General features: G+C 42.4%; 1 protein-coding gene and 2 non-coding genes across 4 annotated transcripts; 2 read left to right on the top strand and 1 right to left on the bottom strand.

The window, feature by feature from the left end:
* Positions 1 to 6927: 6927 nt before the first annotated feature.
* On the bottom strand, positions 6928 to 184544 carry agps (alkylglycerone phosphate synthase). Of its 2 annotated transcripts, XM_068035498.1 has the most exons (21): positions 184299 to 184544; positions 143442 to 143531; positions 130522 to 130612; positions 130022 to 130142; positions 129863 to 129937; positions 129543 to 129614; positions 118069 to 118148; positions 96868 to 96948; positions 89830 to 89955; positions 89179 to 89287; positions 71776 to 71903; positions 67471 to 67522; positions 59673 to 59749; positions 46194 to 46306; positions 44424 to 44493; positions 43757 to 43818; positions 41104 to 41193; positions 24761 to 24860; positions 22723 to 22780; positions 8431 to 8469; positions 7739 to 7803 (listed from the first exon to the last, which is right to left on the bottom strand). In XM_068035498.1, the coding sequence occupies exons 1-20, from the start codon at positions 184490 to 184492 to the stop codon at positions 8432 to 8434; spliced, it is 1827 nt and encodes a 608-aa protein (XP_067891599.1). In that variant the 5' UTR covers positions 184493 to 184544; the 3' UTR covers positions 7739 to 7803; position 8431. The 2 variants fall into 2 exon arrangements, with proteins under 2 accessions (XP_067891598.1, XP_067891599.1); XM_068035497.1 differs by lacking the exon at positions 8431 to 8469 and having other exon boundaries at positions 6928 to 7803; positions 184299 to 184543.
* Positions 184545 to 238291: 53747 nt separating this feature from the next.
* On the top strand, positions 238292 to 238363 carry trnaa-ugc (transfer RNA alanine (anticodon UGC)). The gene has a single exon. It is a non-coding gene; the product is annotated as a tRNA-Ala (tRNA).
* A 286-nt stretch (positions 238364 to 238649) lies between these two features.
* On the top strand, positions 238650 to 238721 carry trnaa-cgc (transfer RNA alanine (anticodon CGC)). Its single transcript has one exon. It is a non-coding gene; the product is annotated as a tRNA-Ala (tRNA).
* The last annotated feature ends 5072 nt before the right edge of the window (positions 238722 to 243793 follow it).

Below are 243793 nucleotides of genomic sequence, written 5' to 3'. Positions count from 1 at the left end.
AGCATGGATATAAAGGGTTACAGAACCAAGGCAGGTAAATAGAAAATTTACTCAGTGATGTTAAAAGGAACGTCACGGAGCATACAAAACCCTCATTACAACCTGCAGCCTGTGCCAGGACAAATAATGCTTACGAAGCAAAAGCACTACATCAAGATAATTAGTCTGGTTTCCACAGTGCACACTCCATGCATCCACTAATATGTATGCCTTTTGGAGTGTATTACACATACACTATTGCCCAACAAATTTCAGAGGAAATCAGAGAGCTCTATGTATCGTTGTACTACAACTTTTGTGGTATGCATCGTTTTGTTGCTGAATTCACCCTGCAGTATAAACAAGGTTAATTACTAAGAGAGCTAGCACATATTAAAAAGGGGGCGATTCCATTGGAACTTTTTTTTTGCAATTAATCTGGACATAAATCAACCTAATACCATGAATGTAATATCTTGAGTAATACAGACTCACACAAGTAGATAGGGCACCCTATTTGCAATTCACAACAGGGATTGGCATGAGTTATGTTTCCAGTCACGCAGAGGAGATGGAGGAGGAGGAGGAAAAGACACGGGTGTACAAATGCTGCAAATACACAAGTCAGTCATCATCGATAGAGACACACCTGTGTTTTCTTTTACAAATGCTGACAAACCAGGGCATTTCTAGCATTTTCGGTTTTTATTATAGATTTCCAGCATTTGCACGTTCCTTTTCATTTTGCTTGTTGCAATTTAAAATAGTTGCCTTCTCCTTTTTAATTTCTAGTTTCTATGCACTATTTTTGGCCCTAACAGAACAGCCAAGTTCTTCCCAGGTTTCTACACTCTAACCATAACCATTTGGATCCTTGCAAAAGTAACAATGAGCAATACGCTCAAATTCCTTCCTGGTGCTCCCTAACAATATAGTGAAGACTAGGAAACTGCCGTACGGGGAACACCAAAGGGTGAGTTTATCAAATATATCCAAAATTTGCAGTGAACAACATTCCTCACATCCAGAAAGTCATCCCAGAGCACTGTACAATACAGCAAAAATTAAGAGGTTTTTGAAAGCCAACAAGGCAGAGGTTACTGGACAGTTTTCAAAGTGCAGTGGATGAACGAGCAGCAACCAACTATGAAGTGGTGGCAACAAGGAAAAATCTAGTGTTAAGAGTAGCAAGTGCATGTAATATAGAAAGTCATTAAGGTAGGAAAAGATCTGAACACAAAGTCTAGAATTGTGAAAGGAACACCATGAGGCAAAGGGAAGCAGCATAGTTTGGAGAGGATGAAGGTGATTAGAGTTGTGTTTGTGGATATGACCTGTGAAGTTTTGGATGAAGGGGACAGGGCAGACACATTCACAAGTGGAAGGAAGTGGCTTTGGTAACCAAATGGATGCAGGGAGGAAGTTTGGCTCGGCGGGGTCAATTAGAACAAGGATTTGGACCCCTGATGCAGCTGGGGAGCCTGATGGAGTGGAGACCAGAGGTGCTGATGGGAGCCAAAGGCTTCCTTGATTTGCTGACATTTAGCTAGAGAAAAATTTTGCTCATTCAGGCCTTGATGTCAGAGGCAATTTGAGTGTGGATAGATCATTTCTGGATCAATGGTAGTAGTAAAACTGATGTGGAAGCTGACCGCATACTTCTAGATAATGTCATTGAGGGGAAACAGGTAGGTGGTGAAGATGGGGGTATCTTTGGGTACATCAGACAAGACTGCATTATAGAGGAAGAGAAACAAACAATTGCCTGCTCTTGAGGGAATCTATGTGTGGAGCCAGAGGAAATGAGGAAGGTACTAAATGAGTACTTTGCATCAGCATTCACCAAAGAGAAGGACTTGGTGGATGATGAGTCTAGGGAAGGAAGTGTAGATAGTCTGGGTCATGTCATTATCAAAAAGGAGGTGTTGGGCGTCTTGCAAAGCATTAAGGTAGATAAGTCCCCAGGGCCTGATGGGATCTACCCCAGAATACTGAGGGAGGCAAGGGAAGAAATTGCTGGGGCCTTGACAGAAATCTTTGTATCCTCATTGGCTACAGGTGAGGTCCCAGAGGACTGGAGAATAGCCAATGTTGTTCCTTTGTTTAAGAAGGGTAGCAAGGATAATCCAGGAAATTATAGGTCGATGAGCCTTACGTCAGTGGTAGGGAAATTAGGAGAGGGGGGATTCTTCGGGACAGGATTTACTCCCATTTGGAAACAAACAAACTTACTAGCAAGAGGCAGCATGGTTTTGTGAAGGGGAGGTCGTGTCTCACTAACTTGATTGAGCTTTTTGAGGAAGTGACGAAGATGATTGATGAAGGAAGGACAGTGGATGTTGTCTATATGGACTTCAGTAAAGCCTTTGACAAGGTCCCTCATGGCAGACTGGTACAAAAGGTGAAGTCACACGAGATCAGAGGAGAGCTGGCAAGATGGATACAGACCTGGCTCGGTCATAGAAGACAGAGGGTAGCAGTGGAAGGGTGCTTTTCTGAATGGAGGGCTGTGACTAGTGGTGTTCCGCAGGGATCAGTGCTGGGACCTTTGCTGTTTGTAGTATATATATATAAATGATTTGGAGGAAAATGTAGCTGGTCTGATTAGTAAGTTTGTGGACGACACAAAGGTTGGTGGAGTTGCGGATTGTGATGAGGATTGTCAGAGGATACAGATCGGTTGGAGACTTGGGTGGAGAAATGGCAGATGGAGTTTAATCCGGACAAATGTGAGGTAAAGCATTTTGGAAGATCTAATGCAGGTGGGAAGTATACAGTAAATGGCAGAACCTTTAGGAGTATTGACAGGCAGAGAGATCTGGGCGTACAGGTCCACAGGTCACTGAAAGTGGCAACGCAGATGGATAAGGTAGTCAAGAAGGCATATGGCATGCTTGCCTTCATCGGTCGGAGCATAGAGTATAAAAATTGGCAAGTTATGCTGCAGCTGTACAGAACTTTAGTTAGGCCACACATGGAATAGTGTGTGCAATTCTGGTCGCCACACTACCAGAAGGATGTTGAGGCTTTGGAGAGGGTACAGAAGAGGTTTACCAGGATGCTGCCTGGTCTGAAGCGTATTAGCTATGAGGAGAGGTTGGATAAAGGATAAACTCGGATTGTTTTCACTGGAACGACGGAGGTGGAGGGGCGACATGATAGAGGTGTACAAAGTTATGAGCGGCATGGACAGAGTGGAGAGTCAGAAGCTTTTTCCCAGGGTGGAAGAGTCAGTTACTAGGGGACATAGGTTTAAGGTGCATGGGCAAAGTTTAGAGGGGATGTGAGAGGCAAGTTCTTTACACAGAGGGTGGTGCCTGGAACTTGCTGCCGGGGCAGGTGGTGGAAGCAGGTATGATGGCGATGTTTAAGAGGCATCCTGACAAATACATGAATAGAATGGGAATAGAGGGATACAGCCCCCGGAAGTGCAGAAGGTTTTAGTTTAGACAGGCATCAAGATCGGCGCAGGCTTGGAGGGCCGAATGGCCTGTTCCTGTGCTGTACTGTTCTTTGTTCTCTGTTGTTCTTTGAGCCCAGCAAGCCTGGATCTCGGCAAAAGCAGTGCCTCTGAGGTGGGTTGTAGAGGAGATATTGAAGTTGGGTGAAGTGGTTAACAGTATTGAAGGCAGAAGAATGAATGAGATGGGCACCGCCTCTCATCTCTCACACAAGATATCATTTGTGACTTTGAACAGTGAGGTTTTGGTACTGTGAAGGGGCGAGGCTGAAGCCAGATTGAAGGGATTTCAGTCAGAGTTGCAAAAGTTAGCAGCCAGTTGGGAGGTATCCAAGTCTTGAAGAAAAGGTTTGAGCAAAAGTGATAAGTTTTAACAGCAGACAAATTGAGGTTGGTTTTCTTAGAAGGAACTGACAGCAGTAATTTGAGGAGGAGGAGCAAACAATGTCAGACCCCAGACAGTGCCAGATTGATGTTTGCAAACATGTGAAAGTGGTGAAAAAGCTGGGTGTTTAGGAGCTGGGATAAGAGTAGACTATTGGAGAAGTATTAGGCTTCATGGACAAGATGAATGAACTAAACAGCTGGTGCCTCTAACAGAGTAAAATGTCACAAGAAGCTGCAAAGGAGGATGATGGCAGTGTTATATGCAGCGTAGATGGGGAACCAAGGAGTAAAAAGGAAAGCAGTAATTCTGTATAGATATCCTTAATTTAGAGCATAAATTAAGTCAATTTCCTTGAATTTAGAGTTGAGGGAAGGTAGAGTGTAGTCTGAGGAGACAGCAAAGGAGAAAGGGAATTTGGAATTATTTGGTAGAAGTAATGTTAAGCCTATATAAAACATGGTAATTCAGATCCCAGCTGGAGTACTGTGTCCAGTTCTGGGCACTACACTTTACACTACAGGCTTTGAAGGGGTTACTGAAGAGATTTGCTAGAATGGTACCCGGGATGAGGGACTTCAGATACATGGATAGACAGGAGAGTTCTCAGCTTCTCCAAAGAGCAGAGAAGGCGAAGAGGAGATTTGATAGAGGTGCTTAAAATCACAAAAAGTTGAGAGAATAAATAAAAATGAACTGCGTTTAGTAGCTGAAGGATCAATAACTAGAGGCCAAAAATTTAAAGGCAATTGGCAAGAGATCCAGAGGTGACAAAGAAAAACTTTTTTTTCAATGCAATGAGTAGATAGGATTAGGAATAGTGTCTGAAAGGGTGGATACAGATTCAATAGTAACTTTCAAATGGAAATTTCAGATATTTGAAGGAGAAAAAAATTAGAGATATGGGGAAAAAGCAGGGACTAACTGAATTGCTCTTTGAAAGAGCTGGCGCAGACTCAATGGGCTGAACAGCCTCATCCCATGCCATACTACTGAGATTTTGCTCTCCAAGATGATCTTGGAGTAGTAGGTAGTTTTGACTCAGGAGATGAGGCAATAGTATAATTTGAGGTGATCAAACCAGATCTGCCCGTGGACAGCCAGACCACAGGAATAAAAAGTGCGCTCAAGTTTGAGTTAATTTGAGGCTGTGGAGATGATTGTTATACCAGGAAGGGCAAAAGGTGTTAGAAAAGACCTGGCAGGACTGGAAGGGGAGAAAGGCATTGAAGGTGGATGTGAAAGATTTGTGGAGAAGATTGATGGAGACAGCAACATCATTGCAGGTGGCAGACCAGAGCAGGGAAGAGCGTGCTGGAGAAAGCTTGGAAGTAGCTTTTAGCAGGGGTAGAAAATTACTAGAGAAGCTAGAAACAATATAGATGAATGAAGATAAAAAGTGATCAGAGTGCAACAGTTATATATTGGGGTCTTAAGGCTAGGTCAGCCATGATATAACTGAATAACGGAAAAGACTTGAGGACTGAATGGCCTACTCCTGTTCTTACTTTTCTATGTCATGCCACAATTGTGAGTGGCCATGATTGAGAGTTATTGTGAAGGGATAGGTCAAAAAGAAAAAACGGTGGAGTCAGATGAAGGCCTAAGCCACTGAAGTGGAGATACCCGTGCCACAGCAGAGGTTAGATAGGAAGGGATTATGGTGAGGAATGTGTCGGGAGGCCAGAAGCAGTAACTGGCAAGGAGGAGCTTAAAATGTATCCCTGAAACAACTGTTTTAGTATTTCCTTGCAAGTTATTTTCATGCATATGATTTTCTTATTTTATTTATTAAACACAACTTTAAATGCAAGTTTTTGGCATCCTACAAATGCTTAGAATGCTTGTCGCATTGTTACAAATGAAGTCCCGTCACTGAAATGGTTTAAAGAAATTCAAATGTCCGATGAGCAATTTCTTACAAGTTTATTTAAAATGAAATCCAAATTAAATCACATCAGTACGTTACCAACAGCAATGTAGGAGCCAGACTTAAAGGACAGGAAACTGCTCAAGTCTGTTGAGAATGTGAAAACTTTGTAAACTAGATTTACAAAACATTGCTCAGCTACAGAATGTTTACAAATAAGTCACAATGAGTTTCTGGCATACTGATTTTATGAATTACTTCAAGAAAAAACACTTGGCGAATTGGTGGAAGATTCAAAAATGTGCATTTATTTCTAAACTTTATAAGAAATAAAAGGAGATACAGCCAAAAATTGAGCTAATATTTAGCAAAGTGTCTCTTTTTATTTGTAATTTATCCTTGGCTCCCTAGCCTCATAACTGCAGGAAAAGTTTTGCACATACAACCAGTTTCTAGGTTGCCTCTGTGGATAGCTATGGGAAGGCAGAAAGAAATCCCCCTTCCAATTTGTGTTCTCTCTTTTGGTCTCTCCTCTCGCCCCAGTCTCTGAACAAACTGAGAAATTCCCAGGTTCAGCTCATCATCTAACTCACAATGGCTCAAACTGGCACTTTAATTTGCATTTGTTCCTGCTTCATCGCTGAGTATGAGCACATTATTTGTAATCTTCAAGTTACAGGTGCGATCACTTCTAATGAATGAATTCCTTACAGCGTATTTTTATCTAAATAAACCACACCAGAAAAATATGCACCTCTGCAGTCAGATGAAAATTACCACTGGTAAAAGGCACAGCATATTCACAACCACTTGAGGGAGCTAAAAGTATTGATCATACAGCCAATGGTTCACCAATATCTAAGTTAGGTTAGTCTTTTCATGAGTGAAATGCCAGAAACTCAAGTTAACAGTGGATGTTTAGTAAAAATGGATACAGCTTCTGGAAGAACTGTAAACATTTTCAAATGCAATCTAGAACATTGCACACTGCTAATCATTAAATGTTATCACACACCAATCTTGATTTTCATCCAAGCAAAATATTGATGCCTTGAATAGTAAAATAAGTAATCACACACCACAGTAATGTTATATACTAAATGTAACAATTTCTAATATACCATGCAAGTAAAAAACTGTGTTGTGTCTGTAAATTTAGATTTACTGAAACCTGTTTAATGCTCAGCATAACTTGGAATAGAACACACTCATAATAAAAGACAACTGAAAAAGTATCCAATATTGAAAGAGTCCAAAAAATACTTTAATTAGTATGGATGATGCAAGTAACATTATCCATGTATCTCTATTTTGTAAATGTCATCCTTTAGTCCCCAGGGCACTAAGAATATTTCTGCTTCCTGGAAGTTAACATTTGCAACATTTTAATCAGAAACCCATAATTCAAAGGATGTGCGTGCGATACAGTCTGCATTCTGTACAATGATATTTTTCCCCTTAGGAGGAAGCATACAGAAAAGTCACTGGATTAGAGAGAACATTTTATAAAGTTGATATTTAACATTTAGTAACATATGCTTATAGAATCGAATTAACATGCAAAAAAGTTACCAATAACAAGCAGGTATGGCTATGTGATTGGTGCAAAAGTTTTTAAAGGAATTAAGTAGGCAGAAATTACAATCAGAGCTGACCACCCATGCCTTTTAAGAAAGAAAATTACAAGATTATAAATGACCTCCTAGCATTTTTTTTTAAACCGACAACTGCATGTCCTGCTTGCCGAATACAAATCAAAAACACTCAGCTTTATTGAAACAGGGCACAGCTCTTAACATTAAGTTTCACATCTTTTCTGCAAATACGTGTGCTGTGTCCCAAATTAAAGAAATTATTTGCCAACAAATGCTTTGTTCACGAAGTGCAAGTTGCTAGTTTTTTTGATAGTCTGGCGATTTCAACTTTAAGATGGTAGGATTTGCTTACTTTCCAAGAATCCAAACTTTAGCAGCTGAGCACATCGGATTTACAGGAGGTTTCTATTTCCAAAGATGTTGTTGGGATCCACATACTGCTTAACAGATTTCAGCATCCCCACACCGACATCCGAGATACTCTCCTTCAACCATCGTTTTCGTAACTTACCCACTAGAAGCAAGACACAAAATGCTTGAGTACACACTTCATGTTGAGAGATCAATCTTTTAAACATAGCAAATTAATACTGTGTGATAGATGTTTTTATTTAGAAGAGGAGAAATGTAGTGGCATTTGATTTATTGAGCTCTACAGACTATCAAGCTCAGTGCTCCCCAAAACAGTATCATGCTGCACAGTCCACAGGTTCGGTGCAAACTGGAGAATTTACATGTAGAAAATGCAAAGATCTGAAGGTTTTAATGAAGACACTAACATTTATTAAAGCTGTGTCTTCAACTGTTTGAGTAAGGTGCATTCTTTGGTCACAGGGACTTGGTCTAACTAGATATAGCTTTTAAAATATGAACAATTGGTGTTGAGTTCTGTATTCCTTGCTGCAGCATTTGCAACCAGCACAGCTGACTGCAAATCTATGTTGCACCTTCAACTGTGTAATTTAATTGAATTCTCTTGACCTCAAAAAACCTGTGCAATTTAGCACTTAAATTTAGTAGAAATGCATAATGAAATAGTTGGTGTGCAACATTTTTATCAGGTAAACATTATGCTGTAGAGTCCTCTCTATATTCATTCATGCAGCACAATAATCCATGAAGGACTTTCTTAGCAAATCACCTTAAAACATCACTCCACAAACTTGTCCATGAGGCAACTCTATACATTGAAGGAGAGAGGGAAGGAAAAGTATTAAGTCACTTTCAACTGCACACATAAATATCACTAAATAGATACTGTAGTTACAAATGTAATTGTCCAGAAAAGGACACAAGCAGTAGTTGACTGGATGCAACATTATTGTCACTACAGGGTGTTCAAACTAATATGCATGCTTGACTGTGCACCTCCAACACAACTGTAACTCTATGTGGAATTGCACTGACATTTGAACAGCCAGAAAACAAACATCCCTGCATAGAAAATGAAGCTGCTCACAGCTCCAAAAGCAGAAGGTACTTGGAGTGCATCATTAGCTTTGTCGGAGTGTTAATTTGCACATCCATCTTGTCATATTTCCTCAGTTTATATTTTTATCATAGTAAATCGAATATTCATTTGACTAGTGAGCTGAAAACCTTCAGGTCACGTGGCTGCCATATTTGCAATCTTGCTTACAATTTCTTTACTCCATCACCTCTAACAGACAGTCAGATCCAATATTCACCATACATCAAAGACAGCAAAAAAGCAAGTTTATATGAAAAATGTTTTAGCCATGGCGTGGAAGAAGCAGCTAAATAATAATTGAAACTAATGCTTGTACAGTATTGTCCAGGAACAAATTCCATCTCAATATGACTAAGCCTGGTCAAGCACAAGTTTTATGAATGCATCCTAATGTTAATCAGAAGTGACTCCACTGGCCAAAAACTAATAAAATGATTGAGAAAGCACAAAGCCCCACATTAACTGTAACATGACAAAGTTCCTAGAAAAATTAATTACTTTCTACATTATGCACCAAAAGTACACAACATTTTTGCTTCAACATTTCAAAACCAACAGCAGAGTGAACATTGTTAAAAGGTTAAAACCCATTATATGGCCTTGATAATTTTACTGCCCCCAGGCATAACTACGCAAGGAAAAATCCAACATCTTGTGCTATGAAATAAAACCCTACAGAACAGAGAACTTAAGAGTCAGCAGAAGCACTTGGATTTCCAGAATTGATTTAGCATTCCATCCAATGCGGTGTCCAAAGCACGAGTAACGAATTCTAGGCCTTAACTTATTATGTATGTCATGGCTCTTTGTGACACACTAGCAACAAGGACCATTGAAAAGGTCCATTTAATTCACAGATGTTAAATTATAATTTTTGGAAGCATTATTTTCACAATTTCAGGTTATCAGCCTCTACCCAAAACTAGCTGAGAGTAACTTGCTTCCCACATTTAGTTTCTAACTTTTGAGCAAGCATTTCAGTTTCCTTCCTTGGCTAATGTATTCGACTCATTGAATAGTGAGCATATCAAAGAACAAGAACAAAGAACAGTACAGCACAGGAACAGGCCATTCGGCCCTCCAAGCCTGCGCCGATCTTGATGCCTGCCTAAACGAACACCGTCTGCACTTCCGGGGCCCATATCCCTCTATTCCTTTCCTATTCATATATTTGTCAAGATGTCTCTTAAACGTCGCTATTGTATCTGCTTCCACCACCTCCCAGGCACTCACCACCCTGCGTAAAAAACTTGCCTCGCACATCCCCTCCAAACTTTGCCCCTCGCACCTTAAACCTATGTCCCCTAGTAACTGACTCTTCCACCCTGGGAAAAAGCTTCTGACTATCCACTCTGTCCATGCCGCTCATAACTTTGTAAACCTCTATCATGTCGCCCCTCCACCTCCGTCATTCCAGTGAAAACAATCCGAGTTTTTCCAACCTCTCCTCATAGCTAATGCCCTCCAGACCAGGCAACATCCTGGTAAACCTCCTCTGTACCTTCGTCAAAGCCTCCACGTCCTTCTGGTAGCGTGGCGACCAGAATTGCACGCAATATTCTAAGTGTGGCCTAACTAAGGTTCTGTACAGCTGCAACATGACTTGCCAATTTTTATACTCTATGCCCCGACCGATGAAGGCAAGCATGTCGTATGCCTTCTTGACTACCTTATCCACCTGCGTTGCCACTTTCATGCAAACAATGTACAGAACATCCCACTATCTATCTGCACTTGGATTTCCAGTCTGATAATGGGATATAATTTCACCCACATTCAACAGAAATGCTGTAATAAATGAAATAGTTGCTGATCATTTCCATGTCATTCTAAGCTACATTTAATGCTAGCAATTATCATTCTAAAAAGATAGATATCAAATGTCAGTTGGATAGTAATTGATGCCACTCTACTTCAGAGTAATGTAGGTTCAAACTACACAATAGGACAGTAGTACAGAATCTAGGGTGACGCATCTGTGCTGTACCAAGTCCTGCATTACTGGAAGTTCAACACTCAGATGAGACACTAAAAACCAAGACCCATCTGTTAATTCAAGTGCGCATTAAAGATTGAATACTATTGTGAAGGGAAGGGGGTTCTTGTAATGTCTGTGCAACTACCAACACTACCCAAAAAATAGTTCAGGCATTCACTTCTTTGCAGTTTGCCAGACTAGCTGTATGCAAAATGGCTGCTGTGTTTGCCACTTAAAAAGGTTAAAATAAAACATTTGACGTACAAAAAAAATTGAGATGTGGTAAGGCACTTATATAAATTCAACTTTCCCATCTTTCAACAATTCTAACTTTAGTGCAACAGACATCTTACGAGAACGAATGAAGTTTGTACTGCTTCCAGTCTTCAACCTGATATTAAATGAGTTTTCTTCAATGCACCAATAGACAAGTAAAAGAACTCCATTTATCACAAAGTAATTGCAGACAGACAAACTAGTCTGCCTTTTCCCAGCTAACTATTATTAATCACAATTACGGCTGAGACAGTGCAAGAGAAACAAATCAATTTTTTAGATGACATTAAATTCTCAATAGAGAATACAAGGGCAAGACCTCAAGGTCAGTAAATGAAATGCATAAGAAAATTTAGCACAGTGAATCTTCCAAAATAATTTTTTACGTCTGATATAATTGTACAGTGAACATCTGTCATATTGCATTCTCAAAATAAGCCAAGTTCAACAATCATTTCATTTTGCGGCTGCAATGTACTTCATCCAGCTTGTGACTGAAAATAGTCTATGGTATGCATGTTCCTTTAATTAACAGCATTATTTTTAATACAGAAGGATTAAATCATGTCTGAAAACAACTACATTTCATTTGATCAAAATGTTTCAAAGCAGGTGGGGTGGTGATGTCAGAAAGCCATATTTATCATTGTACAGCTTTAGTGACTAAAATGGGAAATACAAGTCTATGGCTAGAGAATTGAGGGTTTGGGGAGGGATGGTGTGAAGAGGAAGAAATGTGCAAATGGCCAGATTCAGAGGGCTGAAGGATGTGGATGGAGATAAGGTTGAGGTGGTTGCAGAAGTAGAGTTTGGCAAGGCCATGAATGGATTTGAAGAAAGGTTTTTAAAAATTAATATGTTGAGAGGCAAGAAATTAATAGTAGTGATGGGTTAGTAGGACTTAGTGCAAGATATCTTATAGGAGGCTGAGTTTTGGACAAGTTGAAATTTATGGAGGAAGGATGATGGAAACCAGCAGAGGGCATTGCCATGAGTCTCAAGGTAACAAAGCATGGATAACAGCTTCAGTAAGTAGAGGTAAAAAAACTCTTAGTGGAGAGGATATGGATTAAAGCTCAGCACTGCATCAAAGGGACGGTAAGGTTTTACATGTTCTGGTTCAGTCTTAGCAACTGATGAGGAAGTGAAATGGATTCAGCAGCAAGGGATGAAATTTAAGTCAGGGGTCAAAAACTATGTTCTGCCCAATGTTCAGCTGAAAGTTGTGCCTCAAAGATATCAGACAAGTATGGAAGTTCTCACAGGGTTAAGCATGGTGGGGGAGTAGGAGAACTGGGTGCAATTAGCATACATATGAGAGCTGGCTTTGATACTTTTCCATTCACCAATTTATTGTTGAGTAGTGCTGAGTTGAATGTTCCTTTGTGCCATGCTTTCTGTTTCTAAATGTGATTTGCTGTACCTTCAGGTTCATAGTTCCTCTAATTTATCTCCCAAATCAAAGTACATATACGGCCACTGAAGAATGAGCATGGTAAACACAATCATGATGAAAAAAACAGCTGAAGTATGGAATACCTACTTGCCTGAGTTTTCACTGAATGTGGTAATGAAATAGACATTTCACTGGAGTATGGGTTGAAGAATATTAATGCAAATGGGATAAAAAGTGAAAAAATAAAACAAACTAGGGAATACACAACAGAGGCATTAGATTATATAAACTAAAAGTTCCACAGACAGAGGGGTTGTGCCAGAGGACAGACAGACAGCTCATGTTCCAATATACAAAACAAAGTGACTCCTGACAACACAGAACATGCGCAGAGCGATCGCAGACGCCAATCTGTGCGAACATTTTCCGGCCTACCAGAATGAATGCACATAGTATGTCACCACGCAATGACATTCTCGCCCCTCAATAGCTATCTCGATTCACCCAAACTGTACCCCACTCCTTCCCACCATCCCTGCTTCAATCGCCGCTTCACGTCACTTGATCCCCGCAACGCTGCTGCCTTCCCTCAGCTACTTGCTCCCGCTCCAGTGGCCACTCTTCCCCCCCCCCCCCCCACTTGTCCACTCGCTCCAGGCCTCAAAGCTTCCTCCCCCTCAGCCGGTCGCTTCAGACCTTGCCACTGCTTATCCCCCGCTTCCCCTCGGCCAACTGTTCTCCGCTCCTCGCTTCCCAACCCCAGCAACCCCCGGCCACTCGCTTCCTGCTTCCCCATCGCCGTCCCTCTAGCCGCCAGCTCCAGGACGCACCGCTTCCCTTCTCTCAGTCACTCTCTCCTTTGTGGCCCGTCACCCCTCGTGGCCCGCCTTGCTTCTTTGGACAGCTTGGCAGAGAACAACCGAACGTGGGAGCGAGTGGCTGAGAGGAGGGAAGCAGCGCGGTCTGGAGCTAGCGGCTGGAGAGTGGGGTGGGAGAAGCGAGGAGTGGGGTACGATCGGCTGAGGGGAGGGAGCAGTGGCGAGGTCTGGAGCGAGTGGCTGTGGGGGGTGGGGGGCTAGCGGCGAGACTGGAGCAAGTGGCTAAGGGAAAGCTATGAGGAGCCAGCAGTGAGAAGATAGGTGCAGGAGGGACTGGCAAAGAGAAGCTCAATGGCAGGAGGGAGCGGGATACTGTTGGGGATGCGATGGAGGCAGCGATAGCAGCCATCGAGGGGATTTTCAGGTTGAATTTGTTTTGTTGTGATAAATTGAGCAGCGCCATCTTTAATCCATGCACCTGCCTGAAACGTCGCAGACAGTGATGTTTCAGTGGAGGAGGCTGCATTTGCGCATGTGCTAGTACTGCGACCCCTAGTGGTTGCGTTGTCAGCATATACAGCCTATACAGAAAGGGAGCTGGCACAAAACCTGGGAACTATAGACCAGTCAGCTTAACATCCAGGATGGGGAAGATACTGGAATCTACACTAAAAGAAGTGATAGAGTACCCAGAGATAGAAAACAATGTAAATTGACAGCATGAGTTCCAGGAGGCTAAGTCATGATTAATCAACCTGTTAGAATTCTCTGAAGTCGTCATGAAAAGAATCAAAAAGGGTAATGTAGTAGATCTCATATACTTGGATTTTCAAAAGGCTTTTGGTAAAGTGCTACATAGTAGGCTCATAACAGAAGTTAAGGCATGTGGAATCAGGGCATGAATAGATGAATGGATAGCAAATTAGCTAGAAACTAGCAGAGAGGGCTAAAGGGTAATTTTTCCAGATTGGAGTTCAGTGGAAAGCAGTGCTCCACAGGATCAGTGCTGGGGCCACTGTTCATAATTTATGCTAATGATTTGTTTTTAGGAATAAATAACTTATCAAAAGTTGCAGATGATACCAAATTGGGTGGGGTGAGGGTAGATGGGAGGCACTATATAACTAATACTGAGGAATGAAACATAATAAGGCATTAGAAAACTTGCAGACTGGACAGTTAATTGGCACATGAACTTTGGCATAGGTAAATGGGAGATGCTATACTTTAGTAGGAAAAATGGCAACATTACCTATACCTTTAGAAAAGGAAGAAACTAGGGAAGAGGAGCAAAAAGGCCCAAGGATACAGGCGAGCAAATCAATTAAAAATACTAACAAAGCACTGGGATTTATTATAAAAGCAAAATAAAAGATGTTGGAAATCTGAAATGAAAACAAAGTGCTGGAAATACTCAGCGGGTCTGGCAGCATCTGCGGAGAGAGAAGCAGAGTTAGCATTTCAGGTCTGTGACCTTTCATCAGATGGGATTTATTTCCAGGGATATGGTCCTTGAAAGGGTGCAAAGCAGATTTACCAGAATGGTTCCAGGGATGAGGGAATTTAGCTAAAAGATTAGCTTGGAGAATCTGGGATTGTTCTCCTTGGAGCAAAGGAGGTTGAGGGGAGATCTGATAGAGGTGTACAAGATTATTATAGGTTTAGATAATGTAGACAAAAAAATGCTATTCCCAATAGCTGATGATACAAGGTCTAGGAGACACAGATTTAAGGCTTTGGGCAAGAGATGCAGGGGAATTTGAGGAAGAACTTTTTTTTAAATGCAGCGAGTGATAATGACCTGGAACCAGCTGCCTACGTGGGTGGTGGAAGCACAGATGATCAAGCATTTCAGAAAGAAATTGGATGGGCACTTGAGGGAACTCAATTCGCAGGGCTACGGGGACACAGTGGGGGGGAATAAGACTGAATGGATTGCTTTACAGAGAGCTGGCATGGACTCGATGGGCTGAATGGCCTCCTTCTGTATCGTTATGACCATATAATGTCAGGTCAGGACACTGACTGCAGATGATGTTACATAAGGGCAGCATTTAGATAAGGAAGAGGAGGAGGCCAAGAACAGATTATTGGCAGACTCCAAAGCTGATGGGGTGGTCAGAGAAGTTATTGCTGGAGATTCGCTAAATGCTTCAAAGTTTAAGCAACTGACCTCACTTGCAACATCCTCTCATATCAAACGAACAGGAAAAGTGATCAAAAAGGTACTGACAGCGTTTCCTGAAGCAACCATTCCCATCGAGACGCCAGGCTAGACGTGATCCTAACACACACTAAGCTAGGTTTTTCATTCTGCTGACATAGCTTCAATGCCTGCTTCTCCCCCACACAGATGAGGGATCCTGGCCTGCAGAGAGATTTTAATGGTCTTGTGCTCCTTCCCCATTGAGACAGTTTACCAGCTTCCCCCTCTGCTGGATCCAACTACTGACTATTGCAACCCCAAAATTCTTCTCTTCCCTACCCCCACACCCCCTCCCAATCTATTGCCTTCCCCCTCTCCCCTCTCCCTCCCCATTATCGAATTATTTTGCCATCCTCCAACTCTTTGACCTGAATATTGTACTTGGTCATAACTTCTCATGTGCAATGACATAGCAACATAGGAGCAGGGGTAGGCAATTCAGTCCTTCAAGCCTGCTCTGTCATTTGATAAGATCATGGCTGATCCAGTTGTGGTCTCAACTCCACTTTCCTGTCCACCCCCCATAAACCTCGATTCCCTTGTCTATCAAAAATCTTATCTAACTCAGCTTCGAATAAATTCAATGACCCAACCTCCACTGCTTTCTGGGGAACAGAATGCAACAGACGAACGATCCTTTGAGAAAAAAAATGTCTCCTCTTCAGTCTTAAAAAGGAGATCTCTTATTCATAAGCTGTGTCCCTTAATTCTAGTCTCCCCCACAAGATGAAACATCCTCCCAGTATCCACTGTATCAAGTCCTCTCAGGATCTTATATGTTTCAATAAGATCACCTCTCATTCTTCTAAACTCCAATGGGTATAGGCCCAACCTGTTTCACCTGCCTTCAAAAGATAAGCCCTTCATCCTCGGAATTAGTCGAGTGAACCTTCTCTGAACTGCTTCTAATCAATTATATCCTTTTTCAACTAAGGAGACCAAAACCCCTCCCACTGCAAGTTCCTCTCCAGTCCCAAGCAGATGTCCCGAACCCTGGCACCGGGCAGGCACCACAGCCTTCTGGACTCTCATTCTGGGCCACTGAGAACTGTGTCTAACCCTTTGACGATACTATCTACTACTACCACTACATTCCTATTTACTCCCCCTGCTTGAATGGCTTCCTATATCAGCGTCATGGTCAGTTTGCTCATCCACCCTGCAGCCCTCGATCTCAGCCATACAAGCTGAAAGAAACTCACACCTGTTGGACAATTGCAAGGGCTGAGGCTCCTCCACTTCTGCCTTCTCGATCCCCTTACCTGCCTCATTCACAGTCACACCCCCACTGTCCCTGACCAAATCAGAAGACACTATCCTATGGGGTGTGACTGCCTACTGGAACAAAGTGTCCAGATAACTTTCCCCTTCCCTGATGCATCACAGTGTCTGCAGCTCAGCCTCCAGCTGATCTACTCTGAGCCAAAGCTCTGAGTTTTATTTATTTATTTAGAGATACAGCACTGAAACAGGCCCTTCGGCCCACCGAGTCTGTGCCAACCAACAACCACCCATTTATACTAACCCTACAGTAATCCCATATTCCCTACCAGCTACCTACACTAGGGACAATTTACAATGGCCAATTTACCCATCACCTGCAAGTCTTTGGCTGTGGGAGAAAACCGGAGTACCCGGCGAAAACCCACACGGTCACAGGGAGAACTTGCAAACTCCGCACAGGCAGTACCCAGAATCGAACCCGGGTCCCTGGAGCTGTGAGGCTACGGTGCTAACCACTGGGCCGCCCTTTGTAGACACTTACTGCAGGCATAGGTGATCAACTAGAGTACCACATAGACATTACAACACTGGAACAGGCTATTGGTGTTTATCCTCCACCTCAGCAGTATTCCCCTTCCCATGTGCCAGTCCTGTTCTCATATCCCTTCAACTACCTATATGACTTATCCTTAGATATAGACATTGTCGCTGCTTGAATCTCTTCCTAAATCTCTCATTTCATTAGTTCTAGACCCCTCAAACATTGGTGAGACTGTTTCTATCTATTCTGTCCCTTCTCTTCATAGTTTTAGAAGCCTCTATCAAATCACTCCCTTACTTCCTCTGTTACAATGAAAACAGCTCCAATTGGTCAGGTTTCCTTTTTATTTTTATTTCTTCATATCAGGCAGCATCCTAAAAAATTAATTTACACCATTCCAGCTCGATTGTCTCAACGTCTTTCATATAGTGTGGAGTCCAAGAATTATGCATGTTACTTTAACTGTGGTCTTACTAAGGTTTTATATAGATTCACAATTGCGTTTTGGCATATTTTCCATGCCCCTTCCCATAAAGCCCAGTATTCCACAAGCTTTATTTCTGGCCTTATTCAGTTGAGGTGCTGCCTTTGACGTCTGGTGAATCTGAAACCCCAAATCTCACTGCTCTTTCACATAACACAACTTTCCTTCAAAGTATTGGTACTTTTTATAAACCAAAATAATGAATGAACCGCCTTGAACCAACAGTGCCAATTTTTTTTCACATCCCACCATCAACATCCCCTTGCCTCAAGTGCCCAGATTGTGATTACTGTTTCAGCACTGCCTGCAAATTTAAGCAACTCCCTATAGCACTATATCTGAATGATTAATGTACACATATTCAGACCCAGAAGAGAACCTTGTGGGACACTACTACCTATATCCAAGCACCCTGAGAAACTGCCTTTAACTGCCACTGTCTGTTTCCTCTCCCAACTAGTTTTTAAAAATGAAATTTGCTAACACCCCCCTAATTTCATACCTTTTAATGTTCTCCAACAGTCTCTGTGTGGTACCTTGTCAAAGATTTTCTAAAGGTCCACATACATCTATTGCATTCTCCAGCACCCCCTGCCCACCCCAACCATCTCCTTAAAGAGATTTATCAGGTCTGTTGAGCACAATCTTCGTTTCTGAAATCAGCACTGGCTGCTTCAAATGATTTTCTCTTCCTTTAGATAATTAATAATTTCATCCTGAAAGATTTCAACATTTTCGCTACTACAGATGTTAAACCAACTGGCCTGTAATTATATTTTTGAAAAGAGACATTACATTGGCAACTCTCCAGTCCTTTGGCGCATATCTACTCTCGCCACAACCTAATTTCTATGGCCTCTGCTGTTTCTTACCTCATGTTCCTCAGGATCCTTGGATGTATCCAGTTAAGTCTCAGCACTTTGTCGTCTTTTAGCCTAACTAATTTCTCAAATAGTCCTTTTATTTTGGTATCTATCATTTTGCTTTTAGTTCAGAATTTACCACATGCCAATTTAACTTCTTTAAATGAATGTAAAATTCCAAAATAGCAATGCCACGGTGAAAGCATGCAACTAGAGATCTAAAGTATTGAATAATTAAGATAGGACGTGGTTGCATGACCCAGATGCCCTAAGCAAATCAGCTCAAATACCCAGGGCTGCTTTAGCATTCATTCAATTGTAAGGACATGAAAATATATTCAACTTGTACTTTAAGATACATTTGAAAAACATTTTCTTCTATTATCCAATTCACTTATTTCAAATCCTCAAAAGATAGTATAGTTACTGCAAAATGCCTACTTAAGTGCAAGTAAAATGATACTGAACTGTAAATTGATCAGAAGAAATAATGCTGGAACCACTCAGCAGGTCTGGCAGCATCTGTGGAAAGAGAAGCAGAGTTAACGTTTTGGGTCAGTGACCCTTCTTCACTGACCCGAAACATTAACTCTGCTTCTCTTTCCACAGATGCTGCCAGACCTGCTGAGTGGTTCCAGCATTTCTTGTTTTTATTTCAGATTTCCAGCATCCGCAGTATTTTGCTTTTATTTTTATGTAAATTGATCAGAATTGATTTTAATGCCATATAATCACAGGGGCGGCGCAGTGGTTAGCACCGCAGCCTCACAGCTCCAGCGACCCGGGTTCAATTCTGGGTACTGCCTGTGTGGAGTTTGCAAGTTCTCCCTGTGTCTGCGTGGGTTTCCTCCGGGTGCTTTTCCCATTAAAGACTTGCAGGTTGATAGGTAAATTGTCCATTATAAATTGCCCCTAGTATAGGTAGGTGGTAGAGAAATATAGGGACAGGTGAAGATGTGGTAGGGATATGGAATTAGTGTAGGATTAGTATAAATGGGTGGTTGATGGTCGGCACAGACTCGGTGGGCTGAAGGGCCTGTTTCAGTGCTGTATCTCTAACTAACTAACTTAACTGGATTGCACATCACATAAACTGATCATTTAACAATCACAGTTCACCAATATCTCCTGCCTTCAAGTACATTGTCTCATCTGCCACAATGTTAAATGGAATAAAAGCAAATAGCGCAGTTGTGAAACATTTTTATAAAAGGAGATTGCAGTATAAATGTTTAGTAAGATTTCAAGCATTGCTATCTATAGATTAAGTCTCATACTTATATTTTGCCAAATTTCTCAAGTCCCAAGAAACAGTACTTTTAAAACATTACAAAGAGTGTTTTCCTAAAGCATGAAAGATAGAATACTGTTCCCATTGGAAATATTACCTTTGAACCAACCAAAAAAAAAAGTTCCCACTTAACTGTTATAGTATACTTGGCTAATATTTTAAAGAAATCATAATGGCGAGATTCTACAAGATGCTTATGTGAACATTACATTTTACACAGGAAAGCACAACACTGAAAAAGACTCTGCAGTCCAACTGGTTAATCCCAAATATGTCTCAAGCACCCAATCCTTAACTGATATTAAATTCTGCCATTTTTTTCCCCAAAAACACACCAGCCTCAATATAAAGTAGGAAAAACGAAACTGTCTGTGCATATTTATTTTCTAAACTCAAGTCCAATATTTTGATGCTTGCTACAAACTCCAATAACTTGCCACCGACTCCAGCCCCTTTCCCACTATTGAATGAGCCAATCCATTCATTATTTCAGCACTGTTTGACCGAGCTGCACTTTATCACCATATCCTATCCGTCACTAAGACCAGTTACTTTCTCTGTAACATTGCCTGCTTCAATATCTAACTTGGCACTCCAGCACTGAAATCCTTATCCATGACTTAGTCACCTTCAAAATTAACTAAACTAACATATTCCTTGCTAGCTTCCCTTCTTCCACTCTCAACAAACTTAAAAAAAACTCTGCTGCATATATCCTGTCCACCACACACAATGCTCCACTGACCTGCACTGGCAACAAACTGCTCACATATCACAATCCACTACTGGCCTTAGCCTACCCTGTTTCTGCTATCTACTCCAGCCCAAATTACACTCAGAATGCCTCATTCCTCCAACCATGGCATTACATTCATGCCCTTTGCTCCACTATTGGTGGAAGCCCTTTCAGTCACCTCTGTTCAACTCAAACTCTCTATGTGCATCTCTTTACCTTTAAAAACCTCAAGGTCTGTCTCCCCAGATCTGAATACATTAACATGGAGTTACAGCTTAATTGATCTATTCCCTTGAGAATCTTAAATATTTGAATAATATCTTTACTCCAGAGTAAACAATCCCAGCCTCTTCAACTTCTCATAGCTCAGATGCCTTAAGCTATCAGCAGGTCTAGGTGCTGAATATCATTGCTGTAACATAGCAACTAGAATTGTACATATTGCACAAATATACCAGCACCTCATATAGACTTATTGCCTGGGATCAGTGCTCTATCCCACAGGCTATACATCCCAAGATCTAATTAGCTTTTCTTCCTGCACTGCTGTCTTCAGTGAGCCACATACCAATATCCCCAGATTCTGCTCGGGTAGTTTCCTGTAGTCCACAGCTATTTCGTTTAAACTCCATTTATTTCTTTCCCCATTAAATTGCAGTTTTCTACATTAAATGTAATTTACCATTCATTATTCCACCTTCCCAGTCAACTCAAATCTCTTTGCATTTAAACTGTCTGCTCCCTATTACTCAAACACCATCTCCCACAATTTGGTATCATCTGCAAAATGATACAGCTTTCTTTGTCATCCATTCTAAGTCAAATAGCAATAGACCCAGCACTGATCAATGTAACCCATTGCTATGTTGGTGCAGCTCCATCCACAAACCAATTTAGCCAATATTCACCGATTTTACTGATTTTCAATCCATCCCAGAAGCTAGTCTCTTATTTCATACCTTTCTACTTTGTGGACTAATTGCTTGTGTCACAGTATCAAAAGCCATACTAAAACCGGATTATATTCCATCCACAAAAGCCTTGCTAAAACCTAAATATATTACATCCACCATAAACAATGCCTGCTATTTCTTCAAAAACCAGCAAACCTGTTCGGCAAGACCTTCCTCCCTTAATTCCATGCTGACTCCTTCATAATATTCCCATTCTATTTAATTAACCCCTCTAACAGGGTGTTTTTTAATACTTTATGGAAAATGGATGAAAGGCTCACTGGCCTATAGGTTAGAATTATAGAAAAGTACAGCACAAAAAGAGGCCATTCAGTCCATTGAGACTATGCCAATTCTTTCAAAGAGTGATCCAGTTAGTCCCACTCTCGGTCTTTTTCCATATCCCTGAAATGTATTGTTGTTCAAGTATTTATCCTATTCCTTAATGAAGCCAACTATTGAATCTGTATCCACCATGCAATCAAGTAGTGCATTCCCAATCCTAACCACTTGTACGGAAAATAAAGTTTTTCCTCATATCACCTCTGGGTCTTTTGCCAATCACCTTAAATTTGTGGCCTCTGGTTACTGACCCTTCAGCAATTGGAACAAGTTTCTCTTTATTCACTCTACCGAAATCATTCATAATTTTAAACACCTATCAAATCTCTTCAGCTTTCTCTTCTCCAAGCAGAATGATCCCAGATTCTCCAATCCATCTACGTAACTGTAATCCCTCATCCCTGGAACCATTCTAGAAAAGCTCTTCTTTACCCTCTTCAAAGTCTTCACATCCTTCCCAAAATTCTTGGTTCATCCCTATTTTTGTGCTCTCCATCTTGACAGCCAAAAAGAAACAACAGCAAAAAACAGTACATTTCAAAAAGGCTGTGTGTTTGCAGTGTGTAAATGCATGGTGTGGTGTAGTACTGATCAACAGACCTTTGCAAATTTGATCTCCCTGATCTGTGCCATTAGCTATTGGGCTACTACAATTAGCTTCAGCTTAGTGGTGTGGACGGAGTAAATAAGTTAATCAGGGTGCCGCCCCATGATAAAATAGGCTCCAGGCATGAGAGTCTACACTCACATTGGGAGAATAGCCACTTGAGTGATGCATCAGAAGTCTATGGAACAGCGGTGTAGTACAAGCCTGAGGGGGGAAGGGGAAAAGCACAAGATGAGAGTGTACTCACCTCCATGATGGTGGGAAAGACTTCCTCCATTCTCAAGTATTTCTTCTCTGGCTGAAGCCTAATTTAATACAAAGAATTGAAACTGGTAGTTAAACATATTCATGAACAAATACTTCACAAGCCATTTTTGATTGTGTAGTATCAAAGCTACACTACTACCCTGCAAGCTTTTTCTGCACATTTTAGTATTAGTTATAACTAATTGGAATTTGACTGTTTTCTATTAACATTTCGGTATCCTTGGAAGTTTGAAAAATATTTTAATACTCAAAATTAGAAAATATTGAAAAATATGACTCTTTGGTTGAGCAGATTTTTTACCTCCTGGGATGGGAATGGGTAAGGAAACTTTGATCCAAGATTCTATAATGCTTAGAGGGATTTATGGGGCTAGCAATAAAAATTCAGTTAATCATGCAGCTGCTCAATTTCAAGACACTGCAACTTACACAAGTATATTTTTTAATCTATTGTACAATTCTAAGTGTGATGGGACAATATTTTTGTCTGCTTTAAGATCATATACAAAATCAAATTGGTTTGCTCTCAACATGCATTAACAGATTGAATGTTAGCCACAGACAAGCTTAAAGATGATGGAGTGGAAGGGAAAACAATGATATACAAATGGTCATGCTCAGTCTGCAACCAAATTTAAGCTCAACTCAATTAAAAGCCAATTTTTTCCCCCAACCTTTGGGGGAAGAACAGCCACATTCTACCAAAATATTCCACTCATTTCAATGGTCCAAATTTTACAAAACTGCAGCAAATAGCATAGAATGCAACAAAGGAAGTTTTAAAAAGTTTTTTTAAATTGTCAAGATTCTTTTGTGTCAGGTAAATCTTTGGACAAACCTTTAATAATGTAACTAAGCAAACTTACTCCAAGCTTAAATATTAGTGCTGGTTTCTTTCCAGTCCCTACCAATCCTTTCCTGTGACCTGCAATGGATAGGTCTATCAAAGTACTGAGCTGTAGTGGTGACAGGAGTTTGTCTACTGATTCTCACATGGAGCGTTTGATTTCAAATGTAGTGTCTGCGAGGCAGAATATCCAGGCTAGGAGTTCCCCATAGGGAACAGACAAAACTGTGTTAATACTGTTCAGATAAAAAAATATGAATACTGGAAATCAAATAACATTAAATTCTGGAAGTACACGACAGATCCATCACCATCTACAAGGACAAAAGACAAATCACCTTTTCAGGTGTTCTATTTTACAATTGAAACTAATCTTCAGGGATGCTGATGGACCTGCTGTGTCTTTCCAGCAGGATCTGTTTTTAATGGGGTTTAATCCAATTTGTATAAAGCCCATCAGTTCACCAAGACACTTTACTAGGATGGTAGAATACTTTGCAAAAGGCATCTACATTTGGCATGAACTGCCAAGGAAATCCTCCCCTGACAGAGCAAACATTACCATGGACACTCCCATGACCTGATTAAAACTTTGAGCAGCAGCACCATCCATGAAGACCCGAGTGAGATCTCTTGGCCATTTTCTGGTGTTACACTGGCCAGAACATGTTCCAGACATGGCCATCAATGCAGCACAAGTTTTTAAATTTAATTTTCTTTCAGGGGGATGATGCAAAACATACTGGAGTTTGTTTTCACACCACAGCTCATATGGAATAGGATAGCAAAGCATTTTAATAGCTCAACAATAGCTTCAGTTAGCATAGGCCGAGATGATTATCTGAACCCACAAGTTTGTTTCAACAATTAGATTATGGATCAACAAAACTTTAATGTGTAGCCATAGTGAATCTTGTGGCCTGCAGAACAGTTTCTAAATGTGCATGTAGGTGATAAATGTGTTTTGGAGAGTTTGGGAAAAAAGACATAGATCAGTTACACAAAATAGAAACCAGTCACCATATTATTGTTCTCATTCTGCAAATGAATCAAACTTTACAATCAACTCAAAATATTTACAAAGAGAAGTTTTTTTTACATTACATTTCACATTTTTTAGAAAATAGTTCTGAATAAGGGGAAGCGTATACGAGTACTTGGACAAAGTTACCTCAATTTTCTCAAACACAGTAATTGGGTCACTTATACCCCTGTAATTAAAAGCAAAGTAGAAATAGACACAAGCTCCAGCATCGTAAGTTTGGGTAACTCTGAAAGAGAAAACAAAGTGAAGTTATGTTGAACAACCACAAATAATTTGCTCAATCATCTGTTTATTTATTTATTTTATTTATTTAGAGATACAGCACTGAAACAGGCCCTTTGGCCCACCGAGTCTGTGCCGACCAACAACCACCCATTTATACTAATCCTATATTAACCCCATATTCTCTACCACATCCCCACCATTCTCCTACCACCTACCTACACCAAGGTAAATTGGCCATTGTAAATTGCCCCATCAACCTGCAAGTCTTTGGCTGTGGGAGGAAACCGGAGCACCCAGCGGAAACCCACGCAGACACAGGGAGCACTTGCAAGCTCCGCACAGGCAGTACCCAGAACTGAACCCGGGTCGCTGGAGCTGTGAGGCTGCGGTGCGAACCACTGCGCCACCCTGTTATTTTACTCTTCTTACATTGAAGGGTAGTGGAACTAGGCGAGTTACTCTTGCAGAGATACGGCACGGACACAAGCCGAATGGCTGCCTCCTGTGCTGTAACAATTCTGATTCTAATACAAATGCATGGATTAAAATCTATGGCCTGGACTGTACTCTGGAGTGGAGTTCTCTGCAGGGGTACTGTTGAAAGGCGAAATTTGGAAGAATGGGTTTCCAGAATGTCCTGCAGAATTTAAATACAAGACTACTTTAAATTCTTTTCCTGTGGGGGTTCCCATCCATAGTCAGCCGAACTGACAGGCTGAAGGCCTCTTGGGTAGGATGCCCGCTTCAAAGAGCCAAAGTCGACAAGAGCAGGTAGGTGTATGGGGTGAGCGGGAGATCATGGCAGCAGGGCGAGTCATCCCATGGTGTTCTGTGGGGTCCCAATTGTGGGGAGAGGAATGGATGATGGCCTTTTGTGTGGGGGCTGCGGGGGAAGTAGGAAGGAAAGGTGAGCAGACAGATTGGGGCAGGTTTACAGATGGCTAAACAAAGTAGCTTGTTGGGCCTGGAGGAAGTACTCTGTTCTTTCAGGCTGACAAGCAATGCTGTAAATTTACTTCATGGATTCAGTCCTCCTCTCAGCTGCTGAGTTTCCCCAAGGCATGGGAAACCTGACTGCCTATGGTTAAAAATAGAATGACTTAAAATGAAAGCATGTTGCCTCATTTAAATAACCAAACCACTTCCCATGATTGGGTTGGTCATCCACCCCTCACCCCATTTCCAATAAATCAGAATTGGGCAGATTTGGTTCCCGTTCCAGATTTTTTTCATTTTTACCAGACAACCCCAACCCACCCAATTTTGGGAGTTAGAACATAAGAAATAGGAGCAGAAGTAGACCATTCAGCCCCTCAAGCCCCGCCATTCAATAAGTTAGGATTTAGCCCCATGTTTATGCCAATACGTCTAGAAGATCCCTTTACAACAACTTACACATCACCTTTAACAGAGAAAACATTTTTAGGAAAATGAATTCTGGAGCACAAGGCCATGGTGGATGGTGACTCGATGCTCAATGACGAAATGGAGAGACAATATGTTAAAAATCTCTAATTATTAATCCTCCATACGTTATTGTCAAATCAAGTTGGACTAGTTGCAAGATGAGCAATTATGTGACGTCTCCTCCTACACTTTTATTAAAAGAACTTTAATGCAATAGTCTGCAGTTTTTGGATTAGAGGTAGTGAGACACCACACAAATGGATTCAGATTGCACCTTTTTCTTCAAACTTAGCGGAGTTTTTAAACTCTGTCATGATTCTTTTGGGAGCTGCCCCTTGTGGGTGTGGTGGGGGGGTGGTGGATAAAGAAGAAAATAAAGCAGAGGATGTTCTGGGCCACAGCAGGTAATTGGAGAAAATAGGAAGGAAATAAATTCAATTTACTCCATATGACATCAAGAAACGGCTGATGGCACGAGATACAGCAAAGGCTATGGGCCCTGGTGACATCCCAGCTGTGGTACTGAAGACCTGTGCTCCAGAACTAGCCAGACATTTAGCTAAGCTATTCCAGTACAGCTACAACTAGAAATCTATCTGACAATGAGGAAAATTGCCCAGGTATGTCCTGTCTTCCAAAAGCAGGACAAATTCAATCTAGTCAATTACTGCCCCATCAGTCTACTCTCAATCAGCAAAATGATGGAAGGGGTCTCATCTACAGTGCTATCAAGTGGCACTTACTCAACAATAACCTGCTCACGGATGCTCAGTTTGGGTTCCTCCACAGCCACTCGACTCCATACCTCATTACAGCCTTGGTACAAACATGGGCAAAAGAGCCGAGTTCCAGAGATTAGGTGAGAGTGACTGTCCTTGACATCAAGGCAGCATTTGACTAAGTGTGGAATCAAGGAGCCCTTGCAAAATTGAAGTCAATTGAAATCAGAAGAAAAACTCTCCACTAGATGGAATCATACCTAACACAAAGCAAGATGGTTGTGGCTGTTGGAGGCCAATCATCTCAGCCACAGGACATCACTGCAGGAGTTCCTCAGAATAGCATCCTAGGCCTAAGTATCTTCAGCTGCTTCAATCACCTGCCTTCCAACACAAGGTCAGAATTGGGGATGTTCACTGATGATTGCAGTGTTCAGTACCATTTGCAACTCCTCAGATACTGAATCAGTCGGTGCCCGCCTGCAGCAAGACCTGGACAACATTCAGGCTTGGGCTGATAAGTTGGAAGCAACATTTACACCACAGGTGCCAGGCAATGATCATCAACAAGAGAGAATCTAACCATTTCCCCTTGACATTCAATAGCATTACTATCGCTGAATTCCCCACCATCAAGATCCTGGGTTCCACTGACCTGAAACGTTAACTCTGCTTCTCTCTCCACAGATGCTGCCAGACCCGCTGAGTATTTCCAGCATTTCTTGTTTTTATTTCAGATTTCCAGCATCTGCAGTATTTTGCTTTTATCAAGATCCTGGGGGTTATCAATCACCAGAAATTTAACCAGACCAGCCATATAAATACTGTGGCTACAAGAGCAGGTCACAGGCTGAAAATACTGAGGCGAGTAACTCACCTCCTGACTCCCCAAAGCCTGTCCACCATCTACAAGGCACAAGTCAGATGTGTGATGGAAAACTCTCCACTTGCCTAGATGAGTGCAGCTCCAACATTCAAGCAACCTGACACCAAGACAAAGCAGCCCGCTTGATTTTCACACCAACCACCTTAAACATTCACTCCCTCCACCACTGGCATGCCACGACTGCAGTGTACACCATCTAGAAGATGCACTGCAGCAACTTGCAAAGACTTCTTCGACAGCATCTTCCAAATCCACAACCTGTACCACCTAGAACAAGGGAAGCAGAGGCATGGGAACCCCACCACCTGCAAGTTCCCCTCCAAGTCACACACCACCCTGACATGGAACTATATCGCCATTCCTTCGCTGCCACAGCATCAAAATCCTGGAACTCCCTCCCTAACACCACTGTGGGTGCACCCACTCCAAATGGACTGCAGCAGTTCAAGGCAGTAGTTTACCACCTGCTCAAGAACAATTAAAGATGGGGAATAAAAGCTAATCTCGCCAGCAATGCTCACATCCCAAAAACAAATAAAAGAAAGGAAAGAAAATCAAACGAGAACAGAAAAAGTTGGAAATAAACTGGTCAGCCACCACCTGTTTAAACTAAAAGCAGTGCGGGGATAACCGTTTTGATAGAGAGACGCACTGGAGACTGTGAGGGCTCCATGATATCACAACTCTTGCCCTGCCGTAGAAGTTGCGGGGCTGGGAGGAGCTGTCAATGCAAGCTAGAATTGAAGTGCATTCTTCTGTTAAAGCAAACTGCAACCAGTGTACCAGTGTTAGAAGGGGTGGATATTAAGAAAATAATAAAAGGACAGTTTTGGAACATTCTTGGTCTCATTGCTATACTATCCCTTGATGAAGCCATGAGCTCTCCATTACCATTCCAGACTCCACTAACACCATCATGCTGTCTATTTTTCTAACCCAAATAAGCACAAACATTCATCAATGGAAGTCAGCTGATTTAGCTCCCGACAAAAACTGCACCCAAGATGCTGGTTCCGTCCTCCTTCCTGGCTGTTCACTCAGACAAAAACTGATAGTTTGACCATGAGTTGAGTTTCAACACTCCATATTCTAACCACCAAGACCACCTCAGTCCTTATTCACATTGCCAACGAAACCCTCCATCACCTCTAAAGCTTGATCATTCTAATTTTCTATTCTCAGGTCTCTGAATTTCCATCCTTCAAAAACTGCAACTCATACAATACTTCACTGCCCACATTCTACCCAACACTAATTCCTGCTCTTCCATCATCCTTGTGATGGCTACAAAGGGATATAGATAGGTTAAATGAGTGGGCAAAGATCTGGCAAATGGAGTAGCATGTGGGAAAATGTGAACTTGTCTATTTTGGCAAGAATAATAAAAAATAATTACCTAAATGGTGAGATTGCAGAGCTCTGAGATATAGAGGGATCTGGGTGTCCCAGTGCATGAATTGCACAAGGCTAGTATGCAGGTACAGCAAGTAATTAGGAAAACTAATAGAATGTTAGTTTATTGCTAGGGGAACTGAATTCAAAGGTAGGGAGGTTATGCTTCAGTTATACAGGGCATTGGTGAGACCACGTCTACAGTACTGTGTGTAGTGAGAAGAGACATTTGCCAGAGTGAAGTTGGAAATTTGGTGCACATGGGAATTCAGTGCAGAGGGGCTCCTTTTCAGCCTCCAGCAGCTGGTGAGTCTTCTTCCTTTGACTCCAAGGTAGGTGAGCGCAACTTTCCATTACTTCAGCTTAAATTATTAACTAATTGACTAATTAAAAAATAAGGTTGTAGAGATGGCTGGTGTTGTGCTGCAAATGTAGCATGTGGGAAGCTGTGGAATGAACTGCAATCCCAGAGAACCATGTCTGCAGTAAGTGTCTGCAACTTGCGTGACTTCAGCTCAGAATTGTTGAGCTGCAGACAGAGTTGCAGACATTGCGGAGCATCAAGGAGGGGGAAGAGTTTCTTCGACACTTTGTTCCAGGAGGCAATCACACTCCTTAGAGTCGGGAGACCATTGGAGATGGTCAATGGTCAGGGACAGGAGGGTGTGACTGTGAGTGAGGCAGGTAGGGGGGAAAATCAAGCATGTAGTGATGGAGGAGTCTCAGCCCCTGACCTTGTCCAACAGGTACCAGGTCCTTGCTATGTGTGCAGATGAAGAGAAGGATTGCAAGGTGGATGAGTGGACTGACCATGGTATCATGGTGAAAGATGCCTTCCAGTGGAGGGAGTGAAGAGAAGTGTGGTGGTGATAGGAGACAGTATAGTCAGGGGGATAGATACGGTTCTCTGTAGCCGCGTCCGGGAGCTCCGACGGCTGCGTTGTCTGCCCAGTGCCAGGGTTAAGGACATCTCCTCATGGCTGGAGAGGAACCTGGAGTGGGAGGGGGAGGATCCTGTTGCCGTGATCCATGTGGGAACCAATGACATGGTTGAACCGGAAATGCTCTGTTTAGAGAATTTGAGGAGTTTGGGTCCAAACTAAAATGCAGATCAAAGATAATCATCACCGGATTGTTACCTGAGCCACACGCAAATTGGCACAGAGTTAAGCAGATTAGAAAACTAAATGCGTGGCTCAAAGAGTGGCGTGGGAAGAAGGGGTTTTGATTTTTGGGGCACTGGCATCAGTACTCAGAAGAGGGAGCTAATACATTGGGATGGGCTTCACTTGCACTGGGCTAGAACCAATGTCCCTGGCCAATCGCATAACTAGGTCATTGGACAGGGTTTTAAACTAACAGGGAGGTGCGGGGGGGAGGGGGGGGCTTGGGTAAAAGGAAATTTTGAAATCCAAAGAGAGGGGGGCAGGATAGTGATGTGGGTAACTCCCAACAGAACGGGACAGAGTTTAATAAAAATTGTACATTGGCAAAAAAGATCATTGCAGGGAATAGCGGTTTAAAAAAAATATTAAAGTTCTTTTATCTGAATGCACGAAGCATCTGTAATAAGATAGATGAACTAGTGGCACGAATAGAGGTAAGTGATCTAGATCGAATTGCCATTACCGAGACGTGGTTACAAGGAGATCAGGGTTGGGAAATGAATATTACAGGACATACAATATTTCTGAGTGACAGACAGAATGGGAAAGGAGGAGGGGTAGCCTTCATAGTAAAGGATGGCATAAGGACATTAAGAAGGGATCTGGCCTCAGATGATCATGAAGTAGAATCAGTTTGGGTGGGAATTAGGAATAGCAGTAGTCAGAAAACACTGGTGGGAGTAGTTTACAGGCCCCCTAACAGCAGTTATATTATTGGACAGCTCAAATGGGAAATTATTGGAGCAATACATTATAGAACTGACTAGGGATAAAGCTAGCTTAGATCTCGTATTGTGTAATGAAGCAGGGTTAATAAGAAAAGTCATGGTAAAAGATCCACTGGAAAATGGTGATCATAATACCAATGAATTTCATGTTAAGTTTGAAAGCGACACATTTCAATCTCAAGCAAGAATCTTAAACAAAGCCAATTATGAAGGTATGAAGGGAAAACTGGCTACGGTTAATTGGGTAAATAGACTGGAAGGTATGGCGGTAAACGAACAGTGGGCAACATTTAAAGAAACAATTCAAAGGGTTCAAAAAAAAGTACATTCCATTCAAGAACAAAAACTCGTCCAGAAAGACACATCCGTGTCTCACTCAGGAAGTTAAGGAGAGTATTAGACTAAAAGAGGAGGCTTATAATGTTGCAAAAAATAGTAGCAAATCTGAGGCTTCAGACTGTTTTAGAAACCAGCAAAGGGCTACCAAAAAGTTGATAAAAAGGAAAAACTAGAATGAGAGTAACCTAGCCAACAATATAAAAACAGATTCTAAGAACTTTTATAAAAGTGCATAAAAAGGAAGAGAGTAGCTAAAGTAGACTTTGGTCCCTTAGAGGCAGAGGCAGGAGAAATCATCATGGGGAATGAGGAAATGGCAGAGGCATTGAACAAATATTGTGTCTGGCTTCACAGTTGAAGACACAAGTTCCATACCAGAAATAGGCAGTAACCAAGGGGCTAAAAAGAGAGAGAGGAAATTAAGGATATTGATAGCAACTGAGAAAAAGTGTTGGAGAAACTTGAGCGACTAAAATCTGACAAATCCTCGGGACCCGATGGCCTACAACCTCGAGTTCTAAAAAAAAAAAGAGAGCTGCAGAGATAGTGGACGCGCTGGCTATGATTTTCCAGAATTCCTTAGATTCAGAAATGGTCCTGTCAGCTTGGAAGTTGGCAAATGTTACACCGCTTTTCAAGAAAGGAGGCAGAGAGAAAACAGGGAACCACAGGCCAGTTAGCCTATCAGCCGTTGGGAAGATGCTGGAAATTATTACGGTAGTCTTAACATTGCACTTGGAAAAGCATAGTTTCTTTCTTTTTCTTTTGGGCCTCCTTATCTCGAGAGACAATGGATACGCGCCTGGAGGTGGTCAGTGGTTTGTGAAGCAGCGCCTGGAGTGGCTATAAAGGCCAATTCTGGAGTGACAGGCTCTTCCACAGGTGCTGCAGAGAAATTTGTTTGTTGGGGCTGTTGCACAGTTGGCTCTCCCCTTGCGCCTCTGTCTTTTTTCCTGCCAACTACTAAGTCTCTTCGACTCGCCACAATTTAGCCCTGTCTTTATGGCTGCCCGCCAGCTCTGGCGAATGCTGGCAACTGACTCCCACGACTTGTGATCAATGTCACACGATTTCATGTCGCGTTTGCAGACGTCTTTATAACGGAGACATGGACGGCCGGTGGGTCTGATACCAGTGGCGAGCTCGCTGTACAATGTGTCTTTGGGGATCCTGCCATCTTCCATGCGGCTCACATGGCCAAGCCATCTCAAGCGCCGCTGACTCAGTAGTGTGTATAAGCTGGGGGTGTTGGCCGCTTCAAGGACTTCTGTGTTGGAGATATAGTCCTGCCACCTGATGCCAAGTATTCTCCGAAGGCAGCGAAGATGGAATGAATTGAGACGTCGCTCTTGGCTGGCATACGTTATCCAGGCCTCGCTGCCGTAGAGCAAGGTACTGAGGACACAGGCCTGATACACTCGGACTTTTGTGTTCCGTGTCAGTGCGCCATTTTCCCACACTCTCTTGGCCAGTCTGGACATAGCAGTGGAAGCCTTACCCATGCGCTTGTTGATTTCTGCATCTAGAGACAGGTTACTGGTGATAGTTGAGCCTAGGTAGGTGAACTCTTGAACCACTTCCAGAGCGTGGTCGCCAATATTGATGGATGGAGCATTTCTGACATCCTGCCCCATGATGTTCGTTTTCTTGAGGCTGATGGTTAGGCCAAATTCATTGCAGGCAGACGCAAACCTGTCGATGAGACTCTGCAGGCATTCTTCAGTGTGAGATGTTAAAGCAGCATCGTCAGCAAAGAGGAGTTCTCTGATGAGGACTTTCCGTACTTTGGACTTCGCTCTTAGACGGGCAAGGTTGAACAACCTGCCCCCTGATCTTGTGTGGAGGAAAATTCCTTCTTCAGAGGATTTGAACGCATGTGAAAGCAGCAGGGAGAAGAAAATCCCAAAAAGTGTGGGTGCGAGAACACAGCCCTGTTTCACACCACTCAGGATAGGAAAGGGCTCTGATGAGCCACCATGTTGAATTGTGCCTTTCATATTGTCATGGAATGAGGTGATGATACTTAGTAGCTTTGGTGGACATCCGATCTTTTCTAGTAGTCTGAAGAGACCACGTCTGCTGACGAGGTCAAAGGCTTTGGTGAGATCAATGAAAGCAATGTAGAGGGGCATCTGTTGTTCACGGCATTTCTCCTGTATCTGACGAAGGGAGAACAGCATGTCAATAGTCGATCTCTCTGCACGAAAGCCACACTGTGCCTCAGGGTAGACGCGCTCGGCCAGCTTCTGGAGCCTGTTCAGAGCGACTCGAGCAAAGACTTTCCCCACTATGCTGAGCAGGGAGATTCCACGGTAGTTGTTGCAGTCACCGCGGTCACCTTTGTTTTTATAGAGGGTGATGATGTTGGCATCGCGCATGTCCTGGGGTCCAGCACTTGGCCCATAGCCTTGTATGCATAGTATGATTAGAAGAAGTCAGCATTGCTTTAGTAAAGGGAGATCCTGTTTGACAAATATTAGAGGTTTTTGAGGATGTAACTAGTAGGGTAGATAAAGGGGAGGGTATATATAGTATACCTAGATTTTCAAAAGGCATTCAGTAAGGTGCAACATAAAAGATTAATAGGCAAGATAAGGGCTCACAGTGTTGGAGGTAATATATTAGCATGGATAGAGGATTGGTTAACAGAAGGAAGCAGGAAGTGGGCATAAATGGGGCATTTTCAAGTGGGCAGTGAATAGTGGCGTGCCACAAGGATCAGTGCTGGGGCCTCAGCTATTTACACTATCAATGACTTGGATGAAGAAACAGAGGGTAATGTATCTAAGTTTGTTGGTGATACAAAGCTCAGTGGAAAGGTAAGCTGCGGGGAGGACGTAGAGAGGCTGTAAAGAAATATAGACCAGTTAAGTGAGCGGGCAACAAGATGGCAAATGGAGTATAATGTAGGGAAGTGTGAACTTGTTCACTTTGGTCGTAAAAGTAGAAAAGAATATTTTATTAGGTATGAAACTGGTAAGTGTTGATATTCAGACAGACTTGGGGGTACTTGTACAAGGAATGCACAAAGTTAACATGCAGGTGCAGCAGGCTATTAGGAAGGCAAATGGCACATTGGCATTTATTGCAAGGGGATTGGAGTACAGGAATAGAGTCATAGTCAGAGTCATACAGCACAGAAATAGGCCCTTCGGCCCATTATGTCTGCGCCAGCCATCAAGTACCTAACTATTCTAATCCCATTTTCCAGCACTTGGCCCATAGCCTTGTATGCTATGGCGTTTCAAGTGCTCATCTAAAAACTTTAAATGTTGAGGGTTCCTGCCTCTACCACCCCTTCAGGCAGTGCGTTCCAGATTCCAACCACCCTCTGGGTGAAAAATTTTTCCTCAAATCCTCCTGCACCTTACCTTAAATCTATGCCCCCTGGTTATCGACCCTCCGCTAAGGGAAAAAGTCTCTTCCCATCTAACCTATCAAGGCCCCTCATAATTCTGTATACCTCAATCATATCTCGCCTCAGCCTTCTCTGCTCTAAGGAAAACAACCCTAGCCTTTTCAGTCTCTTCAGAGCTGAAATGCTCCAGCCCAGGCAACATCCTGGTGAATCTCCTCTGCAATCACATCTTTCCTGTAGTATGGTGTCCAGAACTGTACACAGTACTCCAGCTGTGGTCTAACTAGCGTTTTATACAGCTCCATCATAACCTCCCTGCTCTTATATTCTATGCCTCGGCTAATAAAGGCAAGTATCCCATATGCCTTCCAAACCACCTTATCTACCTGTGCTGCTGCCTTCAGTGATCTATGGACAAGTACACCAAGGTCCCTCTGACCCTCTGTACTTCCTAGGGTCCTACCATCCATTGTATATTCCCTTGCCTTGTTAGTCCGCCCAAAATGAATTAAAAAGTCTTACTAAAATTGTACATGGCTTTGGCAAGACTGCACCTGGAATAGTGTGTGCAGTTTTGGTCTCCACATTTAAGAAAGGATATACTTGCACTGGAGGCGGTGCAACAAAGATTTACTCAATTGGTCCCTGGGATGAGGGGGTTGTCCTATAAAGAGGCTGAGGAAATTAGGTTTGTATTCTCTGGAGTTTAAAAGAATAAGAGGCGATCTAATTGAGACATACAAGTTTCTGAAAGGGCTTGATAGGGTAGAAGCCGAGAGATTATTCCCACTGGTTGGGGAATCTAGAACACGGTGACTGGCCCTTTATCCTGAGACTATCATTCAGGACTGAGATGAGGAGAAATTACTACACTCAAAGGGTTGTGAACCTTTGGAATTCTCTACCCCACAGGGTTGTGGATGCTTAATCATTGAAGACATTTAAGGCTGGGATACACAGATTTGTCTCACAGGGAATCAAGGGATATGGGAACCGGGCAGCAAATTGGAATTGAAGCCCAAGATCAGCCATGAATGTATTGAATGGCAGAGCAGGCTGGATGGGCCATATGATCTTCTTCTGCTCCTATTTCTTATGCCCTTGTGTATTGGTCTCCTTATTTAAGGAAGGATGTAAATGAGTTGGACGCAGTTCAGAGAAGGTTTATTAGACCAATACCTGGAATGGGCGGGTTGTCTCATGAGGATAGGTTGGACAGGCTAGGCTTGCATCCGCTGGAGTTTAGAAGAGTAAAAGGCAACCCAATTGAAACACAAGATCCAGAGGGGTCTTGACAGGGTAGATGCGGAAAAGATGTTTCCCCTTGTGGGAGAATCTAGAACTAGGGGTCACTGTTTAAAAATAAGGGGTCGCCCATTTAAGACAGAGATGAGGAGAAATTTTTTCTCAGAGGGTCATTAGTCTTTGGAACTCTTCCTCAAAAGGCAGTGGAAGTAGAGTCTTAGAATTTTTTTTTTTTTTTTAAGGCAGATATAGATAGATTCTTGACAAGCAATGGGATAAAAGGTTATCGGGGGTAGGTTGGAATGTGGAGTTGAGGTTACAATCAGCCATGATCTTGTTGAATGGCGGAGCAGGCTCGAGGGGCCGCGTGGCCTACTCCTACTCCTAATTCGTCTGTTTGTATGTCCTTGTGAACCTTAATTGGGTCACCCATTTCCTCATCTACATGTCTCTCTGCGGCCTTGCTCCATGTTCCCTTTGCAACCTCTTCTGGCACCATGTGCCAGCACGTCTTCTACTTTTCTAGCTCTGGCCTCCTTTACATTGCCCCCTCACTTTGATCTATTTACAGTTTAGAACTTTCAGTTACTCACACAATTGCTTTCCCCAAATTCCCTCATCTCTTCTCTACTTTAAATATCTCAAAAACAATTGTTGTCTTTTGTCACCTCCTGCATCCCATCTCTGCTTGGTGTTCAGTGGTCATCTCTGAAGTTTGTTGCAATTAGAAATTGTGGGATAATTTACATATTATGACTGACTCCACCTCTGGCAACTCAATATTCCAGGGTATAGAATCTTCAGGCGGGATAGGCGAGGGGATAAAAGACGAGTTGGCATTGCACTGTTGATCAAGGAGTCAATTACTGCAGTAAAGAGGAATGATATCTTAGAAGGTTCCTCAAATGAGGCCATTTGGGTAGAACTTAAGAACAAAAAGAGGGCAATCACTTGGCTGGGCGTGTACTACAGTCCTCCAGTCAGGGAGAGATAGAGGAACAGATATGTAGGCAAATCTCAGAGGTGTAAAAATAATAGGATAATAATAGTAGGGGATTTCAACTTACCAAATATCAACTGGGATAGTCTTGATATGTCCAGACTGGCCAAGAGAGTGTGGGAAAATGGCACACTGACACTGAACACAAGTCTGAGTGTATCAAGCCTGTGTCCTCAGTACCTTGCTCTACGGCAGCGAGGCCTGGACAACGTATGTCAGCCAAGAGCGACGTCTCAATTCATTCCATCTTCGCTGCCTCCAGAGAATCCTTGGCATCAGGTGGCAGGACTGTATCTCCAACGCAGAAGTCCTCGAGGCGGCCAACATCCCCAGCATATACACCCTACTGAGCCAGCAGCGCTCGAGATGGCTTGGCCACGAGGCGCATGGAAGATGGCAGGATCGCCAAGGACACATTGTACAGCGAGCTCGTCACTGGTATCAGACCCACCGGCCGTCCATGCCTCCGCTTTAAAGACGTCTGCAAACGCGACATGAAGTCCCGTGACATTGATCACGTCAGTTGCCAGTGATCGCCAGAGCTGACGGGCAGCCATAAAGGCAGGGCTAAAGAGTGGGGAGTCGAAGAGACTTAGCAGTTGGCAGGAAAAAAGACAGAAGCGCAACGGGAGAGCCAACTGTGTAACAGCCCTGACAATCAATTTTATCTGCAGCACCAGTGGAAGAGTCTGTCACGCTAGAATTGGCCTTTATAGCCACTCCAGGCGCTGCTTCACAAACCACTGACCACCTCCAGGCGCTTACCCATTGTCTCTCGAGACAAGGAAGCCAAAGAATATCAAATGGGATAGTCTTAGTGCAAAAAGCTTAAAGGGGGAGCAATTCTTAAAATGCATACAGGAGAGCTTTTTGAGCCAGTACGTAGAAGGTCCTACAAGAGAAGGGGCAGTACTGGACCTAATCCTAGGGAATGAAGCTAGACAAGTGGTAGAAGTATCAGTGGGGGAGCATTTCAGGGATAGTGACCATAACTTTAAGATTTAAGGTCGTTATGGAAAAGGACAAAGACGGGCCAGAAATAAAGGTACTGAATTGGTGGAAGGCCAATTTCAATTTGATAAAACAGGATCTGGTCAAAGTGGACTGGGAGCACTACTTGTAGGAAAGTCTACATCAGGCCAGTGGGAGTCAAAGAGGAAATAGTGAGGGTTCAGAGCCAACATGTACCCGTTAAGGTGAAGGGCAGGACCATCAAGTCCAGGAAACCCTGGATGTCAAGGGATAGAGAGTATTGGATCAGGAACACAAAAAGGCTTATGGCAGATGCGGAGCGCTGAAAACAGCGGAGGCATTAGAGTATAGAAAGTGTAGGGGGGTACTTAAAGTAATTAGGAGAGCAAATAGGGGACATGAAAAAACATTGGCGGGCAAGATAAAGGAAAATCCCAAAAGGCATTTTATAAGTATATTAAGGGCAAGAGGATAACCAGGGAAAGATTAGGGACCAAAGTGGCAATCTGTGCGTGGAGCCGGAGGACATAGGTGAGGTTTTAAATGATTACTTTTCATCTGTTTTCACTGTACAGAACGACGATGTAGGTGTAGAGATCAGGGAGGGGGATTGCGATATACTTGAACATATTAACATTGAAAGGGAAGTATTAGATGTTTTAGCAGGCTTAAAAGTGGATAAACCCCCAGGCCCAGATGAGATGTATCCCAGGCTGTTGGGAGGCAAGGGAGGTGATGCCAGGGGCTCTGACACAAATTTTCAGATCCTCTCTGGCCACGGGAGAGGTGCCAGATACTGGAGGACAGCGAACGTGGCACCATTATTCAAGAAGGGTAGCAGGGACAGACGAGGTAATTACAGGCCGCTGAGTCTAACATCAGTGGTTGGGAAACTATTGGAAAACATTGAGGGACAGGATTAATCTCCACTTGGAGAGGCAGGGAATAATCGGGATAGTCAGCACAGCTTTGGTCGGGGGAGATCGTGTCTAACAAACTTGATTGAATTTTTTGAGGAGGTGACTAGATGCGTAGATGAGAGTAAAACAGTTGATGTAGTCTACATGGACTTTAGTAAGGCTTTTGATACGGTCCCGCTTGGGAGATTGGCAAAGGTGGTAAGAGCCCATGGGATCCAGGGCAATTAGGCAAATTGGATCCAAAATTGGCTTTGTGGCAGTCAACAGAGGGTAATGGTCGAGGGGTTTTTTGCGAGTGGACGCCTGTGACCAGTGGTGTACCACAGGGATCGGTGCTGGGACCCTTGCTACTTGTCGCGTACATTAATGATTTAGACATGAATATAGGAGATATAAGTAAGTTTGCAGATGACACGAAAATTGGTGGTGTCGTAAATAGTGAGGAGGAAAGCCTTAGATTACAGGACAATATAGATGGACTGGTAAGATGGGCAATGCTACAGCAAATGGAATTTAATCCTGAGACGTGTGAGGTGATGCATTTTGGGACGACCAACAAGGCACGGGAATATAGAATGGATGGTAGGACCCTAGGAAGTACAGAAGGTCAGAGGGACCTTGGTGTACTTGTCCATAGATCACTGAAGGCAGCAGCACAGGTAGATAAGGTGGTTTGGAAGGCATATGGGATACTTGCCTTTATTAGCCGAGGCACAGAATATAAGAGCAGGGAGGTGATGATGGAGCTGTATAAAACGCTAGTTAGGCCACAGCTGGGCACCATACTATAGGAAAGATGTGATTGCACTGGAGAGGGTGCAGAGGAGATTCACCAGGATGTTGCCTGGGCTGGAGCATTTCAACTCTGAAGAGACTGAAAAGGCACGGGTTGTTTTCCTTAGAGCAGAGAAGGCTGAGGCGAGATAGGAAGAGACTTTTTCCCGTAGTGGAGTGGTCAATAACCAGGGGGCATAGATTTAAAGTAAGGGACAGGAGGTTTAGAGGGGATTTGAGGGATAAAAAATTTCACCCAGAGGGTGGTTGGAATCTGGAATACACTGCCTGAAGGGCAGGTAGAGGCAGGAACCCTCAACATTTAAGTGGTATTTAAATGAGCACTTGAAACGCCACAGCATACAAGGCTATGGGCCAAGTGCTCGAAAATGGAACTAGAACAGTTCGGTGCTTGATGGCCTGCATAGACACGATGGGCCAAAGGGCCTGTTTCTGTGCTGTATAACTATGACTCTATGACTTTTACAGTATTGCAAAGGTTGTTGTTGGACCAGGTTAGCAATTTTTACCATGTGGCAGTAAGGCTGCATTTACCTTACAGCACTGTTCCACAGCAACAGTATTATAAAAGGTAAAGTGCACCATTATTGCCTTCAGAGGAATCTGAACTCACCTCAAGATGTGGTTTTCCCCCGTCACTTCTGCAGGCAGCAAGAGCAAAGCAAAATTAACACCTGGAGGTGCAGGTAGCCATTTTGTTCTGTTCAAAAGTGGGCAGAGTACTCAACTCACTTATTCAGGTCAGCAATGCTGTTTACCACTTGGCACAGAACTTCCACAGACATCAGGGAAGGTCAGGTGGCTGATTATATTTTGTAACTGTTAATTAAAATACTTATGGAGTACCCCAGTTATTGTATAGCTCAACAGAAATAAACGTATCCAAATAAATGTTTATTCCAAAAATAGCTTCTCGATGCAAGTAAAAAAAAAACCATATTATAGTAATTACTACTACAAATGTCTGTTCAGAACTGGGCTTGACTACTACTGAAAACAGCTTTCATTCACTGCAGTCAATATTTCCAGAGGTCAAACAGCCTAACCTATCTTGCCTAATTGGTTGCTCAATAGGTGCTTGGGAAATAAGTTCCAAAGGATTAAGTGTGGCATTTCAATACAGTTTGTTCAGCAAGGTCAAATGCCAAAGTGTTGGCCCAGCTAGTTATTCCCATGAAAGGATAAGATGCCAATTATACATTCACATGGGCAGGGAGCAAATATAAAACAATCGTAAATAGCAGACCTGGATATCTTAGAGGTTGGAAATCATAAGAACTGAACATTGGAGAGCCAGGTTTTTAAAAGATTGCTTACCTGCATGTAGCAAGAGGAGGAAACTGAACACCTCTTTCTTTACATTCTCTCACTAGTTTCTCTTTCACATTCCGGCAGAGGTCAATCACCCTAAAATATATATTTAGAGTAAAATGTTGGGTTATTGAACCCATGCTGGTAAAAGGCTGTCTGAAAATTGCCGCCCTGAACAAATTATTTTTCCAATACCACGAGAAAAACAATGAGCGATTTTTAAAAAAAGACTTGAAAAATTCTACCAAGTACATTCCTTTTGTCGTCAAGTAATTCAGCAGCATACATTACATCTGTTAATTATATATTAACCACAGTCAACATAATTGGAGAAGTAATGCTAAGCAGCTAAGTTATACCAGATGATCTCCTATGATGCTGTCCACAGGGATTCAGATTAAATGCAGTCTGGAGGTGTAGCAGAGTGAAAGAGCAGGGATAATTGGATTAGGGCCTACAGTCTTAATTAAGTTCCAATTTTAAAATCATACATTGTCCCTTTTAAATATAATACTTTGACTTTATATTTGTAGTTAATAGCAAAACACACTGCATTATGGGGAAGAGTTAGTTCGAACACAGGAATTTGTGCAGAACCAGCCGAGAAGCTTGACGATGTAAATGAAGTTACTGCAGCACCACTACTGGCAACAGGGTGTAATTACAGAATAGATTACTTAGGTAGTTTCCAATATAAATGTGGACATAGGAATTTATAATGAAAAAGGCTAACAAAAAAGTTTGAGGACAGTAAGTTGATAAAGGTTCTGTAGACAGGAAGTGCATACAGATAAGATTCTAAATACATGATAGATAATGTGTTTATACCATATAAATTTTCACCTCATTCCCCAGTACCATGTCCCAATTTTATCAAGAAGTAATTGTAAAAATGTGATTGCTAGATTCAGATGGAAGAACTTTAGGACATACTGATAAAGGTACACAATTTAGCTTAAGGGCAAGATTTCTAATATTAAAATTAAGGCATTCTTCAGATCACGAGAACGTCTGCCAAAGTACAATTGACGTGTCTTTGAGACCATTTGCCTCAAAACCTACGTGATACCATAACCACTGTTTTCAATATAGGTGATCAAGTGAGGGAAAAATGCCTTCTAATTTAAAAAAGCTAATTAAATTCAAGAATAGATTGGGTTCAGTGTTTTTTCTCAGACATCCTTTTGCAAGGAGAAGAATTTGCATTTATATAGCACCTCATCACATTCTCAGGATGTCTCCAAGTGCTGTGCAATTAATTTGCACACTGCAAAGGTCCACAAACAGCAGGTTATTTTTTATTATATAAACATTGTTGGTTCAGGAATAATGGTCAGGATAGAGAGAGGACTCCCTGCTCTCCTTAGTATCACAGGATCTTTTACGTCCACCTGAGCCAACAATAATGTCTCATGTGGAAGACTGTACCTCCAATAATGCAACAATGTCACAGTATTGCACTGAAGTATTAATCAACATTGTGTGTTCAAGTCTGTAGTAAGGTTTGAACCCAAACACTTCTGACTCCAAGGCAAGAATGCTAAAAGACAGACTGAAACTTGAAATATTTCCATTAATATAGGTCTAAAGTAAAACAAAAGCTTCAGACAATCCAGAAAATACAAGATAAAGTGCCTCTGGTGGCACCAACTAAAACTAGAACACTGAGGGGGGAAGGGGTAAGAAATCTGGTACATGAAAGTGATCAAACACATTTCTCAAAAGCGTGTTTGGTAACAAAGTGCACCAGCACACTAAAATAGATAGCAGGTGGATTAATTTGCATTTAGCAGTTATGCATTTGTCTAAATTTACCAACCCTCGACAACTGAATTTGATAGATGGGTATCTGAATATGGTCTGGCTATTGGTGATTGGGAAACTGAGCCATTTACAATTTATTGCTTACAATACTGTGGGCACTGGCAATTCAGAAAAGCTCACCTTCTGCTAGTTATAGCAGATTCCTCTCTGGGAGTGGGGGGAGGAAATTAAGTCACGGAATAGTTAATTTTGAAAAATTAGCTACCTTTAAAGTTGTGTGATTGCATAATTGCCAATGGGTTGAAAACCAATTGCATCTCTTCAAGAACTGATATTTCCCTTAACCCTTACGCTGACTGATGACCCAAATTTCTCCTCCAATTCAGCTTGCCACTCCAAAAGTAGCTGAAGAATACAGTGAATGTCATAGTATTGAAGATCCTACATGGAGTCACTCATCATAGGAATAGGCGCATGGAGAACCTATAAACATCTTAATTACTCCCATGGAAATTCTACAGTAAGTTTGGGTTATGTGCCGTTATCAATAATAGTATGCAACAACTGCCAATATTGTTCCCAAGGCCGATTCCTTGAGGGACTGCAAACTACCAGAATGTCATGGTAATTCTAAACTGGGGGTTGGGCCTATTCCAGTGACGATCACCACTGTGAATGCAGAAATGCATATTTTGACCTCCTCTGTAATTGTATGCAACATGAAAAGATGCTGGTGGTGCTACAAGAACAGTCTTTTCTCTTTAGGCAGAACTGGACAAGCTAGAAATTGCAATTATAATGAAGATTAACTATTTCATCAAGATATAAATGCTACAGAGCAGAAGAAAAATGTTTTTCAGTAAGAACTATTCACAAGAATTTTTTTTTTTTTTACCGGTCCCAAGGAACAGAGGTTTCAAATGATTCTCCTATGATGTAATAGTCCATGCCCAAGTCCTAAGGAACATACAGTACATTGTTAGACATGGTGTTTCTTTTTACTAATAAACAGTAACCTTACTCAAAGATCTATAAAAAATGTTTCCCATCAGAATAGGAGCCATGCTGTTTCATTTGCTACTGTCAACTGTAGAAATAGCAGTGTTCGTTTTTCTGTGAACAATATTCTAACTAGTAATCCACAAATGCAGTTTTACCAATTCTCAGCTTTTGGACTATGTGGGACATCCATGCTATGAGAACAAAACTACCATTTGTTCACACTGAAACAGAAATTACCACCCTCCCATCCCAGAAGATGAATAATCAGTTTCTTGTCACAACAGGAGATTAAACATCCTCATTGTGTTGAATATGTACGGTGATTAAAGAAGTTTAAAAAAATTTTAAAAATTGTTTTAAACTTAACATTCCGCTAAAAAAAAGTCAACCAGAAGCATGAAAATGCAAAGATGTTAATAATGGTTCTGTATTGAATATCCCCAACAGGTTTAGAACTTCTCAATTATCCTCCAAATTCATATTCAAAACTTTATGCAAGACAAAAATACACCAAAATTACTAAATTAAAAATGAAGGAAATCTATCTATAAGCAACGTACCCGAATGTAAGCAATAACAAATGTTAGCATATAGCCACGTTGTCCATTATCTTCTCCAGCTGCCAGGCCCCTGTAATCAAAAACATTCATCGTAACAGAGGCATGGCAACAGTTTATAGAAGCCAAAAATTTTATTCATTGATATATTTGGCAAGTTTTTGTTAAATCTTAATTGGGGGCCAGTAATCAGCAATCAATTTTTCTACACTTGACTGCAGAACTTCGAGATGCAGAGGGATATAGGTGCTCTACTGCACGAGTCACAAAAAGTTAGTATACAGGTACAGCATGTAATAAAAAAGGCTAATGGAATGCTATCCTTTATGATGGGAGAAATTGAAAATAAAAGTAAGGATGTTATGCTTCAATTATACAGGGCATTGGTGAGATCACATCTCGAATACTGTGTTTTGGTCTCCTTAGTTAAGGATGGATATGAATGCGTTGGAGGTGGTTCAGAGGAGGTTTACTAGATTGATATCTGGAATGAGTAGGTTGTCTTATGAGGAAAGGTGGACAGACTGGGCTTGTTTTCACTGGAGTTTAGAAGAGTGAGGGGAGACTTGATTGAAGTATATAAGATCCTGAACAGTCTTGACAAGGTGGAAAGGATGTTTCCTCTTGTGGGTGAATCCAGAACTGGGGGCACTGTTTAAAAATTAGGGATCGCCCTTTTAGGACAGAGATGAGGAGAATTTTTTTCTCAGAGGATTGTGCAACTTTGGAACTCTCTGCCTCAGAAGATGGTGGAGGCAGGATCATTGAATAATTTTAAGGCAGGGTAGATTGATTTCCTTGCCTAACAAGAATCTAAGGTTATTGGGGTAGATGGGAGTGTGGAATTTGAGACACAAACAGATCAGCCATGATTTTATTGAATGGTGGAGCAGACGAGAGGGGCCGAATGGCCACCTTCAGCTCCTAATTTGTGTATTCATATAAAAGTAAGGAAGTCTTGCTACAACTGTACAGGGCGCTGGTGAGATAAACCTAGAGTACTGCATATAGTTTTCACCTCATTTAAAGGAGGGATATACTTGCATTAGAGGCAGTTCAGAGAAGGTACACTAGGTTGATTCCTAGGATGAAGGAGTTGTCTCATGAGGAAAGGTCGAGTTGGTTGGGCCTACACTCACTGGAGTTTAGATGAATGAGGGGGTGATCTCATTGAAACATTAGATTCTGAGGGGGCTTGACAGGATGTTTCCCCTCATGGATAAATGTAGATCTCAGAGGCAAAGTTTCAAAATAAGGGGTCATCCATTTAAGATGAGAAAGAATATCTTCTCAGATGGTCATGAATCTTTGGAATTCTGTACTCCACAGGAGGTTGAGTCATTGTCTATATTCAGCGCTGAGATAGACACTGTAGTGAAGTCAAGAGTTATGGGAGAACAGGCAGGAAAGTGAAGTTGAGGTGAAGATCAGCCATGATCTTACTGCATGACAGAGCAGGCTTGAGGGGATGTATGGTCTATTCCCACTCCTATTTCTTATATTATGTTCGTACAGCAAAAATTAAATCACTCAAGATCAAGGTAGTCTTGAAGAAAGCCTTTGTACAATTTCATAAAGTGGTTATGGACAGCTTTAACAGCTATGAATTTTACTGCAGCTCATATACAATGACTTCCACTTTACATTGCAAGTTAATGATGTAGAATTTATTTTAGAACTTGAATGTCTTGCTAATAGGTATATTTAACCAGAACTAGAAAAGTCAACCTGGTAACTCATTATACAGTCTAGGATTTTTTTTTGAAGTCTTACCCAACTTTAGCAGCAATATCATAGACATGCTTTTCCTGTTGAAGAACCTTTTCTCTGCTACCCTCAAAAAGTAGGGTAGCTACGCACAACTCATTGGGATCAAATCCCTTGAACTGTGGAAATAAAAGGGAGGATTTTAGATGGAATGTGAAGGTGTGAGGATGTTGTATCTAAAACTAAAGAATCTTAAAACATTTACATTTCGATAATGCAATTAAATGTATTTTAGAATAACTACCAGGTTCTGATGGTACATTTAGGAAGGGGAAATATCTCCAATTCTCCTAAAGTGTGTGAAATCAAATCTGCTGGGTGCAAAGTAAAGCTCTTCCTACCTAATTTTAACAACATGCCTTAGAATCAATCTCGAGAGCACCATTTATTGGAATCCATAACCAGCAATGGAAGACCGTTTTCCACACCAATACACCATCCACTCCCTTGGAATCAAATACTAACAAAAGAAAAACTTGAATCACTAGCTACCTCCTCAAATATCTTGGCAAAATGCAGAAATAATTGAAACAAAATATTTTTGACCTTGCAGACAAGCAAGTTTATTGTAAAAAAAAAAAAAGGCTCAATTCCCCAAATATAAAAAGTGCATTTTTAAATATTACTATGGTTTAGGCAATTTTTACACAATTTATTTGAAGCTAATGGTGTCCATATAGCTTCTGACCCCTATCTTCATTTCTTGACGCGCTCTAATTCTGTTATTTACTGGATTTATTTATTTCTCTTTGCCTACTGCCACAATTAAACAGATAGTCATGCAACACATCTTGAGCCAGGTTTACATTTGTTGCAGGGTAGATGTTGCATATATTTATTTTGTAACAAGTGTGCAAATGAATGAAGTGAATTAAAGACAACAGCTATTTGGTACATGTGACAACACTGCAACATGCTTATCTGATGATGCTGCTGGGCCCCTCCTAATGCAGCACAAAATAAACTCTGCAACAACTTGTACTTGCATTGCTGCTACCATTAGTCTACCTGACTTCTACATTGTAAAAGATATTAAGAAGCATTTAAGTAAAAATATGACATTTCTATATATTAGAAACCCATCTTTATTTCCTACATTTGCATTCATTGTAACTTTGCCACACGAACTTCAGAAAGCGCAGTGACCTCAGCTCAATTGTTCCCATACACATGGGAATAGGTCCATGTTCTTGCCGTACACAGCAGTACAATCTAGAAAAGATTATTCCACAATCTACTTTCAGACCACTGTCCACTATTTCATAAGTTCAGATGGGGGAAATCTTATCAGAAACAGGGCTATTGGGTCCAAAAGGTACTTCAGAATGAGTTTTTAAATTATATATTGGGTAGAAATATTTCAAATAAAATAAGATTTTAAAATTCAAGATTAATACTACTGAGCTGACTGGTTCTTAGCCTCCATTCTGTCCCGCAATTCTATTGCTCTCATCCTGCATATCTCAGCTCTCCTTTTCTCTTCTCACTACATTTACAAAAATACACTTATACACAATAAACTTCAATCAGACCTAGTCAGAAATGTACTAGTGATCGTTCAAAATCTTCCATTCACCTACTATACACAAGCCCAAATACACAGATGGATTTCAGTAACTCTGCAGGAGTAGCACATCTTCTGAACAGGTGAATAGTCCAAACTTATAGGAAGCAGACCTCAATGCTGTGTTAGGTCACAGTGCACCTACCAAAGGGCAGATAATTGGACGCCTTGGTCGGAGTCAGGTTACTCTGTATTTGAGTTATGGCACCAGGCTGTTTCGCTGCACAGAAGAGATTTGTTTACTCTGCACCATGGCCCAGTTCAAGAAGTTCATGCCTTCTTTTTAACTGCAGCAGCAAAGAAGTTGATGAATAGCAGAAATAGTTTAATTCAAAGGGGAAAATACAACTGGAACTTTGCAAGTTCAAAATTTAAGACAAAGTAAAAGTTCCTCCTTACACTGGGAAAAAATCCTAGAACTTGAGTTGCGACAATTTATTAACCTATACAGATGCAGGTTGACACCTACAGATCAATATCCAATTAGGATGACATAACCTTATTTCTCAGTTATGTAAAAAGTTCAGAGGTGCTCATGTTCAATGGCGCCCAAGGCCCTTAGAATCTCTCCTATGCTGAACTAAACTCAATTCCCGTTTTTCCATTGGAAAATAGAGGCACAGAAAAATATTTACCTATTCTTCAAAGTATTTCAGTGCTTTATCTTTAAAATCTTATGTTTAACTTGCCTATTTTTGTCATACATATGAATATACGAATTAGGAGCAGAAGTAGGCCATTCGGCCCCTCCAGCCTGCTCCACCATTCAATAAGATCATGGCTGACCTGTGTGTTTCAAATTCCACACTCCCATCATGCAAAAGCTTTAGCAAAAACTCAATTACCCATGTTGACACAACTTTGAAGAAAGATCAGCATTATAAAGGCAGCCGACAAGTATTTGAAATGGATTGCATTAAGATGTTCCTTAACTAGGATTGAGAGAGATTGGAATTTAATTGCAGTCAGGAAAATGATTCCCTGCAACAGAAAATAGGGCATTATAAACATAAGCAAAAGCGAATGCATTAATTTTTGCGGTGTTGGTGAGGGGAGGGGTAATAGGTGTTAAACTCCAGAAAGTTTGTTATAGAAGGATAAGGCTGCAGCCTATATTTACTCAGCTTCAGTTATTGTGCAGAGTAAAAAGATTACAAACATGTAGCTCCTCACACAAATCCCACTCCCAGTGAGTGCCTACTTTTAAGTGCTCAAATAAAACCCCAATTAACTCCCTTCACCTGCATATAATCACACAATTAACAGATTCCTTTCTTTTACAATACAACTTAGATTAACATACTCAAAGAATATTTCAAAATAAATCAGAATTAAATTCCATATTGGGTACAAAGTTTTTACCTCGAGATGCCCCTCCTCTAGCACTCCAAATAATTTCTTGGTACTAGCATTTCTTTTTGTGAAACAATCAGATAGCTGATGACTTGCATCTACCCATTTCAGTTTGGAGATTTCCTTTCTCGCCAGCATTTGTTTCAATCCAGTGAGATCAATACGTAGTCTTTTCTCACTCTCACTTTCTGTAGAGTGTACATTGTCCCACAAAGAATGATTATCCACATAACATTCAATGGGTATCCTACCTTCAGGATGTCTCTCCTTCCGAATTTCACCCAAAATATTTGACAAATAGAATCCCATGTCCACTGCCTCCACGTGACCCAGCGTTTCCGCAGGTAACTTGCTTTTAACAACCAGTTTTATTTTCTTAGCCTCCCAAGCCAATGGGCAACTTTTCCCATTTTCACCCATCAGAAATATTATGAAACCAGTTGCACTCAAATACCCATCATCAAGAAGCATCACTAAAAATTATTAGCTTCATGTTCTTTGGGTCACCTAAAGATGGGAACTTCAGTACACATTTCTTTAGATTTAGTTTTTCCAATGTTTTATTTGCCCTCAAAACATTCTCCACTTTTGGATGGTTCATCATCGTGCTTAACTCCAGCACATCAGGCCTAGTCTGAGAGCCCAACCAGTTTAATTGACCCACCAGGCTTTGTAATTGCTCAGTCTCTGCTTTAGATAGATTATCTTTCACCGAACACAATTAACGGGGATGGGAGCAACACACTCTAAACAGGATTGTTGATTCAAACATATTCCAGACTTATTCTGCTTAATATCTAAACGAATATATTTAAAGGCCCCACAAGCCTGACTCCCAATCTTAAATTCTGCCTTAATCTTAACATATTTCTCAAAATCCACAGTATCACCCATAAGAAATCATCATTGTGCATCATGAAGATGCTTGAAGGTTTCCCTTTATGATACCAATATCAATATGATACCAAATGCTTTGCTTTGCCTGTGCTAGGACGAGGGTGTAGTACCACAGGACATGCGCGATGCCAATATCAACAAGGGTGACCGCGGTGACTGCAACCACTACCGTGGAATCTCCCTGCTCAGCATAGTGGGGAAAGTCTTCGCTCGTGTCACCTTAAACAGGCTCCAGAAGCTGGCTGAACGTGTCTATCCTGAGGCACAGTGTGGCTTTCGAGCAAAGAGATCCACCATTGACATGCTGTTCTCCCTTCCCCAGCTACAGGAGAAATGCCGTGAACAACAGATGCCCCTCTACATTGCTTTCATTGATCTCATCAAAGCCTTTGACCTCGTCAGCAGACGTGGTCTCTTCAGACTACTAGAAAAGATTGGATGCCCACCAAAGCTACTAAGTATCACCACCTCATTCCATGACAACATGAAAGGCACAATTCAGCATAGCGGCGCCTCATCAGACCCCTTTCCAATCCTGAGTGGCGTGAAACAGGGCTGTGTTCTCGCACCTACACTGTTTGGGATTTTCTTCTCCCTGCTGCTCTCACATGCGTTCAAGTCTTCAGAAGAAGGAATTTTCCTCCACACAAGATCAGGGGGCAGGTTGTTCAACCATGCCCGTCTAAAAGTGAAGACCAAAGTACGGAAAGTCCTCATCAGGGAACTCCTCTTTGCTGATGATGCTGCATTAACATCTCACACAGAAGAATGTCTGCAGAGATTCATCGACAGGTTTGCAGCTGCCTGCAATGAATTTGGCCTAACCATCAGCGTCAAGAAAACGAACATCATGGGACAGGACGTCAGAAATGCCCCATCCATCAATATCGGCAACCACACTCTGGAAGTGGTTCAAGAGTTCACCTACCTAGGCTCAACTATCACCAGTAACCTGTCTCTCGATGCAGAATTAAACAGCGCATGGGAAAGGCTTCCTCTGCTATGTCCAGACTGGCCAAGAGAGTGTGGGAAAATGGCGCACTGACACAGAACACAAAAGTCCAAGTGTATCAAGCCTGTGTCCTCAGTACCTTGCTCTACGGCAGCGAGGCCTGGACAATGTATGTCAGCCAAGAGTGACGTCTCAATTCATTCCATCTTTGCTGTCTCCAGAGAATCCTTGGCATCAGGTGGCAGGACCGTATCTCCAACACAGAAGTCCTCGAGGCGGCCAACACCCCCAGCATAGACACCCTACTAAGCCAGCGGCGCCTGAGATGGCTTGGCCATGTGAGCCGCATGGAAGATGGCAGGATCCCCAAAGACACATTGCACAGCGAACTCGTCACTGGTACCAGACCCACCGGCCGTCCATGTCTCCCCTTTAAAGACATCTGCAAACGCGACATGAAGTCTTGTGACATTGATCACAAGTCATGGGAGTCAGTTGCCAGCAATGGTCAGAGCTGGCGGGCAACCATAAAGGCGGGGCTAAAGCGTGGCGAGTCGAAGAGACTTAGCAGTTGGCAGGAAAAAAGACAGAAGCGCAAGGAGAGCCAACTGTGTAACAGCCCCGACAACCAATCTTATCTGCAGCACCTGTGGAAGTCTGTCACTCTAGAATTGGCCTTTATAGCCACTCCAGGCGCTGCTTCACAAACCACTGACCACCTCCAGGCTCTTACCCATTGTCTCTCGAGACAAGGAGGCCAAAGAAAACATCACAGGATCTGCTTTTATTGAACACAACCAATTTTCAACAAAACAGATCTCACCGAGAAATACCACACCCAGGAAGCATTAAGGCCATAGATGCATTTGTTCAGTTTCCATAATTTTCCTTCTGTATCTGCTGCCTCTTTAGGTGGTTCCAGATACAGTTCTCTCTGAAAAGTGTCACCCTGCAGAAATGCTGTTTTTTTGTTAATGGATCTACATTCCCATGAACATGTGGACAAAAGAGCCAAAACAATTTTCAAGATTACTTTTCCAGCTGTTGGATAGTCCACGAACATCGGTATCCCCCAGTTGCTCTTCAAAACCACTCTCAACTAACCTCGCTTTAGCCTTATAAGTTCCATTGGGAAGGACTTTGTCAGTACAAATCCATCTGTGACAAAGCCGGCTGTGCCATATTTAGTACCTCAGAATAGACTCCAAACTCTAATTCCTTATGTTTTGCTTCTCTTATTAGTTTATCCTGAAGTTCATTGGCAGCCACTAAAATTTCACAATCATGAGGACTTCTGTTTACAGTTCTATTGCAAGACTGCCCTTTAGCCTTCATTTCATTGTGGAATCTGTTCATACTATAGCCTCTATTAGCACTTTGATGTCTTTCGGAACTACTGCTAGGAGATCTCCCTTGCACTTTATTGCAGGTTCTTTCTCCAGTACGTGATCTCTTCCTTATGCAAGAGTCACTTCCTGACCCACTATCAAAACTTGCACTGCGCTTTCTTGCCCTCCTCTCTTTCACCCTATTCTGTCAGTCCATGGCTCTGGCTTCTTGGCCATCATTTTGAACATTTAACCAATATTTAACCTGCCTATAGATTTTCCTGCACACCCCACAATTGTCACATCCCTCCAATTACCAGATCCATCTGGAATGTGTCACCCGAGTACCTACTCAAGGCAATTGGCCTTTGGATGCAATAGCTCTTACCTGAGCATTATAATCGGTTACATTACGATCCAACTCTTGATCTACCTGTGCCTCAGGACCTTCACCACAAAACACAAGTACTCGAGGTACAAGGTGCCTCTTTTCCCTCCATTAGCTGCTCAGATTCTGGAATTTTGTAATCAACCCCGACTAATTGTGAAGAATGAACCTTAACAGATTTCCATGCTTGATAACTACTGTTTTACCATCCTGACCGATTACCTTACCAGGGCCCTTCCATTCCCTATGGCTCTCTCTTTTATAATAGACCAAATCTCCTGAACTAAATTCCGCCTCAGATGGCCTTATACGATGCCTCAGAGCTCTACAAATTTTCTCAGAGACCTCAGCCTTCACGAAAGCCTGTATCCCTGCATGTAAAAGCATTCAAATGTGGAAAAAAATTGAACTAATTGTTGTACCTTCGGTCACACAGTACAGACGGCAACTTGGGATTCCACCCATAGACGGATTGATAGGGACTATATCCTCCAACCATTTGAAGTGAATTCTTTGCATAAACCGCCCATGCCAGGGCGGTTGTCAACTTGCAGTTTGGCTGGTCAGCCAACATTTTATGTAACATTTCAACAACCACTGAGATTTCTTTCACAAAGCCCACTGCTGAAAGGACTTTCAGCTGCAGTATTCATAACCATAATGTTCATGTTTTCACACATATCCCTAAACTTGTCATTGGCAAATTCCCCTCCATTATTGGTAAACTTAGCTGGTGCCCCAAACCCAGTCCCTATCCATTTCTCCATAATTTTGTTTATAACCACCCTTTTGTCCTTACTATTTATTATTGTAGAAAGACTAAATCGAATTGCTAGGCCTATAAAATGTAGAATGAAAATATTCTTGTCTATGTCCCATAACTTCAAATCCATGGCAACTACCTCGTTAAAGTCACGTGCCAATGGAAGGCTGACAATAGGATGTGATGGTGTCCTCCGATACTTTTTACAAATCTCACACTTTTCCCTAATCTCTTCTGTTATCCTCGTATACTCTCCATCAATCACACCTGCATCTTTTAATCTTTGACAAGGGTGAGAAAATTGCCTGTGCAACTTTAAGACAATTTGCCTTTTATCTCCAATTCCAAACACCTGGTGCCATCAACACTTCTCCAGCACTCTGACTAGAAATATCAGGTTTTGTTGAGGGGATACACTAATGCCCTCACTGGGTAAATTGCAAATTCACTAGCTTCCCAAAAACAATGGCCTTATGCTCCATATCATGTTTCATCTGTGCCTTTCACGTTCAAGGTTTACTCAAGAGTAAAGGTATCTCACTGGAGACAACATCAGTAGTGATAAAGTGGCTTACCCCAGCTATTTTACATGAGATTACTACTCTCTTCAGTGACTTCAATATGTTGTCATCACCAAAGCTAAAGCTGGTAGTACTTATATACTCCTTAACCTTGCGCAGATCCTTACTACTGAGTGAATCCAGATAATATTATAACCAATCAGTTCCACATACTGTCGACGCACAAGCACTATCCAGCATCGCACAGTTGAACGAATCCGCAACCAACACATTCATCACAGGACTAAAACTCCTTGTGACTAGTACAATTCCTTCAGATCTATCAGTATCTTCCTCTTCTGCCTCAGAATTGTTTGCGTCATGTGTTATTTCGAAGACTCTGCCCCTCCGCAAATATCATTGCATGATATTTTGAGTCACACCTGAAGCACCTATTAAGTGTTCCTTGGACATTCCTGGGATTCATTTGCCTTTTATTGCTGTTCCAACCCTGTCTTCCACTGTAATATTCAAACCTGCTCAAGGTGCTTTCATCCTCATTCCTCCTGTCTTTAACTCTTCCATTGTACTTAGGCCTGATTCCAGTACCTGGATTATTTCTAAATCTTCTAAACATTGGAGTCCTCCATTCTTTGGGTCAACGCAGAGTGTCCCACTTGTTCAACCAGGACTGCAGGAAATGACTGTTTCCCCAGGAACTTTTTTTGTTTAAGGCCGCAGACATTTGGTCCAAAAGGGAGTCTTTGTCCAAGAACCGAACCCCAGTTAGAACCAGGAGCCTGTCCATATGGGACACCCTAGCACAAGCTCGCAATTTAAAAGCTAGCACTGAACCTGGGATCTCCAAATTGAATTTCCGCAATCTTTTATACAGTCTGTTAAAGACCATGATATATCCCTCCACTGAATAACCATCTGTTTTCCAAAATCTACCAAAGTCTGACCATGCCTCACACGCATTCAATAGGTTGTCTTTCTGGTAAATTTCATCCAAAAAAACCTAACAGAAGATCCAACCCTTCATCAGTATCCAACTGACAAGCATCCAATTCAGAAAACACTACTTCTGATTTTACTTTTGGTAGGAAGTGACAACACCAAGGCCATACCTTGTTTCCTTTTTGGTAGAGATGTAACCCATGTCCACATATCCACTTCATTCTTCCACTGGTCATATGGTTCAGACTCCGAAAACACCAGAGGGTAATCATTCCCTGACAATTTGCACTTGCCTTCTGTCACATTTTTCACAATAGCCCTTGAGACTTCAGTTTTCTATCAATAACAATTTTCCTGTTTTCCAACCTTCAGCTTTAGGCAGCCATTCTCTGCTACCAAGTGAAACTACAGAAAGCTGGTTATAGAAGGATAAAGCTGGAGCCTATAATTACTCAGTTTCAAAATTGTTGTGCAGAGTAAAAGGATTACAAACATGTAACTCCTCACACAAATCCCACTCCCAGTCCCAGTGAGTGTCTGCTTTTAAGTGCTCAACTAAAACCCCAATTAACTCCCTTCACCTGCATATAATCACACAATTAACAAGAGGAAGAAAGGTGGTGGACAGAGGGCAAGCAGACAGAGACCATGTTTAACATCTTACTTCTCGTGAACTTCCCTAAATTCATCAGCAGGCACAGTCAAATGTATAATCCATAGTTACACTGGTCGCTCACTATTTTCAAATTGGGACAGTTTTCAACCATAACAAAATTTCTTTACCTCACTATGTCTACACAAAAGTTACACACATTATACATTTCTAGGTTTTGCTCATCTTTCTCTTAAATTCCATGTGGGCAACATTGTACAGTTCCCAACCTCCTCCTTTTCCCTCCTATCCCCAACCCGAACGCTAAATAGCTTCCTCTACCCACTTTCCTTTTGACCACCTCTCATTTTTCTGTTGGCCTGAGCAACAATTCTAGCATCTCCAGATTTCACTCAGCTAGCCATACTTCACACACAGTAAAAGCCAACATATTGTAATTGGAGACACAGCAGTTAAGTCCACTGTATCCAGCAGCAGCCATTTAGATCAATAAGGAGTAGCAATCCAGTAACAGAAGCCAATTTTCGCACCAATGACGTAACAGAGTAAATAATTCTGCACAGGTCAAAGATAGAACATGGTCTGCACAGGTAGGTAGGGGTAAAAATAGGGGACTTTCTTCAAAATAGTGCAGCATCCTGAAACACACATTCCAAGTTTAAGGCTACACAATGAAAAAAAGAGCAAAAATTCTCTGAATTTTTTGACCAAAGTCATAAAACCTAAACAAAAAATAAGACTGTACGAACTTAGTGTATATGTTGCAGTTTATAATACACTACAGTTGATTTTTTCTAACCATATTTCTACATTATTACAATGCATAATACACATCTACATACAAATTATTTTGTTACTTTGTTCAAGCTCTGTGGGCCAACTTCATAAAGTTTCACCCACCGGGAAATAACTACACATACATGCTTCCCTGTTGTCATGAAGGTGCTTCCATTATTTTATTTTTGAGGACTTGTGTTTAAAAGACTGTGAAAAATACCAGAGAAGATGCCTGTACTTTTTTTTTTTTAAAAAGGGTCACTGGAAGGACACTTGGGATTTTGTTTAAAAAAAAACTTACTGAAAGTCACATGTCTTAAGCTACATAAACAGAAAGAGCCTGATGGACGATGGAACTGTTTGGATCTGGAGAAGTCAGAAGTCTGGATTTATGGCTGTCAGGAGTTTTGTTTTTGTTTTTGGATACTGTTTGGAATTCAGTTGGGGTTGCAGGCTGCAGAGAGAGAGAAGCAACCAACCCATCCTGTTCCACCTCTGAGAAGCCCTGAGAATCCAGTATGAGAGCTGGAGAAACTGATGCAGCATTTCTCCTGTGAAGCTTCTGAAAGACTTCCTCTCAACATCTCCTGAACGAACTGCTTCTGGAAAGATCCTAGTGACAACCGCATGCGTCTAGTGACGCCTGTCTGCATGTACCAAGACGCCAGACCAAAAGTAATCTGGAACATTCCACATCTTATCCTTTTTCTGCAAGAATTGACAACAACTTAGCTGAAGTACTTTTTTTTTTAAGTTGATCTTTGCAGAGCCAGTTTTTTCATTTTTCTTAATTTTTTCTTTAACAGGTGTATGTAACACGGGTGTGTTAGGATATTTTAAAAGGGTAGATATTCATACTTTCGTATTTCAAACTGTTAATAAGCTTTGCATCTTTATTGAATAAGTCTTGTTTAATAAAAAAAAAAGTATTGATTTATTATAAAAGAAACCCAGTTAGCAGATTTTTATTCTGAAATTGATATCAAGTATCTAATTGGTCATATCGGTAACTGGGTAAAACATTTAAATATATGTTGTGACCTGTGGACAATTGGAACTAAAGACAGTGCATTCCTCCAACCTCTGTCGTAACACTGTAACCAAAGAACTTGATTGCTTTGACAGAACCCTTTCTTTAAAAAATGTTTGGTGTCCATCAATGTTTGCTTTCTCAACACAGTAAAAAGACAACACTAAAAAATGCCAGTCCAATCCAAAATCTAGCATAATTCATTGGTATTCAGTGGTACAAGACGAGTGTATTTCAAAATTGTAAGACAATGATAGCTCAGAAATGCAAAGTGATACGACAGCTGCTACTTGTGGCAGTGGTGGTTTCCTCAATCTCTCCTCTTAAAACAGACAATCCTGCCATCTCAGGGATGGGATTAGTCTGGTGAACCTCCATTGCACTCCCTCTATGGCAAGTATATCCTTTCTTAACTGTACATAATAGGTGCGGTCTCACCAAGGCTCTATACAATTACAGCAAGACTTCTTTACTCCCGTACTCAAAATCCCTTGCGATGAAGGCCAACATACCATTTGTCTTCCTAACTGCTTGCTGCACCTGCATGCTAGCTTTTAAAAAAAAATGTGTTCATGGGATGTGGGTGTCGCTGCCTAATCCGGCATTTATTGCCCATCCCTAATTGCCCTAGAGAAGGTGAGCTGCCTTCTTGAAACACTGCAGTTTGTCGTGTAGGTACACCCACTGTGCTGTTAGGGACGGAGTTCCAGAATTTTGACCCAGCAAGGTGAAGGAACAGCAGTGTATTTCCAGATCAGGATGGTGCATAACTTGAGGGGAACTTTCAGCTGGCGAAGCTTCCATGTGTCTTTGTCCTTCTAGGTGGTAGACGTCACGGATTTGGAAAGACGTCTAAGGAACCTTGGTGAGTTGCTATAGTGGTGCACGTAGATGATACACACTGCTGCTATGGTGTGCTGGTGGTGGAGGGAGTGAACTTTTAAGGTGGTGGATGGGCTCTCTGATTGGGATCTTGTTTTTAAAATAACAGGAAGATGGCTGACAACTCAACAAGTCAATAAGGTTTCCTCTATTATGCCATTTAATTGGATTGATGGAGCCATCTGTCAACTTGTTAATCTACTACCTTGCCAATTGTGTACATGCAAAATCTTTAAGAAAATTACATTTACATCAATGGAAGTAAAATATTTTAGTACTCAGCAGTTCTAGTAGTGATTGACATGTCCTGACAGTGACCAACACAAGTTTGGATAAAAATTGTAAACATATTTTCTGCATTCCAAGAAATCATTCAAGAGTTTTCTAGAAGCTGGGAAAAATTGTCTTTAAAAAGTAATTGTAACCTAATACGTATTCTAAAATACTTGTGCTTTACAGCATCTCGCCATATCTTTGTTCCAATAAATTATCTAACGGTGAATAAATTTAGCCAGTAGTTTTAGTCTCCAACAATTGGGTTTAACATTTGATAACAGGAGACATAGCGTTTGATGACAGGAACCTTACACAAGTTTCACTATTCAGTATCATTGCTAAATAGAGAATTGTGTGGCCCAGACTACATTCACTCATCGCAGCAGAGCATGCAAATTTCAGATTGCAAGGGACAAAGTCTAGTTACAGAAAATGATCAGGCAATTTGCATTAGAAAAATCACTAAAAGGATTTCAAACTCTAATGGTCACATTATTAAGAGGTTGAATAAGGAGAACAAAGCTGAAAAATCACTAATTGATTTACCTCAACTTCCCATTAGCAAACAGGAAATAGCATAAATTCATTGAAAGCAGTGTAACAATTCAAATAAACAGTGTAAAACTCAGCACAAAATTACGATTTACATCATTTAAACATCAACTACAAATGCTACATTAGCAATTTTGGAAAAAGCATGTTCAGACTTTTTAAGATGAGATACAAAATGTTCTGATCTCTACTGATAATAATGAAACCACTTGACATTTATGGAAGAAACCCAAAGTTTTTTTATTTTAATCAATTCTGAACATTGTCAACACTAAAGTTAGTTAGTATGTTTATGCTAAAAGGTAGTCACAAGCTTCTGCCAAAAGGCCACACAAACTTGGGGTGGATACAAACACACACAAAAGGGAATATTTTTGACCAACTTGGTCATTAGATACAACACTATGGGGCATGAAAGCAAACTATTCCATTTTCGTAAGGTGAATTGTGGGGAAAAGTTGAGAATGTCGGACACCTTAAATTGCTCTTCTTGAATGCTATTTACAAATATCCTAACAATTTTGACAGAGCAGTAAGATGATTTATAACACTTCAGTACTTATGCTGAAATTTTAGCTCCCATGAGTGTTATGGCTGATTTACATCATCTTTGTTTTAACATTGCAAAAGTTATGAAAAATTGAACATACCTTGGTAATGTAGAATTTTTTCAGTCCATCCAAAAATGAAGTAAAAATGGAGGCCACTTGTGGTTTCAGTGCATGTCCTATTTTGAAAAAGCAGATTTTTAAAGGCTGGCTTATTTGGAATTTCAGCATTTCTTTGAATTTTAAATAACAAACTCATCTATATAGGCTGATAATTTGACCAACATATTCAGTGTTGATAATGTATTTGATTGAGGAGATTTAACTGATCACAAGATGCAGGAATAGAATGCTCAAAACATTGTCAAAGAAAACTTTCAAGGAAGCACAGAAAACGATTGGATAAAGCTCCCCTCGGTAACCCCACCCACCAATCCCACGTCGTTTCTCGCTCCCCTCCCTTCCCCCCAATCCCAGGCCATTTCCCTCCAGCCAGAGTTACTTTGTTGTTGGGCTATCATCTGCCGCTGTTTTTATTCCACCACACCACCCCCCACCCAACCCTGCCGCAGCCGTGGAGGACACCGCCAGTTCAAAAATTAATATGGAAAATACCTCTTGGGGTTTGTGTTTATTAGATGTCCAAACAGTCTAAATAAATCTACATTTCAGTAGATTTAGAATGCCTTGACCTAGTATTTCAACTCAATTGCCCTTTTTATTTTAAGTGCAGTTCCCCCGTTAACAGTATAACTGGCACAAAAGACCACAGAATTTTAAGCATAAATTTGAGTTTGCATGATCCTTTGCGCTCTTTTTAAAAATATCATGCGACAATCAGGCTACACCCACAAAACTGGCCATGCCCCAAAGGTGAATTAATCACCATTGGAATTTCCGCTAATGGCACTTGCTTGCAGGCCTGAGTAGGCTCAAAAAAGGAATCTAAAAATTTTGGGTACAATGACACCAATATGTATGTTCCTCAATCTCACTAGAACCTAATTTGCATATTGTCATTTTCAGTAATTTAAAATCAAGTTACTCAAATGTGGTTGATATAAAAGGCTTATTTTTGCGATATCAAACTGCACCAAGTCACGACACTTAAATATATCAAGGAGCCTTTTTAAAGCAACTTTATTTTAATAAAATTATGTTTTAAAACACTGCCAGATTGCTAGTTCATGAGAGTTCAGTGATATGCGAACGTGAGTAGAAATGCTGGTCGGGGGAACACTTCTCAAAACTTGTGCAATTTTGCTGATTGTACCCAAAGTGGAAATTCTATCCCTTTAAATCAGTTACATTAGTTCGTACAGTACCAGATCAAGAGGAAGGTTTGTGGGTTCACGCAGTCTTAAAAACCTGGTTGCCCAACTTAGAATCAAAAGGGGGCCATTCGACCCATCAAGCCTGTGACGGCTCTCTGCAAGAGCAATTTAGCTCATCGCACTCCCCCACCCCCCCTTTCCCCCTTGCCTTGCAAATCTTTTCCCTCTGCTACATATCTAATTCTCTTTTAAAAACCATGCTCAAATCTGGCTCTACCAGCCTTTCATGAATTGCATTCCAGATTGTAACCATTTGCTCTGTAGAAAAAAAAAAGTTTTTCTCATGTCGTCTTTGAATCTTTTGCCAGTCACTTTAATTTGGTGTTTTCTGATTTGCGACCCTTCTGCCAACAGGAACAGTCACTCTCGATCCGATCTACTCTGCCTAGACAGATCGGCCAGGATTTTACAGGCTCACCACCCCCACCCCACCCCCGGAGGCAGAAAAGCACGGAGAGGGGCAGCAAGATGGAGGGCCCATCGCCCAATGTTCCTAGGTGTAGGATAGGCGGACGACTGCCTTCCTGCCCAGAGGCAAATTGAGGCCTTTAAGTGGCCTATTAAGGCTTCTTCTTGCCACCACTGGGATCTTACCAGCAGTGGGGGGGCCTCTGTTGCACGGGGAGGACACCTTGTAAAATGAGGCACCCTCCCTGCTGTCTTTGGGGGTGGGGTCCCTCCTTCATGGGCAATTTGTGGTCCATTGAAGACCCCCACTGGAAATCAATCCACCCCTGGAACCCCCATCACCCTGGATCGCAAGACAACCCCCCCCCCCCCCCCACCACCCAACCAACGCCACAGCTTACTGGACTGGCCCCGGTGACCCCGTCTCACCTGCCTTTCCTGAGGTTCCAGTGCTGAACCTGGGTCCGAGGCCTCTGTAGTACCAGCGGTGGCCACCGCTCCCAGTGGCGCTGCTGATACTGCTGAGCTGCCAGAGCTGTGATTGGCCAGCTGTTCTTGGAGGCAGGAACTCCGTCCCTTTAAAGTCCTTAAAAAAAAAGACCTGAGGCTTGCTCCAGGGGAAAGGTGGGGGCAGGGAGAGCAGCAGAGATGGAGCTTCCCCTGCCTTTTTGGCCCAGCACCAGGAACCCCACCTCCAGCACAATATCCAGCCCATCATAATTTTGAACATCTCCAACAAATCTCCTCACACCTTCGGTTCTCCAAGGAGAACAACCCCAGCTTCTCCAACCTATCCACGTAACTGAAGTCCCTCATCCCTGGAACCAGTCTCAAATCTTTTCCCCATCCTCTCTACAGCCTTCACATGCTTCCTCAGGTGCAGTGCCCAGAATTGGACACAATACTTCAGTTGATACTGAACCAGTGATTTTTAAAGGTTCATCGTAAAGCCCTTGCTTTTGTACTCAATGGCTCTACTTATCAAACAGGAATCAAAATGCTTTTTTAATCACTTTCTCAACCTGCCCAGCCACCTCTAATAATTTGTGTGCACATACCCCAAGGTGTCTCTGTTCCTCCACTCCCTTTGGAATTGTAGCCTTTAAATTGCTTCTCCTTGTTCACCCTAAAATTTATTACTTCACACTTCTCTGCATTAAACTGCATCTGCCACATGTCTGTTCATACCACCAGCCTTTCTATGTCCTCTAAGTCTATCACTAATCAACTCCGAGTTCCCAATACTCCAAGTTTTGCATCATCTCGTACATTTTAAAATTGTGCTCTGTATACCAATAAGTCATTAATATACGTCAATAAAGCAGTGGTCCTGTTACCAAACCCTGGGGAACACCACATATGCCTTCCTCCAGTCCAAAAAACTGTTAATTATTCTGTTTCCTGTCACTGAGCCAACTTCATATCCATGCTGCCACTGTCCCTTTGATTCCATGGGCTTCAACTTTGCTGCTAAGCTTATTACGTGGCACTTTATCAAACACCTTTTGGAAGTCCATGCATGCACCTCATCAAAAAGCTCAATCAGATTAGTTAAGCATGATTTGCCTTCAACAAATCCTTGCTAGCTTTCCTTAATTAATACACACTTGTCCAAGTGACTGTTAACTTTGTCCTGGATAATTGTTTCTAAAAGTATTCCCACCACTGAGGTTAAACTGACTGGCCTGTAGTTGCTAGAATCTTTACACCCTTTTTAGAACAAGGATGTAACATTTTCAATTCTCCAGTCCTCTGGCATTACCCTGCTATCTAAGGAGGATTGAAAGATTAATGTCCCTCCTCAGTTTCCATCCTTACTTCCCTCAGCATGTTCAGATGCATCCTATCCAGTCCTGGTAACTTATCAACTTTAAATAAAGCCAGCCTTTTAAGCACCTTATCTATCAATTTTTAACCCATCCTGTATTTCAACTACCTCCTCTTTCACTATGACTTTTGCAACATCATCTTCCTTGGTAAAGACAGATCCAAAATACTCATTTAGTACCTCAGCTATGCCCTCTGCCTCGATGCACTCCTTTTTATGCTCAATTGGCCCCACCCTTCTTCTTGCTACCCTTTTACTGTTTATATACCTATAGAAGACTTTTGGATTCCCTTTCATGTTTGCTATCAGTCTCTTCTCATTCTCCCAGTCTCTCATTTCCTTTTTCACTTACCCTCTGAACTTTCTGTAGTCTGCCTGGTTCTCTCATATATTATCAACCCGACATCTATGATATGCACCCTTCTTCTGCTTCATCTTACTATCTCTCTTTCTTCATACACGGAGCTCTGGTTTTGGCTGCCCCATCTTTCCCCCTTGTGGGAATGTGCTTCGACTGTACCGAACCATCTCCTCTCTAAATGCCACCCATTGTTCAGTTGCAGTTTTGCCTGCCAATCTGATTCCAATTTATTCAGGGCAGATCCATTCTCAACATACTAAAACTGGCCCTTGTCCAATTAAATATTTTACTCTAGATTGCTCCTCGTCCTTTTCTGCAGCTTATCTAAATCTTATACCATGATTATTGTTTGCTAACTGTTTCCCTGACACTTGATCCACTTGTCCCAGCTTCCAGATTGTGACTATCTCTTTTCGCCACAGACAAAAACTGAACACATTGGAAACAGTCGACAAACTTGCAATTCAGTAGTGAACACTTCCACCCCAAATATACAGTACCATCCATTACATGTTAAACATTTAGAGACTGTGTGCAGCATTACTACTCTGTAGAGACAGAACATATGGCTACAACACATTTCTCACTTATGGACAGTGCTAGTTGTGACTCACTTAGTAGCACTTTCACCTGAGTCACAAGGTTGAGGGTTCAAGTCCCACTTCAGGACTTCAGCACAAAAATCTAGGCTGACACTCCAGTGCAAAACTGAGGAAGTGCTGCACTGTCGGCAGTGCCAACTTTTGGATGGCATGTTGAACTAAGGCTTTGACTGCTCTGTCAGATGGACGTAAAAGGTCCCATGGAACTATTTCCAAGAGCAGCAGCCGCCAGGTTCACCCTGGTGTTCTGGCCAATATTTATCTTTCAACCAACATCACTAGCACATTGCTGTTATGGGACCTTGTTTTGTGCAAATTGACAACATGACAAGTGACTACTCTATATAAAGGCAAGTCTTTTTCTTTTTAAAGAGTTGAACTAAATGGTTGGTAAACCATAATTTTTTTTATAATAGGCTCAATATTACTTTAAGCTAAATTCTATACTGTTCATGGTAGGTTTATGGATATTAAGCATTACACTGCACCACAAATTGGGAAGAGTTATATAATTAGTGAATGCAATTTAAAATATAAGCATTTAGAATGTGAGATACAACTTGGTTTGGTCTTTAACTGTGAACCCTCAAGATAATTTATTTCTTCCATTCACCTCCATAATATGCAACCACAAATGAATAAAGTCAAATCTTGAAAGCTATTCAAAAGTAATGAGGTCTCTTGAGAACTCATACTTTTCAAGCCCTGTGACATCAATTCTTTCCAATATTCAGTAACGCCACTCATTAAAAGTGGTCTGTTGTTTTGTAAAAACTACAATGGAAGATAATCCAAAACCTCCATCATTACATTTAATCGGGGCACAAAAGTAACATATTAATTATCTTGTCATAATAGATTCTTCAGTATAACAGACTGAAGGTAAAAACTATATTGTGGAATACTGAGTGACGCACAGACTCTGACCAATAAAGACAGTATTTTGTAACTATCAAATAGTTTAATATGTTCATTTACGAGGTTTGCCATTTCATATCCCACCTGCAAAGACTTTACTTAAGACACGGAAAGCTATTCACACCAGCACCCACACGTGTTTTGATCTTTGATGGTAACTCCCCAGGAGTTGCATTACAAGTAATGGGAGAATGTGGTGCACAAGGATGCAGCATCTAATGGACAAAGTGAGCATCAATAGCCTTATTGTCTTTTCTTTCTCTTTTCCTTTATGCGTGTTGGTAACAATTTACAGACAGACAATTTTATAATGAAAAATAGTTCACTAACTTTGCAGAGATCAGAGTCATACACTGCTTGAATATTGCACTGATCTGGAGCCATGAATCTTCACACCATCGAGAATCCTTTAAACAAATGCTTCTGACCAATTTGACAAATGATCAGCACTTTAGCATATATAATTTAATAATCCTGAATTTCTGAGCCATTCCCAAGGGTATTATTTATTTATTGTATTTAGAGATACAGCACTGAAACAGGCCCTTCAGCCCACCGCGTCTGTGCCGACCAACAACCACCCATTTATACTAACCCTGCAGTAATCCCATATTCCCTACCATCTACCTACACTAGAGGCAATTTACAATGGCCAATTTACCTATCAACCCGCAAGTCTTTGGCTGTGGGAGGAAACCGGAGCACCCGGCGAAAACCCACACGGTCACAGGGAGAACTTGTAAACTCCACACAGGCAGTACCCAGAATTGAACCCGGGTCCCTGGAGCTGTGAGGCTGCGGTGCTAACCACTGCGCCGTGACATTTAAATATAGGAAAACCTGTCTATAACCAGTCCTGGATCTGATTTCAGGTTGTCGCAATGAAAATTCAAATATAAAAGTCAATAATGTTTCTAGATTGCTTCTATTTCTTTTGTAAAATATGTTTCAACAACTTATATTTGAATTATGGACACTGATTCAGCTGGAATTTTGAAGAAATTGCTGAATTTTGAAAGTTTTTTTTAAAGTTACCAGAAGGTTCCTGGTTTTGGCTAGTAAACAAGTCTTAATACAAGGCACCTGTTTTCAAATAACCTACCAGGGGTTGCTTTTGACCTGGAGAGGGGTTTACAAAGAAGCGACAAGCCAAGATTTATAGACATCAAGAGACTTGACTTCTGGAAAGCTTGGTTTCAATTTGAACTGTTAAAAAAGCCAGTTGGTGTTCGGTCTGAAACAGATGATGATCCAGCCAGCAAATCTCTTTCTCTTGAAAAGGAATCCTGCATCATGAGTGTTCCTATTTCCTCCTGTATTTGAAAAATCCCTGCATCTTTGAAGAAATCTTGCATCAAATGTGTGGGAAGAAACCTAGTTGCTGCCTCCCTGCTGTAAGACTTATTAGGAGCCTTCTGTAGCGACATCTCTTGCAAAGCCTATCCAAGCTGATCTTCCACATTGCCCAGAAGGAACTGTTCTGGGAAGATCCTAGTGACAGCTGCCTATTTGCATTTGGGACGCCTAACCAACAGAATGGACATCTTTCCATGTCTTCTTTTCAACCCAAGTTTTTTTTTTCCTTCTATTTCTTTGTAACAATTGTAAACAAAAATCCCTTTTATTTTTTTCCCAGTTAACCGGTTGTGTGCGTGCACGTGTCTGTCTGTGGGGTGGGGGGGGGGTGCGGGCGGAGGGAGGGCTAGGATAAACAAGGGGCTTTAATATTTCAATTTGTATGTTTTACTTCATTATTGGTTAAAACTTGGTTGATAATAAACTGATAATTTTGTTGCTTATTAATGAAACCTGGTTGGTGTGTTCATTCTGGGGAAAATTATATGATTGATTGTTTTGGTAAGTGGGAGAATTTAAATATATGTTGTGACCTGTGGAGTAGTGGGACTGAATTAACAGTGCACTCCTTCCACCTCGGTTGTAACAATAATACAAAGTTGCAATTGTCATGAGCCACTCGAGCCCTCAAGACAGGTTTCAGGGGAGTAACATCTACCATTCAAGGAAGTCATTTGTTCTAATTTAAATTGTTAGATTGACCTTATATTTTGGGACCAAGGGCTCATGTCCAGAGATGACAGCAAAAGCTAATTTTTTTTTTTTAAAAACAAATGTAAGACACTAACAGGATCTTTGAAGTCAGGGCTTCGGTTCCTTTTCCTTGCTAATGTAATTAATTGGATATTCAGTCTCAAGTTTTACCCATGGCTGCAATAAAAAGAACAAATGACCCTTGATAATTATCTACTTGAATTGTGATGTTCAAGTGTCATTTAACTCTATGTCTGATACTGTATCAATGTTAATTCAGGTAGTACTGGATTACTTTATTATATCCTTATCATTTATAGATTATACACTAAACTAAAATATAAACTTAGCAATATGAATCATTAATAAAAATTTCTTCCAAGAATTAGTATTTGCTTACCAAACTGGAACTGTGTATTGTCCATTAGACGGATTGATGCAGGAGCACATCTCTGAGGGTTAAAAATATAAAATACATTCTAACTATGATACCAAAAGAAAAATAAAGATAATTTTGAGGGGAGAGGGACTTGTGGTTTTACTCCTGAAAAATATGCAACTTTTTTTTTTTAACATTGGACTTGGTATCATACCAGTTCCTAAAAACACAACAAACTTCTCCTCGAACTGAATGTGACCAAAAATGCATACTTGAAACAAAAGGAAATACACCGCAAGTCAATGAGCTACCATGAATAGACAATTTATGACCGGAAAGTACATAACTAATCTTTTCTCTTTACAGATGCCGACATTCATTTCCAGCATTTTATATTATTCCAACCCACAATTTGATTTACTTGTTAAGAAATTCTTTAAAGCCTTCCATCCAATCATGCATCCAGCTTGGTAAGATTAGGCAGCAGAGTTTTGGATGGGAAGAAATTTATAAAGGGTGGAGAACAGCCAGAAGAACATTGGAAGAGTCAAGTTTGGAGGTAACAAAAGCATAGGCCACAGTTTCAGCACCAGAATGGGCTTGGGTGGGAGCAAGGTTATAGCTGCTAAAAAGGCCTTTTACATGTTGACCACACCATTCCCCCTCTTTTCCACTATTAACTATCCAGCTATAGCATCTCCAGGAACAGGGTTTCCTCTTTCTGCCAAATTATTTCTACAGTGCCCTAGGGAGTCATTTCCTCTTCATTTACAAGCTGCTCTTTGGTGATAACATCTGCAGACATAGGGTCAGCTTCTTCATGCCTTAAATCTAAATCTCTTCATGCCTTAACTCCATCCTATATCTAAACTCCTAATGTGTTGCAACCCAGTCCACCCCTGCCAAAAGTTTCCATTCTTCTGATTCTGGCCTTTTAAGTCAACTGAGAATTTCAAAACTGAGATTGATAAGATTTTCATGAGTTAAGGGTGTGAAGGTATAAAGACTGCTTGGTCCTGGATGTGTCGAGCTGCTTGAGTGGTGTTGGAGCTGCACCCATCCAGGCAAATGGAGAGTATTCCATCACACTCCCGACTTGCGCCTTGTAAATGGTGGACAGGCTTTGGGGAATCGGGTGGAGAGTTACTCGCCTCAGAACTCCCAGTCTCTGACCTGATCTCGTAGCCACAGTATTGATATAGCTGCTCCAGTTCAATGGTAACCCCCCCCGCCCCCCTCCACTAAGGATGTTGATAGTGGGGGATTCAAATATGGTAATGTCACTGAATGTCAAGGGGAGACGGTTAGACTCTCTCTTGTTGGAGATAGTCATTGCCTGGCACAAACGTTTCTTGCCACTTATCAGCCTAAGCCTGAATGTTATCCAGGCCTTGCTGCATATGGACACGGACTGCTTAAGTGTCCAAGGAGTTGCGAATGGTACTAAACATTGCGCAGTCCATGAACATCCCCACCTCTGACCTTCTGATGGAGGGAAGGTCATTGATGAAGCAGCTCAAGACGGTTGAGCCCAAGATACTACCCTGAAGAACTCCTGCAGTGGTGTCCTAGGACTGAAATGATTGACCTCCAATAGCCACAACCATCTTCCTTTGTGGTAGATACAAATCCAACCAATGGAGAGTTTTCCCCGATTCAGAGAGACTTCAATTTTGCTAGAGCTCCTTAATGCCATACTCGGTCAAACGCTGCCTTAATGTCAAGGGTCATCACCCTCACCTCCCCTCTTGAATTCAGCTCTTGTCCATGTTTGGACCAAGGCTGTGATGAGGTCAGGAGCTGAGTGGCCCTGGCAGAACCTAACTTGAGCTGTGAGCAGGTTATTGCTGAGCAAGTGCAGCTTAATAAGCACCATAAATGACACCACCTATCACTTTGCTGATGGGGCAGTAATTGGCCGGGTTGGATTTGTCCTGCTTTTCATGGACAGGACATATCTGGGCAATTTTCCACATTGCTGGGTCAATGCCAGTGTTGTAGCTGTACTGGAACAGTATGGCTAAGGGTGCGGCTAGTTCTGGAGTGCAAGTCTTCAGTACTATCGCCGGAATGCTGTCAGGGCCCATAGCTTTTGCTGTAGCCAATGCCTTCAGCCGTTCCTGGATATCACATGGAGTGAATTAAATTGGCTGAAGACTGGCGTCTGTGGTGCTGGGGACCTCAGGAGGAGGCAGAGTTGGATCATCCACTCGGTACCTCTGGCTGATGGTTCCAAATGCTTTGTCTTTTGCACTGATATGCTGGGATTCCCCTTCACTGAGGATAGTGATATTGTGGAGCTTCCTCCTCCTGTTCATTGTTTAAATTATTCACCACCATGCACGAGTGGATGTGACAGGACTGCAGAGCTTTGATCTGATCTCAGTTGTGGGATCACTTAGCTCTCTCTATTGCATGTAGTCCAATGTTGTAGCTTCGCCGGGTTGACACCTCATTTTTAGGTTTGCCTGGTGCTGCTCCTGGCATGCTCTCTTGAACCAGGATCGATCACCTGGCTTGATGGTAATGGTAGAGTGGGGGGGATATGCTGGGCCATGCAGTTGCAAATTGTGACTGAATACAATTCTGTTGCTGCTGATGGTCCACAGCACCTCATGGATGCCCAGTTTTGAGCTGCTAGATCTATTCTGAATCTGTCCCATTTAGCATGGTGGTAGTGCCACACAACAGGATGGAGGGTATACTCAGTGCGAAAACCGGACTTCATCTTCACAAGGACTGTGCAGTGGTCACTCCTACCTATACGGTCATGAAAAGATGCATCTGTAACAGGTAAACCGGTGAGGACAAGGTCTAGTAGGTATTTCCCTCTTGGCTCCCTCACCAACTGCCACAGGCCCAGTCTGGCAGCTATGTCCTTCAGGACTGGGCCAGCTCAGTCAGCAGTGGTACTACCGAACCACATTTGGTGGATATTGAAGTCCCCCACCCAGAGTACATTCTGTGCCCTTGTCCAAGTGGTGTTCAACATGGAGGAGTACTGATTGATCAGCTGAGGGAGGGCAGTAGGTGGTAATCAGCAGGAGGTTTCCTTGCCCATGAGACTTCATGGGGTCCAGTGTCAATGTTGAGTACTCCCAGGGCAACTCCATCCTGACCGTATACCACTGCTGCCCCCTTTAGTGGATCTGTCCTGCCGGTGGGACAGTACATAACCAGGGGATGGTGATGGTGGTGTCTGGGACATTGGCTGTAAGTCATATTCACAGAATCATACCTATGTCAAGCTATTGCTCGACTAGTCTGCAGGACAGCTCTCCCAATTTTGGCACAAGTGCCCAGATGTTAGTGAGGTGGATTTTGTATGGTTGGGTGTGCCATTGTTGTTTCCGGTGCTTAAGTCGATGCCAGGTGGTTCGTCTGGTTTTATTCGTTTCTGTAGCGGTTTGTTATAACTGAATGGTTTACTAGGCCATTTCTGAGGGCCAGACCAGATAAAGATGGCAGATTTCCTCCTCTAAAAAGGAGATCAGTGAACCAGATGAGTTTTTATGACAACTGATGATAGTAATGTTACTATGAAACAGATTTTAGCTTTCAATTCCAGATTTTTAATTACCTAATTGAATTTATTAACTTTAAATTCCACCAGCTGCCATAGTAGGATTTGAACCAATGTCCACAGGGCATTAGCCTGGGCATCTGCCTGGGCATCTGGATTACTACTCCAGTGATATTACCACTGCATCACCGTCTTCTCGATTGGAGAAGCTGGGGCTGCTCTGCTCAGAGAATGGAAGATTAAGAGGAGATTTGATAGAAATGTTCAAAATCACGAAGAGTCTGGACAGAGTAGATAGCGAGGAACTGTTACCGTTGGCAGAAGGGTCAAGAGCCAGAGGATACCAATTTAAGGAGATTAGCAAAAGAGGTAATGGTGATGCAAGTAAAAACTTTTACCCAGCGTGTGATTAGTATCGAGAATGCACTGCCGGAGAGTGTAGTGGAGGCAGATTCAATAGAGGCACTCAAGAGAATTGGATAATTATCTAAAGCGAAAATATTTGCAGGGCTATGGGGAACAGGCAGTTGAGTGGGACTAGGCGAGTTGCTCTTGCAGAGAGCTGGCACAGATACGACAGACCGAATGGCCTCCTTCTATGCTGTAACCATTCTATGATAGGTTATTCACTCTATTGCTGTCCATGTATGTTTTGAAATATTACTTCTAAACCCTCAAAAAGGAACAAAATTTTCTTTTTAGATGTCTGATATCAATTGTTCTGTACTGGGTACAAACACAGCCTTTTTGTTAGAGGGAATGTTCAGGTGTCTTATTTGCAAGAATGAGGAGATTACCATTACCTGTCGTGCCACCTCTCGTAAACAGGCCACACCGTGTTCAAAATCTGGAAACACAATAGAGCCGTATTTCTGATATTCAGGCAAAGACCTGATCTTTATTGTAACTTCCGTGACTACACCAAGAGTTCCTGAAATGAGAGAACAGAATTTGGAAAACCGGGGAAAAACACAGGAAATAAAATGCTTTCAGCAGTTAAAGAATGCTTGCAGCATCATGTACTAACTTAGTTCAAAACTAAATGGACTCTTCCTATAATATCCCTCTGGTCTAACTCATATAGTGTATAATATAAAATTTCTCTATATAAACAATAATCCTCAGTGTGCTCAGAATTACACTGACAACCAAATTAAGATAGTCAGTAGGGCTCACAGCATAGTGCATTTGAGTGTACTGGAAGATAAATATATATTAATACACAGGGCCCTGTTCTTTGCAAACAGAAAGAACATGTACAAACACTGCGCCTGTTTCAGCTAAACAAAATAAGTGACAGCCATTCGCTGGTTCATTCCTCAGGGCAATGCCTTGACCAGAGTCAAGCTGCCTGAGTTAAATGTCAAACAAAGCTTGGCAGTTAACTGTCCGTCACCGTAACCTGGTGCATTCTCCATGGCAACGCCTCTACCAGAGTTCACTTGCCAACCAATCAGCACTCTCTGCGCAGTGTAAAGCTGTTGTTTTCCCTTACATTGGTATTCCTGTGGATTGTCCTGATGAGTGCAAGACGAAAAGCTTCAACAACGTGCCTCTATTTTCAGCAATACTATATATATTACCTGACTTCCTCAGAATACATAAACGTTGGTTTTATTAAGATATCCATACATTACAATCATTTTAAAATACACCATAATAAACACCAACAAGATAGACCCACCACAGGTGGTGACATACTGATGGACAGTCGGGAAGGAGTTGCCCTGGGAGTCATCATTGGGTCCAAACCCCATGAAGTCTCATGGCATCAGGTCAAACATGGGCAAGGAAACCTCCAGCTGATTACCACCTAACATTTGCCCTCAGTTGATGAATAAGTACTCCTCTATGTTGAACACCAATTGGAAGAAGCACTGAAGGTGGCAAGGGCACAGCATGTACTCTGGGTGGAGGACTTCAATGTATGTATGTAGTGCTGTGTTGCAGCTTCACCGGGTAGTACCACTACTGACTGAGCTGGCTTGGTCCTGAAGGACATAGCTTCCAGACTGGATCTATGGCAGGTGGTAAGGGAGCCAACAGGAGTTCGTCCTCACCAATCTACCTGTCGCAGATGCATCTGTCCATGACAGTATTGGAAGGAGTGACCACTGCACAGTCCTTGTGGAGACAAAGTCCCGTCTTCACATTGAGAATACCCTCCATCATGTTATGTGGCACTGCCACTGTGCTAAATGGGATAGATTTCGAACAAATCTAGCAACTCAAAACTGGGCATCCATGAGGTGCTGAGGACCATCATCAGCAGCAGAACTGTATTCAACTACAATCTGTAACCGCATGGCCCAGCATATTCCACACTCTACCATTACCATCAAGCTGGGGGAATCAACCGTGGTTCAATGAAGATTCCAAGAGGGCATGCCAGGAGCAGCACCAGTCATACCTAAAAATGAGTTGTCAGCCCGATGAATCTACAATTCAGGACTACATGCGTGCAAAACAGCAGAAGCCGCATGCAATAGACAGAGCTAAGCGATCCCACAACCAACAAATCAGATCAAAGCTTTGCAGTCCTGCCACATCCAGTCGTGAATGGTGGTGGACAATTAAACAACTAACAGAAGGAGGAGGCTCCACAAATATCCCCATCCTCAATGAAAGGGGGGGAGCCCAACACATCAGTGCAAAAGACAAGGCTGAAACATTTGCAACTGTCAGCCAGAAGTGCGGAGTGGATGATCCAGCTTGGCCTCCTCCTGAGGTCCCCAGCATCACAGCTTCAGCTAATTCAATTCACTGCATGCGATATCAAGAAATGGCTGAAGACACTGGATACAACGAAGGCTATGAGCCCCGACAACATTCTAGTGATGTAATAGTAATGAAGACATGCTCCAGAACGGGCCATGCCTCCAGCCACACTGTTCCAGTACAGCTACAACATTGGCATCTACCAGACAATGTGGAAGATTGCACACTTATATCCTGGGCACAAAAAGCAGGACAAATCCAATCTGGCCAATTACCGTCCTATCAGTCTACTGTCAATCAGCAAAGTGATGGAAGGTGTTGTCAACAGCGCTTTCAAGCGGAAATTCCTCAACAATAACCTGCTCAATGACGTGCAGTTTGGGTTCAGCCAGAGCTGCAAACCTCATTACAGTCTTTGGTTCAAACATGGACAAAAGAGGTGAACTCAAGAGGTGAAGTGACAGTGACTGCCCTTGACATCAAGGCAGCATTTGACAGAGAATGGCATCATGGAGCCTTAGCAAAACTGAAGTCAATGGGAATCGGGGGGAAACTCTCCGCTGGTTGGAGTCAGACCTACCGCAAAGGCATAAATAAAAGCAAAATACTGCGGATGCCGGAAATCTGAAAAAAAAAAACCAAGAAATGCTGGAAATACTCAGGTCTGGCAGCATCTGTGGAGAGAGAAGCAGAGTTATCATTTCAGGTCAGTGACCCTTCTTCAGAACTCAAGGCAATGGTTGTGGCTGTTGGAGGCCAATCCTCTCAATCCCAGGACATCACTGCAGGAGTTCCTCAGGGTAGTGTCCTAGGCCCAACCATCTTCAGCTGCTTCAGCAATGACCTTCCCTCCATCATAAGGTCAGAAATGGGGATGTTCGCTGATCATTGCACAACGTTAGAAACATAGAAAACAGGAGCAGGAGTAGGCCATTCAGCCCTTTGAGCCTGCACCACCATTCAATACGATCATGGCTGATCATCCAAACTCAGTACCCTGTTCCTGCTTTCTCCCCGTATCCCTAGATCCCTTTAGCCCCAAGAACGATATCTAACTCTTTATTGAATATATTTAATGATTTGTCCTCAACTGCTTTCTGTGGTAGAGAATTCGTTCAGCACTATTCGTGACTCCTCAGATACTGAAGTAGTCAGTGTCCAAATGCAGCAAGACCTGGACAACATCCAGGCTTGGGCTGATAAGTGGCAAGTTACATTCGTGCCACACAAATGCCAAGTAATGATCTTCTCCAACAAGAGAGAATCTAACCACCTCCCCTTGACATTCAATGACATAACTATAGCTGAATTAAAGGCCTGCTCAGGTCATGGAGAAAAAACCCGACCCAGCCAGCGTCGCTGCATTTTTTTCCCCGAGCCCAGCCTAACCCCGACCTGAGCACCGGAATGTTCCCTTTACCTACCTTGCAACTCCAAATCTGCAGGAAGCTGCAGCACGAGCGTGATGGCATCATAGAGACGCTCACTGCGCAGACTCAGTTTCTCTCCTTTGACGCCCCGAACTCCCAGCTCAGGCAGGCTTTTCAACTTTTGACACATACCAGAGCAAAATGCAATACTTACTTTGTGTCCCCGACCCAGCCCGAGCCCAAAAGCAATATCCAGAACAGCGACCCGACCCAAACCCAACACATGTTGTCAGGTCCCGTCGGGTTCGGCAGCAGGCCTTTACGCTGAATCCCCCACCATCATCCTGGGGGTTACCATTGACCAGAAACTGAACTGGACCAGCTATATAAATACTGTGGTTACAAGATCAGGGCAGAGCGTGGGAGTTCTGAGGTGAGTAACTCACCTCCTGAATACCCAAAGCCTGTCCACCAACTACAAGGCACAAGTCAGGAGTGTGATGGAATACTCTCCATTTGCCTGGATGGGTGCAGCTCCAACACCACTCAAGCAGCTCGACACCATCCAGGACAAAGCAGCCCGCTTGACTGGCACCCCATCCACCACCTTCAACATTCACTCCCTCCACCACTGACACACAGTGGCAGCAGTATGCATCATCTACAAGATGCACTGCAGCAACTCACCAAAGTTCCTTCGACGGCACCTTCCAAACTCACGACATCTACCACCTCAAAGGACTAGGACAGCAGATGCATGGGAACACCATCACCTGCAAGTTCCCCTCCAAGCCACACACCATCCTGACTTGGAACTACATCTCTATGCCTTCACTGTTGCTGGGTCAAAATCCTGGAACTCCTTTCCTAATAGCACCTACATCACATGGACTGCAGTGGCTAAAGGCAGCAGCTCACCACCATCTTCTCAAAAGGCAATTAGGGATGGGCAATAAATGCTGGCCTAGCCAGCGACTTCCACATCCCTTGAAAGAATTTAAAAAATTAATAGTCAAAATTGTCAGAATTTAAGTCTGCATATCCAAGCTAGTCATTTGGATCAAATGACTGCCTAGTAACCAATTTACCTTCAATAGTGTTATAAACTTTCCAACCTGATCATTTCAATGACTTTCTGAAATGCTGTTAAACAATAAATACTAACTTATTTTGCATTAAGTTAGATATGATGATGTCACACAAGTTCAAGAATGCTGTCTCATACTGTAAGATGGCATGCAAGAACCCCAACTGGCAAACCATAGTTTCAAAAAGAGGAAAACAGACACTTAGTTATATTTAAAAAAGTGACCAGTATAGACTTGCTCGCAGTACTTTGCTGTTTCCCTGCAGCAAGTTTTCAAACTTGGTTATCTACCGGGGTGGCTGCCAAGCAAAGTTCAGACTAGGTGTCTTTCCCACAGGGAAGAAAAGAAAACCAGTGAGTCATCATCCTGGGCTGCTCTAACCCACATTTAACTGGACCAGGGAAAAGTGTCATTGGTAGAGGCTTGCCACACTTCCACCCAACTTTGTTGCCTTGGAGGGGTGCATAATTAGTTCATGTGATGCAACTGGACGTTTGCAAGATGGTACTGCAGACCATGTGCATTTCCAAAGCCAAAATAGCCAATGATTTGGAAAGAGATGTACACCTTTTAAAATGCATCCCGTTTAGACTGTAGTTTTGATCTTGATGTCTCTGATATGAACAATTCAAAATAACAATGGAATAGTTCATTCAGGACTCTCATGTGCAGTTTCTAGAAAATTACATTTTCTTCATGCATTAGAAGAAACTTGAATGGAATGGGTAGCAAATTTCCCACTGGAATAAATGCCTTTCAACCTATTTTTTATTTATTCATTCTAATTTTTATTTTTTTTATTTTTAATAAATAAAATGAAAATAGAATAAATTAAAATGGTTATGTGACACTCAACGTTCACGTAACTCCTAGGCAGTGTGTAATCTTATCTCTACCCGATTTCCATTCCTGAAAAGGGTATCCTTTTGACAAAGTGTCTGAAAACAAACAAACCTGCAGCAGTCAGATCACATCAAGCATAGAATTGTTAACTATAAATGACATGGGTTAAATTTTAAGGTAAGCACGGAAATGAAGAACAACTATTGAAATGGTTAGCACATTGTAAGTGAAACCATGCTATGACTACCTACATTTACCTAATGCTCAACATTTGTAACTACAGTGTACACCTACTTGGCATTTATACCTAAAATCATACACACTGGGAACAGGAAGTACAATAGTAACATTCATTAAGCCGAATACAATGAGGCCTCCACAAGGGTATATGTGGGCCCCATCAGCAGGGTCTAGGCCAGTCAAGAAGCTTCCTCTTGAAAATAGTATTTGTTTGCTCCCTCTTGCATAGAAACTGAGTATTAGTAGGGTCAACCCTGTCTGTGCAAACCTCACCTCAGGCAGGTGAATTGGATATTTTCCATGTAAGAGGCAGGCAGGTGTCAGATTTACCCACAGTGGCTCTCAAGAACACAAGACACAGAAGAGGTCATGTGACCCTTTGAGCCTGCTCCACCATTCAAGATTGTGGCTGATCTACCTCAACTCCAACTTCCCATACTATCTCCATGCGTCTTAATTCCCTTGGTACCCAAAAATCTGTCAACCTCTGTCTCAAATATACTCAACAACTGAGCACCCACAGCTCTCTGGGGTACAGAATTTCAAAGATTCACAACCCTCTCAGTGATGAGAAATTCTCATCAGTCCCAAATGGTCAGCCCCTTATTCTGAGACTGATACGATGGACATTGAAGTCCCCCACCCAGAGTATATTCTGTGCCCTTGCTACCCTAAGTGCTTCTTCCAATTGGTGTTCAACATGGAGAAGCACTGATTCATCAGCTGAGGGGATGGTGGCAATCAGCAGGAGGTTTCCTTGCCCATGTTTGAACTGATACCATGAGACTTCATGGAGTCTGGAGTCAAATGTTGAGGATTCCCAGGGCAACTCCCTCCCGACTACACCACCTCCGGTGGGTCTGTCCTGCCGGTGGGACAGGACATACCCAAGGATGGTGATGGTGGTGCCTGGAACATTGTCGGGTATGATTCCGTGAGTATGACTATGTCAGGCTATTGCTTGACTAGTCTGTGGGACAGCTCTTCCAATTTTGGCACAAGCCCCCAGATATTAGCTAGGAGGACTTTGCAGGGTCAACAGGGCTACGTTCGCTGTTGTCGTTTCCAGTGCCCGAGTTGATGCCGGGTGGTCTGTCCAGTTTTATTCCTTTCTTAGGTCTTGTAGTGGTTTGATAATATAACTGAGTGGCTTGCTAGGCCATTTCAGAGGGCAGTTAGAGTCAACCACAATCTGGGTCTGGAGTCACAGGTCAGCCAGACCAAGTAAGGACGGCAGATTTCCTTCCCTAATAAAGGGAACCAGAAGTTTTTATTTACAACAATGGACAATAGTTTCACGATCACCACTTGAGCTTTTTAATTCCAGATTAACTGAATTCAAATCCCACCATCTGCCATGGAGGGATTTGACCCCCATGCCCCCAGAACATTAGCCTGGGGCTTGGGTTACTAGTCTAGTGACATTACTACTATGCCACCACCTCCCCCCTAATGTCATCAACTTAAGTGTAAAACCTAATGCTGTGTTTGCAGATGATATCACCAAGGAGCAGCATGTAAATGAGAAATAGGAGGGGAGCAAGGATAGATCCTTAGTGGACACTAGAAGTAATGGTGCGGGAGTGGCAACAGAAGCTATTGCAAGTGATATTCTGGCTTGGATTAGAGATACGAATGGAGCCAAGTGAGTGAAGTCCCACGCAATTGGACGATGGTGGAGAGGCGCTGGTTATAGAAAGGATAATTTATCAACATTTTTGCAGGGTGCAAACTATGATATTCTTGCAAACTAACTAGTCACCAAATTGCAGAAAATATATTAACCAATTGCCATAAACAATGGAACTTTATAAAATACAACCATTTTGTTGAGTAAATCTACACACAAATCAGCTTTTGATCTAAATTGAGTTTTGGGGAGGTTGGGGGGTGAAGAATCCTAAATTAATTTTAATATTTGAAGTAACGTCAAACTTGATTAGCAAGGTAACTATTTAGCATAATCGCATTTATACACACATCACTGCAGTGTTCTGGAATACTATAGATAACATTCCATTCTCAATTGTTACATCATCCTAAGTATAGAAACAAAGACCAGACTGTTGCACTTGAGAATATAGGAAACAATGATCATTCTTATTCTTTCTATTCAAGCCTTCAGTGATCAGATTTTTCTTATACCAACACACTTAACCAATTTGTAGCTAAATTTTAAAAGCACCTGCCTGCAAAAAAAATTTTTTTTTTTTTAATTCATTCAGGGGATGTGGGCGTCACTGGCCAAGCCAGCATTTACTGCCCATCCCTAATTGCCCTTGAGAAAGTGGTGAGCTGCAATACACTCGATCCCTCAATGTCTAAATCCTAAATTCTGATATAACATCCAAAAATGGCATGAACAATTTCCCTCAACACTTGGATGTGAAGCGCTTTGTGACAATGCAATTATTTTAGGCCAACTGCCCTAAATTAAATGGACTGCAGTATATTAAACAATAGTGCAAATCTTTCTTCAACTTTGAAATACAACCAATTCCGAAGATTAAACTTTCGAAGATTTACATTTAGTTTTTTTTTGTTGCTTAAAGTAAACTAATGGAATTACATAAACTGAAAATGCAAAGAGTACGCAATTAAAATATTATTGTTAAAAATGTATTAAATGTTGTTCAATTTTACTGCATAGGAAGATGCATACAAGCAATTAACAAACAAATGCGCCAAAAGTAAACGGCCTGCAATATTCAGAACTCAAAGGGATTACATTGTCAAATGCAGGATACATGTGTCCCTGTTGTAGAATGTAGGAATACTAAAGATAGCAGTCAAGTATTTATTTTTATTTATTTATTTAGAGATACAGCACTGAAACAGACCCTTCGGCCCGAGTCTGTGCCGACCCATTTATACTAATCCTACAGTAATCCCATATTCCCTATCACCTCCCTACACTAAGGGCAATTTACAATGGCCAATTTACCCATCACCTGCAAGTCTTTGGATGTGGGAGGAAACCAGAGCACCCGGCGAAAACCCACGCAGACACGGAGAACTTGCAAACTCCGCACAGGCAGTACCCAGAATCGAACCCGGGTCCCTGGAGCGGTGATGCTGCGGTGCCAGCCACTGTGCCGCCCATAGTTTTAACCAAAGAATGTTATAACTTCAAAATGGAGAAAATCTTCAAGATAAAACAAAGAATGCTCTAATTTCTAACTGTTCTGATCCTCCAAGCAATAGTTTGTATTGATTCATTTATCAAAATAAATCAGCTCAATAATGAATTGATTACCTTTTATGTAACCTCTCTTCTGTACCAAAGTATGCATTAAACACAAAACTGCCAGATACACCTTTTACAAGATAAGTCAAATATGCCTGTGCAACTTAAAATTCTGGTTTTACATTCCTGACCATAGTCTGTTTGGAAGTTCATATCCTATCCAAACACTTAAATGAATCTTATTTCAGTTGAATCTTTTAAAATCCAAGGTTTTTGGCACTGAACAGCATAACTTGGTTTTTCCATGATTACTTGGCTAATTATGCAAAGAAATATCGGCCAGGATCCTGCGCCCCATTCACAGACCACTGACCATAGACGAAGACCATGTACAGACATAATCAACTGCAAATGCAGAATAGCATGTTTCATATGTCAATGATGGTCATATGTACAAAGTATCAGACAGCACCACTGTTAATGGAATTGTTGGAATGTTACAGTGTGCAACCTTGATGCTGTTTGATGGCGAACCAAGTTCCATTCCCACATTCAGTCCACTGCCAAACACAAGAGTGCCTCCATCAAAGCCTCCCTCCCATCATCATTGAAACCTTCATTCAACAATCAACTGCAAGTTCATTCTCTCTGACAGCTCTCGGCTGTTCGAGAGTTTCACTCTTGATAATGCCAGCTCATCCAGAACTCACTGCCAGCATCCTATTCCCATAAGTCCCACTCGGACATCAGCCCAGTTCTGACCAACCACATTTCCTACTCCAGGTCTCCAGACGATTTCAAACTTCTCACCCTCATTCACAAATCTGAGCTTGCCCCACTCTAATGCAATAATCAGCCCTGTTCCTCTGCGTTTCTGAGCATGTATACTGTGTATTCCCCCACAATTTCTCCATTAATGGCAAAGCCTTCAGCCATCATGGGCATGAACTCTGGATTTATCTTTCTAAACTTTCTAATACACCTCTCTCCACCTTGAAAAGTCTCCTTAAAATCTACCTCTTCAATGCCCTAACCTTTTCTCTAATTCCTCCTTTGCATCCATTGCCCTCTGAATAAAATTGGGCTGATTTGCTAAAGGCGCTAAAAGTGTGAATTGTTTTCATATACCCCAAGAATTCAATGAGAGGTGGGAAAGAAAATTTGGTGAGAAATAAAATCTACATACAGAAAACTCACAATTACACGCTGCAGATCAGTATTCTTAGACCTTTGAGTTCGCCCACATAAAAAGATAAGTTGAACTCTTTTTGAAGAACAAGGAATGCCAGTCGATTCTAAAAGCACCACCTGATTGCTAAATTCTAATTAAACAGACACTTAAAGGCTACATATATGCACAGCTTCACTGTTTCTGCACCATTAACAGTGATGGTCAACAGACACAAAGCTTGTACTCAGTTAACACAATCATTTATAATGCTGGACAAATTCTAGGACTTTTTTTTTAAAAATGAGACACTATGTAAACAGAGATCAAAATCTGCATTAGATTTTCTTATAAGTTCAAAAGACACACTCTGTTATTTGGGAAACCAATATGATTGCAACCAACAGAAGAGGGGGAAAAGCAGGTGCTGAAAAAAATTGAGGGCAGTTGATGCCTTGTGAGACAGGCACTCAAGTAGCAGTCGAGGAGGGATCGGGGAAGCAGAGTATAGAATCAATTTGGGGAAGTGACCACTAACTGGTTGCAAAATGCAATGCAGGGTGACAGGAACAGTAATCATTGAAAAGAAGCTATGCAGCAAGCAACGAAAATGGCTAGGACAAATGAGAACTTTCCATTAACCAGATCATACAAAAATGACAAACATAGAACAAACAAAATGTTTAAACATGCTAATGGATCTGCCACAGCACTGCACACCAAGTCATATGACATGCTGCTTTCTAACGACAGAAGTATACCACCACGCAATGCACAATATATTATTCTGCCACTCTGGCACAGCAAGGTTAAATAAAAATTAATTTTCCTCTGACTACAACTCAAGCCTGTGAAAACATTGCTGCAGTAAGCCCCTTGATCGGGTCTTCCATTTCATTCTCCATAAATTAAGATCAGTCCACGCAAGCATTACCGATAAAGCTGCTGAAAGGATACCTTGCTAATGACAACTGTTCTCCTGGACCTCAAAGATGCACAGTGACAGCAACAGGCTGAACTAACACTCTCCTAGATCAAGTCCAGTTCCACACCACTCAGATGAGAAGACAAGTGAAGTACTCAATTAACCAAAGGCATTTTGGCAAAGAACATAAAAACATAGGAACAGGAGTAGGGCATTTGCCCCTCAAGCCTGTTCTGCCATTCAATGAGATTGTGGCTGATCATTGGCCTAACTCTGCATAGCTGCCACATTTGGCTAACAAAAATCGATCAATCTCAGTTTTAAAACTAGCAATTAATCGAATATCAACTGCAGTTTGCGGAAGAGTTCCAAACTTCTGCCACTCTGAAGAAGCGTTTCCAAATTTCACTCAAAAGGTCTAGCTCCAATTTTTTTGACTGCCCCTAAGTCCTATACTCCCCAACTGGCAGAAATAGTTTCTCTGTCTACCCTATCTGTTTCCATTAATACCTTGAAAACTCAATCACCTCAACCTTCTAAATTCCAGGGAACACAACCAGAGTTTGTGTAAACTCTCCTTGTAATTTAACTCTGAGTCCAGGTATCATTCTGGTAAATCCATGCTGCACTCTCTCTAAAGTCACTATATCCTTCCTAAGGTGTGATGCCCAGAACTGCTCAATACTCCAGCTGTGGTCTGACCAGGACTTTGTATAGCTGAAACTTGACTTCTACACCCTCTAGATATAAAGGCCAGCATTCTATGGGCCTTTTTGGAGTACGTTATGTACCTGCTCATGACATTTTGATGATCTGTGTTGCTGGACACACTCGCCTCCCACCCCCTCAAGTCTCTATCGACCTCGAGTCCAATCTCCCAGTTTCTCTTTTGCATCTGTTTGGATGATGCAACCTTCCATAGCGCTTCAAACAGGTCTTCCTTTTTCCTCAGACGATTCCTCCCCGTGGTTGACAGGGCCCTCAACCATGTCTGATCTATTTCACGCACATCTGCTCTCACCCCATCCCCTCCCAGAACCATTATGGGGCTCCCCTTCCACCCCACCAGCCTCCATATTCAACGGATCATCCTCCGCCATTTCTGCCACCTCCAGCGCGATGCCACAAAACACATCTTTCCCTCCTCTTTCAACATTCCAAAGCGACTGTTCCCTCTGCAACACTCTGGTCCAGACCTCACTCCCACGCCTCCCCACTTTCCTACGGCACCTTTTCATGGAAGCGCAGGAGATGCAAAAGCTTCCCTTTCACCTACTCCCTTCCCACCATCCAGGGCCCCAAACACTTTCAAGTAAAACAGCGATTTACTTGCACATCAATTTAGCATACTACATTCACATCATACTGTATGAACATCATGGAACAGGACATCAGAAATGCTCCATCCCTCAATATTGGCGACTACACTCTGGAAGTGGTTCAAGAGTTCACCTTCCTAGTCTCAACTATCACTAGTAACCTGTCTCTCTATGCAGAAATCAACAAGCACATGGGAAAGGCGTCCACTGCTATGTCCAGACTGGCCAAGGAGGTGTGGGAAAATGGCGCACTGACACGGAACACAAAAGTTCAAGACTTTCAAGCTTGCGTACTCAGTGCCTTGCTCTACGTCAGCCAACAGCGACGTCTCAACGCATTCCATCTTCGCTGTCTCCGGAGAATCCTTGGCATCAGGTGGCAGGACGGTATCTCCAATGCAGAAGTCCTCGAGGCGGCCAACATCCCCAGCACATACACCCTACTGAGCCAGCGGCACTTGAGATGGCTTGGCCATGTGAGCCGCATGGAGGATAGCAGGATCCTCAAGGCCGCACTGTACAGCAAGCTCGTCACTGGTATCAGACCCACTGGCCACTCATGTCTCCGCTTTAAAGACGTCTGCAAATGTGACATTGACCACAGGTCATGGGAGTCAGTTGCCAGCGATCGCCAGAGCTGGCGGACAGCTATAAAGGCGGGGCTAAAGAGAGGCAAGTCGAAGAGACTCAGCAGTTGGCAGGAAAAGAGACAGAAGTGCAAGGAGGGCGCCAACTGTGTAACAGTCCCAACAACCAATTTTATCTGCAGCGCCTGTGGAAGAGTCCATCACTCTAGAGTTGGCCTTTATAGCCACTTCAGGCGCTGCTCCACAAAACCGACCACTATTAGGCGCTTAGCCATTGTCTTTCGAGACAAGGAGGCCAAAGAATTCACTGCGAGCAATATCGTCTCCTCTACATTGGGGAAACTGAACGCAGACTGGGTAACCGCTTTGCAGAACACCTCAATTGAGCCCACAAGCATGACCCCGAGCTTCCTGTCGCTTGCCAATTTAATTCTCCACCTTTCTCCCACTCTGACATTTCTGTCCTTGGCCTACTAGAGTGTTCCAATGAAGCTCAATGCAAGCTCAAGAAACAGCACCTCATCTTTCAACTGGGCAGTTTACAGCCTTCCAAACTCAACATGGGGTTCATTAATTTTAGATCATATCTTATGCCCACAATTTTTATTCTCCTCTTCTCTTTTTTGGTTTGTTCCCTCCACTTCATTTCTTTCTTAATCCCTTTATTGTGCATTTGGATGGCTGTTATACTGCTATCTACACCTCATCCAGAAACATCCAAGAACATAAGAAATAGGAGGAGTAGTAGGCTATTCAACCCCTCAAGCCTGCTCCGCCATTCAATACAATCATGGCTGATCTGATCGTGGTCTTAACTCCACTTTACTGCCTGCCCCCTTTGACACCCTTATAGATAAAAGAAAAATCTGTCTAACTCAGCCGTGAATAATTCAATGACCCAGCGTCCAATGCTCGCTGGGAAAGAGAATTCCAAACACTAACGACCTTCTAGGAGAAGGACTTCCTCGTCACCTGAGTCTTAAATGGGAGACTCCTTAATTTGAAACGGTGCCTCCTAGTTCTAGATTTCCCCATGAGGGGAAATATTCTCTCAGCATCTACCCACCCAGCCCTTTCAGAATCTCATACGATTCAATAAGATCACCTCAATCTTCTAAACTCCAATGAGTCTAGGCCCAACCTGCTCGATCTTTCCTCATAAGACAAACCCCTCATCCCAGGAATCTGTCTAGTGAACCATCTCTAAACTCCCTCCAATGCAAGTATATCCCTTTTTAAATAAGGTGACCAAAAAAGTACACAGTACTCTGGGTGTGATCTCACCATGCCCTGTACTGCTGTAGCAACACTTCCCCATTTTTATACTCCATCCCCCTTGCAATAAAGGCCAACATTCCATTTGCCTTCCTAATTACTTACTGTGCCTGCACGCTGACTTTTTGTGATTCATGTACAAGAACACTAGGTCTCTCTCCAGCACAACATTCTGCAGTCTCTCTCCATTTAAATAATATCCTGCTTTTCTATTCTGCCTGCCAAAGTGGACAACCTCACATTTTCCCACATTATAGTCCATCTAAAAATTTTTGCCCACTCAACCTACCTACATCCCTCTGCAGACTCTTGGTATCCTCCTCACAACTTGCTTTCCTACCAATCTTCGTATTGTCAGCAAATCCGGCTACAATACAATTGGTCCCTTCATCCAAGTTATAAATATAGAACGTAAATAGTTGAGGCCGCAACACTGATCCCTGTGGCACTCCACTAGTTACAGTTGTCATCCTGAAAATGACCCATTTATCCAGACTCTATTTCCTGTTAGCCAGTCCTCTATCCATGCTAATATAATCACCCTCAACACCATGAGCACTTATCTTGTGTAGTAATCTTTTATGTGGCACCTTATCAAATGCCTTTTGAAAATCCAAATACACATCTACTGGTTTCCCCTCTACCCACCCTGCTTGTTACATCCTCAAAGAACTCTAATAAATTTGTCAAACATGATTTCCCTTTAACAAGACCATTTGATTGTGCCTGATTGTACTGTGATTTTCTAGATGTCCCACTACTTCCTTAATAATGGATTCTAACATTTTCCCAACGACAGACGTTAGGCTAACTGACCTATAGTCCCCAGCTTTCTGTCTCCCGCCTTTCTTGAACAGGAGTGCTACATTTGTGGTTTTCCAATCCGCTGGGACCTTTCCAGAATCTAGGGAATTCTGGAAGATTACAATGAATGCATACACTATCTCTAGAGCCACCTCCTTTAAGACCCTTGGATCTAGACAGTCAGGTCCAGGGGACTTGTCAGCCTTCAGTCCCATTAGTATTCCCATTACTTATTCTCGAATGGGAGTTCTAAGTTCCGCCCTCCCTTTTGCTTCCTGATTTTCTTCTATTCTTGGGATGCTTTTTGTGTCTTCTCCTGTGAAGACGGATACAAAATACCTGTTCAAAGCCTCTACCGTTTCCTTGCTCCCCATTAACTTCCCAGTCAAACCCTCTAAGGGACCAACACTCACTTTAGCTACTCTTTTCCTTTTTCTATATTTGTAGAAGCTTTCACTGTCTTTCATATTTCTTGCTGGTTTTCTCTCATACTCCAATTTCTCCCTTTTATTTTTTAGTCATCCTTTGCTGGTTACTAAAATTTTCCCAATTTTCTGGCCTACCGCTAATCTTTGCAGCACTGTACGCCTTTTCTTTCAATTTGATATCACCCCTAATCTCCTTAGTTAGCCACGGATTTGTATCCTTCTGGTAGGAGTCTTTATTCCTCAATGGAATATACCTTTGTTGAGAGTTATGAAATATCTTCTTAAATATCGGCCACTGCTTCTCTACCGTCTTACCTGTTAACCTATTTTCACCGTCTATTTTAACCAATCATACCCTTGTAATTGCCTTTATTTACGTTAAAGACACTAGTTATAAACCCACATTTCTCATTCACAAACTGAAAGCGAATCTATCATGTTATGATCACTCTTGCATAGAGGATGCTTTACTATGAGGTCTTTAATTAATCCAGTTTTATTACTCATTACCAGGTCTAAAATAACATGATCCCTGGTAGTTTCTAGAACATATTGTTCTAAGAAACTGTCCTGAATACACTATGAACTCATCTTTAGCCAATTTGATTTGTCCCATCATTGTGAAGATTAAAATCACCCACGATTATTGCCATATCTTTCTTGAAAGCAACCCCCCCCCCCCCCACTCCCCATTATTTCTTGATGTACACTGTCCTACTTTGTAGCTACTGTTGGAGATTTTGTTTCTTCACTTGGCTTTGTACTATGAAACCTTTTGTCATTTAATTTCTCCTGCCCTCCACCCTATCACAGACCTTCCCTTTTGCTCTTCTTGCCCCTCCCTCCCCCTTTCACTTGCTCAAAACCTACTACATTTCTGACCGTTGCCAGTTCTGAAGCATCATCGCTCTGAAATATTAATGCTGCTTTTCTCTCCACAGATGCTCCCTGACCTGCTGAGTATTTCCGGCATTTTTTGTTTTTGTCTTTGGACCTCAACTGTTTTTAGATTTATATCATTCAATAAGTACCCTGTTCTATCCTTTTTAGGTCCAAAGTGGATAACTTCACATTTACCTGGATGGAATGCCCTTTCCAACAGTTTTGCCCATTCACTTAATTAGCCAATATCTTTGCAATTTTATGCTTTCATCTACACTGCCTCCTATCTGCGTGTCATGGCAAATCCCATCACCCAAGTTGTTAGTGAATACAGTGAATAGCTGCGCCCCCAACAGAGCTCTTTGCAAGACACCTCTAGTCACATCCTGCCAAAAAAAGTGTCCAGCTAATGGAAATCCTAGGGGGGGACTGGTGGGAGGGAGGACAGGGAGTAGGGGCAACAGAGAAATCGAGCAGAGAAAGCAAGGGGAAAGGAGCAAGTGATCTCACTCATACTAAGCATCCAAGAGAAGTCCAATAACGGATTTAAGTATTTTTCCTAAATCAAACAGAAGTTTACAGTTTCTTGAGGATGCTCAAAGTAAAGATTAGGTGACAACTGACAACTTTTAGCACAATCAAGAATCATTATATAATGGACAATGTTTGAGACTGCTACCATTTACTGCACTCACCCAAAGAACAAAGTTTGCAACTTATCCATATCCAAATGCAAACTGAATAAAAAATTTTAACAGAGCTGATGACACAACTCTCATGCCAACATTAAAAAGATCAAAGAATTACATTTCACTCTGCACCAGTTGCACATGTGCTCGTCACCATGAAGCTTTAGTGTGCAAGTCTACATTCAAGAAACTGAATAACATTAACACTTTATTGAATAACTGGTGCTTCTTCAGAAATTAAGTCAACATTCTTCAATCAAATAAATTTTGCTTCGGTATTGCTAACTTGAAGTACCCTTAATGTTGACACTCTCGTCTTACTGCAGCACTTGATCAGTTGTTGCAATACAATTCAGAAATGCAAATCTTTGACAACAGTAGATCTCAAGTTAGCTAAACTATCAGCAACAATGTGCAATAGTAAGATTAAATAAAAAACCTATCATGCAGAAAGCATCCTCTCAATCACAATGTCGTAAAATTCTATATAAACAAACAGGCCTTTCAGCCCAACAGGCCTATGACAAAGTTTGTGCTTCATACAAGCCTCCCTGCCTCCTTAATTCATCTCATTCAATCAACATATCCTTCTATTCCTTTTGTCTTCATGTACTTGCCTAGTTTCCCCTTACTGAATTACAACTGAAAACCTGAACAAGAACCGAAAAAAACTGAAATAGTACCTTCAGATCCCATAATGAAGTGGTAGATATCAGGGCCAGTTGACATTCTTGGACCTTGACAGCTTTTCTCTACTATGCCTCTTGGTGTAACCATTTTTATATGCACAATCTGTTAACACAGTAAAAACCACAAATCATTTCTTTATCCAAGTCTAGGAAAACATTGTGAGAAGTTAAATTTGTTATTCAGCGATTACTCATAATGATGTTTCTTTTTCAATTCATTGACACACATTTTAAAAAAATAAATCAAGTAGTGTTATCCAACTGGCATTTGATTGTTCATTGGCCAGTTTGAAATTTAAGACAGAACATGGGGATATAAAGTCAGTTTTAGATTTATTTCAGAACTACAACTTGCAAAGATCAGACATGGAATGGCCATCATTTTACCCCCAACCCACACACCATCCTGACCAAGACACACTTCACCATTCTTCATTACTGGGTCACAATCCTGCAACTTGCTGCCAAACACCATTGTGGGAACTTCAGCAGCTTAAAGATTGAAGTGGTTCAAGATTGTCAATAAATACAGCTGCCAGCATCTCCCACATCAAAACAACAAATGAAAATAATATTGGAATTCTGGTGCATTACACCAAATCCAACAATCAAATGCAAGATATACAAGCATTTTCAAATACTTACCAGATCTTCAATATTACCGTAGATATTCTTTTTCATGCCCGAAGCCCTCGTAGCTACCCAGCCTCCAAGGCTGCTGAACTCCATTGAATCTGGTTCATGCCCTGTGCAGTAACCATGTTCACTAAGCTTCAACAAGGAGAAAACAGTTTAAAGAGAGTTAGTTCAAAGCCCTTTTTCGGTATTGGGAATTGCAAAAATAAGACCAATAGAATATAACATTTTATTTCATTATGCTCCCTTGAAGCACAGCTTTCTATATGCTCAGTAATGACTTCACTATTTGAACAAAGGAATGAAAGAGCCCAGCAATACAAATCTGTTGTGTACAAAATGGTGAACTACAATTATTAAAAAGGTTTTTCAAAAAAATCAGCTTTTCCTTTGATTCCTTTAATTGAAATTCAGTTTTCCAACTGAAAAAAAAGTATTAGTTCAGAATCTGTCATGCGATATTATAGAGTTTTAGCATAAACAAAATGGCTCCTATTTTAAACAGTGGCAGACCCAATACAAACATGGATATTTCTGAAAGCTGTTGCTTTCAAAAGACAACCAACAGCTTTGGGAACTATTCAACTTCCAAATTATCTGTAAATTCAATTTAAATGTTGTGATGCTTTATGCACTTAAAATCAAAACCCAAGACCTAAAAATAACATCTACCACTAGTGTCAAGCAATCCCTATGTACCAAATGGAACATATTAATTTCATCAGTTAGAAACTTACCCTAGACTTCTAATGGAAAACAAAATACAAGTTAACTTTTTAAAAAACTAGCAGCCAAGACGGCCACTGCAATTTACATTTGAAACACCAGGAGATGAGGAGTGTGATGGAATACTCTCCACTTGCCTGGATGGGTGCAGCTCCAACAACACTCAAGAAGCTCGACACCATCCAGGACAAAGCAGCCCGCTTGATTGGCACCCCATCTACAAACATTCACTCCCTCCACCACCAATGCACAGTGGCAGCAGTGTGTACCATCTACAAGATGCACTGCAGCAATGCACCAAGGCTCCTTAGAGAGCACCTTCCAAACCCACGACCTCTACCAACTAGAAGGACAAGGGCAGCAAATACATGGGAACATCACCATCTGCAAGTTCCCCTCCAAGTCACACACTATCCTGACTTGGAACTATATCGCCGTTCCTTCACTGTCGCTGGGTCAAAATCCTGGAACTCCCTTCTTAACAGCACTGTGGGTGTACCTACCCCACATGAATTGCAGCGGTTCAAGAAGGCAGCTCACCACCACCTTCTCAAGGGCAATTAGGGATGGGCAATAAATGCTGGCCTGACCAGCAACGCTACATCCCATGAATGAATAAAAAAAAAAATGAAGAACTGGAGACAAACAGTCCAACAAGAGGCCTAGCCAGAACAATGCTTTAGCTAAATGAGTGGATTAGCCAGATTATCCTCGTTAGTGAGCCAAAGTCATCCTGAAGCATTCATAAGTGGAGACATCCCTCCGGGTGGGGATAAACACCGACAACCCCAAAGAGAAGTTTTGGGTTTTAGACTTTGGACCTCATTAAAAACAAAGGGCACTGATACAGCCATGTGACGACTTGTTCATCTCTGAAGAAACTGGAAGTTTTGTCACATAGACGGCAGACAGGCAGTAACTGAGTACACAGCAACAAAGTAGGCAGCTGCTCTCATGTCTCTCTCTCCTTCCCACCCTCCCCCCCACCCCCCCAGAAAATATCAAGGAAAGAACTGGCCGCAACTGGGGAACCCTCCAAGCCTACAGACCGCTACAGCCAGTGACCAGGGAAAGAGAACCAACTATCAATTCTGCCTTCAGGAAAACTCTCTAGCAAAGCAAGCCAACCAAAATGCACTTTGACCAGCAAGGACTTCAAGATTACAGCTTCACAGATTGTATTTAACTTCCATTTATTCTAGATTTTAATCCAACCACCAAATCTGTTTCCCTCTGTAATCTATTTGCGCGAGAGATTCTTGTGTGAATGTGTAGCATATTTTTAAAATCAGGTTAGAATGTTAAGTATAATAAACTTACCTCTTTCTTGTTTAAACTCAAGAAAACCTACCCGATTGCAAAAGAACCAATCACATTAGAGGAAAAAGGTAAAACACTCTGAGGTGGTAAGCACACCCACTGTTTTAAAGGAACAAACCCTGATGCTGTCAAACAAGAGAAAGGGGAGCCTGAGACCCCCTCCTCACCTGGCCGTAACAATGGTCACCATTATTTGAAGTTTGCCCATAGGAATGGGGACAAAAGTACTTTGAGTAAGGAAGCATTTAATTTAAGTTTATGGGCTCCTCCAGCAGCATATTACTATTCACCTTCAGTGGGGATCATGTACGCAACATGTATAAAAATTAGAAATAAAGAAAATGCTGAACCACTCAGCAAGTCAGATAGCATCTGTGGGGAGAGAAACAGTTAATGGCTGGAATTTTATATGCGCTAAGAGTGGACTGGAAGGCGGGGGTTGTAAAATCGGCTGGGATGGCAGGGGCACCATGCTTGCCGCCTACTTGCCCCCACTGGCATTTTACCAGAAGAGGTGGTGGGCGGCCCAACCGCCCTTAGGCCAATTGAGGCCCTTAAGGGCCTCTTCCTGCTGCTACTGGTATTTTACCAGCAGCAGATGGGCACTTCACCTGGGGAGTAAAGCCTGGTGGCCTACGTCCCATGGAGGGCTGCTGTAGCGGCACGGGCCACCCCTGCTGGAAGACCCCCACCTCGCAATCAATCCCCTCCCCCTTGTAGGGGCCTGTCTGATTGGCCCCAGCCCCGCTTACATTCTTCTCCGGCCTCCATCACTGCCTGCGTCTGGGGCTGGGAACAGTCCCAGCAGTGGCCACCGGTCCCGGTGGTGCTGCTGCTGGGACTGAGGAGCTGCCAGCCCTCTGATTGGCTGACAACTCTTGGAGGCAAGATATCCTGCCTTAATGGGGCAGAAGCCACGATCTCAGTCAATTAGTTGTCTGAGCCATGCAAAATAGCATCATGGCCACCACCTCCCCGTTCAATCCCAGCCACCGTTTCTAATGACTCATCGGATCATCAACCTGAAACGTCAACTGTTAACGTTCTCCACAGATGCTGCCTGACCTGATGAGCAGTTCGAGTATTTTGTTTTTATTTCAGATTTCCAGCATCCTCAGTATTTTGCTCATGTATAAAAATCAGACTTTTCCCAGTCAATATAATTTCACAAGAGCCATAAACAAGATTAAAGGAGAATTCCACGTGAATCTGAACAGACAACTAATAGGCATTGAAGTTCTGAATAAGTTATTCCATACTGACACTCAAAACTGAGCCATTTCATGGCTGTCCAAGCTTTGTCATGACTAAATTAACTAAAGGTCAGCAGATTGAGTGTCTTAATATTTTCCATGTCAAGTGATCGATTCCTAACTGTTGAAGTTCAGCAATTTTACAAAAAAATCTGCTTACCATATGATGGATTTACAGTAGCATGACCCTCGCTGCAGCGTTTGTCTGCAGTGACCAAAGGCAAATTTAAAAGTTTTTTTTCCTTCTGCGTGTTAATCAAGTCACATAGCTTAAAAAATGAATTACACTAGCTCCAATACACATTGCTAAAACAAAGGGCATTCAAAACAAGACAGCCCAGCTACTACAGATGCTGGTGAAACAGAATTGGGAAGCTAGCCTTTTGTTGCAAAGATTGAGGAACAAGCAAGGAAAACAGTCTCAGCTCGTTCAGCTGAAACTATATAGATTCACAAGTGAAAAATTATTGAAACACTTTTCTTGGATACATGCATACTACAATCCCTGAATAGAATGGCTGGGAGAAAAAGACATTAATACCCATTATGTGGATAAGGGACAAGGTACTAAATGTTCTCAATGGAAGGACTGGAAAAATTCCAGGATTCTAAACTATAATTCATAGCTCCTGGGTTATTTTGTCATCTCACTCCTAAATGAAAGCAATCAATTCACTAAAAAATGAAATTTTATTTGAATATGATGGGCTTACATAGGAGAGCCATAGCTTAATCAGCATTGTAGAAGATCAACATCTATAAATATTTATTTATAAATTCTCAAATACACATCAGCATTGGCTGTAACTACTAGAAATCACAGAACAGCAAAAATACAAAAACAGCTATGCTTAGTTAAACCAAATGTATACGGCTACCACTTTCAACTAAATTGCTTTAGCAATATCACTTGACATGAAAATTATTTGGTAATTCTTGCCCTGACCTGTAAAATGTCACAAATTACTTCCAGATTAAATATTTCAAAAGAAAATAGCACTTCAAATTATTTACATATTACATTTTGCAAGCAGAACACAGATTTGCGTTATGGCAATTGGCAGAAAATATTTGTAAACTGCCTGTTGTAAAACCTCAAGAAGTGATGTATCTTGGAACCATCTGTCAGGGAAAACACTGATCCCTTGCGGAACACATCAACATCTACTTAAGATGCAGCACACGTGTTCTGGCATATCAACTGATTACAAATTCCTAGTTTTCAGAATTTACTTTGTTATTCCATCTGCTCAACACCCGAGTTTAATCATCCCAAAAACAAAAAGGAACATTTGGGCATTTCCTCCAAGGCGGTTAAAAATCTTGAGATCTTGCCTACATTTACATTGTGGAAATTTTGCACTAACCCAAAATACTGTGATTTACAACCCACTCACTACAAAACATGTGCAATATATACCAGTACTTACTTCCCATCAACTGATATCTTTAGAAATAGCATTTTGTACTGTTCAAATCTTCATGGCAATGGGCTATCAACTGGTTTTAGTTAACAGCGTAATTCATAATCACAATATTAACTGGGTGCCTAGTTAAAACCCCCAAGTTCAAAATGCTGAATCCGGTACAAAGACATTGGGTGGAAATACTCATCACAGGAACACAAAGGACAATAGGCAAGTGTTTTGCTGAAGTGTATGATTTTTACACAAAAGAAAAAAAGTCACAGAATTCAGTATTATCCCAAATGTTTTTAATTCAGCAGAAGAAATGCTAACAGCACAGCTGAGATTGAATCCATAACAATGGGACAAGTTACACCTTGCAGAGGTTTTCATAATGCAATGGAACTTCAGATTTAAAAGTATATATTAGTCTAAATGTTTAGAAGTTTACAATTTGCGATTCAGTTTGAGGGCTAACTTCAGAATCATTATCTTTCAAATTATCATTTTCCAGATTTAAATGCCATAATTCAATGTTTTGAAAACTACAAAAGAAGTTGACTTAAACACAGGATGGCTATGATTTGCAAATTTATCAGACATTTAAAACTATAAGTTATCTCAAAACTCAATGGTATTATACCCGTAGGTAATGCAGTGAGTCTAATGTTATGATACTTAATCAAATGAACTCAAACTGGTGTCAATTCTAATCGCTATATTTAATGCTTGACCACACAGTGGCGCTACAAGAGTGTATTTTCCCAAGAATGGAGGAGTCTTGCTGAAGGCAAGTCTAATGTGCTGATCTGGAGGCCCAAAGAAATCTGGTTTTATATTTCTCCCATGTTTTTGTTAAGTCATGTGACTGGTCAGCCTATTCCATTTAACATATTACTGGTTCCTCTCTCCAGTATTCCTTAAATGTCCTCCCTGCTCACTGGTCATTCTGCCTGGCATTGCCGACTGCTTAGCTTCCCTTGTCTGATGGCTTATTGCCTGCCTGGTTCACTGGCCTTGCAGAAATGTCACCCTGCCGCTACTAATGCTGCCTCCGATAGTCCTGTTGCAACCAGAGGGCAAAAGCAGTCATTAGCAGAATGGGGTGAAGCAGTGCTAATCAGCCCATCAACTATTTGTGACCAGCTTCCCCTAGTGAAGTTTCAATTTTTATTGAATTATTTAATTCACTACCCCCACCTCATCTGAGAAGTAAATGATCAATTGATTTTATTGCCTGAAGCCCTGGTCTTTCCTTAATGGTGATGTGCAAAGATCCTTTCAATTCATTATCCCCACAGTTAATCTTGTCAACTTTCTCCCCAATATTTAATACATGTATCCCCATTATTGCCAACTAATTTATGTTCATGACATTCTGTATAAGGCTGCTTTAAATTCATGAATTGTGCATCATTTAATTCACTTTTGAGTTCCATTTTGATCTTTGACTACCTTGTACTCTTCCCCCAACCCCTCTGCCCATCCTATTCCTCCTCACCTGACTTTGTTCCCCATTTACCCCTCCTATAACCTTCCCTTTTGTCCTTATCCAGCTCCTCCATCCATTTCTTCCAATTCCCTTTCCTATCTCCAATCCCCTCCCCTCCATAAAGTACTTATTTCAATAGTGGAGCCACTTCCTCTTGCCTTCAAGGCGACTGAAACATGCTCTGTTGACCTTTGCTTCTTTTGCATTCCCATTATCTCTAAATTCTACCCTCCTTCACCCTCTAATACCTTTGTTTCCCCCAAACCCCATCAGGCTCTACCCTGCCCAAACTCATTCTACCTTCTCCCTCCTGTTCCTAAGTCCTCTTCAACGCTCTTTGCCGTCCTGATGCAAGTATTTTCCACCATATAATCATCCCCCTTGACTGGAAGGCTGCATTTAGTTTTTAACCTCCATGTGCAACATCATGAAAGATCAGTAATAACTGGGTTGCAACATGACATTTCAAAATGCAACATTTATCTGCAGTGCCTAGATCACCTGTAAATGGTATTGTGATAGGACGTTTAACATTGTAACTAATGTTATGTTACATTAGTTACAAAGCATTTTATGTAGCTCAATGGCCTGGAAAGTCAGCATGCAGTTACTGTACAAAGACATTGGTGGAAGTGCTCATCACAGGAACACAAAAGGACAATAGGCAAGTGTTTTGTTGAAGTGCATGATTTTTAAACTGAAGAAATAAACTCAAACAGAATTCAGTATTACCAAAATTAAAACCCCTTTCAGCTTGAATATAAAAAGTTACCATCTGCAAAGTCATCTTTGCTAAATTTGACTTGTCATTCCATAAGGCCAGTCAAACGACAAACAGATATAACCTTACCTGTCTTTCAAGATCTTGCCCAGTAATGCCAGCCTCTACATGAGCTGTCAAGTTCTTTTCATCAACCCATAATATTCGGTTCTGTTTGTGAAAAGTAAATTGAAATAAAATAAATGCACCTATTTCAGTCCAATACAACCTTTTAAATCTACTACTGGTCAAACTACTACATAAGCTTATCTTTTTATTTGTATTAGCTAATTGCAATTCAATATATGAGACAACACTTAGCACTTCTTTTCTAGCTGGGATATAGTTCCATGAATGCATGGCACCCTCTAGTATTTAAATTAATCAATTATTCATTAATAAGCAACTCCAGGGAGTCTTAGAAATCTTCCTAACTTCTTGAGAGTGGGGAGGGGGCACACCCCACCCAAGATCCAAACAAGTGCACTTCCAGCAGGGGCCAGCAGATAAAATGATTAGGAGTAGGAACCATTCATTATTAGGAACTAACTGTAGCTACCTTTATTACTACCCTTGGCTGAGGTCAGTTGACTCAGCACAGACCACAAATCAAACCAGAGGACCTTCCTTTTATTCACGACCAAGCTATTTATCATCTTTACCAGTTTAGCCATGAAGAAGCCTTACAGGGTACATAACTTAAACACATTCAACTGCAGACATCCAAAAAGTTTAAAACACTTGCTCAATCATTTCTCAAAAGAAAAGCTTGATTAGAGGCAACAGTAGAATTCAGTTGACCAGCATTGACAGATGTACAATAGTTGACAGCAAAAACAGATTACTGCCATTGGTCGATCTTCATTGTTATTCCAGGAAGCAATCCTGAAGTGAGCCCGTACAAACCTCCTCCCTTTAAGAGGTTTCATGACATCATAACAGCAGAGCTGTCCCTACGGGAGTCCTCCCAATACCACACTGTACAAACAGCTTGATCCTATTCCCTATGCCCCAGATTGTTTTTATCTTCACTCCATACAAAGTCTGTGGACAGTTTGCACAGGGACATTTGGGGTGATGGTGGTGGAGGGGGGGCGTGGGGGAGGGAGTGGAGAAGAGGGTGAGAGAGAGAAAAGAGTGCAATGTGTGTAGGATGCTTCTCAGAAGGCAAAGGCCACAGTGACAGACAATCTGTCCCTTGATGCAGAGTTCAATACATGCATAGGGAAAACGTCTGTTCCGAAGAAGGGTCACTGACCCGAAACGTTAACTCTGCTTCTCTCTCCACAGATGCTGCCAGACCTGCTTTTCTTGTTTTTAATTTCAGATTTCCAGCATCTGCAGTATTTTGCTTTTATTTTAGGGAAAACGTCTACCACCTTTGGCTGGCTGACGAAGCGTGAACGTGATATCAAGCTGATCCTTAGGACAAAGCTGATGGTTTATAAGGCCTGTGTTCTCAGCGCCTTGCTGTATGGCTGGGTAATGTAGACGATTTACAGTTAATAGGAAAAGAAGCTCAATATTTTCCATCTTCGCTGTCTGCTGCACAGCATGAGTATATCCTGGCAGGACAAAATCACAAATATGACAGTCCTCAAAGGCAGAGCTCCCAAGTGCGTTGACACTAACCAGAGACAGCTTTGGTGGATCGGACACTTCTGCAGATGGAAGACAGTCGGATACCCAACGACCTGCTGTACTTTGAGATAGCCGGGGCCAGACAACCAGTGGGACGCCCAAAGCTCTGCTTCAAGTTTTCTTGCAAGTGTGACATGAAGGCCCTCAATATCTACCATCACACCTGGGAGTCACTAGCTGATGACACATCCTGTGGAGTGTGCATTACCATGCTGACCAATTGCTATAGCAGCTTGGCAATAGGTGCCAACGTCAAAAACAACTCAGCATCACTTGGCAGCTTCATGTGCAGCACTTGGGAGGCAGGTTCTGCTCAAATGATGAGTCTTCACAGTCATCAGCAAAGGTGCACCAAGAGAAGACATCCCACCTAAATGGATTGTTTGCTGTGTGTCTATCATCTTTCATAGATGGAAGGATGTCAACCACACAAAGTTTGTTGACAGCTCACACAGGGGCATGGGGGATGGGGAAAGAGGAAAATGCAATTTGTGTAGGATGCTTCTCAGAAGACAAAGTCTCTATAATAAGATAAGCAATCTATTCTACAGGAAGCTTCCTCCATACACCACTGAAGACCAACATAGTAGTACAAGACTGGACAGACAAGGAATTTACAAGAAAATAAAGATGTCTGTCACAACATCACTCCAAGGTCGCAAGATTCTCAGGATAAGATCGCCACTGGCAAAGTTGCTAGTTATTACCCATGCATATACTTTCATATATGGGTTCACATTACATTACAAGCCCAATGAACGTGGTTTTTGAAAATACTGATCAAAAATGCAATTAGCCACATCTAGATTCCCGATCAGCTATACGTGGCTAGGAGCTAATGTATTTGCCAACACTGATTTAGCTCAGCTGATGTAACAGAAGTATGTTTCAAACTCAAACTGCAAAGCTGACAAAAATTGGAAAATTTTGATTTACAAGAAATTGGAAAACCACTTGCCATTAAACAGAACCCTTCCAAATCTGGGTGAAGAACTTGGTGCAACAGCAAAGGAACATGGCGGCTGCTCCTGAGATTGGCAGAGCAGCAAAGATGTTCAAAAGAAAATTTATTGGGGCTGAAAAGTTACCGAAAAGAGTTATTACAAGGAAAGTGATAGAAAAGCATCAAGAAATCTAACTTCATAGGATTGTTCATCCTGTAAGCTGATTTATCATGTCCCTTAAGCAAGGGATATTGAGTGGATGAGTGCCCAAGGGTGCAAAAAGGACCATGGAATCCAAGTCCAGAAAATACTCTGGATTACTCATGCAAATCTTTCACTCATGCAAGTGGAACAATAAATAATTCAAATGCTGCATTTACATTATTCATTACAGTTGGACGTTGAGTGCATTACCCTGTGGTTAAAGTACCAAGGGTCAAGTAGCACTGTATCCTAACTGATTAGTGAAGATCAGGTCATTCCCTGTTTCACAAGCCACAGCAAAGTGTAATTGTAGAAATCTTGAACAGTTAAATCTTTGTGACAAAAGATAACATTGCAATGAAGCAGAGAACCTGAAGTCATTAGACTTCATTAGATTTTATATTTCAACTGACACACATCGATGCCAGGGAGCCCTAAACCCAAACAGAGACTCTTCTTTTGCAATGTTGGGAAATAAATATTCCAGGGTACACAATATTTTGGAAAGACAGACAGAATGGCAAAGGAGGAGGGGTAGTCTTGATAATAAAGGATGACATAAGGACATTAATGATAAAGGATCTGGCCTCAGATTTTTTTTAAATTCACTCATGGGATGCGGGCGTCGCTGGCCAGGCCAACATTTATTGCCCAACCCTAATTGCCCTCGAGAAGGTGGTGGTGAGCTGCCTTCTTGAACCGCTGCAATCCATTTGGGGTAGGTATACCCACAATACTGTTAGGAAGGGAGTTCCAGGATTTTGACCCAGCGACAGTGAAGGAATGGCGATATAGTTCCAAATCAGGATGGTGTGTGACTTGGAGGGGAACTTGCAGGTGGTGATGTTCCCATGCATCTACTGCTCTTGTCCTTCTATTTGGTAGAGGTCGCGGGTTTGGAAGGTGCTGTATAAGGAGCCTTGGTGCATTGATGCAGTGCATCTTGTAGATGGTACACACTGCTGCCACTGTGCGTCAGTGGTGGAGGGAGTGAATGTTTGTAGATGGGGTGCCAATCAAGCGGGCTGCTTTGTCCTGGATGGTATCGAGTTTCTGGAGTGTTGTTGGAGCTGCACCCATCCAGGCAAGTGGAGAGTATTCCATCATACTCCTGACTTGTGCCTTGTAGATGGTAGACAAGCTTTGGGGAGTCAGGAGGTGAGTTACTCGCCTCAGGATTCCTAGCCTCTGACCTGCTCTTGTAGCCACGGTATTTATATGGCCTCTCCAGTTCAGTTTCTGGTCAATGGTAGCCCCTAGGATGTTGATAGTGGGAGATTCAGCGATGGTAATGTCATTGAATGTCAATGTAATGTAGAATCAGTATGGGTGTAAATTAGGAATAGCAAGAATCAGAAAACACTGGTGGTAGTAAGTTTATAGGCCCCGAATAGTAGTTATACCATTGGACAGAGCATTAAAGAAGAAATTATTGGAGCTTGTAACAACGGCAATGTAATAATTATGGGGGACTTTGATCTTCATATAGACTGGGACAGTGAAATTGGCAAGAGTTGTCTACATGAGTTTGTAGAATGATTTTGGGACAGTTTCTTGGAGCAATATGTTGTGGAACCGACTAGGGATAAAGCTAACTTAGATCCAGTATTGTGTAATTAAGCAAGGTTAAATAGTAATGTCATAGTAAAAGATCCACTGGGAAATGATGATGATAACATTGAGTTCCTGGTTAAGTTTGAAAGCGGCATACTCCAATCACAAACAAATATCTTAAACTTAAACAAAGCCAATTATGTAGGTATGAGGGGAGAACTGGCTAAGGTAAATTGGGTAAATAGACTAAAAGGTATGGCTGTAAATGAAACAATTCAAAATATTCATGTACATTCCACTGAAAAAAAATCTCAGCAAGCAAGACCCACCCATGGAAGTTAAGGACAGTATTTGATTAAAACTGATGCTTATAATGGTGCAAAAAAAAAAGTAGCAAGTCTGAGGATTGGAAGTATTTTAGAAACCAAAGGGTAACCAAAAAGTTGATAAAAAAGGAAAAAAGTTATCTAATCAGTAATATAAAACAGATTGTAAGGGCTTTCATAAGTATGTAAAAGGAAGAGTGGCTACAGTAAACATTGCTCCCTAAGAAGCAGAGGCAGGAGAAATTATCATGAGAATGAGGAAATGGCAGAGACAGACACTAAATATTTTGAGTTTGTCTTCACGGTAGAAGACACAAGTTTCAAACCAGAAATAGACAGTAACCTAGGGGATAAAAAAGTGTGAGGAAATCAAGGAAATTAGTATCAGCAGAGAAAAGGTATTGGAGAAATGCAAGGGACCAAAATCTGACAAATCCCAGGGATCTGATGGACTACTCCCTAGGGTTCTAAAAAGAGGTAGCTGCAGAGATAGTGGATGTGCTAGCCATGATTTTCCAAAATTCCTCAGATTCAGGAATGGTCCCATCAAATTGGAAGTTGGCAAATGTTAGACTGCTTTTCAATAAAGGAGAGAAAGAGAAAACCAGGAACTACAGGCCAGTTAGCCTATCAGTCGTTAGGAAAATGCTGGAATCTATTATTAAGGAAGCCTGAACAATGCACTTAGAAAAGCACTGTATGATTAGAAAAAGCCAACATGATTTTGCTAAAGGGAAATCCTGCTTGACAAAGTTATTAGAGTTTTTTGAGGATTTAACTAGTAGGGTAGATAAAGCGGAACCAGTAGATGTTTTATAATGATAATTATACCCCCTGTACCTGGACCCCTCCCCTCTGGCCTCTTACCCGCTCTTGATCTTTTCATTGAAGACGGTCGGTGAGACATCGGCCGTCTCAATTTCTCTGCCCACCCCCCCCCCCCCCTCACTCACTGTAACCTGCCCCCCTCTGAACTTGCTGCACTCCGCTCTCGCAGGTCTAACCCCGACATTGTCATCAAACCTGCAGATAAGAGTGGTGCTGTTGTTGTCTGGCTTACCGACCTCTACCTTGCAAAAGTTTAACGCCAACTCTCAGACACTTCTTCCTACCTCCCCCTGGACAATGACCCCACCACCGAACATCAAGCTACTGTCCACAGAATTGTCAATGATCTCATCTCCTCTGGAGATCTTCCCTCTACAACTTTCAACCTCATAGTCCTGCGACCCCAGAAAGCCCACTTCTACCTCCTTCCCAAAATCCACAAACAGGACTGTCCCAGCAGACCCACGGTTTCAGTCTGTTCCTGCCCCACTGAACTTATTTCTTCCTATCTTGACTCCATCTTTTCTCCCCTGGTCCAATCTCTTCCCGCCTACATCCATGACTCTTCTGACACCCTACGTCATTGACAATTTCCAGTTTCCTGGCCCTAACCACTACCTCTTCACTATGGACGTTCAATCTCTCTACACCTCCATTCCCCACCAGGACAGTTTGAGGGCTCTCCGCTTCTTGCTTGAACAGAGGCCCAACCAGTCCCCATTCACCACTACCCTCCTCTGCCTGGCTGAACTTGTTCTCACATTGAACAACTTCTCCTTCAACTCCACTCACTTCCTTCAAGTAAAAGGTGTTGCTATGGGTACCCACATGGGGCCCAGTTATGCCTGTCTTTTTGTGGGATATGTCGAACATTCCTTGTTCCAGTCCTACTCAGGCCCCCTCCCCCAACTCTTTTTCCAGTACATTGATGACTGTATCGGTGCCGTTTCCTGTTCCCGCCCCAAACTAGAAAAATCAACTTTGCTTCTAATTTCCACCCTTCGCTCACCTTCACATGGTCCATCTCCGACACTTCCCTTCCTTGACTTCTCTGTCTCCATCTGTGGGGATAGACTGTTTACGAATATTCATAAGCCCACCGACTCCCACAGCTACCTCGACTACACTTCACATCCTGCCTCCTGTAAGGACTCCATTCCATTCTCCCAGTTTCTCCATCTCTGACGCATCTACTCTGATGCTACCTTCCACAACAATGCTTCCGATATGTCTTCCTTTTTCCTCAACCGAGGATTCCCCCCCGCTATGGTTGACAGGGCCCTCAACCGTGTCCGGCCCATTTCCCACACCTCTACCCTCACCCCTTCCCCTCACTCCCAGAACTGCGACAGGGTTCCCCTTGTCCTCACTTTCCACCCCATCAGCCTCCAGATCCAAAGGATCATCCTCCGCCACATCCAGCGTGATGCCACTACCAAACGCATCTTCCCCTCCCTTCCTTTGTCAGCATTCCGAAGGGACCGTTCCCTCCGTGATACCCTTGACCACTCCTCCATTACCCCCACTACCTCGTCCCCATCCCACAGCACCTTCCCCTGCAATCGCAGGTGGTGTAATATCTGCCCATTTACCTCCTCTCTCCTCACTATCCAAGGTCCCAAACATTCCTTTCAGGTGAAGCAGCAATTTACTTGTACTTCTTTCAATGTAGTATACTGTATTCGCTGCTCACAATGTGGCCTCCTCTACATTGGGGAGACCAAACGCAGATTGGGTGACCGCTTTGCAGAACACCTGCGCTCAGTCCGTAAGCATGACCCCAAGCTTCTGGTTGCTGGCCATTTCAAAACACCCCCCACTCTCATGCTCACATCTGTGTCCTGGGATTGCTGCAGTGTCCCAATGAACATCAATGCAAGCTCGAGGAACAGCATCTCATTTACCGGTTAGGCACACTACAGCCTGCCAGACTGAACATCGAGTTCAATAATTTCAGAGCACGACGGGTCCCCCTTTTTATGCTTAGTTTTTTTTTCTTTTCCCTTTTTTATTTGGTTATTTTATGTTTTTCAGTTTGTTTCCACTGTGCTTACCTACTGTTTTGGTTTTTTAAAATGTGTTTCTTTATGTTTGTGCTTTACAGTCATTCACACCCACTCTGTACTAACGCTTTGTCTTTCAGCACACCATTAACATACCGTTCACCTTTGTCAGTTATTCTCGGTGACCCTGTCCTATCAACACCTTCACCTTTGTTATCTCTTGCCCACTCCTGCCTTACTTGCTTAAAACCCTACACATTCTTAATATTTGTCAGTTCTGAAGAAGGGTCTCTGACCTGAAACGTTAACTCTGCTTCTCTCTGCACAGATGCTGCCAGACCTGAGTATTTCCAGCATTTCTTGTTTTTATTTCGGATTTCCAGCATTTTGCTTTTATTACAGTAGACGTTTTATGATTGGATTTCCAAAAGGCATTTGATAAAGTGCCACACAAAACTGTTAATAGGCAAGATAAGGGCTTTTTAGAATTTTAAAAATTCATTCATGGGATATGGGCATCACTGGCTAGGCCAGCATTTATTGCCCAATCCTAAGTGCCCTTGAGAAGGTGGTAGTGAGCCACCTTGAACCGCTGCAGTTCATGTGGGTTAAGTACACCCACAGTGCTGTTAGGAGTTGGGGGTAGTATGTTAGCATGGATAGAGGATTGGGTAACGGACAGGAAGCAAAGAGTGGGCATAAATGGGGCATTTTCAAATTGACAGGCAGCGAAGAGTGGAGTGCCGCAAGGAACAGTGCGGGTACCTCAGCTATTTACAATCTTATTAATGGCCTAGATTAATAAATAATGTATCAAAGTTTGCTAATAACACAAAGGTAGGTGGAAAGGTAAGCTGTGAGGAGGACATAGAGGGGCTGCAGGAGACAGGTTAATTGAGTGGGCAACAAGATGGCAGATGGAGTATAATGTAGGGAAGTGTGAAGTTATTCACTTTGGTCGTAAGAATAGAAAGTAGAATATTTCTTAAAAGGTGTGAAATTTATAAGTGTTGCTGAAAGAGACTTGGGTGTGCTTGTGTAAGGAATGCAGAAAGTTAGCATGCAGGTACAGCAAGAAATTAGGCATGCAAATGGCATGTTGGCCTTTATGGCAAGGGGATTAGAGTACAGTAATGAAGTCTTGCTACAATTGTATAGAGTTTTGAGAGACCACATCTGCAGTACTGTGCAGTTTTGGTCTCCGCATTTAAGAAAGGACATAGGAGGCGGTACAGCAAAGGTTCACTACATTGGTCCTTGGGATGAGGGGGTTGTCCTATGATGAGAGGGTGAGTAAATTGGGTCTACGTTCTCTGGAGTTTAGAGGAATGGGAGGTGATCTCACTGAAACATACAAGATTCTGAAGGGGCTGGCTAGGGGAGACAGATTGTTTCAGCTGGTCAGGGAATCTAAAACACTGGTGCATAGTCCCAGGATAAAGGGGCTGATCATTTAGGACAGATGAGAAAATACTTCAGTCAGAGGGTTTTGAAACTTTGGAATTCGCTACCGCAGAGGATTGTGGATGCTCCATTGTTGAATACATTTAAGGTTGGGATAAGCAGGTTTTTGGTTGAAAAGTGACATCGGAGTGATGTCACAATCAACAGTGAGAGCAGGGAAACAGAGCGCCGCCGGGTGAGTATATAGGCAAGTTTTAATTTAAATCAAATATAGCATCAAATATCACAGGCAAGCATGATTGGTTTGGAAGAAACTACCTATTTGAACATACAAATTAGGAGGACGACGACACTCGGCCCTTCGAACCTGCTCCACCATTCAATAAGCTCATGGCTGAACTAATTACTCCACATTTCCACCTACCCCCGATAACCTTTCACCTCCTTGCTCATCAAGAATCCATCTACCATTGCCTTAAAAATATTCAAAGACTCTGCTGCCACTGCCTTTTGAGGAAGAGAATTCCAAAGACTTCAGAGAAAAAATTTCTCTTCATCTCTATTAAATGGGCGAGCCCTTATTTTTAAACAGTGACTCCTAGTTCTAGATTCTCCCACAAGGGGAAACATCCTTTCCACATCCACCCTGTCAAGACCCCTCAGGATCTTATATGTTTCAATCAAGTCGCCTCTTACTCTAAATTCCAGCAGATACAAGCCTAGCCTGTCCAATCGTAAGACAGCCCACCCATTCCAGGTATTAGTCTAGTAAACCTTCTCTGTACTGCCTCCAATGCATTTACATCCTTCCCTAAATAAGGAGACCAGTACTGTACACAGTACTCCAGATGTGGTCTCACCAATGCCCTGTATAGCTGAATCATAACCTCTCTACTTTTGTTTTCAATCTCCCTCGCAATAAACAATAATATTCTATTAGCTTTCCTAATTACATGCTGTACCTGCATACTAACCTTTTGCGATTCATGCAGGACACCCAGATCCCTCTGCATCGCAGCACTCTGTAATCTCTCACCATTTAGATTAAATGCTTTTTTATTCTTCCTGCCAAAATGGACAATTTCCCACATTATACTCCATTTGCCAGGTCTTTGCCAACTCACTTAACCTATCTCTGTCCCTTTGTAGCCCCCTTATGTCCTCTTCACAAGTTACCTTCCTACCTATCTTTGTGTGTGTCATCAGCAAATTTAGCAACCATACCTTCAGTCCCTTCATCCAAGTCATTTATATAAATTGTAAAAGATTGAGGCCCCAGCACAGATGCCTGTGGCACACCACTTGTCACATCTTGCCAACCAGAAAATGACCTATTTATGCCTACTCAGTTTCCTGTCAGCGAGCCAATCTTCTATCCATGCCAATATGTTACCCCCTAAACCATGAGCTTTTATTTTCTGCAATAAGCTTTGATGTGGCACCTTATCAAATGCCTTCTGGAAATCTAAGTACTATACATCCACTTGTTCCCCTTTATCCACAGCACATGTAACTCCCTCAAAGAACTCCAATAAATTGGTTAAACACTATTTCCCTTTCACAAAACCATGTTGACTCTACCTGATTACCTTGAATTTTTCTAAATGCCCTGCTAGAACGTCTTTAGTAATAGCTTCTAACATTTTCCCCAAGACAGATGTTAAACTAACTGGCCTGTAGTTTTCTGCTTTCTGTCTCCCTCCCTTTCTGAATAGAGGGGTTACATTCGCTATTTTCAAATCTAACAGAACCTTATCCAACTCTAGGGAATTTTGGAAAATTAAACCTAAAGCATCAACTATCTCACTAGACCCTTCTTTTAACACCCCAGGATGAAGTCCATCAGGACCCAGGAACTTGTCAGCCCACAGCTCCAACAATTTATTCAGTACCACTTTCCTGGTTATTGTAATTTTCTTGAGTTCTTCCCTCCCTTCTATTTCCTGACATAGCTGACACTGGCATGTTACTTGTATCCTCAATAGTGAAGACCAATGTAAAATATCTGTTCAATTCATCTGCCATCTCCTTATTATCCATTATTAATTCTCCAGGCTCATTTTCTATTGGACCAACGCTCACTTTGTTGACTCTTTTTAAATATCTATAGAAACTCTTACTATCTGTCTTAATATTTCCAGCTAGCTTTCTCTCGTACTTTCATTTTACCTTCCTCATCAATCTTTTAGTCATTCTTCGCTGTTTCGGGAGTATCTGGTAAGTGATTAAGGTCCCTTCAAATTCTAATGTTTAAAATAGTAAAGGCACTAGTGGTAAGCTTAATATATAAAAAGGAAAATAATAAAATAGTTAATTAAAAACACATTAAGGATGGCAAGACAGGTGATGTGTCACGGCTGCAGCATGTGGGAGCTCCTGGATGCCAGTGTGATCCAGGGCAAACACGCCTGCAATAAGTGTTTAGGGTTGAAAGAGCTTTGGCTCAGAAACATTGAACTGGAGGCCGAGCTACAGACACTGTGACACGTCAGGGAGGGGGAAGTTACCAGGACATTTTGTACCAGGAGGTGGTCACACCCCTTAAAATAGGGTCTTCTAATTTGGTCAGTGGTCAAGGACAGGAGAGTATGGCTGCAGCTGAGGCAGGTAAGGGGACCCAGAGGGCATGAGTGCAGGAGCCTCAGCCTTTGCGATTGTCCAACCAAGTTTGAGGTACTTTCTGCTTGTTTGGATGATAGCAGGGGCTGCAGGGTGGATGAGAAACCTGACCATGGCACCATCGTACAGGAAGCCATTCAAGTGGAGCGAGAAACAAAAAAGGAATGTAATGGTACTAGGGGAGAGTATAATTAGAGGGATTGACACTGTTCTCTGTAGCAAAGAGCGAGAGTCCACACAGTTGTGTTGCATTCTGCTCAGGGCTGGAGAGGAACTTAGTCGGAGGGGGAGGATCCAGTCAATGTGGTCCATGTAGTTACCAACTACAGTCAGTATGAGGAACAAGGCACAAAATTAAGCAGAACCTCAAAAGGTAATAATCTCTGGATTATGACCTGAGCCACGTGCAAACTGGCATAAGGCAAATAAAATTAGAGAAATTAATGCATGGCTCAAAGACTGGTGTGGTAGAAGTGGGTTCCGGTTCGTGGTGCACTGGCACCAGTCCTGGGGAAAGTGGTGGCTGTACCGTTGGGACGGTCTATACCTGAACTGTGCTGGGGCCGGTGTTCCAGCAAGCCACATAACTAGGGAAGTAGAGAGGGTTTTAAACTGAATAGTGGGGGCAAGGGATCAAATTTGGGAAGATATGGTAAATCAAGAAGTAGAGACAAGGCAAGAGAGAAAGGTATTAATATGGGAAATGATAAACAGACTGACAGGAAGGGACAGAGCGTACAAATATAACAGTAAATCAACAGATAAGGCTAGAGGTGACAAATAATAAAAAGGGCAAAACTGAAGGCTCTGTATCTGAATGCACATAGCATTCGAAACAAAACAGAGGAACTGAGCGCAAATAGAAATCAAGTACAATCTGACAGCCATTATAGAGACATAGCTGCAGATCGACAGATTGGGACCTGAATATTGAAGGGTACATGGCATTTAGGAAGGACAGGAAGCTTAAAAAAAGTGGAAGGATAGCTCTGTTAATTAATGATGGTATTAGCACAATAGGGAGGGATGATCTAAGTTCAGACGACCAGGATGTAGAAGCAGTTTGGGTAGAGATGAGAAATCAAAGGCAAGAGGTCACTTGTGGGAGTGGTGTACAGTACAGCATGGCTACCCGACCCGAACCAAACCTGGCCCGACGACATGTGTCGGGTTCAGGTCGGGTTGCTCTTCCGGGTCCTGCATTCGGGCATGGGCCAGGTCGGACACAGTGATAGCCAGGATGTCAAGGCGGGAAACATTTGGACTCCGCACTAGTCTTCAGTGAGCGATTCATTCCAAGGTAAAGCACAACCTCTTCAATAATGTTGATTATATTCCAGTGGTCGGGTCGGGTGCAGCAAAAGGTCAAAGGACTTGGGCCGGGTTTCATTTGCTAATCCGAGCAGGCCTTTAGTGTACAGGCCACCCAACATTAACCACATTGTAGGACAGGATATAAAGAAATAATGGCAGCGTGTCAGAAAAGGTACAGTGATAATTATGGGGGATTTTTAACCTACATATAAACTGGAAAAATCAGATGGGCAGAGGAGGCCTAGATGAGGAGTATACAGAATGTTTTCGGGATAATTTCTTGGAATATGTTCTGGAGCCAACCAGAGAGCAGGCTATACTAGACCTGGTATTGTGCAACGATACAAGATTAATTAATGACCTCATAGTTAAGGCGCCCCAAGATAGCAGTGATCATAATATGATTGAATTTTACATTCAGTTTGAGAGAGAGAGAGAGAGAGAGAAGAGTGGGTCCAAGACTAGTATTTTAAACTTAATTATGAGGGCACGACAGCAGGGCTAGCTAAAGTGAACTGGCAAATTAGGTTAAGTGATAGGTCAATAGAGATGCAGTGGCAGACATTTAAGTGGATATTTCAGAATACACAGAATAGATACATTTCAACGAGAAAGAAAAATTCCACAGGTGGGACCCGCCATCCGTGGTTAACTAAAACAGTTAGATAGTATCAAAAAAGAAAAAGCCTATAATTATGCAAAGGTGGGAGGCATGTCAGAAGATTGGACAGAATATAAAAAACAGCAAAGAATGACTAAAAGATTGATAAGGAAGTTAAAATTAGAGTAAGAGAAAGCTAGAAATATAAAGACAGATAGTAAGAGTTTCTATAGATATTTTTAAAAAGCGTTAATGAAGTGAGCGTTGGTCCTATAGAAAGTGAATATGGGGAATTAATAATGGATAATAAGGACTTGGCAGATAAATTGAGCAGGTATTTTGCATCGGACTTCACTATTGAGGATACAAAAAACATGCCAGTATCAGCTATAAGTCAGGAAATAGAAGGGAGGGAGGCAGGCACTCAAGAAAATTACAATAACCAGGGAAGCGGTACTGAACAAGTTGTTCAAGCTGTGGGCTGACAAGTCCCCAGGTCCTGACACGACTTCATCCTAGGGACTTAAAAGGGTCTAGTGAGATAGTTGATGAGTTAGTTTTAATTTTCCAAAATTCCCTAGATTTGGGAAAGCTTCAATTAGATTGGAAAATAGCAAATGTAACTCCTTTATTCAAAAAGGGAGGGAGACAGAAAGCAGGAAACTACAAGCCAGTTAGCTTAACATCTGTCTTAGGGAAAATGTTAGAAGCTATTAAGACGTTATAGCAGGGCATTTAGAAAAATTCAAGGTAATCACGCAGAGTCAACATGGTTTTGTGAAAGGGAAATCACGTTTATTGGAGTTCTTTGAGGGAGTTACATGTGCTGTGGATACAGGTGGCAGGACTATATCTCCAACACAGAAGTCCTTGAAGCGGCCAACACCCCCAGCTTATACACACTACTGAGTCAGCGGCGCTTGAGATGGCTTGGCCATGTGAGCCGCATGGAAGATGGCAGGATCCCCAAAGACACATTGTACAGCGAGCTCGCCACTGGTATCAGACCCACCGGCCGTCCATGTCTCCATTATAAAGACGTCTGCAAACGCGACATGAAATCGTGTGACATTGATCACAAGTCGTGGGAGTCAGTTGCCAGCATTCGCCAGAGCTGGCGGGCAGCCATAAAGACAGGGCTAAATTGTGGCGAGTCGAAGAGACTTAGTAGTTGGCAGGAAAAAAGACAGAGGCGCAAGGGGAGAGCCAACTGTGCAACAGCCCCAACAAACAAATTTCTCTGCAGCACCTGTGGAAGAGCCTGTCACTCCAGAATTGGCCTTTATAGCCACTCCAGGCGCTGCTTCACAAACCACTGACCACCTCCAGGCGCGTATCCATTGTCTCTCGAGATAAGGAGGCCAAAAAGGATAAAGGGTAACAAGTGGATGCATTGTACTTATATTTCCAGAAGGCATTTGATAAGGTGCCACAACAAAGTTTATTGCAGAAAATAAAAGCTCATGCTGTAGGGGGTAACATATTGGCATGGATAGAAGATTGGCTAGCTGACAGGAAAGAGTAGACATAAATGGGTAATTTTCTGGTTGGCAAGATGTAACAAGTGGTGTGCCACAGGGCTCTGTGCTGGGGCTTCAACTTTTTACAATTTATATCAATGACTTAGATGAAGGGACCGAAGGTATGGTTGCTAAATTTGCTGATGACACACAAAGATAGGTAGGAAAGTAACTTGTGAAGAGGACATAAAGGAGCTACAAAGGGACAGAGATAGGTTAAGTGAGTGGGCAAAGACCTGGCAAATGGAGTATAATGTGGGAAAGTGGGAAATTGTCCATTTTGGCAGGAAGAATAAAAAAGCATATTATCTAAATAAAGAGAGATTGCAGAGCGCTGAAATGCAGAGGAATCTGGGTGTCCTCGTGCATGAATCACAAAAGGTTAGATGCAAGTACAGCACGCAATTAGGAAAGCTAATAGAATGTTATTGTGTATCGCGAGGGGAATTGAATACAAAAGTAGGGAGGTTATGCTTCAGCTATACAGGACATTGGCGAGACCACATCTGGAGTACTGTGTACAGTACTGGTCTCCTTATTTAAGGAAGGATGTAAATGTGTTGGAGGCAGTACAGAGAAGGTTTACTAGACGAATACCTGGAATGGACGGACTGTCTTCCGAGGAAAGACTGGAAAGGCTAGGCTTGTATCTGCTGGAATTTAGAAGAGTAAGAGGCGACTTGATTGAAACATAAGATCCTGAGGGGTCTTGACAGGGTGGATGTGGAAAGGATGTTTCCCCTTTGTGGGAGAATCTAGAACTAGGAATTACTGCTTAAAAATAAGGGGTCGCCCATTTAAGGCGGATGAGGAGAAATTTTTTTTCGGAGGGCCATGGGTCTTTGGAATTCTCTTCCTCAAAAGGCGGTGGCAGCAGAGTCTTTGAATATTTTTAAGGCAGTGGTAGATAGATTCTTGATAAGCAAGGGCGTGGAAGGTTATCGGGGGTAGGTGGAAATGTGAAGTAATCAGTTCAGCCATGAACTTATTGAATGGCGGAGCAGGCTCGAAGGGCCGAGTGGCCTGCTCCGAATACGTATGTTCGTACATACATCATCCAACAGCATTCTCCATATTTATTTTTGGTCATTGGTGTAACTTTGTTGTTCACCATCATTCTGCAGGTAAATAACTAATGCAAGTTTCATGAATGTTTAAACTTTTGTGCTATGAAAACAGTCACACAATGGTGCCTCCGGCATTACGACACACTGGGTCAGAATTTGCTGGCAAAATAACAGCATTTTTAACATGCACACCGTTATTTATATGTAAATCATAAAGCAATTTACAGTGATGGAGATACCTCGAGATATGAATCTCCACAGACTGTGGGAAAAAAAACAGCAGCTGACCATCACCCTCCCCATGAGTTGAGAAATTACTGCATTTGCATATTCATTACAAATTAAACTCGCCACAGAAAGTTAGGGCCGAGACCCAAGCCACTCAAACTCTCCACCCAGAAAGGCAACAAACTGCAGACTCATTCCTGAAGGTAGTTAAAAAGAGATTTTTATTTTCATTAATTTTCTTAGTGCCTTTTTGTTGTGTATTTTCATCCAATTTTTTTTCCCCACTCCTTATTTCTCTTCCTGTCCCCGACTTGGTCAGTTCACCCAGTTTCCTCCTCTCTCATTGCTCTATTTCTTTCACAATCCTTAAATCTCATTGATTAAAAGGAAATAGGTTTTAGTCCAGTCATTCACCAGTCTTGGACATTGCCAAGCCATAATCGGCTTGCACTTCCAGCAATTTGCAGCAGAAAAAAATCTGAGCTCAAGGACAAGGGAAAAAGTCCAACAGCATGTCAGGAGATGCTCCACTCATGAAAATTCTGGACCAGTGACTTCATAAAAACGTTAAAGGAGGTTGCCCCTTTTATTTTCGTCCTTGCCTATAGACTTGAGCTGGTACAGGCTCACTGCAGTGGACGAGGATGCACCCATCAGAATAAACAGCCAGTTTATCAGTTGCTGACTGCATGTCTTTGACTCTTCCATGATTGTCTAAGAATTTGGTAGTTTAAACATAACCAATTTTATTTTGAAAGTACTTTGAGATTAGCAGGCCACTGTTCCTCACTCAAAGGCACTTTAAGCCACTTAATTCTTTCTATCTCTTCAGATGTGATTTATGTTGACACAATGAACAGTATTTACCAAATTAAAAATATATGTAAATACAAAGTGCTTTTCCTGTGTTTTGAGAAAATACAAAACCTACCTACTTCTGCACATGCAGAACTTTGGGTCTCTGTTTATTTTCATTTGAGAGATCCACAGGACACAAATGATTTGATTTTTTTTTTTAAGTGCATCTATTCACATAATGAAGTCTAGCATGTGTCACACATTAATTATGGATTAAGCTCATTTGCAGGACATCATTCTGATAGCAGTTATTATAGGCAATCTGTTCAGCTGAACGTGCTGATTTATTTAAATAGCTACCACTATATTGGTAGTGTTAACTTTTCCACCCTACCTAAATCAAAAACAAGCAGTCTCCTTTGCTCCCAAAGCGTACCTTTCTGTTGCTGCTGCCAGATCCCAGACCCTGTTGAGGTCTGTCAGTACTCATGACTCCACCACCCTGTCTGATCGCAGCACTTTCACCCACCAGACCAAAGACCCCTAATGCCCTCTGGAGCTGACACAAGCAATCACAAGGATCAAAGGTCTTTTGGTCCACTTCCAGATGTGTTAATTTAAATAAAACCTAAAAGCAATATCAGTGAGTGATTGATATATGGACGAGCAGAATAGAGTCAAGCTGCTGATGCATCCATATTCTTGAAAGACATTATCCCTTGCTCATGTTGCAATTCCAGCACCATCATAAATGTGTCACTGGTTAAAGAATGTGATCTAAAAAAGGTTTTGTACTTTCCCTGTCCAAGTGCAGAAGTTTAGTATTTAGAAAGGTTCCAGTCATGTGCACAAGCATAGAACAGAACAAATGAATGGAAATGTCATGGAATATTTAGTGAAATAACTACCTCCAAAAAGTGCAAAGCACAAGAAACTGAAGACAAAGGCTAATTTAGACTTTTCCTAGAAGCTCACTAAGAATTCAGACAATGAGGTCATGAGCCAGTAGGCATGAGAAGCAATGGTTGTTCTCAAGTAACCAGAAAAAGGTTACTTTACAGGTAATAGATCTAGAAAGCAAGACTAAACACAGCAAGTGACAAATGGAAGAAACAAAATTCAAACTAGTCAAAATGTACTAGATTCCAAGCTCAAGTGTGAGTTGCTTGGAAAAAAAACTGTTTCCTTCAACATGTAAGCATTGAAAAGTTCTAGCTGTTACAGAACTAGGCACAGAGAAATCTACACTGGAACTGAAAAGAGCATATTGTAAAAAGGGAAAGTCTTACATTGGAATGATATTTGTTTTAAAAAAACATAACATGAAATCATTTAAATATTGCAATACACAAATTCCGGCTGCACATCCTTCAAAATCATTATATCTGTCTACCTGTGATAAACAAAAAAAGCTAACTCATTTACCAGCTTGCACAATGATATCATTTGCATTTGGAAAACGTTCTGAACAAAAATTCTTATTGTGTAAGGGTTATCAAGTAAAACGGGATGCTGAGCTAACTTGACTTTCTTAGGGCACACCAACCAGTGCACTACTTACCAAAGAGGACTCGTTCCCATATATTTCAACTGTCAACCAATAGATGTGTAAAACAAAAGAAATTCAAGTCACATGGAATGACGTGTCTTATAAACCCTTCATTACTATGGAGAATGCTCGGATCTCCATTAAGTACCTCAAACAGAATTGCTGGTGGTGACAACTCACATATGGAATCATAGGTGCAGCCCCATATCCTACTAATCCAGCAGCAGCAATATGGATAATGTGCTGATTGATTGCAACTGGGATTATAATTAACAATAGTCAAATAAAAAAATGTTCAGAGCTGCAACCTAATAGCAATGTTCTCAAAGTTTGAGACATTAAAACATTTGATAGTTCATCTAATACATCGCCTCAAAAAACACAAAATAGAACATTGTATTTTCTTCTGAAGATTGACAAAAATAGATATATTTCTGCATTTTATATTTTAAGATTTTAAATAGACTGCATCGTTGAGAGAATCCTACAGTTTCAATGGCAGTGATGCCCTATACTCCTAACTGGCTGCCCAGTACGTTCAACTGGAAAACTGTGTCTGGATAAACAGTCTTTATTTATCTCTGTAGATTTGGTCAGAAATCAAGTTGAAAGAATGCTGCTTCTGGCTAGGACCATTTGAAACATTAACTTCCGGAGGTTGACAGACCGTGTAATTGCCGAAATTAATCTGACTGCTGAACCAGTAATGAAAATGTTTGGAGGAAGATGGTAATATCCAGATATTGAACACCTCACTTCACCGGGTGTAGGATCTGTTTCATTTCACGTCAAACATAAAAGAATTCCAATGGCATGAATCATGACTCGGATTTCTCAACTTTAGTTCTGCTGGAGATCCAAACTCTGGGGGCACACTGGAAATTCACATTGGATGACTTTTATTTAACAATCCAGTCACTTTGTAAGAAAATCAGAAAGTAATGGCAGAACTTCTCTCAAGATCGAAATTTGGGGTAATTTTTCCATTTATAAAATAATAAAATTTAGCACTCAAAATTTTCCAATAGAAGTGACTTCCCGCTCAAGTGGATTACATTCTGCTAAAATTCAAGTTTAAAAATTCAAGCATGGTTTGAAAAAAAGTTAGAGAATTTTGTGAAATGTTTGTTATCTTTAATGCAATCTGAGTACATGTGACCCTGCAGTACATTTCAGCTTGTTTAATTAACTTTGGAAGATGTTCACCAAACCACATCACATTCTGGATTTTTTTCAAAGATGATTTATGGGCTGGAATGTAAAAGTGACAGCATTCAGAGTTCTGGGAGCAGTTTAAGCATTTCTGAAAGACGATTTAAGAAAAGCATGTTCAACTACCATAACCCTTTTATGATCTCTCATCAATCTGGTCAAGGAGGTTTTCCCATCTTAAGGTGAAGATCAAACTTTGACTTTTGCTACTACAGATTAAAAATTCAGCAATGTAAAATAGGTGACATTAGTTTAATATACGCATGTAAGCTTGCAAAATCTGACATAATGGAAACAAGACTAGCTTAATGCAATAACTTTGCATTACTAATGTCCTATTCAGGGCCAGTATGTGTACTGCAGCTATAACATGTTTGCTAATTAGTCCCCATTCAAAGGCTTTTAATAAAAAAAACAAAGCAGCATCTCCCATTTTATCCAACAAACCTCACTTTACTCAATTTTGTTTCAACACATAAATCAAATCCTTCACCAAAATTACTGCAAGCGTAATATGCTAGAATTTATGATACTATGTCAGCTGTGGTTCAGTTGGTAGCACTCTCGCCTTTGCTTCAGACATTTGTTGGTTCAAGTCCCACTCTAGTACTTGAGCGCAACAATCTAGGCTGACACGCCAATGCAGTATAGAGGGAATGGCGCACTGTTGGACATGCTGCCTTTTGGATGAGATATTAAACCGAGGCCCCGTCTGCCCTCAGGTGTATGAAAAAATCCCATAGCATTATTTCAAAGAGGAATAGGGAAGTTATCCCCGATGTCCAAGCCAATATTTATCCCTTAAATCAACATCACAAAAACAGATTATCCAGCCATTGTCATACACTTCTTGTGGGAGCTTTCTGCGTGCAAACTGGCTGCCACATTCCCATGTTACAACAGTGACTACACTTCACAAGTACTTCATTGGCTGTAAAGTGCTTTAGGACATCCAGTGGTCATGAAAGGTGGGATATAAATGCAACTCTGTCTTTCTTTATGGGATGCATCCTGCAAACAATGAACACCAGATGGCTCACTTTTTGATCAATATACAAGGATAATTTATGAATAAACTAAACAGTCTACTAATATTCAATTTCTTACACTATATAAAAGCAGATTTTTTGTTTTTGTACTCTCAGCAAACACCCATGTTTTCACAAAGGTATGCATTTTGTTAAAAATTATAAGTGGAAGGATGATCTGCTCTACAAACAGCATAAAAATAAGACAAACCAGTTAAACTCTAACTACCAGCATAATCCAATATAAAAGTCAAGCTTCATCAATGGAGTACCTGTAATCACTTCAAATGGAACACAAGATATGCTCTTAGGTGCATGTAAAAGGTACAAAGCTCCTTATGGATGGTTTGGTTAGAATAAGCATGACAGAGGGTTGGACTTGGAAAGGTTTAAATTAAAATTTTACTTTTATTGCCATCAGGAGTCTTTTCCCAAAAACTTTATTACATACCATCTGTGAAGTATCCAAAGAAAGTATGGTTCGTTTTTCATCTGTGGGACACTCCAGAGCATCGGAAACACTTGTCCCTCCTGCAAGTAAAGGAAATTAAATGACTGATTTTATAGTGGTTTTGCTTTTCTTTGTTTTACAAACACTTAACACTGATGGTCTCCAGACAACTCAGCGCAGATGTGCTCAGCAGGACACGGATTGCCATTCAGACTGTGATAACATTAGGAAAGCGTGGACAGAACTGCAAGTTGAATTCCTTCTGATACATGCAAAGTACTGGTGTTATTCAAGGTTTAATAAAAGACATCACTACAAAACTGATTTTTCCAATTTATATCAAAAATTTTTAATATTTAGCTTAAAGGATAATATTACAACTATAAGATTAAACTCGGACTATTTGTACACAGCAATAGTTGGTAGCAGGCAATAGAGAAGGGCATCACATTACAGCACCAATATGTACCAGTGGCAGTCAATCTCAAGTTGTTCATCTCTATGCAGTAACACTGAACAACCACCAACAGTTTTCCAAAAAGGAGGAACAAATTTAACTTCCTGTATTTGCAAAGTCAGCAGTCCCATAAAAAATTAGCACAAAAATAACTAGTTTTACAGCATGTGCCATCATATGTTTAAGTTTTATATATGCAAACCGCTGCTGAGAAATCTTTATGCCATGTGGCAGTAGTTTCCTAAAGCAGAGATACTGGAGTAGAAATTCATCTTGGCAATTAGCAAAAAACCAGTGGCATTGCTTTGGCCGCCTGCTATAGGCCCCACTCAATATTCAGCTCCCGAATATTGGGCCAGGCATATAATGGGTGCTTTGCACTAACACCCAAGATAAATTTCGACCCCAACATTTCCAAAAAGGAGGAAAAAGGTTTCAGCAACTCAACATGCAGCTCTATACATGCAACATAGGTTTGTTATTCCACCACCACCACGCTCCCCCAACCCATTTTACTTGGAGGTGGTACAACAAAGAGAAAATCTCCAGAATATTTATCTGCCCTCCTCCACAGAGAAGGTATGACCCCAGAAGAAATAGAGGAACATTATACCAAAAAAAAAAAAAAGTTTGGTTCCATTATAAAAGGGAGATTATTTTCAATCTGCCCCAGAGAACTCAGCAAGCCAATGTCCAAAATGTAGGTTATCTATTTACAATGATTTCAGTAGCATGTTAAACTGCATAATTTTGGCTGGTTAAATATCAGCAGGACCCCTTGCACATATTTAGGAGTTCTTGAGTCTAGACTCTTACCAACTAGTGCCTAACTTAATTTCCCTACTGGAAGAGTGTGTGTATTCCATACCAGGTGAAGAAAAACTCTGTTTATATATGAATTTCTGTTAGCTTGGAGCTCCTTGAACATAGTGATGTATTTCCATTCATGTCAGACATCCAGCTGATCAAAACAAGTGTTTATTGTGCTGTGGTATGGTTTTATGGACCGCTCTAGTATCTGACCAAAACAGTCACTATGATGTCAGAAAGGGCATTACAGAAGAGTCCTATTCTGATGTCTATACAGGCACACTTTCAGCAGAAGTCACTGGGCATGAAGCAGGAATGAGAACAGTGATCAATTTCCTCCCTGCTTAATCCAGGAATGCTAAAGAACAGTGCAATGTTTCTATTGCCCCAACTGAGATGAAAGGGATACATTAATGGAATTCTGGAAGAAATTAGTTTGCTGTGTAATTGTAATCTGATACTGGGATAATCCTAGATATTCGTGCACCCAAGAGTGTGGAATGTCAGATTTGATGCAGCTAAGGCTTTAACCAACTCTTCGTGCTGAGTAAAAGGCAAATGACAGCGTTGCTTTGTGCTCTTTCAAGCTCAAGCAGTGCAAAACATGACCTACAAACTTCAAAAGAATAAAATATTTACTTCAATTACTGAGGCAAGAAAACTGTTAGCAATCTGGAAACAACCAACACAATTGGCAGCATAAATATCTTTAAATTTTTTTTTTATAAATGTAATTTTTTTCCACATTGGTCAACTTATTCCTATATGCACCTTTATATTTGGGTATCCATTCAGTGATTAGCTAAAGTTCTTGTAGCAGGCAAGCTATTTTTTCACCAATTCCCCAGTTCCCTGCACATCACTATGCTAATACACAAACGATCAACAAAGAAAAAATAAATTCTTAGAAGTACTAAGTTTGACTGTTAAGTAGCTTTGAACTCAAATCCTAACATATCTGGTTGAGAGACAAGTATTCTGCCACTTCTGCTGCCAAGTCATTCAAGCAAACTATTATACTTCTTTAAATCTAAAGTAGTGAACATAATGTGCAACTGTGTGTTACAAAACAATGTGTAATAATAATCAGTGGCAGTGTCCACATCATGTGCATCAGTACAACTGCTACAGAATGTTAGGATTCCAGTCCTATCAAATAAGTTGAAGATGATGGAGGCAAATGAAGACAAAATCAGCACTGCAACCATTTCACAGGCAGCCAAAACAGTTTTCAAAACACAGATTCAATTTTACCACTGCCACCCACGATGATTCGTGGGTACGAAACATACTGCTACACAACTAAATCAACCAGAACTGCATTATAAAACCAGAAGAGTCAACAACTTCAAAGAGTTAATGAAAATAAGATTCTAAATTGCCTACAGGAGGCAGGCTGGTTACTTCAGTGTCCAGCAGAGACACGAAACAAGAGTATAGATTTTGAATACATTTGAGGACAGCATTTTTAATTGCGCTTTTAAAAATTAGGAAGGTAAATGTTAGATGTACTTCAAACAAAAAATGTAAACGTTATTTATTGAAAGAATATGCATTTCCCTTCTTTTTCCAACAATTTGTTCTTCACCCCTCCTAAAGGGATCACTTCCTCAATAATACACAATTCCAAGAAGCTTTGATTAGAAGTCAGCTTCCAATATAACCATGGGATCATTCTTCATGTCAGCTTAGGCAGGCTATTCATTCAAAGGGACAACAGTCAAAATCAATCCTGCCCCCAACTGATAGCCACATTTACATATGGTCAGTGATTTAAATTGCAAACGTTAGCTGATTATTTTATCCTGCCTAAAACATTAACCTGGGTAAATCAACTACCTTTGCACTGATCAGAGACTGAACATGGAACTTTCCTGGTTTATATTAGGTGTCAGCATTGGCTCAATGGTAACTCCCTCACTTCAGAGTAGAGGGTCATGGTTCAAAGCCCCAATCTAGTGACTGAAGTACATAATCGCAGGTGACATTTCAGCGAAGTGCTAAAGCAGTGCTGCAGTGTTGGAGATACTGTTTTTCAGAGAAGATTTCATGGCCTTATTCAAGAAACAGGGAGTCCCAGCCAAATCAAACATGTTCCCGCTGCTTAACACCAAGTGGTTCCATGTTTTAGTGTTGATAGAGAACCTGCCAAAACTTTAAAAAATGCAAATTCTCAAATTTGTTTAAATGCTGTATTCTCTACAAGCTTGCATAAACTTCACCTTTTTTGTTGGTTTATCGCTGAAAACTCAACTGATACCAACTTTTGATATAGCCTTATGGGCTGTGCTGTTAGACTCGGTCTATGTGACAGAAATAAAGTCACTGAAAAAACTGCAACAGCAGCAGTTTACTGATCCAAATGAACAGACTGAACTCATTCACTAAAGAAAAAGTTATAACCCACATTTTTTCTGAAATCTGTTGACTCATTTTATTAGCATTTCCCAAAATAACTAACTGCATACTAGCAGGCACAGCTATTCTTTATTTGCTGACTTCTAAACAAGCTACCTTTCAATACAGATTTTTGTAGCTCACTGGTGCATGCTTAAGTTTCCTTTCAGATTAAGTAGCAGGAAAGCAAAGCTCCTGTTTCTATACCTTGTTATTGGAGCCCAGAACTCCAGGTGTGACCATAAATCTCTCCATAGACCATACTTACTATTTATTGCAGTGTTACCCAGTCATAAAGTTAAGCAAAGGTTGAGAAACTAGCAATTGCAAGTAAATACAGTTAGAGCCAATCTTTTAACTTAAAACGTAGGTTCACTAATTTAGCATTTACTTCACATTATTTACACAAAACATTACAATTTGGAAGTAAGAAATTGATTTTATGGCCGATTTATTATTCATGCAAGTATAGGTAAGAAGAAAAGATTATCTCATTCAGCCGAAGCTCAAAATACACACACAAAACATTCTTTTGAGTTTATGCCTGGGCTATAACTTACATGTTATGTGGGTCAATGGGAAATTTGAATTGGATTGATACATTTACATGAATATGTATTAGCCAGATTTGAATTTTCATAGCTTTTATTCCTCTTCTAGCAAGGTTACATTTATTAACTACCCCTACTAGCCCAGGAGATGGCAGTGGCCCTCCTTGAACAGTTGGAGTTCTTGTGATAGGACTTCCATAATGGTATTAAAGTAGGTAATTCTAGGATTTTGACCCAATGATGAAGGAGCGACAAAATATGTCCAAGTCAATATGGTGAGATTTGGAAGTAAACTCAAGTGCTGGCACTCTCATGATCTTCGTTGCTTTTATCCTCCTCAGTAGCAGAGGAGGAAATAAACTTGATGCATTGTGCACTTGATGAGCTCGTGGATAGTAAACATGGCAACTAGTCTGCCAGTGGATATCGAGTTCAGTGGTAAGAGTGCTGATCAAGTGGACTGCTTTACTGAATTTCAGCCGACATCACAAATTCACCCATCACTACCCCTGGGTTTGGTCATGTTCTACCATGAAGACAGACGACCAGTGGTACAGGCATCAAGCTATATAGTTGGGTTAGGCGTAAAGGGTCCTTAACACTGATGCTGGATCCCATGATTTCAGATTAAACAATGCCAAGGAATTTTGCCGATTACGACTTGACTCTCATAACAGACTGATCCTCCTGTTAAACACCACTTGGAAGCACTGACAAATGCAAGGCATAAAATGTACTCTGGGTGGGAACTTCAACGTCCACCACAAGAGTGGCTTGGTACCACCACCAATGACTGAGCAAGTCATGCTCTAAATGCCACAAGTACTAGACAGGGCCTGTATCTGATAGTGAGGAAATCAACAATTGGGAATCACATGCTTTGCTCGGTCCTCAAATACACTGGTGGAAGTGATCACCACATAGTCCTTTAGAAGTATAATTTCTAGAGTGAGGTCATGCTCCCTCAAGTAGTGTGGCACTACCACACTAAGTAACAGGCCTTACAACCCAAAACTGAGCAACCAATGAGCACGGGGGTAGCATTAGCAGCACCAGAATTGTGTGCCATCACAACCTGTTAACTCCTGGCTTGACATCCCTCACTTCCCCAGATCTAGCAAGCCAGGAGATCAAGCTTGGTTCAATAGTAAAGTTTAGAAAGGCATATCAGGAGCAGAACCAGGCATACCTTAAAATAAGATACTAATCTAATGAAGTTACAACATAGGATTACGTACATGATCAATAGGTGATACAGAGCCAAGTGGCCCCAAAACCAAATGCATCAACACAAAGTGAAGCCTTACCAAATCTAGATGAAAATGGTAGTGCACAGCCAACTTATGAAAGCAGTAAGCTCAATGAAAATCCCCATCTTCAACCATTACAAAGTGTCGCACGAGTGCAAGAAACAAAGCTTGTGTTTCAGCATTTTCAGCCAAAAGAGTTAAGTGAATGATCATATTCAGTCTCTTCCCAAGCCTCATCATGGATGCTGGCATCCAGCTAATACATTACACCCAATGTAACATTAAGAAGCAAAGTACACTCTACACAGCAAAAACCATAGATCCTGATAGTATCCTGACTAGTGACAACCTGTGTATCAGAGCTTGCCTGGCCCCTAGCCAAGGTTTACAGTGCAGTTATGATGCTGACATCTACACAGCAATGGGAAAACTGCCCAGTAGAACCTATCCACACAAAAAAAAAGACAAATCAAGCCCTGGCAATAACCATCCTATCAACCTCCTCCTAATCATGTCATAATGTTTCCTACATTACAACAATGACAATGCTGTAAAGCACTTTAGGACATCCTGAGGTTGTGAAAGGCACAATACAAATGCTAGTCTTTACTTCTTCCGTTGTGTTGCTGATGAAATCAACAGTGCCACCAAGTAACTCCAATAACCTGCTCACCAACATTCAGTTTAGATTCCACTGAACCATCTGAGTCTAGACCTGGTCACAGACTGCATCCAGTAATGGACATGAAATAAAAGCCAGAGGACAGGCAAGAGTAATTGTCCTCGACATTAAGGCAGAATTCAACAAAATGTGGTATCAGGAAGCGCTCCCGTGACTGGAGTCATACCTGGCATGCATGGTTGCCAGCAGTCAATCATCAAAGCTTCAGGATATTGTCGCTGGAATTCCTCAAGGTAGTATCATTCTCCTAACCATTTTCAGCTGCTTCAATGACCTTTGCTAAGAGAAAGATTGCTGACTGCTTTAGTGCTCAGCTCCAGTCAGATCTGGAAAGTGTGTAAGGACATTCTTGGTAACTACAGACCTGTCAGTTTAACAGTGATGGACAAGGTTTTAGAAACAACAATCGGGGTGGGGGTGGGGGGTGGAAATCAGCAGACACTTGGAGGTTTGAGTTAATTAAAGGATAGCCAGCATGGATTTGTAAAAGGCCGATCGTGCTTGACTAATCTAATTAATTTTTTTGATGAAGTAACAGAAGGTTGATGAAGGGAATACAATGGATGTTGTCTTGGATTTTAAGAAAGTGTTGACAAAGTACCACATAAGCTGATTTAAAAAAGTTGACCCTGCTATTCCATGAGCTTCAATGTGAGTTTGGATTTTTTTTTTTTTAAACTGGCTCAAGGACAGAAAACAGCGAGTCATGGTAAATGGTTGTTGGTCAGGCTGGAGGATGGTAGACATTGGTTTCCCCAGGCTCAGTGCTAGGATATGTGTGACTTGGATATTGGAATAAAGAGCAACATTTCAAAAATTGCCAATGATAACAAATTTGGAGGTGTGGCAAAGTGAGGATGATAACAACCGACTACGACAGGGCTTAAATAGGCTAATAATGTGCAGACAAGTGGCAGGTGGAATTTAATGTGAGGTAATGCATTTCTGCAGAAGGGATAGGAAAGGCAAAGCAGACTTAATGGCACAGTTGTAAAGATGTGCAGGGACAGAGGGACCTGGGGGTCCACGTGCACAGATCCTTGAAGGTGGCAGGACATATTGACAGAATAGTTAGCAAAGCATATGGGATCTTGCGCTTCATAAAGAGAGATAATCACCACAAAAGCTGGGAAGTTATGCTGCACTTTTATAAAGCTATGGTTAGGTCCCAACTAGAGCACTGCATTCTGATCTGGTCACCATATTTTAGGAAGGATGTGAAGGTCCTTGAGAGGGTGTAGAAGAGAATGGCTCCGAGGACAAGGGACTTTAGCTACAAGGTTGGTTGGAGAAGCTGGGGTTGTTCTCCTTGGGGCAAAGGAGACTGAGGAGAGATTTGATAGAGGGGTACAAGATTATGACAGTTTTAGATACGATAGACAAAGAAAAGCTGCTCCCATTAGCTGATGGTATAAGGACTAGGAGATGCAGAGTTAAGGTTTTGGGCAAGTGAGTGGGGGGGGTGAAATGTGGGAAAGAACTTTTCTTTTACACAGCAAGCGGTAATGACCTGGAACTTGCTGCCTATGAGGGTGGTGGAAGGGGACAATTAATGATTTCAAAAGGAAATTGGATGGGCACTTGAGGGAAATAAACTTGCAGGGCTATGGGGATAAAGCAAGGGAATAGGACTGACTACACTGCTCAGAGTTGGCATGGACTCAATGGGCCAAATGGCCTCCTTCAGTGCCGTAATGACTAACTTCCCAATGATGCAGCCCGACAGCAGAACATGGACAACATTCATGTTGGGCTGACAGGTGGCTGGTAATAATTGCACACAAGTGCTCAGCAAGATCCATCTCCAATAAGGCCCAACCACATCCATTGACCTTTAACAGCACCAGCAGAGCTCCCTGCCATCAACACTGAGGATGTCACCTGTGACTAGAAGCTTAACTAAATCAGCCATATCCATAACCATGGCTACAAGAGCAGGCGATAGGTAGGATACACTGCACAAAATGGCTCTTCCTAATCTTTGAATGCCTCTGCACCATTGATATGGCTTAAGACAGACACTTGATGGAATACCACTGACTAGGCTGGGTGCAGTTTTAACATGCAAGCAGATTGCCTTATTTTGGATGGTGTCAGTCTGCTTGATTGAGCCTCTGCTACTGAACTCAGTATCGACCTCATTCATAAAAAGTGCACTGTGGCTGCAGTATCTACCATCTACAGGACACACTAACAACTCAAATTTACTTCAACAAAACCTCCCATTCCCATGATCTCTACCAATACAGACAAGACCAGGAATATCATGAACACCACCACCTCCAAATTCCCCTCCAGGTCATACACTATCCTGATTTGGGCATATTCCACTATTCCTTCATCTCTACTGGTTCAAAATCCTGCTATCCCTTGCCTAACACCACTGTATAAGCACCAACACAAAGACTCCAGCATTACAAGTCAGCGCACCACAGCCTTATCAAAATAACTTGCAACAGCCAATAAACATGGTCTTTCCAGAGTAACCTACATCCCAAAGACAAATGTTAAAATAAAAACTTGGTAAATAGCCATTTGTGGCCAATATTAGATTATGAACCTGCAATTTTTCTAGTCATTGGGCAAGGAAATGCAACACTTCAGTGCAGGGCCTGATATGTGCACCTATGGGTCTGGTATACATGAATAGGGAATCAATTTTTTTCCTTCTGAATTGTAAAGCCATGAATTTAAATTATTGAGTGTTGGGCAAGAGGTGCATTAACACTGCTGGTTTCCTTCAATTGCTTATTGCGAGGGGAATTGAATACAAAAGTAGGGAGGTTATGCTTCAGTTATCCAGGGCATTGGCAAGACCATATCTGGAGTACTGTGTACAGTATTGGTCTCCTTATTTAAGGAAGGATGTAAATGCGTTGGAAGCAGTTCAGAGAAGGTTTACTAGACTAATACCTGGAATGGGCGAGTTGTCTTATGAGGAAAGGTTGGACAGGCTAGGTTTGTATCTGCTGGAGTTAAGAGTAAGGGACGAATTGATTGAAACATACAAGATTCTCAGGGGTCTTGACAGGGTGGATGTGGAAAGGATGTTCCCTCTTGTAGGAGAATCTAGAACTAGGGGTCACTGTTTAAAAATAAGGGGTTGCCCATTTAAGAGAGATGAGGAAAAATGTTTTCCTCAGGAGGGTTGAGTGTCGTTGGAACGCTCTTCCTCAAAAGGCAGTGGAAGCAGAGTCTTCGGATATTTTTAAATCAGAGGTAGATAGATCTTTGATAAGCAAGGGGGCGACAGGTTATCGGGGGTAGGCGGGAATGTGAAGTTGAGGTTAAAATCAGATCAGCCATGATCTTGTTGAACAGTGGAGCAGGCTCGAGGGGCCAAGTGGTCTACTTCTGCTCCTAATTTGTATGTTTCTGAAGCATGGGGTTCAGGCAGAGAAGTTTTATAATTAAATGCTTACCAATAACCCAAGTGCCAATATACAGCAGATAAAACCATTTAACACAAAATGGGAAGCCACAGGGGACTTACCAAGAATGACTGCCAGGAAGACCCACTTTAGTAGTCTCTCTAAGCAGCTGCTGGTTTTAACGAGTACTGGCTGTTTTGCATTTGTTTTATCTGCTGCATATTAGCACTTGGGTTATTGGTAAGCTTTTAATTATAAAACTTCTCTGCATGAGCCCCATGCTTCAAGAAATCAGTAGTGTTAAAGCACATCTTACCCAACACTAAATAATTTGGTAAATTCATGGCTTCATAATTCAGAAGGAAAAACTTGATACCATTTGCAGCCAGATGCAAGAATTCCATGCTTCAAGAACTCAGCAGCAATGATGCAATAAAAAAGTACCTTTGAATCTCTGTCTTAAAGAATAGTCCCGGTCATGTTTTTAACAAGTCAATACTGTGGTATAAGTTTAAGAGTTCAAGCAGCCACTATTGGCACTACTTTATGAACATTGGCATATCGCCTCACTTTCCTACTTTGATGTGCGCTAATATCTGCCTGAATGTTTGCTCTTTTGATCCCTCTTTCTAGTTTGTTTCTCTCCTCAGTTCCTCCATTTCTCCCCCAGTCGATTACCCTCGCATTCTTAGTTTTTTTTTCTGCCCACACAACTCTGTACTTTGCTTTTTCTTTTCAGTTCCCCAAATGAATAATTTGATTCACACTGACCACATAACACAAGCTTGCATAGATCCAGCAACAGCAGCATAAAGGTTGCCAGCCACTTGCATACAAGATAATACATTAACCACACCAGATCACATGGCACAAAACAAACCTGTCAAATAGTTGCAATTTATGGAAAATAATTTGTGCTGCTGCCAACATTACATACTGATGTCTGTGCTGCTCAAGTTAAGCTGCCAGTGCCATTTGATTTTCCTTAACCCCAGTCATGACATGCATCCTGTAATTTCCTTCAAGTCGAATTTTATAGCTCAACTAACAAAACACTCTTCAAAATTGGAAAAGCAGTCCAAAAAAAAAATTCCAAGTTAAGAATACCAAAAAGCATTGGAAAATTATTAACCTATTTGAGGTGGGAATAAAAACAGGAAGATCAAACAGAAATACTGGCTTTATTTAGAACCCAGGCAGTCATAAACAGCTTTTTAAAAAAGGAACTGTGATTTAAATACACAGTATGTTACAGCATGAACAGCAAAGTGGAAAACATTGGAACCATTTAGCAATTTACAATTAACCATTTAATTCTTACACTGAAATTTGAAGTTGTTTAAAATCAAATAATTTGAGAATAGCACACCATTGATTTTACTGAAATGCACACTGAAAAGTAAATACAGCTTTACAGCAAATCTCATGAAATGCAAGACAGAAACATATCAGCAATTGTGAAGGGTGCAACTGAAATTACATTATTAGCTGGAGTATTTATTCCAACCTGCTTAGGATATTAGGAAACTTCAACTCAGCTGCAAACCAGTTGTTCTTCAGCTCCCCAGATAATATGAATGGAAAGTGTTTAAATAGATAGGCTATAAGCAACCAGTATAAATCCCATACTTCAAGCAACACCAGAGGTATAAAATCTTGTTCAATGCAAATTTTCTGCCACTTAATAGTACTGCAAAGCAAAATCTAAGATAGATAATTGGAAAGTACATTCTACTCAATTTTATTCAGGCTATATAATTTCATGTTAAAAAGCTTAATGAATTGACTTTTAAAAAAATGATTGAAACCAATTTCTTTTCAGTAAATTAACATTTTTCAAGGTTGATTCTGTTTGAATCATAGTTAATAGAGGGCAATTAAGTAAAGTTAAGACTACAATTTAGTAGCACAAATAGTTACCACTAACTCAAACATACAACAATTAAAAATACTTACCACCAAATGGAATGATGCAAATATTATGCTTTGAAGCCAGCTGTACTATCTTGACTACGTCGGAATGACAGCCTGGAATACAATATAATTTCGGTTGTGAAAATGTACATGGCGGAAGCTGCAACACTATTGACTGCACATTAGTTATTCAGACAACATGGAATATAGTAGGAGCACATCGGCAACAGATATACATGCAATGTGAGCAGAGCTGTACTTTATATATTTTTCTCAGTTTATAGAATTCTATGTTCAATATATATTTTGCTAAGCATATGCCAGTTGAAAGTGTTAGCAAAAACACAAACTAGCACACTTACTTGGCCAAATTACAACATCTGGAACTCGTTGAACTTTGCCTTCACGAAGAGCAAAAATCTCATGTAAGCAATGGCCTGCATTTAAAACAAAATGCATTGGTTGATCACAAAATAGTTTAAATATCATAGCTATTAAAAAAAAAATTTCAGATTTCTTACCGTGAGACCTTATTAACCTATCCTCTGGATCTTGTGAAAATGGGATACCTATGTCTTTCAGTTCCTTGAGACATTCTTCACTTAGAATGGGTAATGGAAGATCTTCCAAATTTGGTGTCGCCTTCAAAGTTAAATAAAAAGTGTGTTATTAGTTTCTATAAATTTTGTTAACTTGAAGAGCATTTTAATTAGTATCCTTGCCAAAACCCAAGCACATTTCAGAGCAAAAATGCAATTTATTTATTTCTTAAAATTTGATAAGCCAAACTTGCGCTTACTGCTTCGTCAAATTTTCCCACTTAAAAAGGTGCACTGCAATTAATCAGTCATAAGACAAATGAGCCCCAACATCTTGTTCTGGAAAAAAAACCTGAATGCTAGTTGGGCATTTCTTTTGCTTTCTCAGGTTCAATAAACCATGCAAAATCTGTTGCTTATAGTATACAGAGCAAGATATCAAAAGAAAGTTAATACAGAACTGTTGTGCATAACTTTCTTACCCTTGGGGTCGTTCTGTGCTCCAAACTTGCTCCAAAAGATTTTTCCATCCACTCCTTCAAAGCTGGCAGCACCATGCCACTAAGTCGATACCTGAACAAGAAACTTTCACTTATCAGTTACCATGAATACAGTGCTGTATTTTACAAGTCACCATTTCTACTCAAACCTTCATGTTCAGCAAAAAGATCCTGACCCCATGTACAGAAAACAAACGGCTGAGTCAATGATGGTTAATGTGACAAAGTAGTTGGGTCATTCCACATGCAGAGGGAAAAAAAAAAGTGTTTTTGGCAAGTTTACAACACTTAAAAATCTTAACATTTTACAAATATTAAAGTGAATTTGTAAGCTATATATAGTCAAGAAGTTTTTTTAAAAATCAAATACTCAACATTTCAATACCTACTTGCTCCAGAAAGATAAATTAAGCATCACTGTAAAACCTACAAGGTAAACTTTTAAATTTAGGAACTATTCAATATGCTTCAAAAGTCAATCTATTACTGTTTCCAAATTTAAACACTTAGCGTCAAATGATTAAGTTAATTCTCCCCTGTTTCAAAAACATTCTAAATCCATATTAATGCAAATTCCAAATCAATTCCAAGAAAAATAAATGTGCTTCATAGACACTCTTGTCTGCTTTCAAGTTTGCAGGATTCAAAATCCTAAATAAATGCCAGGTTAGGAAAATGGAAAAAAGTGTTTATTATACTGAAAAATTATAAATGCTTTCTTCCCCTACTCTCTCAAACTGTTAAAAGACTGGGTTGATGAGGTATTCATTATGATGCTGCAAATCTAGCTTCATTGCTGTATTTCTTGTCATAACCTCAGTAGGAAAATTATTTTGGAAAATGCCAGTTTGAAGAAAATCACTTATTTGGAATATAATGATTTTTAGTCTTGAAACAAACTGAATGAATGTGCAGGTCTCATTTTTAGTAAACTTGAACAGTAATAACTACCAGTCTGAATGTGCAGTGAGAAAATGTCATAGAATGAACACTATGAACGAACACATTTATTTATTTAGAGATACAGCACTGAAACAGGCCCTTCGGCCACCGAGTCTGTGCCAACCAACAACCAGCCATTTATACTAATCCTACATTAATCCCATATTCCCTACCACATTCCCACCATTCTCCCACCACCTACCTATACTAGGGGCAATTTACAATGGACAATTTACCTATCAACCTGCAAGTCTTTGGCTGTGGGAGGAAACCGGAGCACCCGGCGGAAACCCACGCAATCACAGGGAGAACTTGCAAACTCCGGACAGGCAGGACCCAGAACTGAACCCGGGTCGCTGGAGCTGTGAGGCTGCGGTGCTAACCACTGCACCGCCCCTGCTTGAGGTAAGAAAGGGAAAATGAAATCCAAAATAACCATGATGCTTATAGTCCAGTCACAACTTGTGACCCCAAATTTGCATACATAGGCAATGTAACTTATAATACAGTAATGGTTATGTTACTGGACTAGTTACCCAGAGGCTTCGAGTAATAATCTGGAGAACACAAGTTCAAATCCCTCACTCGAAGTAGACTAGCAAGCCAATCAGCTGTAAGGGATGGTCAATAAATTGCGGCCAAAAACAGCAACGCCCACACCCAGAAAAAAAGTTGAAAAAGTCTGCATGCATCATTAAACTGACACAACTGTAATCAGTTTGATAAATATAGTTAATTTTGGTGACTCTCCCAATTAGAGCGAGCATATGGAGTAAGTAGCCGAGCCAAACTTGACTTCTGGTTTTTGCTAAGTCAGCTATCCTCAACCAGGATAGTTGCAAGAGAGTTGCAATTGGAAAGAAAAAAGAAACTGCAAACAAAGTATTTAACATAGGATTCTCAGGTGGCAATGCTGGTGTTAAAAGGGCTGGTTTCTGTGCACTTCTTGCTCCATCAGTCTGAAATGTTTCTCCTCCACAGCTCAAGCTAAGAAACTGCTCAGGGGTGAGGTTGAAGCCTCCTGTACATTCCCTTATGAATTAGTGTGCACATGTTCTGAAAGATCTTTGAACCATGACAACATCCCCAGAAATCTGGAGCAGGAACTACATCTAATAAAGCTGTCCACATGCGTAAGTAGGACAGGCTGGGATGTAACAGACAGACTCAGTGCAAAAACATTTTCAAACTGCAGGCAACCATTGCAATATGATTAGAGCTCCAAGAAAATGCCCAACCCACAATGGCAACCCAGCATCTACTAACCGCATTCCCAGGTGTCAGCTGTGGCTCAATTGGTAGCACTCTTGCTGAATCACAAAATGTTAAGGTTCAAGTCCCACTCCAGGCCTTGAGCACAAAAATCAAGGTCAAAACTCCAGTTCAGTACTATCAAAGGTGCAGTGTTAAACCTAGGCCTAGTCTACCCTCAGCTGGATGTAAAAACTCCCATGGTACTATTGCAAAGAGCAGCAGAGGAGTTATCAGTGTTGTCTCTCAAATCAACATCGTACAAACAGATTATCTGGTCTTTAGCACATTGCTGCTTGTGGGAGCTTGCGTGCACAAACGGACTGCTGCATTTCCTACAACAGTCACTACACTTCAAAAAGTTCTTAACAGGCCGTAAAGGGCTTTGCTACATCCAGTAGTCGTGCAAGGCACGACATAAATGCAAGACTTCCTTTCTTTTCCAAGAATATAAAACAACCTGAAACGGATATACATGTTGCCCTGAAGTACAATCTGCAACAGCATCTTTACATAGGGCAAAGTCACAAAAGACTGCTCATACAGATATATGTATTGCAGCCTCAGGATTACACATCATAAAAGTGGACATGAAGCCATATTTTGCACTGAACTTTACCAATAAGATTGTACATCCTGTTAGGTCATCTAGACAATGAGGCAGAAAGAACATGTAGAACACGAAGGCAAATTACACATCATGATTCAATCAACTTTGATTTCTAATGAGTGAGAAGGAATACATAAACAAGTTTTAAGTCTTAAGATTGGTAAGTCTTTTTTTGTTCCCTCCCTCCTCTCTCCCCCAACCCCACAAAAAAAAACAACTTGCCTTTATACAGTTCTGTTAATCTAGTGAGCAACCCAAGGCACGAAGAGAAAGAGTAGAGAGTGAGTTGCAATAGAAGAATTAAGGGAGGCACCAGAAAAGTATATTTTGAGGAAGCTTTTTCAGAAGTGGACAGAGTCATCAAGTCTGGGAAGTTTAAGGCAAGAGTTCCAGAGTGTAGGATTTGGACAGCTGAAGGCTTGTCCACTGATAGTTGTTGGACAGAGGGAGCTGCAAAGAACATCCAAGTCAGAACAGCGGAGGGTATGCATTAGAATGTAAAGCTCAGAGGTTGCATAGATAGAGCAGGCAAAGGCTAATGGAGGGAATTATAGATGAGGAAAAGAATGATTAATTCAGGATGATAGTTCAGCAAAGTTGGGTGACCAGAAGTCAACTGAGATTGGCAAGGCCACGAGTGAGACAGTGGCAAGTGAGGCTGCTGATGTGCTTTACCCTACGTAGAATTCAGAGAACAGCAAGGAGAGTTGGAGAAGTTGAGTCTGGAGGTGACAAAGGCTTAGGTGATGGTGTCATGCGTGACTAAGGTAGAGGGGGAGGTAGATATTGTTCCAAAAAGTACAAAAAGGTGATCTTAGTGATGAATAGGGTTTGAAGCTCAGGGGTTAACTGACACCAAGGTTGCAGAGTCTCAGTTTCAGCCTGAACAAACAACTGAGAGCAAGGATTTTGAATTCAGTGCACTGACCAGCACCCAGATATTGGGGTTGGGGCGAAGGTGCAGAGTTCTTGTTGGGAGCCAAACAGCACGACATTGGTCTTCCAACAGGAGTAGTTATGGTTAGGGTCAGAGTCACAAAGGGCATCATTAGAATGACAAGGGCTGTTCTGGTATAGTGGAAACTCGACTGAAGGAATTTAAATTCAGAGTAATGGAAGAGCATGGAACTAAGTGATGATTATACACGCATGGACCATATAAAGTAAAGGCAGATTTAGAGATGGCGTGCTGGCTGGAGAGCATACTGGGATTTTAGATGTTGTATTTTGAGGGGCAGGTGAACAGTACTATAAGAAAAAAGGTAGCCACTGTAAATATAAGCGAACACTGGGCCCAGGACCTCAAAGAAATTCCCAGAGCAAATGCTCCAAATGGATTTTTTTTTTTTTTTTAATTCATTCATGGGATGTGGGTGTCACTGGCCAGGCCAGTATTTATTGCCCATCCCTAATTGCCCTTGACAAGGTGGTGGTGAGCTGTCTTCTTGAACCGCTGCAGTCCATTTGGGGTAGGTATACCCACAGTGCTGTTAGGAAGGGAATTCCAGGATTTTGACATAGCGACAGTGAAGGAACGACGATATAGTTCCAAATCAGGATGGTGTGAGACTTGGAGGGGAACTTGCAGGTGGTGGTGTTCCCATATATTTGCTGCCCTTGTCCTTCTTGTTGGTAGAGGTCGTGGGTTTGGAAGGTGCTAAATAAACTTGGTGCATTGCATATTGTAGATGGTACACACTGCTGCCACTGTGCGTCGGTGCTGGAGGGAGTCAACATTTGTAGATGGGGTGCCAATCAAGCGGGCTGCTTTGGCCTGGATGGTGTCGAGCCTCTTGTGTTGTTGGAGCTGCACCCATCCAGGCAAGTGGAAAGTATTCCATCACACTCCTGACTTGTGCCTGGTAGATGGTGGACAGGCTTTGGGGAGTCAGGTGGTGAGTTACTCGCCTCAGGATTCCTAGCCTCTGACCTGCTCTTACAGCCACGGTATTTATATGGCTACTGCAGTTCAGTTTCTGGTCAATGGTAGCCCGTAAGATATTGATAGTGGGGGATTCAGTGATGGTAATGCTATTGAATGTCAAAGGGTGATGGTTAGATTCTCTCTTGTTGGAGATGGCCATTGCCTGGCACTTGTGTGGCGCAAATGTTACTTGCCACTCATCAGCCCAAGCCTGGATATTGTCCAGGTCTTGCTGCATTTCTACACTGACTGCTTCAGTATGTGAGGAGTCGCGAATCGTGCTGAACATTGTGCAATCATCAGCGAACATCCCCACTTCTGACCTTATGATTGAAGGAAGGTCATTGATGAAGCAGCTGAAGTAGTTTGGGCCTAGGACACTACCCTGAGGAACTCCTGCAGTGATGTCCTGGAGCTCAGATGATTGACCTCCAACAACCACAACCATCTTCCTTTGCGCTAGGTATGACTCCAGCCAGCGGAGGGCTTTCCCCGATTCCCATTGACTCCAGTTTTGCTAGGGCTCCTTGATGCCATACTCGGTCAAATGCTGCCTTGATGTCAAGGACAGTCACTTTCACCTCACCTCTGGAGTTCAGCTCTTTTGCCCATGTTTGAACCAAGGCTGTAATGAGGTCAGGAGCTGAGTGACCCCAGCGGAACCCAAACTGAGCGTCACTGAGCAGGTTATTGCTAAGCAAGTGCTGCTTGACGGCAGTATTGATGACACCTTCCACCACTTTACTGATGATTGAGTGCAGGCTGATGGGGCAGCAATTGGCTGGGTTGGACTTGTCCTGCTTTTTGTGCACAGGACATACCAGGGCAATATTACACATTGCAGGGTAGATGCCAGTACTGTAGCTGTACTGGAACAGCTTGGCTATGGGCACAGCAAGTTCTGGAGCACAGGTCTTCAGTATTATTGCCGGAATATTGTCAGGGCCCACAGCTTTTGCAGTATCCAGTGCCTTCAGTCATTTCTTGATATCACGTGGAGTGAATCGAATTGGCTGAAGTCTGGCATCTGTGATGCTGGGGACCTCAGGAGGAGGCAGAGATGGATTATCCACTCGGCACTTCTGGCTGAAGATTGTTGCAAATGCTTCAGCCTTATCTTCTGCACTGATGTGCTGGGCTCCCCCATCATTGAGGATGGGGATATTTGTGGAGCCACCTCCTCCAGTTAGTTGTTTAAATGTCCACCAGCATTCACAGCTGGATGTGGCAGGACTGCAGAGCTTAGATCTGATCCGTTGGTTATGGGATCGCTTAGCTGCCTATCGCATGCTGCTTACGCAGTTTGGCACGCAATTAGTCCTGGGTTGTAGCTTCACCAGGTTGAAAACTCATTTTGAGGTATGCCTGGTGCTGCTCCTGGAATGCCCTCCTGCACTCTTCATTGAACCAGGGTTGGTCTCCTGGCTTGATGGTAATGGTAGAGTGGGGGATATGCCAGGCCATGAGGTTACAGATTGTGGTTGAGTACAATTCTGCTGCTGCTGATGGCCCACAGCGACTCATGGATGCCCAGTTTTGTATTGCTCGATCTGTTCAAAATCTATCCCATTTAGCACGGTGATAGTGCCACAGAACACGATGGACAGTATCCTCGATGTGAAGGCGGGACATCGTCTCCACAAGGACTGTGCGGTGGTCACTCCTACCAATACTGTCATGGACAGATGCATCTGCAGCAGGCAGATTGGTGAGGACGAGGTCAAGTATGTTTTTCCCTCGTGTTGGTTCCCCCACCACCTGCCACAGTCCCAGTCTAGCAGCTATGCCCTTTAGGACTCTGCCAGCTCGGTCAGTAGTGGTGCTACCGAGCCACTCTTAGTGATGGACATTGAAGTCCCCCACCCAGAGTACATTTTGTGCCGTCGCCGCCCTCAGTGCTTCCTCCAAGTGGTGTTCAACATGGTGGAGTACTGAGTCATCAGCTGAGGGAGGGTGGTAGGTGGCGATCAGTAGGAGGTTACCTTGCCCATGTTTGACCTGATGCCATGAGACTTCATGGGGTCCAGAGTCGATGTTGAGGACTCCCAGGGCAACTCCCTCCCTACTGTATACCACTGTGTCATCACCTCTGGTGGGTCTGTCCTGCCGGTGGGACAAGACATACCCAGGGTTGGTGATTGCAGTGTCTGGGACATTGTCTGTAAGGTATGATTCCGTGAGTATGACCATATCATACTGTTGCTTGACTAGTCTGTGGGACAGCTCTCCCAACTTTGGCACAAGTCCCCACATGTTAGTGAGGAGGACTTTGCAGGGTCGACAGGGCTGGATGTGCCATTGTCGTTTCTGGTACCTAGGTCGATGTGGGGTGGTCCGTCCGGTTTCATTCCTTTTTATAGACTTCGTAGCGGTTAAGTACAACTGAGTGACTTGCTAGGTCATTTCAGAGGGCATGTAAGAGTTAACCACATTGCTGTGGGTCTGGAGTTACATGTAGGCCAGACCAGGTAAGGACAGCAGAGTTCCTCCCCTAAAGGACATTCTGCTGAAGCATCACTGACCTGAAACATTAACTCTGCTTCTCTCTTCACAGATGCTGCCAGACCTCAGTATTTCCAGAATTTCTTTTTTTTTTTTTAATTTCAGATTTCCAGCATCTGCAGTATTTTGCTTTTATTGTTGTGCTCCAAATGGACAATGGCATTTACGTGCACAAACGTAACATGCACCTCAACAATAACATCTTTCTTACAGACCGCAGTGGTTAGCACCGCAGCCTCACAGCTCCAGGGACCCGCGTTCGATTCTGGGTACTGCCTGTGCGGAGTTTGCAAGTTCTCCCTGTGTCTGCGTGGGTTTTCCCCGGGTGCTCCGGTTTCCTTCCACAGCCAAAGACTTGCAGGTGATAGGTAAATTGGCCATTGTAAATTGCCCCTAGTGTAGGTAGGTGATAGGGAATAAGGGATTACTGTAGGGTTAGTATAAATGGGTGGTTGTTGGTCGGCACAGACTCGGTGGGCCGAAGGGCCTGTTTCAGTGCTGTATCTCTAAATAAAAAAAATAAAAAGTCAGAGGAAACAAACCAAACTTGCAATAGGTTGTGGCATTTGGGTGGAATCCTAACACTTTTAAATTTGCTGAATTAAGTATTGCAAGTAATACACTGTGCAGTATAACTTGCCTTAAAAGGTTATGTCATTTTTCCTCTTGCCAATTTTAACCTCTCAAGTAAAGAGTGAATGCTTTCAGGAGGTGCATGGTTCCATAGGTGCTAATTGCCCTCCAATACCTTGCCCAAGTAGCTGCAATCAGATATAATTTTGGGCACCAATGATGCAGAAAGCAAAAGATAAGTGTCTCCATTTCATATAAAGTCAATTGATAAGTTGTTCAGACATGCAAATTGTTTATACAATGGCCTAGTGCATGAATCGCAAAAGGTTCGTATGCAGGTTCAGCAAGCAATTAGGAAAGCTAATGGAATGTTACCATTTATTGCGAGGGGAATTGAATACAAAAGTAGGGAGGTTATGCTTCAGTTATACAGGGCATTGGTGAGACCACATCTGGAGTACTGTGTACAGTATTGGTCTCCTTATTTAAGGAAGGATGTCAATGTGTTGGAAGCAGTTTAGAGAAGGTTCACTCGACTAATACCTGGAATCGGTGGGTTGTCTTATGAGGAATGGTTGGACAGGCTAGGTTTGTATTCGCTGGAGTTAAGAGTAAGAGGCAAATTGATTGAACATACAAGATTTGAGGGGTCTTGACAGGGTGGATGTGGAAAGGATGTTTCCCCTTGAGGGAGAATCTAGAACTAGGGGTCACTATTTGAAAATAAAGGGTCTGAGGGTAGTGAGACTTTGGAACTCTTCCTCAAAAGGCAGTGGAAGCAAAGTCTTTGAATATTTTTAAGACAGAGGTAGATAGATTCTTGATAAGGGGGTGAAAGGTTATCGGGGGTAGGTGGGAATGTGAAGTCGAGGTTACAATCAGATCAGTCATGATCTTACTGAATGGCGGAGCAGGCTCGAGGGGCTGAGTGGCCTACTCCTGCTCTAATTCGTATGTTCGTATACTTCGAGAATCAAGGTGGTCAGCTCTTCGTGCATAAAGAAACTACGTATTGGTAGCAACAAATCCAGATACCAAGACTGAAACACAGAATTAAATGGTTCCCTAAACTTCCAGTCTCAGGAACTTGGAAACCTGGAGTGCTCTCTTCAAGCTCTTTGAAAGCAGATGCCACAGCTTCTTTCAAATTAAGATTTAAGCTATTCATCCAAAACACATTGCAGCTTTGCTAAAACATGATCAGCACCATCATGTTACAACAGGCTCTGACTTAACTAGATCAGAATTTCCCTTCTATAAACATCTCTGGACAACAGAAAAGGGAAAGTTCTGGCCCAATTTCTGCAGATATTTTTCCCTTGGAATGTCTTAAGTGCTGCCAAACTTCATTATACATATTTGGTAAACAGATGTGTGCACTTGGCTCTGGCAAAACTCAAGTCTACAATTAAAGATGTTCACAAAGATTACTTCCAACATTATTAAGTTTCTTATTTCTCTTATAGCTATTTATTATCCAGCCTGGAATCCCTTTGTTTCAAGCAATACAGGCTTAAATTCTAAGACAGAAGTGACAGAAAGTAATTCTGCTCCACTCTTATTAAAACATACAGATTAAAGCTTAGATAGAAAAAAATGCCTTACCATAGTGTGTATTTTTACTTTTATTTGTGTATTTTGCAGAGCATACTTCTAAATGCTAATTAATCACTAACTCTCCGGCCAAACAGCACTGCAGCAGGCATTGCCACAACTCAAAGGCTACCATGATCACTACTCCATTCTGCTTTTTTTTTTTAAAACCACATTTTCACTGCAAAAATCATGTACTAAAGGCATTAGATGATAACATTTGTGTCTGCTCTCTGAGAAACCATTGCCAAACATACAATTTCCTGGAGGGAAACATTTTCACTATAACTTGAAAATAAAATAACCTTCTGCAGAATTTCAACTTGAAACAATTCTTTGAGACAGAATCATAGAACAGTTACAGCACAGAAGGAGGCCATTTGACCAGTCATGTCTGTGCCAGCTCTCTGCAAGAGCAACTTACCTAGTTCCACACCTCCACCTTTTCTCCATAGTCCTGCAAATATTTGCGCCAAATAATTATCCAATTCTCTTTTGAAGGCCTCAATTGAATCTGCCGCCACCACATTCAGGCAGTGCATGCCAGATGCTAACCTCTCGCTGCGTAAAAAGATCTTTTTCCTCATGTTGCCTTTGCTTCTTTTGCCAATCACCTGAAATTGGTGTCCTCTGCGCCTGAACCCTTCCGCCAATGTGAACAGTTTCTCTATATCTACTCTGTCCAGACACCTCAGGATTTGGTGCAGATGGGAGAAAATTCTTCCACTAAAGCTGCCCACAAGATAATTTCAATACATTTTCCTGCTATTAAAGTATAGTACACTAAACACTGTTGCAAACATTTAGGGACAGCTATGTACAACACAGTTTAAAGATCAAAACCATAAACTTTAACTACAATACCATTCCATAATGAGTGCTGGGATACAAGTCTGTACCCCGATTATCTATGCAGCAAGTTCCAAACCTCATCCATGCCATTTGTGGGAAGGAGAAAGGAGAGTGTCAAAAGCAGAGCCCACCTCATACCAAGCCAATTTCACATGCTTCCCGATGAGGCAAATTTTTTTTTAAAAATCATTGTTCACACTAGGAATAAGGTTTGAATTTCTACACCAAATTCTAATGAGTTTCAGTTAGGTGTTTTAATTTAGTGGAAATGTGGAAAGTTTATTACAGAAGGAAATTTGCAATAAGATTTCTTATAACAAAGGATAACAACCTTCAATAAATTTAATAAATGTACCATTTCCTATGAATTTCAGTACTACTTTTGTTGTAAAGCCAACCTTGAGGCATCAAGGCAACATTATCGCCCTGAACAAATACTTGGGCCTGAATTTTTTGTTAGGCAAGGGGCCCCGCCCACTGCCTGAAACGTTGGTGGCGAGCCCACCTCCACCGAGCCTGGGGAGCCAGACCAGGATTTTACTCTCCCCAGGCCTTTAATTGGTCTTAGGTGGGACTTCAACCTCCTTGAGGCAGGAAGTCCTGTCTAATGGGGCTACTGGCCAATCAGCAGGCAGGTAGCTCTTAGTCCCAGCAGCACCACTGGGAGCGACTACTGCACCCAGCCATGGAAGATGAAGGACGGCTCGGAAAAAGGTAAATTTTTCAAGAGTCTCACCAGGGGACAATCGATCGGGCACTGGCAAAGTAAGGCGGTCAGTTAAGGGAAGTGGGGGGAGAAAGTGTTGTGCGCTGGGGGCTTCGGGGGCACCCTTCTGTGGGGCACAGGGTACCTGATCAGGAGGGCCCCACCCACCAGCCTGCAAAATGCCACCTTTTATCAGGCAGGCTTTTTGAGGCCTCAGCTGCCCACCAGCCAAGGATAAAATACACATGGCAGCGGGCAGCTGCCCTTAAGTGCCAGTTAATTGGCCACTTAAGAGCCTTGATTGGCCTGGGGAGGAGGGGCATTTCCCATTCATTTGGGGGGTGTAAAATTCCAGTCTTGGTCTTTTAGTTAGAAAGATTACATAAAGCTGCTACTTTACTATAAGCACACCCCAGCTGCATAGACTAGGGAAGCTACATTGCTTCTAATCAGGCATGTTTATGAAATACATGACTGAACCAGTACTGACGAAGTGAGGGACAATGTGGGGCTTTGTAAAGATTTTAATGCGTTGGATCGGCTTTAAAAAAAAAAGCGATTGTTAATGCATGTGAATTTTTCAGAACATTCTATCCATTAATTGTAAAATGAGGACATTGTTAAAGCTCAACATGTAGCGCCAAAAGATTACAAAGTACATTTATTTGTAATAGAAAAATCAACAGTATTATACAGCTATTCTCAAAATGTGCATCTTAAACAGTAAACAATTGTGGGATTCAGATATATCAGCTTAACCCTCCAAGCATTGCAGATGAGTTTACTCACCAAGCCAACAAATTCACTTAGCAGCTGCAAGCATGTACTGGTTTTGATCCAATTTATGCACATCTATGATGCAAGTATGTTTATCTTAATAATCTTGGCTAGGAAATTGGTTTCCATTAAACAAAACCCTTATTTTAAAAAACAAAGTGATTTCTGACAACGCTGCAGCCTGCTGACATAAGAGTGCGCCAAGCTGAGCACATGCGCAGCTACATCTTGCCAGGACTAAGTAGCGCATGCGCTGGATGACATCACCGCGCAGTACTGTCATCGCGTATCCGCACCTGGTACATTTTCGCGCATGCACAACACAGCATCATCGGGTATCCATCCCCCCCATTCAGCTGGAGGAAGCGGCTGAATGGGAGACGGTGAGGCTGGAGCTCTTTCCCTTCCCCCCTCCCCACCCGCTCGCACCAGACCTCGCAACTCCCCTGCACTTCACTTCCCTGGCCAATTTTATCCCCCCTCCTTGCTTCGCAGAATGGCCGAGAGAAGGGAAGCAGCGCGGCTTGGAGTTAGCAGCTGTGGGGGCGGGGTGAACTGCAGAGCGAGCAACCGGGCAGCGGGTGCCGAGGAGAGAACAAATCGGTCAGGGCAGTCAGGAGGAGCAGCCAGATCTGGAGAGAGTAGCTGAGGAAGCGGCCAGTGGGGTGAGGGAGAAAGCAAGATGTCAAGGAGGGAGAGCAGGCGTTGGGGCGGGAGCGACAGGCTGCGTTCGGGTGAAATCAGTCCAAGTCAGTCATATAATTGAATCACATTAAAGAATTGGCAGCACATTTTATACTCTGCCCGATTTCCAACGGAAATACAATCATAAAATTCCTTTTGCATTTAATCGGATTACTAGAATATTAAATGGATCTGAGGATTACAGTTAGTATCTTATAACTGCATCGTAGCACATTACTGGGCTGCCATCCAACTTAATGTAGGTTAGTTTGCGAGAACTAAATAACCATAAGCATTTCCTGTGATAAATTGAGCAGCGCCATCTTTAATCCTGGCAGCTGCCTGAACGTCGCAGACATTGACATTCCAGTTGAATAGCCTGCATTTACGTATGTGCAAGTACTGCGCTACCTAGTGGTTGTGTTGTCAGCAAACGCAGCCGAAATAAGCACCGCTAACTAACGCCAAATGAAAAAGAAAATCCTTACCTTTTCCCTGTAAATTCACCTTGCCCCTTCTTATTAAATGTAAACTTGGAGTCATTGTATCCCCATCCATTCCATTTCAGGATCTCCTGCCTTAAAATAAAGAAATTACTTCAACGTGCAAAAAATGAAATATTCCAGATTACATTAAGCTGATTAGCTTGGTATTTAATACATTACTGTCTCCAGATTAAGTAAATTTTAGCATCTAGCATATTTATGGTGTACCAAGAGCAGCCAAAAGGCAAACTGAACAGCAGAGGTTTAGAAACATAGAAAACAGGAGTAGGCTATTCGGCTCTTTGAGCCTGCTCCGCCATTCATTATGATCATGGCTGATCATCCAACTCAGTAACCTGTTCCCGCCTTCTCCCATATCCTTTGATCCCTTTCGCCTCAAGAGCAATATCCAACTCCTTCTTGAAAACATAGTATGTTTTGGCCTCCACTGCTTTCTGTGGCAGCAAATTCCACAGGCTCACCATTCTCTGGGTGAAGTAATTTCTCCTCATCTTAGTCCTGAAAGGTTTACCCTATATCCTTAGGCTATGACCCTGGTTCTGGACTCCCCCACCATCAGGAACATCCTTCCTGCATCTACCCTGTCGAGTCCTGTTTGAATTTTATAGGTTTCTATGAGATCCCCCCTCACTCTTCTGAAGTCCAGTGAATATAATCCTAACCGACTCAATCTCTCCTCATACGTCAGTCCCACCATCCCAGGAATCAGTCTGGTAAACCTTCGCTGCATTCCCTCTATAGCAAGAACATCCTTCCTCAGATAAGGAGACCAAAACTGCACACAATATTCCAGGTGTGGCCTCACCAAGGCCCTGTATAATTGCAGCAAGACATCCCTGCTCCTGTCCTCTCGTTATGAAAGCCAACGTACCATTTGCCTTTTTTTTTAAACTACCTGTTGGACTTGCATGCTTACCTTCAGCAAGTGGTGTACGAGAACACCCAGGTCTCGTTGCAAATTCCCGTTTATAGCCGTTCAGATAATAACCTGCCTTCCCGTTTTTGCTACCAAAGTGGATAACCTCACATTTATCCACATTATACTGCATCTGCCATGCATTTGCCCGCTAACTCAACTTGCCCAAATCACCCTGAAACCCCTCTGCATCCTCCTCACAACTCACCCTCCCACCCAGTTTTGTGTCATCTGCAAATTTGGAAATATTACATTTAGTTCCCTCATCTAAATCATTAATATAGATTGTGAATAGCTGGGGTCCTAGCACCGATCCCTGCAGTATCCCATTAGTCACTGCCTGCATTCGGAAAAAGACTAGTTTATTCCTGCTCTGTTTCCTGTCTGCCAACCAATTTTCTATCCATCGCAATACACTACCCCCAACCCCATGCGCTTTAATTTTACACGCTAATCTCTTGTGGGACTTTGTCAAAAGCCTTCTGAAAATCCAAATAAACAGTCAACAACTCCCACAAAAGGAAACATCCTTTCCACATCCACCCTGTCAAGACCCCTCAGAATCTTATAAGTTTCAATCAAGTCGCCTCTTACTCTAAACTCCAGCGGATACAAGCTTAGCGTGTCCAACCTTTCCTCATAAGACAACCTGCCCATTCCAGGTATTAGTCTAGTATACCTTCTCTGAACTGCTTCCAACACATTTACATCATTCCTTAAAGGAGACCAAGACTGTACACAGTACTCCAGATGTGGTCGCACCAATGCCCTATATAACTGAAGCATAACCTTCCTACTTCTGTATTCAACTCCCCTCACAATGAACGATAACATTCTATTAACTTTCTCAATTACTTGCTGAACCTGCATACTAACCTTTTGCGATTCATGCACGAGGACACCCAAATCCCTCTGCATCTCAGAGCTCTACAATCCCTCTCCTTTTTTATTCTTCCTGCCATAGTGGACAATTTCACATTTTCCCACATTATACTCCATTTGCCAGATCTTTGCCCACTCACTTAACTTATCTATATCCCTTTGTAGCCTCATGTCCACTTCACAGCTTACTTTCCTACCTATCGTTGTGTCATCAGCAAATTTAGCAACCATACCTTCAGTGTCTTCATCCACGTCATTTGTATAAATTGTAAAAAGTTGAGGCCCCAGCATGGATGCCTGCAGCACAACACTCGTTACATCTTGCCAACGAAGAAAATGACCCATTTATGCCTTCGGTTTCCTGTTAGCTAGCCAATATTCTATTCATGCCAATATGTTACCCCCTACTCCATGAGCTTTTATTTTCCACAATAACCTTTGATGTGACACCTTATCAAATGCCTTCTGGAAATTTAAGTACAATGCATCCACCGGTTCCCCTTTATCCACAGCACATGTAACTCCCTCAAAGAAATTCAATAAATTAAACATAATTTCCCTTTCACAAAACTATGTTGACTCTGCCTGATTACCTTGAATTTTTCGAAATGCCCTGCTACAACATCTTTAATAATAGCTTCTAACATTTTCCCCAAGACAGATGTTAAGCTAACTGGCTTGCAGTTTCCTGTTTTCTGTCTCCCTCCCTTTTTGAAGAAAGGAGTTGCATTTGCTATTTTCCAATGGAACCTTCCCCCGAATCTAGGGAATTTTGGGAAATTAAATCAACTTGCTCACTAGCCACTTCTTTTAGGACCTTAGGACCAAGTCTATTAGGACCCAGAGAGTTGTCAGCCCACAGCTCCAACAACTAGTACAAAAGGGCAGGAACACACGGTTGCCGGTGGGGGGGGAAGAAACCTGACAAGAAAAAAAAAAGTCACCTGGTCACCAGTACAGGAATGGACAGAGTCGCATCACTAAAGAATATTTGCACCTAATGTGCACAGCTTCAGCATACCCCTGCTTCCGCCACCACATATTACATGAAATGTTAACGCCTCACAAAAAAGTCATTAAAGATTTTAAAATTTAGTTTTTGCTTAGGGTTATTTTGACTAAAGATTACTAGTATACAAGTAATCAGTCCTGTGACATAATTATGCCTTTGAAAACACAAAGAATTTGAACACTGAAATAAATGCATCCAGTCTATAAGCACAATGACCAAAAGTGAATTCGCAGTATAACATACTAAACTGTAGTACAATATTTAAATATACAATGTTACTTTCAAATAACAATTTATGCTGATGTTGCATGGTTGGTAGCAGGTCATCTACTGGATACAAGACAAATTATCAAGCTGAAGGAAGGACGGGCTTTAGTATCTACATTTCCTACCTTTCCTAACTTGGATTCCAAAGCTCAGCTTTTTACTAATGTATTCAAAGTTAAGTAAATTGTTTTGAATAATGTAATGTCATGTCCAGTAAAGGCATGTCGTCTATTCATAACTTTAAACATTGCCTGTATCCAACACAGAATCTTCTGGAACTGGATTCTCTTTTTAAAAAACCACAATGGATATTAAAATGCTGACGATGGCTGCCGAGGGTCAGGTGACTTTTGCAATTTATGCCCAAACTCAGAAGTATCTCAAGCCTCTGGAAAGTTCCTAATTGAATGACCATGGGTGGAGTGCCATCCTTGAATGGACATATCAAGACAAAACCATTTGTGGAATTCACACCTCCTACTGTTTGTGGTCTGACAAAACTCTATCTACTGACTCCTAGACTTACTGTCTCCGAGCTTGAAACATGAGAGCTGCAAGAAAACAGTTAAATCAGAAGTAGATGCGAATGGCCACCATTCATCCCCACTGTGCGGCAATGACTTCGAGCTTGAAATCATTCTGGGTGGACAACAGAAGTATCGATAAGGTGGCCACCTGACCTAAGCTCACCACAAATAACAAATCTTATTACTCCAAGCACCAGGGGAAAAACTAGTGAGTTTTCAAACAGCTGGAAAGACAGCACCAAAGGCAGAACACCTATACCTTAAAACTGGAGACTACAACATCCTAATGTCTCCAACTCTGTTCCTTTTCAATGTCCAGACTGGCCAAGAGAGTGTGGGAAAATGGCGCACCAACACGGAACACAAAAGTCCGAGTGTATCAAGCCTGTGTCCTCAGTACATTGCTCTATGGCAGCGAGGCCTGGACAACGTATGTCAGCCAAGATCGACGTCTCAATTCATTCCATCTTCGCTGCCTCCGGAGAATACTTGGCATCAGGCAGCAGGACCGTATCTCCAACACAGAAGTCCTCGAGGCGGCCAACATCCCCAGCTTATACACACTACTGAGTCAGCAGCGCTTGAGATGGCTTGGCCATGTGAGCCGCATGGAAGATGGCAGGATCCCCAAAGACACATTGTACAGCGAGCTCGCCACTGGTATCAGACCCATCAGCCGTCCATGTCTCCGCTTTAAAGACGTCTGCAAACGCAACATGAAATCCTGTGACATTGATCACAAGTCGTGGGCGTCAGTTGCCAGCGTTCGCCAGAGCTGGCGAACAGCCATAAAGGCGGGGCTAAAGTGTGGCAAGTCGAAGAGACTTAGCAGTTGGCAGAAAAAGACAGAGGCGCAAGGGAAGAGCCAACTGTGTAACAGACCCGACAATCAAATTTTTCTACAGCACCTGTGGAAGAGCCGGTCACTCCAGAATTGGCCTTTATAGCCACTCCAGGCGCTGCTCCACACACCACTGACCACCTCCAGGCGCTTACCCATTGTCTCTCGAGATAAGAAGGCCAAAAGAAGATGATGTTCCTTTTCAAGTACACCAGTACAGAAAACTGACCTCCTGGTAATGAGACTACATGCAACTAACTTCGTAACCTGCTGAAAGTCAAACTCTTCGAGAATCCTGTAATGACTTTGGTTATCAAATCCACCTTACAAACATACATCTGAATTAGGAGGAGTAGGCCACTCGGTCCCTCAAGCCTGCTCCGCCATTCAATAAGATCGTGGCTGAACTGATTACTCCAAGCACCCGCCACTTCACTTCAGGAGTGAAAACGTCTTCTTCACTGGGCCCACAATACACCTTTTCCCCAGTGTAAGACAAAATCACGTGACTTAAACTATTCCTTTGCTTGTAATTGGTAAAAGTGCATTAACCTCTTTAATGGTTCTCGTGTGCGAGTAATGAGTGAGTGGCATAGCGATAGACTTTCGGGGTGAACATGTGAAGAAAGAAAAATAATCCTATTTAAACCCATGCAAGGGTGCTGCTGGTTATTCAAATCGGCCATACACTCAGAGGTTAACAAACACACACATCTTCCTTATCAAAAACACACTGATTACAGACAGTAAAAGGGAAGGGAACTGGGGTTTCCGTTGCCTCTCAGTTCTATCCGTAACAGTACCTAATGAATTAACTTCTAGTCAGCGGTATCTCATGACCTTGCTCACCACCGAACAGTATGCGTTCAGTAACAAGGGATTAAGCACCTTCCGATGCGTTTGCCTTACAAAAGTATGCCTCTTAGCAAGTTTGAATATGCTATCGAGCTCTGATGTCTGTCTTATTCGATTGGCATTGGTTGAGAGCTTCAGAAGCACACCATTGGAACTGAATGAAATTAGAAAGGAGGAATTAAAATCATAGGGGACACTTGAGTTTTAGGTTCATGGTTGGATCTCAGACATTGTATTCTTTTAAAGTATTTTATTAGAATCTTCTGGTCTCAAAATTTTAGTTACGGAAAAATGAATCAAACTTTCTGAAGTCATATCTGACTGGAAATACCAACTCTTTCTCTCCACAGATGCTGCCATTATTTCCAGCAGTTTGTTTTATTTCAAATTTCCACCATCTGCAGTATTTTGCTTTTGAGGGAGCTCAAACTGTTTGGCATCAGAGTGCTGCAATTCTAGCAGAATATGCACACTATTAACTGAAATTTGTTTAAGAAATTGAGCTTTCCTCTAAGTAAAATCTTTAGACAAGTTCCAGGTACTTGGTCATAGGCTTCCATTAAGGTTTCAGAAATCACCATTTGTAAAGATAGCCCAGTGTCTACTGAGAAAAGTTAGTTTGCTCACCACAGTATCCAGGAAATTATAAACCAAACTAGTATTTCCTTCCTTCTTAAGAACTGGGAGGGGGGATGCTAATTGATAATATAGCACAAATGACAACTTGCACTTGCATAGTGTTTTAATAAAGTATTCCAGGGCACTTCCAGGAGGTAAAAATAACTAAACATCAAGCACTGATGGGAGAAGAATTACAGGGAAGATAATAAAGACCTAAGTTGTTGGCCAAATCTAGAAGACTTCTTTAAGTTCTTGGACAGAGCTTTGTTGAAATTTAATTGTATAGTAATAAATCAGATGATTTAATTTTTAAAGTGTGTCTTCTACACCTCATTTAAAAATAAAGACAGAAGCACACAGAATACAAGCTCTTTTAGGTCAAAAGAAAATCAAGAGTGCCAAATTTGTCTTATTTCTTAAATGGAACCCACTTGAAACAACATCCTTTACCAAGAATTATAAACAATATCTTCAGTCCACCATGCACCGTCTAGAACTGAAAACAAACGGCAAGTAATATTTGAGGGCACAGAGAATCTTTCATAGCAGACACACTAGGACTGAGATAGACCCTTAAAAAGATAAGAAAACTGGACGCAATAAAAAAGACCAAGATCCAGCTTTAAATAATACTTTTCCCACATGCAAATACTAAAACATTTCACTATAAAAGAATTTAAGAATATCCCTAAAATTGACAAGTTGTTGTATTAGTAGTCAATAAAAATATGTTTCAAGAAACTTCAGTACTTGAATATTCAAAGCACAAATAGACATGTCCAAAAGATATGAACAAGATAGGGTACAGTAGTGAAACACTTCTAAAGATCACTGGACAGAGAACCTCAAGATATTGAATATATTTTCCATATGCAATAGCAGCACAACCTGGAGAATTATATATCCACTATAATCAACATCTGCTAGAAACACACATTTCTAGCATAAGCAGTTCAAAAGCACTGAGCAGAAGTACACTGATATCAAAGCCAACAGTTTATAGAAAGGCAGGTTGCACCAAACAAGTTCATTTAGAGTCAGTCATTTACAGCACAGAAGGCAGCCATTCGGCCCATTGAGTCCATGCCAGCTCGCCAGAGAGCTATCCAGTCAGTCCCAGTCTCCCACTCAATCTCCTTTTGAAGACATTGATCATCTCTGCTTGCACCACCCTTGTGGGCAACAGATTCCAGGTCATTACCACGTGCTGCATAAAATATTTCTTCCACATATTCCTCCTTGCCCAAAACCTTCAATCTGTGTCCCCTAGTCCTTGTATTATTAGTTAATGGGAATAGCTTTGCCTTGACTAACTTATTTAAGCCCATCACAATCTTGCATACCTCTTAAATCTTCCCTCAATCTCCTTGGCTCTAAGGAGAACACAAGATTTAGCAAAGCAATATTTGATCACATGATCAAGTTATAAATTGGATTAATATTTAGTTAAGTAACTTAGTTTTGTTGCATTGGCAGTAACTGGTAGAGGAAACGGAATATTAGCAGTACCTCCTTTAATTTGTACGCTATGCATCTACTTCCACACCCAACACTCCAAAATTACTGGATGATGACCAAGTCACAAGTGTTACCATTGTAAAAGGATGGAAACATTGGAAAGTGTTGAAAAGAAACTAATTAGTATAGCATTGCGGCTGAAACCAATATGCTACAGAAGGTGGGAAAACAAAGTCTGCATTTATTCGAAATATATTTTACCTGCAATTGAGAAGAGTACTAGGTACACTTACTGGCTAACATTTATGAGATGCAGCTCATCCACCCCACTAAGTAAAACAGCTCTAATAACACAGTTGTTTAGCATAACAAAAAGCTAATAGCTATTGGCCTTGATATTGCTATGCACTTTTGTTCAGTGCTTTTGATTATCAAGTAGTGTGTTTCTAAAAGATGTTGATATTCAGGATATAATTCCCCAGACTGTGCTGCTGACTATTGCGATTGAAAATATATCTGTTATCTTCAGGTTCTCTGGTGCTACTGTTTCCAGTAATCTGAGGAAAGCCATGAAGATCATTCGTTCATTGGTGTCATCTTCTTCCCAGAAAGTTGAATGCCATAGATCTCCACCTCTCTGTCCTGTGCTGCCCTTACGCAATTCCATATAGGTCAACTGCATCCAGTCCATTATATCTCATCCTCTGCTTCCCACGCCTACCTTTTCCGTCAATCTTTCCTTCCAATAACTGTCTCTGTCTTGCTCAAAAATAGAGACATTTCGAAGCTTTTTGTCTTGCATTCATCAGCACAATCCGCAAGAACATCAGTGTAAGAGAAAACAACTTTATACTGTATGAAAAGAGAGAGTGCTGATTGGTTGGGCTGAGTGCCTCTACCAGAGTTCAAGTGCTCATCCAATAAAGTTTTATAACATTTGGGAGAGGGTGTAGAACTTTTCCCCTCTCCAGACAACTATCAATACTTTTGAATATGTCACCTGCACATAACTTTATTGCAATGAATCTCCCATGAGCCAATCACAAAATGGATTTTACTGTAGAGTTTATGCAGCACATCCATGTTTACATTAAGTAATTTTTTCATAAGCACCCATTTATACTAATTATGTCTGATCCCATCTTGTTCAACTAGCACATTACTATGGTTTTAGCAATAATAGTTTTAAAACATCAGATTTTAGAACAAAATTAGTCACAGAAAGAGTAGGCAAGGGTAAGGCAGTAGATGTAATATATTTGGATTTTTAATAAAAGGACTTCTTAAAAAAAAAAACACATAGCAGACTAATGACAAAGGACAAAGCATGTAGAGTAAGAATGGATAGCAAAGTGGCGACAAAACAGAAACAAGAAGGGAGTTGGGGTTAAGGGTAGCTACTCAGATTGGCAAAATATTGTGTTCCACAAGGATCTGTGCTGGAACTTCTGCCTCACAATTTACCTTAAATGTGGAGAGGGTGGGGGGGGGGGGGGGGGAAGGAAATCAAAAGTACAATTTCAAATTTTAAAAATTACACCAAATTGTGAGGGTTGTAGTTAACACAAAAGAACACAACAATATACAAAACAACATGTGGGCATGTAATTGGCAAATTAATTTTAATATAGTTAAGTGTGAAGTTGTGCATTTTGATAGGAAGAATAAAGAGGCTACATACTGCGTGGACAATAACAGTATAAACGGCGTGTCTCCTGACAACAGAGCATGCGCAGAGCAGTTGCCGATGTCATCAGTGCATCCGAAAATTTGCCAGTATGAATCTGCGCGTGCACGCAGCGACGTCAGACGTAATGGCATCAGAGTGTTGCCTCACCTCTCAATGGCTGTGATTGCCACCTCCATCACCCCACCCCCCCAATACCCAGCTCCCTTCCACGATCGCCACTTCTCTTCCCATTCACTCCTCCTTGGCACTCCATCCCGCCGCTCGTTCCACACCTTGCCACCCGGAGAAGTAACTGGGGGGGGCGGGGGGGAAAAGGTGGGTAGCGAGCGGGATGCAAGTAGCAGGGAGCGGGTGAGAACAGTGGAATGGAGCAGCGGGATGGAGCGGAAAGCAAGCGGACACAGAAGCGAGCAGGAAACTGAATGCAGTGATTGAGGTGGTGACCGCAGGAGGGAGCAGGGGCGGGTGGAAGCAGCAATCGTGACCATCATTGAGGGATAAGGGGGTTTAGGTGCAACTTGTCAAATTGAACAGCGCCATTTTTATTACTGGCAGCTACCTGAGATGTTGCAGACAGTGACATTTCACTCGTTGAGGCTGCATTTGAACATGTGTCAGTACTGCACCACTTAGTGGTTGCATTGTCAGCAAATGCAGCCAAGAATAAATGAGGTAAAGGAACAAAGGGATCTAGCAGGTTAAATAAGGCCTTTTAAAAAAAAAACAAGCTTCATTTGTAGAGATTTTGAATTGAGAAGCAGAGATGTTAAATTTGTATCAAACCATGATTAGACCACACGGAGTACCATGCACAGTTCTGGTCCCCGTATAATAAAAAAAAAGGATGCAAAAGGCAGCCGAGAAAGTACAAAATAGATTTATAAGGCTGATACCAGAACAGAGACATTATAACCATCAGGAAAGGGTGAAGAGGCAGGGGCTCTTTTCTCTAAGAGAGAGAAGGCTGAGAGGTGACCAAATGAGATCTTCAAGATAATGAAAGGGTTCAATAGGATGGGAAAGAGTCCAATGCTAAAGGTCATGATTATAAAGACAGTAACAAATAAATCTAATAGAGAATTCAGGAGAAACTTCTTTACCCAGAGTGGTCAGAATATGGAACTCGCTACCACAAGGAGCAGTTGAGGCTAATAGCATAGATGCATTTCAAGGAAGCTAGATAAAATGAGAGAAAAGAATAGAAGGATAAGCTGATTGGGTTAGGAGGCGGCTCGAGTAGAGCATAAATGTGGGCATAATCCAGTTGGGTCAAATGGCCTATTTATGGTGCTGTAGACTCAATCTACTACTGGTATGCCCTTCAACTTTTGTACACATTTTTAACATCCAAAATTACTTTCAAAATGGCCTTCAATAGCATTAGTTGGTTTCAATAACCTATAGAAAGATGCAAAATCGAACTCGTGATAAATCCCTCTATGGATCTGTGCTTGTCACAGTGCTGTTAAGTGTTTACTTAAATAAAATAAGTTACACTCCAAAGCAGAGTGTTGAAGTTTAAAAAAAAATAAAAGAGTTTTACTGAGATTGATATGGATGTATCTTTAAATAGAACCAGAAACCCATGACTTCATAGGCCAAGAACTGCAAACAAAATAAAACCTATGAGGCAGTTATTATTAACTTATGGAACAGACTGCCATCTAGTGGGTACTGGATACCTCAGTCACAGGTTCAAAACCAACCCCCACAAACTTTCTTTTCTCCATAGGTTACACAGGTCTGATTATAAATTGAAATTCAGACATTCAATCAACATGGACCCATAGGGCAAAAACGGTCCATAGATCAACACTAAATCAATCCAATCCAAAAGCCACAAGGATGGCTAGTGTGGTAAACTGATTGGCAGTTGCATTAACGTGAGCATTTGGGCCAACACATCAGGAACTTAATTCTGTCTCACAAGAGCTTGATATGGGCTTGAGCTGCATTAGTACTGAAAAGCAGAATCCCTCATCTCGTGGTGAAAAAAATGGCAATGACATTCGTTGCCCAGTCTGTTGAGTTTAAGTAAATCATTTTTTTTAAAAATACTATCCTAGGAAGCATGTTCCTCCATAAAGATGGAAGTACTGCATGGAAAGTAAAACTTTGAAATTCAGTGGCTAGCTCATACAACAGCATGCAATTAGATGGCTCATTGGGTTACAAGCAATGCCTTTTCTCTTTTGGGATCTTGATTCGAATGCAGCCCAAATTGACCAGATTAAAATTATCTTCCATCTGATGGCTGGTAAAGCCAAGTGTGAGTAGATGTTCAGCAATCTCAATCTAGTTCCCCACTGGAACCCAGTTCACATTACAATTTGATACCAAATGAAAGACCATATGCTGATGCAAGAAACAATTTTTCCCCCCCACACTGGTGCAATAGCCTGTTCTTTTTAGACTGCAGTTACACACATGCACGATTGAAGTGAAGTGGGAGATGTTTTACTTTATATCTAGAGTTGCCAACATCCAGGATTGCCCCTGGAAAAAGTCTCCAAGAATTAACAATTAATCTCCAGCAGCAACCTGGGAGTAAATCATAGGGGCATTTTTTTTCTAATGTGTTTTTTTCCCCATTTTCTTTGAACACTTGATTACTAGTTATACAAATATGGTGATGAGAAGCAGTTTAATGGACAGTCAAAAATCATCCAATCCAGTAGAGGAATCTGCTCACTTTGCAATTAACGCGGGAAAACATTATCCCATGAGGTTGAAAATGTTGGCTGACCAATTGTGAGAGTGTGGGGTGAAGCCATTGGAGGCAGGTTGTCATGTGATAAAACCTCCATGAATGCATCGAACCACAGTTGGCAACGCCACTTACATGTGATCTAGACTCAAGGCTAACTTGGAAAAATTTTAATTTCCAGTACACTCCCCATTTATCCAGATGAGGTGATGCAATAGTGTTAAGAGGAGTAGTCTGGGATGTAGGAGCAAAGACCTTTGATCTGGGATAGTGGAAGGTTCTGGATTTCCTCAGACACAAAAGCAGAATAAAATATATAGACAGGTGAGCCTTTGAGCAGTCAAAAAAGCAGAAGTAGGTAAAGTACAGAAAGGCCATCATGGTGGTGAGGGAATTGGAGAGGCCAGAGTTGACAGGTTTCAGGTGAACTGCATAACATTCGCACCAGACAAGTGTCAAGCAATGACCATCTCCAAGAGTGTCTAACCACTTCCCCTGGACATTTGATGGCATTACTATCAACATCCCAGAAGCCACTATTGACCAGGAATTTAACAAAACCAGCCACATAAATACTGAAACTACAACAGTAGGTAAGAGGCTGGGATTCCTGTGGTGAGTAACTCACCTCCTGACTCCCTCCCCACCCAGCCCCCAAGGCTTTGCGCCATCGCCAAGGTACAAGTCAGGAGTGTGATGGAATACTCTTCACTTGCCTGGATGAATACATCAACAAAAAAACAGAAAAATGGAAATTGTGAACTTATCCACTTTGATAGAAAAACAGAAATGCAGAGTATTTCTTAAATGGTGAGATTGGGAAGTGTTGATGTCTAAAGGGACTTGTGGGTCCTTGCTCATAAATCACTGAAAGCCAACGTGCAGGTGCAGCAGGAAAGGCAAGTGGCATGTTGGCCTTTATTGCAAGAGGATTGGAATACAGGAGTAAAGTTTTGCTGCAACTGAATAGAGCCTTGGTGAGACTGCACCTGGAGTATTGTGCACAACTTTAGTCTTCTTACCCAAGGAAGGGTATATTTGCCATAGAGGGAGCGCAACAAAGGTTCATTAGACGGATTCCTGGGATGGCAGGATTGTCCTATGAGAGACTGAGGAGACTGGGCCTATATCCTCTAGAGTCAAGAATGGAGGGGTGATCACATTGTAACATGCAAAATTCTTAAAGGCTTGACAAGGTTGATGCAGGATATTTCCCCTGGCTGAGCAGGGTCTAGAACCAGAGGGACACAGTCTCAGAATAAAGAGGTAAGCTGTTTAGGTCTCAGATGAGGAGGAATTTCTGCACAGAGGATGGTGAATCTGTGTAATTCTCTACCCCAGCGGGCTGTGGAGGCTTAGTCATTGAGGATGTTTAAGACAATGATCAATAGATTTCTACATTTTAAAAGATATCACGGGATATGGGGACAGTGCAGGAAAATAGTGTTGTGGTGGATCAGCCATAATCTGGTTGAATGGCAGAGCCGGCTCAAGAGGCCAAAAGGCCTACTCCTGCTCCTATTTCCTATGTTCCAAACACTCAAGAAACTCAACATCGTCCACGACAAAGCAGCTGCTTGATTGGCACCCCATCCACCACTTAGCACTCACTCCTTCCCCCACTGGTGCACAATGACAGCAGTCTACAAGATGAAAAGCAAGTTAACAAGGATTCTTCAGCAAACCCTTGTACCACCATGAAGGACAATGGCAAAAGGCACATGGAAACATCATCACCTCCAAATTCCCCCAAATCACACCATCCTGACTTGGACATATATTTCTATTCCTTCAATGTCACTGGGTCAAAATCCTGGAACTCCTTCTCAAATAGTACCTCCACCACAGGGACTGCAGTGATTCAAGAAGGCAACTCGCCAGCACCTTCAAAGGCAATTAGAGATGGACAATAAATGCTGGCCTCGCCTGTGATGCTCACATCCCATGAATCAATATAAAAAAGGCCCACCTTTCTTAGATACTTAACTAGGGAAAGAATGAGAGGCAAATAATAAATTAGGTAAGTTTAAGTATGAGGAGATGCAGAAAAAAACAAACAGAAATTAACTGTTCCAATTACAGCAAGTAGGAGGGAGACAGATTACTCGCTGATCTCCTATGAGCAATACCCAACCTGAGTCCAAGAATACCTTGTTTTATGTTGCATAACATACTATAAATCAGGACTACTGATGCATGGTAATTGAAGTCAAATTATCTGTTTAATTTACCCATGTTGATATTTTCATCTACAAATTCTATGATGCGTATATTTGTGCAGAAATTGCAAAGCAGTAGCATTGATCACTATTAAAAGTTTAACTATGCAGTTACTTTAATCTCTAAAAACCCAGAAGCAGGAAACAGGCTAAATTATCAAGTGGACTGCAGGTGATGTGGATTGCTAGTGTTGGGAAAACGGTCCTGGGTTTAAATTGGTATCAGCTGGTGTAGAAGCAATGGATTAGTATGCAAAAGCCTGGAGAGAATTGGAAGACAAATTGTAAAATAACAGGTCAGGTATGATGTTTGCATGCACTGGGAAACAATATCCAAATATAGGAGGTGAGGGAGAGGAGTGGTGGGCAGAGTAGCATTGGGAGCGGGTTTTTGAAGAACCGGTGATAAAACTGCACTATTGGGGCTCTAGGTCAGATACTAGAGTAAAACTTGCCCCACACTACTGAAACAGTGAGTGTGTGCTTTTTTTCTAAATTATACTACCTATTTATCTGTAGGTACTCTATATGTTTAGTTGATTTTTGTTGCTTTATGTAAATTTGAGCTGTATGTGACACTTTGCATTTGCAACACGTTCAAGTATGATGGACAAGTTAGTTAGATATACAGATGGATGCGTGACGTAGTAAGGGATACCTTAACATTGTAAATTTATGACAGCCAGGTTCTCGTGAAAAAACCCTCTAATTGTTCAAGATTGCCATAAAATCTAATGGCTGTAAGTAAAGAGACAAACCAGTTTAAGTACAGTAGAATAATGCATTGTGCAGTACTGCATAAGATGCTCCTTCCTCATCCTTACGTCTCAAGCAACACTACAGAAGATTGCAACACTGTTGATAGTTATATTTTACTTATAAAACCTTTTAAACCCCATCAAATTCAACAATTCTCCAAGTATAAAATCGGACAACTTTTACAGCCAGAACGGAGATTATTTTTCAAAGAACAAAGAACAGTACAGCACAGGAACAGGCCATTCGGCCCTCCAAGCCTGCGCCGATCTTGATGCCTTCCTAAACTAAAATCTTCTGCATTTTTGGGGACCGTATCCCTCTATTCCCATCCTATTCATGTATTTGTCAAGATGCCTCTTAAACGTCGCTATTAGACCTGCTTCCACCACCTCCCCCGGCAGCAAGTTCCAGGCACTCACCACCCTGTGTAAAGAACTTGCCTCGCACATCCCCTCTAAACTTTGCCTCTCTCACCTTAAACCTATGTCCCCTAGTAACTGACTCTTCCACCTCGGGAAAAAGCTTCTGACTATCCACTCTGTCCATGCCGCTTATAACTTTGTAAACCTCTATCATGTCGACCCTCCACCTCCGTCGTTCTAGTGAAAACCATCTGAGTTTATCCAACCTCTCCTTCTAGCTAATGCCCTCCAGACCAGGCAACATCATGGTAAACCTCTTCTGTACCCTCTCCAAAGCCTCCACGTCCTTCTGGTAGTGTGGCGACCAGAATTGCACGCAATATTCTAAGTGTGGCCAAACTAAAGTTCTGTACAGCTGCAGCATGACTTGCCAATTTTTATACTCTATGCCCCGACCGATGAAGGCAAGCATGCCGTATGCCTTCTTGACTACCTTATCCACCTGCGTTGCCACTTTCAGTGACCTGTGGACCTGTACGCCCAGATCTCTCTGCCTGTCAATACTCCTAAGGGTTCTGCCATTTACTGTATACTTCCCACCTGCATTAGACCTTCCAAAATGCATTACCTCACATTTGTCCGGATTAAACTCCATCTGCCATTTCTCCGCCCAAGTCTCCAACCGATCTATATCGTGCTGTATCCTCTGACAATCCTCATCACTATCCACAACTCTACCAACCTTTGTCGTCTGCAAACTTACTAATTAACACCACTAGTCACATCCCTCCATTCAGAAAAGCACCCTTCCACTGCTACCCTCTGTCTTCTATGACAGAGCCAGTTCTGTATCCATCTTGCCAGCTCACCTCTGATCCCGTGTGACTTCACCTTTTGTACCAGTCTGCCATGAGGGACCTTGTCAAAGGCTTTACTGAAATTCATATAGATAACATCCACTGCCCTTCCTTCATCAATTCCTCAAAAAAACTCAATCAAATTAGTGAGACACGACTTCCCCTTCACAAAATCATGCTGCCTCTCGCTAATGAATTTATGAATTCTGTTTGCCCTCAAATGTCAAGCAAGCAGTGGCCTTAAGTCCCTAGAATCAGTATGCCACGCACTACAACTACACAGCATTGTCAAAATACAGTAATGCTAGATATAGATAGATATATCAGTTACATAAATGTTTATCTAGCACTTGAAACAATATATCTTTATCCTGATGGTGGCAGTGTTGCACTGTTAGATCTGTCTCAGTCCCCTGCTGCACTACAAATTCAGTGTGAAAAATACATTTCACCAAATGCACTTTTTCAAACAAATCAAATTAAAAATCAGTTAACCAAAGCCCAGTTGAAAAAATCTGAAATCCGTGGCTTTAAAAAGATGTTACAATTTAAACTAAGTGCATACAGTGCAAACAAGATTTTACAAATTATTTCTGGTGAAATGTTACTAATTTATAATTTATTAGATTAAAATACATTATCTGGTACTTTAGGAAATGTGGTTGATAATTTCTAGAATGTAGCAGAGTACTTAAAAGCTTACAAGTGCTGGAAAATTTTTAACTAAGTTACTACAAATAAATATTAAAATCAATGTGTCATTCGAAGGACAATCCAAATGAATACATTTCACTGATACGACTCAAGATTAGAAACTGGATAAAAAGTTAATGAGTCTGGGCAGCACAGCTGGTTAGGATACTAATTTTCTTTCTGAACATTAATCATCACTTTGGGCTGGATTTAAATTTAAGTTTATTCTTCGTGGTCAAAAAAATAATGGGTGAAAGTAACTTATGACATTGAAGCTATCCACTGAAGAATACTGCTAATTTGTACAATATTAAGAGCAATCTTTTGGTGGGAACAAGGATCATTGCTTTGGAAAACTTAAACCGTCTGATAAAGAAATAGCACAAAAAAATTAGATAAATTAGGATGAAATAATGGGAGTTCTACCCAGTCCATAACAGCACAGCATTTGATGTTGCCATCAACTTTCAAAGAAAGGGGCATTTTTAGATGGTGCACAGGGGAGCACCAAAATGCAGGGACACAGAGTGGAAGGACACTTTTTCAATGCAAAAACTATATTGGTACAGGGATGAAGATATGGCCAGATCTTTGCCAGGTCACAAGTAGAGGTCTGGAAGTAGGCTACCTACGTGTGGGTTTAGGAATGATAGATGATTATACTGTGAACCTGTGAAAACTTTTACATTTGCAATGCTTTTAAGACTACAGCATATTTAAACATGGATTGTTGACTCCAGCCAAGGCAGTTTCCAGTTTATACCCACAACTCAGATCCGAATTCTCCCAGAAAGAGATCAACACAGCACGCTTCCAGTCCAGACAATTAAACTTTAAACATTTTGAGAACACACTTCAAAGCAACATACTTTGACAGTGATAGCGCTAAATCATTGCCTTATGTGACCAAATATGCTGCACAATGTACAAGACAAGTCATCGAGTCATAGTGTCATACAGCATAGAAACAGGCCCTTCGGCCCACAGAGTCCATGCTGACCATAATGCCCATCTATACTAATCCCACCTGCCTGTATTAATTCCATATCCCTCTATGCCTTGCTCATTCAAGTACCTGTCCAGATGCCTCTTAAATGTTGCTACTGTTCCTGCCTCCACCACCTCCTCAGGCAGCTCATTCCAGATACCCACTATTCTTTGTGTGAAAAATTTACCCCTTTGATCCCCTTTAAATCTCCTCCCTCTCACCTTAAATCTATGCCCTCTAGTTTTAGTCACCCCTACCATGAGAAACAGACTCTGGCTATCTACCTCATAAATTTTATATACCTCTATCTTGTCCCCTCTCAGCCTCCTTCGCTCCAGGGAAAACAGACCCAGCCTATCCAATCTCTTTCTAACTCAAGCCCTCCAAACCAGGCAACATCCTTGTGAATCTTTTCTGCACCCTCTCTAGCTTAATCACATCTTTCCTGTAGTGCGGCGACCAGAACTGCACACAGTACTCCAAATGCGGCTTAACCAACGTTATGTGCAACTGTAACATGACGTCCCAACTCTTGTACTCAATGCCTCGGCCGATGAAGGCAAGCATGCCATATATCTTCTTCACTACCCCGTCTACCTGTGTTGCCACTTTCAGGGAACTATGTATTTGCAGTCTTAAAAGTCACGTGACTGAGAAAAAGTTTTTTTTTTAAAAACAAGGGCATGTGACTGGGGGGTGGGGCCTAGGTTTCAGTTTTGACCAAGCGGCTTTTGGAAAAGGTAGAAACTAGTTAAAAGGGTGTGTGTATTTTGTGAAAAGGTGGCTTTTGAGAGTCGAGAAGGACTTTGCAGTGGACGGGGGGGCAAAAAAAGCCAGCTATTGATTAAAGAGACTGAAAAGCAGCAGGTTGGAATGGTTGTTTTGGCTGTGACAGAGAGCCATGTTTAAACAGTAGAATGCCTCTGCTAAAAATGTAAATTAACAAGTAAATTAAAACTTTGTCCAACCATAAAAGGCCTTCCGAATGGACAAGCCACTGAGTTTGGAACCTGTTTTCTGGTCTGCTGTAGGAAATCAAGCAGCAGATTTTTGGTACTTCCAGAGAGGCTGCTTGGACTAAAGATACTACAAAACAGCCAGTTGTGAGCAAGGCCAAGATTGTTAGGCGACAAGACCAAACGGTTAAAAGGTAAGATTGCATCGCCCGCTATCGACGGGGCCTCAATACCTCCATGTCTGCATCCTGGAGGACAGAACTTGAAAAACTACCTTAGGAAAAATCTTGATTTTGTTGTACTGAGACTGCGCAGTGCCACCTTACCGATAAGCCTATTCTGTGGATCCATAAGGACTATCTTTGTTGCATCTGCTAATTAATTAGTAGCATAAGGATAGTAGCATATCGCAATTGTGATTTAACTGTTAGTTAATGTTTAATTTATGTTGGTTTTGATTGGAGTGTTAAAATAAAATATAGAAGAGTGAAATCTTATCCATTTGATTTTTGGTTAACAAAACTGGGGTCAGTCAGTGGTTTGATTCTTTGTGTGTTAGTGTTTTCTTAAAATGCTGAACAATCATATTCCCAATCTCAAAGTTGTCAATTGTGTCTGTGTAGTGGTGGGTATTGCAGAATAAGTAAAAAAAACTTTCATTTTCAATCTCAAGAAAGAGATTGACTTAAGAGGTAAATTCCCAGAAAGCATGAAATTTCATTTAATGCATGCACACCAAAGATTGTTGGGCAAGAGACCAGGATTATTTTAATTAATCTTCAGAATATAAATCAATCTTTCATTTTAGCAAAGCAAATTAGTGAGAAAAAGTTAGATAGCATTTTAAACATACTACCCTTATGATGCTGTGGGTGGGTTTAGCTCAGGTGTGGTACAACACTTGCTGGCTAACTTGCAATAATGTAGCTGAACACAACATTGCAAGCACAGAAAAACAAAAAATGCTAGTAACACTCAGCAGGACAAGCAGCATCTGTGGAAGGAAGGTAGGGTTAGCATTTCAAGTCCATGGTTCTTCATCAAAACTGGAAGATGTTACAGATGAAAAGTTCTTAAGGAGCAGAGCCAGAAAGAAAGAGGGTGAGGGGGAAAAAAAAGCGTTCCAGACCAAAAATGTTAATCCGACCTTCATTTTTCCCACAGATAATGCCTGATTTGCTGAGTGCTACCAGCATTTTCTATTTCAGTTTTCCAGCAACTGCATTTTTTTGCTTCCATTCACAAGTACAGAAATGCATCTGGAGTCAGTTTAATTCAGCCATTGTTACTCAATATATAATGTAACCTCATCTTAGCAGAATGTTCCTCAGTTCCATCCATCAAAAGACTGGAGAAGCACACAGAAGGGTGCCTAAGAGTTCCCAAAATCCAGTTTCTATGTACTGTTACATCTTAGAGGTTATGCCAAAGGTAGGCGCTGGGCAATGTGAATCACCACCCAAGTGTAAAGAGAGGAAATTTGCTTACAGGAATAACCAACGCCACTGAACCAAAGAAGAAATCAATAACACTTAAGAATTTGCATCAATTCTCTTCCTTTTTAAAAAATCCCTGCTCTTCACACTGACAATCAGATCATGACACACATGCATCACATTTAAATTATAATGCTTGCTGCATGTGCAGTGTACTAACACTACATGTATCCACGATGACATCAACACATGCACATATACCTAGTTTACAGCCCCAAATCAAATGGAAAATTGTCGTGGTGAGTTCGGAGAGTAAGCAGCAACTATTCTCTATTGTAACTCAATCACAGTTTACCTGCTCTCCTACTGCCCTCAAAATGCCAAGATTTTGGCTCGCCATGGACAGTTAAGTGCATTGATAGACATGGCGCTTATCAGCTAATAGAGAACATACAGTGGTTTTTTGAGCTCTCATCACCATCATGTATCAGATTCTAGTGGAAACAGTTGTCTTAATACAAGATTGCCAAAGAACTCTAGATTTATTGAACGTGAAAACAATTTAAGCATTGTGCAAAGGGGAAAACTGGCTAAATAATTATGGGTTACAATTTAGCTTAACTGTGTCTTTTTCAGGTTCTTACTAATTTCCTGTTTCAGCAATGTTCAAACTAAAATTGATTTGTGCTTAATTTTTTTGGCTCCAATGGCCCAACTGCCACTTCAGTTTTTCCTCACGTTTGATATTAAAAGTAGATATAGAAAACATGATTTTTTTTAAAATGAAGAACTGACTTCAATGCCCTATACACTATGCAAACCAATTCACAAGATCACAAAATCTTCCCCTTCTAAATCACTCATGACTGCTATTTACTAGAGTTACTGTAGATGTTAGCAAAATTTGCATTGATAATAAATTCCATTATTTTACAAGAGGAGTATGTCTATAGTCCATGGTGTCTGTATCACCAACATTGTTGAATATGGATATTAGCCAGGTTCTAACTGCAATTTACCTGAGATGCAGGGCTATATTAGTCTTTATACACCTTGTATAACATACAGTAAACAGGTAAATAAGTTACAACTGTCTTCAATCTAAAATTATCTCCTTGAAAATGCACTCAGCATAAACACTACATACTCGTTATGTCTGATGTACCTCAGCTAGTCTGAAGACAATCAAGAGAATTCATTTTATGAAATACGAAAGCTATGCTATCCAACCAATTAGCTTATCCTATCAACTGCAATAGCATATATAGTAAGCTGCAGGCAACAATCTGGTCCTTTCAAGATTTCTTTTAATTTTTTTTGCATAACATTTACTTACAGAAATTGGCTTACAATGCTTTTCAATAAAATAGTTATAAGTATTTTGGAGGGGCTTATTTAGGGCAAATCTTGAGAATGGATAAGAAACTGGACAAAATCTAGGTAACTAGTGCTCATTAGCAGAGTTACGTCAGAGTGGAGTTTTCAGTGCTGAAACCACTTGTCTACAATATGCCCTGAGATTTTCAGACAATCTGAAGTCCAATCACAGGGTCAATGCAGCCTGGGAATTGTCTTCAGCAATCAAGTAATATAAAAAAAGTTAAAATAGCTATAAAAGATGATTTGGTCTTGGCTGCATATATATGGAGTTTGTTCATTTTACCTATCCAACCCAATCTGCAGGCTAGTGCTATGAAACACCTGCCTGCAGAAGAATCTGGGCAAAGACTACAACTGCTTTATCTATCAATCCTGTACCAACTGGCAGAGAATTTAGGTAAAATGAAGAGGTCAACAGAAAAATGTGAAGTGCAAGGCTTCTATTTCATAGACCCAAAAGAAGTTCTCATTTTAAAAACAAAATTACAATTACTTGCTTTCAATAAAAGCTTTAATATAGTATTGAACATTTAAAATGTTGATATGCAAGGAGGAATAAGAAAAAATTAATGAGCTGTAAGTTACAAGACAGACAAATGTCAGCATGCCAAAGCGTATAAGACTGGTCCTCTGCTTGGAAACAGTTACATCTTTAAAAAGCAGCTGAGAAATTAAAACAATTAGTCGACTCTGCAGCAATCATTGCTTCTGCAAAAGAACCAGAGACATTTATAATATAAAAGCAAAATACTACAGATGCTGGAAATCTGAAATAAAAAGAAATACTGGAAATACTCATCAGGTCTGGCAGCATCTGTGGAGAGAGAAGCAGAGTTAACATTTCAGGTCAGTGACCCTTCATCAGAACTGGCAAATGTTATAAATGGAATAGGATTTAAGCAAATAAAGCAGGGGTGAGGCAAGAGATAACAAAAGTGAAGGTGTTGATAGGACAGGGTCACAGAATAACTGACCAGAAGGTCATGGAGCAAAGGCAAACAGTATGTTAATGGTATGTTGAAAGACAAAGCGTAAGTGCAGAGAGGGTGTTAATGGACAGAAAGATGAACAGCCCTGACCCAAAGCACAAACATGAAAAAAGTGGGCAGGCACATGGTAAGAAAAATGAATTAACAGACTAAAATAAAATAAAAAACTAAAAGAAAAAAAAACTGAAAAGGGGGGGGGGGGGGGGGGGTGGAAAAGAAAGGAGAGCATCATGCTTGAAATTATTGAACTCAATGTTCAGTCATGCAGGCTGTAGCATGCCTAATCAGTAAATGAGATACTGTTCCTCCAGCTTGTGTTGACGTTCACTGGAACACTGCAGCAAGCCCAGGACAGATATGTGGGCATGAGAGCAGGGTAGAGTGGGGGGGGGGGGGGAGGAGCGGGTGGTCTTGAAATGGCAAGCAACCGGAAGCTTGGGATCATGCTTTCGGACTGAGCAGAGGCGTTCCGCAAAGTAGTCACCCAATCTGCGTTTGGTCTTCCCAATGTAGAAGAGACCACATTGTGAGCAGCAAATACAGTATACCAAGTTTAAAGTAGTACAGGTAAATCGCTGCTTCACCTGAAAGGAGGGTTTGGGGCCTTGGATAGTGAGGAAAAAGAGGTAAATGGGCAGGTATTACACCTCCTGCGATTGCATGGGAAGGTGCTGTGGGAAGAAGGCAAGGTGTTGGGAGTAATGGAGGAGTGGACCAGGGTGTCATGGAGGGAACGATCCCTTTGGAATGCTGGCTGGGAGGGGAAGATGCCTTCGGTAGTGGCATCACGCTGGATGTGGTGGAAATAGCAGGGGATGATCCTTTGGACACGGAGGCTAGTGGGGTGGAAAGTGAGGACAAGGGGAACCCTGTCGCGGTTCTGGGAGGGAGGGAAGGGGTGAGGGTAGAGAACATATATAATAAACTTGCTCTTAAATAGAAAATCTAAAAACACCATCCTTGCCCTTAGAACACCATTGTAACAGAGACCAGCAAAGATGACAACCCAATGTACAGGCAACTCAACAAGGAGTTGTCAAGTCAATAAAGTACTAGAAAATGGAGGAGCACTCTCAATAAAGCCCTATTTTACAATGCATTTAGATTTTAAAAACGTTAGTTTTTTCCCCAGAACTCTGCCATTCACAAGGGAAAAAAGTAACTTAACAGCAAGTTACTGCACTTTACTTTGGGAGTTTAAAGGCAGTAAAGAGAATGAGAACAAACCTGTATTTACATCGCTTCTTTCATGACCTCTAAGTGCTTTAACAAGATAAGGAGCCATTAAGCAAGGCATAAAAAGTAAACCACTTCGATAACTCATCTATATTGTCAAGTTCTTGCTTTCTTTCTGAAGTGAGGAGAGGCAGGACCTTGCAAAATGGAATCCTTTCAAAAAGTATCAAATCGTAAGCAATTTTCCAGATTCTGAGTTAGTGTGTATACCTGATTGCCCATATGCAAGAACAGTGCTCAGCATACTCAATTCTTACAAAAACCTTAACTCTAGCAAAGTTATAATCAAACTTAAATCCAACATTTTCAACGGATCAACATGAAAACCTAAAAATAAAATGAGCATCAGAATAGGTGACTAAACCCAAAAGGTACATTCAACAATTGTTTATTTGTACTGGTTGCCTCCAGCAGGCTTTATACTGCATGTGGCATTACAAAATATGTGAGTGTGTGTACGTAGAAATACATTAACTGAATTAGAGTTTAAGTTTTACTTTTCCTCTTTAAACCTAAGAAAGCCTGTTCGTGCTCATTTCTTTATCTTATAATTGGAAAGCGGTGAATAAAGATTCACTAAGGGGGAGCTCAAAACAGTGTGTTTAAAAATAAAACCCTGTTACAGTAAGACCAGGTGAAGGGACCCCTAGACATCTCTCTCATCTGGTCGTAACACAGTCCGGAGGCTAAGTAAGAAAAACCCTGAACAATAACGGAACTACTGTAGCAGAGACATCACAAAGTGACTTTCAGACTCTCCATCTATGAAGGTAACAAAATCCACACCACCAGCTTTGTGCGGAGGTGTAACCACTAGAACTCTACAACACCTCAACAGGTTCAAGACTACAAACACCCAGGCCTGTACCTTTCAATAAGTCTTTCCTTCAAAAAAGATTCAACAGGTGTACTATAAACCACAAATACTCAACTCACTTTGCTCTTTAATCGACCTACCCTTTTCTCTCTATTTATTCTTCTGTATGTGTGCGCAAATGAATGGGTGTGTGGGTGGGGTTGCGACCATTTCGGGAATTGCATAAAAGAGTTTTTTTTTTAAACCTACGTGAAAACCCTGTAATTTGTCTGTTTATTTGACCCAAAAAGGACACTGAAGCTAATACAACATTTTAACAAAACACGACTGCGGTCAATTGGGAGGTGAACAGTTGGAACCACCCATATCCCTTTTCCCATGTTCGTAACAATATCAAAAAAGCTGTGGGTTTTTTAAAATTCATTCATTCAGGGATGTGGGCGTTGCTGGGTAGGCCAGCATTAATTGCCCATCCCTAATTGCCCTCGAGAAGGCGGTGGTGAGCTGCCTTCTTGAACTGCTGCAGTCCTTGTGAGGTAGGTACACCCACAGTGCTGTTAGGAAGGGAGTTTCAGGATTTTGACCCAGCGACAGTGAACAGCAATATAGTTCCAAGTCAGGATGGTGTGAGACTTGGAGGGGAACTTGCAGGTGGTGATGTTCCCATGCAACTGCTGCTCGTCCTTCGAGGTGGTAGACGTCGCGGGTTTGAAAGGTGCTGTTTAAGGAGCCTTGGTGCGTTGCTGCAGTGCATCTTGTAAATGGTACACACTGCTGCCACTGTGCGTCGGTGGTGGAGGGAGTGAATGTTAGTGGATGGTGTGCCAATCAAGCAGGCTGCTTTGTCCTGGATAGGGACGAGCTTCTAGAGTGTTGTTGGAGCTGCACCCATCCAGGCAAGTGGAGAGTATTCCTTCACATTCCTGACTTGTGCCTTGTAGATGGTGGACAGGCTTTGGGGAGTCAGGTGGTGAGTTACTCGCCGCAGGATTCCTAGCCTCTGACCTGCCCTTGTAGCCACAGTATTTATATGGCTACTCCAGTTCAGTTTCTGGTCAATGGTAACCCCTAGGATGTTGATAGTGGGGGATTCAGCGATCATAATGCCATTGAACATCAAGAGGAGATGGTTAGATTCTCTCTTGTTGGAGATGGTCATTGCCTGGCACTTCTGTGGCACAAATGTTACTTGCCACTCATCAGCCCAAGCCTGGATATTGTCCAGGTCTTGCTGCATTTCTACACGGACTGCTTCAGTATGTGAGGAGTCGCGAATCGTGCTGGACATTGTGCAATCAGTGAAAATCCCCACTTCTGACCTTATGATTGAAGGAAGGTCATTGATGAAGCAGCTAAAGATGGTTGGGCCTAGGACACTAGCCTGAGGAACTCCTGCAGTGATGTCCTGGAGCTCAGATGATTGACCTCCAACAACCACAACCATCTTCCTTTGCACTAGGTATGACTCCAACCAGCAGAGTGTTTTCCCCCTGATTCCCATTGATTCCAGTTTTGCTAGGGCTCCTTGATGCCATACTCAGTCAAATGCTGCCTTGATGTCAAGGGCAGTCACTCTCACCTCTGGTGGTCAGCTCTTTTGTCCATATTTGAACCAAGGCTGTAATGAGGTCAGGAGCTGAGTGGCCCTGGCGGAACCCAAATTGAGCATCACTGAGCAGGTTATTGCTAAGCAAGTGCCGCTTGATGGCACTGTTGATGACACCTTCCATCACTTTATTGATGATTGAAAGTAGGCTGATGGGGTAGTAATTGGCCGGGTTGGACTGGTCCTGCTTTTTGTGTACAGGACATACCTGGGCAATTTTTCACATTGCCGGGTAGATGCCAGTGTTGTAGCTATACTGGGACAGCTTGGCTAGGGTTGCGGCAAGTTCTGGAGCACAGGTCTTCAGTGCTATTGCCGGACCTATAGCCTTTGCAGTATCCAGTGCCTTCAGTCGTTTCTTGATATCACGCAGAGTGAATCGAATTGGCTGAAGTCTGGCATCTGTAATGCTGGGGACTTCAGGAGGGGGCAGAGATGGATCATCAACTCGGCACTTCTGGCTGAAGATTGTTGCAAATGCTTCTGCCTCGTCTTTCGCACTGATGTGCTCGGCTCCCCCATCATTGAGGATGGGGATATTTGTGGAGCCACCTCCTCCAGTTAGTTTTTTTAATTGTCCACCACCATTCACGACTGGATGTGGCAGGACTGCAGAGCTTAGGTCTGATCCGTTGGTTATGGGATCGCTTAGCTCTGTGTATTGCATGCTGCTTATGCAGTTTGGCATGCAAGTAGTCCTGGGTTGTAGCTTCACCAGGTTGACACCTCATTTTGAGGTATGCCTGCTGCTGCTCCTGGCGTGCCCTCCTACACTCTTCATTGAACCAGGGTTGGTCTCCTGGCTTGATGGTAATGGTAGAGTGGGGACATGCCAGGCCATGAGGTTACAGATTGTGGTTGAGTACAATTCTGCTGCTGCTGATGGCCCACAGTGCCTCATGGATGCCCAGATTTGCATTGCTAGCTCTGTTTGAAATCTATCCCATTTAGCACGGTGATAGTGCCACACAACACGATGGACGGTATCCTCAATGTGAAGGCGGGACATTGTCTCCACAAGGACTGTGCGGTGGTCACTCCTACCAATACAGTCATGGATAGAAGCATCTGCGGCAGGCAGATTGGTGAGGACAAGGTCAAGTATGTTTTTCCCTTGTGTTGGTTCCCCAACCACCTGTCGCAGATCCAGTCTAGCAGCTATGTCCTTTAGTACTCGGCCAGCTCTGTCAGTAGTGGTGCTACTGAGCCACTCTTGGTGATGGACATTGTCCCCCCACCCAGAGTACATTTTGTGCCCTTGCCACCTTCAGTGCTTCCTCCAAGTGGTGTTCAACATGGAGGAGTACTGATTCATCAGCTGAGGGAGGGTGGTAGGTGGTTATCAGTAGGAGGTTACCTTGCCCATGTTTGACCTGATGCCATGAGACTTCATGTTGATATAGAACTGTTGAGGACTCCCAGGGCAACTCCCTCCCTACTGTAGACCACTGTGCCGCCACCTCTGCTGAGTCTGTCCTGCCGGTGGGACAGGACATACCTGGGGATAGTGATTGCAGCGTCTGGGACATTATCTGTAAGGTATGATTCTGTGAGTATGACTCGGTCAGGCTGTTGCTTGACTCGTCTGTGGGACAGCTCTCCCAACTTTGGCATAAGCCCCCAGACGTTAGTAAGGATGACTTTGCAGGGTCGACAGGAATGGGTTTGCCATTGTCATTTCCGGTGCCTAGGTCGATGCCGGGTGGTCCGTCCGGTTTCATTCCTTTTTATTGACTTCGTAGCGGTTAGGTACAACTGAGTGGCTTGCTAGGCCATTTCAGAGGGCATGTAAGAGTTAACCACATTGCTGTGGGTCTGGAGTCACACGTAGGCCAGACCAGGTAAGGACAGCAGTGAACCAGGTGGGTTTTTACAACAATCGACAATGGTTTTATGGCCATTAGACTAGCTTTTAGTTCCAGATTTTTTATTAAATTCAAATTCCACCTTCTGCTGTGGTGGGATTCGAACCCATGTCCCCAGATCAATACCCTGGGTCTCTGGGTTACCAGTCCAGTGAGAATACCACTATGCCAACGCCTCCCCTAAGCACCAAGTTCGGAAACAGTTCTACATGCAACAGGTGGTAAAAATTTGGAATTCACTTCTGCAAGCAGCACTCAATGGTAGGTCAATTGGTAATTAAGTGAGATTAATAGATTGTTAACCATAGGTATTAAGGGAAATGGGGCAAATGTGGGTACAGCGTGTTAGGTCACAGATCAGCCATAAATGATGGAACAGACTAGAGGGGCTAAGTAGTCTACTCCTGTTCCTATTTTCCTAATGGAGTACAAGGGGTTTCACGCCACATTCTGCCCATGCTTCATCTTATCTGTACAAAGATGGCCTAACTCACAGTTAATATATGCCTAAACACAAATTAATTCAAATTTTAATTTCATAAAAGGAGTATTCAACCATCAAGTTTATTCTTCAACGTATGTAAGGTGAAACTACAGCATCATTTTTATTTTAAATAATCCAGTTTGACCAAGTCTGCACTGAAACATTACAATATTCAACTCTGCAATTGTAAACACTGAACTTGTACGCCTCTGTAAACTGAACTTCCCAAACAACAGAAACAGACTTTCTGGTGAAGGTGCATTACAGTTTTTGTAGAATATGGTCACAAAGATGAAGCAATTGTACTATTTAAGTTACTAGCCAAACATGAAATGAGCACACAATACCCCCCTGCAACCCTGTTAAATTAGTTTGTGCTTTCTGAATTTCAATTTCACACAGGTGCTAATATTCATCGACTCACTCAGGAACATTGGAATTTCTAAGGATAAAGACTAAGATCCTTGTGATTCACCTTCCATCATCCTGGTAGTTGCATGATACGACAAGATGTTCAGTAATCATGGCAATCAATCTCTATCAGCAGACCAAGTCATGAAACGAGGAAAACCCCAATGGTGGAAAACATTAGGAATTATAGGTTTGATATCACTTATCCCTTCCAAGCATGTTACATTTGCCATATGGCATGTCTCAAGTTACTCATATACTCTATCCCAGATTAACAGACAAAATCTAATTTGCATTTTAATGAATCAATACTACCTGCTTCATCTGTCTCCATAGGGAGCCTCTTCCAAAGATTGACCATTTGCCCTCCATGAAATATTTCTACAGATAGTTTTGAATTTTCCCCCCACCTACACCCCCAAAATGCAGGCTGTATCTTCTGACTCTACTGTTCTAGACAATGTGAAACAGCCAGTCATGGTCTACACCATTTAGTCCTATAGAATCCTCAACACAGCAACCATATCATCTCTCTACTTTTGCTTTTCCAGTGAGAGCATATCTAATTTACATAATCCAATATCTCCATTCCCTTGATCTTTCTAGTTGTTCTCTTCTGTATATCAATAGCTGCAATATCAGTACTGTGGCAACCAGAACTGTATGCAGTATTCCAAGTGTAAATGCATAAATGATTTTAAAAATGGCATTATCTATTTTGACTCAGTATTGACCTTTCAATATCTCAAGATCTGATCTGTTTTACATCCAGACACTGTTCTGATAACTTCAATCAACCAATGCCCCAATGTTTCTTTAATTCTCCATGCATATTATTTTCTTTCAGTGTAAGTAATAGACCGTCCTAGATGTCCTGCTCCCACGTGAAGCTCTTTGAATTCCTCCTCTACATTGAATTTAATCTGCCAACTGTCTGCCCACTTAGCAAGTATATTCAAATCCTTCAGTAGCTCATCCTGTTCACCTCTGAAGTCTGTCACCCTCATTAGCTTTGTAGCATTTGCAAGTTTAGTGACTGTGCTTGATGCAATTATCTCTAAAAAAAAAATGTACTTACTTGCTTGTATTTATATAGCACCTTTAATGTAGTAAAAAGGTCCCAAGGCCCTTCACAGGAGCATTAACAAAATTTGACAAGCCACATAGGAGATGTTAGAGCAAATGACCAAAAGCTTGGTTAAAGAGGTAGGTTTTAAGGAGCATCACAAAAGAAAGAAAGTGAGTAGAGAGATGGGGAGGTTTAAGAAAGGAATTCCAGAGCTTAAGGCCTTGGCAGCTGAAGGCACAGTCACCAATAGCAGACCAATTAAAAATCAGGGATGCTCAAAAGGCCAGAATTAGAGGAGTGCAGATATCTGAGGGCTGTAGGGAAGAGAACATGGAGGAATAAGAAAACAAGGATAAGAATTTTAAATGAGGCATTGCCTAACTGGGAACAAATGTAGGGCAGTGAGCACAAGGGTGAAGAGTGAACAGGATTTGCTGCGAGTTAGGACATGAGAAGCAGAATTTTGAATCACCCCTCAAGTTTAGAGGGTAGAATGTGGGAGGCCGGCCAGGAATGCTTTGGACTAGTCAAGTCTGGACATAAACACATGGATGAGGATTTCAGCAGATAAACTGAGGCAGGGGCAGAGTTGGGCATTATTACGGAGGTAGAAATAGGCTATTTTAGTGATTGCATATCTGCGCAGTCAGAAGCGCATCATCTCAGGTCAAACTAGAGCATAGCTACCCGACCCGAATGGGCCCGACAACATGTCGGATTCAGGTCGGGTCGGACACAGTGACAGCCAGGACGTCAAGGCAGGAAACATGCATTTAACTCCGCACTAGTCTGCGGTGAGTGATTCCACCTAAGGTAGAACACAACCTCCAATATAAAATCAACTTTATTCCGGCAGTCGGGCCAGGTCAGGCACAGGAAAAAGTTAAAGGACTCGGGCTGGGTCGGGTTTCATTTGCAGACCCGAGCAGGCCTTCAGCTCAAGCTGGACACCAAAGTTGCGAAAGTCTGGTTCAGCTTCAGACAGTCGCCAAGGAAAGGGACAGGGTCAGTGGCTCGGGAACGGAGTTTGTGGCAAAGACTGAAAAAAAAAAAATGGCTTCATTCTTCCCAATACTTAGCTGGAGAAAATTACTGTTCATCCAGTAATGATGTCAAACAAGCAGTGTGAATTTAGAGACAGTGGAAGGGTCAAAAGGGGTGGTGGTGAAATGACAGTCACTACAAACAGCACTGAGACCCTAAACAAGGTGGTGAAAAACATTTAAACCCTTAAAATCAAGTATACACAAAGCACTTCTGTGGAATGCAATTTAATGGAGTGGCTTGCGATAATGCAGTGTTCGTACACTGAAGTGGATTAAAAACTTTAAAAATTCAGAAAAATGTTTTCCTGTTTATGAATTGAAATTTCTTTCCCCAAATTTATGTACATATGGCACAGTACGATACAACATCTCAAGAGGTAACGTGAGGGCAGTGGGAATGGACACAAAGCTGCTTCAGACACGTTCGGCAAGGTGGTCACACAATTGAAACATAGCATGATGGCAAGGTTCAGGAGAGGAATTTCAGAAGATGGACATGATAACTGAAGGCTCTGTGGCTCACAGTAGTGCAGAGGAGAAAGGAATGTACAGCAAGCCAATTTATAACATAACCTGCACCCATTGATAAATAGTACAAAGAAAATGCAATGCTTAACTGTTTTTAAGTTTGGAAGTTATAAAATCACATTTATTTTCCCCAAATAATAAATTGAAAGGGAGGAAAAGGTTAAACAAGATCCACAAATCATTAAATCTTGCTTTTGGTTTCTAGAATCTGAATTCCCTAACTGGTCTCAAACACTGACCAAGGTTTCTACATTTAATTACAGGAACTTGAATGGAAATCAAAGCAAACGTAATTTAGTCCACTTTTGAGGTACATACATCTATTGCAATTTTGGCATAGAATTTCAAAAAAGGGAAATTTTCAATATCACTAGTTTATTGAAAAAACATGTTATAATGAAAGGAAAATTATTAATTTTAAAATAAAACTTTAAGTTATGCCAATGATCTAAAAATAAGGGGACAGTCTTGACAAATTTGTGATCCCCAATTTGACAGAGCTCAATGTTAGCAGGGACAGTTTTTTTTTTATTATTTGTTCATGGGATGTGGGCATCACTGGCTAGGTCAGCATTTATTACCCATCCCCAATGGTCCTTCAGTAGGTGGTGGTGGTGGTGAACTGTCATCTTGAACCACTGCAGTTCCTTGTGTGTAGGTACACCAACCGTGCTAGCAGTTTGATACAACTGAGTGGCTTGTTAGGCCATGTCAGAGGGCATTTATGAGTCAAACATATTGCTGTGGGGCTGGAGTTACATGTAGCCAGATCAGGCAAGGACAGTAAATTTCCTTCCCAAAAGGACATTAGTGAACCAGATGGGTTTTTACAACAATTTACATTCGAGTTCAAATTTCACCATCTGCCGTGGTGGAATTCAATCCCATGTCCCCAGATTAGCCTGGGTTTGGGATTACTAGTCCCATGACATTACCATTACGCCATCGCCTCCCCAGGAGATGTACCCAAATGCATTTTAGTTGTAGAAGATGACACCTTCCTTGCACTAAGCCACTTCATTCAAAAGGAATCAGTAGTCCAAAGACAGGACAAAATATTAAACTGTGAAAAAAGCAAAAATAACAGTAATACTCCAACACATGCCTCATGCCAGTTACTGCATATAGTATATTTACTACAATACTGCAGATAATGTTTAATGTAAATTCGGGCCTTTGGTTATGCACAAATTTCCACTGCAGTTCAGATTCATAGCATCAAGTTTGGAAAGGCCATGTAAAAGAGCACTAGGACATCAATCACAGTATGGTTTTAGAAAGTCAGCTCAGATAACTAATCTTTTCACAACCATCTCCAAAATGATTTACTGCAATGTTACCAGGGTAGTCTCAGAGCACAATGGACAGAGTAACCGATACATCCTTAGCAAAGGAGAGTCAAGATCAATGTGAAAATAAACTTGCCTCAGTGGCATAGATCATTCTGCATACAATCCACAAATGTAACAGTCACAGTATTAGCTATGAACAAAATCAGATTTTCTATTGGCGCTCTTTAAAGTTGCTCATGACAAATCAGAGGATATGCTGTCTTAGAATGACAGGAGCATTAACCATTAATGCAGAGTGTTCAGTTATTAAAATATAAATGCATGAAGTTAATCTTACAAGTTACCGAAAAATATATACAAATTGAAGACAACTTGAAAGCAATCAAAACAGAAGTATGAAAGGAATGGTGCAGGCCTGAAAGATCACTCATCAGATTAATACCACACATCACAATTAGGACTGAAACTTTTTTTTTAAAACAATCTATTTCAACAGGAAAAAAAACAACCTATGCAAGCATAATCACACTCCATTTCAACTTTTAAAAATGTCAAAACTACAGGGTTTTACTGCTACAAAGTTACTGAAGGGAAAAGCAAAAGTTAATAAAGCAATTTAAAACAATGCAGCATGCAAAATCAGGATGGTCAAAAGCAGCACTGTACATTAGCAAACAGACAAAACAGTAAATTAAACAGGCTGAAAAGAATGAAAAATACAAATATACAACTGCATCCAGCTGAACTGAAGCAGTCATCCAAGACCCTAAAATAGTCGCATGCCACGAAAGAAACGTTAATGCAGCATACTTTTCTCCAGTCCTACAAATCCTTCAACTCAAACTCATGGCCAATAATTGGAATTTTTTTTTTTAAATTACATAAGCTTATTGCTTTAGAGCTCACCATGTATATTTTGTAGCATGCAGAATAATTTAAGGTCTGTGATAACCCAAAATTTCTGGCAGACTTTTTTTTTTTTTAAAAAGTCCCACAAAAGCACAATTCGACTACACTGCTTCAGGAAAGGCCTCATGCAACCTCCAAAAAAAAAAAATTAGGTGGTGGTACTGGGACAATGCCTTCAAATTCAAACAAATCATGGTTAGAGGAAAGAAAGGAGAACACTTTATAGTGCCTTTCACAACCTCAGGACGCCCTAAAGCACTTTACAGCCAATTTTGAAGTGTAATCATTATTGTAATTGAGGGAAACACAGCAACCAATATACAAAGTCCTGCAAACAACAATGAAGTACATGACCAAATAACCTGTTTTAATGATGTTGGCTCAGGACCCACAAGGAGCAGGGGTGGCGGCGGGGGGGGGGGGTGCGAAACCCCCACGGAGAGACAGGAGACAGAGCAACATCACTCCTGACAGGCATCGATACTCCGCATCGCTACCAGCGTGCAGGCAAACACTGACTGCACCAAAACCTGGGAGGAGCGAGTAGCCAGGGTACAACACAAGCTGAGCATGTGGGAGCAGCGACCTCTCTCTATTGTGGGTAAAAACCTGGTCATCAGGTGAGAGGCGCTCACGTTGTTGCTGTACGTGGCGCAGGTCTGGCCCATATCCCACTCCTGCGCTGTGGCAGTCACCCGAGCCATTTTCCGCTTCATCTGGGGATCCAAAACGGACCGGGTCCGGAGGGACACGATGTTCAAACCTCTGGATAAGGGCGGGAAAAACGTACCCAACGTCGCCCTCATCCTGATGATGACCTTTGTGTGCAGCTGCATCAAGCTGTGTGTGGACCTCCAGTACGCAAACTCCAAGTGACACTACGTGCTGAGGTTCTATCTGTCCCCGGTGTTGCGAAGGATGGGCCTGGTCACATTGCCACGGAATGTTCCATGCAGTTGGACTGTGCCTTACCACCTATCCTTCGTGCAGCAGTTGCTGCGGAAAAACACGTTTGACCACCGATCCATCAGGCAGTGGTCTGCACGGAATGTCCTCAAGGCCCTCCGGGAAAAGGAGATGGTGGATCCTGTCGGATGGTTCCCCCAGCAGACCGCCAAAGTCATTTGGCGGAATGCCTCATCACCAGAACTTTCAAACAAGCACCAAGATGTAGCTTGGCTGGTGGTGAGAAGAGCCCTCCCAGTCAGATCCTTCCTGCATGCCCGAAGTCTCGCCCCCTCCGCACAATGCCCTCGCGGTGGCTGTGGTGGGGAAGAGAAGGTTGCCCACCTCCTTCTGGAATGTGTCTTTGCAAAGCAGGTGTGGAAAGAGATGCAGTGATTTTTGTCGAGGTTCATCCCAAGCAGCTCTGTAACACAGCAGTCTGTGCTCTACAGGCTGTTCCCAGGGACGCACACAGAGATAATCATCAACTGCTGCTGGAGGACTATCAATTCGGTAAAAGACGCCCTTTGGTCTGCCCCAAACTTGCTGGTCTTCCAGCGCAAAGAGTTGGCCACGACTGAAAGTTGCAGACTGGCACATTCAGGGAAACACTAAAGCTTGGGGCAGCCGCAGCAAAGGCTCAAAGGGGAAAGGCCACTGTGTAAAGTCCCCCCACCAAGCTGAACAGAGGGGCTGGATCCATGGAAAACCCCGCGAACTGTATCGGGAAAATTTTCGTTTGCTGTAAAATGTATATGGCATGAAAAATGAAATGGAAGGGTTGTGAGGCAACTCACTCCTATATTGAAGGAAACTGACCTCCTTAGCACAGTTTGTAAATTTTTGACTTGGTGCTGTTTTGTCATGTTTTCTTTTTTTAAAACAGATTTTTATGAATAAAGTATATTTTGGAAATAAAAAAAACTGACTGCTTGTCCAAGCAAAAAATGGCAGGTATCTCACTAAATCGGTGTCCAACATAGTGATGAGAAAGTAAGTCGATAAATATATCTTCTCATTCAAAGCTTCACAGAATCACAGAATTGTTACAGTGCAGAAGCAGACCATTCGGCCCATCGTGTCTGCACAGGCTCTCGGAAAGAGCAATTTACTCAGTTCCATTCCCCTGCTTTCTCCCCATAACCCTGGACAATCTTCCTTTTCACAACAGTCTAACTTCTTTTTGAATACTTCAACTGAACCTGCCTTCACCACATTCTCGGGCAGTGCACTCTAGACCTTAAACACACTCTGCATGAAAAAGTTTTTCTTCATATCACTTTTGCTTCCCTCACCAAATACTTTAAATCTGTACCCTCTTGTTCTCGATCCTTTCACAAGTGGGAACATATTCTCTCTATCCTTCTGTCCAGACCCCTCATGACTTTGAATGCATCTACCAAATCACCTCTCAGCCTTCTCTTCTCCAAGGAAAAGAGTTCTAACTTCTCCAATCTATCTTCATAACTGAAGTTCCTCATCCCTAGAACCATTCTCGTGAATCTTTTCTGTACTCTCTCCAATGCCCTCACGTCTTTCCTAAAATGCGGCTCCCAGATCTGGACGCAATATACTCCAGCTGAGGCCGAATTAGGTGTCTTATACACAAAAATGCACATTTCTTGTTGATACAGTAAGTTTCTAATGCCTTTATCTTTCCAAATTGTCTCACTGGCTCCCTATTTAAGACAAAAATGTTAATGTAGCTGCCCACGCAAAAAGATTGGACAACCCTGGTTTAATCCCTTCAGTACCGTACTGAAATGTTAGTTGGGATTACATGCTCATGTCTCTGGAGTGAGGCTTGAACTCTCAAAACTAACACAAAGGCAAGAGTGCTACCACTGAGTCAAGGCTGACATCTGTGTAATGAGTGAAGCAACAGGTCTAAGTGTTTACTGAGGGAAAAAGAGATAAATATTTCACCATCACCAAGATATTATTTTTGAACAGTCATTGACAACAGGAGACAGGGAAGATCATCCCAGATTATACTCCTGGGAACCTAAAGTCACTGACTCTTGTCTGTGTTAGTTAAGTCTGATTGTTTTAAGTATAGGAGTAAATAAATTATTAAGGGAAGATGGCCGAAGCCATAAGTGCAATGACCACAGGGAAATGAAATATTGCATAAAGCATTTTTGGTAGAATGAATAGTAAAACAACAATCAAGGCAGAAATTCCAGAGGATTAAACATAATTTTCTGGTCAATGTAATGCAACAACTCTATCACATGGTGCATGAGGGAGAAAAGCAAAAGAAATGTCAGTACAACTAAAGACAAATATTTAATGTACTAAGCGATTAGTTCTTATTCCATCAAGTGCATAATATTTAACTCCCCTACAACAACTCATCAGATCTACCATTTCAATCAGGAATTATAAAAGTCTTCAAACTTTTTTCAAGACCTTAAGGAAATTCTACCTTGGTGACCTAGTTACCTTCATTTATTCTCAGCTATATGCAGAATACAGCACAAACAGAACCATATTTGGAAAGTGGGAAACTAGCATTCTTATTTAAGCTTCTCCTTTGTGGTGTTTTCTCATTGAAGTTGAGCATCATGGCCAAGAACCTTCCTTATATTCTAGAAATGTGACTGAACATGATCTTGTTCAGTTTTCACTGATTGTAACTCCCAGTATCTATTGCGGTAACTTAAAACCTTTACTCTGTATCTATTTTTTATTACAGGTCATCAATAAAACAACGATTAGATGATTTGTGCAGAGCGGCTTCATATGTGGCCGTGAATGAAGATTTCTTCAACATTTAAATGTATAGATCTGAAAAATTTATCAAAGACCATAATAAGTTATTATTCCAATTAATATTTCATGATCCCATTCTACAAGGAAACCAGAACCAAGCAGATGTCATTAAAACTCATTAATTTTCAAACTATTGTTTCCTAAATGATTAGTATATTTACATGAAATGCACTTGCAATCCTAAAGTTAATATATCTTTACAAACTAGTGAACATTTACATTGTTCATTCTAAGTATGAAGTAAAACATGCTCTGATCTCTTAACTGGAAAGAAGTTTTATTTGAAATCAATGCACAGAAAAATTGTAACTGATTGAAGAAAAATACTGTGGGCACTGACAAGGCCAGAATTTATTGCCCATCGAGAAGGTGGCAGTGAGTCAGCTTCTGAAGTGTATGGTGAAGGTGCGACCACAATGCAATTAATTAGTTAGGGTCCTCCAGATTCTGGCCCAGCTACAATGAAGGATCAGCACTATATGTCCAAGTCAGAATGGCATGACACTTCGAATAGAGCTTAGAAGTGATGGCGTTCCCATGCATCTGTTGCTCTTCTAGGTGGTGAGTGTCGTGAGTTTGGGTGGTGCTGCCAAATAAGTCTTGGTGAATTGCAGCAGTGGTATTCCAATCTAGGACGAAGTGGATGTTTAAGCCAGTGGATAGGGTTCCAATCAAGCAGATTACTTTACCTTAAATTGTGTCGAGCTTCTGAATGTTGCTGTAACTGCATCCATTCAGGCAAGTGGAAATTATTCCATCACACATCTGACCTGTGGCTTGTAAACGGTAGAGGCCTTTGGAGAGAGTCAGGTGAGCCACTCCACTCGTTTCAGACCTCTGAACTACTCTTGTAGCCACAGCATTTATGTGGTGGTTTAAGTTTCTGGTCAATGGTGACTCCCAAGATGTTTATGGTGGGCGAGTCAGCAATGGTAATGCCATTGAATGGGAAAGGGGAAGTGAATATGCTCTCTCTTGTTGGAATTGATCAGTGTATTACACTTATGCAGCAGAAATATTCCTGGTCAATTAACGAGCCTGGGTATTCTTCAGAACTTGCTGCATGCGAACATGGACTGTTTCATTGTATAAGGAATGGGAAAGGAGTCAGCCACTTTGCAATCAGCAAACAACTCCTACTTCTGACCTTCCAATCAAGGGAAGGTATTCAATAAAGCAGCTGAAGATACTTGGGCCTAGGATGCCACCTAAGAAACTTCTGCAGTGATCTCCTGGGACTGAGATAAATGATCTCCAATGACAACCAAATTCCTTTAGGAACATAGGGACGTAGGAGCAGAAGGCGGCCATTCAGCCCATCGAACCTGCTCCGCCATTCAATACGATCATGGCTGATCATCCACTTCAACATCTTTTTCCCTGCACTATCCCCATATCTCTAGGACATTGGTATTTAGAAAAGTGTCAGGTACGACTCCAGTCACTGGTGAGTTTTTCCCTTCAGCCCCATTGACTTCAATTTTACTCAGGCTCCTTGGTACCACACGTGAACAAATACTGCCTTGGTGTCAAGGGCAGTCCTCATCTCACTGCTGGAATTCAGGTCACGTTCATGTTCAAACCAAGGCCACTTGTGATGACTCCTTTGATCACTTTGCCAACACCTGAAAGGAGGTTAATGGGGTGGGAATTGGCTGGGTCATATTTGTACTGCATTTTGTGGACACGATATACAGAAGTACAAGAAAAATAAGTTGCACGAAGCATGCCATCTCAGCCAGTGAATACAAATATATACTATGCCAATTAACAGGAAAAATATTTTATGCTGAAACCAGTGCACAATTGGATTACTAAGCTACATTTTGAGAATCAGCAATAATGTTCTCAATCATTAATCTTCATGTACAAGCATTCAACAATTATAGAACTAAAGCACCTATTTTATATAAAACTAAAATTCAGATTTTTGACATACCAGAGCAAAACTGTACTTTATGAACTATGCTATCTTCACTTCAGTCAGCTGAATGATACCTACACTATACTGCCTGAATATATGCTGACTTTTTGCAATCAACTTGAGTATCATTTCATTAATTACCAGTCATTATGTTACAATCCTTAATCCTTCACACATCAATTACAAAGTAGCACTGACCCCCATATCCACAACAGCCAGAGGCAAAAAAGCCAAACTAATCCTATAAAATTCTAGCATACTTCATTATAGGGCAATGAAAGATTAAAATTATAATCCACAAAAATGAACCTCAAGCATGTCAAACATCTCAACCTTGAAAGATCTTGATGCCTTGAAATACATATCAAATTCAGTGATAATCTATATAATAAATGAAACCAGAAACCTTGTTGCATGCACTGTCAGTGGGAATAAAATAGCTCATGGCTTGACTTCTGCTTGTCTAACATGAGGAGGCCACAAGTAACATTTTAATTTCATTGACTAATGAAGTGGCATGCCGTAGCTTCGATCTATTAACACAAATACACCCAATACACAATGTTAAGGACGAGGTTCAATAGGTGCATAAACTATCAAACTTCACTCCTGCAATTTATATCAGAACTCTTCAATACATTTGAGTTTTATAGTCATTCCTGTATATCTAATACTTCTAATTTAATCATTTAATTAATTTAGTTATTCACGAAATACAATGTCTTGTCTGTTTGAGAATTCACTTTCAGTAGATGTATCCAATGAAGTTAGTTAACTTGTTTCAAAACATAGCTCCTTGTTAAATCTTTAGAGCACGAAGGATGCATCTTCGAAAGTACTGGTGCCATTTTCCAGTTATAGTTAGATACACCAGGGGGAATCTGAAGCGCTCTACTGTTTAAAAGAAAACAAAGTCCCCAAAGAGAATGTACCATTACATGTCACGGCGTAGTGTCTGAAAAAAAGTTACGTAGGTTGGAGGAACATCAGACCACCAATCAGCCCATTCTGTCAGTACAGCCCATCACTAACTGGCATGCAAGTGTCACTTTCCCATTTATGCACCGTTCAAAATACAGATCCAAAATACTTGAACATCTGACCGATTTGAAACTTTGCAACTAAACATTATGTAATAATCAAACTGAATAATTGTGCAAATGCCTAGATTGCTCCAATTATTACTACTACTCTCGTACTCTCGATCAACAGCTGTTACACTGACCTGCAAAAAGCAACTCACACACCTCATCGCTGTATATTTATTATTTAAACATGTCACTGAAACCGAACCGCCTGTTCTGGGCCCAAGCTGCGAACGCTGAACGCAGCTGCCCATCCTGGTAAACAAGGCTCACTGCTTAAAACTAGACCGCAACCCAGCCACAGAGTCCAGCTCCACTCCACACACACACCACCAGCCCCTGTGACCGCCCAGAGTCCTCCCGCTCCCACCACCCCTACCCCCGGTACTGCCGCGCCCATTCAAACAGCTGGCCAGCCGCCTCGACACTTACCTCCGCCTGGGAATGCACCCCGCCGTTTGAGCCGCACGTTCGGCACTCCCGAGCTCAATGGCTCGGCAGTAGCTAAGTGTTGGTGCCGGTAAGGGCTCCGCTCTCCGCAGATGCCCTGATATCACCCTCAACCGTTGCCGCGCACAGAACTGCCTGCGTTCCCGCTCCTCCTCTGATGCTGCCGCCGTCGCCATTCTTCCGTGTTTGACTAGGAGCCAAGCAGCCGGGGTCAGAGGTTAACGCCCAACGGCCACTCCCAGCAGTCTCGGCGCGCACAGGGAGGAGAGTGGGAGGGGCGAGGGGAGGAGAGTGGGGGGGGGGAGCGAGGGGAGGAGAGTGGGCGGAGGAGAGTGGGGGGAGGGGCCCTGGCAGAACCCAAACTGAGTGTCACTGAGCAGGTTCTCTGGTCAAGGGGAGGGGGAGTGGCGGAACCCAGGGGGAGTGGCGGAACCCAAACTGAGCGTCACTGAGCAGGTTCTCTGGTCAAGGGGAGGAGAGGGAGTGGCGGAACCCAAACTGAGTGTCACTGAGCAGGTTCTCTGATCAAGGGGAGGGGGAGAGGGAGTGGCGGAACCCAAACTGAGCGTCACTGAGCAGGTTCTCTGGTCAAGGGGAGGTGGAGGGGAGGGGGAGGAGAGGGGGAGGGGGAGTGGCGGATCCCAAACTGAGCGTCACTGAGCAGGTTCTCTGGTCAAGGGGAGGGCGAGTGGCGGAACCCAAACTGCGCGTCACTGAGCAGGTTCTCTGGTCAAGGGGAGGGGAAGTGGCGGAACCCAAAGTGAGCGTCACTGAGCAGGTTCTCTGGTCAAGGGGAGGGGGAGGGGGAGGGGGAGTGGCGGATCCCAAACTGAGCGTCACTGAGCAGGTTCTCTGGTCAAGGGGAGGGCGAGTGGCGGAACCCAAACTGCGCGTCACTGAGCAGGTTCTCTGATCAAGGGGAGGGGGAGGGGGAGTGGTGGAACCCAAACTGAGCGTCACTGAGCAGGTTCTCTGGTCAAGGGGAGGGCGAGTGGCGGAACCCAAACAGCGCGTCACTGAACAGGTTTTCTGGTCAAGGGGAGGGGAAGTGGCGGAACCCAAACTGAGCGTCACCGAGCAGGTTCTCTGGAGAGGGGGACGGGGAGGGGGAGAGGGAGGGGGAGTGGCGGAACCCAAACTGCGCGTCACTGAGCAGGTTCTCTGGTCAAGGGGAGGGGAGGAGAGGGGGAGGGGGAGGGGGAGTGGCAGAACCCAAACTGAGTGTCACTGAGCAGGTTCTCTGATCAAGGGGAGGGGGAGTGGCGGAACCCAAACTGAGCGTCACTGAGCAGGTTCTCTGGTCAAGCGGAGGTGGAGGGGAGGGGGAGGAGAGGGGGAGGGGAAGTGGCGGATCCCAAACTGAGCGTCACTGATCAGGTTCTCTGGTCAAGGGGAGGGGAAGTGGCGGAACCCAAACTGAGCGTCACTGAGCAGGTTCTCTGGAGAGGGGGACGGGGAGGGGGAGAGGGAGGGGGAGTGGCGGAACCCAAACTGAGCGTCACTGAGCAGGTTCTCTGGTCAAGGGGGGGGGAGGGGGAGGGGGAGTGGCGGAACCCAAACTGAGTGTCACTGAGCAGGTTCTCTGATCAAGGGGAGGGGGAGGGGGAGTGACGGAACCCAAACTGTGCGTCACTGAGCAGGTTCTCTGGTCAAGGGGAGGTGGAGGGGAGGGGGAGGAGAGGGGTAGGGGGAGTGGCGGATCCCAAACTGAGCGTCACTGAGCAGGTTCTCTGGTCAAGGGGAGGGCGAGTGGCGGAACCCAAACTACGCGTCACTGAGCAGGTTCTCTGGTCAAGGGGAGGGGAAGTGGCGGAACCCAAAGTGAGCGTCACTGAGCAGGTTCTCTGGTCAAGGGGAGGGGGAGGGGGAGTGGCGGATCCCAAACTGAGCGTCACTGAGCAGGTTCTCTGGTCAAGGGGAGGGCGAGTGGCGGAACCCAAACTGCGCGTCACTGAACAGGTTCTCTGATCAAGGGGAGGGGGAGGGGGAGTGGCGGATCCAAACTGAGCGTCACTGAGTAGGTTCTCTGGTCAAGGGGAGGGGAAGTGGCGGAACCCAAACTGAGCGTCACTGAGCAGGTTCTCTGGAGAGAGGGAGAGGGAGGGGGAGTGGCGGAACCCAAACTGAGCGTCACTGAGCAGGTTCTCTGGTCAAGGGGAGGGGAGGAGAGGGGGAGGGGGAGGGGGAGTGGCGGAACCCAAACTGAGCGTCACTGAGCAGGTTCTCTGGTCAAGGGGAGGGGGAGTGGAGGAACCCAAACTGCGCGTCACTGAGCAGGTTCTCTGGTCAAGGGGAGGGGGAGGGGGAGTGGCGGAACCCAAACTGAGCGTCACTGAGCAGGTTCTCTGGTCGAGGGAGAGGGGGGAGGGGAGGTGGATGGGAGGGGAGGGAGAGGGGGGGAGGGGGATGAGAGGGAGAGGAGAGGGCGGGGAGGGAGAGGGGGGGAGGGGGATGAGAGGGAGAGGAGAGGGAGGGGGAGGGGGTGGGGGGAGGAGAGGGAGAAGGGGGGAGGAGAGGGAGTAGGGGCAGGAGATGGGGGAGGGGAGGAGTGGAGGGGGGAGTGAGGAGAGAGGGGAGGGGGAGGAGGGAGGGGAGGGGGCAGGGGAGGAGAGGGGGAGGAGAGGAGGGGGAGGTGAGAGAGGGAGGCGGGGGAGGAGGGGGAGGGGGTTTGGAGGGCGTGGGGGAGGAGGGGGAAGCAGGGGGAGGGGAAGAGAGGTGTTGAGGGGGTGGGGGGAGTAGAGGGGAAGGAGTGAGGGAGGGGGAAGGAGGGAGGGAGTGGAGTGGAGGGGAAGGGGGAAGGGAAGGAAGGAGGGGAGGGAGGGGGAAGGCCAGAAGGAGGGGGGAAGGCTGAGAGAGGGAGGAAGGAGGGAGAGGGAAGAAAGGAGGGAGGGAAGGAGAGAAGGAAGGATGGAGGGAAGGAAGGAGAGAGGAGGGAGACGGAAGGAGGGAGGGAGCAAGGGAGAGAGGGTGGGAGACGGAGGGAGGGTGGAAGTGTGAAAGAGGGAGGAAGGATGGAGAGAGGGAAGGAGGGAGGGATGAAGGAAGGAGAGAGGGAGGAAAGGAAGGAGAGGGAGAGAAGGTGGGATAGAGGGAGGAATGGAAGAAGGGAGAGAGGGAGGGAAGGAAGGAGAGAGGGAGAGAAGGAGGGATAAAGGGAGGGAAGGAAGGAGAGATGGAAGATGGAGGGAGGGAGAGAGGGTGGAGGAGAGGGAAGGAGGGAGGGAGGAAAGACGTAAGGAGAGGAAGGGAGAGAGGGAGCAAGGGAATGAGGGAGTGAGGTGAGGGGGAAGGGAGAGTGAGTTGGAAGGAGGGTGGGAGTGAGAGGGAAGGGGGGTGGAATGAGAGGGAGAGGGAGGAAGGAGTGAGAGGGAGGAAGGAGGGAGTGAGAGGGAGGAAGGAGGGAGTGGGGGAGAGAAGGATGGAGTGTGGGAAGGAAGGAAGCAGGGAGAGAATGGGGGATGGAAGGAGGGAGGGAGGGAGCAAGGGAGAGAGGGTGGAAGAGACAGAGGGAGAGAGGGAGAGGGAAGAAGTGAGTGAAAGAGGGAGAGAGGAAGGAGTGAGAGAGGGAGGAAGGAGTGAGAGAGGGAGGAAGGAGGAAAGGTAGAAGGGGAGAGGAGGGAAGGAAGGGGAGGAGGAAAGGAAGAAGGGGGGAGAGAAGGAAGGAGGGTGGGAGGGAAGGAAGCAGGAAGAGAAGGAGGGAGCAAGAGAGAGAGGCTGGGAGAGACGAAGAGGGAGAGGGAGGAGAGACGAATGGAGAGAAGGAGGAGGGAGGGATGGAAGGAGAGAGGGAAGGAGGGTGGGATAGAAGGTGGGAGGGAGGGAAGGAAGAAGGGAGAGAGCGAGGGAGGATGGAGGGAGGGAAGGAGCAAGGGAATGAGGGAGAGAGGGAGGAAGGAAGGAAGGAAGGAGAGAGGGAGGAAGGAAGAAGGGAGAGGGGGAGAGAAGGAAGGAGGGTGGGAGGAAAGGAAGCAGGGAGAGAAGGAGGGAGGGAGGGAGAGAGGGAGGTAGGAAAGGAAGGAGAGAGGGTGAGAAGGAGAGAGGGATAGAGGGAGGGAAGGACGAAGGGAGAGAGGGAAGGATGGAAAGAGGGAAGGGGTAGAAAAGAGGGGGGAGAAGAGGGAGAGGGGAAGGAAATAAGGAGGGAGGGGGAGGGGAGGGAGGTAGGGAGCGAGAGAGGAAGGAGGGAGGGGAGTGATAGAGGAATGCAGGGGGAAGGAAAGCAGGATGGAGGGGGCAGGAAGGAAGGAGGGAGGCATGGAAGGAAGGAGGGAGAGAGTGATGGACGGAAAGAGGGGGAGAGAGGGTGGGTGGGAGGGACGGAGGGAGGGAGAGGGGGAAGGGTGGGAGGAGGGATGAGGGTGGGAGAGGGGAAAGCTTGGAGGTGGGAGGGGGAGGGAGAGAGACAGAAAGGGGGGAAAGAGTGAGGGGGAAGGAAGAGGAAGGGAGAGAGCAAGTGAGGGAGAGTGGGTGGTAGTAAAGCCTGGCTACCTGACCTGAACCCGACTAGACCCGACTACAAGTGTCGGGTTCGGTTGGGTCACGTCTGTATTCCGAGTCCAGCATTCGGACTCGGGTCGGGCTGGACAGTGCTGCCTCCGGGAAATCTTGGGATCGGGCTCACCCATGATTCCCCACAACTCCATCTGCAGGAATAGACTGCTGCCGGAACGGATGAACGATATTCGGGTCGGGTCGGTTGCAGAAAAAATCAAAGGACTCGGGCCCAGGTCAAGTTCAGGTTGGCTGTGGTCGGGTCGGGTTTCAATTTTATACCCGAGCAGGCCTTTAGGCGGAAGGAGGAGGGAGCGAGGGGGGAGGCAAAGAGAACAGGGAGAGTGGGGGGAGGGGGAGGGAGCAAGAGGTGGAGAGAGAAAGGGAGACAGAGGGCGAGGCAGAGGGGAGTTTGAGGGAAGGAGCGAGAGTTTAATTAGTTTTTGAGGACCTCATCTCATGTCCATAAACTAATTCAAAAGGACCACAACCAATAGACTCATTAGATGAATCCCTAGTGACAAATAAAAGAAATTCTAGCTCTTTATCCAATCGTGGGGATATTCATGACAGTATGCTCTGATCACCGTTTTGAGAGTCTGATGGTATCTTTCTAAAGCCCCTTGTGTCTGTGGGTGGTATGCTGAAGAATATAACAGTGTAATACCCAAATTACCCATAACTTCCTGAAAAATTTTAGACATAAAATTGGAACCTTGATCCGACTGAATCTCAATCAGTAATCCATATCTAGTGAAGAACTGGGTTAACTTCTCTACCACGACCTGAGCAGAAATTGTTCTCCAGGGAATGGCCTCTGGGAACCGAGTAGCCATATCCACGATAGTGAGTATATATTGGTGTCCCGCTTTTGTTTACAGTAAAGGTCCTACACAGTCTACCAATACCCTACTAAATGGTTTTCCCACAATCAGGTACTTATGGCATTTTTCACAAAACTGCACCACATCCTTGGAAAGACCTGACCAGTAAAAATGTCGACTTATACGTGATTGGATCTTCCATATTCCTACATGTCCTGGTATAGAAATTTCATGAGCTATCCTTAATATTTCCCGGCAGTACTTGGGCAGTATCACTATCTGGTGATCAACTGTCCATTCTTCATCCGCAGGTCTGTGAGAAGGTCTCCACTTCCTCATTTTAACATAGTAACCTTCCAGAACTCCCTTTGCCTCAGCTTCAGTTAGAGCTGATTGTGCCACTTTATTTAACTCTGGATTGGCTTGCTGAGCCTTGATCAGAGAAGACGTACTGAACATTTCCTTCGGATTATCCAAAGAAAGTTTCAGGTATTCAGCTATCTGTCCATGGTGCCAATTTTACCTCCGTCAATGGAACTTGTTTAGCCATCGCTCGGGTCAGTACACATGAAGGAAAATTCCTGGAACCTTTCCAGCAACTGTTCTGTCTTTTTGACTTCACTTGGTCTTTCCGTGACTACAGCCAAATCATTCCCCAGGAGTAGGTCAGCTCCATCTACAGGCAAACTATGGACAACATCTACAGTTACTGTTCCAGACATTAGGTCACACTCCAGGTGCACGCAATACAAAGGTTTGGTATATATTCCCCGCCAATACCATTTACTAAAACCTTGGCATTCAGTGCGCTCTCTGGTGGAAAAGTTATCCCTAGTAAAAGAGTTTGACTGGCTCCTGTATCCCTAAGTATAACTATAGGTTTACCTGCCTCACTTAAGGGATCAGGAGTTACTTTTGCTTTTGACAAGAATTCCTTATAGCTCTCAGGTATCTTGTTCACATGCCCTGCACTCACAGTGGTTTTTGCACTTGGCCTTACAGCTGCAGTCACTGCTAAAGCCTGATCTGTCGTACTCTCGGTCAGGTCCCCTTTCTCTACATTGGCTTTATGTACCCAAATAAGTCCCATGACTTTACCCTGCAACTTCCAACATTCTGCATGAAGGTGTCCCACCTTGTGACAATGGTAACACTTAGGCTTTAGGACCTCACTTCCACCCTCAGCATCTTCCTTTCTGGCCTGAGGAGGAGATCCTGAGGCATTCCCAGCAGTCCCTTCTTGTCCCGGCTACTTGCTTTTCTTACACTCTCCCACCATCTATCCTTCTCGGGTTTGTGGGGGTAATGGACAAAGGGTTTGGGTTTGTAATCATCAGCAACTTCTGCTGCCTGTCTGGCTGTTGAAACCTTCTGGGTCTCTACATAGGTCTTACTACTGGAGGAGTGAATTTTTAAATTCTTCAAGGAGAATTAATTCCCGAAGGCCCTCATACATGGCCTCTACCTTTAGTGCCCGCATCCAACAATCAAAATTTATTTTCTTTACCTCTCAAATTCTATATAAGTCTGCCCAGGCTGTCTCCGGAGGTTTTTTATTTATTTATTTAGAGATACAGCACTGAAACAGGCCCTTCGGCCCACCAAGTCTGTGCTGACCATCAACCACCCATTTATACTAATCCTACATTAATCCCATATTCCTACCACATCCCCTCAATTCCCCTACTGCCTACCTACACTGGGGGCAATTTATAATGGACAATTAACCTATCAACCTGCAAGTCTTTGGCTGTGAGAGGAAACCGGAGCACCCGGCGGAAACCCACTCGGTCACAGGGAGAACTTGCAAACTCTGCACAAGCAGTACCCAGAATCGAACCCGGGTCGGTGGAGCTGTGAGGCTGCGGTGCTAACCACTGCGCCACTGTGTGAAAATTTCTGCTGGTAAGCCTCAGGGACTAACTCATAAGCAGCGAGAATAGCCTTTTTTCCACCTGATAGTCTGCAGAAGCCTCCTCAGAAAGGATGCCATAAACTTCATGAGCTCTGCCCATCAACCTGCTTTGTATAAGCAGTGTCCAGCTTTCCGTCGGCCCCTTCACCCATCTGGCTATCTTTTCAAAAGAAATGAAAAATGCCTCTATGTCATTTTTCTCAAACTTCAGAAGTGCTTGTACAAATTTAAACAGCTCTCCACTGGGCCCTGGGCTGGAGTCTGATCTTTCCTCACCAGAACTTTCATTAGAGTCAAGACCACCCCTTTGTCTTAGTTTCATCTCTTTTTGATTTGAATACCCTTCCTTTTCTTTCTCTTTGAAATTGTAGTTCAAGTTTTTCATCTCTTTTTCCTGCTCAAGCTCAAGCTGCTTAATCTGTAACTGAATTTTAGCTAATTCAACTGCACTACCATCTAGTTCGCTTTTTACTTCTTCCAGTTTCAAATGATGTGCTATTACCACAATTATGTCTGCTTTCTTAGCCCCTGGTTTTAATTCTAACACTAACAGTTGTGCCAAATCCTTTAGCCTAGCCTTGGTTAAGTTTCTCAAATCACTCAGAGATACATCCTCCTTCCCCAGAAAGGTCGTAGCAACTGACAAAAACATTTTGGTAGTGTAAACATTACTCTAATGCACAAGAAACCTGTTTTGTTTTTGCTTTACCTCTTTTCAATTATTATTACCCCACTCACAATTTCACATCGTCGGTGTTGAGTTATCCCACACAGAGCCCCCAATTTATGTTATGACCAAGGCGGGAGGAGTGCACTGTTTTTCCTAGTTCCATTTCTCCACAGGTCACAACATATATTTAAATGTTTACCCAGATACCGATGCAGTCATCCATATACTCTACTTCTTATTCCTGAATAAAATACACCAACCAAGTTTCTTTAATAAACAACAAAATTATCCGTTTATTATAAAACAAGACTTAACCAATAATGAAGCAGAGCATTAACACACCAACTGAAATATGAAAGTTCCCTTTTTACTGTAGTCCCCTCCGCCCCACACATACACACACCTGTTAACCAAAAAATAAAGAGATTTTCCCTTTAGAGCTCTGCTACAAAAAAAGAGAAGATATGGAAAGATGTCAGATGTCCCTTTTTTGTCTGGCATCTGGGTATACAGTGGTAGGTCACTGGGATCTTCCTAGAACAGCTCTTTTCAGGCGATGTTGAAGATATGTTTGGCAGACCTTTCAGGAGGAATGCAGCATCAATTTCTATATTGCTTACACTCACTTCTAAGAGCTTTTCAAAGAGATGGAAAAGCTGGCAGTCTTTTCAAAGAGATGTAACAGGCTGAGCTGGGGTTTTGTCCTTCAGGTTGATTTTTAAACTCCTTTCAAATCACTGTCCATACCCCAACTGACTGTCCAAAGCAAAATCAAAACAATATCTCGAGAGTCAAGCCACCTGACCCCTATATTCTTGACCTGTCACTTCTCGGTAAACATATTTCCCAAGTCAAAAAGTCCCCGCTGGATACTTATCTGAAGACAGGTGACTTCCAGAAAGGGTTGGTTACAAACCAAGTCCAAAAGACCTTCCAATGACCTTTTAAATAAAAAACATAAAGTCCAGCATCTATTGAATCCTTATCAGTTTTAAAACATGTCCTCAAAAAATTTAACAAAAAATGGAAGTACTTTTGTAACAATACAAAATGAAATTGAGTCCTTTGCTGTTTGCCTGTGAGCAGAGTGTGAAATATCTTTCCCTAGACAAATGGCAGAAAAAGCTAAAATGTAAATTTACTGCCTAAGATGCCAAGCAGAATATCCAATTCCTCTAATATAATATTCAGGAAAAACATATAATTGGGGGCTCTGTGCGGGATAACTCAACACTGACGATGTGAAATTGTAAGTGGGGTAATAATAATTGAAAAGAGGAAAAGTAAAAAAAAAAGGTTTCTTGTGCATCAGAGTAATGGTTACACCACCAATTCCTCTAATGAACCAATGTACCTTGGGAAGCACAGAGATAGTGGGGGGTATTTTAACCACCAAGAACTGGGGTTGGGAGTGGGTGCCGGGTTAAAATTTTTTGACCTTTCAATCAGCAACGCAACCTCCAACGTGCCCACTTCCGGGACTAACAGAGTCACATTTTCGTGCCAGTGAGAAACCTACAGGCTGTAGTCAGGGATTTAATTATTGGAGACAGATGTGTACTTATTGGTGTAATTAACATCCTTAGAAGATGTTAATGAGGTCTTTGCAAATTGTTTAAACTTAGCTCCAGATATAACTTGTGCAGCATGGTTTTCCCAGGGTTCGGGCTGACTAGGGAAATGGAGGCAACTCTAAGCGACAGTTCATGTGGGTATTTAAACTTGTCATTGTCCCATCTGAATAAAAGCTCACATATTGCATCTGATGTCTCAGTTTTTCTTGGCAACCCTTTAGCTTGTGTGGATAACAGTGTTTTTCAACCTTGGAGACTTTCAAAGTGACAAGATCACAATGGGAGGTGCATTGGATATGTTTGACAGCACATCAGAAGTGAAATACCATCACATCCACGGCAGCGATATCATGCTGTGGTGGGCTCAGCTGGATCTGGTAGCCATGCATTACCAGTGGTTGTGAAAGTGGTCATCATCCTCAAGCTTTTTGTTTCTATATCCTTCCAGAGTACTACGGAAGATATAGCCAGGATCTCCCAGTTGGGTGCACATACATGCATAAGGTCACTGATGGATTGTTTGCCAGCTCTGATAATTATGTAAATTCCTCCTGTGAGGACAATAGCCACAACAATAGGCTGCTGTCGACTGCACACATGTGGCAATGCAGGCACCACTACAGCAACCAGGAGTTTCTATAAACTACGAGGGATATTCATCCATCAATATGCAGCTGCTTGTACAGCCAGTAGTAGAAGTTTATGCAGGTCTGTGCTAGGTTCCTTGGGCAATGGATGAGAAATGGGAGTAGCTTGAATGGAGTTTCTACTTCTATGTCCTTTTTCCCATTACCCCTGTCCTGGGCCAGTGCTTTTTTTCCCCTTTTATCGGATGTGAGTGTCCACCATTTGTTGCCTATCCTTAATTGCCCTTGAGAAAGTTGTGGTTAGCTGCCTCCTTGAACCACTGCAGTCTACCTGGTGTGGGTACACCCACAGTGCTGTTAGGAAGGGAATTCCAGGATTTTGGTCCAGCGACAGTGAAGGAAATGCGATATAGTTCCAATTCAGGATGGTAGGTGGCTTGGAGGGGAACTTGCAGGTGGTGGTGTCCTTGTCCTTCTAGGTGGTAGAGGTTACAGGTTTGGAAGGTGCTGTCAAAGAAGCCCTGATGAGTTGCTGCAGGGCATCTTGTATCTGGGACACATTTGTGACTGTGCATTTGTGATGGAGGGAGTGATTGTTTAAATTGGTGGATGGGTTGTCGATCAAGTGGACTGTTTTGTCTTGGATGGTGTCGAGCTTCTTGAGTGTTGTTGGAGCTGCACTCACCCAGGCAAGTGGAGAGTTTTCCATCACACTCCTGACTTGTGCCTTGTAGTTGGTGGACAGGCTTTGGGAAGTCAGGAGGTGAGTTACTCATCTCAGAATTCCCAGTCTCTGACCTGCACTTGTAGCCACAGTATTTATATGGCTGGTCCAGTTCAGTTTCTGGTCAATGTTGACCCCCAGGATGTTGAAAGTGAGGGATCCAGCAATGGTAATGCCATTGAATGTCAAGGGGAGATAGTTAGCCCCACTCTAGACTGATACCTCACTGTGGTATGGAGGGAGTGCTACACACAGTCAGCGGTGCCATTTTTCAGATGAGACCCATGGATCTGATCAGGTTGGTGTAAAAGATCCCATATCACGATTTAAAGTAGAGGCTGGAATTCTCCCAATGTCCTGGCCAATGTTTATCCTTCAATCAAGGCTAACAAAATCCAGGGGAGATGGTTAGATTCTCTCCTATTGAAGATGGTCATTGCCTGGCATGTATGCGGCATTAATGTTACTTTCAACTAATGAGCCCAAGCCTGAATGTTGTCCAGGTCTTGCTGTATATGACTGCTTCAGTATCCGAGGAGTAGCGAATGGTACTGAACATTGTGCAATCATCAGTGAACATCCCCACTTCTGATCTTATGGAAGGAAGGTCATTGATGGAGCAGCTGAAGATGATTGCGCCTAAACCACTGAGGAACTCCTGCAGCAATGTCCTGGGACTGATAGGATTGGCCTTTGCATTAGGTATGACTCTAAACAGTGGAGAGTTTTCCTCCTGATTCCTGTTGACTTTAATTTTGCTAGGGCTCCTTGATGCCACATTTAGTCAAATGTTGCCTTGATGTCAAGGCAGTCACTCTTACCTTCCCTCTTGAGTTACTCCTTCCACTCTGCTACTCACCAGCTTGGTGAAGATCAGTGATGTTTTGTAAGGCCATGAATAAGGTATCTGTCATCCTGTTTAAGGCATCAGACAAGTTGGCTTCCAAAGTCTGCATGACAATGGATATGGCCTGCATGGATTCATATCAGTGCCATGCTTGGAGGTGGCCACTCTGTCCATGGTAGATATTCTCACAATTTCCTGTACCACCAATCAACTCATGATCAAGTTGGACTCCTCCATCCTCTCCACTATTGTGGAGAGAGTGCATGGCACATCTGTCAGTACTTAACTAAGTTGCTGAAACACCTTTAGCATTCTTCTACTCAATGATAGCCCCCTGAGGTTCAGCATCCATGTTTTTTTATTCTTTCATTGGATGTGGGCATCACTGGAAAGCCAGCATTTGTTGCCCATCCCTAATTGCCTTTGAACTGAGTAGCTTGCTACATCTCAGAGAGCATTTAAGAGTCGATTACATTGCTGTGGGCCTAGAGTCACATGTAGGCCAGACCAGGTAAGGAGAGCAGATTTCCTTCCCTAAAGGGCATTAGTGAACCAGATGGTTTTTTTTTATGACAATCAACGATAGTTTTATGGTACTATTACTGAGATTAGCTTTCAATTCCAGATTTTTAATTAATTGAAATTAAATTCCACCAGCTGCCATGGTGGGATTTGAACTTGTGTCCCCAGGAAATTAGGCCTGGACATCTGTATTACTGGTCTACTGACATTACCACTGCGCCACCATCTCCACCACAGCACCACCCTCTCCCTGATGTGGAGTTAGGAGATCATTGTGCTCTGAAATGTGGAGTCTCCATAGCTGTCCTTGCTCCAGTATCTGCTCAAGTTTTTTTCTGAGGTGTGAACCACCAGGTGGAAAGCCAACTAATTGTCTAAGTGGGTTCATTGACGTGTGAGTATCTGTGCTGGTATATGTCTTTAGATCCTGTGGTGGTGCGCCATCAGATGGAATGTCATCCTCTGAGGAATTGTCTTCATTGATGTCCTAGAACACTTACGTGAATGCCCTGGAAGGCAAAAGAAAGTGATATTATTTAGTGGTAAAGTGACAATCATGACCATCACCATACTCAGTCTTCCCATCATTCAGTCGTTGATGAAATAAAGTCAGCATATGTCTGTCAGATAATAGTAATTCTCTCACCAGCTATTTGCAATCTCCCTATCTCTCCATCTCCAAATGAGAGGGATGGTACATCTGCGAGCTAGACTATTTGTGGCGGTCCACCTCCTGTCCTGTCCTTCCCCCTTGTTTTTAATGCTGTCTTCTCCAAGGAGTGATAAAACAGACTTGTGTGCGAAGGTTAAGTTTTCACTCAATGAATGCAGTGCCTTTGGTGAGGATGACTCTGAAACAGAATTATCACATTGCATAAGGTGAATGGATAAATCAGGAGGTCATAAAATACATGGAAAGTGAACACTGGGAGCTGCTGAAAGCTGTTGAGTGTGTGTCAGGAGTAATGTGATGGAGAACACTTAGCAAGACAGAATGAAGGGTGGTGGAGAAACTTCAAGCACAGGATGTAGTTGAATCAGCAAATGTGCTCACTATTCCTGACCCGGTTAGGTAATTAAACCACTTCCTGCATTGCATCCATGACCTGGGCAGAACACTGCTGCCGTTCACCTCCTCAGTTGCCTTCTTGGTGAGAGCAGCCTGTTTCTTCCTTCCATTGCTGGAGAAAAGAATGTCCCTCCTATTCCTGACTACACCCATCAGTAATTCCAATGAGGTGTCATTGAATCTGGGTTCTGCCCTTGCTAAATATTCACCATCCATCCTGATTTTCCATTTTGCATTGTCCTTTTAAATACAGCTGAGATCATGTCATGCGGATGTGCATCCTCCCTTCTGTGCAGCTTGGAGACGTGAAATCCAGAAGCCAAAATTAATTGGTGCATTTCAGTTGAGATTGCAGATTCTGACCTGCTCATTTGACTTCTGGGCTTCATCCATGGAATTCCAACGCTCATCCGCCCAGGGGGAAGGGAGTGAGCCAGAATTAGAATTAGAATTAGAATATTACAGCGCAGTACAGGCCCTTCGGCCCTCGATGTTGCGCCGATCATCTGACCTACACTATTCCATTTACATCCATATGTCTATCCAATGACCACTTAAATGCCCTTAAAGTTGGCGAGTCTACTACTGTTGCAGGCAGGGCGTTCCACGCCCCTACTACTCTCTGCGTAAAGAAACTACCTCTGACATCTGTCCTATATCTTTCACCCCTCAACTTAAAGCTATGTCCCCTCGTGTTTGCCATCCTCATCCGAGGAAAAAGACTCTCACTATCCACCCTATCTAACCCTCTGATTATCTTGTATGTCTCTATTAAGTCACCTCTCCTCCTCCTTCTCTCTAACGAAAACAACCCCAAGTCCCTCAGCCTTTCCTCGTAAGACCTTCCTTCCATACCAGGCAACATCCTAGTAAATCTCCTCTGCACCCTTTCCAAAGCTTCCACATCCTTCCTATAATGTGGTGACCAGAACTGCACGCAATACTCAAGGTGCGGCCTCACCAGAGTTTTGTACAGCTGCATCATGACCTCGTGGCTCCGAAACTCGATCCCCCGACTAATAAAAGCTAACACACCATATGCCTTCTTAACAGCCCTATTAACCTGGGTAGCAACTTTCAGGGATTTATGTACCTGGATACCAAGATCTCTCTGCTCATCTACACTACCAAGAATCTTCCCATTAGCCCAGTACTCTGCATTGCTGTTACTCCTTCCAAAGTGAATCACCTCACACTTCTCCGCATTAAACTCCATTTGCCATCTCTCAGCCCAGCTCTGCAGCCTATCTATGTCCCTCTGTACCCGACAACACCCTTCGACACTATCCACAACTCCACCGACCTTCGTGTCATCCGCAAATTTACTAACCCACCCTTCTACACCCTCATCCAGGTCGTTTATAAAAATGACAAACAGCAGTGGCCCCAAAACAGAACCTTGCGGTACACCACTAGTAACTAAACTCCAGGATGAACATTTGCCATCAACCACCACCCTCTGTCTTCTTTCAGCTAGCCAATTTCTGATCCAAAGCTCTAAATCACCTTCAACCCCATACTTCCGTATTTTCTGCAATAGCCTACCGTGGGGAACCTTATCAAACGCCTTACTGAAATCCATATCCACCACATCCACGGCTTTACCCTCATCCACCTGTTTGGTCACCTTCTCGAAAAACTCAATAAGGTTTGTGAGGCACGACCTACCTTTCACAAAACCGTGCTGACTATCGCAAATGAACTTATTCTTTTCAAGATGATTATAAATCCTGTCTCTTATAACCTTTTCCAACATTTTACCCACAACTGAAGTAAGGCTCACAGGTCTATAATTACCAGGGCTGTCTCTACTCCCCTTCTTGAACAAGGGGACAACATTTGCTATCCTCCAGTCCTCCGGCACTACTCCTGTCGACAATGACGACATAAAGATCAACAACAACGGCTCTGCAATCTCCTCCCTGGCTTCCCAGAGAATCCTAGGATAAATCCCATCTGGCCCAGGGGACTTATCTATTTTCACTCTTTCCAAAATTGCTAACACCTCCTCCTTGTGAATCTCAATCCCATCTAGCCTAGTAGGCTGTATCTCAGTAATCTCCTCGGCAACATTTTCTTTTTCTACTGTAAATACTGACGAAAAATATTCATTTAACGCTTCCCCTATCTCCTCTGATTCCGCACACAACTTCCCACTACTATCCTTGATTGGCCCTGTTCTAACTCTTATCATTCGTTTATTCCTGATATACCTATAGAAAGCCTTAGGGTTTTCTTTGATCCTATCCGCCAATGACTTCTCGTGTCCTCTCCTTGCTCTTCTTAGCCCTCCCTTTAGATCCTTCCTGGCTAGCTTGTAACTCTCAAGCGCCCTAACTGAGCCTTCACGTCTCATCCTAACATAAGCCGCCCTCTTCCTCTTGACAAGCGCTTCAACTTCTTGAGTAAACCACGGCTCCCTCGCTCGACAACTTCCTCCCTGCCTGACAGGTACATACTTATCAAGGACACGCATTAGCTGCTCCTTGAATAAGCTCCACATTTCGTTTGTGCCCATCCCCTGCAGTTTCCTTCCCCATTCTACACATCCTAAATCTTGCCTAATCGCGTCATAATTTCCTTTCCCCCAGCTATAATTCTTGCCCTGCGGTATATACCTGTCCCTGCCCATCGCTAAGGTAAACCTAACCGAATTGTGATCACTATCGCCAAAGTGCTCACCTACATCTAAATCGAACACCTGGCCGGGTTCATTACCCAGTACCAAATCCAATGTGGCATCGCCCCTGGTTGGCCTGTCCACATACTGTGTCAGAAAACCCTCCTGCACACACTGGACAAAAACAGACCCATCTAAAGTACTCGAACTATAGTATTTCCAGTCAATATTTGGAAAGTTAAAGTCCCCCATAACCACTACCCTGTTACTCTCGCTCCTGTCGAGAATCATCTTCGCTATCCTTTCCTCTACATCTCTGGAACTATTCGGAGGTCTATAGAAAACTCCCAACAGGGTGACCTCTCCTCTCCTGTTTCTAACCTCGGCCCATACTACCTCAGTAGACGAGTCCTCAAACGTCCTTTCTGCCGCTGTAATACTTTCCTTGATTAACAATGCCACACCCCCCCCTCTTTTACCCTCTTCTCTGTTCTTACTGAAACATCTAAATCCCGGAACCTGCAACATCCATTCCTGCCCCTGCTCTACCCATGTCTCTGAAATGGCCACAACATCAGGATCCCAGGTACCAACCCATGCTGCAAGCTCACCCACCTTATTCCGGATGCTCCTGGCGTTGAAGTAGACACACTTTAAACCAAGTTCTTGCTTGCCAGTGCCCTCTTGCGTCCCTGTAACCTTATCCCCTACCTCACTACTCTCAACAGCCTGTACACTGGAACTACAATTTAGGTTCCCATTCCCCTGCTGATTTAGTTTAAACCCCCCCCGAAGAGCACTAACAAATCTCCCCCCCAGGATATTGGTACCCCTCTGGTTCAGGTGAAGACCATCCTGTTTGTAGAGGTCCCACCTACCCCAGAAAGAGCCCCAATTATCCAGGAAACCAAAACCCTCCCTCCTACACCATCCCTGCAGCCACGTGTTCAACTCCTCTCTCTCCCTATTCCTCTCTTCGCTAGCACGTGGCACGGGCAACAACCCAGAGATAACAACTCTGGTTGTTCTTGCTCGAAGCTTCCACCCTAGCTCCCTGAATTTCTGCCTTAAATCCCCATCTCTCTTCCTACCTGTGTCGTTGGTGCCTGTGTGGACCACGACTTGGGGGTGCTCCCCCTCCCCCTTAAGGATCCCAAAAACACGATCAGAGACATCACGTACCCTGGCACCTGGCAGGCAACACACCAACCGTGAGTCTCTCTCGTTCCCACAGAACCTCCTATCTGTTCCCCTAACTATGGAGTCCCCAATGACTAATGCTCTGCTCCTCTTCCCCTTTCCCTTCTGAGCAACAGGGACAGACTCTGTGCCAGAGACCTGCACCCCATTGCTTACCCCTGGTAAGTCCCCCCCCCCAACAGTATCCAAAACGGTATACCTGTTGTTGAGGGAAACGGCCATAGGGGATCCCTGCACTGCCTGCTGGTTCCCTTTCCTTCCCCTGACGGTAACCCATCTACCTACTTCTTTTACCTGAGCTGTGACTGCCTCCCTATAACTCCTGTCAATAATCCCCTCCGCCTCCCGAATGATCTGAAGTTCATCCAGCTCCAGCTCCAGTTCCCTAACGCGGTCTGCGAGGAGCTGGAGTTGGGTGCACTTCCCGCAGATGCGGTCAGCAGGGACATTCTTGGCGACCCCTACCTCCCACATTCTACAGGAGGAACAGAAGTTGTGGTAAATGTCATAGAGAGAGCAGATATTGAGGTCCTACGTTCAGATTTTCAGGAGCTAGGGAGGAAGTTAAAAAGTAGGACCTTGAAGGTTGTAATCTCTGGATTACTTCCAGTGCCACAGACTAGCAGGAGAAATAGGAAGATACGGAGGATCCATGTGTGCCTTGAGGCACGGTGCAGGTGGGAGGCCTTCAGATGTTTGGGTCATTGGGACCAGTTCTGGGGCAGAAGGCATCTATTCAAAATGATGTTGTGGCTATAACAGAGACCTGGCTCAAAGAAGGACAAGACTGGGTGTTAAATATTCCTGGATTCAAGGTGTTCAGGAAAGAAAGGGAAGGGAAAAAAGGGGGAGGGGTGGTGGTATTGATTAAGGAGAGCATTGCAGTGCTGGAGAAAAAGGATACCCCAGAGGGGTCAAGGACAGAATCAATTTGGCTAAGGAACGAAAAAGGTGTAATTACATTGTTTGGTGTTGTCTATTAGGCCACAAACTAGTGGGAAGGATATGGAGGAACAAATTTGCAAGGAAATTACAGAGAGGTGCAAAAATTATAGGGTCGTTATATTGGGGGACTTTAATTATCTAAACATAGACTGGGATAGTAGTAGTGTAAAGGGCAGTGAGGGGCAAGAGTTCCTAGAGTGTGTTCAGGAAAATTTTCTGCAGCAGTATGTTTCCAGTCCAATGAGAAAGGAGGCACTGCTAGACCTGGTTCTTGGAAATGAGGTGGGCCAAGTGGATCAAGTATCAGTAGGAGATCATTTAGGGGACAGTGGGCATTGCATCATAAGGTTTAGGCTGGCAATGGAAAAAGACAAAGAACAATCCAGAGTAAGAATAATTAACTAGTGGAAAGCCAACTTCAATGGGGTGAGAATGGAGCTGGAGCGAATAGATTGGTGTCAAAGGTTGGCAGGAAAACCGATTGCTGAACAATGGGCTACGTTCAAAGAAGAGATAGTTCAGGCACAGTCAAGGTATGTTCCCTCGAAGGGGAAAAGTAAGGTAAACAAATCCAGAGCTCCCTAGATGACAAAAGAGGTAGAGAATAAATAAAGATGAAAAAAGTATGCTTATGACAGATGCTAGGTAGAAAATACTATTGAGAACCAGGCTGAATGTAGAAGGTCCAGAGGGGAAGTGGAAAAGCAAATAAGACAAACAAAGAGAGAGCATGAAAAGAGACTGGCAGCTAACATTAAAGGGAATCCCAAAGTTTTCTATAGACACATGAATAGTAAAAGGGTGATAAAAGGAGGAGTAGGGCGGATTAGAGACCATAAAGGGGATTTACACATGAACATAGAGAGCATAGTTGAGCTATTAAATGAATACTTTGCATCTATCTTTACCAAAGAAAAAGGTGCAACACAGGCAATGGTGAAAGAGGAGGTAATTCAGACAATAGAAGGGTTTAAAATTGATAAGGAGGATGTATTAGATAGGCTGTCTGAACTTAAAGTGGATAAAGCACCAGGATGAGATGCATCCAAGGATAGTGAGGGAAGTGAGGGTGGAAATCGTGGAGACACAGGCCATAATTTTTCAGTCTTCCTTAGATTTGGGGATGGTGCCAGAGGACTGGAGGGTGTACAGATAAGCCCAGCAACTACAGGCCCGTCAGTTTAACTTCAGTGGTGGGGAAACTTCTAGAAAGAATAATTCGGGACAAAATTAGTCGTCACATGGACAAATGCAGGTTAATTAAAGAAAGCCAGCATGGATTTCTTAAGGGAAAATCATGTTTGACTTCGGGGTTCCGAAGAAGGGTCACTGACCCGAAACGTTAACTCTGCTTCTCTTTCCACAGATGCTGCCAGACCTGCTGAGTGGTTTCAGCATTTCTTGTTTTTATTTCATGTTTGACTAACTTGCTGGATTTTTTTTTTGAGGAGGCAACAGAAAGGTTTGATGAGGGCAATACAGTTGATGTGGTGTACATGGACTTTCAAAAGGTGTTTGATACAGTGCCACACAACAGACCTGTGAGCAAAGTTATAGCTCATGGAATAAAAGGGATAGTAGCAACGTGGATATGGAATAGGCTGAGTTACAGGAACCAAAGAGTAGTGGTTAATGGATGTTTTTCAGGCTGGAGGAAGGTTTGTAGTGGAGTTCCCAGAGATCAATGTTGGGATCCTTGCTTTGCCTGACATATATTAATGACCTAGACCTTGGTGCACAGGGCACAATTTCAAAGTCTGCGGATGACACGAAACTTGAAAGCATTGTGCCCTGTGAGGGAGATAGTATAAAACTGCAAAAGGACATAGACAAGTTGGTGGAATGGGCGGATAGATGGCAAATGAAGTTCAATGCAGAGAAATGTGAAGTGATTCATTTTGGTAGGAAGAATATGGAGAGACAATATAAAATATAAAGGGTACAATTCTTAAGGTCAAGGGGGTGCAGGAGCAAAGGGACCTGGGTGTATACGTGTATCAGTCATTGAAGGTGGCAGGATAGGTTGAGAGAGCGATTAATTAATTTATTGGGCTTTATTAATAGGGGCATAGAGTACAAGAGCAAGGAAGTTATGTTGAACTTGTATAAGACACTAGTTCGGCGTCAGCTGGCGTATTGAGTCCAGTTCTTGGTGCCGCACTTTAGGAAAGATGTGAGGCCATTAGAGACAATACAGAAAAGATTTACAAGAATGGTTCCACAGATGAGGAACTTCAGTTATGAAGGTAGATTGGAGAAGTTGGAACTCTTTTCCTTGGAGAAGAGAAGGCTGAGTAGTGATTTGATAGAGGTATTCAAAATCATGAGGGGTCTGGACAGAGTAGATAGGGAGAAACTGTTCCCAGTCATGAAAGGATCAAGATCGAGAGGGCGCTGATTTAAAGAAATGGGTAAGAGAAGCAAAATCAACATGAGGAAAAACTTTTTCAAGCAGTGCGTGGTTAAGATCTGGAATGCGCTACCTGAGAGTATGATGATGGATGCAGGTTCAACTGAAGCATTCAAAAGGGAATTAAACTGTTTTACGAAAAGGAAGAGTGTACAGGGTTATGGGAAGAAGACAGGGGAATGGCACTAAGTGATTTGCTCTTTTGGACAGCTGGTTTGGGCACGATGGGCCGAATGGCCTCCTTCTGCGCTGTAACAATTCTGTAATTCTGGATGGATTTCACCTCAACAGGACTGGGACCAATGTCCTCGAAGGGAAGCTCACTAGTATGGTTGAGGAGGGTTTAAACCAAATTGGCAGGGGATGGGCACCAGCATTTAGAAGTAGAAAGAGGGTTAAGGTGCATAAAGGAGTGAGGGTGTTGGGGAGTACTAGAGAAGGAAATAATACCATATTCGATAGAAGAAGACTAAGAAGGACTATGAGGAAAACAGAGACAGGTTTACAATGCAAGTATGTAATGAACAAAGTGTGGTGAATAAGGCAGTGTGTGAATATGATGCAGTGGCAACAACGGAAACGTGGTTTAAAAATGGTGAGGACTGGGTGCTTAATATTCAAGGATATAAAGTGTTCAGAAAAGATAGAGATGGAAACAATGTATGTGGGATGGCAGTACTGATTAGGGAAGATATTGTAGTGTTGGAAAGAGATGATATCCTTGAGGGGGCAAAGACAGAATCCCTTTGGTTAGAATTAAGAAACAACAAGGACATAATCATGCAACTAGGAGTATTCTTTAGGCCTCCAAATAGTGAGAGAGAGATATAGGAGCAAATCTGCAGTGAAATCACAGAAATGTGCAAGAACTATAGCATAGTGATATTGGGGGATTTTAATTACCCAAATATCGCTTGAGATAATGGTAGAGTAAAGGGAAAGGGAGGGAGGAATTTTGGAAATGTTTTCAGGAGAACTTCCTTGACCAGCATGTTCTCAGTCCAATTAGGAAGGAGGCATTTCAGGATCTAGTGCTGGGGAAGGAGGTGGGCCAAGTGGACCAAGTGTCTATGGGAGAACACTTAGGCAAGAGTGATCATTGTATTATAAGGTTTAGATTAGCAATGGAGAAGATCAAGGAATAATCTAAAGTAGAACATCTAAATTGGAAGAGGGCTAACTTCAATGGGATAAGGAGGGAATCTAGCCAGGGTAAAATGGAACCAAAGATTGACAGGAAAAACTGTAACGGAGCAATGGGTAATCTTTAAGGAGGAGATGTTTCAGGTACAGGCTAGGTACATTCCAACAAAGGTGAAAGGTAAGGGAACCAAAGCCAGGTGTCCTTGGATGATGAGGGAGATAGAAAATATGATGAAACAAAAAAAGAATGGTGCATGATGCATGTCAGGTGAATTCTTCAAGTGAGAACCAGGCCAAATACAATAAGCTGAGAGGGCTAGCGAAGAGGAAAATACAACTGCCAAAGAGAGAATATGAGAATAGAATGCAGTTAACATAAAAGGGAACCCAAAAATATTCTACCAGCATGTAAATAGTAAGTGGGCAGGAAGAGCTGGGGTGTGTCCTATTAGAGCCAAAGAGGGTGATATATGCTTAGAGATGCAGGGCAAGGCTAGAATACTTAATGAGTACTTTGTATTGGTATTTACTAAGGAAGAGGATACTGACTAATATTATCGGTAGATGCAGAGATGATAGGGGCAATGGATGGGGTGAAAATTGATAGACAGCATGTACTGGAAAGGCTGGTTGTGCTTAAAGTGGGTAAGTCACCTAGTCTGGGTGGCCTGTATCCCAGGTTGATAAAAGAAATGGGAGTGGATAGCAGAAGGGATTGCCATAATTTTCCAGTCTTCCCTAGATACGGGGTAGGTGCCAGAGGATTGGAGAATGGCAGATGTGACACCTTTATTCAAGAAAGGGTGTAAGGACATTCCTAGTAACTGCAGGCTTGTCAGTTTAACATCAGTGGTGTGTCAGGTTTTAGAAACAATAATCAGTGAAAAAAAAAATCAGCAGGCACTTGGAGAGATTTGAGTTAATTAGGGAGAATTTCTAAAAGGCAAATCGTGCTTGAATAATCTAATTGATTTTTTTGATGAAGTAACAGAGAAGATTTAGTTTAGTTTAGAGATACAGCACTGAAACAGACCCTTCGGCCCACCGAGTCTGTGCCGACCATCAACCACCCATTTATACTAATCCTACACTAATCCCATATTCCTACCACATCCCCACCTGTCCCTATATATTTCCCTACCACCTACCTATACTAGGGGCAATTTATAATGGCCAATTTACCTACCAACCTGCAAGTCTTTTGGGTTGTGGGAGAAAACCCACACAGACACAGGGAGAACTTGCAAACTCCACACAGGCAGTACCCAGAATTGAACCCGGGTCGCTGGAGCCGTGAGGCTGCGGTGCTAACCACTGCGCCACTGTGAAGGTGTTACGACCAGGTGAGGAAGGGGTCTTAGGCTTTGCCTTTCGCCCCTTCTCTGGTTTGACTGCAACAGGGTTATCCTTTTTACACTGTGATAGAACTTACCACCCCAGTGAGCGCTTGCTCCTGTAACTCTAATATAATAAACAAAGAACCAATCAGACAGGTGTTCTTGAGTTTAAACAAAGAAGATGTAAGTTAATTATCCTTAACACTCTAAATCAGTTAAAATTACTAAAATACGCTGCGCATCTAGGCACACATTCACACGAGAGCCACACACACACACAAATAGATTCAGAGGGAAAAACAGAGTTGGATGGTTGGAGTAGAGTCTGTAATAAATGGAATTTAAATATGGAACGTCAGTCTCAGAGTCCTTAGTTGAAATTGTAGTCCTGAAGTGTTCACTGGGCCACGTGCACGGTTGCAGGCTTGCTTCTCAGGCTCCAGAAGGCAGAAGAGGGGGTTTGATCCTTCTCCCCTAGTTGCTTGTTGTGTTGGTCTGTAGGTTTGATGCTTTAGCAGTTGCAGCCGAGGCTTCTCTGGATCTTTACTGGAGAGAGAGAGAGAGAGAGAGAGCTGCCTCTTTGATGGCTTTCAATTATTCCTCTGCTTTTTGATTGACAAAGCTTAGTCACTCTGGAGCTGCACAGCAGTCACATGACATTCCCAATACTCTTTGTTGGGTTAATGAGGCCCTTCTAGAAGCTTCTCTGAGATTCAAGGGGCCGCACCTTAAACTGTTCTCTCACACTTGGAGGTGGTTGGCCCTTTCAAAGTCAATGGGTGTCGATGGCTCTTGATTACTGTGTTGATAAAGGCATTTCTGGTCATTTAATCAGAGAGCACCCCATTGTTCTAGCTAGGTTGAGTCGGTCATGTTGTCTCTCGTCTACTCTGTTGATGATTCATATGTAAATTGTGGTGGCCAGATTGGCTGCCAGGTTACTCTTTTTAAAAGATGTTTGTAACAACTTTCAGTAAAAGTCTCAGGCAAGGTTCCAACTGATGAAGTTTCCCATTTGGTATGTCGGATTTTCATGACAAAGGGAAAGCAATGAATGTTGCCTGTATGGATTTTAAGAAAGCCTTTGACAAAGTACCACATAAAAGGCTGGTTACCAAAACTGAGGCTCATAGAATAGGAGGTTCAGTGTCCCAGCTGTAGTACAGAAAACTTATGCTCCAGAACTAGCCGTACCCCTAGTTAAGCTGTTCCGGTACAACTACAACACTGGCATCTACCCAACAATGTGGAAAATTGCTCAGGTGTGTCCTGTGCACAAAAAGCAGGACAAATTCAATCCGGTCAATTACTGCCCCATCTTGACTATCAGCAAAGTGAAGGAATGTGTTGGCGACAGTGCTATCAAACAGCACTTACTCTGCAATAACATGCTCACTGTTTGGATTCCATCAGATTCAATCAGCCCCAGACTTCATTACAGCCTTGGTCCAAATATGTACAAAAGAGCGGAGTTCAAGAGTTGAGGTGAGAGTGACTGCTCTTGACATAAAGGCAGCATTTGACCGAGTGTGGCATCAAAGAGCCCTAGCAAAATTGAAATCAATGGGAATTGGGAGAAAACTCTCCACTGGTTGGAGTCATATCTAGCACAGAGGAAGATTGTTGTGTTTTTTTCCAGGCCAAACACCTCAGTCCCAGGACATGGTTGCTGGAGTTTCTCAGGGTGGTATCCTAGGCCCAACCATTTTCAGCTGCTTCATCAATGTCCATCATAACGTCAGAAGTGGGGATGTTTGCTGATGATTGCATAATCTTCGGCACCATTCACAACTTTTCAGATACTGAAGCAGTCTGTGTGCATATGCAGCAAGTCCTGGACAATATTCAGGCTGGAGCTGATAAAGGGCAAGAAACATTCACGTCACACAAGTGCCAGGCAATGACCATCTCCAACAGGGATTTTAATCTACATATAGATTGGAAAAATCAGATGGGCAAAGGTAGCCTAGATGAGGAGTTAATTGAATGTTTGGAGGATAGTTTCTTAGAACAGCACATTCTGGAGCCGACCAGAGAGCAGGCTATACTAGACCTGGTATTGTGCAATGCGATAGGATTAATTAATAACCTTATAGTGAAGGTGCCCCTAGACAGCAGTGAACATAATATGATTGAATTTTGCATTCGGTTTGAAGGAGAGAAGAGTGGGTCTAAGACTAGTATTTTAAAGTTAAATAGGGGCAATTATGAGGGCATGAAAGCAGAGCTAGGTAAAGTGAACTGGCAAATTAGGGAAAGGAATAGGTCAATAGAGATGCAGTGGCAGACATTTAAGGGGATATTTCAGAATATACAGAACAGATACATTCCAACGAGAAAGAAAAATTCCAAGGGGAGGACCCACCATCTGTGGTTAACTAAAAAAGTTAAAGATAGTATCAAACTTAAAGAAAAAGCATATCATTGCACAAAGATAGGTGGCAGGTCAGAAGATTGGACAGGATATAAAATACAGCAAAGAATGACTAAAAGTTTAATAAGGAGAGAAAAATTAGAGTACGTGAGAAAACTAGCTAGAAGTATATAAACAGATAGAGTTTCTATAGATATTTTGAAAAGAGTTAACAAAGTGAGCGTTGATCCTATAGAAACTGAGTCTGTGGAATTAATAAGGGAAAATAAGGAGATGGCTGATGTATTGAACAGGTATTTTGCATCAGTCTTCACCATAGAGGATACAAGTAACATCCCAGTATTAGCTGTAAATCAGGAAATGGAAGCAAGGGAGGAACTCAAGAAAATTACAATCACCAGGGAAGTGGTACTGAACAAGTTGGTGGAGCTGTGGACTGACAAGTCTTAAAAGAAGTGGGTAGTGAGATAGTTGATGCGTGGTTTTAATTTTCCAAAATTCTCTAGATTTGGGGAAGGTTCCATTAGATTGGAAAATAGCCAATGTAACTCCTTTATTCAAAAAGAGAGGGAGACAGAAAGCAGGAAACTACAGGCCAGTTAACTTCACAGCTGTCAGAGGGAAAATGTTAGAAGCTATTATTAAAGACGTTATAGCAGGGCATTTAGAAAAAATCAAGGTATTCAGGCAGAGTGAACATGGTTTTGTGAAAGGGAAATCATGTTTGAAGAAGTAACATGTGCTGTGGTAAAGGGGAACTGGTGGATGTACTTTACTTAGATTTCCAGAAGACATTTGTTAAGGTGTCACATCAAAGGTTATTGTGCAAAATAAAAGCTCATGGTGTAGGGGGTAACGTACTGGCATGGATAGAAGATTGGCTAGCTAACAGGAAACAGAGAGTAGGCATAAATGGGTCATTTTCTGGTTGGCAAGATGTAATGAGTGGTGTGCCACAGGGATCAGTACTGGGGCCTTAACTTTTTACAATTTATACAAATGACTTGGATGAAGTGACTGAAGATATGGTTGCTAAATTTGCTGATGACGGAAAGGTAGGTAGGAAAGTAAGTTGTGAAGAGGACATAAGGAGAGTACAAAGGGACAGAGATAGGTTAAGTGAGTGGGCAAAGATCTGGCAAATGGAGTATAATGTGGGAAAATGTGAAATTGTCCATTTTGGCAGGAAAAATAAAAAAGAAGTATATTATCTAAATTGTGAGAGATTGCAGAGCTCTGAGATGCAGCGGGATCTGGGTGTCCTACTGCATGAATCACAAAAGTTTAATATGCAGGTACAGCAAGTAATTAGGAAAGCAAATAGAATGTTATTGTTTATTGCGAGGGGAATTGAATACAAAAGTAGGGAGGTTATGCTTCGATTATACAGAGCATTGATGAGAGCACATCTGGAGTACTGTGTACAGTCTTGGTCTCCTTATTTAAGGAAGGATGTAAATGCGTTGGAAGCAGTTCAGAGAAGGTTTACTAGACTAATACCTGGAATGGGTGGGTTGTCTTATGAGGAAAGGTTGGACAGGCTAGGCTTGTATCCTTTGGAGTTTAGAAGAGTAAAAGGTGAATTGATTAAACATATAAGATTCTGAGCGGTTTTGACAGGGTGGATGTGGAAAGGATGTTTCCCCTTGTGGGAGAATCTAGAACTAGGAGTCACTGTTTAAAAATAAGGGCTCGCCCATTTAAGACAGAGAAGAGGAGAATTTTTTTCTCAGAGGGTCATGAGTCTTTGGAACGCTCTTCCTCAAAAGGCGGTGGAAGCAGAGTCTTTGAATATTTTTAAGGCAGAGGTAGATCGATTCTTGATAAGCAAGGGGGTGAAAGGTTATCAGGGGTAGACGGAAATGTGGAGTTGAGATTACAATCAGATCAGCCATGATCTTGTTGAATGGAGGAGCAGGCTCGAGGGGCTGAGTGGCCTACTCCTGCTCCTATGTTCATATGTTCATATGTTGCTGCCACCAAATACCCCCAGCTATTCAACTGTGGCAGATACATCACCCAAACACAATACAACACAATCACTGACATTCTGCTCTCTTGGTTGCGGGAGAAAATGGCACACTAAAGCAGGATAGAAAGGAGCAGAGCAGGACTGGCTGGGGATAAGGATGCCTGTTGAGTGCTATGGAGGAGATAGTTGTTTGCATTATGGGGCCAGCTGCGATGGAGCCCATGCATCGGCATTGCTGATAACATTGAGGATAACGGTATGTTTCTGCCTTATGTGCCTTCTCAACTCCCAGGACTTCCTCATACTGCTATTTGGCATGATGTGCAAGCTGCAGATGGTGTGACCATGGACTTCTTGCTTCCCACTCCACCCCCCTTCCTTCATACTAACCTTCCTCTTTCTGATTTCCTGCTTTTACACACCCAAGATCTGCCACTTGTCCATCCACTGCACACCCAGGAGGAAGAGAGAGAGTAACAGAATAGCTCTGATGTCACTTGATCTCACACCCGCAGCCACCAGCTCAGATTTGGACATTGTACATACTTTGGATGCTAGTATAGAGTTGGGATCAGTACGTGATGAGTCTTGCGGGTAGGAGTGGTTGGCAACTAGACCCTGCCTAAAGGATGGTTCGTTTGTCAGCTCACTGGACCGTGAGATTGCACACAAGTTCTGCTGCAGAGGACTCAGATGAGGACTTTGATGGGGTGGTATACAGGAGACTGCTGATGGGCATGCACATCAAGATACTGTGTCCATTTGCTGACCTGCCAGGCAGCCTCCTGTCACTGTCAAAGAGCATGGAACAGTCCAGCTCCAAGTTAGCAGAGGGCATGGTGGGCATGGGTCCACTCCACAACTTCTGCCATTCTCCCTGTTTTGCCACAGAGGCAAAGGCACTGTTACTGCTGCCTCCATACCTGTTGCAGCCTTTGTGTGGACAAGTCACCAAATCCTCTGCCCCTTCCACCACCCCCCCGCCCCCAACCAAGAGGCTGCAGCAACACTCCCTGACAAATCCAGGAACTCAGCATAACGCCTCCAAAAGCACTGCAGACTACTTCCAGACACTTTACAATAGAAAAAGTTCCAACAAAATCACCTTACCTGTAATTTGGGTGCCAGGCCCTTTAAATAAAGCTAGTGCAGGACCCATCTGTAGCAGAATACCTGTTGTTTGCAGAGTGATCTACAAATCTGTTCCCGGGATTTTCGCCGCCTAAATTAGGGATCCTGGCATCACATTAGCCGGTTGGGCTTTGTAATATCAGGATAGCATTGATTCAAGGCCTTTGGCACATGCTGGGGTGCCCCTACATGTACCCTTCTCTTCATCGAACGCCACGCAGGCCATGCATGAAGTGGCTGGCAGCACAAGGCACCCCACAAAAGCAGCACTATGCAAGGGAATTTCTAACCCCTAATACCTGACTTAGGTGACTACCATGGAAGCCTGAAAAATAGCCTAAGCCAATCTTGGGTCGGATGTTATTCAGACGTCCTTAGGACACAGGATGTTGGTTCCCAAAATTGAGCCTCATTGCACTCATAAAACAGATGCAACAAGATGCAATTTCTACCCCTATATTCTCACCCTCAGCTCCAATCCATCAACAGCTTTCAAAGAGGTAAAATGAATCCAATCTGTTCCTTGTTTTGCCTCAGCAAGAGGAAGCAGTGATTCCCAGAAGTTAGTGAGTTGGTTTGCAGAACCAATTCGGCCACCTCTAGCTCCTTGACTAACTTCTCCATTTGGGGCACTGTTGCTCTTCTTTAATTTACCTCAGCACGTGACAGCTGAAAGCTGCTTCATACAGGAACTGCTTGTGGCATCTTTGTACATAAAATTAAAATTTGATCCACTGGTGGGGCAACTATCTTTCTCACCGACTTTCTTTTAAGTTACACAAAAACAGCTTTTTAAAAAAAACTATTAGCAAAAAAATTCCAGAATTTAAATTTGAGCAGCAATGATCTCCTTTTATCTTTTAAACATGCTGTACAAAATTAAACAGGTCCAAACTCCATAGTAAATGGATTTAAACCTTTAACAAATGAAACAAAATGCACATGAACAATCAACTTAAATATTGTTACAAATCTAGAAGTTACTTCCTCCTCCTCCTCCTATTTAAATATAATTCTCCACACCACCATATTTCACAACTCTATTGTTGCATGTGGATTCACGCCATTAGAAATTTAATCTCTCCATCGCTGTCCACGCCCTGGATTGCAGCACTTGTAAATGTGATCATCGGTTCATTAGGATAATAGGTGTTGCAGCCTCTGCTACTTTCAGAGGCACCCGGCCTTGATCTGGCACAATTTACTGATTGAAAAGGGACCATTAGAACCCCTGGCAAAATCCTTCAAAATAAAATAACACCTTGCGCTACTAAGCCTAATGGGTTCTGATGATGGCCTGGCTGCAGACTGCAACATCTTGGCTGGTACCGGGCAGTCTGACCCAGCTGGGTTTCCTGCATTATGGCAGGTCTTGGTTGAATGGGTGGCGATGGATCAAGCAAGTTGTCATCCTGAGAGAGGGCAACATATGCAACTCCCATTCTGCCACTGCTACTTCCATGGAGCTGCAGTTCATCATTTCCACTGATCAGCGGGAGAGCAGACTGCAGGTGATCAGAGACACTATTCAAGTCCATATGTTCCCCCAAGCTGAAGTTGGTGGAAGCAGTAGAATCTAAATGGAGAGAGAGACAGAGTTAACAACTCAGGTCTGTGTGACCTTTCAAGGTCACACAGACCTGAAACATTAACTCTGCTTCTCTCACCACAGATGCTGCCTGACCTGCCGAGTATTTCCAGCACTTTCTGTTTTTATTTCAGATTTCCAGCATCCGCGGTATTTTGCTTTTATGCTGGAATCTAAATGGCACCTGCCTGAACTGCATACAAAGCTGCAAGAGCTGGTGTTACAGACTCATGTGCAGAAGTCCTGGCTGTGGCATCCACTGAGGTGACTAGACACACTATGTAGACTGCAGACTGTGAATGCCACTGGCATTCTGAAACTATACTCTTCCATACTCTTAGATATGTTGCGGCAACTTTATAGGCAGGCTGTCTAATACCCTCAACAACTCCTGGTGCATATCAAGCAGCTGCCTTTTGTAGGCTGGTCCTCTAAAGCCTACAGACTGAATTTTACTCTGCTCTGTGTTTGGGAGTGGGTCGCGGTGGGGGTGTGGGGAGGCGGGGTGGTTAACATGGGTGAAATTGACAGCATCTTGGGAAGCCGGCTCCAACCCACCACCTTCTGGATTTCACTGCAGCATGTTAGGTTGCGTGTGAACAAACCACTTGGGGGATGCTGGTTGCCACTTAACATAAGTTAATTGTTCAATTAGAGCGATATTCACAGGTGTGTTTTCAACTTTAACTTTGGACCCACTGATTTATTGGGCTTCCTGGAACTTGCCAGTGAAATCAAGATGAGAACTCAGCAGCAATTGAGGGACTGAAGCTATGTCAGGTAAAAATGCCAATAAGTACTCAGTACTCATAGCTGCTTTCTTATCTGCTGATGAGAAATAGAGCATGGCTACCCGACCCGAACCCATGGGACCCAACAACATGTGTCAGGTTTGGGTTGGGTCGGGTTGCTCTTCCGGGTTCAGCATTCGGGCTCGGGTCAGGTCGGTCTGGGTCGGACACACTTTATCACCATCTCAGATAAGTGGCTCCAATGTTAATGTACCTTTTGGACTTTAAAGGTTGTTTAGTTACAGATTTTTTAAGCTTGTGCAGATAAGCAACAAAGTGAAAAATGAAGCTAGATTAACTGATGGTCGGGTTGGGTCGGGCGCGGGAAAAAAATGAAAGGACTCGGGCCGGGTTGGGCTCGGGTCGGATGTGGTTCTGTTGGGCTTGGGTCGGGTTTCATTTGCAGACCCAAGCCGGCCTTTAATGGGAAAGGGTTTCTTCACAGTACTTGTGCTGAGAGTTTACACATTGTGGAGGTTTCTTCAACACTTTGGACGTCTGATCTGTCAAATCAGCATGGGTGCTGCCTATGCTGCCTTAGATTGGACCTCAGATGAGGCCCAAGAGCACCAGCAACAACAACAAAGCAGCCGTAGCATCAACAACAGCTTGCTGTTCACAGACCTGTTGCTCCCCAGGAGAGAGGGGAGCAGCAGAGAGGTGCCCAGGAATCTTGAGGTACAGCTCGCAGAAGGCATAGGCAACATACAGAGTCTACAGGCAGAGGATAAGCTTCCTTCACATTTTCTCAGGAAGCTCAGGTTGTCTCCAGAGGTGGTGCCAGACATTTTCAGCCTTCTGGAACAAGACCTGGTGGCCATGCTTTACCAGTGGATGTGGAAATCACCACCACCCTCAACTTCTTTGCTTCTGGACCCTCAACTTCTTTGCTTCTGGATCCTTCCAGGGCTCTGCCAGTCACATTTTCAGGATTTTGCAGTTGGTGGCACACAAATGCATAAGTCAGGTGACTGATGGCTTGTTTTCCAGGGCAGCCATTTATGTTAATTTTGCCTGCGTTGGTGCCAGTCAGAAGGAGCAGGGGATCGGCTTTGCAACTCTGGGGCTGGTTTCCCATATCTGCAGGATGTCATTGACTGCACACATTTGTGAACTAAGGTACCCATTTATCACCTAAGAGTTTTTGGCAACTGCAAGGGCTTCCATTCCATCAAAGTACAACTGTTGCACAACCACAAAAAGATTTTTATGTGTTAAAGTTTCCTGGGTAGCTCCCATGATGCTTTCATCCAGTGGCAGTCTACCTTCCCAGACATCTTCATACCTGGAAGCAGAGTTACTGGCTGCTTGCTCAGAAAAATGGGATACCCATGGTTCAGAGGAGGAGGAGAAGGCAGAAGACAAGGAGGTAGAAGGTGATGTGGGCAATGCACAACCAACAGCACATACTGATGCCTGGGATGCCCTGATTATTATGAGTTCACTTAATTTCTGCCAGTATACCCATCTAACAATTATATACCACTAACTCAAAGCAGTCCTGCAAACAACCAAACATCCTTTTCACAAGATCCCCATGGTCACCAACAATTCATGTTTTCCCAATCATCAAACAACTGAAAAGAGCACTTGCCAGCCAGCAACCAAGAATGGGCAAGATGGAAAAGTGGTGCAAAGAAATAATATTTATGTGCTTCAAAGACACAATAGAAACCTAACTATATAATAATGTCTAACAAACCCCCTTGCATACCCTTCTGCAGTACAATTTTTTTTACTGGAATTACTATGTGGTGCAGCTCCTGTGGCTTCAGCAGAGTTAAAGGCAGTCTGCTCACATCGTTGCTCTGAGTGTTCAGATGCTCTTGTACAATGGGTGAGAATTGGAAGCACTTTGAACAAAGTCCCCATTTCAATGCCCCCTTTCATCATTATCCCCCTCAGTCCAGTCGCACTTCCCTGCTAGCAATGAGCTGAAGAACACTTTGTCTCAGATCAGTGAGGTGCTGAAAAGCCAAGGCTAGGATATTACTCATCATATTTAAGGCGGCATTCAGACTATGCAAACCCTTCTTCCCGCGTTTGATACTCCGTGCATCTCGCCATGTTATGCATGGGATAAGACATCATCGCAATGGCTTCCATTGGATCCAGGCATGTGACACCACGTTCCTTCTCGGCAACCCCCAACCACGCCTTTTTTGTCTCACCAACCCGCTTTTTCCTTCTGTTAATAGGGAGTGGCATCTGCTTCAGGGTCCTCCTAGCCCCCAGCAGCACATCCAGAGAAGCATTGGTGAAGCGGAGCTCAACCTTTGACCATCTTAACTGCATTCCAAGATTGGTTTCTCTCTCCATGACATTATTCGAGTGCACAGATTTCTGAGTTTCCCATGTGCTGCTCCCAGCTCAAGTGCTCATTACCATCCAACCCTACATTTCTATTCTCCACAGCACAGCGCAAATCCGGGCATGCCCTCTGGCACGTTTGTTTCCACTCCCTCCTGCTCCTGCTCACTTTTTCTCTGTGAAGCCCTTGTGCATCCCCTTCTCTATCACTATCTATCCCTGCTAAATGGATTTGTAGTAAAGGTGGCTAATGTTAATTGAACTAAATTGAGAGATTATAATCTTGTGGAGAGTTTAACTCCAAATGAAGATGGAAGTTATTTCTATTAAATTTAAAGCTACTTCACAGTAGGTAAGAAAAGACAACACAAAAAGAAAGCTATATCGGCTCCAAAAGTTAATTGATATCCTCCAGTGCTGATCTAGTGGAATTTGCAGGGCTAGCAAAAGAATACTTCATTTGCATTCCCCAGTGTGGCCAAGAATCCCCCACCAATGGACATCTGCTTAGCTACCACTCCCACTACCCGACCCCTCATCACCTCAGTTATCTCCCCTATTGTTCCTTTCTTCTGGGATCCACCTTGATTCCCCACCACCCACTCCCACCATGGGACTCCCTTGTGCCCTGCTGTAACCTAGGATGCCTCACTTCACTCAGCATACCAGACTCTAGTTATAGCTGGTGGATCATAGGATCATAGGATCACAGGAAATAGGAGCAGGAGTAGGCTATTCGGCCTGTCGAGCCTGCTCCTCCATTCAAACAGATGGAAGGAGGAACTCGCAGTGTAGGTAGTCCCTAATTCTGGGGATACCCTTTGACGGCGTTGGCTTTGTCAAGAGGCTGGAGAAGTTCCGACCTTTCGAAGACTTAGTGGGAAATTCCAACTGAATCGCTTCCAATGTACTTAGTTTCCATAAGACTCCTGCACAATCACATTTTAAGTCGCTCAGATAAAACTATTTATTGTGAAGTTATTTTTCTTAACACGACTATATATGGCATACTTTACATAGAACTGAGACTTCTGAACATAATCTAGGCAGATAATTCAGTACAGTACTGAGGGAGTGCTGCATTGCCAGAGATGCCATCTTTCAGCTGAAATATTAAACTGATGCACAGTCTTGACTGTAGAGATGGAAGAACGGTTCAATGTCCATACCATAGAAAGCACCATTAAAACAGACTGATTGGTCATTTATCTCATTTGCAATTTATGGGACTGCCCTGTTTATCTACATAATAACAGCACCAGCACTACAAAGTGCTTTGGGATGTTCTGAACAAATGAAAGGTACTATACAAATAAAACTTAAAAATAATGGGCTGAATTATTCCAGCTCACCAACGAGCTTCTGAAACAGCGGGGCGCACATGCGGGATATACTCCACGGAGCTAAATATCCTGGCGATTCATTTATATGGATGGGGCGGACTGCACCCCCACCCACCCCACGATGTCGTGGAGGAGGCGGGTGCTCTGTCCCTGGCAATGGCATCTGGCGCCATTGCGCAGGCGTGGCACAACTTTTAAAGGGCTTCAAGCCCTTACATTTAATTTACATTTTAAGGGATCAGTCATTAAAATTTAATTTGAAAAACTTAATAAATGATTCAAGCCCCTCTCCCACCCCTCCCATGACTAAACACTTCATTGATTGCCCTCTCCCCCCAAAAAAATGTACCTTGCAATCCCGACCTTTCCCCCTCCCGAACTTTATTAACTTTCACCTTCAACCCCTTCCCACCATCCCCTCCACCAATCGTAATAGTTTTCCCTGCTCCCCCCACCTCCTGACCTGAAAACTTACCTCCTCCCCCCTCCCCACCAGTGTCCCACATCGGATCTCCAGTCGGAGATCCAAAGGCGGGGGAGTCCCGGCAACCAGCCTGAATATGGCAGCGGGACAGCCAAAGGAGCAGGTAGGTAATTAATTCATTAATTAACACATCTAAATCCTGCTCCCGTTGCCGAGTGGCAGGGGTGCTGCCATGAGGCCTCACTGCCGCTGGTAATATGGGGTGGGGTCGTCCCGGCTTTGAGGCAGGCCTTTCCCAGAGGCATTTTCTGGGCCCCCCGGCACAACCCCCGATGTCAAGGGGCTGGTAAAATCCAGCCCAATGTTCGTATTTTAGGTTTTTGAGGTAAAATCCGATTTTAAGTATTCGTCTTTTTGCAGTAATTACTGAGTTAAAGCAGCTAATCAGAAAACCCTGATCATGGTCCATCACAGAGCCTGACAACTGCAGAGCATCATCATGTACTCAATTTGTGCATGCTTCAAATTAACGGTGAAGGATTGCTCCTTTAACCATTTGTGACATGTGCCAGAATTTTTCAGAGGCTGCAGGAGTCCGGTTGCTGGGGCCAAAAGCGGAGGGGGGCGGGCCTACCCTGCTTTGGTGGATGGCAGGACCTGGGACCGCATTTTGCCAGTGGTAGCCAATTAAGTGACCTGTAGAAGTGTTGCTGAGGCAGGCAGGAGACCTGGGCCTACAGGATGTAAAGAAAAAATGTTAAATAATCAAAAGGCAGAATGCTGGAGGGGAAACCCCTCGAGGGAAATCAGTGGGGCCATGGGCCTTTCCTGCCTTTGGCCTCCTCTTTGTTGCATAAAACTTTTTCCCCATATCAACACAACTTCCCAAATTATGTCATGAACATCACTGAACAGCTAGACTAGTACTGTTAAAGAAGACAAAACATCAGAAAAAACATTACACCAGTTAGTCTTAAAATATACCAAAAATCTTTTGATGTGCCAGGTAGTAAGTCTGTGTATTTAGCATTTAAGTTGTGGATCGCTTACGATGTATTGGCACATCCCTCGCAATTACAAAAATGAAGTAAAATGCTACAATTTTCAATTTCTAATGTAGATTACTGTTTCAAATAGAAAATCCAGTTTTCTCCTCTTCTCCTCTCCTGGAGGCGTTGACATAGATCGATAGAAGTTTCTTCTTCTTCTTTGGCCTCCTTGTCTCGAGAGACAATGGGTAAGCGCCTAGAGGTGGTCAGTGGTGTCAGTCGCTGTGAGGCAACTATGGAGTGACCTCTCCATGGCGCATGCCTGGGCGAATGTATGGAGGTTGAGAGTTGCCCAAGCGTCAAAACCCCCCTCTCGGCCTTTCTGGTGGGGTCCAAAGGAGTGCAGAGCACGACGTTTGGCACCGGTATGGCTGCAGGAACTGCCGGAAACATGCCAAAGGTGACACATGACCGCCTACGGGGTTCCACTCCGGATTTTCTGTTAGGGTTTACTCCCTTAGCCGTGGTCTCTCCCGAGACGCCCACAAGGCAGCTGTTCATTTGACAAATAAAACAAGTTAGGGTTATACCCTCATAACCAAAAAATACTTGCTGCAGTCAGGTGGGAGTTGAACAGTGCAAACCACCCTCACCAGGTGGCCGTAACCAATTGGGGGCTTGTCTGGGATCTGAACTGCCAGACAAACGGGAAATTTGGAAAACGGGAGGGAAAATTGACCTCTAAATTGTGGAAGGGTAAACAAACAGGTTTTCTTGTACTCTTCTGTTTTCCTCTACAGTGCTAGGAACAAAAGAAATGGCCACATTTAATGCTAAGGAGTTTGTGCAGCAGGGAGAGATATCCCATGATACAAACATATGAACACGAATTATGAGAAGTAGGCCATTCGACCCCTCTAGCCTGCTCCGCCTTTCAAGAAGATCATGGCTGATGTGTGTGTGTCTGGAATTCCACACTCCCATCTACCCACGATAACCTTTGATTCCCTTGCCTAACAAGAATCTATCTACCCCCACCTTAAAATTATTCAATGACCCTGCCTCCACCACCTTCTGAGGTAGAGTGCTCCAAAGTCGCACAACCCTCAGAGAAAAAATTTCTCCTCATCTCTGTCTTAAAAGGGCAATCCAAATTTATTCACACCATGATTTATGATATGTTCAGATGAGCTACCTTCAAAATGTCAACGTTGGCACCAAAATCAGCGAGTCATTTTTGTCATTCAAAGTCATGTACCTATGAGAAATAGACTTTGTAGAGAGCAAAAAGTTCAAACCTGGCCTTATCAAACCTCTTTTCAAAAAAAAAATTCTTCACCCCCTCCATCCTTGCAAGCTATCACCCCATCTTCAATCTTCCATTCCATTAATGTGTTGTCACTTCCCAAATCTGTGCCCAACTTTCCCCAAACTCCATGTTTAAAACTCTCCAGTCAGGTTTTTGCCTCTGCCACAATAGCAAAACTGCTCTTATTCCATTCAGGAATGACACATCCTGTGCAACTGTGACAAAGGTAAATTATCCCTCCTTGTCTTTCTCGAGGGGGCTGAACCAATCTATTCACAGCCTTGGTGTCATATTTGACCCCAAGATGAGCTTCTGACCACATATTCATGGCATCAATAAGCGTGCCTTTTTTCACCTCCGTGACATCACCCAACTCCACCACTGCCTCATTTCATCCTTGACCAAGCTACTGGTCACCAGCCCTAATGTCTTTGTGACTCTGTAACAAATTTTGTTTGAAAATGCTCCTGTGAAGCGTCTTGGTACATTTTACTATGTTAAAGGTGCTATATAAATGTCAGTCAAGACCATTCTTGATCTTATGTACTTCAATCAAGTCTCCACTCACTCTTCTAGGTTCTGTTGAAGCAGGTAACCTTCCCTTTCACCTGCTCTCTACCAGAAACAGCTTGTCACTGTGCAGCCTGTTTCCAGCAGAGGGATCAAAGAACTGAATGCATTCATGTGTTACAGAAGCATGAAGAAGGGAAGCTAGACAAACACAATTAATGTGTTTGATAGAAGTTTACAGCACAGAAAAGGAGGCTTTTGGTCCATTGTGTCATTGCCACCTTTTTGCTGGAGCAATTCAAAACAATCCCACGACATTACACTCGTCCCATTACCCTATATTATCATCGGCTTCCAAAGTTTATCTGTTCTTCCTTTCATATGGTCCTTGTATCAACTACGTTCTGTGGCAAAGCATCACATGCTTCAACAACTCTTTGAATAAAGTAATGTCTTTCAACCTCGTTCATCATTCTTAATGGTAATGATTACTCATTGCCACTGACACCCCAGTTTTAAAAGTCCTCAAGTAACTCATCTATTCTTCATGCATTAGGCTAGACAATGAGTGTTAGCATATTATTTTTCTATTTGGACAATTACAGCTAAGCTCAGCCCTTCTCTCACCCAAGGTGCACACATACACAAATTGCCATATAGTAATTAGAAGTTGGAACCCTGGTTAATTGCTCCCTTTAGCACAGGAAAGCTGAGGGGAATTATAGCAACTCCAGCTGAAATCCAGTAATTAGTATATATTGAAAATGTAACTTGGAATTTTGTGGTTTGTTAGTGATTGGCATCCTTCCATCTATGATGGGAGTGCAACCTCAGAACTTTGGTGAGGTCAGATGAGATTATCTGCTGTACTTCAAAGGTGAAGTGTCCTCTCTGTTTGTTTTTGGTTACATAGCCTGGGCAGGTTTTGGAGACACAGACTTGCCAAGCATCTGTATTGCAATCTTATAGGCTGAATCCAGAGGAAGGGCAGGAATTCCTACATCTGGGCTCACTCAGTTGTAGGAGTTAAGACAGCACCTCCAAAAGTGCAGCACTCCTCAAGAACGGCACTGGAGGGTCAGCCTTGATTTTTGTGCTCAAGCCCTGGAGTGAAACTTGAACCCAGACCTTATGATTCAGAGGTAAGAGTGCTACCAACTGAGCCACAGCTGACACTACATTGTAGTTTGTATACTTCAGTTATATGTTGCCTTTTACCAACTAAGCCATTAAGGAAGTTCTGTATAATATGTGACTTCCAATCTAAACACCATAATAAATTTCTGAGAACATTAAAATACTGTTAACTATGAAAATACCACAAAGAAAACATTTCTTTGTTTGGGTTTCCTATATTTCTCAAGCAAATGTCATTTTTTAAATTCAAAAAGTCCCATCCCTGTGCCAGACACCATTTATGAGTGTGAGCAGAACACATCCCTCTATAAATGCCACTGCAGTCAGTCACAAAAACACCATGAAAGCAACACCTGTAGACTCAGCTTTCAGAATGTCTTCCTATCTTCTTAGGAAGCACCTGACCTTTCCTTATTAGTCCAATGTAGGTGTAGAGATCAGGGAGGGGGATTGCGATATACTTGAACATATTAACATTGAAAGGGAGGAAGTATTAGATGCTTTAGCGGGCTTAAAAGTGGATAAATCCCCAGGCCCAGATGAGATGTGTCCCAGGATGTTGTGTGAGACAAGGGAGGTGATAGCAGGGGCTCTGACACAAATTTTCAGATCCTCTCTGGCCACAGGAGAGGTGCCAGAGGACTGGAGGACAGCGAATGTGGTACCATTATTCAAGAAGGGTAGCAGGGATAGACCAGGTAATTACAGGCCGGTGAGTCTAACATCAGTGGTTGGGAAACTATTGGAAAAAATTCTGAGGGACAGGATTAATCTCCACTTGGAGAGGCAGGGAATAATCAGGGATTATCAGCATGGCTTTGTCAGGGGGAGATCGTGTCTAACTAACTTGATTGAATTTTTCGAGGAGGTGACTAGCTGTGTAGATGAGGGTAAGGCAGTTGATGTAGTCTACATGGACTTCAGTAAGGCTTTTGATAAGGTCTCGCATGGGAGATTGGTTAAGAAGGTAAGAGCCCATGGGATCCAGGGCAATTTGGCAAATTGGATCCAAAATTGGCTTAGTGGCAGGAAACAGAGGGTAATGGTCGAGGGGTTTTTTGCGAGTGGAAGCCTGTAACCAGTGGTGTACCACAGGGATTGGTGTTGGGACCCTTGCTGTTTATAGTGTATATTAATGATTTAGACATGAATATAGGAGGTATGATAAGTAAGTTCACAGATGACATGAAAATTGGTGGTGTCGTAAATAGTGAGGAGGAAAGCCTTAGATTACAGGATGATATTGATGGGCTAGTAAGATGGGCAGAACTGTGGCAAATGGAATTTAATCCTGAGACGTGTGAGGTGATGCATTTTGGGAGGACTAACAAGGCAAGGGAATATATAATGGATGGTAGGACCCTAGGAAGTACAGAAGGTCAGAGGTATCTTGGTGTACTTGTCCATAAATCACTGAAGGCAGCAGCACAGGTAGATAAGGTGGTTAGGAAGTCATATGGGATACTTGTCTTTATTAGCCGAGGCATAGAATATAAGAGCAGGGAGGTTATGATGGAGCTTTATAAAATGCTAGTTAGGCCACAGCTGGAGTATTGAGTACAGTTCTGGGCACCACACTATAGGAAGGATGTGATTGCACTGGAGAGGGTGCAGAGGAGATTCACCAGGATGTTGCCTGGGCTGGAGCATTTCAACTATGAAGAGAGACTGAAAAGGCTAGGGTTTTTTTCCTTAGAACACAGAAGGATGAGGGGGGACATGATTGAGGTATACAAAATTATGAGGGGCATTGATACGTTAGATAGGAAGAGACTTTTTCCCTTAGCAGAGGTGTCAATAACCAGGGGGCATAGATTTAAGGTAAGGGACAGGAGGTTTAGAGGGGGTTTGAGGAAAACATTTTTCACCCGGAGAGTGGGTGGAATCGGATCGCACTGCCTGAAGTGCTGGTAGAGGCAGGAATCCTCACAACATTTAAGAAGTATTTAGATGAGCACTTTAAATGCCATAGCATACAAGGCTATGGGCCAAGTGCTGGAAAATGGGATGAGAATAGTTAGGTGCTTGATGGCCGGCACAGACACAATGGGCCGAAGGGCCTTTTTCTGTGCTGTATAACTCTATGACTCTGTGACTCTAATTATGATTATGAAATCATTACATGGGGATACATCAATGCATCAACAAACATGTACCTCTCTTTTTCTAAGCTGAAAAGTTACACACCATTACAGGATTTTGCTCCTGAGTCTTTAAAGGAGAACCTGTTGCAGGAATCTTCTGTTCTGTGATAATTAAAACTCAAATCAATTGCAACCATTGCAGTAACTGCAAAAGGTCTTAATCTACCTCCTGTGAAATGACGATAAACCAGAAATTCCAGGAGTAAAAGGTAATGGCTAGGACAAATGTTCTGCATAGCAAGCCTTGGGAGGGGATTGATTTTGGACAGAAATGCATTTTATTGCTAGTAGCCAAAACAGCTGCAGGTTTAAAGTGATGTTGAAGTGATGCTTATGACCAATATCTAAATTAAGCTGATAATTAACATCTTTGTTCATCAAGGACATTTCAAGTTCCCTCTAGAATAAGTAAAAACAATATAGGACATAAAAGAGAAGGATTAAACACTTGTACAGAACATTTGCATTCTGTACTCATATCCTTACCTTGACATTTAACAACATGACATGTACTTGTTTCTTTCTCTTCCACTATGACTTACATTCCCAAAACACAACACCCTTCTGAAAGCTAGGCATGGGCTAGTAATACTGCACCAGTTATTGGGAAATATTCACAACCCTTCACCATTACTGATACATATCAAAATTAAATTAGACTTCTCTTTCTTCGAAAACAAGTCTGCATATGTCACTAGGTTTACCAAATAGTGAAAAACATTTCAGCTGAGTGCATTTAAAGTAAAAGAATAGTACTTTTTCTACTATGGTTGTTATCATATCAATCACAGCACCAGTTGTGGTCTGTGATCGCTTGCCAAGAAATTGAATAGAAACTTCCCAAAACAAGGTTCTATGATGCAATGACTTGTCATAATCAGAGTCTAAATGAGTTACAGAACTTTCATTTGAAAGTCTTTGCATACTTTTAAACTTTCCCAAGTTTTCTAGCTTGTTTGTTTAATTATTTTGCAACATAAAAGGTTTTTTGGCCAATGGCAGTCACTTACTTCAACACCTATTTAAATCCAGAAATGTACATTGGCATGTACTTGTGTCTCTATAATTAATAGGTGAGACTTGATGCCCATGATTGTTTATGGAGATTGTGGCAAAATAAAGCAGAGGACCTGATGGAATCCAAAACTATGAAACCAGAGGTAATAAGATATGATTTGATACAGCAGCAATTTTATTAGTAATTCCTAAAGTTTATTTGAGGCAAAGAAGTGCAACGAATGACTAAGCCTGTACCTTCTGAAGGTCAAAGGTGGTTTCATAGCAAATACCATGGTGATCAATTAATTTGCTCTCATTTTCAGATGAAACAGGTGGACTACACACTGCATATACCAGAAGATGGCAGCCTGAGGACCATTGCAAATTGCTCCTCAGGCCTCATCTTAATAATTCAGGTGAGTTGTCTGTGCCTGTTGCACCTTCAGAGTTCTGACAAAGGGTCACTAACCCAAAATGTTGATGCTACCAGACCTAAAGTTCAAGATGGAGTCTGGAAGGTTGGATGACCTTACCTCCACGCTGCAAAAGGTTACCAGGACAACAGAGAACACAGATCAAGGACTTTCTTCTGTAAGACAGAGGCTGCTGGGCTAACACCTGCAGAACAATGTGTTTCACCCTCCCAGACTTTCAGGTCATAAAATAAGGAGTCAGTAATTCAGAAGATGTAAATATACCAGGCAGCTGTTAGCACCTGGGAACAATGGAAAGGCCCAAGTGGCTTTGTGAAACCAGACTTCTGGACTCTGCATTTTTGGAATGATAAAATAAGCTATTGACTTTTGAGTCCAGATAAATTTAACAGACTTTCTGAAGGCAAATGGGCTGTAAGAAAAGAAATCAATGGCTGTGGCCTCAAGGCAGGCTAGAAAAAGGGAACTTAGCAGTTGCAACCTCACAGCAGGCTGTAAGAGAAGAAACCAGTGGTGGCAGCCTCAAGAGAGAGAGAGGAGACACCTGTTCTCAGATGCCTGTTACTTTAAAAGACTGCGAAGTCTTGAACCTGTTTTGAAAGTTTAAACATGCAATGCAGTAGAAGACCAGCAGGATCACCAGGAAATGCCTTATTCCCATACATCCAGGTCAGAAACACTCGAGGAAGTGAGCGAAGAGAACATTGAGTTTTGAAAAGATCTGGAGATCCAACCCATTGCAATTGGGAAGAGTTTGAAACTTTTAACTGCAAAGGATTTTGTCATCAAAAAGAACTGCTTAACGTATAAGTGTGGTGTGACATTTCCAAGTTGTTTTTATAAGAAGCAAAGAAAATATCTTTCTTTGTAATGTGAGTTATCAGCCACTTACAGCCACTTCAGTTAATTGGGGATATCTTTTAGTTTAGTTGTTGCAATAAAAGTCTTAAAATGTGAAATCTTGTCCTGTTGTTCTTTAAATGTGGTTCATATCTCATATTTTCAAGTTAATGCTCTCACTGAGGACGAAAAAAATATTCCCGAAGCAGCTTGGTGCTTTGGTGCCCTTTAATTTGGGCTAGCTACCTCATTGGCAGTGGCTCTTAGGTAAGATGTGTTGTCTTTTTTTCCAAAAATATACTTTATTCATAAAATTTGCGAAGTACATTACATAACAGTTCAAATTTATATTTACATAAAGTGCAATACAGATCAATTTCTTTCAATACAGTACATGAGGTTCCTCACTACTCTCGCCATTACAGGTTATATTTACAATGTACATTTACATTACTTGTCAAACATTCTCTTGTGCATACAGCCCAAAGGGTTTTACATAGTTTCCAACTCTTCGGTGTACTGTGGTGAGAGGGCCTTACACTGTGGCCTTTCCCCATTGACCCTTTGCAGCAGCTGCCCCAAGCTTTAGTGCATCCCTCACATATAGTCCTGGACCTTGGAATGTGCCAATCTGTGACACTCGGTTGTTGACAGCTCTTTGCACAGGAAGACCAGCAAGTTTCAAGCAGATCAAAGAGCATCTTTCTCCAACTTGATGATCCTCCAGCAGCAGTTTATGTTTATCTCGACATTTGTCCTTGGGAACAGCCTGTAGAGCGCTGAGCCCTGCATTACAGAGTTGCTCAAGATGAACCTCGGTAAAAACCACTGCATCTCTTTCCAGACCTGATTTGCAAAGGCACATTACAGGAGGAGGTGAGCGATGGTCTCTTTCCCACTGCAGCTGCCTCAAGTGAGACTCCGGATGTGAAGGAAGGATCTGACAGGGAGGGCCCTTCTCGCCACCAGCCACGCTATGCTTGCTGCTTGTTTGAAAGTTCTGGCAATGAGGCATTCTGCCAAATGAGTTTGACAGTCTACTTGGGGAACTATCTGACAGTGTCCACCATCTCCTTTTCTTGCAGGGCCTCAAGGATGTTACATCTGGACCACCGACTTGTGGTCAAAGGTGTTCTTCTGTACAAAGTTTTCCACGAGGGATAGGAGGTATAGCGTTCTGTGGCAACTTGGCCAGACCCAACCTTCACACCACCGGAGACAGATAGAACCTCAGCAAGTAGTGACACTTGGTGTTTGCATACCAAGGGACTATGCACTGTTTGATGCAGCTGCACATAAAGGTAACCATCAGGATATGGGCAACGTTTGATACGTTTTCTCCCCCTTTAGAAGTTTGACCATCGGGTCCCTACGGACATGATCCATCTTCGATTTCCAGACAAAGCGGAAGATGGCTCAGGTGACCATCACGATGCAGGAGTGGGGTATGGGCCAAATTTGAGCCAGGTAGAGTAACACTAAGAGCACCTCGCACATGATGACCAGGTACTTACCTGCAATGGAGAGGGAGTGTTGCTCCTACATACCCAGTTACTGTTTCACCCCGGCTATACGCTTCTTCCAGTTTTTGGCACATGCCCTAGCACCTCTGAACCATATCCCCAACACCTTCAGGTAGTCTGACCTGACAGTGAAGGTGACAAAGGATCAGTTGGCCCAGTTCCCAAAGAACATGGCGTGATTTACTTTGGCCTCCAAGGCCAGTTGGAACTGGTCGCAGATGCTCATCAGTCTCTGAACCAACCGCAGATTCAAGCAAAACATAAGAACATAAGTAATAGGAGCAGGAGTAGCCCTTTCAGCCCATCAAGCCTGCTCTGCCATTCCATAAGATCATGGCTAACCTGATTGTGGCCTTAACTCCACTTTCCTACAGGGCCCCCAGAACTCTTGACTCCCTCGCAGATCAAAAATCTGTCTAACTCATCCTTGAATGTATTCAATGTCTCAGCCTCCACTGCTCTCTGTGGTAGAGAATTCCAAAGATTAATGACCCTCTGAGAGAAGAATTTCCTCCTCACCTCCTTTTTAAATATGAGACCCCTTAGTTTTGAAACTGTGTCCCCTAGTTCTAGATTCCCCCACAAGGCGAAACATCCTCTCAACATCTACCCTATCAAGCACCCTCAGAATCTTATATGTTTCAATAAAATTCCTTTAATTCTTCTAAACGCCAATGAGTACAGGCCCAACCTGCTCAACCTTTCCTCATAAGGCAACCCCTTCATCCCAGGAATCAACCCAGTGAATCTTCTCTGAATTGCCTATAATGCAAGTATATCCCTTGTTACGACCAGGTGAGAAAGAAGTCTAGGGTTCCCTTTCAGCCTTCACCCGGTCTTACTGTAGCAGGGTTTTATTTTTAAACATTGTGTTTTTAGCTCCCCCTTGGTGAATCCTTCTTAACTGCTTTCCAACTATAAGGCAAAGAAACCAGCACAACAGCTTTTCTCAGGTTTAAAAAAGAAAAGTGAAACTTTATTAAACTTAAACTCTAATTCGGTTAACGCCTACGGATACACGCCGCGCTCTATGCTAGCTTGCATACGTGAAACACACATGCAAATAGAGAAAGAAAAGAGGTGAAAAACAATAAAGTGGAAAGGTTTAAGGCAATATCTGAAGAGCTGTTGTTACAGTTCTTCAAGCTCACTGTAGAGTCTTGATTGTAGGTGGATCTTGCTTTTCATTGGGGCCCAGTATACTTCTTAAACCTTGTTTGCTGTAGGAGACTTTCCTCTCTTGGAGTTCATGTGTCTTTAGTGGATTCAAAGGCTTGTGAGAAAGAGATGGGAGAAGACAGGAGAGAGATCTTCTAAATCCAGGAGCAAACAGCTTTCTGCCCAAACTCTTTGTACAAATTCAAAAACTCAGGTTGCCCAGCAGGTTAGTCATGGGTTTGCCCATGTCCGTTTATGTATTCAGCCATCTTAGCACACAACCTGGAATGTGAGCTCCCCCACCTTCAACGTCTGGTGATCAAAAGTTCATTGTGGGTTGAATGTTAGGGAATGGCTGCTTTTCCTTCCAAACACTGTCTGTTAATATGCAAATGTCTTTTCCAGTCAAGGCTGATCTGTTCAACAAGTCCTCCCCTCATTCCAGTAACAGTTTAAAATCAATGTTCATGGCAAAATTAATGAGCCTCAATCTTGGCAGGTAGGGGCCTAGCATGACGCCCTCCTTAAATAAGGAGACCAAAACTGTATGTAGTACATTAGGTGTGTTCTCACCAATGCCCTGAACAGTTGTAGCAAGACTTCCCTACTTTTATACTCCATCCCCCTTGCAATAAAGGCCAACATTCCATTTGCCTTTCTAATTACTTGCTGTACCTGCATGCTAATGTTTTGTGATTCCTGTATGAGGACACCCAGATCCCTCTGTACTGCAGCATTCTGCAGTCTCTGTCCATTCAAATCATATTCTGCTTTTCTATTCTTCCCACAAAAATGGACAACCTCACATTTTCCCACATTATACTCCATCTGCCAAATTTTTGCCCACTCACTTAACCTATCTATATTTTCATGGTCCTGTAGTTTTTTTTTCACCGGGGAATATGCAGTCTTCCTTTAAGGCTTGCAAAGGATCAGTATTGTTTTAAGAATCAGCAAGCCTCAGGAGTTTTGGAAGGTGCATTTTCGATTGCCGTTGGATACAACCATTTGGAGACTGCGATTCAAAGGGTTCATTCTTGTTACCATGGATATAGCCACTGGGAGTGAGTATCAAGTGATACATTTGTTACAATTAAATTTTGAACTGGCTTTTTAGTTGAAGACAGTTTGGTCTAACAGAACACACAGACAGACAAGCAGGCAGCTGGCGTTAGCACTTGAAAAAAGAGCTCTCAGCCATTTAAACTGAAGGAATAGGATCTTAGCCTGTTTAATTATTATGATCTCTCAAAATTCTAAAAAAAGTCAAGCTGAAACAGGAATCTCTGGTAATTTAAACTGAAGGAAGGGAAGTTAGACTGTGACAATCTTTTATCCCTCAAAACCTCTAAAGTCAGATTGTATCTATCAAAAGTGTTCACAAGTTGTTAATTGTTGAAATGAATCACTGAAGAAGGGAGCAACACTTAATGCTAAAGTTAAACTACGAACTGTTCTACTGTGGAAGAACCTTTTTTCCCCATCAATGGCTGTGAGGACTTCAAGAAACATTGGGCTGTAAACTTACAAGAACTCTAATTTTTTCTATTTAATGTTGTTTATATCTTCATAGTGTTTAAGAATTTAGTTCTTTTAATTAAAGTTAATTTGTTGATTTAACGACACCTGATTTAGTAAGCCTCATTCAGGGGTTAATAGATGGTCAAATTTGGCTGGGTCTTTCTTTAATTTGGAAAGTTTTTAAATGATATGTTAAGCGATTTGTGGAGTGATGAGATTGAATTAACAGTGCATTTCTTCCACCACAATCAGAATCATATATTTTGATTGGGGGCTTTGACTGGAGTGGTCAGTCGTAACAATATCCACTTGGTAGTACAGAACTTGAGTATTGCTGTAAAAAGAAACATGCTGGCAAAACTTTTCATCTTGCACTCATCAGGACAGACACAAGAGTGCCAAATTTCAAAGGGAGCAACAATTTATACTGCATGAGAAAAGGGTGCTGATTGGTTGGCAAGTCGATTCCGACTGGTCGAGGCATTGCCGTGGAGTATGCACCAGGGAACTATTGTCCCCCAAGCATTTGTTTAATTCAAAAAAATGTGCGACACCTGGACATGTTCCTTTTGCCCATAGAGGACAGGTTCCCGTGCATGAATATATGTAGCATCTAGAAAGTGTAAGTGAACAAATTGCGAGTGTTACGCTCACATAAAGTGCAGTGATTGAAAATGCAAGAACTCAACTTAAGAGTTATAAAAATGGACCTTTCTTTTTTACAAAAGTGGAAAATGTGCTTCAAAATGACTGCTGAAGGTCAAAAGACCTTGTATATTTGTCTAGTGTCTGGCAAGGACAGAAGGATACATTCCAAAATTAAGAGGTGTCAATTACATCCTGAACCCATCAAAAGACATGTTTGAATTGAATGGGTTCTTCTGAAACAAAGAAGCTGTCAAGTAGCCACATCCTGGGCCATTGTCGGTTACCACAGGGAGGAAGATCTTTGTCTCCCAACAGAATCAAGATGTGAGAGGTTTTTAGCTTAAAATGTAGCTCTCTGGAGAGAGAGAGAGAGACCCGGGAAAAAGCATCACCAAAGCTTGTCCAGCTGAGAGCTGGGAGAAAATCCAGCTAGCCAAAAAAGAAAGGTGCCCTGCTGTGAATTCTATGTTTCAACTTGTGCAGCAGAGAATTGGGAGTGATGCCCTGTCTTCAAACTGAACTTTCAACCAACAGAGAAGTCTACAAACACCCCGGGCCTACAACTAAAGAGAACTTGAACTCTGAGGAAATTGGAACAGGTTTACCATGAACCCTGAAACCCTACCTCACTTTAAACCACTTTCCCCTTTTCCTCTCTATCTGTCTCTTTGTGTGTGTGTGTGTGTGTACGGGCACATGTGCAAGTGAATGTGTGAGTGGATGCAGTTGTGACAATTTCGGGCTAAGGCATATTGCTCAATAAATAATTAATTTTCTATTTTAAACCTACAAGAAAACCTGCTACTACCTATTTATTTGACAAATAAAACACAAAGGGGTTAAAACGCTAAAACAAAAATACTTGCTGCGCTCAGATAGGAGTTGAACAATGGGAACCATCCACATCCCTCACCACCTGGCCATAACAATGAGCCTGACTGATAATCTTAAATTGGTTGTTAGTATAATTCTTAGCACACTTGGGATTGTTCAGTAAGTGCTGTCCAATCGTGGAATCACATCTAATGTTAGAGGTTCTGAGTTTTGCAAGTATAGGCTGGTTGAGAATGGTCAGCACTCTGCTTATTGTGAACAGTTGAAGGGACATGCTGTTTGATACGTCGTACATCCTAACAACTGGCAGATCGTAAAAGAGGTAGAGAGAGAGATGAAGCAGAAAAAGGGTGCATATGACAGATATCAGATTAAAAATACTGGTGGGAACCAGGCTGAATATAGAAAGTTCAGAGGAGAAGTGCAAAAAGAAATAACAGCAACAAAAAGACAGTATGAGAAGCTAATTTAAAAGGGAATCCGAAAGTCTTCTATAGGCATATAAATAATATAAGGGTGGTATGAGGAGCAGTGGGGTCAATTAGGGACCAAAAGGCGATTTACACATGGAGGCAGAGAGCATGACTGAGGTATGAAAGAGTACTTGGCATCTGTCTTTACCAAGGAAAAAGATGCTGCCCATGTCATTTGAAAGAGGAGGTAGTTGAGACACTGGATGGACTAAATATTGATAAGGAGGAGGTATTAGAAAGGCTGGCTGTACTTATAGTTGATAAGTCACCAGGACCACATCAGATGTATCCCAGGATACTGAGGGAAATAAGGGTGGAAATTGCAGATCCACTGTCCATAATTTTCCAATCTGTTCAGACACAGGGATGGTGCCAAAGGACTGGAGAATTGTGAATCCTTGTTTGTTCAAATAAGTGTGTAAAGATAAGCTCAGCAATCACATGCCAGTCAGTTTAACCTTGGTGGTGGGAAAATTTTTAGAAACAATCATCCAGGACAAAATTAACAAGAAAGGAGGGAGACAGAGGGCAGGAAACTACAGGCTGGTTAGCCTAACTTCTGACATAGGGAAAATGTTAGAATCTATTATTAAGGAGGTTATGGCATGACACTTAGAAAATCTTAATGCAATCAGGCAGAGTCAACATTGTTTTTTGAAAGGGAAATCATGTTTGACTTTTATTAGGGTTTTTTGAGGAAGTAACAAGCAATGTGGATAAATAGGGACCTGTAGATTTTTTAAATTCATTCATGGGATGTGGGCATCGCTGGCTAGGCCAGCATTTATTGCCCATCCCTAATTGCCCTTGAAAAAGTGGTGGTGAGCTGCCTTCTTGAACCGCTGCAGTCCATGTGAGGTAGGTACACCCACAGTGCTGTTAGGAAGGGAGTTCCAGGATTTTGACCCAGCGACAGTGAAGGAACGACGATATAGTCCCAAGTCAGGATGGTGTGTGACTTGGAGGGGAACTTGCAGGTGGTGGTGTTCCCATGCATTTGCTGCCCTTGTCCTTCTAGGTGATAGAGTTTGCAGGGTTGGAAGGTGCTGTCAAAGGAGCCTTGGTGAGTTGCTGCAGTGCATCTTGTAGATGGTACACACTGCTGCCACTGTGCATCAGTGGTGGAGGGAGTGAATGTTTGTGAATGGGGTGCCAATCAAGCGGGCTGCTTCATCCTGGATGGTGTTGAGCTTCTTGAGTGTTGTTGGAGCTGCACTCATCCAGGCAGGTGGAGAGTATTCCATCACACTCCTGACTTGTGCCTTGTAGATGGTGGACAGGCTTTGGGGAATTAGGAAGTGAGTTACTTGCTGCAGGATTCCTAGCCTCTGTGGTGTACTTGGATTTCCAGAAGCCATTTGATAAGATGCCATATCAAAGGTTATTGCACAAAATAAGACCTTATGTTGTAGGGGATAACATATTAGCGTGGATAGAGGATTAGTTAGCTAACAGGAAGCAGAGAGTAGGGATAAATGGGGCATTTTCAGGCTGGCAAGCTGTAACTAGTGGAGTGCCACAGGGATCAGTGCTGGGGCCTCAACTATATACATTCTATATAAATGACTTGGATGAAGATGAATGTATGACCGCTAAATCTTCTGATGACACAAAGATAGGTAGAACAGTAAGTTATGAGGAGGATATAAGGAGTCTGCAAAGGGATTTAGATTGGCTAAGTGAGTGGGCAAAAATATGGCAGATGGCGTATAATGTGGGAAAATGTGAACTTCTCCACTTTTGTATGAAGAATAGAAAAGCAGTATATTATTTAAATGAAGAGTGGTTGCAGAACTCTGCAGTACAGAGGGATCTGGGTGCCCTGGTACATGAATCACAAAAAGCTAGCATGTAGGTACAGCAAGTGATAGGAAGGCAAATGGAATGTTGTCATTTATTGCAAGGGGAATTGAATACAAAGGTAAGGAAACTTTGCTACAGTTATACAGGGCGTTGGTGAAACCACATCTGGAGTACTGTGGACAGTTTTGGTCTCCTTACTTAAGAATGGATATAATTGCATTAGAAACAGTTCAGTGAAGTTCACTTGACTGCTTCCTGGGATGAAGGGGTTATCTTATGAGGAAAGGTTGAACAGGTTGGGCCTGTATTCATTGGAATTTAGAATAATGAGAGATAATCTTATTGAAATATATAAGATCTTGAAGGGACTTGACAGGGTGGAAACTGAGAGGATGTTTCCCCTTATGAGAGAGAATAGAACAGTTTAAAAATAAAGGGTTTGCCAGTTAAGACGGAGATGAGGAGAAATATTTTCTCTCAGAGTGTCGTTAGGCTGTGGAATTCTCTTCCACAGAGCAGTGGAGGCAGGGTCATTGAATATTTTTAAGGATGAATTGGATAGATTCTTGATTGACAAGGGAGTCAAAGGGTATAGGGGGTAGACAGGAATGTAGAGTTGAGCCAGGTGGTTTGGGAAAGGCATTTCTTAGCAATGTTACCTCATCGGTGGATGAATCTTAAATCAAAACAAAACTATTTGTTGTACTAATTTGAGAAGTATCCAAACTATTGAGAACATGTATTGAACTATCTATAAAGTGTGCGAGACTCTATAGTTTGTATCTTTTGGCTCTCGAAGACAAAAGTTTGGGCAGCAACAGTATATATTGACATTCATTCCGTCTCTGACATTCAAGATGTGACCTGGTGCATAATTTGATTTCTTATCAGCCTGATCTTTATTCACAGAATTGACAGAAATGTTACAGCATAGAAGGAAGCTATTCAGCCTGTCGTGTCTGCGCTGGCTCGCCAAAGGAGCAATTTATCTAGGGCCACTCCCCCCCCATCTCCCCGTAGCCCTGCACATTTTTCCTTTTCAGATAACAATCTAATTCCCTCTTGAATGTCTCAGCTGACCCTACCTTCACCACACTCTCAGGCAATGCATTCCAGATGCTGACCACCACTGCGTGAAAAAGTTTTTCCTCATGTCGCCATTGCTTCTTTTGCCTATTACCTTAAATCTGTGTGCTCTGGTTCTCGATCCTTTCACTAATGGGAACAGTTTATCCCTAACTATTCTGTCCTCCGCCACTCCCCCCCCCCTCCCCCCACCCCCAACCATGATTTTGAATACCTCTATCAAATCTCTTTTCTACCTTCTCTTTTCCAAGGAAAACAGCCCCAACTTTTCCAATCTATCTCTGGAACTAAAGTTCTTCATTCCTGGAACCATTCTCGTGTATCTTTTCTGCACTCTCTCTAATGCCTTCACATTTTTCCTGAAGTGTGGTGCCCAGAATTGGACGCAATACTCCACTTGGGGCCAAACCAGTGTTCTATACAATTTTAACATAACTCCTTTGCTTTTGTACTCTATGCCCTGATTAATAAAGCCTAGGATTCTGTGTGCTTTATTAACTACTCTCTCAACCTTGCCCAGCCACCTTCAATGCTTTATGTACATATACACCCAGGTCTCTCTACTCCTGCACCTGCTTTAGAATTGTACCTTTTATTTTATATTGTCTTTCCACTTTCTTCCTACCATTTCTTTCCACTAAATTTCATCTGCCACTTGTCCACCCATTCCACCAACCTGTCTTAACTCTATGACTCTATGTCCTTGTGAAGTTCTACACTATCTTCCTCACTGTTCACAATACTTTCAAGGTTCGTATCATCTGTCAATTTTGAAATTGTGCCCTGTACACCAAGGTCTATGTCCTAAATATATATGAGGAAAAGCATGGGTCCTAACATCAACCCCTGATGAACTCCACTACAAACCTTCTTCCAGTCCAAAAAAAAATCCATTAACCACTACTCTGTTTGCTGTTACTCAACCAATTTTGTATCTATGTTTCTACTGTCCCTTTTATTCCATGAGCTGTAACTTTGCTCACAAGTCTGTTGTGCAGCACTTTATCAAATGCCATTTGGAAGCCCATGTACACCACACCAACAGCATTACCGTCATCAACTCTCTATGTTAACTCATCAAAAAACTCCAGCAAGTTAGTTAAACACAATTTGCCCTGAACAAATCTGTGTGGGCTTTCCTTAATTAACTCACATTTGCCCAAGTGACTATTAAATTTGTCCTGAATTATCATTTCTAGAAGCTTCCCCACCACCAAGGTTAAACTGACTAGCCTGTAGTTGCTAGGCTTATCTTTACACCCCTTTTTGAACAAGTGTGTAACATTTGCAATTCTCCAGTCCTCTGGTACCACCCCTGAATCGAAGATACTAGTTTTTATTTTTGTTTTCGGCCACAAAGGCCATCAGTAGAGCGTGTATTGACAATTGATAAGGAGCTAAAACGTCAAGCAGAATTCTTGGTAGAACACCTGCTGAGTGTTTTCCAGTATTTTTTGTTTTTAAGCAGAATTCTTTATTGTCCCAATAAGTTTATTTTCCTTTTCTATAACGAGCAGCATTTTGTAAGCATTGGCATATTCCAGATAAGGTTATACTACTACATTGTCGCACTACTCTCAATCGATGCCATGAAGAAATCTTAGCCCAGGGTCGTTAATGTTTAAATGTTTCTGATGCGCTTTAATCATGCGAAATACACAAGGAGTGAGTCAGAAACGAACAATATGACATGAAACAGTGCATCACATAAACTGACTCTTGCAGAGTAACGATGATCAGTATTCGGTGTAATGTAGGGGATGTAGCTCAGTGGTAGAGCGCATGCTTTGCATGTATGAGGCCCCGGGTTCAATCCCCGGCATCTCCACATTGTTACTTTTTGGAAACCAACCTTCTTGCGTCACAGTAGAAATATTTTCACGGACCGACCGGAAACAATCCTATAAAAACGAATTACACTGTCACTTTCACAAGTGTGCAGCAGCATCGTTTCCATTACAGACAGCATTAATACATTCTTCACAATGCAAATAAGAACGATTGAAAGTAAATCCGTTAATAATCATTTTTAGATAGCATCGTGATATTGCAGGAACAAAAGAAAGGTGTTTTAGTAAGCACAAAGAGGCGTTTACAAACGCTATGTAGATGGAGGGGATGTAGCTCAGTGGTAGAGCGCATGCTTCGCATGTATGAGGTCCCGGGTTCAATCCCCGGCATCTCCACAGATTTTGCTTAACAATAGTGAGTAATATATCCACAGCTTTGTTCAAGGATTGTGTTTCGGAACAAAACGTCACACATTGAGTGAAACTACGAATGCATTTATACTGCCGAAGATACAGATCCTTTGCTCTCAGATGTGACCATTGCATACACAATAATAAAGACAAAGTGCTTGTAATGCTCAGTAGGTCTGGCAGCATCAGTGAAGCGAGAAACGGAAAAGGAGTTGAAGGTTTTGCAGCATCTGTGGAGAGAGAAACAGAAAAGGAGATGCTGAGTATTTCCAGCATTTTCTATTTTCATTCCGGATTTCCAACATCCGCAGTATTTTGCTTTTGGACATACATAATGTTCAGAGTGGAAAATAATGATGATTTGAGTTTCATCAGTTAGAGGCAAAAATATTGAAAGAAAACGCTATTCCGTGATCTATGTTCTCAACTCTCATGAGACGTGCAATGGGGAGTTGTATTCCTTCTGATTTATTATTGGGTATGTTGATGTTTTCGCTGTACGAATCATCATATTTAATTAATTAGAACGTCTGTTAAACACAAGAGGGTTAGAGGCTCTCTGCAAGAGCTGCTGTTTAACAATCCCCTCATGGGTGACCCCTATTATTTACCAATATCGCTAATGGTTCCGTTTGTTCAGGTAGCGCCTCCTCTACTTTTGAAATCTCCATAATCACCACTCTTAAATAGTTCACCCTCCATTCATCTCCTCTACTGTTCCATTACTACACCAGCACAAAAGCAAAATACTGCAGATGCTAGAAATCTGAAATGAAAATAGAAAATGCTGGAAATACTCAGCAGGTCAGGCAGCATCTGTCAAGTATCTTTCATCAGAACTGGGAAAAAGATAGTGTTTTTCACAACCACCAGATGGTTCCAAGCTCTTTACAGCCAATGAAATTCTTTTGGAGGTCAGGATGTCGGCTCACTGTTTGGGGTTTGAACACTGTTTTCAGTTTTGGTTGTGGTGCGAACTGTTTGAAGACAGTTGGCGTTTTCCTGTCAAGGAAAAAAAGACACCTCCTTCTCTAACTTTTTGAAGAAATCCTACCAAGATCCAGTGTGAAAAAAAGTCCCTGGTGCCCGTATAGTTCCTGAGGAGCTGAAAAAAATCCTGCAATTCAAGTGTATGCTGGCGGAAAGGCCTTAATGCCACATTCCTCCTAGAAAGCCTACTAGAATAATTCTCAACATTTCCAAAATGGACTGTTTCTGAAACGATCCTAGTGACCTGTCTCCATATAGCCAGATGCCAGACCAAAAAGGGACAACTGACTTCCTTCCATATCTTTCTTTTCTCATCAAGAATTAGGAAGTATTTGGCCAAAGTGGGGTTTTTTTTTGTCTTCTTTTGTAACAAACCTCTGCAGAGTGAATTTATGTTTGTTTTCCAGTGTGTATGTGTGTGCGAATGTAATTGGGGAATTTTTAAAAAGGGAACTTTCATATTTTTATCTGTGTGTTAATGCTTTGCTTCGTTCCTGTTTAAGTCTTGTTTTATAATAAACTGATTATTTTGCTGTTTATTAGAGAAACCTGGTTGATGTATTTTATTCTGGGATTAGAAATAGAATATACAATTGACTGTATCGGTAACTGAGTAAACAGTTAAATAGATGTTGTGACCAGTGGAGAAGCGGAACTAGAAATGACAGTGCACTCCTCCCACCTTAGTCGAAACAAAATAAAAACATAAAGTGCTGGTCAGACAGCATCTGTGGAGAGAGAAACAGAGTTAACTTTTCAGGTTGATGACCTTTCATCAGAACTTATTTTGAAATGTAGTCACTGATGTAATACAGGAAATGCCAATTTTGCGCACAGAAAATTCCCACGAACAGAAACGTGATAATAACCAGATAATCTGTTATTGTGACATTGATTGAGGGATAAATATTGATCAGGACATGAAGGATAACTCCCCTGCTCTTCTTCAAAATAGTGCTATGGGATCTTTTGTGTCCAACAGAACAGGCAAGAGGTGGTCTCAGTTTAACATCTCACAAAAAAGACAGCATCTCTGACAGTGCAGCACACCCTCAGTACTGCATTAGAGTATCATCCTTGATTTATGAGCTCAAGTCCTGGAGTAGGATTACAAACCCAGGTGAGACGCTACCAACTAAGCCATAGCCAGCGACACCCACATCACACAAACAAATAAAAGAATGTGGCTGGGCATGGCATTGAATGTGGATCTCAGGATGTGGCAAGAACAGCGGTTTGAGGAATGTTGAATGTTGAGAAGATATCTGTAATCGTGGTGGATCCGAAACACATAGGATGGAATTTCAGAAACTTAACTGGACCAGACATATAAAGACTATGGCTACAAGAACAGGTCAGAGGCTGGGAATTCTGTGAACACTTCCAGGTTCATCAAAACTTGTCTTATAACTACTTGGCACAAGTCATGTGTCTGATGGAATACTCTCTACTTGCCTGGATGAGTGCAGCTTCAGTAACACTCACGAAGCTCAGCACCATCCAGGACAAAGTAGCCTGCTTGATTGGCACCATTTGCACCACTTAAACATTCACTCCTTCCACCACCCGTGCACAATGGCAGCAGTGTGCACTGCAGCAACTCGCTAAGACTCCTCCAACAGCACCTTCCAAACCCACGACCTCTACCACCTAGAAGAACAAGGGTAGCCGATGCAAAGGAGCACCACCACCTGAAAGATCCCCCCAAGTCACACACCATAATGACTTGGAACTATATTGCCATTCCTTCACTGTCGCTGGGTGAAAGTCCTGGAACTCCCTCCATAACAGCATTATATAGATACATCACATGGACAGCAGCAGTTCAAGAAGGCAGCTCACCACCACCTTCTCAAAGGTAATTAGGGATGGGCAATAAATGCTTGCCTTGCCAGTGATGCTCACATCCCAAGAATGAATTTTAAAAACTCCACATATGAATCCTTTCAATTCAGATTAAGCTACAATATAATTCTACTCCTACCTGTCCAGTGCAGCCTGTTGATCTCCAGCAGTAGCTTCCCCTGCTGCATACATGGTCACCTCCAGCCACTTCCACAGTCTCAGCTACATACTGTCCCCAGTGGCATCATCACTAGGAATGGAGTCAGCTTCCATAAATATCCCCCCTCATTCCTTTCCCAGTGGTTGTACCACTGAAGCTCCAAGGAAGCACAGTTTTTTTCTCAGTCCTTAAATTCATGATGGCCGCAGACTTGCAAATTGTCAATTGGCCAGCAAAGTCTTCTGCATACCTTGAGATACTATGGAACAATAGAGTAAATTCAGTAATCCTTCACACCCAGTGGGGAGCTGCACTTGAAGGTAGCGTGGATCAACGAAGGGCTGTAAAACAGTGGCAACAATTCTCTTAGCCCTTAGCCCCTTTAAGAATGCCTCCCTACTGGTTGTACAGCATCACTAAACCTATCCTGTGGTAACTACAGGAAGAACACTATGTGATTTGGTGATTCAATGGCACAGAACACAGTTCACATGTGGGGCTTTATAGGATCACACTCCTCAGCACTTCCAAAGATTTTTTCTTAAATTTTAGCATTAATATGAGATCTGGAATATTTATTTACTTTAATTCCAAGGTCTCGAATCACTGTACTTACACGTTAGTGAGGATTATTTTTAAAGAAGCTTCATTTTTTTACCTTTATTCTAAATGATTTTTAGAATTGAAATTCTAACTCAAGCAGCATAGAGAATGGTTGGAGTCATCAGTTCCTAAATTATTTTTTAAAATGGAAAAAAGGTAAAAGGAACAAAATATAATAAAAGAAAACACCTTCAATTATGTCTGCAAGACTGGTGAAACATTGAATTTTACCTTTCTTTATCCTTTTTCTACCTTTCTAATTCTTTTTAACTTTTATTCCATTTTTTCACATAATTTTATAATTGGCAGTGTATCATGCATTTTATGAAGTTGTCCTTAAACAATAATTCCCACTATAAAACCTTTAGAAATTATAACAGTAACTGTAATCTCAAAATTAACTGAACCAATCTATAAATATAATCATTTGCTGCAGATGGAATTGGAAAAAAAAAGCCCTTGAAATCTTTTTCTTAAATTTAATCTGGAACTTATTTCTCTTCAATCAGATCTTTCAAGTTTATAAATGATTATTTTTGGAGGCTCTACATAAGTCATAGACCCTCCATAGAAGTGTGTACGGTCCATAAAATTGAGGTTCATGCCTCGCAAACTGCTGTTAGACTATACTTGATCTTTCAATAATTGTTTACCCTGCATAAAATAGGCCTCACTGTCAGCCTACTAATTTGGTTGAAGGGCGTTCAAGAGACCAGAGTCACAGGAACGGAGAGTTCTGAGGCATTTTGCAGCTAAAGGAGTTTACAGAGTTAGGAGGGAGTGAATCCATGAAAGGGATTTAAACATGAACATGAAAATATTAAATTGGAAGTATTGGGAGATGCCAAGTCTTCAGAGTGTGGTTGTCAATTTGCAGCATGTAGTACTGTGAGGTTTGATAGATGAAAGTAAGGGTGATGTGGTCTAGCTAGATCTAGTGATCTAGTTGTATTCCATATAGTTCGGGTATGCACCCCTTGAACTACAGGAGTGAAGATGTAAAGGTTTTACAGTGAACAAGGGGATCAAAGTTAAAGGAAAGGGAGGTTGAGCAGGAGAAGAGGAAAGTGGTGGGAAAATATCTATGAAGAAAAGAAATCTGATGTTCTGTTTAACTATAACAGTCACTGGTCCCTGTGTTGTGCAATTATGTTCGGTATATGGTATGTCATGGTTGATGCCCTTGTCCCCAGAATAGCAATAGAATGCCAAGGCTATCTCCTCCCCATTTGATAATGTACATATGGGATATAGAACCAAAAAATATAAAGCAGAGATAATAAGAAAAACTCAATGTTGGAAATCCAAACAGAAAACGTAGAATAGAAGCAAAATATTGTGGATGCTGGAAATCTGAAATAAAAACAGAAAATGTAGGTTGATTAGGGAAAATAATCTCTTTTGAAATCTGCTACGAATTTCCAACATTTTCTGGTTTTAATTTTCAAGTAACTCACTT

Source organism: Heterodontus francisci, chromosome 7 (assembly GCF_036365525.1).
Source record: "Heterodontus francisci isolate sHetFra1 chromosome 7, sHetFra1.hap1, whole genome shotgun sequence".
Taxonomy (NCBI): domain Eukaryota; kingdom Metazoa; phylum Chordata; class Chondrichthyes; order Heterodontiformes; family Heterodontidae; genus Heterodontus; species Heterodontus francisci.
Note: the sequence above shows the minus strand (reverse complement) of the source record. Positions and strands in the feature narration are given on the sequence as shown.

Coding starts and splice junctions, on each gene's coding strand:
- agps (XM_068035497.1), bottom strand. CDS start 184,492: ATGGCGACGGCGGCAGCATCAGAGGAGGAGCGGGAACGCAGGCAGTTC. Junction 129,938..130,021: donor TAGGTTAATAAGGTCTCACG/GTAAGAAATCTG, acceptor TTTTAAATGCAG/GCCATTGCTTACATGAGATT. Junction 44,494..46,193: donor GATATTGCTGCTAAAGTTGG/GTAAGACTTCAA, acceptor TTTTGATTACAG/GGGCCTGGCAGCTGGAGAAG.